Source organism: Rhinolophus sinicus, linkage group LG01 (assembly GCF_036562045.2).
Source record: "Rhinolophus sinicus isolate RSC01 linkage group LG01, ASM3656204v1, whole genome shotgun sequence".
NCBI lineage: Eukaryota > Metazoa > Chordata > Mammalia > Chiroptera > Rhinolophidae > Rhinolophus > Rhinolophus sinicus.
In genome coordinates, this window is record NC_133751.1 from 72,337,692 (window position 1) to 72,542,916 (window position 205,225).

At 35.6% G+C, this 205,225-nt stretch overlaps 3 protein-coding genes, 1 long non-coding RNA gene and 1 pseudogene across 9 annotated transcripts; 2 read left to right on the forward strand and 3 right to left on the reverse strand.

Annotated features, from left to right (window-relative positions):
• The first annotated feature begins 34,871 nt into the window (after positions 1 to 34,871).
• On the forward strand, positions 34,872 to 40,482 carry RETNLB (resistin like beta). The gene is given in 6 exon segments (XM_074318430.1): positions 34,872 to 34,997; positions 35,470 to 35,545; positions 36,098 to 36,157; positions 36,160 to 36,266; positions 39,809 to 39,889; positions 40,363 to 40,482. Coding segments are annotated over 6 exon segments (570 nt in total).
• Positions 40,483 to 45,483: 5,001 nt separating this feature from the next.
• On the reverse strand, positions 45,484 to 46,738 carry LOC109453302 (large ribosomal subunit protein uL4; annotated as a pseudogene).
• A 26,345-nt stretch (positions 46,739 to 73,083) lies between these two features.
• Positions 73,084 to 170,347, reverse strand: DZIP3 (DAZ interacting zinc finger protein 3). Of its 6 annotated transcripts, XM_074332226.1 has the most exons (34): positions 170,011 to 170,160; positions 159,975 to 160,097; positions 157,361 to 157,464; positions 153,735 to 153,804; positions 151,249 to 151,404; positions 140,137 to 140,253; positions 138,228 to 138,308; positions 136,820 to 136,944; positions 133,865 to 133,979; positions 128,715 to 128,834; positions 127,354 to 127,455; positions 125,729 to 125,821; positions 124,823 to 124,875; positions 116,481 to 116,557; positions 114,205 to 114,822; positions 112,053 to 112,085; positions 110,810 to 110,979; positions 109,968 to 110,012; positions 107,447 to 107,497; positions 106,950 to 106,975; positions 104,468 to 104,633; positions 102,874 to 102,969; positions 102,592 to 102,719; positions 96,723 to 96,791; positions 94,167 to 94,263; positions 92,594 to 92,697; positions 90,986 to 91,073; positions 89,393 to 89,494; positions 85,187 to 85,312; positions 82,724 to 82,863; positions 81,144 to 81,264; positions 76,538 to 76,681; positions 76,352 to 76,453; positions 73,084 to 74,808 (listed from the first exon to the last, which is right to left on the reverse strand). In XM_074332226.1, exons 3-34 carry the CDS (start codon positions 157,390 to 157,392, stop codon positions 74,698 to 74,700), a joined length of 3,678 nt encoding a protein of 1,225 aa, XP_074188327.1. In that variant the 5' UTR covers positions 157,393 to 157,464; positions 159,975 to 160,097; positions 170,011 to 170,160; the 3' UTR covers positions 73,084 to 74,697. The 6 variants fall into 6 exon arrangements, with proteins under 6 accessions (XP_074188327.1, XP_074188326.1, XP_074188339.1 ...); XM_074332225.1 differs by lacking the exon at positions 159,975 to 160,097 and having other exon boundaries at positions 170,011 to 170,347; XM_074332238.1 differs by lacking the exon at positions 159,975 to 160,097 and having other exon boundaries at positions 114,205 to 114,366; positions 170,011 to 170,184.
• Positions 170,265 to 203,897, forward strand: CIP2A (cellular inhibitor of PP2A). The gene is made up of 21 exons (XM_019742926.2): positions 170,265 to 170,624; positions 174,191 to 174,338; positions 176,242 to 176,354; positions 177,252 to 177,346; positions 177,856 to 177,952; positions 178,858 to 178,980; positions 179,126 to 179,271; positions 181,873 to 181,948; positions 185,863 to 186,081; positions 187,175 to 187,334; positions 188,764 to 188,905; positions 189,968 to 190,067; positions 191,418 to 191,536; positions 193,989 to 194,184; positions 194,677 to 194,751; positions 194,848 to 194,958; positions 198,422 to 198,618; positions 201,281 to 201,394; positions 201,641 to 201,723; positions 202,426 to 202,565; positions 203,617 to 203,897. The coding sequence occupies exons 1-21, from the start codon at positions 170,523 to 170,525 to the stop codon at positions 203,785 to 203,787; spliced, it is 2,727 nt and encodes a 908-aa protein (XP_019598485.2). The 5' UTR covers positions 170,265 to 170,522; the 3' UTR covers positions 203,788 to 203,897.
• Positions 182,741 to 184,161, reverse strand: LOC109453318 (uncharacterized). The gene is made up of 2 exons (XR_002138259.2): positions 183,907 to 184,161; positions 182,741 to 182,977 (listed from the first exon to the last, which is right to left on the reverse strand). It is a non-coding gene; the product is annotated as an uncharacterized LOC109453318 (long non-coding RNA).
• Positions 203,898 to 205,225: the final 1,328 nt, after the last annotated feature.

The window sequence follows — 205,225 nt, forward strand, 5'->3', positions numbered from 1 at the left end:
GTTGTTCTGTAGGTGGCAGGCTTGAAAATGACAGCAAAAAGCAACTGCCTTAAAACCAGAGCAGCAGAATCCCTCAGGTGGTCACTGCACTGTACACCTGAAGATGAATCTGAATAAAAATAAATGTCAACTACAATTATATGTATGTACACACAGTCACAAGAAGTGGAGTACAGCATTAGGAATAGAGACAATGGAAATGTAATGGCTGTGTGCGATGTCAGTGGGTAGTGGATGGGGGGAGGGGTGTTGTCACTGTGTGAGGGGTGTTGACACTGTGTGTCACTATTACATTGTTTTGTGCACCTGAAACTAATTTTAAAAAGTTAAAAAAAAAGAACCTATAGCTCTATTAAAAAATAAATAAATAAATAAATAATAAATAAAACCAGAGCTGGCTGACTTGATATGGGGCAGAGGGAGGCAAGAAGTGCGGGAAGATGGGTGTGAAAATTCCATACATTGCTGGCTAAACGTGGTGGCCTCATTTCAAAATGAATGGGAAAAGACCACAACTTCGTAGTCCCCGTTTGTCTTCACTTAGAACCAATGATGTGCAAGACACAGATTTAATGGTGAAAGCCATAATGGCATTGAGATAAGCTGATCCCTGCCTGACTGCTAAACTATGCACGGTGTCTAGGAGAAATCAAAGTCAGGATAGACTTCAGAATTGGCTGCAACTTTGAAGATACTTTTCAACATATACATACCTCAATCAACAACATCTGGGGAAGCCTTAGAGAATTAAGGTGTCTGCTCAAATTATTGGCTGACCACTTAACTATGTAGCAGAGGGGGAGCCCAAAACAGGAATGCTAAGGGGGAAAAAACAACAACTCTGAGCAGAGTTGGCTTCAGAAAAGAGAATCTGTATTTTAAGTCCAGACAAGTTACTAAGACAAACAAACAAACAATAACAAAATCCCACAATACAAATGAGCCTTAGAAAAATAAAACAGAATGCACAGGTGCTATATAGTATGTTATCTAAAATTTTTATTTTCACACCACCTTACAAGACATGCTAAGAAACAGAAGACTGCAACTCATATTCAGGGGGGAAACAAAAGCAGTCAATAGAAATTGACTCCTGAGAACCCAGATGAAAGAACCAAAGAAAAATTCTAGATTTGAAAAGTATAATAGCTGAAATAAAAAAAAATTCACCAGGTGGACTCAACAGCAAATTTGAAATAATAGAAGCCTTAGTGAACTGAAAGGCAGATCAATAGAAATTGTCTAAATCAAAGAACAAAAATAAAGAAATTTTAAAGAAAGAATAAAGTTTCAGAGATCTGCAGGACAAGTTCAATAATTCCAACATATATTTATTGGGAGTCATGAAAAGAGGGCAGAGAAAGGGGCAGAAAATTATTTAAAATATAATGGCTGAAAACTTCCCATTTTAATGAAAAGCATTTATTTCCAGACCCAAGAAGGTCAATGAACACCAAGTAAATACAACACACAAAAGAAAACGCTACTAGACACGTCATATTCAAATTCATGAAAGCCAAAGGAAAGAAAAAATCTTGAAAACAGCAAGAGAAAACAGCTCATTTTATAGAAGGAATAACAATGTGATTAATAGTTAACTTCTCATAAGAAATAATGGAGGCCACAAGAAAGAGGAATGGCATATTCAAAGTACTGAACAACAACAAAAAAGGAATTCTATAGTCTAGTGAAATTATCCTAAAAAAAAAAGTAAAATAAAGACATTCCTGGATAAACAAAAATTGATAGAATTCACTGAAGACCTGACTTACGAAAAACAAAAACAAAAACAAAAAAAGAAACAAACAAAAAAAACAACAAGGTAAATCCTTCAGGATGAAGGAAATTAAACCAAACAGTAACTCATATCCACAGGAAGGAATGAAAGTCACCATAAATATGTAAGTAAATGTGTGTGTATGTATAATTTTTTCTTAATTTATTTAACATCAAAAGATTGTTTAAAGTTATAATTTTAACACATTATTGTGTTTTATAATATATACAAAAGTTTTTTATATGTGACAATAACACAAAGGAATGGGAAGAGATGAAATGGAGCTTTCCTGGTGTGATATAGTTTACTAAAATTAAGTGAGTGCTAACTTTAAGAGAATTGTGAAAAATAAAAATTAATATTTTAATCCCTAGGGAAGCTAACAACAACAACAACAAAATCTCAAAGAATACAGCTGAAATAATCAATAGTCAATATGGCAAAGAGGATTTAACATGAGTCAACCCCTCAGATATTCCTGAGACTAAAAAGAAAAAAAAAATAGTCAAAGAAACAGCTGTTGACTCCTTTTAAAAGTCTGGACAGATATCACTCAAAAATAATAAGTTATGTGTTAAGATTATAGGTAATATTTTTTCTTTCTTATTTAAACTTTCATCTGTTTTGTAATTTTGCAATGAGCACTAATAATTTTATATTCAGAAAAATAAAGCAATTTCCAAATATAATAATTTTTTTATAAACAAAATAAAATATTTGCTTAATTGGGGAAATGAACAGTTGGTGTAGATGACAAATATTTTCATATTTGTCAGTGTTGAAAAGACAAAGAACTTATTGACATGTGGCAGTTTTAAAAGTTACATTTTAACCTTAATAACTAATTTTTAAAAATGTTACTTCAAAATTCCAAATAAGCTTTGAAACTAAAATAGAGGAAGGAACATGTTTGAATACATTTAATTTCCTATTCTATTTCGGTAGCAGGTTGGGTTCCCCAGGAAGAAGACTCTGCTATGGACATGAGCATGCAGGGGGTCTGTCAGGAGTGCAGTTGGGTTCACATGCACCTGTGGAAGACACGGGATGAAACCAAGATTGGGCAAAGGGAAAAGTCAAGTTGTAATGCAGTCTCGACAGAAGCTTCAGCCAACCCCCATCTCTAAGGATGGGATGACCTTTGAGAGCTCTTTGGGGGTGCGGGAAAGAAAGGGGAAAGTTGGCCATGGGAAGGGGACATGTCCTTAGTAACGTGACTCTCTTCAGTTGAGGCAATACCTGAAGGAAGCTGATAGCTTGAGGCCTGTCAGCCTTGGAGCTACCTTCCCAGCAGCTGAGTAACCAGGCTTTTATCCCTGAAGGGAGATGTAGGCACTACATTACAGTGTTCATCACAATTTGAAAATGACAAATGCATTATACTAAGTTTGTCTTGTAACACAGTCTGTGTAGCAAACACTGTTAGCTGCCTACCCAAGATCCAACTACTCCTGGGGGTCTAATTTGTCTGAAGCAGTGATGTGCCCAGGCCAGATGAAGTAACATGAGTATCTAAACCAATTATGAGAATCCTGTGCTCTGTTTCCTAGAGCCTCTACCTACCCTCACACCCTCTGCAGCAGTTAGATGTGGTCAAATAGCTTGATGATAAGATGACGAGACCCAAGGAAATGTCTGCTACAGGAATTCTGAAAAGTATTTTGTTTTCCTTGTTAAAAGGAACAGATGAAGCTGATATCCTCTGACCTCCTCCTAATTCCCTCTTCCTTTTCTTATATACAGCTGTGATACTTGTAGCTGCAGAAGTTATTTTGCAACTAAGAGGAAAAGGTCAAGAGAATTACATTTGTTCCAACATTCTTGAGCCACTGACTAAAGTCACAAACCTACTTCTGGGTTTCTCGCTCTTTAAGAAAAATACTTCCTAATTGTTTAAGTAGCTAAAATTGGAAATGTTGTCATGGGCAGCAAAGCATAATCCAAACTGAGCCAAGAGTTATGATATAGGATGATGACTCTATTGAAAATATATAATTGATACATGTAATGTATTTATATGTATTAGTATGTTTACCAAATTGTGATGTGTTTTCAACAAATTTGGAAACAAATACAATATCTTCCTTCTGGGATTTCATACTGCATATTAGCATGAATGATATTGGTTATTAGCATTAAGATGCTCTGTCATAAATAAATCTATTTGAACAAAGTTTATGCTTGTTAAACATATTTGACCAAAAATACCTGTTAACATTTCACTCACTAATATGGAACGAATTGGGGAACTTTATTTAGCATGTGTTCTGATCCATGATTCATTAACTTGTTCCCCATTTCTTTGATTATTTTCTGCAGCAGTATTCGTAAGAGCATCCAGTTTAAGTTGAATTAAAAACAGTGAGACCCAGTTAGGTGAGATTACTAAACTGTGAAATGTTGACATGTTGAATTGTGTTTTAGGATGTGGTCAAAAGCCCAACAGAGAAACATGTGTAGCAGCATATTTGCAGATTACAAGTAACCTGCAAACTGTTCGCTGGTCACAATTAACATCCTGTGTCTTTCCACACTAGTTATTTTTATCTGCCTGCAATCAGCCCCTTTACACTATTGCATGGGCTTGCTTATTGACAGTGCAGAAAGAGAGACCTGAGGTGGAGGCATGCAGCTTTCTATGCTGAAGAAGTTCTCCCTCTATTTTGACTCAGGAAATAATTGTCATGGCACTTTAACAAAGTCCTAAGTTGCATTCGCTGATGGAGCTTCACAGCCCGTCATCTATCTATATCAGGAGGGACTCTGGTACACTCCCTCCAAGGTCATTCTAATGTGAATGACTGGATACTAGCCCTGCTTCTCTCTTTGACCTGCTTCAAAAATGGTCCATCTTTCCTTGCAGTTATTTATTCAATTTGTCTTCTTCTGAAGGATGACTCAGAATGTCTTGCAGACATGTCAAACTAAAACTTTCTGATATTGAACTTCTGGTTCCTTCTCTGTCTCCTACATTTTGATAACAGTGCTGTCATTACCCAGAAACCTAATCCAAGTCAGAAACCTAGAATTCATTTTTTGCTGCATTGGCATGTCTCTCACCCTCACATCCAATCCATTTTCATGCCCTGACTTCAGAAGATGTATTAATTCATTCAAACTATCTCTGTGCTGCCCCCTGTAGGCCAAGCATCATGACCTCTTGCCTAGACTAGATCACTTCCCTACTATTCTGATGGCTTTTATGATCTCTTCCCCATACAGCATCCAGAATAATGTTTTAAAAACTAAATTAGACCAAATTACTCCTTTGCTTAATGGGCACTCTGAATGGCTTAACATTGCCCTAAGAATAAAATCCCAACTACTTACTATGCCCTCAGGCCCCACATGGTCTGGTCACCACACTATTTTCCAACTTCAATGGTGTAATACTTTTCCTTTTGCTCTATAGTCTAGAGCAGGGCAAACTACAGCCCAGGGACCAAATCCACACCATCACATGCTTTTGCAAATAAAGCTTTATTGGAACACAGCCATAATCATTTGTTTCTGTACATCTATGGCTGTTTTTGTGCCAATTGTTTCGCCAAAGATCATGTGGCCCCAAAAGCCTAAAATATTCACTCTCAGATCCTGTAAAGAAAAAAGTTGCTGACCACTCCTTTAGTGTCTCACTAGACTCCTTTCTCCCTCGATCACCATAAACTCCTTATTACCCAGCCTTTGCATTTGCCCTTCTCCCTTCTTGAAAAGGGTAAAATGGTTCTTTACAAAGCTTCTTCCATCTTGTCCTCAATGACTCAGCTCAGAGTTAAGTATCCAGAACAGCCTTCCTTTATAACTCTAACTAAAGTGGGGCACCCATCTCCCCATGTACATTCCACTCTATCATATCCTGTTTCCTGTATAACACATTAAAGTAGAAATTATTTTGCTTACGTTTTTGTTTATGGTCTACTTTCCTCCACAAGACTCTAAGTAGGAAGTGAGACCCTGTGTTAATCTCTTTCAGTACTGCTTGCCCAATACCTAGAAAGTGACTGCACATAGTACGTGCTCAGCAAATATTTGTTGGTTTAATGAAATAACTACTGTGACTAATTTTCCTAAACGACATTCAATCAATATAAATTTCCCACAGGAAAGAAAACCAGTACTCTTTCTCTCCTTTCAAAACATCCTAGAGTGCATGAGGGGATAACAATAAACATTGTAATTGCACAGGGAGTCAAGTTGTTCTTTTTATTAATTCATTTGTGCATTTATTCATTCAACAAATATTTAATGACAGCCATCTGTGAGAAGCATGGGGCAAGACAAGATATGATAAGCTTGTTCATTGGGCAGAACTGTGACTATCATTATTTTAATATGACTAAGAGATTTCAAAAGTCAAAGATTTTGATGAGATTTTCCCAACCCACTAGCCTACTTGTGGGGACAGAGCCAGGAGTGCAGTTTCCAGGCTCTCGGCCTCACGTGGAAAGGTTCTGGCTCAGATAGTAAATGGCCATCAGCTGTGATTGGATTACCATCAGCTGTGGCTAGTTGGCCGTCACCTGTAACCAGTGAGCCATTGGCCACTAATATAACTGCTGTGGCTACGCTAGCAGGAAAATGGGGGGCTAGCAAAGAGATGGTGGCTGAGCTAGCAAGGGCGGATTGCAGTGAGCATGGCGGATTGCAGCTAGCAAGTGAGGTTGGATGCCAGAGAAGTAGACGGTAGGTTGTGGATAGTGTGGCTCCTGCTTCCTGTGTCTCCAACCCAGCCACCGGCGAGAATATAGTGGTATGACTCCCCTATCTATGGCTCCGTGGGTGTTCCTTTTTGGCCTCACCATGTCCTGCGTTCTTGTGTGGGGAGCGAGAGCTGAGACCCTGTATGACACCCGGCATGACACTACTCATCCTACTCATCCAGAACCACTGCCTCAAAGATTTAGCAAGAATTTTACTGTTAACCCCAGGACCAGAATAGTCAGCATTGGTCTTACAAGCCCCAGTGGAAACTGTCCCGTAGCACTAAGCATGTTTAGATAGATGTGGCTGACGCACTGTGTAAACTGTATAAGCAGGGATAAGGGAACTGGGTTTTCTTTTAGTGATTGTGAGTCAGGTCAGCTATGGAGAGGGAGGAGAAGCTAGGGATGGAGGACTTTTTTGGGAGCTCAGTGATATTGGGATTGGATGTGGCTCTCTAGTAGAGGGCTTTGGACAATGTGATCACTGGGTATTTGTGGAGTTAGACAAAATATCATCTGACAGCTGTGGATAGGGGAGAAAAAAGCAAAAGCACAATTTTCCTACCTTGCTTACACACATATGACAATTTCTCCATTACTACTACAAATCATCTAACTTCTCCTCTTTGGCCATGGCCATAGCTTACAGTATCTTACCTTATTTATCTTTGTAGCTCTTAAACTGCCCAACTCAGAGAATTTCACATACCATTCTTTTAAATACTTGCTGAATTGAATAGTAAATATACTTTCAGAGAAGGGGTTTTCCCTGTGATTTCATCTGCAATAAATGCACCAAAAACACGTACATATTTTTTTGTTTTGTTTTACTAGAATAAAGTTGTAGTTCCATGTTACTAAACCCACTACTGGATAATATGAGTTTTTGAAACTTTTTGTTCACTGTATGTGTAGCTAAATTGTCAATGGCAGTATTGAAAGATTGACCTAAAAGCTTTTGGTGTTATAAGGTAAAGGTACTTGATAATTGACATCTTGTTTAAAAACAGAAAATGATGGGTTTCAGGATGAATAGCAAGCCATCATCCCATAAACTCCTTGGAGACAGTTTTACTGCAGGCTGCAAGATGGGTTTCCTATGGAAAACCACCACTTTGTCCCAACCCTCTGGCTCCCACCATGAAGTCTTAACTGGCATTATTTCCAAAGGAGCTCTGCAGAGTTAGCGAATAATGATTAGCAAATACTGAAAGTGATTATTTTTAAGCATATATATATTTCTAGACAAGAAGGGGAGAAAAGAGGTGGAACATATAAGTGTTATGGATACAGTTGGCATTTATTTAGTTTTATTGAAGTGCTTTGCATACACTGGAATAAACCCTTTAACTTTGACCTATTCTCACTATGGAGAAAAGAAAAAAGGCTCTTTTGCTTATTTACATTTTCATATTTGAGAGCCTCCCCTTGCTATTATAAATTATCCTAGTTAGTACTCATACATATTGTTTCTGTTTGCCTGCATTCTTCTTATGTGAGTGAAACATATTTTGCATTTAAAATATCAAAACAAATTAATAAAAATGAATGATTTATACAAAAAGCTCAATATTGCCCTGTTATTCGTAAAAGCAAAACTGTTTGCATAGAAGAGGTCACAGCATAGGAACATCACTTGGCTTAGAAATCCAGGTCTTCATTTGGTACCAAAAAGCTGCCAGATTGAAGTACTTAAAAACATCCAGGCAAAATAAAAGGCTAATAAATCATTTTGAGAATCATGGCTAATGATAAATATTGAAATTTCACAGCTGTTTCAGGAACTGTCATGTATTTGAACAACACTGAATTAATTATGTCCAAAAGAAAAATGGGAAAATAGTTTTAGTCAGGTAACGCAATGCAGATAAATTTTTAAAAATTATAAAATAGTGCAATTAGCTCAATGTCAACTGAGCCATGTGGTTGAGAAAAAATTGACAGTTTCTCCCTTACAGGTATAATGCAAACTCACTGTCCAGGAAAACTCTGCAAGGCAAAGGTCCGACTGATTTACTGAATCTATTAGAATAAAAAGAAAATCGGGATTTGTAGAAAAGGGTAAATGCTCTAGAAGTTGTGTACAAAGGCCTTTAGACTGTGCTATATAATCTTGTTAGGGCAGAGATTATTTCGTACGAATTTTTGTGATTCTCCATACCACATAAAATGGTTCCACAAACATGGGAGGTGCTCTATGATAATTTAATAACAATGGAATTAATGCAAAATCAAACTGGTAAACCCAGATAGTTCTAAATTATTCAGCGACTTATCCACTATTTACACTTAAATATTGTGAAGAATTTTATTCTGTCACATACTCTTAAATTTCTTTCTCTCCTGAAATTGAATTGTATAAAAATGGATAAGTTCGTTTCAGTTCTTGATAAACAATAAGCAGATTTTATAGGAGACTGGCTTTTGAATTATTTATTCTATCAGCCTAATATATGGTTACCATTTATCATTTAGAGCATTATGGCAAACAAAAGATGCTGTGATCTTTAATATGCACATTTCAGAGCAGCTCCTTGTTTTTAAACTCAAAGGTAATTTATTTTTAACTTTAATTTTACATTTAACTGTTTGGCCTTATTTCTTACTCAAATAACTTATTACCCAATCATTTTTATAAACTTTTGATTTAGAACACTTTCAGATTTTCAGAATTATGAAAAGACAGTAAAGATATGATAAAGATATGAGAATTCCCATATGCCACACACCCATTTTCCCCTATTAACATCCTACATTACACTGGTCACAATTAATGAGTCCCAGCATCGTGTATATTTCTTCATCCCTTTACTTTTTTAGCCTATCAGTGTCTTTATCGTTAAAATTATTATTATTATTATTTTTTGTAGATCACACACATATTTGGGTATTATTCTGCAGTCTCTGTCTTTTAACTACTACGTTTAAATTATTCACATTTAAACTGATCATTGATATATTTGAATTAATATCAACCAGTTTTGAAACTGTTTTCTGTTCATGGCCAGAGGCTTCTATTTCTGCCGTCTCTGCTTCAAATTGAGCATTTTATAAGATTTCATTTTCTGTCTTCTCTTACCATGTCTATTATACTTTTTAAAAACAAAATTTACTGTTTGTTCAAGAGTTTACAACATACATATTTAACTCAGTCTGCCTTCAATAAAACTATTCTACTTGATGTGTAGTACTGGAACCTTAATTCAGCCTTCGAAGATTGTATGCTTGTAGGAATTTGTCCTTTTCTTCCAGATTGTTCAGTTTGTTGGCATACAGTTACTCCTAGTGTTTTCTTAATTTTAATTTTAATTTTTTTTATTTCTGTGGTGTCTATTGTCACGTCTCATTTCTGATTTTATTTATTTGGGTTCTCTCTTTTTCTCTTGATGAGTCTGCTTTAAGGTTTGTCAATTTTGTTTATCTTTTAATAAGATCAGCTCTTGGTTTCATAGACCTTTTGTATTTTTAGCCTCTTTTTCATGTATTTCCACTCTGATCTTCATTATTTCCTTCCTTGTGCTCACTTTGGGCTATCTTTCCTTTTCTTTTTTTTCCAGTTCCCTTAGGCGTAAAGTTAGACTGTTTATTTGAGATTTTCTTCTTTCTTTTGGTAGGCTTGCATTGCTATGAATTTCCCTCGTAGAGCTGTTTCTGCTTTGTCCCATAGACTTGGGGTCATTGTGTTTTCATTTTCATTTCTCTCAAAGTATGTTTTGATTTCTTCCTTGATCTCATTGTTGACCCATTCATTATTTAGTTGCATGTTATTCAGTCTCCATATGTTCATGTGTTTTCCAGTTTTTTGCATGTGATTGATTTCTAGTTTCACATCTGGGAAGGTGCTTCAGATGATTTCAATCTTCTTAAATTTATTGAGACTTGTTTTGTGGACTAACATACGGTCTATCTTAGAAAATGTTCTCTGTGTACTTGAAAAGAATGTATATTCTGCTGCATGCTCTAAAAATATCAATTAAATCCATCTGCTCTAGTGTGTCATTCAAGGTTGCTGTTTCCATGTTAATTTACCATCTGGAAGATATATCCATTGGTTTCAGTGGGGTGTTTAAGTCCCCTATTATAATTGCTTTGCTGTTGATCTTTCCCTTTATGTCAATCAATATTTGTTTTATATAGTTATGTGCACCTATGTTGGGTGCATAGATGTTTACTAAGGTTATGTCCTCTTTTTGGATTGATCCCTTTATTACATGTAATGTCTTTCTTTGCCTCTTATTATGATCTTCATTTTAAAATCTATTTTGTCCAATATAAGTATTTTTACTTTAGCTTTTTTCTCCTTTACATTTACATAAAATATCTTTTTCTATCTCTTTACTTCTAGTCTATTGTGTGTCTTTCAATCTGAAATGAGTCTCTTATAGGCAGCATACATAAGGGTTTTATTTTCTTATCCATTCAACCCTCCTATGTGTTTTGATTGGAGAATTTAATCCATTTACATATAAAGTGATTGTTGATAGATACACAGTTATTGCCATTTTGTTATTCATATTTTTGATTTTTGCTTGTTTGTTTTCCCCTATCTTCTGCTTAAAGAAGTCCTTTTTAACATTTTTTTTATAACACTGCCTTGGTGATAATGAATTATTTTAGCTTTATCTTGTTTGGGAAACTCTCCTTTAATTTCTTGTCTGGGAAACTCTCCTTCAATTTTTTAATGATAGCCTTTCTGGGTAGGGTCATCTTGGTTGTAAGGCCCTTGTTTTTCATAACCATGAATATTTCCTCCTACTTCCTTCTGGCCTGCAAATTTTCTGCTGATAAATCAACTGATAGTCTTATGAAAGCTCCCTCATAAGTAACTAACTGTCTTTCTCTTGCTGGTTTTAGGATTCTTTCCTTGTCTTGAAACTTTGCCATTTTAATTACAGTGTGTCTTGGCGTGGGCCTCTTTGGGTTCATCTTGTTTGTGACTCTCTGTACTTCTTGGGCTTGTATATCTATTTCCTCAGTCAGGTTAGGGAAATTTTCAGTCGTTATTTCTTCAAATAGGTTCTCGATCCCTTCATCCCTTTCTGTTAACAGGCAATTGTTAACAGAAATTTGGATGTGTACATTTTTACTGAGAATTCTGTTTGCCTGAGTCATGGTGGGCTAAGCATTGGTCACTGTTGATCCATTGATCATTCTCTTTTAATTCTTCAAAGAAGTATTTCTCAACAGATTTTATTCAGCCAAGAAAGGTGACTAATGGTAGTATCTATTTTCTTATCCATCCCTGTAAATGAAATGAGTCCCAAATTATCCATTTTTTTCTATTATCAAAATTCTTACCCACCTCTTAAATGTTTTCTTGCTGGCATGTGTTTTGTCTTGAGCCATTGAGCTGTTACATATACAAGTTATGTATTGAAGATTCTGCCTTGAAATTTACCTGCTAAATAAGGTAAATTCATAAGTGACTATTCATCCTTAAAATGAGAAATAAATCCATACACTTTTCCTAGTTTTACCCTATGCCATGGTGGCTCTTTCTTTTTATCAATGAAGGAAAAATAGCAGTTCCAGCCTGAGTTTGAAAACTCTGACCAGCAACTTTCCCTGGCTAAGAAAAGATATATCTTTGTGCAGTACACATTTTTTGAAAAAGTCATATGTAAGTCTTTTAAATTGATAATTTTTACCCCTCTGTGGAACATAGAAAAGCTGACTTTGAGGCAAAGTGTCTTACTGCTACATTCAGGAGGCTTAGTAGCCATGCAAGTCTCCATTTTGGAGTTTTGTTCCTTGTAGATTTTGCTTCAACTTTCCCCATATGTGTACATACCTTCCATTCAATAACAGGTTCATAAAACTCCTGCTGAAAATTTTATCAGTTATTTTATTATTAAATACATTATAAATTAACCTGATTTCCAATGTTACTGGAATAAATGTAGTAAATAAAAACAATAAAGCAAACAAATCACTAATGTCTACATTGTCATCCAGCTGCATGGTAAAGAATCAAATTCAACTTTATCTCTCTGGTACTTTTCAAATCCAGCCTTATCTATAGCACAATGCCTCATCAGATTTTCTTCTATGAGGTTTACTTCCCAAAGTAACCCCAAAATCGGGCTTAAGGGAAAATATCAGACAATTTTCTTTTCTTGATTGATTGTGCATTTTATGGTATGAATCCTCATCAAGATTTTTTGTTTGTTTGTTTCAAAAAATGTTTTACTAATGAACAAATAATTAATTTATGAACATTCTCAATTTTCACTTTTTCTCAGGGATTCCAACGATTTTTTGCATTTTGAGTCACCTCTTGGGTACTTCGTGGTTCTAAAGAAATGGCTGATGGGAGGGAGTACTAAGGAAGTTAGAGAATGCACCACTGGTGTATCTACCAGGGAACTGAAGTAGAACTAAGGTTGTGTGTGTTTGGGGGAAGCTCCAAGAGTTGAGGAGGGGGAGGAGTTTGAAAGAGCTGAACATGGGAAAGAGAAGACTGAAAGGACTAAACATTTTTTGGATGGAGGATATAAAGGGGAGAGTGATGATGAAAGGTTTTTAAAGATGCTTGCTTTGTTTAAAATAGACTTTCCTCTTACATGTTCCATTGAGAGACTGATTAATTATTAAATCTTTTAAATTAATTTTAGCTGTCAGAATCAGACAATGTGGGCTCTAAGATTGGATTGATTTATACCAGATTGATTTTTAAATGTCACCTCGGAAGGGATTGCTTCATGCAATTATTACTCAGGGCTTTTTCACGTAAGAATCACAACAAAGAAGAATGGAAAATGACAAAGAATAAGCTCTTCCCAAGGATACAATTTGGCAATGGCCTGATTCTTCACCAGCTGGTTTCCTTTCGACCATACCAAACCACCAAACTCCTTACCATTCCCTTTGGTGGTTCCACCAGGCTTTTTGTGAGAAGCCTTACCAGAGAACCTTAGGAAGAGTTCATCACAAGTAGGCCCTCCATAAATACTTCTTAAATGAATCATTTAATTTAAATTTATATTCATCTGCTTTCTGCTATCGTGCTCCCCATTTGTTTTTCTTTTGTTTTATACCAGTTTCTTGGTAAAATATTCCCTTGTGTCACCACCATGATAGAATAGGGAGATCAGAAGGTACATGGGATGCCCATACCTGCGGGCTGAATTAGCCATGGGCATCTTAAACAGAGCAATGTCTCCCCTCCTGCTCATAGTGACAAGTTGCTTCTCAGAAGCCCATAAATGAATTGTGATGAACAAGGCTTCAGGAGCTGCTTCCCAACCCCATTCCAGCTTCATGGTGCTCTGGGGGAAGGGCAGGATCTCAGCCTAGCATATGTGGAGACAGGCCACTCTCCTCCATTTCCTCAGGGGCAGCAGTGCTATTGGGACAGCTGGTTATCAGCTGCGTGGGATAGCTCCCGGGAAGTGGGCATGGGAGGATGCACTGCAAACCACACTGGCATGTGAAGCAGAGTCTGTCTCTGCCTACGTGCCTGAGTGGCTTGTCTGGATGCTGCATTTTAGTCAAGAGTAGGATAACACTTTGCTTTGTGGTTGAGTCTATATTTACCTTCCTCTTGTCAACCCAATCTTGAAATATCTCGAACCCACCACATTCTCCACTCGGGTGCTTTTATCTTTATTCTCTGATGCCATTTCCTTGACAGATGGGAAAGAGCACTTCAGGTAAATGTACTATTTTGAGAAGGAATTAAATCATCTCAGTATAATGGCCCTGCTGTGGATTCAAAGGGCTTACCAGTGAGTACACAGACTGTGGCTTTTCCCCAGGCGTGCCTCACCTCTGTTAATGAGCTTTAACATATGAGAGTAAATGGTCTTACTCTTGTCTCTGCTTTATACTGATAGAGTGGGCTATAACTTCATTGCCATATCATCCCTTCTTTCAACAATGATTTTCTGAGTGCCCATAGCCAGCATCTACAGTGGTAAATACTAGGGCTGCAAAGATGAGACGATTACTGCTGCCCTCATAATCTACCAAAACCAGACATTGAAATAACCAGAAAGCACAATGAAAAAACTCTAGGGAAAGGCATATGTAAGATGCCAGGTTTAATCCTGGCGACAAGAAGATATTGCTGAGAAATTGACATTTGAGAAAAGACTTAAAAATGAATAGATGGAGAAGACAGGAAAGGACTTTCTAAACTAATAAAACTGTATAACTTAAAGCAAAGAGGCATCAAAGAGCATGGCATCTATATTCTATACACATGCCTGTCAAATCAATTAGATTAACTACTTTTCAAATTCTTAACATTCTTATCATTATCATTATTATTTTATCATTTGAAATATCAACCGCTAATAGAGGAGTGTCTCCTACTCAAAGTATCTCTTTTCCCCCATTTGTCTCTTAATTTTTTTACAATTTTAGGTATTTTTAGGCTATGTTAATTAGTATCTAAACTTTCATAACTAGTGTATCTTCTTGATGGATTGCATTTTTTATGAATACGCATGAATTTATTCGTCTTTGTCTGGTCTAGTGTTTTTGGCTTAACTTTCCACTTTGTCTAATTTGTTAAATTACTTACACTAAATAAAGTAGTTGAGTCTATAATAAGGGAAACCCAGTCTTCTGCCTGGGTCTTGAGAAGGAATAAGGCAATAAAAGATAAGTCCAATCTCTGATATTTCAGCCTTTCAACCCACAGAGGGGAGTGATCAATGAAGACATGGTGTTGGTGTATAGAAACTAGGGAAATAGTATAAGAGGGAAAATCTATAAAAGTTATGAGTCCTGGACACATAACCAGAGACAATACTGTTAAGTGTGACAATCATTTCTTTTTTGATACTTCTTTGAAACCCAAACTTACTTAATTACTTCTTCAAAAGTATGGGATGTAATGCCCTATAGAGTCGACCTATTGTCCAAGATAAATGTTAACATTTCCTCAGTAAGTTACATGTCCTCCCAAGAAAAAGAATGTTCCTTCAGTGAAGTTATTCTACCTTGGGACCAGAGGTGGGAAAATGGAAGGGAATGCAGTTCCTTATACTTTCTTTTTGTTCATAAATAAATAAGCCTCTTTAACATTTTGGTTGCATTGGGTGGGCTGAGAATAATTGTTATTTAATTCAATTAGACTAGAAGCCCGTACTCATTACTCCTGCCCAAGAGGACTGGCTAGGAGGGCAATAAGATACCAACAGAGTGAATTTGTGAGAAGTGGACAGTCCAGACACAAGAGCTGCAGTCCAAAGGGCCAGTATGGGGGACTGAGGACTCCACCAATTGCATGCAAAGCATTAGACATCTGCCATGCCCAGAGAGAACAAAACATTCTTAAGACAGTAGTAGACGTAAATATTCTGCCATAACTGTACTCCCTGCTTAGGTAACCAGAAACTGGAGGGCAGAAGTGGGTTGGAGGAGAAGATAAAGAAGCTAGAAAAGAAGAACTGTTCCCAAAGAGCTATGCTTGAAGAACTACACCGTGAGCTGAGGAGCCTTACCCTCCCTTGGATTTGATATCAATGACCGGATTCGGGGCTGATGAGACTTTGGAAGTAATTGTATTTTGCATGTGAAAAAGATGTGAATTGTGTCCAGGTAGAAGGCTGTGACAAATTGTATTTTTCAAAGATGGATGTAATAAGATTTGCCTTCCTATTAACCACCTTTTGCTGGCCACATCCAATCAGCATGCTATTCTGTAATACAACCTTGTCACTTCCCATTAGTCTCCCTCTGCTTGAATCTGATTTCACTTTAGCGACTTATCTGACATATAGAAGTTGGTGGAAGTGGTATGCATTTTCAAGTCTAGGTCATAAGAAGTCTTGCAGCTTCCGCCCTGGGTCTCTTAGAATACATGGACTTGTGAAACGCTTTTTGTCAATCCACCAACATGCTGAAGGAAGCCCAGCTGAGCCTTCAGATGCCAACGCCTGGCTGCAACTGCATGAGCAACCCCAAATAAGAACCACCTAGCTCAACATGAGAGATAATAGTAAACATGGCTAGTATCCTGAGCCAAAATACTGAGTTGGTAGCTCCACAGCTGATGAAAAAACCTGCCTTTTCTTTTCCCTTTCTGAATATGACAAGTGCAAAGAATAAAAGATTTATTTTTCTTCCATCCCTTTCCTCACACCTTCCTTTCTTAGAAACTTGATTTCTGCCACTCAAAGATTGTTTTTGCTATCTGCAGTTTCTATTTATCTTGATATTCTTGCTTAATTTTTCTCTATCTAAGAAATCATTGAAGAAAGATAGCTGTTTTAATAAATTATTTCCTGATATAGCTTTACAAAGTTCAAGAACTGAGCCCCACGTGAACTCATTATTGCTCAGGGGTACAAGTATGAAGGGAGAGCAGTTAGCGGAATCCAAGTGAATTTGTCCTTACATGTTATGTAGAACTTACACAACCAGTACAATGAAGGAAAAAAATTCAAATTCTTTTATACATATAAGCAACTGTTGGATATCAGCATGGCTTTTACTTTAAAAAAAATAATGAGAAAAGTGGGATGGAGATTAAAGTTTTTCATTTGGCAAATATTTATAAAGGATATTTTCCATTCTGCACTAGATTTCTGTTAACCCACAATCAATTATGGGTGTTTGGTAAGGATTCAGTTCATTCACATAATTTTCTAGAACATGTTATGATGAATAGCACACATGCCTAGTTTGATGAGAAAGGATGCTCTCCTGGCAAAACTGAAATGTATTGATAAATTGATAAATTGAACATTTCTTCACTTCTTAAAAAAAAAATCTTCACAAAGTGTTCAGTTTAACTTAGTGAGTTAAATGATGGGGAAGTTGGGTATAGTTTCCTTTAATGTAGGATGAGATTTAGATAATAGAAAAAAACCCAAAAAAACTGATTTACAGAATGTCACCAGAGAGTAAAATGTAAGGTCAGAGTAAGTATTCTTAAGAGGAAATATAGAAAAACTTGTTACTGAAGTAAGTGTTCTAATTTTGTGAGTAGAATTTACTTAGGCTGAAGTACTGCTTTTTAATCAAGTTTATGCTATCCACTATTTTTTGATAAATAGCCACAAACATAAAATTTAATCAACCATAAATAATATGCCTATGCATATACCATTAATTAACTAATTGTGTATTTAATTTAACATAGAGTACTGTAGTAGTTTCCTCACTATTCTTATCTTACTTGAAAATCCCTTCTTTATTTTTATAACAACAAGAAGAAGCTGGATAGTTTTGAAAAGCTTCTTTAAAAAATGTTGATTGGTATTTTGGGACAGCCGTAGAAAGCAGATGAATTTTGCAACTAAAGGTATCTGGTTGGTTAGATTTCATGTGGGCTTGGGTAAATCACAGAGCCTTTTGAGACTAAACTTCCTCATTTAAAAAATGGGGACGAGGCCTTGTCTACTGTGGAAAATTAATTGAAGTATACAGCATGCTCCAAATTGTAAATCCCCAATCGCTCTTACCCAGGTGGGTTAGAAGTCTCTCTATGCCCTTTTTTAGTCACTTGTAACCAACTAATTGTCTCATATTCTAATTATCTGGTGAGTTGTCAGCTCACATGTTCCTTAAAGGCAGGGATTGTGTCTTGTTTGCCATTGTATGCCCAGTGCCTCTCTATATTACCTGGGCCAAATTAGGCTCTCAACAAATGTTTGATGAATGAATGAATGAATGAATGAATGAATGAATGAATAAGATATTCAAGTCTGGCTCACTTCTTTGCATTTGTGTTTTATATATTAGGTAGTACAGATATTATAGAAAATGTCCATCACCACAAAAAGTTCTATTGGACAGTGTTGCACTAGATGTAATAGGAAACAATAACCAGATATAGTTTGGGATGAAGAAAGAATTTTTGCAGAACAGTGCAAGAATTACATGTTCTATTTCTTTAAATATGTGACAATTATCTTCTGAGAATGCTGCATACCCATCTTAACGTGACTTTAATATATTTAAATACTATTGTAAAAGACTTTAATAGTATTTAAATATTATTGTACAATATGTAAATCCCACCTGTTTGCCATAAGTAACAATAAACCATCATTACAGTGAGTGTTAGAGAGGTTTTTTTAGATTTATAAAGGATATTGTGACCAGACCAAGATCTTCTAGAACAAATTGAAGTGCAGTACAAACACAATGCAAATGTGAGTGCTAAGGGAGCTCCAGCTAATCTTCTAAAAACTCTACTTGTGAATAATTTTAAATCAAGGTGAAAGTTGGACTAAAGCTTTGACCTCCTTCCTTTTTTAAGATTCTGTGATTTTATGAATTAAATATTTTAATAACAATCCTCAGGAAGACTGTGTGATATTCAGCTAAGTGAGAGATGCGAAAATGATGATATTCCAGTCAGGAAGAGATACCAAAATAACTTTCTAGGAGAGGAGACAGACATTGAACTTGATATTCAGATGTCTGGCTAATGTTGATTCCATTTAAGCAACCAGAAGAGCCTCTCCTATAGATGAAAGGATGTGGGGTCATTTAACACTAATGTGGAATCTTTTTCAGTCTCTGAAGATAATGCTTGCAGCAGAGAACTTCCCCACCCCTTTTTGTCAGTACCTGTATCTCAGCACAAGTCCTACACTGATTGAAATTTAGAGGACAATATTTACTCAGCATAAACAGTTCATTATTTTATCTTCTAGGATGTGAACTATCCGTGAAAAAAAATGTTTATATCACCAAATAAAACATTCTTCTAATTTATTTTCCCATCCCAAGCAGTGTAATTCCCCTTTTGACATCCAACTTGTCTGCTATTTTTGTTGTTCTATTTCTGTATTCAAAACAAACCTTTACATATTTTTATTAAAGTAGCTCATTAAACTTTTATCACAATGCATTATGAAAAAAGATGCTTCTTTTAAAAGTTCCACACTGAGTTGCTTGCCTGGATGCCCCATCTGATCAATAGCAACAATTGATTTTTAATAAAAGCTATTTCTTCCTACTTTCCCCCAATAATGGTGTCATGGGCTGAATTGCATCCTGCTCAAATTCATATGTTGAAGCCATAATCTCAGGACCTCAGAATGTGGCTGTATTTGAAGACAGGCCCTTTAAAGAGGTAATTAAGGTAAAATTGTTCATAGAAGTGGGCCCTAATCCAATGACTCATGTTCTTATAAGAACAAGCAATTAGGGCACAGACACATACAGAGACAGCACCATGTAAAGACAGAGGGAAGAGTCAGCCATCTAGGTTGGTGCAAAAGTAATTGCGGTTTAAAAGGTTAAAAATAATTGCAAAAGCGCAATTACTTTTGCACCACCAACCTAGTACAAGCCAAGGAGAAAAGCCTCAGGAGAAACAGCCCATCTGACTCCTTCATCATAGATTTCCAGCCTCCAAAACTGTGAGAAAATAATTTCTATTGTGTAAGCAACCCAGTCTGTGGTACTTTGTTATGGCAGTCCGAGAAACTAATAAAGGTGTCAATAAACAGAAACATATTATTTCTAACTGTAGAAATTAAACACGTGTGACCAAATTTAAAACTCAAATTCAAAGCCAGGAAGTAGACTGAGGATAGTAAATGACATTATCAGTATTTTCCTTTTCCCTGTATGTGTTTGCTGTCCTTTCCTTATGACAATGAGAAATCTCTAAATATAAGAAAAACTTGTCAGAGAAAAGCCAAATGAATAAGACCAAATGAGGAAAGTATAATTTTAATTAGGGGATCTTATACATAAGACAAAAAGCTAATTTTTACAGTGACTAGAATAGCAGTAGAACAACTGAAGTCAGAATCAGCTCAACGGTTATCATTTCCAACAATGAATAATGAAGTTTGTTTTTGTAAACCCAAAGTAAACAATATGCCAGCATAGAGGAAAGAGCTGAAAGCTAAATATGTGACTAAATTATCCTGCTATTCACACCACAAAAATGTAAAGACCAGGAACATTTCATTTTAGCAATAATTTCTGGAAAAAAGTGTGTGTTGGGTTATGAGGTTATTATCTGGGTATGAATTTGGGTGTGATTTATTAATTATCTGAGCCTTGGATATGTAATAAAATGAGATATTTTGAGGCTTCATTTTTCAAATCAAACTCACTACCTTGAATGCAAAGAGTTTGTTTCTTTATCTTCAAAATAAGCCCTTTCAGCCCCAACAACCTGTTAACCAAATGCTTGGCTTATTGAAATGTGATTTGGAAGAGGATAATAATGAAATAATATAATTCACTAATAGACGTATGTCATGCAGGATGTCACATGGGGTCTCAGATCCCGCTCCCCACATAAGAACGCAGGATATGGTGAGGCCAAAAAGGAACACCCACGGAGCCGTAGATAGGGAAGTCATCACACTATATTCGCGCTGGCAGCTGGGTTGGAGACACAGGAAGTAGGAGCCACACTATCCGCAACCTGCTGTCCACTTCTTTCTGCCAACCAACCTCACTTACTAGTTGCAATCCACCGTGCTAACTGCAATCGGCTCTTGCCAGCTGAGCCACCATCTTCTTGCTAGCCCCCATTTTCTGCTAGCGTAGCCACGGCAGTTATATTAGTGGCCAATGGCTCACTGGTTACAGCTGACGGCCAACTAGCCACAGCTGATGGCCATCCAATCACAGCTGATGGCCATTTACCACCTGAGCCAGCACCATTCCACGTGACACCGAGAGCCTGGAAACTGCACTCCTGGCTCTGTCCCCACAACGTAATATTAACTAATAAACTTCCATGACAATTTTGCACACATACCTCATTAAATCTTATCACAGCCCCTGAACCATTATTTCCCCATGTTAGCGATAAGGAAACTAAGATCTTGAGACGATAAGTAACTTCGTGTCTCACAGTCAGTAGAGAAGGAAGTGGTGTCATCTTCTGAGACAGAATCAAAACTTTTGATTTAAAGATATTGTGCGGAATTTAGGGCAGTTTTGAGACGCATGTCGTAAGGAATGACAAAAAGAAGGTCAACAGAAGTTATTCAGATTCAATGTTTTGTAGAACAGGGCAGTATTTAAAAAAAAAAAAAATGTTACCTAAAAATTTCAGGAGAGAGATAGAATGAGAGAGAGAGAGAGAGAGAGAGAGAGAGAGAGAGAGAGAGAGAGAGAGAGATTGAGAAATGCAAGCCTGGAAACTGGCAAGGCAAAAAGGGTGGGAGGAGAATGGTGAGAAAGCATGTCAGAGAATGGTAAATCGGAGGGAAAATTTTTCACACAAAAAATAAGTTTTTGTGAATTTGATATTCTGGAAGTGAGAGGGATTTATAGGAGGACAGGAGAATAAGTAGAGATATTAGATGAATAGAAAGCTGGAGACATTCATAATGAGATATATCTACTCTGCTTCAGTGTCACCCAACTCTGAGTCTCTGAGTTAAGTGCAATTAGGAAACCTCAGCATTACCGAAGAGACCCACCATTCCCCGCGAATCTCAAGGTCCATCCTGAATAAATAAAACGTACATATTAAGTATGTGGCAGCCATGAGAATGCCCTCACAGCCCTCCTCCTCCAAGCACTCTTTTGCTAGACTTGGAAATTCATCCACTGTTAGCGGGAATGTAAATTGGTACATCTGCTATGGAAAACCGTGTGGAGGTTCCTCAAAAAATTAAGACTAGAATTACTATATGACCCAGCAATCTTTCTACCCAAAAAATCTGAAAACATTTTTCTGTAAAGATATATGTACTTCGATGTTCATTGCTGCATTATTTACTGTGGCCAAGACATGAAAACAATCGAAATGTCCTTCATTGGTTGATTGGAAAAAGAAGCTGTGGTATATATATGCACAGTGGAATACTATCCTGGCATAAGAAAAGATGAAATACTGCCGTTTGTGACAGTATGGATGGATTTTGAGATTATTGTGCTAAGCAAAATAAGTCAGACAGAAAAAGTTGAGAACCATATATGACTTCACTCACATGTGGGATATAAAACTGAAAGCAACAAAGGAACAAGAGAAACAAACAAACAAAAAAAAGTCATAGACAAAGAAAACAGTTTAGTGGTTACCAGAGTGTAAGGGGGTAGTGGGGTGGTAAAAGAGGGTAAAGGGGGTCAAATATATGATCATGGAAGGAGAACTGACTCTGGGTGTTGAACACACAAATATAGATGATGTATTACAGAAATGTACACTTGAAACCTATGTAGTTTTTGTTGATCATTGTCACCTCAATAAATTTTAATTGAAAAAAAAAAAAGAAATTCATTGGTGTGTGGGGCTAAGGCTGAGCTTCCCGCGGGCCCCTCCCACAAGGCTGTGTGCAGTGGGGCTACTAAGGCAGAGCCATTCTTGGGAGACTCAGCCTCCTCCATGGGCGAACTTCAGTTCAAGGACTTCTCAATACCTCCACTGCATTGGAGGACTCTGCCACTCAGACTTCTCTCCCTCTCTACTTCACTCCTGGTCAGACTTGCGTTTGAGTCACAGCTCCCCCAGGCTTCCCAACCCCTCCTTATTTCCTTTCTTTAGGTCTTTCCCTGAATAAAAATCCTGGCCTGTTTAATCCCATCTTGGCAGCTGCAGCTCAGAGAACTTCAAACTACTATTTTTTTCAAAATACTGTGCAAGCCAAACTCTTTAGCCAAAAATTTGCATCCTTTGTATTATTAGACCTTCCTTTGCTCCCATCTTACTTTTGCCACTTACTCTGTCCCAGGATCTGCTCAACACCTGACTTCCTAGGTTCTGACTCCTGCTGTAAATGCCGCGCTTGCCCTTGACCTTCATGAAAAATCTCTCCAAAATCAAGGGTTATATTAGGTTAGGCTAACGAGGTTTCCAGCTCTTGCCCAGACCTCCAACTCTAACACTAGACATCCAGGCCAGACCCCACAAAGAGCAAGGGGACAGGACTCCATGCCAACAAAGAGTGATAGACCCCAAAATATCCTGGGCCCTTGCCACATTTGTGCAAGCATAACCCATCATCTTGCTGGCAGAAGAATAAGATGAATGAGAACTCAGAGGACCAACAAAAATAGGAGGCTGTCAGGACTAAAGAAAGCTCAGACATCATGGAGACTTGTGCCAAACTTGATGTCAATAGGGAATGCTGAGGTCCCACCCCAGATGTCTTGGTTGGCATCAGAAAGCTTCAGAAAGAGCCAGTGACTTAAATTCTTACCTTAACTCGGGGTCGGAAATTCTAAATTCTAGGGAGGAAGTGTAGCAGGGAGAAGGCGTTCTCAGAGCAGGACTAACTCCTAGATTCTGATCTATGGGTACAACTGCCAAGTTTGGGCATGTTGACAATAAATCATTATTCATATATTTGCTAACACAGCTTTGAAGCCTCACACTCAGCTTAGGTTTCTTGGCCAGGGCTCAGCATGGAAGAGACAAAATAATAATAATGGAGACTGATTGCAGAGGAATATGTCAGCGAGTGTGACATCCGTGAGGATTGTGCTTGGGGGAGATGAACTGTGAAAAATAGCATATTAAAACTAACAGTTGTCAGAATTCTTCTCCCCAAACCCCACATGCTCCTGTTTAGTTTTATAATAAATATCAATTACCCAGTAGGAGAGGAGAGAGTCAACATCCATCACCAGACATCTGGCTTTGGAAAGAGCTTTGCTGAGTTGAATACAATGTGTGAAACTGAATCTGTGCAGCCTCCATTCTCTGGTGGTCTCAGGCAGGTGGTTTCATCCAGAGAAAGGAATAAGTTTGCTATTTTATTTTATGGTTACATTTACAGTACTGCATACAATTTTTGGCTGCAGAACTTTTTGGACTTCCCTCTTTTACAACCGATGATCCCACTGAAATGTGAAATGTACGTAAAATTAGTAAAGGCCAAGTCTCATGCCACCTCTCAGATTTCATGTGGGCTTGGAGAAGTGGGACAACATTGTTCAAAGTACGATGCAAAGGAGCAAAGGGACCTGGGTTTACTGCCGGCTCTTTGCCTACAAGTTCACTCGTTTGTGACCTGAGGTAAGCCATGACAATGGTCTCAGTCTTGGACTGAGATGTACTTTGAATGATATGGTAGAATTAGATCATAGCCAAGGGCTCTAAGATTCTAGTACTGAAACTGAGCTGATCTCTGAGACAGATTCATGGGCCTCACCTTCAAGTTTTTTTATTCCTATAACGATATATAGGTCACTAAATAATGGAGTGTTGGGAAGATACTGCCCTCAGAGAAAAAAGTTAACAGAGATCTTTGTGCCATTTCTGCCTAACATTCCTGAGGAATTTCTCATTTCTCTGGACAAGAAATGAAAGTTTTGAGAATATCTTCAAAAACGGTGTGGAGCCCTACCTCTCTTCTACTCCTGGAGGTCCCACTGGGGAACTCTGAAAGAGTCGTGGGAGTGCAGCCAAACTCTCCTTTCCACAGCACCATGAGGAAGGAAAATCCAAGATCTCTGCTGACAGCTGGCGAGGGGTGCATTTTGAGCCATCTGCAGCTACTTTGCTTAAATCATGCTCTTTCAATGAGGAAAAGACATGCACATACAAAAACATACTCACTACCTATTTATTGACCCATTGCGAACCACCCCAGTCTCTTCTCAGCAGTCATTCTTCCAAAATATGAAGCTTCCATTTAAATTTCTGAGGTGATATTTTCAAGCTCTTTGGAAACTAGATTAGCAGCCTTAGTTAACGTATGACTTCCATTTTTTAAAATGATGTTTATGTTGCTGTTTCAATTATCTATTTCTGAGTAACAATTCACCCCCAAACTTAGTGCTTAAAACAACAACAGTTTATTATTTCTCATGATTCTGTGGGTGGATGGAAAGGTTTCTCTGCTGAGCTCACCCAGGCTCACCCATATTGCTATATTCATCTGGAGAGTTGATTGGCCCGGAAGGTCCCTGATACCTTCATTGATGTCTGGCATTGGTCCCAGCTGTTGGCTGGGGGACCTTGGTTCTTCTCTGTGAGGCCTCTTATCCTCCAGTAGTCCAGACTGCCTTTCTTAAACGGTGGTCAGGGCAGCACTTTGAGGGAAAAGTGGAAGCCGCAAGACTTGTTATGGATGGCCTAACCTCAAAAGTTATACATCATTTCTGCTACAGTCACTGGTCAAAGAAAGTCAGAGGCCAGATCAGACTTAGCGGGCAGGGAAACAGATTTCATCACTTGATGGGAGTCGCAGCAGAGTCGCAGAGGCATGTGTGCAGGAAGAGGAGGGCTGGTTGGAGGGCTTTTCACCTCTGTCTACCATAAATACCCTTTTAAAACAATAAGAAAGTAAAACACTTTAACCACAGAAAAAGTACAGTGTATCAATAATTATAAATAAGGAAATAAAAATCACCCTTCATCCCATGCCCCAGAATGACTGATAATATGATCACTATTTGTACTCCCAGCATTTTTCTATACATCTTTAGATCAGGTCAAAAAATGCATACTGTTTTGTGCCCTGATTTTTATAACCTGACAGTATGTCCTAAACATTTTCTCATGATATATCTTATATCTCATGTATTTAATGTGCCATAATTTATTTAAATATTTTGAATATTTTTACTATAATAAATAATATAACTAGCTTCTTCATATAAATCTTTGTGCATATCTCTGATTATTTCTGTAAAATTGATTCCATAAAGTTGAATTGCCAGGTCCAAAGAAAGATACATTTTAAAACTTTGAGATATTTTGCCAAATGACCTCCTATAAAAAAATTTAAAATAATTTTATGTTTCCTGCTGGAGAATATAACAACCCTGGTAAATCTGAGAGGTGAAAACTGACATTCATAGCTATTTCTTCAACCCTGGTAAATCTGAGAGGTGAAAACTGACATACATAGCTATTTCAATTTGCATATCATTGTCAATTAATAATATTGAACATTTTCTCCATTTTCATCAGTTATTTGTATTCTCTCACCAATCTACTGCTCATCCCTCCATCTGGAAATATAAAGGAGAGAAAACGGAAAGGAAGGAGCCTTAATGAAAGCCCTTTTCTTAATTGTCACTACATTAGTCTCTTTTCCTATAGACAAGTAGTTAACAAATGTAAGTGTTTAAAAGTGGTAATAAGAATTATGACTATGTCTCACTAGTCAACAAGACCAGGTCTGGTAGGGTAGAGGAAAAGAAGAAAGGAAGGGAGGCAGAGAAGAGAGAGAAAAAGGAAGGAAGGAAGGAAAGAAAGAAAGAAGGAAGGAGAGGGAGGAAAAAAGAAAGAAAGGAAAAAAGTTATGTGGTTAAAAGGAAAGGCAGAGAGAGGTTGGGAAAGAAAGCTAGAATTAATTTTATTAGCAGAGATGGATAAAGGAGGTTTAGGAAACTAATGCTGGCTGGATGTCTTTGTAGAGCTAGATGAGGGAACATGGAGTATGAGAACCAGGGAGACTGGAATGCATTACTGCCTCTGGAGTACACCAGAGTTGATTCTGTTCAACCTAAACTCAGTGATTGTCTTTTTAAAAGTGACAAAATGTCCAGAATCTGCATGGTATATTTCTACAGCATGAGAAACTCTAGCTTGGCCCTCAAATTGAGGCAAGATAGAAACAGATAGAAAGGTAAAATAAATTATTTGGCCAGCATTCATCCATTCATTTATTCAACCAACCAACCAAACAACAACTATCAATACCTGCCATATGCCAAACACTGTGTGGGTGCTGTAGGTATAGAGAAGAATTAAGAAACGATTCTCACTCCCAAGCAACTTAAATTCTAGTGACACATCAGACATGGGGGAAAAGAAACAAATAGGCAGGGAAGAGACATCTGCTTGTGTCTAATTATTCAGGTAATGGGTCTATGATGTGTCCATAGTGAGACCCTTGCACTTTAAGTTGTTTGAGGTATTAAGCTTGTCTTACTACTAAGAATAAACAAGTCAGAAACATGACTTTTTTCCATGCATAACTTAAGCTGGCACCCCAATCCAGAATCTTCCAAGTTATGTTTGTTTTCAAATCATGAGCAATACCAAAGAGGATTCCAGGCTCAGCCACAGACTTTTCCAGAACCCACCTTCAACCGTGAGTCTCTAATTCCTGGTGTGAAGTAGGTCACCCAGTCCAGACTTCCTCCTCCTTCATATTGGGTTCTCGTTTGGGATCTTGGTCCTTTTGTGTTAGAACTCAATGAGGACCATCTGAATCCTCTAATTTTGAGTCTAAAGGGTCATCTCAGTCCTAAAATCTGATTCTAAACATAAGATTCCAAAGTGTTTGAACTTCAAAGTGAATGTGTTGGATTCTCTACCCCTTTCCTCCCAAAAACCTCTTTGACCACTTTATAAATTTGCCTCCCTGCTCCCAGTGACCAGTTCTGCATTTCGGGAATCTCAAGGGTGAATTGAAAAGTAGCCAGATGTTCCCCAATTATGTTCTATTTCTGGGTCCATGAAGATGATTTACCAGTTACATTTAATTCGGTGATTATGATGTGAATTAGATAAAACGTGGTATCAGGAAATGTTATCAGCACAGATGCTTATTATAGGTGGCCAAATACATAGAAAGCAAAAAAACAAAAATCTGATTAGATTCTGGAAAGCCATATTTATTAATCATGTATATCAGCTGCTTACGGTATATGACCAATTACCATGTAGCACAATAATAATTATGCCATTAAAATGTATCTACATAAATTTCATTGTAGATTTTATCTGCCTATATATGCATATAGAGATAGAGAGAAAGAGATATACAGATATGCTCAGGACTCCGAGTTTGTCTCTGATTAGCTCATCTCCCTTTTTACAACTTTGAAGCACTAAAGGGTACATGGATCCCAAGCTGCCTGAGTTTTTGTGTATCTCCCCTCGCCTTACCCACCATTTAACCACAAACAATTGGAGGCTCTTTCAAAAACAGCATTGATTGGAGAGTCAAATGGCTGGGCATCCACTCCTAAGAATACGGCAGGTGTAATATTTCCAAAAGACCTTTTAGTTGCCCACTACCTTTTACCACCTCCTATTGGGCATGGGGCAATTTCCATAGGTCTGTCTTCTTTACAGGGGTTTCTATCACTCTCCCCCTAGATTTACCCTGTTCCTGAATCAGAACCCTGCAATCCCCCATTGCTTCTCTTTAATCAGTACACAGACAAAGAGACAGAATAACAGGTGGAGAAGAGAGCACTGAGCTAGGAGCGCTATCATGGCAGGTGATCCCAGGGTGAATCTTATAATACAGACTTGACCTATGTCACCTTTAAACCATTCCACTGAAACACTGTATACTTCCAGGAAAATCCACGTGCCTGTGCCTCTTCTAGCATCTACCATGCTCATCCTTGTTCTTTTCACTTCCTCTTCTCTATTTCCTTTTTCTCACACTTTGCTTTCATTACCTCCTCCCCAGTGTCCCACCCTGTAATTATTCTTCACCCAGTATCTCTGTCTCTTGCCTCTGCTTTGGTCCACATTCAAGAGTTGAATCTATTAGCCAAGCATTACCATAAGTAACTTTACAATAAGTAATGCCAAGAACATACTGTTGTCTTTATTAGACATTTCCAGCATCCAAAGGGACACCAGCTTTGGACAAATCAGTTCACTTAGCCATTTGGGGATACTCCTTCGGCCCCTGGAATGCAAATTTTCTTCTTATAGCTGACTTGTACCTGATTGAAACCTTGATGAGTAAGGAGCCTTTATGGTTTCACAGCTAAATGAAAGCATTAACTCATCAAGTTTTACAGAACCAATTTTTTCCCTGCTCAGTGATGTAGAACTCTGCAGTCTTAACCAGGTACCTATGTAACCCTTGAGTAGATTCCAAGATTATTTTTGAGGGATATTTTGCCCTATCTCTAAGCAAACCCGTTACTAATCTCTATTCAGACTAGGTGAGCCTCTCAATTTTTATCTGCATTTCACTTTTTACATCTAATATCAACTTGACTGCTTTCTCATGTACTATCTAAAGTATATGAATCCACAAGATGAAATTACTGCACTTTAATGAGAGAGCTTGCTAAGTCTAGCCAAAAACAGCTAAAATCTTCTGTTTGAGAGACCTACAAGCTTTCTGTGGCACTTGCTTTTCTTGGTCTCCTATTATTTTTTCAGATGCACCATGAGCTGTGAAAAATGTAGCATACATTCAAAAGTAATGTATAAACTATAAACATGTGCTAATTAATATATTATGTTTACTGTAAAGCATATACAAAACAGAAAATATTCAAAAATGAGAAAAAATAAATAAAAACAGAAGCTCTACTATTTCCTTCTTATTTCCCAATGGATTATTTTGTGTACCAGTAGTAGGGTTCCACATCGAAGATCCCTGCTTCCACGTACGAGGGAGGTCAGAGGGAAAGTCAGTGCTGTGCCTTCCTTTAACCATGAACAGATGACCATGTCAGCCCCAGATCCATGTTTCCTACCTTTACTTTTTCAATTGCTCAGTTAATTTTACCCAGATTTATGGTCTCCCTGTTTGCAGCCTCTGCCTTCTGTAACTTTTCATTTTTTTCATTATTTATTTAAAATAAAATAAAATACAAAGTAATCAGTGGAAACTTGGATGGGGAGAGGAGATAAGAAAGATTAAAAATGTACCTCGACATTTGGGTCATTAGGAAAGGAGTGCACTCTTAGGAAGAAGGTAGCTCTAGAGAGAAAAAAGGAATGTTAAAAGACTCCACTACGTTTACAAATTTTGGAGGAACAAAAACCTTTCTACCATCTTCTCTGTGTAGGACTTCCTGAACATTTCCAGGAATCCTGCGACGGATGCTCTGCCATGAGGTAGCTGATCCCAGGCAATGTCTTTATACCATAAGTGGAGACTACCAAGGGGAGGGGTGCAGGCACAAGGCATGGTGCATTTTATATAGAAAATTTAAAAGCAATAATATACCCTAGTAGAAGTCAATTTGATTTTTTTAAATTAAAGTTTATTGGGGTGACAATGGTTAGTAAAGTTGCATAGTTTTCAGGTGTACAATTCTGTAATACATCATCTATATATCACATTGTGTGTTCAACACCCAGTCAGTTCTCCATTTACCCTCATTTACCACCCTCTCCCCCCTTACCCTCTGGTAACCACTAATCTATTGTCTATGTCTATGAGTTTTTGTTTCTTCATTTGTTTGTCTTGTTCCTTTGTTGTTTTCAGTTTTATAGACACGTACCACATATCAGTGAAGTCATACGATTCTCGATTTTTTCTGTCTGACTTATTTCGCTCAGCATAATAATCTCAAGATCCATCCATGTTGTTGCAAATGGTACTATTTCATCTTTCTTATGACAGAATAGTATTCCATTGTGTATATATACACCACATCTTCTTTATTCATTCGTCTATGGAAGGACACTTTGGTTGTTTCCATGTCTTAGCCACCATAAATAAAGCTGCAATGAACATAGGAGCATATATATCCTTAGGGATAAATGTTTTCATGTTTTTTTTGGTATATACCCAGGAGAGGGATTGCTGGGTCATATAGTAATTCTATTCTTAATTTTTTCAGGAACCTCCACACTGCATTCCACTGAAATCCACACTGATTTTTATTATCACCACACACTATCAATTCTAAATAATGTCAATGGTAAAATACTCTTCTCCAAAAACATTGATAGTCTAAACCATTGCTGTGATTATTGTTGAGTTTCAACAATAATATGTGAACTTCTACTTAGCAATTTTTATTACTTATCTTTTAATAAGTATTATATTCTACATGGAAGTTAATTCAGAGAACTTTTAGTTATATAGTGAGGGCCCACATACTCGGTCTCAGCTATATGCCTTCATTTTTAAAGTAAGTTAGTTCTTAACAGTTCAGTAACATTCAAGTTTGGATTTGTGTCACCAATCCCTATGCTGCTACATATTCCTGCAGTTAAACAGTAGACTCTAAATAAGCGATGGTAGCCCAATGTTTGTAAAGACAAATTAACAGAACTTGAATTACATCCATTTGGTCATTCTATATGATTATGTGGAATTTAATTGTGTTTAAACTTTAAATTCAAAGAGTGTGCAAACTGAAAGATATAATATTTTTGTTTTGTAAGTGCAAATTTTAGTACACAAAAAAATATACTGAATTTAACAATATCTTTAAAATTGACATTTATTCTTTTAATAGTTGTGTTTTGTTTTAAAACCAGAGAAATGAAACAAAAGAAATAATGCTTTTTACTGATCACTATATAATAATTATTGGAAATAATTTTGTTATGTAAAGGACAGGGCTATGAAAAGTTGTCCCCTCTAGGTGTTAAATACAATAGGCATGCTACTGACCACCGGTGTTGCTCAGGGAGGACTGATGGTCACTGTACCTGCTGTCCAGGTTTATTGTAACCCAAGAATACTCTCATGCGGTCCTGTTCTCTTTCCCTGCCGTTCCCAACAAACTCACTAGTCAATACAATTCACTTCGTATCTTTAAACCAATGTCCTTCTGGTCATTCACTTTCCAGTCTATCACTTGCTTTGCCTGATCCCTAAAAAAATTTTTTTTGATTTCTCTTCTTTTATTAGATTATCTATGTTATTATATCCATCTGTATACTGATTACTCTCAAATTTGTAACTCTAGCTTCCACTTTTCACCTGAACCCCAGACTTCTACACCCAACTCCTTATGCTACAGCTCCACCTGGATGTCTAACAAGCATATTAAATTGGTCATGATCAAATACTCATGGAGATGTAGAGTATAGCATGGGAATACAGTCAGTGACATTGTAATAATTATATATGGTGCCAAATGGGTACTGGATTTATCAGGGTGATCACTTTGTAGGTTATATAAATTCTAATCACTGTGCTGTACACCTGAAACTAATGTAATATTGTATGTCAACTGTAATTGAAAAATTAAAAAGTTTTAAAAATAAAGCATGCAATTAAAATAAAAAAGTTGATCATGATCAAATATGATTTAATGTTCTTGCACTATCTACCCTTTTCCCAGGAGTTCCCATTTCAGTAAAGGGCATCACTCTTCATCAAGTCATTCAGAACATAACCTTGATCTTTCACTACTCTACTTCTCCTATCCCAGTCCATCAATAAACCCCAAAGAGGCTCAACCTTCTATATCTATCCCAAATCCATCCAGTTCTCACTCCTTCCCTGACTACTATCTGAGACCTGGAACTCTGCAAAACCTACAGCCTGGTTTCCTTGCCTACCCGTTTTCCTTCCAGTCTCTTTTCCAAGACAGTGGCCTTAGTAAGTTTTATAGAACATGAATCATCTTATGTTACTCTCTTGAGCAAAACACTCCAACAATTTTCTGTCAGCTTTACACTAAAACCCAAAGCCCTTATGTTGGCTTACAAGCATTATATAATCTGGTCCCAGTTGTATTTTTGGACATTTTTTTAAACTGTCTCTTATTCACTTCACTTACTCTGGTAACACTGCCTTTGTAGCTATTCCTTCAACACACCAACCATCTCCCCACCTTGGGCTCCTGCTTATCGCATAGCCTGGAACATTTGGCCCAGCTTTTCCTCTGGCTCAGCCTCACATCTCTCCAGGTTATTGCTCACAAGTTACCTTTTCTAAGATGCCTTCTTTGAACGCACTGCACTAGGATAACAGCATAGAGGCATACTCAATTGTCTTGCCTTGATTTCTTTTTCTTCGGGGAATTTTTCAATATCTGACATATTACATGTTTATCTCCCACATTACAACGTAGTCTCAAGAAAGCAAAGACTTGCCTGTGTTGCCCATTGCTGAGTCACCAGAGCTAGAAGTGGTACAGAGAAGCTATATAGTCATTGAATTAACAAATAAAGTAATCTACTGAACTTCTATACCAAATCCAAGTCTGTGCCCTTTTTTGATCTCCTTTATCATTTCTTTCCTCAAAAAACATCTTTGCCTTTTCGCTCCCATCACTGAGCCCCATTCTCAAACTTGCCCAAGAAGAAATAACTGTGCATCAGAGGGCATCTCTAGGGAGGGGGAGGTGAGGCTGACCATAGAAGAAGCAGAGCCAGTCCTCCCACCTCTGACTGCCTCCAGTAAGTGGTCTCTGCTTCCTCATCTTGCTCTTGAATCATGGGATTCAATCATGGTGATCCTGTGCCCTATTCTGGAGGATGAATCATAGCACTCCTGCTCCTCTTGACCATATACCAGTCCTTAATCCTTTATTCATGATTCCAAAATTTAAAAGGCTCTGAAAGCCTAGAACATTTTCCCTAAGTTTGAAGCTAACTCACTTGGCAGCAAAACCTGACATGCCCTGGTATCCAACTATTTATGGTCTTTATCACATGCTTCATGAATATTCATACATTTTTGCAGGAGACTTATTAATGTGTTTGATTACAGAATGTTGCCCTAAACCTTGTTGGTAGTATACCATAATACACATAATTTGCACTCACTTACCTTCTGAAACCTGAACAATTCTGAGTTCTGAAGCACATCTGGGACCAGTGGTCTTAAATAAGGGATTGTGGAGCCCTACTTGACTTCTCAGCCACACATAATAGAAAAGGAGGTCCCATGACACACTCTGAACAATCAAATGTAAGGGAAAAACCTGCTTGAGTTTCTAGAGAAAAATCATGGTTCCGAAATGAAAAGGCAAAACCTCCAAAGAGAATGGCCTTACCCAAATCCTTCCTGTCTGCTCAGGGTCTCCACTGAGGATGTGATGTCTATCACCTTGTGACCATGAAGACACAAGGTCAAAGACGAAAAGCCAGTGAACCTAGAATGGTGGAGAAAAAAGAACAAAGATCAGGTTGGTAATGACCCCGCTGAGTCTACAAAATAATTCTGGAATCAAGCACTAAACTTCCTTGTTTGCAAATCAGTGGTCAGCAGATTTTCTGCTACTTTCCCACAGATGAGATTAGCCAGGGACAATAAAACCCTGTCTTAACAGGGCACAAGTAGGGCCTTCACCCAGCAGACCACAAAGTAACCTCTTCCTGATGAAGAATCAGACAAGAGGCCTATAATATGGGACAGTCAACAGAAGGCTCGGGTGCTGGCCTTGTCAGGTTTCTAAGAAGAAAAGAGAGAAAGAAAGAGAAAGGCAAGAGGATTCCCCTTGGCAGAGAACCAGAACAAAGGCAGCTGTTGTTTATGATGGATACAGTAATGTTTATCACTGTTGTGTGTCACACTCCAGCTGGCACAGTTCTTTGAAAATGTACTAGGGAGTGTGTTTTTATATGTGAGCATACTTGTGTGTTAAAGGGTGCCCAGTTTAATACCACAGGGTATAAAACATCCTTGCCTGAACAGTCTCTGCAGACTTCTGAACTTTTTGGTGAGTGAGTCCTCTTTGCAGCCAGCCTCCCTGCTTCTCCAAACTGCTTAGAGAGCCCCAGATTCCATGCAGACACTGCCATTTCTCCATCTGTACTCTCTCAAGACTCTCCATGTTCTCTTCTCCCTTCCTTCCCAAACACACTGGAGCTCAGAGATCTCAGCTCCTTTCCAATCTTTCCTCCCAGTCCCAGGACACTACCTTTCCACAGGATGAAGTCTACCTTTTGCTACCTTCTCATCTTCATCCTCCTCCAGCTTATGATCCCAGGGAGCACTCATTGTTCCTTAGACTCCTTTGTGGATAAAACGATAAAGGAAGCTCTCGTTGGTCTAGATAACTGACAGGAATTGGGGGAAGCAGGAGGGTGACTCCTGATCGTGTCTCCTGTTCCTAAACCCTATCTTATGTCCTCTATCCCATTCCTACAACCAAACCTCTAATCAGTCCACTCAAGCCCAATCTTCCTGCCCAGGGCTTCCCTACTCCCCTCTTTTTGGACTCTTGGCTAAACGTTCAGGTTTCCTTGATGATGATAAGGAGAAGAGAGAGGAGGATAGCAATGATTTATAAACACTCACTATGAAAGAGGTATAACAAAGAACTTTACATAGATTTCTTTATTTAATTTTTGCTTTATGAGGTAAGTACAACTATTAGTTTCATTTTGCAAATGAGGAAACTAAACCTTAAAACTAGTGAGTAGCCTGATTATGGACACAGGGACACCGCTGAGGTAGAAGGCTATTTGGAAGGGGAGTATGGAGACAGAGATCATGGGCAATAAGCCTTCTTCTCTCCTACTCAGAGGTCAATCCTTTTGCCCCAACAAAGATCTCATGTACCAGTATCAGCAGCTCAGGCAAACTGTCCTCCTGCCCTGCAGGCGAGTACTTCCATGAGGAGGGATAGCAGGTAAGATGCCCTGTCCATCCCTGGCATCTACAACTTCTCAGCATCTCATATTTGTATCAGCCTGGGGCTGAGTCCTAACTCCTGGCTCCCAGAGATTGCTTACACATTCTCATTTCCCTTAAGGATGGTACTGAGGCATCTTGGGTTTCTGCCTCTTCCCTTCCCACCCTCCTTTCATGCCCTTTCTCTCCTCAACTTTCCTGTCATGGTCTTACCATTCCTCCTTTCATTCATCTCCCTTTCTCAACCTATTTCCCTGTTTTGGTGTGTAGGGGCCAGCACAGAGGTGAGTTTAGCATACATCGGAAGAAACAGAAACACCCAGTCCCCTCACTCTCATGGATTTTCTTTACTCCCATATACCTAAGTTTGTTTTAGTATTTTTTTTTTTCTTAAGGAGGACCTTCATAACTGATCCTACAAAACCTAGATCTACCCCTGGGCTGTGCAGTCATGAAAGGTGGTTTTGGGTGGACCTCCCTCCTCTGAAAATCTCAGGGCTCTGACGTTTATGTCTCATGAGCCCATATGGGGACCGTTGTCACAAGCTGTGCTAGTGGCTAAGCCTGTGGTTCCTGCGATATCTGTGGGAAACCACATGTCACTGCCAGTGGGGCTTGGTAGACTGGACCACTGCCTGCCACTGCCACCTGAGAAGGAGGAAGAAGGAATCCAATTGTGTGACCATGACTGTAATGAAATCATGACCCCAAACAGGAAACCTGACTCAGAGCTCCCTTTCATTTGTTACAATCCTGCTTCTTAGGTAATAAAGTTGATTTTTGCAAGGTGGAGGCAGACAAAAGCAGTTTTAAAAGAATTCAATTTCTAGATTTTCGGTTTGTATATGTACTGTTTCCTAAACTTTTCTGCCAGATAAGTGCTTTAATCATGGTGATAAACTGGCCATTGTCTTTCTCCCCCCATAACAAAAGAAAAATACAGCCCTGTCATTGAAACTTTCCATGGTTCATTGCCATGGGGTATAAAAATCTGCATAATGCTAAAAAAAATTTATTCAAAATATTGGTGCCAACGTTGAATGATCCAGTCACTGAGTAACAAGTCCTTTACAAGTTGGGAAACTCCCAGTTTTTAACTCAGTATTGAAGGGGGACTTAATGCAGTTATCAATCAATAGACCATCAGAATAATTTTTAATACCAATTTGCAGTGTTATTTTTAACAAACAGCTCAAAAGGAATTCAAACAAATTGAATGACATTGCTATAATAAAATTTTCATACTTAATTATGAAGTGGTCTCAAAGCTTATAACTGTGAAAAGAAAATGTGGGAATAAAATTGGTTCTAAACTTTATTTCTCTGTAGGGTTATTCATTCATGGGTATATAAGTCACTTGGGGAAAAAAAGCAGCTCCATCTCTCTCATTTAAGAAATGTGTTTCCAAAAGATATAATTTGTGGTTATTGACTAATCAAAATTTGTTATAAATGTTTTGTTCAATTGTATACTATTAATCTTTGTAATAATAACTCAGTATGTACTTCTATTTATGGCAGCTAGAGTGAGTCTTTTAAAATATAAATCAAATGATGTCACTTTCCTATCCAAAGTATACTTCTAGTGACCTCCTTACACACAAAATAAAATCTCAAGCATTTATCATGGCCAAAAAAACCCTGCATCTAGCCCCTGATTATATCCGACCTCATTTCTGATCCTTGCTCACTTCATTCTGGCCACACCTGCATTCTCAGTGTTCCTATAAGTCATACCCACCCTCCTACCTCGGGGCCTTTCCATTGTGTGTCCCCAGATAGTTACACGGTTCTCCACACACAAGGTCAATTCTTAATATTTTTTGGAGAAGCCTTCCCATCATGCTCTATCTCTTGTCCCCCACCCTCTGTTTAAAATGCTTCTCAGTCCTGACATCATACTATGTATTTATCTGTCAGTGTATTAATTATCTCCCCATTTTGGAACATGTGATCCATGAAAGATGAAACCTTATTTAATTTGCTTGCACTGAATCCCCAGTGCTTAGAATAGTGCCTGGACCATGCAGCAGTTAAAATGAGCAAGCAATTAGTCTACTATCAAGTCCAACTCTGAGTCAAGTCAGCTTTCTCTCTTGCTTTCTAACCCTCTTCTTTGCCTCAGACTGGGTCACTGAGGGACAGTCATTATTTTAACTGTCTCTGGGTTCTATGCACAAGGTGCTTGTAGAAGAAATAGCTGTATATCAGAGTGCACCTCTTTGAAAGAAAAAGCCAAAAAATGTAGATGGACGCTAGAAAGGTGAGCAACACCAGAAGCAGAAGTTGGATTTTGTAGCTCTGGCTGACAGAATTCATTGCCCACTTACTGGCCAATTTCCCCTTTCTCTGTGTTAAGAGCATCCTGATTTCATGCAGGGTGGTCATGTGCCCTGTCCTGAAGGATAAATTATTTTTTAAGCCAATAATGAAGCTCCTGCTCTTCTTGGCCAGATATTCTCTTTCCTGGACACCTTTACATGGGGTGGAGTTGTGGCATGTGACCCAAATCAGGCGAAGCAGACAGAGGAGAACTCTGCTCAGGACTCCTGAGAAAGAGTTTGTTTTCTGAATAAAAACCAGAGACTCAAAATTATCTGTAACCCTTGTTGCTTTGGATGTTGGTGTGAGGATGTTAGGTCTGGAGTTGTCAACATGGAGTAAGTCAACCATCTTGTGAGCCTGAATAAAAACTATAAGGATTGTGAAGTAGAAAGAGAGAAAGAATCTGAGGCCGTAATAACATTATTCAGCCATTGAACAAAGTCTAGAGTTATTGAACCTCATTTCTTCGTAAGTAAATAATAAACATTTGTGTTCATTCATTTTACAAGTATTTATTGAGTTCTGCTGCGTGAGGCATTGGGATATAATAGAGGTTAAAATGGACAAGGATTACTACCTTTATAAAGCCTCTGTTCTAATTTTAAGCCTCTACCAGCTGGGATTTTTGTTACTTTTCCATGGACAGAATTGCTCAAAGGCAATGTAATAGTATCTGATCAGATGACAACCAAGGCTCTTATACTACACCTTTTCTACCTCTTCCTGTTGAAGGAGTAAACAAAAGATCTATAGTGAGTGATGTCAGAAAACTAGGCAGTTCCTGGAACTGCCAGAAACTAGGCAGTTCCGGGGACTGCCAAGAAGAGAGGAGAGGGATAAAGGAGACAGGCAGAAAGACCTCCCTAGGCAGAGAACAAGAGCAAAGGAAGCTGATACCTCTCCAGGCATATGCTGGAGATTGTTTCAGGCTCTCTCTGGAGGCTTGACCCTCCCCAGCTACCTTAGGTCCTAAGTATTGCCCGTGTTTGTTAGTGGAGAAGAGGGAATGCCCCCACGACATGCTACCAGAGTATAAAATGTCCCTGCCCTCCCAACCTCGGCGGGCAGCCCTTTCCTAAACCTGGCTGGGTGAGTCTGATGCACACACCTCTTTTCCGTGATTACCCTGCTTCTTAGGAATGCTGCAAAGGAATCCAGGCCACCCTTGCCCTGCTGCTCCTCTTCCCCTTCTCCCAAGGGCACCTATTTCTGCTTTCTCTTCTCCTTTCACTCCCCTCTCCTCTGGACCCAGGAGTTGTTTTTCATCTTCTGTCCATTTTTCCCTTCATCTCAGGATGCTGCCTTCCTATAGGATGAACACTTCTTCTCACCTCCTTTCCTCCTCTCCAACTGTTGAGCTCAGGGGATGCTCAAGGCTCCTTAGATTTCACTGCGGATGAAAAGGTAAGAGCATTTCTCAGGGAACTGGGTGGCTGATATTGGAGGGGGCGACAGAAGGAGGGGAGGCTATCTCCCTAACACTCAGTCTTGCTACTAGACCTCACCCCTTTCCCAGTCCCTCTCCAGATGGCAACTTCTAACTGAAAGATTCATCTCAAAACCTCTGCCCTCTCCATGCCTTATGGGCTCTTAGAGTTGCTAGTGATGCAGGAATGAAGGCTATACCTAACATCCCTGAGCACTTCCTATGTGCTAAGTACTCTTAGGTAGTCTATTATTATTTTATTAACTCTTCAGTACAACTCTATGAGGTAAGCACGGTTATTTCCATTTTACAAAGAAGAAACTGAGGCTTAGAAAAGTTATGTAATTTTGCCAACAGCACACAGCTATTAAGTGACTGGATCCTGAACACAATGAGTCCTGTGAGCAGAAAGGTGACATGGGATTTAGGGCCAGGGGCTGGCCAGTTTGGGCCCTTTCTTAGCTCTTTGTCTCTCCCACAGGGTATAAGTCCTCAGGCTGTACAAAACAGCTCTGCTGTAGCAGCATCACTAAAGAAAGTAATCAGTCCTCCTGCCCATCAGGTTAGAGGATGAAGGCACTTGCTCACCCCACACACCCTCTTATGCTCCTGGACTCAGGCTGCCACTCCGTCACTGTAGAGCAGGTTGTCCCCAGCTTCAGGATTATAATGCCATTGGGTTGAGTCACAACTCCCGTACCCATAATTTCCTTTTCATCCTTTCCTCCCAAGGTGTTGCTTAGGGGTCAGGTTTCGTTCCACTCTTTCCCCTCTTCATTAATCTTTCCTACCCCCCAATTCTTTTCCTCCAAAGCCCTGCTATGTCACCTACCTCCTCCTCCATGTCTTTTATCTGCCCCTCCCAATCTAATCCCACACCGTTTCTGCCCCACCAGAAGGGGGAAGAAAGGGTAATCACAGAAGGCTTCTCTCACTATCTAAGAACTGTGGATTTCTCTCCCCACCCCATGCTGTGCAGGGTACATCATCACTGGATACTCATGTGCCTATACCTGTGACTCCTGGGACATGCAGGGGAAACCATGTGCTACGGCCAGTACAATCGTGCAGGGTACACCACTGCCTGCTGCTGCCACCTCACCTAAAGGAGACCAACATCTCCGCCTGGGGACCATAGAGGCAATAAAACCATGACCACAACCAGGAAATTCATGACTTCTGAGCTCAAGTCCTTCTGCCTGTAACACCCTGTCTTCCCACATAATAAAGATAGTCTTTGCTTATGTCTTTGGCGTGACTAGCCTCTGATTGGGTCTTCTCTCTCCACAGATTGTCTCCCTACCTCAAGTGCTCCAATGTGTGCTAAGATGGGGGAGGCTATGAAGAGGATCAGAAGAATTCAAATCAAAATCCCATCTTCACCACCATCATCTCATTCTTCAACAAACATTGAGTCACACAGTTCCAGACTGTCCTTGGCACCAGAGGTATAGAGAAATAAAATGATAATGTTGGGGAAAGTCATCAAGAAGACATGACCACTGGTTTGACCTCGTAGCTGGACGCGGGCAACTGGAGGCTCCCTACTCCCTCCCCTGTCCTTGGAATGTGCAATCCGCTTGTCTTCCCAATGCTAGAAGCTGCCTGAGGGCACAGCCTTGAAATTGTCATATGGTGAGACTGGGTACAAGTCTCCTGTGTACATGACTATCCCAGTTAAAGCCTTTATATAAACTTTTAAGATTTGGTGGGTGGACATGGAAATCTACTAGTCTTGTGGCTGCCTAAGACAAGCCTTGTATGTAAGTTTGCTTGTTTATGAAGCCTGTGGCCTCCCAACCTGGAGTGGTCTGCCTCTTCTTTGGTCTCTCCCTGCCCTCCGCATCAGGGCTAATTTCAGATTACACCCAGAGGCTCCTGAGGAGGCTGCAACCCAGCACACACCCATCCCCAGGAGGGCTCACCACCTGGAACATTCCTTACACATCAAGGCACATATGCTTTGTCTCTGCTCTGAGTAACCTGAGTGGTCTAATGATCACTCCCCTGATCACTCCACAGTGTTTTAAAATATACCTTTTATTATTATTTAGGTATGGCAAGGCAAACAGATCAGGAGATGGCTGCCATTGAAAAGATAGATCCAAGAAGAAAGGACATGCCATGCTACACCATGACGGGTCACACAGGGAGGCCCTGGTGTCAGCCAGGAGTTGGGGGTAGGAGCTCGAGGAGGTGGGAAACAGGCAAGAGCCTTTTATTGTGGTTTCCGTGAGAAGAAATGGGTGAGGCAGGGTAAGCAGGTTTAGGATCAACTAATTTGAATAACTTCAGCAGTATCTGAGGCATAGGGGCTGTCCTAGATGTCTCGTACCTGGCCTTGTGGTGATGAGGGCAGGTGGATAGTGGCCCAGAGTGTGAAACCACAGTAAAGGACGTAGGCAAGGTTATGGACTCTGCGTTGGCTGCTTTGCATATGAAATGCATCCTCACAGGGTAGTTGTTGGCTAACTTTAGAAATTAGCTAACCTGGGGAAGGGCAGACCCTCCAGGGTCAGCAAAGCCCCAAGTTGTCAAAGCATCAGAAAATCAAAGGCATGGTTAATACACATACTTTTTATAGGTAGTCAGTTTTCCTGACCCTTCCTCTAGGAGTCTGACACATAATTCTTCTTCAGAATACTATAATGCTCCAGCCTGGTAATTCCTATATGATGCCTTCGATCCTTCCTAGTGTGCTAGAATCACTATGCCACAAGCTCAGGGAGACAATTGTCATATAGTGAGGAATTTTTGTGGTAGAAGTAGTAGGAAGCTGGGCAAAACGTAGGCAGCAGGCAAATCCCAGATCATTTTAGCAAAGCTCAGTGCTGAAGTCTGACTCCCTGTCAGGGTCAGACTGTCTGACTTCACTCAGTGCAGTGCCCCTTTCGTGGGATTTGAGTGATGTTCCTACGAGTTAGTTATGCACCTGGTACTGGACCCTCTGCTGATATCAAAAGAGAAACTCTGAATTGTATTAGCCTGTGATTGGTGCCATGAAGCATGCAGAAAACAACAGAAGAGTCATTTGGCTTTGGAAATGCCAAATCAAAGAGAAAGTAGCAGGTGCCAAAGGCAGGTGGTAAGTCTTCCGGTAGCTTTCTGGTGTTTCTAGGGCTGGTCCCCGAGTGCAGGGCGTCTCTAGAGAACCATGAGCCAGGAGGGGAATATCAATTGACAATGTTTACAGCTTCCCAAACCATAGGGAAATATCTTTATCCCACTGCCTCTGGGATGCAGCATAAATGAACCTGGTTCTGACTCCACATGAGTGATCACCCCTACTTGAAATCTGCAATCATTTGTCCCTGGCCAACCAGTTCTCAATGCCTCTGGCAAGGAAGATAAATCACCCATTGTTATAGAATTATATAGCCCAGCACTCATGACCTTTAAACAGTTCCCTTCAGTTCTGCATCAGGCACTTAGTAAAATAAAGCACTCCTAGTTCCTGGATGATTGGACCAAAAGAAAAAGATAAAAATGGGACCGATGTCCAATATTCCCATTCTCTTCCACATAGGTCCAGTATGGAATACTATTACAGTGCTGGGTATGCTTTCCCTCCAGATGGTAATGGCTCACACCATGTACTGTGCAATGTTCCAGATCCTGGTTCCACCGACCAGGCCGCCATCTTTTCTGACCTTGGAAGAAGCAGAGAAGTAAGATTGGTGTTCAGATCTTCATTCTAATGGGAAGGTATTGACCTCAATGTGGCAGAATTGCTGTGGGACCAGAAGTGGGATTCTGTAGGTGCTGCTCCCTCCTCTCCTCTTTCCCTCTCCTTCCTCTCTAACCATCACAGCAAAGCTTTTGCTCCCAGCGACATTTTCCTCTGAAGTGTGTTACTCCTTCAGACAATAGTTAGCTTATTTATGTCGAGAACTCCATTGAAAAATGTACAGTTAATGACAAATATCTTAAATGGTTTATACTACTGGCTTTATCATGTAGCCCAACACAAAATTCTTTTTATTCATAATACTTAGCCAAAACATATTATTTCTTTTCTGAACTTTTGCCTTTGGGAGAAAAAAAAATGGTAGCAATATTCCACAGGGAAAAACTGCTCCAAATGAGTCTGACAACTGCTTTATTTTTACTGCTCAAATACCTAAAATACTATAATCACAAAGAGAACAGGAAATTTTTCAGAAACCTAGACATTATTCAGTGATCCTTGATCATTTATTATTCATGAGATGAGATTGGGGAGATGGAACTCTCAAGACAGGAACCAGAAAAAGAAAATTAAAGCCAAAAATGTGTGTGCATGTGTGTGTGCATTTAGTTCTCCACAATTTTTATTCAGATGTTCAATACACCCACATAAGCTTCACATGTTGCCTTTGGATGCCTAGACTAGCATAGCTCACATTCTTTTTTATTTAATCAATGAAATTTATTTTTTAGAGCAGTTTTAGGTTCATAGCAAAATTAAGCAGAAATTCCAGAGTTCCCATGTACCTCTTGTCCTCATACAACCACAATCCCCCTCTATCGACATCCTTGCATCACATTGGGTACATTTGTTATAATCAGTGAACCTATACTGATGTATCATTATCATTCAAAGTTTATAGTTTACATTAGGGTTTACTCTTAGTGTTGTGCATTCTGAGTTATAACAGATGTATAATGACATGTTTCCAACATAATAGTATAGAGAATAGTTTCATGCTAGAAAATCCTCTGTGCTCTGCCTATTCATCCCTCCCTCCCTGAACCCTTGGCAACCACTGATCTTTTCACTGTCTCCACAGTTTTGCCTTTTCCAGAATGCTATATATTTGAGTCATACAATATGTAGAATTTTCAGATTGACTTCTTTCATTTAGTAATATATATTTAAGGTTCCTCTATGTCTTTTCATGGCTTCATAGATCCTTTCTTTTTAGCATTGATGAGTATTCCGTTGTCTGGATGCACCATAGCTTATTTATCCGTTCACCTACTGAAGGACCTCTTTTTTGCTTCTAAGTATTGGTAATTATAAATAAAGCTGCTATAAACATCTGCATGCTGGATTTTATGTGGATATACTTTTCAACGCCTCTGTATAAGTACCAAGGAGCATAATTTCTGGATCATATGGTAAAAGTATGTTTAGTTTTGTAAGCAGCCACCAAACTGTCTTCCAAAACAGCTATACCATTTTGCATTTCCACCAGAGATGTTCCACATCCTTGCCAGCATTTGGTGTTGTCAGTGTTCTGGATTTTGGGCTTTCTAATACATATATAGTCATATCTCATTGTTCTTTTAATCGGAAATTCCCTAATGACATATGCTTACTTGCCGTCTGTGTATCTTCTATGGTGAAATATCTCTTTCATGTCTTTGCTTATTTTTTAACCAGGTTGTTCATTTTTTTTATTGTTGACTTTTTTTAATTTTTAAAAATTTCCAATTCAGTTGACATTCAATATTATTTTATATTAGTTTCAGGTGCATGGCATAGTGATTAGACATTTATATAATTTACACAGTAATTCCCTTGATAAATCTAGTACCTTGAGTTTTAAGACGTTTTTATGAATTTTGGATAACAGTCCTTTATCAAATACATCTTTTGCAAATATTTTCTCCCAGTTTGTGATTTGTCTTTTCATTCTCTTGACATTGTCTTTTGCAGAACAGAGGTTTTTGATTTTAATGAAATACAACTTAACAATTATTTCTTTCATGGATTGTATCTTTTTGTGTTGTATCTAAAAAGTCATCACCATACCCAAGGTCAACTAGGTTTTCTCCTATGTTATCTACAAGGAATTTTAAGCCTGTGATCCCTTCTGAGTTAACCTTTGGGAATAGTGTAAGGACAGTGCTGACATTCATTATTTTGCATGTGGATGTCCAGTTGTTCCAGCACCATTTGTTGAAAAAACTATCTTTTCTCCATTGTATTATTGCCTTTGCTCCTTGGTCAAAGATCATTTGACTAAATTTATGTGGGTCTATTTCTGGGCTCTCTATCTTGTTCTATTGATCTTCTTAAAAATTATTTCATGAATATCACACTACCCTGCTTACTGTTTTTTGTTTTTTTATTTTCGTTTTGTTTTTCATGTTTCTCACTGCCTCTTTGATCAGGTTTCTATTTAAAATTAGCTGTCTAAAGTTATTTGACCTTTACAGAATAAACAAATGTCAGTTTATGCCGTTATGCCACAGGCTTTTTTCTTCTGTGGTGGGTTTCTTTCCTGCAGGCTTCTTCTCGGGTGCTTGTTTCTTGGTAGCTGCAGCCTTTTTCCCCCCAAGGCTTCTTCTGCTTTGTAGCACCAACAGCTTTCTTTCCTTTCTTCCCTGCGACTGACTTCTTGCCTAGAACCCCCTTCTCATCAGATTTGGCTTCTAGCACTGCTGCTGCTTTATCCCTCTGGAGCTGGTGGTTCTTGGCCTGGCAAACAATGCTATTCTGGTGCATGATCTTTGCACGTGAGTCTAGCTTCAATATGATTCTCAGGTTTTTCAGTGGATTCTTCTTCAGGACTCTGTGCTGAATCTTCTTGGGGGTACTCGGAGGGCTCTTTGGATCTCTGGGCTTTTCAAGATTCTCCTAAGGTCTGTATTGAGCATCTTGTGCATGGAAAGGTTGTAGTTACTCTTGAGGGAGGCAGCTTTATGCCAAATGCCATACAGACCAATTAACCAAATGCAGAAATAACCCACATGCCGACCAAGAGCAAGTTTCAAAATGTTCAGTTTACTTACATTAAGCAGAGTAATTCAGGGATGTTTCTGAAGGATGTTGATGATGCCGTTGTTCTTATTATAGATGATTCAAGGTCTCCTGTGCTAGATACGACAATGGTTTCTCATTTTGCCCTTGCCAACTCTCATTCACTGAGAAGTATCGACCTTTTTGATACCATTCGAGGCTTTAAGTTTCTTAAGGAGCAAAACAGTCTCCTTGGTCTTCTTATAGACTTCAGCTTTATCTCCAGCTACAAAAGAAAGTTCAGAAACTTCCTCAGTACGATGACCTTTAGACATGACCAGCCCTGGTAAGGCCAAGGCGCCAGGGCAGAGCAAGATGGCATATCGCTTCTGTGTTGTGTTCACTCTGTGGTGCTAACGGCACCAGGTTTGGGTTGGTGCAAACATGCGGCCCCCACCACACGTAGTGCCAAAAGCACCCTGGCCGGAGCAATGAGTCCTACCACCTGAAGCCTGGGAATTGAGCCACAGCTCTGACAGAACCCCACGACTCAGCACTGGTTTGATGACCTGCTAATTCACTGACAGCACAGGGCTGTCTATTGTTTTTGCCCAAATTGGTTTGAATGAAGTTCACAATATCTGGTCGAATGGGAGCCTTGAACACAGAGGGCAAAGTGAGATTTTTGCCACATGATTCCCCATTTCTGGAGTGCCCCAATATCAGTGGACGAGCACACGCCATGGCGGGGAGAAGAGACGGCCATGCTCGTTTCAACTCAGTGGCTCCCATAGGAAAAGGCTACTGTAGCTTTATAGGAAGTCTTGATGTCTAGTAGTGGCAGTCCTCCAACTTTGTTCTTCTTCACTATTGAGTTAGCTATTCTGGGTCTTTGGCCTCTCTATATAAAACTTTAAAATAAATTTGTTGATATCCACAAAATAACTTGCTGAGATTTTTGTTGGAATTTTGTTGAATCTATAGATCAAGTTGGGAAGAACTCTCATCTTGACAATATTGAGTCTTCCTATTAATAAACATGGAATATTTCTTCATTTATTCAGTTCTACTTTGATATTTATTCATCAGAGCTTTGTAGTTCTCCTTTTATAGATTTTTGTGATGGACCGAATGTTTGTGTCTCCCCAAAATTCATGTTGAGACCTAACCTCTCAGTGTAATGGTATTAGGTGGAACATTTGAGAGGTAAATAAAATTAGATGAGGTCATGAGGATGAAACCCTCATGAATGGGATTTAGGGCTCTTTTAAGCATCATAAGAGAAGATGCTTCTTGTCTCTGCTTTTTATCATGTGAAGATACAAGAAGAAGTTGACACTCTGTAACCTAGAAGACTGTCCTCATCAGAACCCAGCCAGGCTGGCACCCTGATCTCAGACTTTCAACCTCCAGAACTGGGAGTACTAAATATCTTTTGTTTATAAGCTACCCAGTCTTATAGTAGCCTGAACAGACTAAGACAATCCTGTGTGTATTTTGTTGGATTTATACCTAAGTATTTAATTTTCTGGATGCTAATGTAAATAGTATTGTCTTCCTAAATTTTGTTGCTGTTATATGGAAATGTGACTTTTGTATATAACCTTGAACCCTGAAATCTTTCTATAATCATTTCTAAGTTCCAGAAATATTTTTGTCAATTCTGTCAGATATCCTGTATAGAAGATCATGTCATCGACAAACAAAAATTTTTATTTCTTCTTTCCCAATCTATATACCTTTCATTTCCTTTTTCTGTCTTGTTGCATTACCTGAGATTTCCAATGTAATGTTGAAAAGCAGAGGACATCCTTGCCTTCTTCCTGATCTTTGAAGGAATGCTTTGAGTTTTCCAACATTAAGTGTGATGTTACCTGTACATTTTTTGTAGATGTTATTTATTAAGTTAAGGAAGTTCCCCTCTGTTCTAAGAGTCTTTATCATGGAAGGATGCTGGATGTTGTCAAATGCTTTTTCTACATCTAATGAGATGATCATGTGATTTTTCTTTCATCTTGATGTGATGGATTATATCAGTGGATTTTTGATTGTTGAACTACCTTGCATACCTGAGATAAATCCCAGTTGATATGGTTATTTTCTTGGTGTAATTCTTTTTTATGCATTATTGGATTCAATTTACCAATATTTTGTTGAAGATTTTTGCCCCACTTTTTACACTGGAATAGTGATTCTTAACCAGAGAATTTAAAAATGTCTGGAAACACTTTTGGTTGTCACAAGTAGTGGGGAGATGATGTTATTGACATCTAGTGGGTATAGGTCACAGATGCTGGGAAACATCCTGCAGTGCACAGGAGAGGTCTCCACAACAATCATTCCACAAAGAATCTCATGCTGAGAATAAGAATGTGCTAGAATGTGTGCTTCTATTGTTAGTAGATGGCCTTATTTCTCATTCAAAGGGAACACTGGAGATGGGTCTGAGCAAAAGTGAAAATACTGTTCTTCTAGATATCTCTATTTTCAAGCAAAATATATGTCTCTCCACTCCCTAATTCCCAAGAGGGATGCCTGTAACCTAAGTCAAGTCACAATGGCAAGAGAGAATCTCAGCTTTCCCAATAGCTGATGTTAACACTTCCTCCTCACATACTAGCAATTAGAAGCACATTTCTTACACATGTACAAACTGACCAATGAATAAGTATCTGGAAGATATTTTGAATGACAGGTTTCTAGTTCTACAGAAACCACAAAACTGACCTTAAGAGAGAAAGAGATTGGAGCAACCAGTGTATCATGTGTTATAGATGTATATGCCAACTGCTTTTATTTATTTGTGTGCTCTCTAAATTTCAGAAGTCAGAGCTTCTGCACATTTGTGCAGCAGAAACATAGTGTGGAACATTTGAGGAAATATTGGTTATCTAGTAAGTCATCACTGGGCTCTTATCTTAGCATCACATACACTATTTTTGAGGTATTAAGTGTTATTGTATTAAATAAATCATCTCTTAAGTGAGAGGAATTGTTATTTTTGTTTTTGGCAATCCCATATAGAAGAAATGTCACTACATGATCTATAAGAAAAAGAATATGTCAGTACTAAGACTTGGACCTAAGCCCTTAGTGTATGGAGTGAAGACAGAATAGAGGAGTCCTGATTATAAATAGAAACTCCATTCAGACCCTAAATAGATTCAAAAGACAACAAGAAAACAATTCTCTGACTCTACAGTGACAGTATTGGTCTGAGCAATGATCACTATTTGATTGACATGACATAATTTGAGAGGTTCTAAGAAAGTTCCCTTTCTTAAAATGTCCTTGTCCTTCCTGCTTCAAATACTCTTCCTAGATTAATTGAGAGAGTAAAAGTAACCAGAAACATCCGAGCCTTCTGTTTAAAAACACACAACCACAAGAGTAGTCCCACTTTGAGCCTTACCCAACATTGTTTTGTGTATAATGGGAGGGACAATAGATACTAAGGTAGAAAAATTACCAAGGCAAGGTTGACACTATTTACTCTGGAGTTAGTCCTGGAGCTCAGCCTTAGAGAGGAATGAAGAAAGAAAGTTTCATCCACTAGTCAGATTTATCTGGCAGACGATACCATAGCTGAGGAGTAAGAGGTAGAAATGGTGGGGCTATCATAAGGTGTTTGTGTGGGTGTCAGGAGAGAAAGGCTGAAACGGGATGAGAGGCTGAAGACTGCCTGAGACTGAATATACTTATATGAAAAAGGTAGGTTTCCTCCCATGATGGACTGAGAGTCGATTTTCAAAAGAAAACACTATGAGTGAAGCTTAAGGGTTTCACTAATTAATGGAAAACTCTGAGAGAAGAGATTTGTATAGCCCTCTTTGGCATATGATTAGCAAGATGAGGACAGACAAGCAGCAAGTTTCACAAAGGAGAGACACAGTGTACCACTTAATTATATGCTTGTCTTATGTAAGCAACTAGTACTGGAGGTTTATGGTATATAAGATAAGCACAATGTGTGTGAATAAATTGCCACATCTAGTGGCGAGCTACCCATTATTTGTTATGGATTGTGTAAAATTTCACACTTCCAGAGAAAAATACATATGGATGAACTACATTAGGTGTGGTCTCCTCTAAATAGAATCTTTACCTTTAAGAGTAAGGTTGAGCCACAGCCTATCCAACACTTGTTACTATTTGTCTTGTTCATGATAGCCATTCTAACTGGTGTGAGGTGATATCTCATTGTGGTTTTATTTTCATTTCTCTGATAATTAGTGATGTTGAGCATTTTTTCACGTCTACTGGCCATTTGCATGTCCTCTTTGGAGAAATGTCTATGCAGGTCCTCTGCCCATTTTTTTAATTGCATTGCTTGGATTTTTGTTGTTGTTGTTATTGAGTTGTATGAGTTCCTCATATATTTTGGATATTAGCCCCTCATCGGAGGAGTTGTTTGCAAAAATCTTCTCCTATTCAGTTGGTTGCCTTTTTATTTTGTCGATGGTTTCTTTTGCTGTGTAGAAGCTTTTTAGTTTGATATAGATAGCAGTTTAATGGTTACCAGAGGGCAAGGAGGGACGGGGGTGGTTTATGAGGGTAAAAGGGATCAAATATATGGCAATGGAAGGAGAACTGACTCTGGGTGGTGAACACACAATGTGATATATAGATGATGTAATACAGAATTGTACATCTGAAACCTTATGTAACTTTACTAACAATTGGCACCCCAATAAACTTTAATTTTAAAAAAGAGTAAGGTAGAGCCCATCAGTCCTAATATTCATAATAATAGCTGTTTTAATTATATAAAACAGATTCATATAATTTATGAAGAAAAGGATTTACTGCTGTAACAAATTTTTTGAGTTATTTAATCAATACATTCTTGCTCTCAGTAATAGCTAGTTCCTAGTTTTCCCATAGTTTCCCCATCCATTGAATCAATGGAGTCATTTCTTAGATTTGAGTCTGAAAGCTGACTTCTTTGAATCCCTGGGGAGAAAATAATGTTAAAACTTTTCTGAAAGAGAAAATTTGAACTAAATTAAAATTTTTTCCTTTATTAAGAAAGCCAAGGTCTGGTCTTAGAGTTTTACCAAAAGTTGACGTTCCATGTCTCTATTCAACCATGGAAAAAACCACAAATATTATTCTTACAGTGTAGGACATCGTTCTTCAAATGGTATGCTTGAGGCATCAGTGTTTTCACCTCCTAGACAATGTTTTCACGCTCCAGTACCTGTCTCTCTGGGAAGAACTAGATAGGTTTGGGTCTGAGGATATTATCCTGAGGGTTGTCAATAAGGGAAGGAATTTGTGTGTCAATCCTTGTCTTAGATCTGTTCTCAGATCTCATATAGTGCTTGTCCCTCCTCCTCTCTCTCATCATGTGCATTCTTGGCATCACCCAATGTCAACTCCCCTATAGATTCCTCTCTTCTAAGCTGTTATATTAGAAATAGAGTTTAACCATCATTGGCTCATTTCCTCTAAAGACTCAAATGGAAGAGTAGGGGTCTAATTGCTGTTGCTTAAATATTCCCTGCCAGGTAATAAATCAAAATGTTCTTCTGGCTGGGACATGCTGACAAATGCAAAGTCACCTTGGATTCATGATATATTTTTTGGGGAAAAACATACACATCTTTGGAAACTTAAACATTTGCTTCTTTTTTATAGGAAAAAATTATTAGGAATTTCTCCACAAAAAATTCTCAGTAAATTAGGTGACATCTGACTTACTTTTTCTTCAAAGTTTACCTATACATATTAATAATTATAAACACAAGTTAAAGAAGTACAGTCTGAATCCATACATAATATACTGATCTTGGTTAAGGAATCATGGAGTGAAGATAAAAGAAGAAGATTAAACAAGAGAAAGTGAAAGTGAGAACAAAAGGAAACCCAGGAAAGGAATAAAAACATAGGAGGCACTTCTGGTCCAGGTAATATACACAGACTAATTTTTTCCCAGCTAAGTACACTATCAACCCTGGAAATACTGCTACAAGCAATCAAAGGAAAAGTCTGAATAGTGGAAAGAAGAAGCCAAACCCCAGAGTTAGAGGAACAACACAGTGACAGTGAGTCTCACAACGCACTTCCCAACAGAAGGTCATCGAAATTCAGCACTTCCTGACCTCAACCTAATAATAGAAGGTGGCCCGGGTAGGCTTATTCTCCCGTCAGAATAAATGGGGGCTCCTATGAAATCCTACGCAAGCCCAGCAGCGCCAACAAGGAATATCATTAGAGACCCCCACTGACAATAAGTGACAAAGGATGAACTCTTTTTCTTCACTGGTTCTGAGATGTCCCATTCCAGTGAGAGACACCAGGAGGACAAACAACTTTAGCAACAGGGATCCTACCACAAGGATCCCAGTCCAGGAAGCACTCTCTCATACTTAAAGGAATCAAATGGCTCAGCCTGGGGATACTTCTGAACCCTCTTGTTAAATGCACGTATCTACTTTGAGCTTTATCAAACAGTGTTCTGTGTATAATGGGAAGGGCAATGGAACCTAAAGTGAAAAAAATCACAAAGGTAAATTTTATTTATGCCATCATTTACTCTGTCAAATGTGGAGCCCAGCCCTGGAGGGGAGAAAGGAAGAGGAATATGTCTACTAGCATGAGCTTCCTGAGCGAAGGTACTCTGAGGGGTAGATAATAAAAAATGTGAGAAAGTAAGATGCCTTTGGGATAAAAATACTGGGGTAGTAAAGGTGCGTTTAGTGCTCTGAGGACAGTTTGAGATTGAGTGTGCTTAAATGAAAGTGCCTAGATGAAAAGGATAGGTTTCCTCTGTGTACAGGCTGAGGGAAATTATCTGTGGGAAATGCTTGAATGACTGACGCTTAATGGAGAAATACAAAGCATGGAAAGTGATCAAAGAAGACTATGCCATCCCTAATTAGCAGTGGGATGGGCTAGAAATAGGATTCACAGAAAGAAGAGGGACTCACCTCTCTACTCACCTCAAACAGACATCTAAAGACATCTATATCAGTTTATATCAAACTGGGAGTTGTGAGAAATTCAACACTGCAGTAGTAAATATATATATATTTTAAACTCATCATAAATATATATATTTTAAACCCATTTAAACTCATAAACAGTGTTTATGCCCGATAAACTCCTTACTGGTGTAGGGATAATGGAGTCTTAGAACAAAGTGATCATCTCTCAGCGTTGGGTTTCACAACTGGTATCTTTGAGTCTGACTGGTAGTACAAAACACTTATTCACACAGACACCCAAGATGGAGAAAGAAATAAACAGAATTTTAAACTATGGTCAGCTTAATAGGGAATTCATGGGATCCAGCTATAGAATAACACAGTTTTTTACCTATTATTCAGCTAATATGAGGGGCATAAAAATCTGACCAAAACTTTTCTCTTTTGGTAACTCAAAAGACCAAGGACATTAGATCACATCTAAGGTGAAATGGGATTTTTTTTTTTTTGAATTAAAGTTTATTGGGGTGACAATGGTTAGTAAAGTTACATAAGTTTCAGGGGTACAATTCTTTATACATCATCTACATATCAACTACATTGTGTGTTCACCTCCCAGAGTCAGCTCTCCTTCCATCACCATATATGGATGAGATCTTTTTGGAAGGCCCTTACCCTTAACTGCCTGGGCACTTTGAGGGACGTCCTTTATCCTGGTCTCAAAGAAGTTGGCTGGTTATTTGGTAAGGTAGATCTTTGAGATCATTTAAAACCTATTCCATTTATATTTATCAGACACAATTGAAAGATGACCATGTGACAAGAGAGTCATCTAGAATCAGCAGATTTGGAAACCCTTACCTTGCTGTGTTATTCTTCACCAACAACCAAAGTGGGCTGATGTACACCGAGGACTGCTACCATCGTTACAAGTGGCCTGTAAATAAATGTTTGATATGGGTCCCAATAAGCATCAACTAATCTTGACTGAAATAAGTACAGACTGGTAGGGTGTATTGTGGACTGGGCCCTATTAAAATGAGCCATTACCCAGACCTAAAAATGATAGGACTCACCAGGACCTAATGTATATTACACCTAGCATATTCACTGAAGGATTTCTTTATGATCTGCACCACCGCTAATCATATCCATTAGCCCTTCCATCTCAGAGGAGTGGTCACTGACATCTGAGCAGAGCTGGGATGGCACCATCTTCTGGACACAGCAAAGGAAAACATTTCTGAACAAGTGAACTTGAAAGGTCACCTAGCCTCAAATATATTTAAACTATATTCTTGAGCTTAAAAATGTTTATACTTCTTAGATACTGACCTAGTGTCTTAAATGCCCTGACCAATCAGGAATTGGACTGAATAGGTTGCCATGACACTTGGAAAATTGGGGCAAAACTTAAATAAGTACCTGGTATCTTTAAGGGTATAATAGCATTAATATAATGATCCTTTTATGCATGGGAGTAATAAGTGCCACAGAACATAAAACAATTCCAACTCTATCAATAAGAGTGTTTAGGTAGAATAACAGTGTTTAGCTCTCTTTCTCAACTATGAACTTATTTGTGACAGGCGAATTATTGACTGGATTCCAGCCTAATTGCCTAAGAAGAATGGTTGGATGTGAGGTAACTAAGTGGCATCAACTTCTATAATATAATACTCCCAGGTACTTGGGCAGCTGAAATCACCACCTGGTTGTAAATCACAACCATGTCTAGCCCTTCAAATGAAAATGAGCTCTGATGCAAAAATTTGTCATTTGGGGATACATCGCACACCTAGAAAGGTCTGTGACAAATAGGCACATTACCCCTGTCAAACTGGATATTAAAACTCTCCCCCAGGTAACTCTCAGTTAAGTGGCCAGGCCGTGGTTTAGAGCAGAATAACCAGAATGACCGTCAGACATAATTGGAAATATCTGATAATAACAAAGAATGTCAATGAACAAAAAGCAATGGACAAGGGTGAAGCTTTGGTAAATGCCCTATAGCACCCTGGCTTTTATTCGTTTTTGTTATGAATGCTTTATCATACGATTTAATTTTTTGTGATGCTACAAGTTTTTGGCCTCAGGCCTTGTTGAAATAATTTTACTGCTGTGGTATCGTAACTAAGGTTTTCCTGTAGAATGACTAAGGAATCATTTCCCATTGAGTACTCTGAAATAAAACAAATAAAATTGTAAACTAGTTGGGGTATTGCAAACAAGATTGACAAAAAAATATGAAAAAGCATAAACTTGAGCTATTTGTATGATGATTCTATGCCTTATTCTCCTCAACTACAAAATGGGGTAGTTCATACCTCATAAGGATGTTGAAAGTATTGAATAGATAATATATGTAAAATATTACATAAATATTAGCTTTAATTGTTTATGTCATTAAAATACATTTAAAATATTATTTTCCAAAATAATACTACTAGTGTATAGTAAGTGCTATAGAGTATTATTTATCTCACTAAAGGTACCACTTCAAAACTATTACTCTGCCCTGTCATTGACATTAATCTTCTGTTTCTTGTCCACACCAAATCATCGCTTTTTCTACTGCAGATAGTAGTGGATCTGGCAGAATAAGGCCTTCATCAGAAGCAAGGAGATCAGGCAAGGAGACAGGGAGTTATGCCCGGGATCTGCCCATTTATCACTGCAGAAAAGATAAAGAAGACATTTCTGAAGCATTAACTTATGGGCCTAGAATCCTAAATTACATCACCTATAAATTCAAGCTCCCCCGGAGTGAGACTTATACCTGAGCTTTGAGAGCTGAAGAATAATGGTGTTATTTATCTGCTAGGACCCAGTGGATGGCAGATATCCCAGAATTAACACTAATAATCAACACTGCTGAAGAAGCACTGATCACGCTAAATCAGTTCCAGGTATTTTATCTGGTGACACACTCTGGCGTATAATTCAGACAGGAAACGAGAGTGCCACCAACAGGAAATTCTCTGGTCATGGTTTGTTTGGTTGGCTTTGGGTGGCTTTAAGGGGTGGTATTTCCTTTTCTCCCCTCAGGAAAAACAACTGTGGTTAGCAGGATTTTTTTAACCCCTCATTGGTGATGTTTTGCTTTCTCTTTACTCCTTTGGGAATTTAACATCCCATGATGGTTTAAATGTAGGTCCACAGTGTTAGAAGGAAACTGGAATTACTTTTTGGTGTTGGTTATGATAGAAGAAAATTATTTTTTCATTTTAAATTAATCTGTCTAGTTAGTGACTGGAAAGGAATGAGAGTTTTTAAAAAAATCAATTGCTCTCTAAGGAGAAATACTATAGATTTTAATAATGTTAATTTTTTTTAAATCACCAAATGAAGCACAGACTAAATTGAGTGCATTCCAAATCACCCAGTGACTAATTTTTAAAGAAATGCCTCAGCAGAAAGAAGGTGAAAACCCATTTCCCTTAAAATTCAAGATAAATTAACAGCATAGAACAAATAATCTCCTAACATTCTGATTAAAAACAAGGTCCCAAAATTCTGAAACAAAAAAACTGGAAATGTGCCTGATTTTTCATATTTTAGAAAGGAACCGGCTAGGAGATTTGTGATGGGTTGCAGTCTGGAAAAGGTAAGAATGGCAGCAGAGCAGTTGGCTTGACATGGCCACCTCCACACATGCACTTACTGAAGGTTGCTAGCCCTCACAATGCCATATCAGGAGCAACAGAGGGAAGGATCAACAGCGTATAGCATGAGTCCTTTACTGGGAGTGCTGCAGATCTGCTTGGAGAGCTACAATCTACCCAACTGCAGTAACTGAAGTGGAGAATCAAGAGTAAGTTCAGAAATAAAAGCCACTATTTGGGTTCAGATCTGAGGGAACATTGATTACAAGAGATAATGATAGCGTGTCAAGAAGAGAGAAGACCTGAGTTCCAGTCTTGGCTCTGCCACTGGCTTTGAACAAGTTACTTAAACTTCCTGGGCTTCTGGTCCTGTAGGAGATGGGTAAAATGTGAGGATAAGGCATGAGCATGCATTAGGAAAGAGAATGCAGTTGTCCTGCCAGGTGCCAGGCAGTTCTCCCTTCTTTTGTGATACATTGTAAGACATCCACCAGTGACTCCATATGTGTTAGAGTTCCAAAGAAAATGGGACATTCTTGAGTTGATCAACAAAGTAAAACCGCTCCTGTCTAGAAGTTCACTATCTTATGGAAAAACAAACAAACAAACAAATAAACAAAAACTTGTAGCACTTAAACATATATCAGGTGCATAATAAATGTTGAACTGAACATTATGCTGTGATTCATGCCAGTTCACCATTGAGGTACGTGGAAAGATGCTACAGGAGTGACTATAAAATGGAAAAATACCTTCCTTGACAATAGGCTTTTAGCCCTACAGGTAATTACATGCAAATTAAAATAAGACAATGTTTTCATTTATCAGATAGGCGAAAATTAAAAGAATAGTATGATCCAGTATTAATGTGGATGTGTAAGGAAATGGGCACTTTCACATCAGTGAAACTGATTGTTTTTTCTAGACTGACATTTTAACAATTTTCAAAAGTTCTTTATAAAGGGTATGTCCTTTAAACCAACAACCTCATTTCTAGAGATTTCTCCTGAGGAAACAATCGGACAAGAGAATATATATATATGTATATACATATATGAGATTTTTACTGTAACACAATTTAAAAGAGTGAAAAAATATAAACTTAAATATCCATTAATAGATTAGTTAAATAAATTAAAAACATACAAAATGGAATACCACACAGCCATTAAAAATAAAGATCAACATTAAATTGTTTATACACCAACCTGGGCAGCTCTGGGTGATGACATTTTGAGTGATTATAGATTTATGTATTTTCTTTACCTGTTTTTGAAATGTTTACAGTGACTCCCTATGATAAATCATTGACTTAACCACATGAAAGAACTGTTGTGAGGATGAGAAACAATTTAAGTAAAGTGACGAGTATAAAGCCCTTCTCATAGTAGGCCCTCAATTAGCAAGAGCTCTTATTATTTGCTCATCAAGTAGGTGGATTGTGGGCACCCGAGCCCAGGAGTCATGTGATGACTGAAGATGGGATTTATGCTTCTAGTTTCAGTGCCTTTATTTCTCTTTTAGAGCATTTTTCAAAATATTTGTAGAAGAGTTTCCATTTACTGATGAAAACTTAAATGGTCCCTGTGACTCTTATTTCAAAGGAAATGAGCGCTTATGACTATTCTTGGACTTTTTTGTTTGTTTGTTTGTTTTACCATGCGGTGATAGGCAAGCGAATGAGAAGAAACCATCAATCATTTTTGCCTTAGTGACATAGAAACATTTCCCTGCTTGTTTGTTTGTTTTTTATGTTTCTTTGCTCCAAATCAGTACCAAAAAGTCCTCTATAGCCAATGTGAGGATTAAAAAGCAAATACCTAAATGTTAGGAAAAAGAGTGGTTTTGAAAGTTATTTCCCCTAGTATTAGAATTTTAATTAAGAAAACTAAGAAACCACAAGTTTCTCCGTGATATATGAACCACATTCTAGAAATGCATAATCTTTTGATAAAAAGTTGACACCAGTGATATTTAACAAGGCCAGTGGGTCACAGGACACCATCACCTTGTCTTGAGCTGAACTTATTCAATGATCTAAAGACAAATTCAACAGGAATATCATCTCTGTGGTCATTAAGAATTAAGAAGGGTTGACTCTGTCCCTTGATTATTTAAGTTTTCAAAGAATTGGATTCCTCCCTACTTTCCCGATGCTCTTTCCCTTCTTTTGTTCTATCACCTCCCTTTCTTTCTCTTAGCCCTTTTCTAGCTACGCCTAACTTGCCCTACATTTGAGCCCACTTCTTTCTCTGATGTTCACAAGAACAGGGGATGGATAAGCTGTGTGGGTCACTTATCTGTCATTCTTCATATTTGAAGCAGTCTCAGTCCTACTCTATAGAGTTTAAAAATAGTTTATTATTTATATTTTCCTTCTGCAAAAGTAAAACATGTTAATCATTTTTTTAAAAAGACCTGCAGTCAAGCAAACAAAAAAAAAAAAGAAAAAAAAAAGAAAAGCATCTATAATCTACTATCCAGAAAAGCACTGTTATATTTCAGAACATATCTTTCTAATGTTTTGCCTTGCATATAAAACACATTTCTTTTACAAAAATTAGATCATAATATCAGACAGTTTTCTAACCTATTGTTTTTTCACTTAAATTATTACACAAATTTTTCTATGTCATCCAAAATCTATAACATTTTTTTCCACTTCATTTAACAAACATTTCTTTAGAGCTATTAGACACACAACCCTATGTTACCTGATAGGGAACAGAGGTAAACCAGACAAAGATAGTTCTGCTTGCAAACACAAAATAAGCACAAGTCAGAAAGTGTTAGGATGTGGGTGGAAAGAGTGTTACAGAATTAAATATCCAGGAGATTAAACCTTGATAGGAGTTTGGGAAAGGGCTCTGAGGAAGTGACTTTGCCTCATAATGAGAATGCAGGTATTCCGGTGTATAGCTGCACCTGTAGACATTATCAGCTCATTACTGAGGCCTCCGCACCTAGCTAGCTCTACCAGGTATTCACATTTACTTAAATATTATGCTCTGTAATTCCTATTAGCCATCTGCATATAAAGAGGCTTGCTTCTTTGCTTTTGCCAATTAAGAGAATATTTGCTTATTGAACAGCCTATGATAAGAAAGGTTACACAGGAAAAACAGTAACTGCATATTTCTCCAATCTGGCCTCAACTTCAGAACTGCAGGCTCACTGGCGGGGGCTCTACAAGAGACATTGGGGAAAGCACCTTTATCTCTCTTAGCTTCTTTCCTCATCTGTAAAATGGGGTAATTATTCTACTGCATACCTCTGGAATGTGGGTACCACTCCCAACCCAACCTAGAGAAGTCACATGGTCACTTCCGCCAAGTTCCAGGTCATTCAATTACCTGAAGTGGGCTCTGGATAACTGCTGCTTCAGATTTTTGCCCCTCCTCTCTACACAGCGTGATCTCCAGTTAAGAAATACTGTGAGTAGAAACACTTTCATTCCACTGCACTCAGTGACCTTAGGATAAAAGCACCAAATAAATGTCCATATCAAGGAAGCCCCAGAATCCTTTTCCAAAACCAGACCGTTCAGCTGTACATCCTGTTTATTCCCTCCCACTTCCGGCAGCATGAAGAGAACTGCTATGATCTCTCTTCTCCATTTCTGATTTGTTTTGTGGGGCATCCTGTTTATAGATTTTCTGTGACTAAATCTGGAGGTCAGAAGCCCATGGTTTTTCTGTCTACTGAATATCCCCCTTTGATTTTATATTTAGAGATAGGATGAAATGAGGGAAAAAGAGATCTGAAATATCCAGTTCAGCATAACATTCTGGACACCAAATGATATAGGAAGTTCCCAATCAAACCTTTCTTTTATAAATTTTATTGGGGAATATTGGGGAACAGTGTGTTTCTCCAGGGCCCATCATCTCCAAGTCGTTGTCCTTCAATCTAGTTGTGGAGGGCGCAGCTCAGCTCCAAGTCCAGTCACCATTTTCAAACCCTGTTGTTCAGAGCTTGCGCTCTAACCAACTGAGCCATTTGGCCAACCTCTCCCCCCCAGCCTCCGCCATGAAATATTTGAGTCAACAAATCTCTTTCTATCGAAGAGGAAACAACTATATTTTGTAACTGTAATTATTGGAGTAAATGTTGTCCTGCTTCAATATGGATATTTGGAAAAGCAGAAGAACAATTTTTAAAGAAGATATTTTCTTGAGCAGTGGGAAGCATATGGAATTTACACTTGATCTTAGCCAAAACGCCGAGAAGCGGTGCATATGGAATTTAGAGTGTGCAGATCTATCCCCTGATTACTGACGGTGTGACCATTTCTGTGGGTGGGATCCCAATTTATGGGTCTCAGAACCTTGAGGTCCTCTCCTAAAAATGGATCAAACAATAACCTGCCAACATCCAGAAATATCATGAGGCTCACACAATATTTGTGAAAGTGACTTACAAACTTTGAAAGTTTTACAAACGTTAACTATTTACTTTTTACAATGAGCTGGCTCTTACTTAGGTATGATATTTTGGAGAAATGTCCGTGGAGAAATCTTGTAAGTCTCCCTCCAACATTTTCACAAATGTTTAGGAGATAAAATATATTTCTTTTAAATTCCTTTTATTTGTATTTCGTTTACTAGTGATTTCGAGGAAGTTTTCAATTTAGCTATAATTTTTCACACGAGCACTTAAGAATATTTAACAGATTTGATTTCATCCATCAATAAAGAGAGTTTTTGTGTGTTTCATTTTCTTTCAACCTTTCATGCTATAGCATTAGCAGTTTTGATGCAGCGCTTTACAGATTCAAAGCTGCGCACAGGAAGCAGACGGCAGGTACGGCTGCTGAGAATTGAAGTCTGGTTTCAGCAAAGCTGGTATCAGTGACATTATTCACTTCCCCTGATCTGCAGGCGTTGCTCCTGCGCTGTGACAACATTGTAGAGCAGAACAACCATGGGCTTTCAAGTCAGATTGACCTGACTTCAAGTTTTAGATGAGTCTTTTCACTTTAGTTTTCTTATTTTTAAGGTGTAGATAATAATTCCTATCTTGCAGTATGTTTGGAGACTAAATAAGGTGAAGAAAACATTATGTAACAATCCTGGAACTTAGAGATTAAATTCCTCCTCTACATCCAGGCTGATGCTCTGGTACCTCCAGCTGAGTTCCCAGCCACCTTGCTCCAGCAGTGAGGGTCGACTTGGCACCGAGCTCAGTTGCTGCATGTCCTCCATTTAGAAGGATTTTGCTGTGCAAGACTGTTTCTTCTACATGGTGCTAATTGCTTGGTCATATGGCACATAGAAAAGTGAATTCAAATCTGTGTCTTGATGAATGCCTTCTCATTGAATATGCACCTATTTGTCACATCATGGCAATGACAATTTGTCCCAGAGAGAAATGTTTCTGATTTACGTATGTGTGGCCGATACATGAAGTAGGTTTTATAAATCATTATGTCATCACTACCAAAAAATGCCCTCTCGCCAGATTAAAAAGAGCCCTTGACTAGGGGTCTATCAAAGGAAATGGAAAGGCCATAAAACCATCAGTTCATTTGACATAAAACTGATGTATTATGTGATAGTGCTTCAAGTAGAACCCAGGACCCCATTTATCACACACACTGCTCCGTGCCCGGGTTCTGAGCTGTATGTTAATGGAACCGTCAGGCTCTACTCACACTGCAGATTGCAGTCTCCAATCAGCACCTGGGGACCTGCATACCAGAAAATGTGCCTGTTGAAAATGTTTCATTCACTAATGAGCTGTCCTGAGAGAAAATTACATCAGGACAGAGGTCACACAGCTTCTTGGGGATACAGCGTCCTCAGTGTAAAAGGTCAGACTAGATCCATGGTTCTCAATAAGAAGTGGATCAGGCTTACCTGACTCACCTATAAAAGCGCAGGGGCTGACGCCCCATCCCAGGACAGACTTGGGAATCCTCACCTTGGGAATATCCCTAGGTGATTCTGAAGCTCACTGGGGTTGAGTCTTTTTATTCAAATCATCATTCCAGGACCAACAGAATCAGCATCTGCTTGGAGCTTATTAGAAATGCAGAATCTCAGATCTACAGAATCCAAACCTGAATTTTAACAAGATCCCCAGTGATTCAGCGCCCATTAAACCTTGAGCAGCATTAGAACAGTGTTTCACAGCTTTGGCTCCATATTAACATCTCTTAGGAAGCTTTTAAAAATCCCACGGCCCAGTCACAGGCTCAAATCAGAACCTCTAGGAGTACAATATTATTGACTTTATTACCTATGTGTATTTTACATCCCGGTAACTGTTTTTATAAATGGCAATTTGTACCTCTTAATTCCTTCACCATTTTCTTCCATCCCCACCAAAACCCTCCCATCTGGGAAAGCTCAATTTGTTCTCTGGATCTACGAGTTGGTTTCTGGTTTATTGGTTTCTGTTTTATTTCCGAATAAAGAGAAATCATATAGAATTCGTCTTTCTCTGTCTGACTTATTTCACTTGGCATAATATCTTCTAGGTCCATCCATGTTGTTGCAAAAGGTAAGATTTCATTCATTTTTTGTGGCCGAGTAGTATTTCATTGTGTGTGTGTGTGTGTGTGTGTGTGTGTGTGTGTGTGTCACATCTTCTTTATCCAGTCATCTATGGATGGGCACTTAGGTTGCTTCCATATTTTGGGTATTGTAAATAGAGCTGCAGTGAACATAGGGGTACATACATCTTTTTTAAACTAGTGTTTTTGATTTCTTTGGATAAATACCCAGAAGAGGAGCTGCTGGATCATATGGTCGTTCTATTTTTAATTTTTTGAGGAACCTCCATACTGTTTTCCATAGTGGCTGCGCCAATTTGCAATCCAACCAACAGTGCACAAAGGGTTTCCTTTTCTCCACATTCTGGCCATCACTTGTTGTTTGTTGATGTATTGAGGAAAGCCATTCTGACAGGTGTGAGGTAGTATTTCATTGTGATTTTTATTTGTATTTCTGTGATGATTAGTGGCGTTGAACATCTTTTCTTATGTCTATTGGTCATGTGTACATCCTCTTTGGAGAAATGACTATTCAGGTCCCCTGACTATTTCTTTTTTTTATCAGATTGTTTGTCTTTTTGGTGTTAAGTTGTATGAATTCCTGAATACTTTGGATATGAACTCCTTATCAGATGTATTATTGGTATCTTCTCCCATTCAGTGGGATATCTTTTCATTTTGTCAATGGTTTCTTTTGTTGTACAAAAGCTTTTCAGTTTGATGACCTCCCATTTATTTATTTTTTTTGTTTTCCTCGCCGAAGGAAACATATTCATAAAACCATTGCTCAGAGTGATGTCATAGAGTTTGCTGCCTATTTTTTTTCTAGGAGTTTTATGGTTTCAGGCCCTACATTGAAGTTCATTTTGAGTTTATTCTTGTATATGGTACAAGAAAGGTTCAGGTTGTCTAGCTTATTCATGCAGCCTTCTCAGCACTTCCAAATAGTAAACTTGTTTAACTGTTTGTCCAATTGGTCCAAATTCATAATGAGTAATCCCTCTGATATCAACAAAGGTTAGCAACAAGTTTGCGAACGTAATTGTCAGACCTCGTATACCTCTTTGGGTGTGAGAAGACAATTGAAGGAGCAAGTTAAACATACACTAGGAATTGAAAGTTCAGGATTAAATAACCTCAGAAATCCAAAATAATAGGAGTTCCAAAGAGCTCAATGGAAGAAGTTATTGGTGTGCTGAATGAGAGGGGATCTCTCTCATTTGGTTATGAATGGGAACAGGTAGAAGGCAAGTGACAAAGTATCATAAACCCATAAACCCATAAAATGGGTTTATTGACCAACTGAAGAACCAGGACGGTTAAGAGACTTGAAATCATGTCATACATAGATGAGTAATAGAACGGGGGATCTTTATAATGTAAAAGAGAGGATGTAGGCAGAGGGGTCATAATAGTTTTCTTCCCATAGTTGATAACAACAGAAGAAAGCTGTCTTTTGGAAGGGTTAAAGATCTCTTTTATATAGTCTCATAAATCAGAAATAAGATAGTACCACCAATACGTGAAAGTTACATGGCAGTCTTGGGGTGAAAATAACAGAAAACTTCTTTAACAGTTAGGGTTATACAACAATAGAGTGTGTAGTCCTGTGAGGTAGAAAGTTCCCTATTACTAGAAGTGCTTGAGTAGAGGCTAGATGACCTCGTGTCAGCATTATCAGAGTCTTTAACACAAGAATCCTAATTGTGAGACATAGGTGCATGAGATGGGATCGATAACACCTTGGAAGTGGCAGATACCATTCAGAGACTACACCAGATATATCATACTCCTCATTTTAAAAGAATTTTTAAGCATGAATGCCTATAAATAAAAATGTTAACAATGAGTGTTGGGTGGATTTTGGATGGTTTACTTTCTCTTTGTGCTTTTCTGTGTTGTATCTTTTTTCCATTCTCATTGTATACTTTTGCCTTAGTTTTTATTAAAATATGACATAAACACTGCAATACATGTACTGCAATACATATACATGTACTTGAAGTATACAGTTCAAGATATATAGAACATTACATAAATCCCCGACTCTTTCATCAGGCCCATCTCCAGACATGCCCTTTCCGTCAGATACTAGTTTATCATTTTTGAACTTTATATAAATGGAAACATATAGTATAGACTCACTTTTATTGGTTATTAATTCATTCAAAATTACCTGATTTATCCATAGTGTTGTGGGGAGAAGTAGTCCTCTCTTTTTCATTGCTTTATACTATTCCATTTTAAGAATTTACAACAATTTATCCATTTTATTGTTGATAAGGCTATTTCTAGTTAAGAGCTATTATGAATAATATTTTTATAAACATTCCTGTACATGTATTTTGATGTACATATGTGCACATTTATACTGTATCTATTCTAAAACAGAACTGGACTGTAGAGTAAGTCTATTCTTAGCTTTGGTAGACCTTTGTTAGTCAGTTTTCCAAAGTGGTTATGCCAATTTACATTCTTACAAGCAAACTCAGTAAGAGTTTCAGTTGCTCCACATTCTTGTCAAAATCTGGTAGTCTAGGTTTTTGATTGTTTGTTTGTTTTCATTTTAGCCATTCTTCTGTGTGTGTAGTGGTATCTCATTGTGGGTCTGATTTGCAGCTTTCTTACAGTTAATGATGTTGAGCATTTCGCACGTGCTTTTGGCTATTTGTATATCCTTATTTGTGAGGTACCTGTTCCTATTTTTTGCTTATGCAGTTGATCCTTGAACAACATGGGGGTTAAGGGTGACACCCCCCACCCTGGATAGTCGAAAATCTGTGATTAACTTTTGGTCTCCCTGAATTTAAATACTAGTAGCCTACTATTGACCAGAAACCTCACCAACAACCTAAACAGTCAATTAATATTTATTTTGTATGTTATGTATATTATATACTGTACTCTTACAATAAAGTAAGCTAGAGAAAAGAAAGTTATTGAGAAAATCATAAGAGAAAATACATTTACAGTATTTATTGAAAAAATGTCTGTATTTAAGCGGATCCACACAGTTTAAACCCACATTTTTCAAGGGTCAACTGTACTAAGTTCATTTTTTAAAATTTAGTCAGTGAAGTTATTTATATTTTGAATATGAATCTTTGTCTTATATGTGTATTTCGAATATCTTCTCCCAGACCGTGTCTTCCTTTTTTGCTCTCTTATGTCTTAAAAAAAAAAAAAGTTTTCTTGAGGTATGATTTACACGGCATTAAATTCATCCATTGTAAGTGTATGGTTTGAAGATCTTTAGTAAATTTATTCAATTAGACAACCAGTACAATATAGTTTTAGATTTGTTTGATTTCAAGAGCCCAGTATTTTGGGGGTACAGTTTAGTATATTCCATATTCTGCTTTTGTAGAGAGGATTCATTTCACACAGAAGATTCATGTCACTGTAGACAGAAGTCCCTCAGGTCAATGGTCTTACAATAAACATAAAATCTTAATTGTAATGAAATCCATGTATTAATCTATTTCTTTATGGTTAGACTTTTTTGTGTATTATTTGAGAAGCACAAAAGGATTTTTTTCCTTATCTTTGCTCTGAGAACACGGTGGCATAGCACATGGTCTGCTTTGGTCAGCCTTCCAAGTGTAGCTGAAGAGAACTAACTTTATATCTAAAGGAACTGGAAAAAGAACAACAAACAAAGCCCAAAGTGAGTAGAGGGAAGGAAACAATAAAGATGAGAGCAGAAATAAATGAAATAAAATCTAAAAGAATAATACAAAAGATCAATGAAATCAAGAGCTGGTTTTTGGTTTCTGCAGCTGTTGATAGCAGTATTCTACATACATAAACAGGTATATAAAATACCCCACTGTGATTATGGAGTCATCCATTTCGCCTTTTACTTATGTCAATTTTACAAGGCTTTGTTATTAGGCGTGCCCAAATTGAGTATTGTTCTATCTCCCTTGAAATTAGGTTTTCATCATTATATCTCTAACCTTAGTTATAATTTTTGCCTTCAAGTCTGTATTATCTGATATTAATGTAGCTATGTTGAGTTTATTTAGGTGTTTGCGTATAATTTCTTACATATTTTAATTTCAATATTTCTATGTTCTTATATTTAAGGTGTTTCCTTTCAAAATAAAAAAATGGTAGTGGTCTTTGTTTGTTTCTTTTATTTATATAATCTGAGCTGGCAATCCTTAAATTTGAATTTACCATCTTTTCTTCTGTCTTCTTGAATATATTAGATATAGGTATTTTAGAGTTTTTGTCTCATATCTAGAGTATCTAGAATATGTTTCTGTTGTCTGTTGTTTTTCTTGGTTCTGTCATTTAGTCCTGTTTCATAGCATCCTTGGTATTTATTTATTTATTTATTTATTTATTTATTTATTTATTTATTTAGAGAGTGTGTGTGTGTGTGTGTGGTGGTGTGGTGTGTGTGTGTGTGTGTGTCTGTAATGTCAGTTATCATGTACTGCTTCAGCCTTGGACGATTGTATGCTTCTAGGAATTTATCCATTTCTCCCAGATTGTCCAATTTGTTGGTATATTGTTGCACGTAGTATTTTCTTAAAATTTTTTGTGTTTTTGTGGAGTCCATTGTCAAATTCCTTTCACTTCTGATTTCATTTGGGTCTTCTCTTTCTTTCTTGATGAGTCTGGTTAAAGGTTTATCAATTTTCTTTATCTTTTAAAAAAACCAGCTCTTGGTTTCATTGATCTTCTGTATTATTTTTTCAGATTCTATTTCATTTATTTCTGCTCTCATCTTTATTATTTCCTTCCCTCTACTCACTTTGTGCTTTGTTTGATGTTCTTTTTCCAGTTCCTTTAGATGTAAAGTTAGATTGTTTATTTGCAATTTTTCTTCTTTCTTTACGTAGGCCTGCATTGCCATGAATTTTCCTTTCAGGACTGCTTTTGCTGTATCCCATAGATTTTAGGTTGTTGTGTTTTCATTTCTGTTTGTCTCAAGGTATCTTTGATTTCTTCCTTGGTCTCATTGCTGACCCATTCAGTATTTAGTAGCATGTTATTTAGCCTCCATGTGTTTGTGTGTTTTCCAGTTTTTTGCTTGTAATTGATTTCTAGTTTCACATCAGAGAAGATACTTGATATGATTATAGACTTCTTTTATTGAACAGTTTTGTGGACTAACATGTGGTCTATCTTGGAAATACTGGTGGCAGCTGGCTCAGCACTGGCACAAGAACTGAATCTGAATTAATTTTGTGCAAATCACTGGCCACAGCCCATGACTCCCTGGAATCCTGCTCTGCCCAACTAGGGTGGTATCACTGGGGCACTGTCAACACCAGGTCAACCAGCCTGGCCCTCCCACCTAAGGAGGCTCTTTCAGTGGTTGAGCCTTACGGGTAGCTGGTAGGTAGCAACAGGTCTAGGGGGCCCCTGGGCCTTTTGCTAAGTTTTGTTATGTTTCTGTAGTTTGAAATTTTCTGGGCATTACTTTGATAATGAAAAAAACATATATTATTAAAATAAATGAACTATTTTTCAAAATAGATTTTAGTGAATTTCTGTCAAAGCTGTAATATATTGGTGTGTAGTCTCACTCTGTGGTGACTGCCCCTTACTTACCATCATAGAGCCTTTGATGAGCTTAACTATTTAGAACACTAAGTGAAAAGATTCTGCGTCCTATCTCAAAGGAAGAAATGGAGACTTATGCTAACCCAAATAGACTAGGCCACAGATGCTCTCATGGTATAGACTGGGCAGTATTGGTGCTGACGGTGAATAAAAAGCACTCATGTGTGTACTTTCTTCAGTGGCTTTTTGGCAATTTTGTGGGATCTTGTCTACTAAGGCCTGGTAAATAAGAGAAGATTGGAAGATAGCTACCTGTCAAGCAGTAGTTGCAAAGAAATCTGAGTAAACTGTCAAAACAGCTTTGAAAGAAAGTTTTCATAAACCTTAATAAATTATACCTTGGCTTCATTTTTATCCTTCGGCATAATTTTTAGTCTTTCTCTTTTTTTTCATGAAAATCCTAAAAAACAGTCGATTGTTTTGAAAGTCTCCACACTTTTGTTATATGATTTGTAACATTATGTTTCTAGGGACCTAACGAAGTCCTTTTTGACAACTTTTATTCTATGTGTTCAGGGAAAATTGGCAGGCCCAGGAAAAGGCTCACTGGCTACAAGCTGACTTGGGATTATGATAATAGTGGCAAGCTCAACCATTTGCACTGTCCATCAGTGATATTATAATTATCCTAGGTATTACTGAAATCTCCACATAGAGAGGGGAAAGCCATATATAGACAGACCATGATTAGAAAGATCTCTCTAAGGAGCACTTGTTTTTTGAGCCATTGTCCTTACCTAGAATGGCTACTGTGTCCTCTTATGTAAATTCTACTTGGTTCACAAGGCCCATTTACTCAACATGTATTTTTTGACTATCTACTTTGTGCCAGATAATGTTTTAGGCAGTGGATAGACAATGGTAAATAAGACAGACAAGATTCCCGCTCTTATGAATCTCACATTGTAAGAAAGATAATAAACAGGGAAACAACTGAATTTCAGGTAACAAGAGGAAAATGGTATATGTGGTAGGGAAGATGTCTATTTCATCAGTGAAGGAAAGCTACGCTGAGGTGACATTTGAACAGAGAACTGAAAGAAAAAAAATGACACATGTAATCCCCAAAGAATGTTCCAGGTAGAGAATGCCTAAGGTAATATCTTGGTGTGACTATCTGCAAGATCCAGTTTCATTCTTCCATTTTCAGTCAGAAGCTCTGCTTCCCCCAGCTTGCAATGACCAAACTACAATAGTCCTTGTCTGTGTGATTCATTTGGCACTGAATGTATGCTGTATTTTAACACTAGCTGTCTTGAGAGGTTGAGTTGCTTGCTCTCTCTCCACTTAAGACAGAGTTCTTTCAGGCCAGGGATCTTGTTCTTTCCCACTTGATATACCCAAAACCCAAAATGGTACTCTTCTCTAACAAGCATTCAATAGACATTCACAGTGATCATTCTCTGATATAATGATCTGCACTGTTGTCATGTCTTCGAGGAGCATATCAAGTCTTGACTAAAGATGAATTGGGCAGAGGGTAGTGAGAGGTCCTGGCTATTTAAAAAATATATCCAATAAATATATGCTGGTTTTGAATTTCTTATTAGGTTTATTTTGTAATAGACTGATAATGTTGTAAATGTGTTCATAATTTATTAAAACAAGCCACTGTTCTTAACTGAAATTATAAATAAGGTGCTTTTCCTTTAATTGCTGAGGAACAGCTTTTGTCTTAGGCTGTTAGAATTAAGTCTTTCTTGGACTAAAATAATGTGGACTTCATATCTACAGTTTGTAATTAGCCTTTCCTTTTGTCATGTAATATTTCAAGAGAAAAGTCAACGGCCCATGATACTAGTTTTCTACACTAGTATTTTTTCCTGAGCTATCACACTGACTGAGATTATTGACACGCAGGACTGTGTTATGTGATATTGGCATCCTAATAATGGTTGTAAAATTTCAAAGTTTAAGAAAATGATACAACCCTGGAGACATGTTCTAAATGAACACCAATATGATGTTTGAAATTGAAAAGATAAAACATCTGTACTATGCCTTTTTAAAATAGTGATCAAATACCATCAACCTTGAAGTAAGAACACTGTAATTTTGACTTTATTGTGAGTTAGAATAATGTCTCCTTATGAGAAGACTATTCTAAACTTGTTTTTACCTGAAGAAATAAACTGGTAATTTTCAAGTAGTTTCGTTTTTGGTGTGTGTTTGTTTGTTTCTTTAAAGCAGTAGGGTGTTATGGAGAGAGAACGTTAATTTGATGTCAGGAATCTAGAATCATTGCCCTACTCAACAGTAGTGTGACCTTGGGCAAATAATTTCCTCAGTATTCCTGTCTCCCAAAAAGAGATGACACTTTTTGTACATACCTTCAAAACTTTCAGTCTCTTAGATCAGTTATTCAACCTTGCTAGGTAGTATTAAGGATTATTCAAGTTCATGCCGTTCAAATGCATCAATCAAATGTTATGGCAGTGTGATATTTTACGCAATACATTTATTGCTCAAGATGCTGGGGTCTTGTAAAAAGAAGTAGGACTAATGATTATACTCTCTCCTTCCTTCATTGTTATATAATAAGAATACTTAAAAAATAATAAGAATAGTTAAAGATTAAAAACTTTTTAGGAATTTTCTCATCCAAGAGTAAATTCAAACAGGTTGAGTGACTAATGGAAGGTTTGTTACTTTGGGAAAGAATAATCACTCTGTCAGGCAAGTAGCCTTTTCCTCGTTTTACAGAAAAGGATTTGGTTGAGAAAAGATAAGCAATTTATAATCACGCAACATGCCAGCGATGGAATTCAAACATTCAAACCTAGATCTGCCTGAGAAAAGCCACTTTCTACTAGGCCAATGGTTTTCAAACTTTAGCGTGCAAACGCAGTTTCCAGGGTAGCCTTTTGGAACAAATGTTTTAATAAATACACCATGTAAATGTGATGTGGCTCAGGATACACACATAAGAAAAGAAGCCTGTAATCTCTGAGAATTGCCTACTTGAGAAAATCAGAAATCATGTTATCTTTACAACAAATTATATTCACTTATTTTTATCTCGCTACAAGTTAGAGTAAGCCTCGGCTACTGTAGTCCTAGGATTCTTACCTGAGAAGCTATGTAATCAGATATTCCAGGAGCATTTTATAATGCAGAGGATTCTTGCTAAATTTGAATCTGGTAAAAAAAATAATAATAATAATACAAAAAATAAATAAGCCTGCCTTCCCTGAATTAACGATAAGATAAAATTCATCTTCCAGACAAGGACACTGTTAAGAATGAAAGCGGCACTATTAATAATTAATGTTAAGACAACAGCATGAACTGGAACCATCCCAAGCAAATCAAGACATATGAGAAAAGTCAGTCAAACTTCTCTTTCCATGTCCTACCACTATTACATATCTTTATGCACTTAATGCCATGTCTGTAGTCCAAAATAATTGGTAGGTTTACCAGCTGTTTCATTTTCTTATTTTGAAGAATATCATTTAACAGGGGAAAAAAACCCTACTTTTTTGTGTGTGCACAAAGTCAATCTAAAATGTGGATGCAGCTGTGAAGTACTGGAAAAGAACACCCGCTAAGGGACTGAAGATCTGCATTCACTTCCCAGAATTCTACTCTGTAGCTGTGACCTCAGACAAAGTATTTCCCGCTTACCTGAGCCTCAGTTGTATCATCTGTAAAATAAAGATAATACCCACTTCCAAGTTATTAATGGATGAAATGAAGTAACAAACACATTTGAAGGTGTCCCATAAAAGCTGAAAAATGTTACACACATGGACATTATGATGGAAAACATCACAAGGTGGACCTTCTAACAGCAGCTACAGTGACATTGCTAGGTGCTTACAGGTGTTTTTGATGTAAATATTGCCACTTCTGGGCAGGATGGTATTCTGGATCCCCATACTCAGAGGAATGAACAGTGATGATTGTTTACAGTAGAAACAATCTACAGTTGTCTTTATTATTAAATTATACCTCAAAAAGAAAAAAACCCCATTATCTTCAGCTTCAACAGAATTGAACATGAGTTTCAAGCGCACGGTACTACTCCATTCTCACTACATATATACTACACATATCAGCTATCGTGGTAAGTCTTCTGGCGCCATCCTTGAAGTCAAGAATAGCAGGTCAGCACCAATACAATCCTGCAGCACGAGTGTGTGGAGAAAGCATGTGCCTGAGTGTCAGGACGCTCAGGGGTTAGGATTGCCTCCAGCACTACTTAGCCACATGACCGTGGGTAAAATGTACCTGTAAAACGAGAGCACAGCCTAGGGGAGCATTAAGAACTCTACAGGCTCTGACATTCTGTGATCCCAAGACATCCTTGGCATTTCCCCAGTCTAGGTGTCCTGTGAACTGCCTTCTTCTTAGATATGTTCTTATCCTTTCTCATAACAGAAGAAAAAGTTTAAGCACAATTAAACAGAAATAGACTTTGAAATAGAGATTTAAAGTAGTTTCAGGATACATTTAAACTGATATACACAGATAAAATAGGTGTTCAATTAAGAAACATTTATTCTTTCCCACATGAAAGTGAAATTTCGGTTTAAACATAAACTGAGAAACATTTGTTTTATGAGGTAATTTGCTATATGACAATGACCTTGAGGTGTTAGACAAGAAAACTATATTAAAGGCCCTGTAAGTTCTGAATTTTGCAATTCCGATACATTCTTGGCATTTTATGTGTCTAGATGACTGCCTTCAATTTTGGTTATTTTCTTCACATTTTCCAGTCTATTCTCATTACAGAAGAAAACATTTAGCATACAATTACAGAAATAGCAGTTTTAAATAGAGTTTTAAAGTAACTTCAAGATACATTTACACTGAAATATACACATCAATAGTTGTTAAGTCAGGAAACACTTATTCATAGTCTCAATTCCATGAATTATGGAAAACAATACGAACCAAGTGACATTTGTCTTACAAGGTAACTGAATTCTTTTACTTTTGTGACTAGAGACATGGACAACACAGCATTTACACAACACTATTTTCAAAATAGGTTTTTGACTTGTAAGGAGGACAGCTCTCAGTGACAAACTTTAGATATGCAACTTAGCCTAGTGGATATCAACTTTGTCACAAAAAGCAACTACACACAGTCCCCCACAACCCCCAGCATCAAAAAATGAAATTAGAAACTTAAGGCAGAAAAAAAAAAATCCCTCCAAAGTATAAATGTTAAGGTCCAAAGAGCATGTTTACAAATTAACATAAGATCTCAATTATTCAACAGAGCAAGTGATTTCCTTTGCACATTAACTTCTTTTCTGGCACTTCCTTATTTCTGATTCTGGGAATATTTATGCTGCACCTACTGGGCACGACACTGGGAGTACACAGAAGGATCAGATGTGGTCTCAGTGGTGTGCTGGCAAATGTTTAACAACCGGCTCTTCAAGGGAAGTGAAGCACTTAATTAGAGCATTTACCAATTTCTATGGGGTAAAACACTCCCGCTACGGCAGATTTCAAGCTACCAACAATTTGATAACAGGCTCACAAAATTCCTGAAATGTTAACAATCATCTCTCACAACCCAACATACCACTGTGTGCTCCCCACCCTCAAGCAGCTCAGAATGTCTTCATGGGCACATATTTTAGAGAATAGAAAAGAATGGGGAAGATAGATAAAATTTAAATAACTATATTTTTTGTAAGCAGTTTCAAAAGCTAAAAGAAACATTATAATCAGTGAAATTTTCCTACTTGTTTATTATTCCACTTTTTTCTCTTGCTTAAATTTATTTGGTGGCAGTATAATGGTGGCAAGGCAAGCAAAGAATGATGGGAATAAGAAGGAAAAAACACAAGAAAAGACATCCTAAGATACATACTAACAACTATCATGTGTATGCTGGAAGAAAATACCGACGAAGATGAGGGCAAATATGATGTAACCTTCAACATCCTCTCTTCTTTAAACCCTCTGGATCCTGTCCTCTTTGGCTACAGCTTTGATGAGATTAGCTCGCTTCTTCCACACAATACTGAAGAATGTACTGCTTCACACCACTCACACAATAAGCTCATAACAAAACGCAGAACTAACTTATAGAGTCCAAACACTTCCTTTGCGTAGTCACACCCTGTATCAGATCTTGGGTAAGTGCCGGCTGGGGTGACCAGGAAATTCTTCTGGTAGCAAAACATGGAGCCTGCAGGTTGGGCATGTCCCCTGCTGCATTAACCAAGGTCTAATGCACTAAGGAGCAAAAAGAGTCATGTCAGCCTCTCAGAGTCAGCCTCGCAGAGGCAGCGTTGAGCTGCATATCAGAGTTGCCAACCAACATGTCTGCCGACCTGGTGGATCGCCAAGCCAGCTGCTGTGGTCACGGCACCTTCTCTATGGCTTACTGAGAGACACAGCTGGTAACAGCACAGCACCTTTCTGCCAGTTTGCTCTACTAGGAGCCTTCCCCTAGCCCCAATTTTCAGGATGACTAGCAGTTCTTCCTACCAAAGAGGCTGAAGAAACCTGCTAGATTTTTCCTCTAGTTCATTTTATCATATACTGTTCTCATGTATAATCCAGAAAGTCATAACTAAACATACAAAAGTCACCAAGACTTTGTATCAAGCGCTATGGTGCTTTGAAGTTAAAACCTCTAGATGATGCATATTTTTTTCATATTGCTTCTTCTTTGGTGACAATGGTAGAACTCTTTGGATATGAACTATTTGTTAAGTCATTTTCTTGGATACTGACTCTCCAAATCATTTTTACTTGTATGAATAATGGAGAGCTAGGTTAGGTGAGACAGGATTAAGAAAAGGCACTATGTATAATCCTATTAATTCTCACCCTAAAAAGTAAACTGAATTAGTTACCTGCTTTTTATTCAATGTGTAATGGCAAAGAATAAAATAGATTTTGTGAAATACTTATTTTCTAAATGGATTGGACTTTTAAAATTTCAAATGGGAACGTAAGGTGGCTAAGTACCTATCCTGCAGATCTTTTGGGATTGGCCATTCTGTGTATACGTCTCCATATCAGAGCAGATACAAAATATAATTCTGTAGCGCGTATCACATATATTTGAAACAATGTTTTACAGATATGGCTTGAATGAGCTGGCTGTTGTTCACTGCCCTGAGAAGCTTTTCTTGTGTAAGATTATCTTTCCCTGTGTCAGATTACATCTCTGCAACAGAAAACTTAGATCATAAATTATATATCAAAAGCACTTGCACAGCAGCAATACCAGGAGTTAATCTATACAAATGCCAAGAATCAACAAAACATATGCCAGTCTCACATTTTCCTAACATCAAAACTCAAGCCTGAGCATCTTCAAAAGCAAATACATGAGCCGGGACAGACTATTAGGATTAGTCCTGTTAATTAATGGGAGGGGGCCATTATGAGGCGTGGAGAGAGGACACTGTGTTATTTATAGCACTTCGCGGTGCAGTGGCACTGGTGCTAAATTGACAATGAACTGCCGTGGCCATCACCGTTTCTCCCAGGTCTACTCAAGGGAACTGCCTACTCTCTACCATTTCAGTGCCACTGTTGTCCTCTTCTCCTGTAACGTGTACGGAGACCTGAGAAAGCACAACGCCATCCATGGCTAGGTGTGGGGAAACAGGTATAAACATTTCTGTGTGCTACCCAAAAGCCCAGCATTATAAGGAACTCATGACACAGCAGTGGAAAATGATACACACATACGATTTCAAGTAAGGCAGTATGAATCTCGCTTAGTGGATTCATGATAAAATGTTTAAAAGAATACATTTACCTGAGAATGGAATTTGTGAGCACAAGGCAACACTGAGAGGTTTTCTGGAGCGAGATTCTCATGACAGATCACACAAGGCTCCTCCTCTTCCTCCTCCTCATCCTAGGAAAATACACACAAGGTGTATTCAGTTCATTTCGTTCTCCCAAATGTAAATGTATTTATAATCAACAGTCTCACTCTCACCAAATTAGTGGCTCCTTCCCATGTGGCAGAACCCTGTGAACTGAGGGGCCTCCAGGCTGGCTTTGGGGGCAGGGCCGCGCTGGACGGTGGTGGACTGTGGCTGGGGGAGACACGACCACCATTTGGCGCTGATTTTCCTTGACTCTGAAAATAAGAATATCATACTGATTTTTTTTAGAATTGTCCTAAAACAGGAAGAACGGATGGAATAGCACAGAATGTGATACAATGAAAATTAGCAAAAGGGTGAAGGTCAATCAGATTCATGCTAATGCTTCAAACAAAATGTTGGCAATACTACTGATATAGTTAGAGCCAGGTAAAGACAACAATAACTATATACTCTTAATTAAAACACGTGTTTGCAGAAATTTTCTAAAAATGTTTTTTAGAACCATTCAAAGTAACCTAGAGTAAATTTCCAGAGGGCCAGTTCTATTCCAGAATGATCGGAAGGTAAATATTTTAAAGGCTTCCCAGGCCATTTGCCCAGTTGAGGTTGAATTGCTTATTGTTAACAGATGATTTAATACAATTACAGGCTGTTGATTTTTTGGAACATGTTATAGAGATAATTGAGACAGCTAACTACTAGAGTTGAAGTCCTGAGAGGGTTCAAGATAGAAATTGGATGAACACAACCTCCACAAGAAGACACAACACTGAGAAAGGTAGGAGAGATATGGTCCCCCTAAGGGAAAAAAAAGAAAATCACACCCCAACCACTATGTTCCACAGTGGGAGGGATCTCAAAGATACAGAACCTTTCCTTGAGGAGTGAGGAATTCCAGTTCCACATTAGGCATCCTAACCTTTATATCCAGCACAGGAAGAGATGAGCCCCCAAAACACCTGACTTTGAAAACCAACGGGGACTACATCCAGGAAAACTATACAACTACAGTGAAAGGAAATTCTGTTCCTAAAGGACTCATGCATGGACTCATTCAAATTGAAAACCAGCAAGAAAACACCAGATGGAAAGCACATTGACCATAGGTGAAAGGGACCCACTTACTAATCTTGCAATGGCCTCCAAAGAGGCAAGAGGTAGCAGGGACTCTCCCCAGCGTCTGAAACACCGGTGGCAGCCATTTCTGTGATCTAGTTCTGTTGTTTTGATGCCAGTATTAGTAGATACCATTTTAGAATTCCCCCTCTAGCCTCCTAAAGCAAGTGTACACACTCTGCTGAAAGCCCCACACATCCTGACACCACAACTGGGCTACACAGCCAGTCATGCGGTGGGGGGGAAACACAGCATTGCCCACCCAGCACACAAGCAGCAATCACTACCTGCCACAACAGAGGGATGCATGCAGCCCACACAAGGGACACCCTGGAGCACCTGGCTCTGGTGGCCAGAGGGGATTGTGCCGCTGGGTCCCACAGGACATAACCTACATAAGGCCATCTCTTCAAAACTGAAAGACATATCTACTTAATACATAGAAACAAACACAGAGAATTAGGCAAAATAGGGAGAAAAAGGAATAGGTTCCAAACCAGAGAACGTGATAAAACCTCAGAAAAGAACTAAATGAAATGGAGATAAGTAATCTACCTGATAAAGAGTTCAAAGTAATGGTCATAAATATGCTCACTGAGCTTGAGAGGAAAATGAACACACACAGTGAGAACTTCAACAAAGAGAGAAAATATAAGAAAGTTACCAACCAGAAGAATATAATAAACAGAAATGAAAAAAATACACAAGGGAATCAACAGTAGATTTGATGATATAGAACAGATCAACTATGCCTAAAGGAACTAGACAAAGAAGAACATGAAACCCAAGGTTAGAAGAAGGAAGGAAATAATAAAAATCGGAATAGAAATAGAGACTAATAAAAAACAATAAAAAAGTTTAATGAAACCAAGAAACAGTTCTTTGAATAGCTTAACAAAATTGATAAACCTTATTCAGAGTCATCAAGGAAAACGACAGGGTTCAAATAAATAAAATCAGAAATTAAAGAGAAGCTACAATTGACACCACAGAAATATAAAGGATCATAAGAGATAACTACAAACATTATATGCCAACAAATTGAACAACCTAGAAGAAGTGCATACATTTCTAAAAACACTATCTTCCAAGACTGAATCAGGAGGAGATAGAAAATCTGAACAGACAAGTTGCTAGTAATGAAATTGAATCAGCAATCAAAAAAACTCCCAACAAACAAAAGTCCAGGACCAGATGGCATCACAGGTGAATTCTACCAAACATTTAAAGAAGAGTTAATACCTATCCTTGTCAAACCATTCCAAAAAACTGAAGAGAAAGGAACATTTCTAAGAACATTTTATAAGGCCAACATTAACCTGACACCAAAATGAGACAAAGATACTTAAAAGAACAATTATAGGCCAATATACCTTTATGAATATAGATGCAAAAATCCTCAACAAAATGTTAGCAAACCTAATTTAAAAATACATTAAGAGGATCATAAACTACAATCAAGTGGGATATTCCAGGGTTGCAAGGATGGTTTAATATCCACAAATCAATTAATGTGATACACCACATTACCAAAACAAAGGATAAAAATCCTATGATCATCTCAATAGATGCAGAAAAAGCATTTGACAAAATTCAACATCCATTTATGATCAACATTTTCAACAAAGTGTGTGTAGAGGGAATATGCCTCATCATAATAAAGGCCATATATGATAAACACACAGCTAACATCATACTTCATCATGAAAATCTGAAAGCTTTTCCTCTAAAATCAGGAACAAGGCAAGCATGCCCACTCTTGCCACTTTTATTCAACATAGAATTGGAAGTCCTAGCTACAGCTATCAGACAAGAAAAATAAATAAAAGACATCCAATTTGCAAAGGAAGAAGTAAAACTGTTACTACTTGTAGCTGACATGATACTATATATAAAAAAACACTAAACATGTAACCAAAAACCATTGTAACTAATAAATGAATTCAGTAAATTTGCAGAATACAAAAGTAACATAGAGAAATCTGTTGCATTCCTATACATTTATAATAAACTATCAGAAAGAGAAATTATGAAATCCCATTTACAATTGCATCAAAAAGAATGAAACACCTAGGAATAAATTTAACCGAGGAGTGAAAGAACTGAACTCTAAAAACTATACTGATGAAAGAAACTGAAGACAACACAAATAAATGGAAAGATATATCATGCTCATGGACTTGAATAATTAGTATTATTCAAGTTTTCATACTGCTCAAAGCAATCTACAGATTAAATGTAATCCCTATCAAAATACCAATGGGACTTATCACAGAATTAGAACAAATAATCCAAAAATTTATATGAAACCGCAGATGACCCGAAATATTCAAAGCAATCTTAAGAATGAAGAACAAAGCTGGAAGTATCACACTTGTTGATTTTAAACTATACTACAAAGCTATAGTAATCAAAACAGTATGGTACTGGCACAACACAGAAACATAGATGAATGGAACAGAAGAGAGCCTAGAAATAGAAATAAATCCATGCTTATATGATCAACTAATCTATGACAAAGAAAGCAAGACTATACAATGGGAAAAACATAGTTTCTTCAATAAATGATGTTGGGAAAACTGGACAGATACATGCAAAAAACGATATTGGACCATTTTCTTACACCATATACAAGAATAAACTCAAAAGGGATTAAAGACTTAAATGTGCAACCTGAAACCATAAAAATCCTAGAAGAAAGCACAGGCAATAAACTCTTTGACATTGCTCTCAGCAATATTTTTTTTGGATCTGTCTCCTCAGGGAAGGTCAACAACAACAAAAATAATAAAATGGGACTACATCAAACTAAAAAGCTTTTTACACAGTGAAGGAAACCATCAACAAAACAAAAAGACAACAACTGAATGGGAAAAGATAATTTGCAAATGATATATCCAATAAGGGGTTAGTATTCAAAATTTATAATGAACCCATATAAATCAATATAACAAAAAAATCAATCTGATTAAAAAAATAGGCAGAGTACCTGAATAGACATTTTTCCAAAGAAGACATACAGAAGACCAATAGACATTTTAATAACTTCGTGTGGTGACTAATGGTTACTAGATTTAACGTGATTATTTCATAAGGTATTTAAACGTTGTACAACTGAACAATATAATATTATACGTCAACTATACTTCATAAAAAATAAAAATAAAAGTCTTTTTGTTTAAGATGTAGAGCAGAGAAAAAACAACTTTGAATTCAAGACTCTCACCTTTATGTTTTCAACTATATACTAAAGTCACCTTAAACTACATGACAGTCAAGTATCTCCCAAAAAACGACCTCAGTGATACTCAAAGAGACTTAAAATGTGCTTCTACTGAGCACCGGAAAGGGCTAGATATTATTGTGGGGGATAGATAGATATGTTCATTATTTTGGCTGAAGTGATGATTTTATGGGTGTATACATGTCAAAATTTATCACACTCTACACTTTAAATATGTGCAGTTTGTCAGTTTGTCATGTTTCAATTATACCTTGATAAAGACATACATATATATATAGTAAAAAAACAGCTAACTATAATACTATAGACAGGGGCAGAGAGATAATAGTTTTTTGTTTTGTTTTGTTTTTTACCTGAGATCTCTTGGGGTCAATAAATTGAGAAATCTTGTAAACAATTTCATCAAATGACAGTCCAGATAAGGACTTCCCATGAGCGTCCTTCAATTTCCGTAAGAAATCTGTAAGCTCCTTTCTGGAAGAGATCAAGGAAAGCAGTGGTGATTTTCCCTTCTGCCTTGAGGATGTGCTCTCCAAACGAGATTTGAAATAATATTGTATAATTTATATGTATCATATAGATGTGACCCTTTAGATCTTTGATCTATAAAAGTGATCACAGGTCCATCTGCATTTATCTTAAACCAAAATGAAAAGTCCTAACGTTTTATTAATGATGTGTTCATGAGTGATAAAATTTAGTATTTATTTTCTTTCAAAAGAGACATTTTAACTGTTTTTGAATTCTCATTGTGTGAAATTTAAGTTTATCTACTTATTTATGCACTGAGCTCTTTATATCACATGTCTCAATGCTCTCTTACTAGGACTAAAGATTCCTTTCTAACTACGTTACTATCACTCTCTCCTCTATCTTTAACTTTTATTTTTGTAAAACTTAGAAACAGAAAACAATGATTAAACAGAACAAGAAAGCAAAGATTAAAAGACACATTAATTATGTGATAAACAAACCTAGGAATATTTTAATTGATATGTTCCTTTTCAATTCTCATAGTCCCTTGACCCAAAGTCTACACATACATTCTTGGTACAATAGGGTAAGGTAATAAAATATTTTTGTTTCCCAAATGAAATATCATGTCATCATCAGCCTCATGGAACAATTTTTGATTTAGTATTTATTCATTTTACACATATATATTTATAACAACTGTATTAAAGCTCTATTTTCATTTTCTATTGATGATAATATTTATAAAACCATGATCTATTCTGAAGCATAGCAGTATGTACATTAAATAACAGAATTCATCTTTAAATGAAAATACTGATGAAAATTAGAATCATTTCTTTGGGTAACTAGAATTATTCCTTGGATACAAGAGTAAAGACTAAAAGAAACTTCATTTCTGGAGGAGCAGAATTAAATATCTTTCTACTAAAGTCAGAACCGTGAAAAACACAGTAAAATATGATTTCTTGCATTTAACTGTGTTCCCAATAAAAAACTGTAAGGACCCTCAACAAAATTCAGAAGATAGGCAAGTAAAACCTGATCATTTATTTGAGCTTATATGGCATACAATCAACTTAAAATTCACTTTGGAAATAGGTTATTAAGATAATTATTGCAGCTGGTGGCATTAAAATTGGATACGTTACAACTACGTGCACTTTGAGTAAATGAGCAAACCTAAATTTAAAAAGGTATTCTCTCATGACTTAAGACTAATAACGTCAGTGAAGAGGTTTAGCATTTATATTGAACACTATCCCTTCTTGATAATTTCATTTTCTTACCAAGGCCATGATAAAAAAAATATCTACTTTGTGTGTGTGTGTGTGTGTGTGTGTGTGTGTGTGTGTGTGTGTGTGTGTGTGTTCTGTTTCTCTGAAATGTTGCATTGCTGTAATTATGGCTACGGACTAGAGTCTGATCTGTACTCACCACCAAATATAAACTAAGGTACCTGGTCTGTTGTGGAAAGGCAGTTTTCAGCCTGTCAGTAATCTTCTCCCAATTCATCATGGGGGGATCGCTTCCCAGGGCTGCACTGGGAGGCACAGGCTCTCCCATAGGCGCCGGCACAGTCCAGGCTATGCCCGTCATCTGTAAGGAGCACATCAGCTTCAATTATTAGGCAGTAAAGTTCCAACCAACAAGCCATTTCCATACCTCAGAAAGTGGGTAGAATGAAAAAGAGAGAGATTGACATACACGTTCTCTTTTCAGAGTTTTTCTTAACTATCACAACAATATTTCTAATTGTTTATATTATCTTTATTTTAAAAATGGGACATTCTAGTGTTACTAATTGCAAACATGTACAGAAATACATGTAGAGTGCTTATTTCTGTATTTTATAACAGTGAAAACCTGAAAACAACCTCAAGTTTGTTAATTAGGTTATGAGTAAATATGGTATACTACTCAAGTCCTTAAAAATAGATCATATGTCTGAGCATGAGAGATATACATGAAACGTTTCATTTTAAAAAGTCTGTGGCATATTATGGTATAACTCATTTTTATTTTTTTTTTAAGGAGGGCACAGCTCAAAATGGCCCATGCAGGGATCGAACCGGCAACCTTGGTGTTAGTAGCAACACACTCTAACCAACTGAGCTAACCGATCACCCAAAAGAGTAGACACTAATACTTTTTATTTTATTTTTTTAAGGAGGGCACAGATCAGAGTGGCCCATGTGGGGACTGAACCAGCAACCTTGGTGTTATCAGCACCACACTCTACCAACTGAGCTAACTGGCCACCCTGACATGACTCGTTTTATATTAAAAAATTTTTTTTGAGTTGTATGTACAGAAAAAGGACTGAAAGTTATAAAAACAATCTGTAACTGGTGATTATTTCCTAGGATTCAATTGCAGGGTAATTTTGGTTTCTGCTCTGTATATTTCTTTTTTATATACTTTATATATATTTTGTATATTTCTATATTATTTGCTTTTTTATAATTAGCACATGCTACTTTTATAATTAGAATAATCAAGGTGAATTTTCAAACAACTAAATAAATATGAGAATACTACTAAAACGTCTGTCTAGCATCTTGTGAATGTTACAAAGGTGGTGTGGAAGTTGTAGTGACACCTCTGAGCGAAACCAGCAAAGTTTTCCCCATGTTTTATGGTAGTTCCGTATTAGAACCATTAAGATTCTAGTTAATTAATATCAATAAATGAATATTTTTGAGTGCTAATCTGATTACTAGGATAATTATAAACATGGCATCTTGGACCTACGGCTCTATAAGTTATCTTCAACTATAAGGTTATTACTCATGAAAACTAGTAACTAATAACTATTAATGACCATTGGAATAACTCATACAAAGCCTAGTAAGCCAGAAGCACAGAATGCTGCCCTGAAACCTGGGATTGCATCAGTACCAACCTTTTCCCCAGGCATCAGAAGGTTGAGGTATTTTAATGTCTCAATAAAATTTTACCATAGTTCCTTATAGAATGGTGCAGGAGCAAATCACGTGAACAATACTGTGAAATCATGGAAATAAAAAGATGTGGTACTTAGTTAACATGTTAAGGCCTGTATACATATTTATTTGCAGAGAGGCAGCCTCTACAAAAATAAGCAGAATCCATCTGACTATATATTTCAAAGGGAGACTATTAGCAATGTTTACGTACCAAAAAAAACCAAAAAAACAAAAACCTGACTGAAATGTACTTATGGGAATGTCAAGATTAGAGAACTTTGCATTAATTATATTTAACATAATCTTCTGGAAAAATATTTTCCTTTAAATAAAGTTTACCTTAATCAAGTTTATAACTGACAGTCCTATTCATTTTAAGTTTCTCTATTGCTTCTTCAGGTTTGGATAAGGCTTATCTAGCTATTTGTATCCAGGAAGATTTATAATTTTATAGTATAGTATGTTCCAACATGATGTTATTTATATTGTCTGTTTATAGATAAGTACTGTCCTACTATACATACGTGTGTGTATGTATGTGCACGCAAATAATTTTTTTCTTTAGCTTTGTTGCATAATTTAGTTTGTTGAGTTGTCTGCTCTGCTTTCAACCTACCCAACAATCAAGCCTAACCATAAATTACCCATTTAAATATCAATCTACAGGTCATTGTTGCCTGTTATAGAAGCAAACTGTAATTGTATGGATCCTCTACTATAAAAATACATTTATCTTTGCATGCAAAAACTAAGCTACTATCAGTTAATGAATAATTAAATAATATGTGTAATGGCCTTAACACAGTGCCTCACATGGAACTATTTATTCAGTTATTATGCAGCTATCATCATCACCACCACCATCATCATCATTTATCAAATAAATGAACAAAGAGAAGACAGACATTCATTCTGTAGTCCATTGTAGTGATAAAGAACTAGGTAACATCACTGCACCAAGAGTGGCTCTGTACCAGGGGGGCTCTAGGTTGGCCGGGTGCAGAAATGACCCCAGGGCAAACAGCAGGCATCTGAGGAACAGTAAGTACAGGTCTAAAGAAAGAGTCTTTCACAAGGGGTCTTCCCAAGAACTGCTGCATCTAAAATAGAAAAGGTAAAAATTAAAAACAAAAAATCCATACACATACCATATATGTATATGGGCAATGATCTAAACTCATACAGCAATGTTTGGGGAAAGGAGTGATGTGAAACCTAGTTCCAAAGCACAATAGAAAGAATATTGTCATAAAATTAGTTAAATATGTGAATATTTGAAAAGCAAAGGGCAGTGAAATATCCTAAAGACCATTGAAAGAGAGAGAGAGAGAGACAGAGACAGAGAGAGAGAGAGAGAGAGAGAGGAGAACAAGGTTCTAGTCCCACTTTCTCTGCACCTGGCTGGGTAACCTTGGATGCCAAGTTACTAATCTATAAAATAAGAGGTTGGGTTAGGTGACCTTTAAAGTTCATTCCCAACTAAAATACGTAATAACGAACTATGCAAAGGGGCTCCTCAGTGAGCGCTATCCATGTTGATGAACAATACTGACACTCAGAAATTCTGCTAAAGAACCACAGTTGTTTATAGATAATATTACTTTTGCTATTGTACATTGGAGGAACCTTGTACTATCTGATGGAATTCTGACTTTATGTTTAGCTCCAAGGGCAATAGGAAACTAAAATGAGGTGTGCCTGGAGGATGAATTCTTCTATAGTGACTGTAGACATGCTGGTGTGTGTTACTGACTTTCCAGGGGGCTGTGGAAAGCCACCCCTTCTTAGCATCTACCAATAGTAGGGATACCTTATTGGCTGGACTACAGAGGACGCCAGATTCGTAGAGTATTGCCCGTGTGCCAGGACTAACACAGGCATAAAGCAGTTAAACAATTTGTTGAATTAAAAAAAAAGGACATCAATATGGCTCTTAAGTAATGATCCTAAAACCAACAGGTGAAAGGTTAATGAGGAACTTCATAATGGATAGATGAGGTTGACATTCCATTCTTACCATTGTTAAAGGAGATATATTGTGTGCCTTCTGATGTGTATATATATCATCACCTATAAAAAAGAAACTCTTGCCAAAAATACTGAACCTGACTCTAATCAACCCTTTAGATCTAATGATCAGTTTACAGAAAATAGTAGAACATGTACAATGACATCAGAAGGATGCAATCAGTTAAATCAATAATATGGAAAATTGAACAGGATAAGTGACTTAGTTTTTTAACAAATAAATTACATGAATAAAGGGGAAAGGGTTGGGTAGCTATTACAGACTTAAAGGAAAATAATCAGTCAAATGAAAAGTATAAACCTTGCTTGGATTGTTTTTAAAAATAAGGGTTTTTAAAGTTAAGGTAATTATAACCAAATTGGGAATATTGTTTAGCTAGGTAACAAACGACATTTTTGAGACAACTGTGGAAATATAAATTTTAACGGGATATTAGATATTAAAAATTATTTTTAATTCTCTTAGAAAAATGGGGTTGTGATTATATCAACTAATAAGAGTCCTCATCTTTTAGAAATACATACTGAAGTATACATTGATGGTATTATATGGTATGGCGGATTTATTTTAAAATATTCCAGTGGGGAGAAAGAAAGGGATGATAGGAAACAAGATTGACAAAAGGTTGAAAATGCTGAAGTTGGCTGTGGGGTTCACAGAAGTTCATTATATTATTTTATTTTTTTGTATGTTTCAAAATTTTCATAGTGTAAACTTTTTAAAGAATGAATGAATGGTGGGTACTGAGTTAACAGTCCTGCTCTCTTTGAGGATAACTATTACGGAACATTACTTTGAGGATTAGATAGGCAGGGTACAACACTCAAAATATAATGAAACATAAAAATACTGATCAAACTGGAAATAGTACTCATTTTTCCAGACTTCTTAGGTTAGACTAGTATATATTTAAAACGTGGTTATCATTCTTAACAGACAGAGACTTTAGAATTAGATCATCTAGTACAATTTCCTGATTTATAAATGAGAAAAGCAAAGTCCAGAACACCTCATTTTCCAAAGACCAACATAGTTCTCCAGAGTTGGGACTTGAACCCAGATCTCTCGTGAGCTTCCATTGTATAATATCACCTCAGTTTACAGTACACAGCATATTCACATTTCTAGCATTTATCCTCTCAGACTGTTCCACTAATGCTCAGTGGTCACTGATGCCTGCACTCTAACACAACTGTCAGCTTTGATCAAGCACAGCTTGACTCTGTTAGGAAGCACAAAAGACACAGATGTTAGCAGAAGGATGCGTATAAATTCCACAGGGCCCAACTGCCAGTGGGTTTTTGCCTTGAACAAACCTGGATAGCTACATGAGAACTAAAACGGTCTCTGAAGAAATGAGGAATAGGAGTCAAGCTTTGCCTACATTTGTCAGCTACAGTCTCACTGGTATCAGTCAGCTTATGCCAGTCTGGTTCCAGGAAACTCCAAAGAATAACTCTGTATCTAGCTCCTGAGTCTCGGGAGCCATTTTGCATTTAGTCATGGGCGAGTTTAACTACAACGTATAGACAGTAATTTGAATATAGGAAGAAGGCCCGGGGTTTCTAGAAATCCTACCAAGAACATGTGTTACTTACTGCAGAACCACAGAGAATCTTTGGGATTTCTCTGTCACGTATGTAACGCCATCCTTATCAGGGTAGTGGGTTATGATGGTGTTCCAAGCCAAGAATGATAATGTACACAGTACAGTACTCCTGTAAAACGCGTACTGACCAAAAATGTAAAAGGCAATGCTGACATTCTGAACTAAAGCCCAGAGTGTATGGCATATAATGCTTTTAGCTCTGGATTCTGCTTTGGGAACACAGTGAAACTCCATATAATTTACTGAAATTTTAAGTTCTTTGATATATTCATCTATTTGTAGAACAACATTTTCAATGTTATCCTACAAGCAGAAGTGCTGATGTCAAAAGTAATCTGCCCCTGAATATCTCACACCTTTCTTTTTTTCCTACCCCCAGCTCTGTTATAATAAAAATGATCACCTAATGGTTCTGTCCTAAAAGGCATTTTGAAAAGCTTTATGAGTTTATTGGTTTAAGGTTTCCCAAAAGGATAACTTAAACAAGAAAGCATAGATATTAGTTTGTCTGATTACACTCATTGATCCCTAACGAGCAGGAAAGGGGCATAAATGGAAGCTGTCTTGCTGTTAAAGATAGAATAGAAGATACAATTTAAGGAAAAGAATATCTAAAGTAGAACGTTAGTGAAGTTAGTGAAGAGGGGTGAAGTTCAGCCTGTTGGGTATTATGCTGAAGGGTTTCAGTCATCTAGGGGTAACTTGGAGTTGGAATTCTGAGTATTCATTAGTTTTCTCCCACGATGTAGCTAAGAGTGACAGGATGAATAAGAATATACTACCTGTTTAGATATCGAATGCACCACTAAAATCCAGTGATACAGCTACCACATTTTGCTGTGTATAATGTGCACATTTTTGCCCAAATTTATGAGTCAAAAATAAGGATGCACATTATACATGAGTAGTACTAATTCCACATCTATATAAATGTTTTTTAATTTGTTTATTTGTGCGTATGAGTTACAAGTGTAACTCTAGAAATCAATAACGATATCCATATGCAAAATAATACCCTGGAATATGATCATCAGTTTTTGTTGAACTTCTGATGAACTTACAACAAGGAAGAGTTCTTGGCCTTCTATGATGCATAAATATCGTAAATTTCTTACTGGTACATAAATTTCTTGTACCTTGTATCTGTTCTTGTGTTTTGTAATTATTTGTTACATAAAATTTCTTGTACCATAACATGTTAAAAAATAAATGCTAAAATTCCTTTATAATACAAAATCAAGTACCTAAATGTAAACAAATAAAAATTTGAATTGAAAAATTAAAATGAAAGATTTTTTCCCCTGAATGTTTGAGCCAAAAATGTGGGTGCGCATTATACACAGCAAACTATGGTGTGTAAGTGGCCTCATTTGACAGAATCATCTGGAGATGATATAGCAGGAATGGACATGATTACAAATGATACACATATTACGTGCCTATTCCATTTTGAATACACATTAAACAAACCACATAGTCACTGTTTTACATCCCTTATTTTATCAAGATGAAGATTGCAATTTTTCAAAATGTATTTCTCACCAGTATCTCAGGACTAGGTGGTGGTGGAGGAAGCTGGATTGGAGGCAAGGTACTCAAAGCAAATCCTTGCTTCACCTTGTTAATTTGTTCATTGTACTGTGTCTAGTAGCAAAAGACAAACAATATTTTAAAGCAAAATCAACTTCAAAGAAATAGCATATAAAAATATTTGCTGTCATTTTGAATAATACAGCATAGAATAGTGATTCCCAAGCTATATCAGAAATAATATAAAAACAATTTTTGACGTAAAACAATTCTATAGAACAATATTCCTGAATGTAAATAGTTGTATTTTTAGAAGTATCTATTGATTGACAAGATACAGAGACACATAATTCACAGATCCTTGTAATAATTCCTCAGTATTTCCATAATTTTCAGTCCCAAAACAGGAACTACTAATATAAAATGAATAGATTCTAAAGATTCAAGAAGCTATAAATAATGTACTGGCTGATAAATACAGGGGGGAAAGTATTTGTAACAGAGTCAGACTACTTGCAAATGTTCATTTTAAAAAGTAGAGGGGAAGTTTTAGGAAATATTTATTAAATGTTTACATTTTGTTTATCTCAAAAGTTATACCTCTAGCTTTCTCCAGTTCCATATATACCTCTGTTTTATTCTCTTAGATTCTGCCAAAAGTTAAGACTCCAGTCCTGGAACCTTAATAACATGCTTTTAACATTTTTTTGGCATTTGTCCCCATTTTGCTTTACCATCCTATTTTGTAAATGACCCACAAGAGCTGGAAAAGAAAGTCTTAAAAAGCAAAACACTTAGAAACTTCCACACAGAGGACATGTGCTTGAAAGACAAGGATACAGAGCAAGGAGCAGCTCCTTCAAGGCCAGAACTTTGAATAAACTCAACAGAAATGCTAAGCATCACCAAAGACTGAGTAAGAAAGAGTCCAGAAAACAGTCAAGACCACCAATGAAAAAGCCAGACAAGTAGAAAATGTTTTGAGGCAGCTTTTCAAACTGCATGTGACTGTGTTGTGAAATCATAAAATAAACATTATATGTCATCTTTAACATATACATATAAAAATATCCTAAAACCAAATGGAAAATAAATGTTCCATGGCTTAGCTCTTTAGTTTACCTTTAGTATAGTCATAAGTCTATTAAACCAACAATTAAGAATTTATTATTTTGCATTATGGGATAATTACATAAAAAGTTAAGACTGAAAATTAACACAAGTCTGCTTGATCACCCTATTAATTCTGTAAACACAGAGTAAAACCAAGGTAGACACTTATTTCTGATTGGAGCAGGTAGCTTCGAAATTCTAGGGAAATTAGGTGTGATGCACAACTTTTGAGTTTACCATTCACTGCAATGGGGACGTAAAAGACCACATGTATGAGTACAGGATGCTGCTTACAACCAAGTACACGAAAGTAATCAATATCAAACCTAAAAACCGCATAAACTTTAATAACTCAAATGAAAAAAACATGTTCTTCCTTAAATTTCTCTAACAATTGTTTTTAATGCTAAATGTTTTCTTTAAGTATATGACACCTATATAACAAGTATATAACATTCAATTAATTGATTCTAAATATACTTCACAACTTACCCTGAGGAATGCAATCTTGTTTCTGACATCTGTCACAATGGCATTCCAACTGTCTACTGCGGCCTTTAATTGAAGTGATTCTAGGTTGCTGGTGCAGACAAGGAGACACGAGAAAGTTCTTTCTTTTTATATACCACTTAGGTTTCCAAAAATTCCCATTATGTTATCTAGCATACATGCAAATAATGTCAAACAACAAAATTATCCCTATCACCAACAATTACCTCAAATGGGCACAAAGTTGTATTGGGGGGTTTGTTATTAAAAATAGAAACAAGGACTAGGAACATATAAGATTTCTTTTTTCAAAAGCAAATATAACTTTTGCTTCAGAAGAACAAGTTTTTTTCTCTCCTGGTGATATTTTTTAGGACATATAAAACCTTTGTCTTTCTCTGCCTTCCCACTGAAGTAGGAAGGCAGAGAAAGACAAACAGGGAAATTGCCCTAGCCATCCCTTCGCAAAGATGCCGCCCACTCATCTCAGAAGCGGGTTCTGGACTACCTTCACATCCATCCTGACATCACAACGTCACGGCTGGCCTATCAGGCTCTTTTGCAAATTACAAAAAGATAGTCCCAATGGGAGGGCAAATCAGAAACAAGAATTAGATTGCTGCCTCTATGAAGTGCATAAACTGCACAAACACAGCAGCTCTGCCAAACATACCCAGCAAATGACTTAGGTAGGAAGAGCTTTGAGGTGTTTAGGGTCTGTCCTCTCTACAAGAGAGATTTCAAAGGCTTTTAAAAGGCTCTATCTATTATAACATCCCATCCCAGTACCACCCAGTACAATAGCTTTAAAAGAGCAGAACAAGTTATCACTGAGATAATCTCATACAAAGGGGCTTGATAATATTCTAATTTGCAGAGCTTTCTCCCTCTGGCAAGCAAAGATAGACTGATCACTTACAATTGTGCTTCATCAACCTGAACGCACATCAGTGTATCCTGGGAATCTTGCTAAACCTGAGAGATTCTGATTCTTTAGAATTGAAGAATCACGATCATTACAAAGATAATTATTAAAAAAAAAATGATGCCTTGGCCCAGAGATTCTAATTTAATTAATTCTTTAAGTTTGAAGGAATACACCATAAAATTATAAATTTAAGGAGAATCTCATGCAACCTGCCCAATATTTGAAAATCACTCATTTATAGCACAGCAGGAAATTACCTGTAACGTGATTTTAGGTGTTAATACTAACCCCCCCCCCCAAAGTACTCCAAAGGCATTTAAAATCAAGTATTAGAAAACAATTAGAAACGAATTTTCCACTTAGAATCCACCTTGGTTTGTAAATATCTGGTCTTCATACATGTCTCTGAGATTTTTTTTTAAATCTATTTCACTGTGGAGGAAGGGGAAAAAAAATCTGTCAGCAGCTATTACTGCATTTAGTAGACGTCTCAATGCTTCAGCAGAAGCAACATAATAAAAATATCAAAGTGACTAGATGACTTTTGAGATTTAAAATACAAGGGCTTCTTCACTTGAAAGACTCTGATGTCATATATGGAAATCACATCACAGATTATGTTCAACCTTGGAGCCACTTGCGAGTATCTCTGAGATCAAGATGCATTAAAAGGGAAAGGTTACCTTGCTGCCATCTGAGTCACCCTGGCAAGCTGACTGAGGCATTCCTTTTCAGTCTGCTCTAGATGAAGCAAACCAAAATCTCGACGGCACTGTAAGAAATACACCTACAGATTTTTGAAAGAGAAAGAGAAAGAAGTTTAAGATATCCTTATAAATGAACACATTCTTTTCTCAATCATCAAGTACATTTTTAAAAGCGATTTTTCAATCTCTTCCAACAACTGGCTTCTTGACCATCCACAAGGCATTATAAAAGCTTTCTGACACAGTCATCTACCTGGCCTAAGCCATCCTTGTCTGGCCTAGAGAAGTTCATGAATACCTTCCATGAAAGAACATTTGAGTGAGAACAAGCTAAATGTTATTTTGTTTAATGGTTACTGGGTTGGTAAACATTCTAGATTAGTTTTCAAACTGCCACATATACTGGAACCATCTCAGAAACTTAAAAAAAAAATGATGCTTGGTCCCAGACATTCTAATTTAATTGATACTACAGAGCCCCTGGGTATTGAGTTAAGGACACTCAAAAGAAGCCCTGCTATTTGTTTTCTAACTGATAAAGGGAATAACAGACCATACAGCACCATACAGTCCAAATGGGCCTTGGAGGGCATCTAGTTCCATGTAAATCCCACAGCAGGGATCCCTTCTGCACCATTATTGAAGATAGTTTATTATACTCTTGGTCAGCATTAAGTGTTTCTAAAACTAATAATGAAAGTAGAAAAGAAACTCCCTGACTAAAAGCAGTGAAAACAAAAATACAAACTTGAGGTCTTCAGATAATCTGAGTTTTTTGGGTTTTTTTGTTTTTGTTTTTGTTTTTTTTAATTAAATCTAGCACTCCAAAACGTTACTCTCCAGGGATTTTTGGTTCAGATATCACTTATTGATGGTTGACCTCCAGATTTCTGAATACTCTTCTAAAGAATAGCACTTACTATGATAGAGGTGGGAATGGTTTTAATGTCAGTGAGGTCTCCAAACACTTGAATCTTATTGTATATCAAGTTTGGTTATCTATAAACAAAAATGACATACACATATACAATCCTATTTTGTTTGAGAGACCCGAGCTGTGGGTTTCTAAGCTAACTTAGAAATAACTAGGTGAGTTTCTGGGTCCAGAGGATACGTTGGTTTTTGCCAATGGAGTGTATTATGTATACGTGCTTTTGGAAAACCTACGTAGGGAGTAGCAAAGAAGGGAGATATGGCAGCAGTGAAATGTTAACTCGTCAAAGTTTGGCTTAGAGACCTGGCTTCATGAAAATTTCCCCAAGATGTCTGCGTTTGCTATACATACTGAAACAGACCAATTTCTTGGCGTCATTCAGGGAAAAACAACGTAAGATCATCAACACTGAAGTAATCCTGTACAAAATTCCAATGACTGAAATAAGTACAAGGGTTGGAGCTGAATTTTCCTGGCTGGTCCTAAGATGTCTTATTTCTCTTTATTCAAGAAACAGTCTTTCATCAATAGCTTAGTATACAATTGCACAGTTAAAACCTTCCCCAACCGCCTCTCTCTCTCTCTCTCTCTCTCTCTCTCTCTCTCTCTCTTTACCTCAGCTGTTAAAGCTCTGCTAGTTTCTGCATTCATTTTGGTTAAGTATGTTTTAATTGTGCTTTCCAGATTATGCTTCTCCATTTCCCACTGAGATCTGAAATATATGATCATTAAAGAGTCAGTAACATTGTAGCAAGGACAGATTTTTCTACCTTATTCAGGAAGAAGAAAAATACAAACTACTCAATGAAGTTAATGATTTCTTGAAAAGTATACGGCACATAAAAGCAAGAGAAGACATTACTTAAGACTTACTGTTATGTAGAAGTTTTAAAGTTGTCATATAGGGGTAATGATTAAAACTTGGCTCTGAAATCAAGTTGTCTGAGGATGAATCTGAGTTCCACAACTTAGTAAATGTGAAACTTTGGGCAAGTTACTGAACTTCTCTGACCTCTGTTTCCTCACATGTAAAAATGGAGAAAATTGTATTACCTCAAAGAGCGTTGTAAAAATTAATTCAGATAATATACATAAAGCACTTTGTGTTTGGCACATATTAAGTACTAAATAAATATTAGTTATTATTGTTATTAATAAATTTTACATAAAGTTTCTATAAGCCTTTTTGTATTCTAACAAAGGCAACTACAAAGGTTTTTATTATCCCTGTCATAAAGCTAAGTCACTGCATTAAAATATTTTATTGATTATCTCAGTGCTTACATTCAAAACCTTAGAATGAAAAAAAAATTCTATAGCTTGAGAGGGAGGGAGACGATAATAGGACATTATTTATGAAGGATTACAGTATGGCTACCTGTGAGGTTTCTTTTATTCTTATCTCACATTGGCTTGAGCCCTAGAACTCTAGCGCATACAAACCAAATTAATGTCTTTAATGGAAACAATTAATTGGAAATATAACATTGTGATAGGGAACTTTCACAGAAGCTGTCCTCAGTGTTTTATTTTTAGAAACATCTGGATACTTGAGTACCTGACAAACATTGATAAGAAGCTTGACAAAACAATATTTTGTGAACACTATTAAGTTGAGAGTGTTTTGATGGAAAAATCATAAAATATTCAAGGAGATATATTAACTCAACCAAGAATTATTATGCCATTGAATATGGTACAAAATTTGCCTACAAGAACAAGAGAAGAAAATAAATAACTGGATTTCATTAAATTAAAAACTTTTTATGCTGCAAAGGATATCATCAAGAAGGGGAAAAGACAACCCACAGAATGGGATAAAGTATTTGCAAATATCTGATAAGGGACCTGTAACCAGAACATACTAAGAATAATTAAAACTCGACAATAAAAAGACAATCTAATTTAAAAAATGGCCAAAGTGGTGAATAGACATTTTTCCAAGTAGATACAAAACCGGCCAATAAGCAGATGAAAAGATGTTCTACATAATTAGAGAAAAAGCAAATGAAAATCACAAGGATATACCACTTCACATTCACTACAACGAGTAAAACAAAGACAGATAACCTAATAAGTATTGTGAGGATGTGGAGAAATCGGAACTTTCATCCATTGTTGGCAGGATTGTAAAATGGTGCAGTGACTTGGAAAACAGTTTGGCAGTTCCTCACAAGTTAAACATAGAATTTACTCCATGTCTCAGCAATTGCATTCTTAGGTATGTACCCAAGAGAATTGAAACCATATGTCCACACACAAATATATATACAAATGTTCTAACAGCATTATTCATAATAGTAAAAAATGGAAACAAACCAAACGTCCATAAACTGATAAAAAGATAAACAAAATATGGTATATCCACACAATGGAATGCTATTTCTCCACAAAACAGAATGAATACAGACATGTGCTACAACATGGATGAAACCTGAAAACATTATGTCAAAGAAGTTAATCACAAGAGGCCACACATTATATGATTCTACTTATATGAAATGTCCACAATAGGCAAATCCAGAGAGACAAGAAATAGATTACTGGTTGCCAGAAGCTTAGGGAAGGGAGAATGAGGAGTACTTTTTGACGGTTCCAGGCTTTCTTTCTCAGGTAAGAAAAATGTTCTGGAATTAGATTGTGGAATTAGATTAGTGGAAAAATGTTCTGGAATTAGATATGGTTGTACACCTCTGTGAATATACTAAAAACCAATGAATTGTACACTTTAACCAAGTAAATGTTATGCAATATGAATTAGATCTCAAAAAAGCTGTTATAAAAAATTTCCTACAGGCAAATCTAAAATGATAACAAAACAGGCAGTTTCATAAAGCAGTCATACCTAGTAGTGTTGGTTAGGGTAAGGAGATGAGATCTCATGAAACCCTAGTCTTTGACAGCAGTCTGGTGTGGAACCATAACTTGGCTCATTGAATCTCTCTCAGCAGACTTCTAGGGCCAGAGCTACGGTGAACAAACCTCCCATTTCCCTAGGACAGTTCTAGTTTACACCTGTTGTCCCTGTGTAATTATTAATACTGCTCATTTTCAGGCTCAACATGCCCCAGTTTGGATAATATATGATATTGCTACCCTAGCCAGAATATGCTGAGTGGAATGCATAGTTTCAGAGATAGTGCCCTCAACCAAAGCAACAGCTATTTGTACCTTTTCATGGAAAGCTGCTCTTTCAGGTTCTTGATTTCATTATCTTTAGCTTGGCTCTGACGCTGTAATCTAAGCAAAGAAGAAAGAAAGTCATAAAAATGTCAGAAACAACTTGTCAGTAATACAGTCAGAACAGCTCTACTTATAGATGAGGAAGGATTAAGTGTGTCCATTTTGGGCCACTGAGCTTGAGCATGAAAATACCTGGACTCCAATACCTAGTCATTCTGAAATGTATCTTATTTCTGATGTCTGATGTACTGATTTCCCAAAGAAAGAACTCAATTCTAACCCCTTAGTTTTAACTAAGTTGTAAATTAGAAAACCAAAGAGAAGAGTTATCTTGTATTCCCAGTTTGATGACTTGGAAAGACGTCTTCAGTTCTGTACTTCAGTTTACCCACTTGAAAACAGATGGTAGCTTCTAATGCTCTAGGCCTATGGTGGGACGAAGAACTTTAAGTTCCTTAAATAGATACTATATAAAGTCATGCAAACTATTAAAGACTTGGGGCCTGAAAAAAAATCAGACTTTAAATATAGAGGTAATGAGACTGTGTGCAAATAAAAATTACAATGAAAACTATAAATTAAAACTGGGGTGTCACTCATATTACCTAATCATGGGAAGATGGGGTTAAAAATTTTGTATAAATCAGAAAACATAACCTGTGATTAGCTTAAAAATTAATATGCAAAAAACTATTATGAAAAAGTTTCTAATATGTTCAGACACTTGAGATACATAGGAGTTTTGGTTAATATAAATGATTGGAATGGTACGGCTTACTTAAAACAATGACTTGTTGGCTGGATTGCTCACTAGATTACAGAGACTACCCACTCACCTTTACCCTGAGCTTTCCCAAGCTGTAGAGACTTACTATCAATGTTCCGTTGGACAGAAAATGCAATGAAAGAAACCAGGTCTCTTTTTATACAAAAGAAGTCATGTTCTCAAGTAAATAGTAAGAAATACAAGTTTTGTTATAGTAGTACACAGGAGTATGTAAAGAGAGTTGAAAAGTGGTAAGATTTCTATCACTGATATTGTCCTTTCCTTTGTATACTTACATTACTTCAATATTTCACCCAGCTCCAGTTTAGAGTGGGTGATCAGAGTTGACAAAGCTGGTGAGGAATTCAGAAGACCTGGATTCTTAAAGGAAAGAGGATAAAGTAGGTACAGTTCCTGCCATCCAGCCTGGATATGAACCAGCTGTATATGTTCAGGTAGTCATAATTTCTCAGTCCTATTTTTCTCACAAATAACATGATAGGGTAGGATTTGATTTTCTTTTCTAAAAAGATCTAAAGTTCCCAAGCTTACTCTGGCTGGCTATTAAGGTTATTAGACGGATTTTATTGACTGCAGATTCTTAATATTTATGAAGTGCTTACTGTAATTTGTACAAAATGTGTCACTTTTATATAAATCTTCTTTGTTAAAACTGCAATCATCATTGACAAATATTCACCAAACATTTACTGAAGGATTGGTATTGAATTAGGAGAAAAAAGCTGAGTTTTTTTTTCTTTTGCTTCCTACTAAACACTGTATTCTAAGATGAAAGAAATCAACATTTTACAATTAAAGAATATATTCTTCATGATCAAGTGAGTTAAACAAAGAAAGGCTAAAAGGGTATATGAGAATACACACAGTGCTCGTGCTGTTTTCTCTGCCTAGATGCCCTCTGTCTGTTCTCCCATCTCATCCTACCTAGCCTGGGTTCAATACAGGGTACTATGTCTTCAGTGAAGTCTTCCTTATCACAACCATCAATAGTACTCTGTTTACCCTACAAAATCCCTATTAAGTATAGCTCCATTTGGCAGGTACGTCCTTTTTAAAAAGTTAAACATTTTGAGATAATTAGAATCATATGCAGGTACAAAAATGATACAGACAGATCCCATGTACCCTTTACCCACCTTCCCCCTATGGTAACATCCTACAAAACGACAGTATAACAACCAGGATGTTGACAGTGATACAGTTCAAGATACTATACAGTTTTATCACCACAAGAGCCATCATTTTGCCTTTTTATAACCACACCCACTTCCCTCCTACTTCCATTTCCTCCTTATAACCTTGAAACCACTAACCTATTTCCCATTTTTACCATTTTGTCATTTTTGAAATTTTGTCATTTCAAGAATGTTATAGAAATGGAATCATACAGTATATAAGCTTTGGGGACTAGGTTTTTTTTCCACTCAGCATAATTCTCTAATGTCTGCAGGGTATATAGAGGTATCACTGTTTCTATTCCTGAGGGTGGTGTTTGTGTCTTCTCTCTCTCTCTCTCTCTTTTTTTTTTTTGTGTGTGTGCCAGTTTTGCTAGAAGTTTGTCAATTTTATTGATCTTTTCAAAAACAGCCTTGTTTCATGGATTTTTCTCTATTGTTTCTCTGTTACCAATTTCATTACTTCTCATCTTTGTTATTTCTTTCTGCTTGTTTTGGGTTATTTTGCTTTTCTTTTTCTGTGTTCTTGAGGTTGGAGCTTATTCATTTGAAACTTTTCTCCTTTTCCAATGTGTATGTTAGTTCTTCTCAGAACTGCTTTAGCTGTGCCCCACAAATTTTGATATATTGTATTTCCATGTTAATTCAGTTCAATGTATTTTTATTTCCCTTGACACCTCCTCTTTGAACTTACAGATTAATTGGAAGTGTGGTGTGTAGTTTCCAAGGGTTTGGGAATTTTCCTCTTGTCTTACTTAGCATTATTGTTTTCTAGTTTGATTCCACTGTGATGAGAGCATATAATTAGCATCATTTCAATTCTTTTAAATTTGTTGAGGTTTGTTTTATGGCCCAGGATATGGTCTATTTTGGTATATTTCTTGTGGTACTTGAAAGTATATGGATTCTGCTGTTATCTGGTGCAGTGTTCCATAAATATTGATCAGATCCTGTTGACTGATGGTATTATGCAAGTCTTCTATACCCTTGCTGATTTTGTTTAGTAGTTCTATAAATTCCTGAGAGTGGGGTGTTGACGTCACCAACTGAAATTGTATATTTTTCTATTTCTTTCAGTTCTATCAAGTTTTATTTTACGTATTTTGAATTTCTGTCGTTTAGTACATACACCTTTGTTTTAATACGTACACAGATTCTTACATCTTCCTGGTGGATTGATCCTTTGATCATTAGTAATGTCCCTCTTTGTCTCCAGTAGTTTTCTTTGCTCTGAAGTCTATTTTATCTGATATTAGTAAACAAACTCCTGCTTTTTTTGATTAATGTTTGCCATCCTTTTACTTTCCATCCTTTTACTTTCCATCCTCTTACCATCCTTTTACTTTCAACCTACCTATGTTATTAAAACTGAAGTGAGTTTCTTGCAAACAACATATTCTTGGATCACATTTTTTTGTTTTGTTTTGTTTTAAAAATCCACTCTGCTAGTCTCTTTTAATTTGTGTATTTAGACCATTTACATTTGAGGTAATTATTGACATGTTAGTGATTTTATTGTTTTCTGTTTTTATTGTTTTCCATTTTATTGTTTTCTGCTTTTCTTTTCTTACCTTTTTGTGGGCTATCTGTACATATTTTAGGATTCATTCTTGACTGACAGTGTTTTTGAGTATCTCTCTTTGTGCAGTTCTTTTAATTGTTGCAGTAGGTATTATCATATGCACACATAGAGTACTGTTATTGATCTTGTCCTATTTCCAGTGAAGTGTAGAAGGGCTGATTCACACTGCTTTGTTGCTGTAGGGTAGAAAGAGGCAGGAACTCCCTGTTGAGCCCCTCTAGCACCAGAGGGGGAGAGGGAAGAAAACAGAGTGCCAACTAACCTCCATGGGGACACTTAGTTCCCCATGAGGACAGCAGGAATGAAACCTAGCACTGACTAGTCCTCCCTCAGATCAGTTTGTTAAGTCTCATTGATGCTGGGTAGAAGCAGAGGCTTAGCTTGCAGCTGGACAACACTGATGCTATCCTGGCAGAGGAATTGGAGCATTATCTGCTTTCTCCTGGTGGAGAATGGAAGATCAGCTGCTTGCTCAGTACTGCTACCCCAGCAGAAGAATCTGATTTCTGCTATCTGTTTTTGTCAGAGCATATTGCCTGCTTCCAAAAGGTGGTGTGGGGCTATTGGTGTTTGACTGGAGTAGGTGGGTAGTGCTAAAATGGTTTTCTGTTGTTATATCTTCCTTTGGCTAGAGAGAAAAGGCTTTTCTTGGAGTTTTTACCCCCTCTACCGATTGACAGTTCTAGGTTGAAAGTTTCTGCAGTGCTCTGTCTAGGATATATGGGAGGCAATAGGAAAATCACTGCCATATCATTCCTCAAGTCCCAAGGTCTTTAGATAGTCTGCCTTCTTCTACCTTTCAGAGTCTTCCAATGTTTGTTGTAATAAAGGGGACTGGAGGTCCAGGGTGTTTTTGTTATAATAAGGGGGACTTGCAAGTAATGGAGCCACTATATCTTGCTGGAACTGGAAGTCCCTCTTTTACATGTAATTTTAGTCCCCCCGTGTTAACCTATACTCTCCATTAGCTTACAGTTAATGTCTATCACATCTCAGTAACTGCTACATGTGCCTTACAGAACTCTTCTCACACGATGAGTACTTTATAAATGTTTGGTAAATGTTCAACACTGAGTGCTCATAGTCTGAAGGCATCCCCTGAAGTGCTCTGTTTGTAGTCTCAAGCACACAAGGGTGCCTGGATCAGCTATCAGAGTGGAGGAGGGATATTCTCAGACAGTGAAGGAGAGAGGAAGCTCAACTGCATGGCTTCCTCTGCAAGTGGCATTACTGTTCTGCTCTCTGATATTATGTAACATATTTCTGGGTTGGTCATTACCCTCCAGGCTAAAAGGCAAAGTTTTGAATGCTTCTTAAGTGACTACAGCAAGCTTAGTTTACCCAAGCTACCTTAGGTCCTCACCTCCTTCTGAACTTGAAGGCTCTAAGTCCAGCAGGGACAAGCCTGAAAGTATTTGCAACTGACATTGTGTTGCCAGAGCTATGGCAGTCAGTTCTTTTTAAAAACCCCTCAGGTTGGATGATACGATATGTGGGAGAAAATTTAAGTCCTAAATCTCTACCAAATATTTCTCCAATTTTATAATTAGTATATTCGACTCCTTACTCTGAGGTATTTCCTATAACTCGTCTATTCTCCCTATTAGCAGTGTAGGAACTGCAAAAGATTTCAAATTAGACTTCATGGACAACTGGTATCTTGCGGTATTACTGTTCATTAAAATAAGGTTTTACAAATTATATCTTACTATTTCAACTGATACTCACTGGAGACAGTGATTAGTAGAAAATAATAAAGCAGGACACTTGTTTTTCCCTATTAAGTCAGAAATTTTAGTCTTAGGCATTTCATTCTTAAGGTTGTAAGAGAAATGAAATTGGTAGGGGTGAGAAGAGTCTCCAGGAATTTGGTTTAATTTTAATCTCTTGGACTTAGACTTAGAACACAAATACTCTGAGAGATAAACATAAACAAGCATGCAAATGGTTCCATGGTGTCTTTGAAGAACATATTCATCATATGTTTTAAAGAAACAGCCAATCATTTGTCACATTTTTACAAATTAGTCATGATCTGAAAGTTAATTATCTTTCTCATGTAATTCTATTATCTTCACACTTGTTCAGCTAATACATGAAGAGCTTTATATATAGAGTGAGCAGTTGAGTATTTCTCATTTCAGCTGGCAAGGCAAGTGTAGAGTTGTCTTTTAAACAAATACAGTCCTGTGCACGGCAGTTCCTTATGTGCAGCCACAGTGCCACCTAGTGGCTAACTAGGGCTTATCTTTTAAAGATAGTGTTCATTCCGGCACAAACCCCGAGTTTCCTGTTATCGAGATTTGTACTTACTTGGAAACCTTATTGATTCCAAAAGCCACTTGTTGGTTAAGAGATGCAATGATTTTGTCTCTCTTTTTAATCTGCATTTGGTTTTCTTGCCACCGAAAAGTCACTGTTTTCAACTGTCGTTTGAAATCCTGCTCAATGAAAAATACTATTTCAGTTAATTCTGTTCAGGTCACCAGAAATTGAAAGAAAAAAAATTGGGTTCTTTAAAAAAAGAAAATACCATTAAGTTTAACATTTGAACTACCTCTGAATTGCCTCAGATCTAGTTGCAGAAGTACTTACTTCACACTGATAGTGCAATTTATAAAGCTGCTGTTGTCGAGCAAGCTTTTCCTTCTCAGTTTCTCCATATTCTGCAGTTACCTTGTTGGTTGAGCCCTATTGAGCAAATGGAATATGCATGCTTTATTTTCCTCTTTAGAAAAAACACTAATATTTTAGTTATTTATAGGGGATTTAAAGTTACCATCTATGTCCTATTTATTCTTTAAAGGTCTCAATACAAACATCACTTCTGATTAGTTTAGATAAACCCAACCTTCCCTAGTTACAGCATTCACTAAATAATGCCACAGTTACTTATCTATTGATGCTACTATTGGATAACATTACCTGCAAGCTTACAATTTTTCAGTATTTTTTTTTTGTAATGCTTTTACTGTTAAAAGGACCATATGAGGTAGATACTCTTATTCCCATTTCAGAGATGATTAAAATGAGTAACTTGCCCAAGGTCACACAGACAGTGAGTGGAGGAGCCTGAATTCTAACTCAGGTAGCCTTAATTGCCCAAGACTATATTATTACATGGCATCACCTTAGTTTAATGTTCAACTTCTCCACCTTATTATAAACACTATGATCATAGGGACTAAATAGCATACATAGCTCTTGAGACAAAGCCAGTGTTTGCCAAATGTTTTTTGAATAAATGAATAAGCATTTTTTGAAAGGTGTATGACATTTTGATTCTGTTTTCAAGTTCTCATAGTTCTCATGGCTATTGAATGAAAACCAAAGGCCCCGCATTTAGACTTCAGTGTTACATACAAAGTTTGGAATATGTCATTTCAGTTAAAATATACATATTCTAGCATTATAATTGGAAAGGAGAAAAAGAAGGTATGGCAATTATGTGAATGTTGTACTGTCAGCCAGGGAATCACTTGTGCTGACTGTACCCTGAGACAATCAGTATTCCTACATACTATATATCGTTATATTTATACTATGGAACAGGTTATCGTAAGACTCCCTCAGTATAGAATTCTCATGGGTAGGAAAATCAAGTGGTTTTTCAAAAAAAAAAAGTCTTTCACATGCTTTGTCTGATTAAGTGCTCTGTAGGGCACTTAAATCATGTTCATATGAACCTTCACATACAGGTACATCCTTCCCAGCAGTGACTACTACCAGGAAAGGAACCAAAGGAAAAATTGTTGTACATTGACATTACTTACAGCTGCTTCATCGTAACAACCAGGTTTCATTAAAAAAACAAAACAATGAAAGTAGCTTTGTCTTACAAAACTATTTTTCTCATGAAATTTAATCCAATGGGCTTATGCCAGTCCTCCCACCCCCACCCTCGCCCAAGGTACTGGAAAACTCTTTGCAAAGAATACATTTATAATCAACTCTGCCCAATAATTAAAGTCAGGAAATGGTTTGTAGGCTGAAGCGAAACGTTTCTAACTCCTAAAGTTCTTTTTCCCTCATCCAGCCCTCTGTCCCTCCCTTCCTGTTTTTTCTTTCTCCTCCTGACAAGCATAAACCACTAGGCAAACGTAGTGTTCAAAGAGTCATGAGGAAAACAAAGGTTAACAATTCCTCCTGGAAGTAGGAAGTAGGGCTGTATCCTCTCCAGCAGTCTTACCTGCTCTATCATGTCCAGGATGTGCAACTCATCCAGGCTATAGAACTTGTCTTCAGTTGCAGAATCTTCTTGCACATCACTTGCATCACCTTTCACAAATTTACTGACTGGGTGTAGACTTGCTTGCTTTTTCTTCAACTGCTCTTCCTTTTCTACCATATTTGGGCTACAGTGGTGACATAATCAATGTGATCTTTTATAATTACATAAAGCTTTTCATCCAAGCCATTGTTTCCCAAATTAATATTATACTGGTCTCGTGAGATGCTCAGCATCAGAAGCTTTCCCGGTTAAAGAACGTTTAGATAGTGCTCACACTGTGTACATCTCTTGAAGATTCACAATGAATTTTAGCATTTTTGAGATAGCATTCAGTCCAAGCACTCATTGGGTTCATCCCAGTGTTTTCAAGAATTAGGAGACCATGAAGTCCACTTTTCAAATTGTAACTATTAATATCAATTACTTTGGGAAATATTGACAAGCATTTCCATATTTGCTATATTACTTTATCACAGCATCCTTGACAGGTAGGCTGACTTAATCAACTTTAGCACTTAGGTTTAATGCACATTTAAATACAGGGTTGCAAATAGCAACATAGTAGATTCAGAAATGGAGGTTTCTTTGGTAACAGAACCTTTGAAAAACTGTAGTGATAACATGAATTTCAGAAACTAGGAACCACTGCAAAAAGAATGAAAATGCTGCATGTGCAATGGCAATTAACCCATTTTTATACCTATATATAAAATGTAAATGCATGTCACTATTCTTTCAGTTGGTCTACTATTTAGTATCTAAAAATTTCCTTCCTAATCTCATTGAATGGTAACAAAAAATAATACTTTTACTTATAGTATGCTATAAATGATTTTATTAGTGAATAGAAAGAAAACAAGGTAACTCGAGGGTGCATTAGTACTTCTTTAGGCCAGTAAGACCTAGAAAAATTAATATCCAATGCTTGTAGAATAACTTGTGAAACACTATAAAACAGTTATTAGGTATCACTGAGGTATTCTAGAATGACTCAAACATTTTGGAAAGTTCAATAAAATCAACTGCTTGTATATACCACTGGTTCACAAACAAAATTAATTTCCCAAATTACCTTAAGAGCTTTTTAAAAATCACATTTTTCCAGGCACTCTAGTAATTGTAAAAATATAGATGAATTTGTGTTTTTGAAAAGCTGCAGATTATTCCTAAATGTTAAAACTATGATAATAGCATTGTGATAATATAGGAAAATGTTCATATTACTAAGAAATACAAACTGAAACATGTAGAAGTAAAATTACATAATATTTGATATTGAAAACATGTCAATAAAGAACAAAATGTTAAGGTAAGAATGAAACAAATGTGGAAAAGTAGTGGTAATTGTAGAATCAGGATGACAGGTATATATACTAATGTAGATATATTATTCTTTTTACTTCTGTGTAGATTTGAAAATTCCTATTTAAAAACAAAGCTCCCCAGGTGATTTTATGATCATATAAGTTTGCGTCTACACTGTAGGCAAAAGGAGCAAAATGACTGATGATACTGTTTCATTCTTTAGTAAGTTATTTTTATGGCATTTAGACACAGCCTGAAAATAAAACAAAATAACAAGACAAACAAAAACAATTACTCTAGTGACTCAATTTGTTGACAGAGAAAATGGAAACCCATCTTGGATGATGAACTCATTATTTACCAAGTGTATCAATCATACCCACTATCAGTAAGAAAATATCAACTAAAAGCAATGGCTTTAAGGTTAACAAAATATGTTGTTGTTACCATTTTAAAGATATCTTAATTTATGTCTTCCAATGAGTTCTGTAAATTTACCGATTTCAGTCAATAAACTTTTTGGTGGTTATAATCTCTTCATTAAACTCTCTCCCCTACTTCCTTGCTCTATTATGCTGTCATCAGTCTAATGTTTCTACGAAATAGCTCTCAGTGATTGTTAGATATTAAAAATTTCCAGTAAAGACTCAAAATTCACTATTAAAATCAGGGATTAAAAAACGAACAAATATACAAACAAAACCCTCAAGTTAATTAAAGAAACTAAACCTAAACAAATCAAAACAAAAACTCTTTTGCAAAAGGCATAATTGGGACAAACAATGATCTGTCCTTTAAGGTTAAGTTTTATTTAGTTTAGATTTGGCTACCCACAATCTAGACCATGTCTTAGAAGATTTTATGCTGGACCCAAATTAGTCCTCAAATAAAGCAGTTAGCATTGGATGATTCTTGAGCAGCCATACAGAAAAATGGTGAGAGATTTAGTCTACCAAAGTAAATAATAATTTAACTTTACATTATTTTCTGTAAAAAGGTGACAACTTATTAAGATAAGCCACTGTCCTTTCTTCTCTTAATGAAAACACACCCCAAAGTAAGGCTGTGTTATACTGGCAAAGCACACTTTGAAAGTACTAAAGAAAATTTAAAAATTAAATAAACTAATACTTACACTTGCTCTTCTTTTGATTCCTTATTCTGAAAAACAGCATCAAGAATTAGTAATCTATATCAACTATGTCAATACAGTGTAGTGATCTGACTGCATCTAGGTCAGTGTTTCTCAAACTGTTTTGACCACAAGCATAATAAGAAATACACTTTATATCACGCTACAAATGCACTTACATATATCTTTATACATAAGTATAAAACTGAAATATAAGTTCCATGAAATATACCTTAATCATATTACATGTGTTATGGACTGCATGTTCGTGACCCCACCCCCCACCCCTGCCTCCAAATTTGTACATTAAAACCAGAACACTCAATGTGATGTTAATTGGAGATAGGGTCACTGGGAGGTAATTAGGTTTAGATGATGTTGTGGAGTCCTCATGATGGAATTAGCACCCTTATGCAAAGAGACCAGAACATTATCTCTCTCCGCCATGTGATGACAGCGCAAGAAGGTAGCTGTCTGCAAACTAAGAAGAGGGCCCTCACCAGACACCGAATCTGCTGGCACCTTGATCTTGGACTTCCCAGCCTCCAGAGCTGTGAAAAATAAATGTTCGTTGTTTAAGTCACCCAGTCTATTGTAATTTGTTATAGCAATCTGAACTGATTATGACAGTAGGTGATGAACTCTGGAAATTTTTTTTATTCCTACTAATTCTATTACCTTTTTCAAAATGGTAGTTGAGACCCATTACACTGATTTTGTAATCTACTACTGAGTAATGAAGCATGACTTGAAAATCACTAATTCAGATATTGGAAGTCAGTATTGGGGTTGAGTTTGTACCTATTAGTATATCCTGGGACAGGGTACATGGAATTCTCATTTATGGAATCCTATACTAAGTACAAGAATTCTTGAAAATCTACATGTAAGGAGAAAGCAGATTTATATATCAAGACTCTTACAAAAAAGAAATGTTAGGGAAATCATAATTGGAAGAAAATGTTAAAAGCATTAAATTTTATATTCATTAAAAGACAAGTATAAAGGCAACATACTAAATAGAGGGAATATCAAGGACACAACACATATTAAATTAAGAATATTAATTACCTTTCCATTAAGAGTACTACTCTTACATAAGTTATAGTATTCCTACTACTGCCTCTTGTTTATAAAAATCTTCAGGGTCTCCTTCCCCACATTAGGTAGTTACAAATCTGTTCTGCTTTATTGTCTGTATATTCAGAGGATTTTTGCGTTTCAGTGTCTGATAACATCCAGGGCCAGTTTGAGTCTACAATTTAGAATATTGAACTCCTGTCTTGGTTCCAGTGTATTTGAATAACTGAGCCAAAACCTTTGGTTGTTCATAATGAACATATCTAGTATAGCTGATTAAATTTCTGAAACTCCTTTTTAGCTGTTCCCATGACAACTTTAAGCCAATGCATGCATCAGTCTGTCTACTTATATGCACCTCAGCAACTTCCCTTTAGAGAGGACATCCAATTTGAAGGGCTCAATTTATTTCCTGACATGTTTCATCACAAAGCCTTCTATTCTTCTGCCATCTTCTTAACCTCCCTTTTCTATTCCTAAGCCTCAATTGCTCTGGGTGGGGGGTGGGAACAGGAGCAAGAATAAGAGTAATTATGTAATTAATACTCTTAATGGGAGGGTAATATATGAGTAATCAATATTCTAATTTGTAAGAGTTACTTACAAATTGAATAATTAGAAGTACTAAATTCCTAACAGAAGAATGGGAGCAGAGTCTACAGAGTCTTTTACATACTAGTTAGAAGTTGTCTGTATTGTTCCCTCCATTTGCTACCCAAATTTTATTTTTCTGTCACATTGCTTTGAGTCCCTGATAGGCGTTTTTAGGACTTCAACTATCTTTAGGTAGAGATATTGCAAAACAAAAGATTAACAGAGGACACAATTTCATGCATAGGGGCTTTGTCATCACACAAGCAAATTTCTATATGCTATAATTTTTCATGAGAACTCCTGATTAGAGAATTGGATAGACTTAGATTTCTATGATTCATTGTTTACACTCCAGGGTAGACAATTCTTTGCACTTAAAATAACAGTAATTGAGTACATGAATAGGATTATTCTATATGAAATAGTCGGATGCAAAAATTTCAGCATTTTTTAGGTCCTACACTTTAAAATCTAGATAAAAGAAGTAAGATATAATATCTCACTTCTAATGTCCAAATTTTATCTTGATAAAATTATCTTATATCAAAGTATCTCAACTTATTCTAATACAATAAATTGGAAAAAATTTAGGATGTTAAAAATTCCTAGACAGTTGCCGACATTTAATAAGAAATTCTTAATATTACTAGAGTATGAATTTTTTATGGTGTTTACATTTATTTCCAGTTGTGTTTATTCCATTTAATTTCAACTTGAAAATAAAGTCTGAATTAAAAAAAAAAAAATTAAGCCAAAAATAAAAAATTCTACTTTCCCTTGTGGTGTTTCCAAGCAATTAAAAAACTTCTTGCTAAAACTGTGCTACAGATAGTAACTTGCTCATTTTTTAACTGGCAAAAAACAAGGAAGAGTCATGAAAGAAACTTTTTTTGCATTTGCACAATTTTGTACATTACTGCATTGCTGGCAGAGTCATAGACACAAAGAAAATCAAGATGTTTTAAGGTTTTAAAAAATGTTTCTGAACATATCAGTAGAAATATGATGAAAAGCTGTTTATAGAACACTGAGTAGGCATTTTTAAAATGAGAGTGGTATGTAGAAATTAATGGAATTTCCAAGTGACCAATTCTGTTTATCTGTATATTTAAATGTATAAATTATCATTTAGGGAAGTAAAGCAGGCACAGTGTAAGTTTAAATCATTCAGGATATAACACACATAGACTTCTGTATAATCATATATTCAATAAGTTATTGACATTTTTTTAAGTTATTTGTACTGTCTATTTGGACCAATTTTAAGTTCTAACAGTGAATCCACATATTATACCTAAGTGTTCATGATCAGACACCCTTTATTATAATGCTAATATAGTCTCTTACCTTTTTATTCTTAGTCTTTTTCTTTTTCTTTGGTTTACTCTTAACCTGATAGGTAAGAAATAAGTCATTTATTTAATATGCAATTCAAACTGCACAATGGGTTATTATGCAAAATACATTTCCTCTAACCACTGAAACCTTTTATCTTCTAATATTATAGATCATATTTTCTTTCTAGATTCTATGGAAATTTTCCATTTTATTTTTATTTTAATCCCAGTCTTCTGCTCTTAAAAAAATCACTGATGTATAAAGGTACAACATATAATGTTAATGAGTTGGCCACTGGAAAAAAGCTCACAAATCCTCACTTGCACACATGTATGCATGAGTAACAAAGGAGGAAGGCACTTTTAAAAAATCGATATGTTCAAGTCCATAAGATGAAAAATTAAGCCTAAGAAGAATGTAGTGACTATATAATAATTGTTAACATTTATCTGTAAATATATACAGAGATTCCATTCTGGATGATTTTAATTCTACCTTTGCATAAATGGTATTAAAATATCCCTGTTTTTACCTCCCTTCTGTCTCCTTCTATTCCGCGCTATGCTTTCTTCTACTTTCTATTAACCTCCCACATCCACTTCCATCAATCAGAATAAACAAACATGTTAAAAAGTCTAGCATAGTGCCTGACACATAATAAATGTTGGCAAAAGATATCGCTAAGGCTGGAAAAATTATGGAAGGAAGTCCTGGGGAAAAACCACTCCAATTCAAGCTTTATGTGAACACTATGATAAATAGTGTTCTGGGATCCTTTAAGTATAGCACATACAACAGACTAAGGGCCCTGATTATGTTCTTCTAATTCAAATATTAATGAGAGCTTATACTTCCTGGAGATCTTTAGTAGATTCTGTTGAAGATTCACTGGGTATTGATGTCCCATCTTTATTCACGTCTGCTAACTGTATTTCAGTGTTTGATTTCACATTTATATTGTACTCCATGAGAGGTGGACTTAGTTCTTCTTCCTCATTCTGCAATTCTTCTATTTCAATACCTAAATATTGAAAACAAAACACTCAAAATCTGGTGCATGTAATTTTAGCTTCTTATCACTATTATAAATATATTTACCTCCCAAAACACCATTCCAGAAGTAGAAATAGAAGACATCTTACTATGTTCAATTACTAGATGAAAATGAAATGTGCATTTATCAATGACCAAATAATAGGTATATATATTCTAGCCTGGAACCAATCAGTATGAACCCAAATGCTAAGATAGTTTTCTGTTATCTTAAGTAAACTCTACATATTAATATTCTAGATCTTGAGTTGACTCAAATACTAAGTTTTTGAGTATCCTGGCATTGACCCTATTAATATACTGCATCTAGAATTATTTTAGGGCATAAATCTAAACATACCTAAGAGAAAGCTAGAAGGTCTATTTTTTCCCTTTTTCCTTCTTTTTCATAATCAAAGGTTTTGAAAGGGTGTCAATCCCTTATTATAGGACACCACACTTCTTGGACACCACACTCCTTGATATAGCCCTAGAAATTCAATCTCAAAACTTATACATTTCATCTGACTGGTCACAGATGGTCCAAATAAAATGCACAGTGTCATTAAGTATCATTTTACTCCAAACAAAACCCATGGTGTTGTTTTCTTCAACAAATTTTAATTGCACAATATGAATTACATTTAAAACAAAAGCACCAAAATGGAAATTTAAATTAGCAACTCGCCACCCGGCAAATAAGTATATAGCTTTCACAATTGATAGCTAACCAGATAAAAGCTACATAAGCTAAATAGTAGCATATATGAGCAGGTGGAGCAAGCAGGTAGGACTTTTTGCCTGTTGAAGTATCCTGTGTGCTAAAAAGTTAAAACACCACACTTGGGTAAACCCTGGGGCACATGCACTGAGACTAAGGCAGAGTAAAAAGGCTCATACTAGGTTCAGCTGACCAACAGTAATTTGACCATATGATTTTCCAAGCTCATAACAATTGCAATTTATCATATAGTTTATCTGACCAAGTAAGACTCTTATAGGAATCCCTTAGCTATCCCAAACTGAAAGGTCACTTAGGCATTTTGTTTCTAACATACTTACGTTGACTGCCGGTTATTGACTGTAGAGCAATTCCTATGATACATAAAGAAAACATTTAGATGTGTAATTGAAAATGCAACCAACAAATATCTGACTGGGACTAGCCAAGAAAAACCAGATTTTTATACTGCACCATGTAATTTTATAACTAACTGTAAAAATAATCAGCTTCACTCATGAATCCAGTATAAATAGGCATGATCTTTAGATTTTAACATAAAGGTTATAAACCCATGATTAGACAAAGAAAAGTAAACCTATTTTTGATTATTCTTAACAGATAATGCCTGGAATATAAGCACTTTAAACCAAGCAGTGAATTCCTATGATTTATAAAGTCTAAGGACCTGAAGTATTTAACAGCCAATTATGAACTTCCATTGAAAGTTTGAGCCTTTTTTAGAAATATGAATTATCCTGATCAGCACTCCCTTCTCCTTGCCCAGGAATATCATATCAGGCTTTAGAGATTCAATGGTGAAAAAAAAAAGATAACCTTTATAGAGATTTAGTGGGGGCTTGGGTATTAGTCAAATAATCAGATACACAAATGAAAACTGCAACTGTAATAACTACTGGAAAGAGATACAAAATGCTAGAAAAGCCTCTATTGACGGGACTTGACCAGTGAGCTCTTCAGACTACCTGAGTGAGAACTGCTTGAAATGCCTTGAATTTATTTAGTGCTCAAAGCACTTTCCCAAATACTACATTTATTCTCACAAGTTTTTGTTATTTAAAATCTTAATAGAGTGAATGTGAAAAAAAGCCTGTAATTTATAAGTCAAGGGTTCATGCCTGACTTTATTTTATCAAACTCGGCATTCTCTTCTTTTATGCTCAAAGAAAACTCTTAAATGTTAAGCAGGAAAACACAGTGGTATCACAGAGCCTTAGTAAAATGAATGGGATATGGGCCTAGCAATCATCGCTGAAGAAAATATGGACCAGTTCAACTATTACTAGAAACTTGGGACATTGTACGTTTAAAGAGCATCAGTGTGGTCATCAGTTGCTCACTAAGTAGGACGACTACTAGTAGTAACTTGGGATCAGGAAAAGTCAACCAGAACAGCACAACAAGGGTTTCAGTGATGCTGACATGCCTTCAGCTCCACTTTCCACAATGACAGCTGAGAAACTATCCTGGAATGTGGGAGAGAAGGTCTGAAGTCTTTTCCATATCATCAATCCAGTGCCTGGGAATGGCCACTGCTCACTTTAGATACTTGCAAAAATGCTTTCTAATTTTTAAAATCACCCATGGCCGCTGGATAGCTGCCGAACATTTAAACATCAAGATTCTGCGACAAGGAAGAGAAACATACACTCATGGTATCTAAAGGGGTATCCTTGAAACACAGTACCAGCATTTCATGGTTTTAGGTATCCTTAATTTTACAGAAGTGATAAACTCCTCTACTTAAAAATCTTCAACAATTCTTTTCTGAAAATACAAACTCAACATGGTAAGAGAAATCTTCTTGAATGTATTCTCTCTATCAATGCTCCCTTATTTTAATCTCTTTAAGGTCTACTACTTAATCTACTTTAAGGCCAAACATTTTAGTTCCCTGCATTGTATTTTTGTTTCTATACCTTTGTTCTTGTTTCCTTCTGAATCATTCTTCTCCATCTTCTTCACTTGGCTAACTTCTACACGTGATTTAGGAATTCCTTAAATATTATATACTCCAGAAAGTTTGTTTTGGATTCTCCTAGGCTAGGATTGGCCACGGTATTCTGGAACATCTCTAGCACTACTGTGTTATAAGACCTAGCCAGACAATCAGCTCTAATGCGTCTTTTGGAGCAAACATCAATATAAGACCAGTATTATATTATATTATATTATATTATATTATATTATATTATATTATATTATATTATATTATATTAAAGACCCGGTCTTATATTAGAGGTAAAATAAGACCGGGTCTTATATTAATGTTTGCTCCAAAAGACGCATTAGAGTTGATGGTCCGACTAGTTCTTATTTTCGGGGAAACGCAGTATAATTTCTATTAGCTTATTGACGAGCCTATTCTTCTAAGAATGTGAGCTCTTCGAGTCTCCTGCCTTAGCACTGTGTCTGGCACATAGCAGACACTCAGTGAAGGTTTACTGGCTTAAGTAAATAATTATTTTGTACCTTGTTGATAGCAGGATAACATCCTCTGGATGATTTCTGGTACTGGTATGCCTAGGTAGATAGACAGCTGATGGTAATCAAGGGAGATATTCTCAATGGGATTCTCCTTCACTTTGTCAATATCCTCTTGCTTCATACCAAGGCGCAGAAGAGTATCTGAAACTTTTTTCCAAATTGAATTGAATTGTGATTCAGTGAGACCATTCATCAAAATCTCACTAAGGAGGATATCCCTGTATTTGCACAGCCTCAGGATGTCAGCAGATTTAGAGAGATCAGAAGATGGTGGTTCCATATTCCAGCCTTTTTTGGGTGCAGGGAATACATTCAAATGTTTTATGAGAGCTAATAGGAGGTATAAGTCAAACTGTTTGGACTGTGGTAGCTCCTTGTTTGGGGGATAAAGCAGATGCCATGCTCCACCCAAAGGGTGATTAGTCCAAAGATGGTTGTAGTAGGGTTCCAGAACATTCTTGTGAATAAGAAGCTCTTTTTTCAAAAGAGGGGGTGGCAGAGCCTCATCAAATATTTGCCGGACAATGTCAGTACCAGAAATAATAATTATATGAAGCAGATGATAGAAATAATTATAATCAAGTTTGAAGACAGGCATTTCATCTGAAAATGAATTTTGAGAAGTCAAAACATTCCACATTAATGCCCTTCTTCTATATGGTCTCCCATATTACATCCTAAGCTCCTGTAGGGACTGCCCCAAAAGAATAAAGTACAGTAAAGTGCTTTGTCACAACCAGTGCTAAATAAGAATGCTGCTATCTGTCTAGCTGTCAAAAAATCCAAACAAAAACAATATGTTCACAAGCAAAAGTAATCACAAAGACTAATCACCACAGAAGCCTTTCAACCCAGGGTTTTGTTCAAGCAAATGAGCTTTGGCAACCAAATGGCACAAATGTTTTAGGCCTTCAATTCTGAAGATTGTTAAGAATGGTAACTACCAGTGTTTAATTATACTTTACTTAGGCAATTATATTTTATCTTAATCAGCACTACTCAACAGAACTTTCTGTGATGAAAATGTTTTAGATTTGCACTGTTCGCTAGCCATTGAACATTGGAAATGCTGTGTGTCTGACAAAGGAACTGAGTTTGAAATTTTATCTAATTTTGATTTAAATTTAAATAGCCACATATTACTAGTGGCTACCATAATAGACAACACAGAGCTATATCGAGGAACATAAAGTGATCTAACGCCTTGCTACACAGTGTAGGCCATGGACCAGCAGCATGAGACCCCACACGGGAGCCTGTAAGAAAAGAAGAATCACAGACCCTACCCCGGAGCTACTGAATTAGTGTCTACATTTTAACAAAATCACCAGATGATTTAAATACATATAAAAGTTTGAGACACTCTTATCTAATGAACCTCATGTCTTACCCTCTTGAAAAATAAATTAATGATTTAAGTGGCTATTTCATCATGAAATGGAATAGGCATGGGACTGAACTGTTGGTATTTTTCTGGTTTAGTAGCACTGCCAAAGGAGGGAAGTAGACTGAGATATATTAGAAACTAGTAAGAGCGTGGTATATGATGGCATATTTATTGTATGAATATAAAAATATGTGTTAATCATAAAGTGCAGCTTTATTATTTTATCCTTCATGAGTCTGTGTTTCAAGATAATTTTAAATTAATAGTCTTGCTTAATATACTTGACATACACTGTGGAGGCAAGCAAGATTACAAAGCAAATGACAGGGAGTTTTCCCTGGGTTGCCAAATAAGGAGCTGGCTGGGATCAGGGACATCCATTCACTCCAGCAATAAGGACTGCCACCAAACTATTCTTCCATAGGACCAGAAGCCCTTACGGTTTCCAAATGCTGAGCAGCTGGCATTTACTAGCACACTCCTAAACAGCTGGCACCTATGTTTAGACTACTTTGTCTTGAGCCCTAAATGTTCATTCCTCCCATTTTGCTCTATTAACAGGGAATGCAAGAAAGCGACGAGTGACTGGCAGGGAATATCCGCTCTAGCCCGACCTCATTGTGAAGTCACAGCTATGCAATAGACCTAGCAAATCTCTCTCTACATGATGCCAAGGTAATGTGAGATCCATTCTCTGCTGATCTTTCTGTCCATGAGTTCCAGCCTATACCAAGTGATGCTTGCTAGTATAACCCTAAGCCCAGTGAATGAAAAACACAAATAAACACATGGTTGTTAATGGCATGACCCTTTATAGTGTAAGTCAAACATTTTAACACACTTTTCAATAGCAGATATAAATATAAAATAATACCTTTTGTACTAAATTTTAAACTGATCTTCGGTCTTATATCAGTATCAGTTATTTTCAGAGACATCAATTTTTTATAACTGCAAGTGGAAAAAAATTGTTACAGTCAATACCAAAGTCAGTCAAAATTTCTGGTATCAGCATGGCTAAATAAGTGTGCATTTTCTTTTCCTCCTCCCTCTGGAAATAATTTAAAAGCAAAAGAGAAAAATGAATGAACAAACAAAACACAGCAATGATGACAATTCCACACTGTCATTTTCATTGGAATTAAGAGGCAAGTAGAATTGCTAGAATTCGTACAAAAAAACACAAAACAAAACAAAAAACCCCACACACAACTAGCTTATTTGCAAGCAGCAAAAAAGAAATCTCTGTATGGTAAAATAAATAAATAAACAAACAAACAAACAAACAAACAAACAAACAGCAAAATCAGAACTTCTCCCAGGGCGTTCCCCCACCACAGAACCTTCTTTCTATAGCTATTCCAAAAAAAAAAATGCAACTAATATAATGACAAGTGATTTTAAAAAAGAGAGAAAGAAAGAAACTGGCATAACATCAATACAAGTAATTAGAAAGCTATTCAGGGACTAAGTAGCAAAATTTGCTAAATACACTAAACAATAGGTGAATGTTACCATAAACTTGCTGCTAGAAAAAACTTGCTGCTTGGATTTGAAATGAACTCTCCCACACAAAACAAAACAAAATAAAACAAAAAATTGGACAAAAACACTGGAATGTAAGTTTAATGAGGACAGATTTTTTGCTGATTGTTATTTAACGGATTTTATCTCCAGTGCCACCATAACACTGTCAACCCCATTGGAAACATTTTAAACGCTAACAATATGAAGTATTAGCAAGGATACTGAATAAAAGGAATTCTTCTATACTGTTGGTGGGAGTGTAAACTGGTAAAATCACTGTGGAAAACAGTTCAACAAAATCTAATAAAGCTGAAGATATGCATAGGTGGCCTAGTCATTCTACTCCTAGGTATATATTCTGGAAAATTTTCTGTACATAAACCCCTGCAGATATGTACAAGGATGTTCATCATAGTACTGTTGTTACAGCCTAAATTTGGAATTAACCCACATATCTACCAAAAGTAGAATAATTAAAGTAGTACAGTCATACAATAAAATTATAGCAATGAAATGAAAAACAATAGTAAACATAACTTTTTAAATGTATATAAAGTTCAAAACAAAAAAATGAAACTATAATTACAAGTAACAATATATTATGGGATTTATAAAACATGCAGAAGTAAAACATTACAATAATAGCACAAAAGATGGGAAGAAATGGAAATATATTACTGTACACCATATGTGATATAGTATATTATTTGAAAATAGATTTCTGCAAGTTAAAATTAGATATATCATAAGTCCTAGGGCAAACACACACACACACACACACACACACACACACACACACAAAAAAACAACCCAGAACTGATTGGGAAAATAGCAACCAGGAAGATGGTAAATTTAAATCCAACCATATCAAGAATTACTACACATTTAAATGGAATAAATACCCCAATTTAAAGACATACATTGTTAAGTTGAATATAAAAAAAGCAAGACTTATGCTGTCTATAATAAACTCTCTATTTACAAAGACATAAATTGATTGAAGTAAATGGATGCAGAAATATATACACCACAAATCTAATCAAAAGAAAACTATAATAGCTATATGAATATCAGACAAAAAAGGATTAAAATAGGGATACTATCAAGGATAATAAGGGATGTTACATAAGGATAAATGAGTCAAATCATCAAGAAAAAAAGATAATCCTACATATCTATGTAGAATCTAGTAAACAAGCTTCAAAATATACAAATAGACAAAAAAGATAAAATATTGATATCAGACTTCAACATCTCCCTCTTAGCGACTGACAGAGTAAACAGATAATCAGTATTGATATAGAATACTGAAAAAACTAATAAACCAACTTGTTGAATGTACAGAATACTCCACTAAACAAAAGTAGAACACAGATTCTTTTCAAATGCACATGAGATGTACATCAAAATAAACATTATTATGGGTCATAAAACAAATCTCCACAAATTTTAAGACTGTAATGCTAGAAAATATGTTATGTGATCACAAGGCAATTAAACTAGGATTTATATCTAGAAAGATAGTTGAAATATCCCTAATATTTCACAATTAAACAACACACACACACACACACACACACACACACACAAAGACACACACACACATCAGAAAACAATTTGAATTGAAAAATTTTAAAACAACATACATATCAAAATGTATGAAGAAACACAGCAAAAGTAGTCCTTAAAGGGAAATCAGCTGGTAAAGAAGGAAGGTCTCAGATCAATCATGAAACTTTAATCTTAAAAAATAGAAATAAGAAGAGCAAACTGAACCCAAAGCAAGCAGAAACAAACACATAACAAAGGTTAAGAACAGAAATCAATAAAGTAAAAACAGAAAAATAATAGAGAAAATCAATGAAATAAAAAACTAATTCTTTAAAAAAGGCAACAAAATTATTAAACCTCTAAATGATCAAGAAAAAAAGACAAAAGACATAAATTGCCAACATCAGGAATGAAAAAAGTGACATCACTACAGAATCTACAGACATTAAAGGTATCATATGGAATATTATGAATAACTTTATGCCAATAAATATAACTTGGATGAAACTGACAAATTCCTTGAAAAATACAAACCACTAAAGCTCAAGACAAAAATCATATTAATAGCCATATATACAGAGGGTGCCAAAAAAATGTAACACATTTTAAGAATGGAAAAAACTGTATTAAAATGAAGCTGATGTTAACAACTTTGAGCACCTCTTGTAATTGCAGAACTCAAATGTGACTTGTATTCATCTTTTGTTATCAGTATATATTGAATATTACAATTTTAATACAGTGTTTTCATTTCTTAAAATGTGTATATAGTCTTTGGAGCCTTCTGCATTTTAAAGAAATTCAATTAGTACTTTTTAATTAGTACTTAAACCCACAACAAAAATTCTAGTTCCAAATGGCTTCTCTGATGAATGTTTAAAACATTTATAAAAGAGACAGGACCAATTCTCAGCAACTCTTTGACCAAACAGAAGTAGAAACATTTTCAAACTCATTTTAGGAGGCCAGCATTACCCTGATACGAAACCCAGAGAAAGACAGTACAAAAAGAAAACCGCGAATCAATTTCCCTTAGGAACATAGGGCAGAAATCTTTTAAACATGTTAGAAAATTGAATCCAGTGATAAAGATTCTCTCCTTGACCAAACTCTAGTCAGGCTCCTCTGAGCTCTTTTTCAGCTAGGCCCCACCCTTGTTCATGCCATCAAGCGCTCAAATTTAGCAAGAATCACCCAAGCCAGCAACCTCATCTAATAGCAGAGGACAGCCAACAGCCTATCCGATTGCGAAGTGCAGCCTGTAGCCCTACCTGATCTCAGAGCACAGCCTGAGATCCCATTTGACCAGGAAGCCTGGCTTGTGCCCCACCTGAATATGAAAGCTAGCAGTGGTATCATCGGTCAGGGAGTACAGCCTGAGGCCCCATTTGACCAGAAGCAATTGCGGACTATGGCCTGTAGCCCTGCCCAATCACAGAATCCAATCAGTGCCAATGCTCTGTTAAGGATCAAAGTCTGTGGACCTGCCTCACCAGAGGTGATTGCAGAGCATAACTGGTGGCCCTACCTGTGGAACATAGCCACCAGCCCCACCTGACCATGGTGCCCACCCAGCAACCCCTTGAACATGGAGCCCAGCCAAAGCCTCATCCAACCATAAAGCCCAGCCAGTAGGACCCCACCCTCATCCAACCATAAAGCCTAGCCAGTAGGACCCCACAGAGCACAGCCTGTGGCTTCACATAACTAAAGAATGCAATAGGAAGTTCCACCTGTCTATAGACAGTACCAGCTAACTCATCCAGTACCTCAAGCTGAGCTGACTGGTGAAGGTCTTTCCCTGTCAAAACAAACCTGTAAAGTTTGCAAGAAGAGACCATACACTCAAATGTGCAGATACCAATGAATGGATACAAAAGTCATGAAGAACCAAGTAGCACGACACCACCAAAAGAAACTAAAAGACCTCCAATAAGTTACCCTAAAGAAATGGAGACATGAACTATCTAACAAAGAATTTAGAACAACCCTCTTAAAAAAGTTTAGTGAACTATAAGAACACACAGACAACTAAATGAAATTGGGAAAACAATGCATGAACAAAATAAGAAGTTCAACAAAGAAATAGAAATCATTAAAAACAAAATCAAAAAACCCCAGAAATCCTAGTGCTGAAGAATCATGACTAAAATGAAGAATTCAACAGAAAGCTTTAATAATAAACTCAACCAGAACTCAAAGGCAGATCATTTGAAATTACTTAGTCAGAGGAGCAAAAAGAACAAAGAATGAAAAAGAGTGAAGAAAACTCACAGACTTATGGGACAACAACAAAAGAAACAATATATGCATACAGGAATCCCAGAAAGAGAAGAAAAAGAGAAAGGGACAGAACGGCTATTTAAAAAGAAAATCCCTTTACAAAACTAGGGGAGAGAAATGAACATCCAGATTCATGAAACTCAAAGGACTGCAAAAAAGACTACATCGAGACACATTATAATTAAACTGACAAAAGACAAAGACAGAACTTTGAAAACAGCATGAGAAAAACAGCATTACCTTTACATTGGACTTGGCAACAGTTTTTTGGATTTGACACCAAAAGCACAAGCAACAAAAGCAAAAATAAACAAGTAGGACTACATCAAACTAATGGTACACCATATGCAAAATAACCCAAAGTGGATTATAAATCTAAATGTAAAACCTGAAACTATAAAAATTGCTAGAGAAAATACAGGAGAAAATCTTTGTGATTTTTGACTTAGATAAATTTTCTTAAATAGAATACAAAAAGCATAAAACATAAAACAAATAACTGATAAATTAGACTATTAAAATTAATAATTTCTGCTTTTTGAAAGATATGTTTTACAAAATAAAAAGACAAGTCACAGACTGGCATAAAATATTTTAAAAATATATATTAGATAAAGAATTTGTATCCAAAATATATACAGATACTTTTCAACTCAAATATAAGACAAACAATCCAATGAAAACAATGAAAAATATTTAAACAGATAATCCACCAAATATATACAGGTAGCACATAAAAACATGAAAAGATATTCAACTACGTTAGTCATATAGCAAGTGCAAATTAAAACCATAATAAGATACCATTACAAATCCATTAACACGGATGAAATTTTAAAAATTGACAATACCAAGTGCTGGAGATGATGCAGAGAAACTAGAATTCTCCTATACTGCTGGAGAGAATGATAAAATGTACAGCTATTTTGCAAACAGTTTGGTAGTCTCTTATTAAATGCATACCATATAATTCAGCAATCCTGCTTCTAGGAATTTACCCAAAAGAAATAAAAGCATATGCTTCACAAAGAGTAATACATGACTACTTATAGCAGCTTTATTTATAATGGCCAAAAAACCAGAAACAACTCAAGTGTCATCAGCTGTTGAATGAATAAATAAGTTATGGTACATCTATATAATGGAAGACTACTCAGCAACAAACAAAAATGAACTACTATAACATGGATGGATCTCAAAAGCATTATACTAAGTGAAAAAAATCCAGATACAAAAGGCTTTCCTATTATTATATACAGCACAATCAAGGGAAAGCATCAGGGTGTTTTTAGGATTATCAGGACAAAAATCCTATCAGTGGTTACCAGGGTTTGGAGGTTGGGGGAGGGGAATGACTACAAAAATTGTTTTGGAGGAACCTTTTGGGATAATGGAAATATTCTGCATCTTGATCATAGTAGTAGTTACCCAACTGTTACACAAAGAAATTCATTTAAATGTGTATTTTTAAAGAGTGAATTTTAGTGTATATAAACTACAGCTTGAAAAACCTGACCTCTAAAAAACTTCAGCATCTAAAAATGCATTTATAATTAGTACATTTATAAAGAATAGTAAGGAAATGGTTTCTGCGAAGGTCAGGATAACAGCTACCTCGGGAGAAGAGAAGCTGGGGGAGAGTGGCGGCAAAATTCTATTTGTTTACTTGGGTGGGGCCACAAGAGTTTTCTCTATAATTATTTATTAAATTCTGCATTTATATATTGTGAGCTTTTGTTTATGTATGCTTTAAAAATAATAAAGCATTTTAAAGTATAAAAAAATAACCAAACATTTTGTCATTCATTCATAAAACCCCATGAAGTAGCTCTTCCACTTTTGGTAATACGATCCAGTTACCAGAGGAATCTCCCACAGAAAACAATTATAAAACTTAGGAAACTTAGAAAAAGCAACTCCCTGAAGGGACTGGAGTGTGGAAGGAACAAACCCACTCCGACGGGCGTGGTTACGCGCTCAGAGGAAAGGACTATATAAAATAAGGTTGCAAATTCATCAATATTAGAGCTTTTAGCCTGGGGCTAAGTATAGCCTGGTGGAAAACAAAGGTCTCCGTGGCTGAAGGAACTAGAAAATTGATGCCAGGTAACCATGGTTGCTGAAGAGAGGTGGGAAATTCCAGAAGGGAAAGAGTCAGAAGAGATGCCCAAATTCTTTCTAGCCCAATCTCTGGCTGACTGCTGAACCACACATATGTAGAACAGACTCAAAGCAGCACAGCTAAGGCAAAAGATCTGAATTGAGACAGGAACCACCACCCAAAAAAAGAGCTCACAGTTCATATCTAACTAAGTTAACTGCCTGTCAAAACAAAAGTAACATACCCACTGCAGAACAATGGAATGCATAACCTCTACATCTATCCTGTATTTATTCAGTACCTACTATATACCAGGTATTATGCTATGTACTGGGATTATAGTAGGAAGCAAAATAAAGTTCTTGCTCTCAGAGAGGTTATAGTTAAATGAAGATAGCCAAAAAATATAATAAAACTTAGTAAATGTTTTTGTTTTTGTTTTTTTAATTAAAGTTTATTGGGGTGACAATTGTTAGTAATTGTTAGTAATTTTAGAGAAGTAGAGGGACTACATGATAGAAACACCTAATCTAATGTAAGGAAGGCTTTCCAGAAGCTTTAACCAGGCAAAGCCAAAGGAATAGAATAATCTAGGCCAAGACCTGGGAGTAAAATGGACAGCATAATTAAGAACTAAAAGAAGCCTAGTGTAGTTGGTGCATATATAGCAAGAAAAGAGTGAGAAGAGATGATACTAGTGAGGTTAGCAGGGACAGAAATGACTTCAGAGCCAAGTTAAGAGTCTGAACTTAAGAGTAATAAGAAGCCTCTGAAAGATTTTCAAGCAGAAAGTGATATATTTCAATTTTCATTTTAGAAAAGTGCTCTTGATGGCTATGTAAACAACAGACTGGAGAAAGGTACGGCGAGGGACAGAAAGACCAGTTTAGGAGCTGTTTCAGAATTCCAAGTGAGAAATAACAACATCATTTACTTTAGTGGATGTGCAGAGGCAAAAGTAAAGAGGCATTTACAGTGTATTTAAAAAGTCAAATTGAGTGAGCTTAAAAAATGTTACAGAGCAGTGCTGGGAAGAAAGATTGTAAGTCCAGTTGCAGACATGCTGAACTATAGATCTTTTTGAAAAATAAAAGTGGAGATATTCAGCACGCAGGTAGATACATGTAGATTTTAGTAGTGAGATCGATGCTAGAATTAAAGATTTGGCTTTCATTAGTTCCTAAGGGAAACCTAATGCCTTAGATATCGGTGCAATGTCCCTGGTAGATTGAAAAATGGTAGACATTCATAGTTTAAACAGAAGAAAAGAGAACTGATGGGTTAGGAGAAATTTTTATAATGAAATTTCTAATTTCAATAGCAACACTCTACACCTCTATGAATTCCCAGCTTCTTCTGTATATTCCTCTGCAATAAAGTTTTGTCATCTAAGCAACAGGATGATTCAGATAAGCTTAGCGGCCTGAATGAGCTTTAAAAGTTAGGAAAAAGTTTTTATATCGTAACTTAATTTGAATAACTTTAACAAAAATATGTTTGGTTTTCAGGAAAAGATCATTTTCACACTTAGAGGAAAACTATTAACATAATTTCTCCTTTCCCGCTTTAGAATTTAAATGTTACAAAATGGAGCGAGAGAAAGGAAGATAAATGTCAATTAAATACAATTTTTTTTTCACAAAATACTACCTTTAAATTTAATGGTGCTCCAACAAATGACAAAAATACAGAAGAAGCAACTGAAAAATACATACATGCTCAGTAAAAAGGAGAATATTTTATTTCAAGCTTACCTTGCTCCTAAATTTTCAATAGTTATATATTCATCCTTTCTCACAACTTCAAACTGCAAGTGATAGAAAAAAATAGCCCTAAAGCAGTTCAATTTTCAAAATTCTTTAATGTTACTTCTTAGCCTTAATGTTTGTAAAAACACAATGAGAATGAAGCTATATTGAATATAAAATGAATAAAACAGAACAAGGAGAGCCATAAACAATCCTAATCAAGCAACAAACTAGAATTGATCTTAAAAAGCAGTTCTACTTTACATCACTGTAGGATTTAAATGCCAAATCTGAAATACAAAGAGTGTAACTAAAGATAAAGAAAGAAATAATATCTATTTCTATTTATAATTTTGGTCTATTTCCTTATAAAATGGAAATTCAACAAGCTATTCATTAATTGAAAAAATGGATACCATTTGAGTGCATTTTATGTAACAGGCACTATATGTGATTTCTACAGATACTTTCATAGGAAAATGCTTATAGACTAAAAAAGGTTCAGAAATTCCAAAAGTATTTTTAACCTTCACTGGCATAGAATTAGATTATCATCCTTGGTTCATGACAGCTTTTTCTCCTTGGTAGAGCTATGGACTGCTTTGTCTGTTTCTCTCTCTCTCTCTCTCTTTCTCTCTCTCTCTCTCTCTCTCTCTCTGCATGTGCGAGTGTGTATGCACACACACACCTGCAAGCGCTCGCTAACGTGTCTTTATTTTTTTTTAAATTTTCCTATTCTTAAGGACTACTTAAATACTATTTTGGAGAAATCAAAGCAATAGAAAGGTCAGAGAGTTTAGTCACCATCAAGGAGAATTAGGCTAGAATACTATTATGATTCCTAAATGTGTTTGAAGTTGAAAATACCATTCCAGTGAAAGAAAGCAAGAAAAATAAGAAAAAGATACTCACCAAGATTTTAACAATCCCAGGTACATCACACTGTAGCATCCTTACCATGTCACCTGTACATCCTTCCTTCAAACATTTTTTCCCACTGAAACTCTAAAGTTATCAATAAAAAAAAAAAAAAAAAAAAAAAAATCATAAGAAAAAATAATACAAACCAAAAATAGAAAAAAAATACTGATGGGCAAATCTGATTACATTTAAATAAAGTTAGAAGCAGACATTACTAAATGGCAAAATAAAAGATGTAAATAAACACTTGAGAGTTAGCTGTTCAAAGACAGTCCATCTCATGCATCAATGAATTTCCTATTTAAAATGCACGATCGCACTTTTCTCTCTCATCATTTCTATTTCAAAATCTCCACGTAGTTATATTACAACCTAACATGTGGTCGTTGTCCACAGGGAAAGACACTTCAAGTAAAATGTTCTACTTAAGTAAGCATAAAAAAGAATACTGAATTTCTGTCCGATACATGAGGATTCCAGGGAAAAGGAAAGAATAAAAATGTTAAGTCCTTTCTCTGGTTCTGATCTTATTTCCTCTTGTTAAATTCCTTAGTTTTCTTTTACTGCTCTTTCTAAAGTTGAGCAATATTGATTACAATCAAAGAAAGTAAAAAGTACACACTGCTTAAACAAGTGAATAATAATCTATACACAATGATTTTCACAGTGTAAAGCAATGCAATTTCATCTGTTTTATCTGTTAATCCTCATAACAACCTTATGAAGTAGGTATTACTATCCTCACTTAAAAAAGTAAGTCTCAGAGCAGTTAAATTACCAGCCTAATGTAAAAAAAAAAACTAGTAAGTGGCTTAATGTGGACCTGAACCCAGATTTCCCAATTCCATATACAATGCTCGACTATACCACAATTGCTTTATTAAGGTTTTCCGTTTGTACAATGTAAACACTCAAGAACCAAACACTCTAGGCCCAACTTATGGTCATTAGCTCACTAAAGAGTAATTAATATAGAATTGGGTTTTGGATTTTTAATTTAATTTTAGTGGCAAAGAATTCAATTTAGCAGTATGACATTAGGAAAATATAAATAATTACAGATAGATTTTTGAAGACTATAAAATTTGTCATTGTTCTCTACCCTAAAAATAGAAACTGATAATTGTCATTTCCATTAGTTTATTTAGCAATTCTAATCTTGGTGTGAATATATGCAACAATAATTCTATTCTTTTTTTTAAAATTTTTATAAGAGTTTTTTAGAGACAAACTGACAACATATACCAGGAAGCAAGTTCTCAAATGCTCCCAGAGAATAATAGTTTTGCAGCTTCTTTTATGCATTTGAAATGAAGGCCACTGTTTCTGTTCTTAAGAGTATAAACTTCTGTAAGGAAAGGAACAAGTTGACAGAAATCACTAAGCAAGATAACTAGTAGAATATCCCCTACACAGATCTGTTTAATAATTGGTGATGATGAACAAGACATACTGAGGGGGAAAGCATCAAAGAGAATAGGGAAAGAAAAATGGAAGGAGAAAAACAGAAGAGGAAGGATGTAGGCCGAAGAAATGACGGGGAAAGAGGAAAAGACAGAAAAGGATAGAGGAAGAAATGCTATAGTAAAGTTTTGAAGGAAAAACAAATAAAATACCTGATCATTTTCACCTGGGTATTTTAAATTCTTGAACTTTTTCCAACAAATTTTATGGAAATAAACACAGCAGCTTTTACTGCACATTAACTGAAAAAATCCCTGGAAAAGAGTGAAAGTAAGCTGTTGACATGGAAATAGGAATTCCTGTCAATAGAGAAAACACCACCTTAAGTCACTTATAACTTTCCACGTTTCTTGGCCTTCCCAGTGTGCCCTCCCTGGAAACTACAGCTCTGCCTCCTTTAAATAGGTAGACTGCTTAGATGACAAAAATCGAAATTTTGTGGCCAGGACTTTGTGCTGCTACATACTGTCTGTGTGATTCGAACCCTGATGCCTCCCTGGGAAACCATAACCATTATCACCATGTCACCTAAACCAAGACTGAACTTGCCCACCCTAAGCACTGTACTTCACCAGGACCACTTCCCAAATCCTGATTTACCCTAATGAATATATATATATATATATATATATATATATATATATATTGGCTTTCTTCTCCTCCCTACCTACCCCATTTTCTGTACACATCATGCCTTTCTTTTTTTATTTTCCCATTATAACAGCCATTTTTATTTGTAATCCAGATATACAATGTATTCTTTCAGTCTTTCCAAGTTTTCCTTTTTACAAAATCAAAACGTCACATAAAAACCTTCCTCACTGTCATTCCCACAGATGGATGGTTTTCAGGCAGCCTTCTCCCCTACCCCATATAGCTACATGCTTTGTTCCAGGATGTCCATTCCTTTCAATTGAGATTTCCATTATCTTCAAGAGGTGGTGTCAGATTTGCACTGATAGTCACATCTCATCCCATCGTGTGATTTCCCACAGTCTTACTCTGATAGACCCAGTGAAAACCAGATTTGAAGAACTCTGTTGAATTTCTTCAAATCAAGGCTGGTTATATTTTTCTTCCACAAGGCCCATAGAAGAGACAATGATCACTTATTTAGTAACATAATTCTTGAGGAGTGACAACTTTTCCCCTTAGTAAAGTGCATTTTAAATAAATAAATATAAAATAACATTTCTAACTATAAAGAATATTTTAGATAATTTCCACTGTACGATGGTAGGGATATGAAGTATAACTTCAGAGACATGCGAATATTACAAAAACCTTAGCAAAACAAATTCAATCTTTTATTGACTCACAGGATATAAATAATTTCAGCTCACTATAATTCTAAGTTCTCAGAGATACTCAATTTCTCAACAGCATTACCACTATAATTAAACTAAGAACTCTTTTTAAACACTATGTTGATGCAAGACAACATGATTTTTATCTAAGTTTAATTTTGTAATTAAGTTTTAAAAAATACTCAGTTAATTGATAATTCTAGTACCTTATAATTGGTGTTCTTTAAAATGTCAGCTTCACAAGATCGCTCGCAATCCAGATAACTGCAAATACTCTGCTTCATTATATTACTTTCAGTTGTCTTGATAAAATTATTAAGAAGATCCTAGATTTTAAAAATAAAAATAAATCTCATAAATTAGTAATAAGACTACAACACTTCCAATATTTTATCTCATATAATTTTAAGTAATACTCATACATCAATACTCGTACATCAATACTCATACATCATACTACTTTTTGAAGGCATTGTATGTGTGTGTGTTTTAAATAGTAATAGAATGTATTTCTGTCGTTCAAAGTAAACAATATACAGGAAGGCCCTAAAACAGAAATACTGGATTTCTTATTGAATATAAACATGGAGAAAGGGAAAAAGTCTTATGTTTGAAGCTATACCTCACTTCATAATCCTAACTTAATGCAGAGCACTTGGCATGTTCCTATCAAGAATTACTTGCATTGATACCTATATACAGAGATAAGAAACCACTAGGAGCTAAGGAGAGTCTTTGCTGGAACTGGCTCCCAACACCCCACGTTGGCAGTGGAACTATTGCACTGGGGCAATGTGCCACTCACTGTCACAATGAGAAGCAGTAGGGTACAGAAATAGGTTTCCAATGCTTAGAGTTATAATTTGGAATGCAATTTCCTGAATTTTAAAATGCTGATTAAACACAGGTGAAACACATTAGCGGGTTTAAGTCAAATAGGTCCTCAGGCCAGGTTCTTAATACTTATCCCTCAGAGAGGTAGTTTTATAAGATTTCAAATATTAATAGTATCACTTCTAATATACTTATGGTATACGACATGATAGATAAACTTCTATAGAATATTTCATGAATCTAGTCACCATAACATTCTTTCAGTGGCACTCAGAATTTTAAATTGATCCAATATCAAGATAATAAAGAAAGGAGAAGCATTCAAGGACCTATCAGTATGAAGGCAGTATATCCTGTCAGGATAGCCAACAGCCAAGTGGAGATGCCAAAACAAACAGTAGGACTCATAGTGTGTATTTAGCTACCGCAGTTTCACAGATCTCAGACTTAGTAGTTCACTACTGATCTATTGAGTCTCCTAACAAACTTATTCCTTGTTCCTTATTCCTTATCTCCTGTCCCCAATCTTTAGCATTCATTCATTCATTCAACAAATATTTACTGAGTCACTGTGGGCCAGGGTTTTATAAATGTTAAGGGATACTAAGGACATGGCAGTGAACTTAACAGGCTAATACTTAGCCCTCATGGGAGTTACATCAGTCTCATCTACCACTATCTATTCAGCTTTATGCCAAAAATCTTGAAGTCATCCATTGCATAATGGATTCTGTAACTCTTCACATATAATAAATCAGCAACTACTGAGTGTTCTTCCAACGTACATTGCAAAATTTTCCATTTCTATCTCCATTGCTACCCTAGGCCTTCCCTAGTTTACCGATTTTCACAGCGACCTAATTGGTCCGCCCTGTTCCTTGACTATTCTGCTCCAAAGCACTACACAGAAGCAAAAGATCATTATCATTTCCTTGCTTAAAACCCTTCAAAGGCTTCCCACTGTACCTAATACAAAATCCAGAACCCTTACTAAGGACTGACTGCAAGGTCTGCAGACCCTGCAGAATCTGAATCCACTAGTCTATCTAGCTATTTCTGATCCATCTCTTCAAATTTATCTCTAGCCTCACTCACTATAAAATTCACATAGTTTTATTTTTCCAGTTCTTCAGACTTGCTCTTCAAGACATAAAAGGGCCTTTTCACACTCTATTCCTCCTATTCTTTATAGGAAGAATGGTCTTCCTCCTATTCTTTACAGAGCTACTTCTATTCTCAACTTTCTGATTCCAACTTAAATATCATATCCCAGAGAGGATTTTCCTAACCACTACACACACAGACACATACACATTTAGGCATATATACAAATAGATAAATATGGACATATGTAGGTTTATGAGTGTATCTGTGTGTGTTCTCTATTTTCTCTATCCTAGCCCCTTGTTTTTCTTTAGAACACTAACTCAAATTGGTAACTATTTTATTAGTTTTCTAACTTTCTTAACTCCTTCCTTACCCTAAATACAGAAACTATTCAAAGTCCTAAATTCTATAATGCATATTTTATTATAGTTTGATTATATCATCCCATTGTTTAAAAATCTTCAGGGATTACACATTAACCTCAAGAATGAATCTGAGTCCTTTATAGGGCCTTCCATGATCTGGCTAACATTTACCTCTAAATAATATCCATTCTTGAAAAAAGAACAGGATTTTTTTTTTTTTTTTAATAAAGAAACATTCATAACAACAACAACAAAAAACTATTGGTAGATAATAGCTAAAAAATCATTAAAATTAAAAATTCAAAAGAAAGATAGGAACAAGGATAATGTTAAAAATAATAACTATATGGAAGGACATTGCTCTACCAGTGTGCCAGCATCTCTAGGGGTACTATTTTCCCCAATCAGGATGAGTTCATTTAACGAGACACATGAGGATAGAAGCATTTTGGGCAGAGCAAGCCGCTGGTGATATTCACCTGGAATTCTTCAGTGTCAGATAAAGGGGTACAGGATAGCCCTTTAGGTTCCCTAAAAAACACTAATCACAATGTCTGAGAAGTAAGACTTTTGGAAGGCTGACAGGCACAGGCACCCATCGTAACAGACTGAGAACATACTGGCCTAGAGCCAAAGTAGGATCATAGAAGAAGTTTGCTCTATCAGACATCAGGTATTTATTGGATTTTAGGGACATATGGGGTAAAGAGGGCTGGCAGACAGTCCAGGGCAGCTGAAATGCTGGCTGCGTACTCAAGAAACTGCTCATGGAAGCAACTATGTTAGAGACGAAATAGAAATATTTTAACATTATAATAGCACTAGTGTATACTGGCTGAGCATCAGCCCTATGCAGAAAGATAAAGCTGAGAAGATCTCCTACAAAGTAGAACACAAAGACAAAAAGTAAAAAAATAGGGGAAAAAAAAGAAAATCAGAGATCCCGTCCATGATGTCAAGCATCCTAATAATAAACATTTGAGAAAGAAAACAGAAAATGAAATCATCAAATAAATGAATTGAGAAAATGTTCCAGAACTATAAATAAATAAATAAATAAATAAATAAATAAATAAATAAATAAATAAGTCCAGAATACCAGGGATACACAGAATATCCTAAAAACTCCCAGAAAGAAAAAAGATAAAACTGGTTACCAGCAAATGACTGAGAATCAGAATGACATCAGATTTCTCAGAAGTATAACTGATAGCTAGAAGATGTCGGAAACAGTTTTTAAAATGAAGGGAAATGATTTTCAACTTACAATTCTACACCCAGGCAAGATATAAATACACAAAGGATAAACTATTTTGAGATTTGCAAATCTCAAAAAATTTACCTCCCAAGCAAGCATCCTTTTCTAGGAAGCTGCTGGAGGGGTTTCACCATCAAAACAAGGAAGTAAGGCAGAAAAGAGGAAAGCCTGAGAATTCTACAGAGGAAAGATATTTCCAGGCATAACGGGAAACCCTAAGACCCATAAAAGCTTACAGCTATTAATTAGTAAGACAGGGGAAGGGAAATGTGTGTGTGAAGGGGATATATAAGACAGCTACTAAACCCTCATTTCCACAACGGGAAGTCAAAAGATAATATCCAAAATGGTGAGATTTTTAAAATAGCAGTCCATTTTTTCAAAAACTATAGGTAAATATCAAAGAAAAATGCTTACAGAATAGGGAGAAGTTGCCTCTACTTAGGAACTACAATTAGAGATGATGGAATACAGATTGTTAATTTTTAAGCCTTTTAATATTATTTGACAAACTGCATACATGTATTATTTTGCATGAAATATAAATTCACTGAAAAAGTTTGGATAATGAAGAAAAAGAGAACAACCAAGACCGAGCAAGGACTGCTTTAAATAAGCACAGAAATTCAGTATTTTAAAAAAAACGTATAAAATTATTACTTTATTAAGTCAAAGTTAAAGTCATATGGTTATCCTGACAAATGCCAAAAATTGTCTGCTTATTTTATTGATTACCGAGACAGGCATATTAAAATAATCCACTGTGATTGGGAGTTTTCTATTTCTCCTTTTAGTTCTATCATGTTTGTCCCATCTATTTTGAGCCTACATTATTAGGTATATACAAATTTTGAGTTGCTATAGCTTCCTAGAAAATTGAATTTTGTATTTTTATGAAACATCTCTCTTTATTTTGAGGAATGTGTTTGGCCTTAAAGTAAGCTAAAATATAAGGATCTAGAAAGGTTTAAAGTAAAAGCTAACCAATAAAACCAATCACTAACCAATAAAAACCTAGTGTAGTTAATTTTCATATTAAAAAAAATTTAAAGTGACCAAAATGACTTATCAAATGGGTAAAAATTATCCGAAATGTAAAAAGTATCCAGAGGGTGTGAAAAAATGGAAACGCTCATACTCTTTCTTAAGAATCTAAACTGGTACAAACTTTCTGAGAGGAAATATGGAGATATATATCAACAACTTTACAAGTGTGTGAATACTTGCTTTACAATTCCACCTTTAGAAATTTATCCTAAGGGAATGAGGTAAGAAATACACAAAGATCATTTTACATAAAAGTGAAAAATTGGAATGTTTAAGGTAAATTAAATGTCAATAGCAGGGTATGTGTCTGGACAGGCATAAATGAAAATACTAACAATGGTATGGACAAATTTTAATTTTATCTTTGGGAATTTTTATATTTTTCAAGTTTTATTAAGTAAGCATTTAGTACTTTTAAAATTTATATCAACAACAAAATAATGGTAAATATAATTGGAAAAAAGAAGTTAACTATTACATTTAGCTTTATCCATGTGAAGTACTGGAATAGTAATCTTGTTATTTGGAAATGCCAACATAGCCACCTCACGCCTCTCTACTTATTGAGTCATACTGCTATTCTGCACTAGGTAATGGAATCAAGGTTGTTTCTTACCTAAAAGACTAATTTCCAATTAAAGAATGTGCTTGCTATAAAACACGACATCGTTAACATAAACTGCACTTTATCAAAGATGATTCTGATTAGTCACAGATGAAATGTTATTCTTAAATAATTCCTTACTTTAAAAGTTGTAGGTAAATCTTCATCTTCTGTAGGATCTATGTCAAACCAATGATCATTTGTGTCTCCTATTTCTTGTATGCTTTTATGAAATTCTAGTAGTCCTCCATTATATCTGTAAGGCATTTTAATTAAATAAGGTTAGTTTGAACGTGACTCTGTAACTAGATAGTTTACAAATAAGGCAACAAGTAACCCATTTTTTTGTGACATGTAGAGTGGTGATAACCTCTGGCATGCTATAGAAATACAAATACTAGGACTCTCACCTGTGGTAGGTTGGGATGGAATACAGGTGGAAGGGGAGACACTAGATTATGTAGTAGCTCAAGCTTGAACAATATGGGGGCCATGGTAATTAAAGGGACTGTAGAGTTGGTTGGCTTTTTTTTTTTACTGTCCCGGAAGCCTTGAAGAGAATGACAGGCACAGGTTAGCCAACTATTGACTCAGGACACACTGTGAAAGACAGAGTCCTGTATGGCAGCATTTAAAGAGACCATCATCTTCTGTAGCCATAAAGATAATCTGTGTTAAAAAATCAGGCCCAGATTTAATCACAAGGTGCAACAAACCATAAAAGAGATCGAATGCACAGCCCGGACAGAATCACTACTGTCAGCTCAGGATCCTCCATGAAAGCTAAAAGGCCTCTATGGTAACGTATAAAGAATCCTCACCAACTCTAAACATAAGGACAAACTGCTGAAAATGAGGCCCAGTACTTAATCATAAGAGTAGAACAGCAGCAAAGACCAAAAGCACAGCCTCAACAGGACCATTATGCAAAAATCAGGGCTCTGTAAGAAACAAGTAGACTCTGAGATCTGGAATGGGGACATTTAGGTGAATATGTTTAGAAACAATAAATCCCCAAATTTCCCTGAACCCTTTGGCTGGCAAAAACCTCTTCCTTGCTAGAGGAGGGGAGACCCCCTTTACTTAAGGATCATGCAAAAGTATCATCTGAGATGTCTGTGTCAAAAGATGATGCCCTTCTTTCTCAAGATCCTCCCCTCTCCACTCATTGCCTACAGACCAATAAATCTAGGATTAGCTAAAAGCAAAACCCAAATGGGAACACAGAGCCCCTGCCCAGGATGAAAAGCTTATTCACCATAAGAATTACAGAACTTGACTAGTATATACTGGCAGGAACGCGACTCTGTAACTAGATAGTTTACAAATAAGGCAACAAGTAACCCTAGTATGTATGGGAGTGGATCTTAAGACTGCTGAACCAGTGGACAAATATACAGCTGGGTAGAGAAATGTATACTGACAGGGGACAACTCTTCCATAATTCAAGATTTAATTTCCTAGCAAGGACACTTGAAGCCAGTGCTAACATGTTACTAAGAAGGCTACTCGGATACAGCAATGGCCTATAGTAAGTGAGGTGGAAATTTCTTGGCAGAGTATTAAAAGAAAGCTCAGGGAGGTAAGAATGTTAGAAGGGACTCAGTACGTAAGACCACAGAACCCACCGCTAGACAACGTTCCCTGGAAAGACCCACCCATTAATACAGTAAGAAGTACAGAGTGAAAAAGGCATCAGTGTCTTCGATCAGCTCAGTGGTGGTTTTTCTCTTTAGGTCAGGGATGAAAGTAAAAGACGCCTTAAGACTGAGCTTTCTAGTGACAACAATCTGGAAAATGGATTTTCTACAATGCCCATAAGTAAAGACAAAAAAGAGTAGTTCACATATCTGAGGGAAGATATGTGAGCAGTGCACACTCTTTATTTTGTCTCAGAGCTATGTAAATTCTCTCCACAATATAGACTAAAGGGAGGTTGATTATCCTGAGATTCTGCAAGACATCACACTGACCCATTATATTGATGACATCACGCTACTGAAGAAGGACTAAGAAGTCTTCTGGATCCCCTAGTAAAGAACAAGCATGACAAAGGATAGAAGATAAACCAAAGAATCAGGGAATTATCACACAATGATGCTTTTAGGGATCCAACAATAGGGCCTCACAAAAATTTCCTCATAAAAATGCAGTAAGCCTCATAAAAATTTCCACAAGTAATCTTTGCCTAATTTATCCCTCAGACCTCAGTCAAACATTATTCCTTAGGAAGACTTCTGATTCCCAAACCAGGCTGGGGCTCCAGTAAAGACTTTTATTATTCATTGTATTTTCCTTCATAACTCTTTATCACATTTCATAATTGATTATTTTGTATAACTAATTATTTGATTAAGGTCTATAATACTGTCCATTACATGAGAACAGGAGCTGTCTATTTTGTAAACAATTGTGTCCCTTAATCTAGCACAGTTTCTAGAATATGATAAATGCTTAGCAAATAAAATGAATGAATGTTACAAATGACTAAGCATCTCCATTTAGGGAGTGAACAGATAGCTAGTCCATATAGGTTCCCCGTACAATTTCACTAACTATATAATACCTAACACTTCCAAAACTCAGCATTTGGACTCTTTTGATGCTTTATAAGTTCATTTATACTTTAAACACCTATTCCAAGTGGTGGTTATAATATTAATAACTACAACCATCATTTATTTACTAAGAATAGCATTTTTGTGCCCTGGGCACTGCGTTAATCACCAGCAACATCCTTACGAGGTGGGCACCATCAGTTCCATTTTATAAATAACAAAAAAAAAGAGATTAAGCTTAGCAACATTAAGTTTCCTTGGCTCGTAGATTAGTTCCGGGGTGGAAAATGTATTTCAACCAAGGTCTATCAGATGCCAAAGCCTCTGTTCCTATGTCTATGCTCTACTGCCTCTGACTGTCATGGCCTGTCAAGTCTGATACTTAATGTTCTCAAGTACAGTAAAGAAATTATTATCTCTAAAAATAGGTGAAGAAGAAAAAATTCAGTCCACCACAAGTGTCATTATCCCTGGTATACTTTACAAACTTTATTTCCATTTCACAAAGTAGAAAGTGGACATTAATTAAAATCCTTACCTCTTCTGAGCACATCGAAGCAAACCACGTCCAAAATAAACTAAAGACATAAAGTTTTCACAAATTTCATTTTCTTGGATTACCATTTTCATCACCAGAAATTTATTCTCAGCTTCTGTATAATCCTGTAGTAACATAAAACTAGGTTTGGTTGATGTAAAAGACATTTTTTTTTCTTTTACAATTATTTTCCAAACTACAGAACTAGGGGCAACTTTGATACTGATCCAGTCATTTATTCACATCTCTAATCCTAGCAGCTCTGTATGTAATTATATAAATAATGTACTCAGTGCTTAAAATATTTATTTACAAAGGAACTTAAGATATTCTTTGACCCATGTTTCAAAGTAAACATTAAAACAACAACAATTTTATTTTTCTAAAACTGACAAATAGTATTAGCCAAAATAAGGGCTTTTCTGATGACTACGGGAGCATGTCTTTATAATTCTTCCTAATTTTTCTTTCTAATTAGAGCACAAATCTTCCTAATTTTTCAAATAGGTAATAAGTGACTTCCTGATCACACTAATAATCTCTTTTAGGGAAGCATCATCTGACTATAAGCAACATGGATCTGGAAGTAAAGATCACTTCTAATAAATTCTTTAGTTATCATTAGTAAAACAGGCATAATAGCTTGGTCACCCTGCGGGGCGGGGGGGCGGGGCGGGAAAGTTGCATTGCCTTGTTTAAAAATATTCTCTACTACATCACACTAAAAAATAATTAGCATTACATGAAATTATTTAAAATGAAAATGTTTTCAGTTTGGTGCTTACAAATTCTACTTCACCTAATAAACAAGTCATATTTATATATTTAATTTATAAAACCAAGTAGACAGTATAGATTTGGTAAGATAAACAAATAAAAGAAATATCAAGGTTGCAAAAAAAACAAAATGAAAAAATCATTAAAAAAGAGAATGTTAACTTCAAAAGGACCCTTAGAAACCACCTAGTTAACTCACAGATTTTCACTTTTTGCACTTTACTTTAATCAAAAAGAATTTAAGGTAAAATGCATATTTTACAAAAGGGTTAAGATTAACCCAGAGAGATTAAGCTACACTAGAAAATAGGTTAAAATGTACTGTATACATTAAACAATTTTCTGTTTTACAAAAATGGCAAGCAGTTAAAAGATAAATAAAATAAATAAAGTTATAAGCTAAAATTATATTTCCCCATCAGTAATTTTAGTTTCACAATCTAGTCACTGGCAAAATACTCTACATTATATACTCTGTATTACAAATTACTCTATATTATAATATGGGACAGAAAAGTCACTAAATGGTTTCAATTTTTAGAGAATTTCAAAAATCAACATTTTAATTTGTTAAAATGAGGTCAGTATATGTGAAAAGATTTATAATGGGCAAATAACATATGCTACATACCTCTTTCTTTCCTCTTTCAGTGAGTGCTACACCATACAAAAACAGTAATGTCAAATAATAATCAATATTAATCTGATGTGCCTAAAAAAATAAAATATATTTTAATTGGTTATTTAGACTAAGCTATTATACTTTTCAGCTTAGCAAGCTTAAATATCTTAGGCTTATTTAATAATTATTAAAAATAGTAAAAATTATCATATTATCAATCATCGAATAATAACTATAGAGAATGCATTTAGATGTATTTCATAAGATGACCCCAAAGAAGAGGATAGTCAATAATCCTGAAATAAAACATTAGAGTTTGAGTAAAGAAAATAAAAGCAAATGTCATCAAGATTTATTATGTTAAACCTTTCAAAAAATTCTCTCTCTCTGTCTCTCATTTTGTAATATTTCAGGTATTAAACACTTCAGGTAATAATATAATGAACAACCAAGTATCTACCATCCAGCTTAAAAAAATACAATGATCTCTTAAGTCAACGTGTTTTATTGTCCATGTGTGGGTTTTGTTACAACAGTATCAACATAAAGCTTATCACTTCCTCAATGAAAAATTAAAACACATGGATATTTCCTTAATTTAAAAGTGTTCTATGCCAAATTACAGAGATGGAGAAATGACTAGGGATTAGGGACAGTGAGGAGCACAAGGGGTGCTTGTCTACAAAGCGGTATCATAAGAGAGATTTTTATGGTAATGGGAGAGTTCTTTTATCTTGATTGCAGTAGTGGTTATACAAACACTTGTGATAAAATCCCACAGAACTATATAGACCTGTGCATAAAAAGTTAGCATAGCTGGCCTGAGACGGTTACCATTAGCAAGACCTACTTGCAAGACTGACCATCTACTGGTGTCTGTGAACCTGGATTTTGGGAGTGTCCCCACTGTTCTTTGACTGACAAGAGTGGTTCACTATTCCTAAATTGTTTGTGTAAACCACATGATTTATGCTGAACACTTGGGATTTTCTTCTGGACATCTGGAATTTTGACACATGCTAGGCAGAGGGTGCCCACATGACCAATCCACAATAAAAACCTTGGGCACTGAATCTCTTATAGGCTTCTCTAGGCAGAACCATGATACACATACAGATGTTGCTGCATTTTTGTTGCCCCTCTAACTCCATCTAGAACTCCTTCAGGGTGGTGTATACCACGTCTTAGAACACTAGCCCTAAGAGTCCAAAATAAGGATGATTTTTCCACATGTTTGTACATCATTATAATGTGGGATTTACTGTCTTATGCTACCTTGTTTGGTGACTAGGTAATCCTTTCTTAATCAATCATCCACGTGGGTGCAAAACTTAGTTTACTTTACTGATCCAAATTATTCGAAAAGCTGACTTTTCCTTTTACTCTCTTGTACTTTTGGTTCTAATTTTTGATGCAAGCTTTATTTTTTTTCTCAGATTTTCCTATTTATTTCTAAAGTATCATTTGACCTTGAACATGTAATTATATCTTGTCAATTTTATCTTGCATGATTACTCAATAACAGATAATGCAGTAGCAATTTTTACAAATATAGAAATATCAAGAGAAAGAGGAGCTGATTAATAATTAGGGGGAAAGGAAGTAGTTTTTGAAGTTCATGACTCTCCATTTCTAATTGGGAAAGCCCATTTTTATTAATTCAAGTTTCTTTTTATTTAAGATGAATAATTTTATGGTAGGAAAGGGGGACTAGAATAGGCTCATTAAAGAGATGCAGAGTCATAAAATAGTCCAAGACAAATGAAGGAAATCAATTTATGTGTACCTTTCTCTAGAAGTAAAAGGAAAATACAAATTGGCCTACACATTAAAGTAAGCATGCATCATTAGATGTTCTCTCACTGAAAAATTGTCGTTCAAATCCATTATTTCAAACTTTCAAAAAGAAAATACTTACAGTATAATTAGTAGCTTGAATGTTTCTAAGTGCTGCTTCTAGTTGTGTTATCAAGAAACGTAAAGTCAAAACAGGAACAATTTCCTCCCCATTCTGGCTGTTTGCTGCAACTTCTCTCTGTAGAAAATTATTCAGTTGAAAATGTCCTTAAATTAGAACAAATATCTACATATTTTTATTATACATGTTCAGTGTTGAAAATTTGGAGAATAGAGATAAAGATGTTTTTTAAAAAAATCCACACGACCCAGATACAACCATTCTCATATTTGTTTTTAAATAGTCTGACAAATCTTTGTAACTAATTCTTCAAAACACTAAAAAGCATTCCTATGCCTGACATGGGTTTGGCAGTGTCCACTCAGAAGATGTCCTCTTCAGAGGAAAGTGGTAATCCCACTGCATTCTCATACCTTCTATTCTCTAACAAAACTAAAATCTTCCTTCCAGCTATCAATCTGTGGTTAGCAGGAATGCTGGCTTTGACACCAACACCAGGGGAAGCCATCCATGCTACAATCTGATTGGAACCAAGCTAATACATGATTTATTATGTACCACAGTGTGTTATTTACATAGATGAAAGGAAAGGAAGGACTATGTCTTATATTTCTGTCCATTCCTCAATGCCTTATGTTCACAAGTGCTTGGCTTAAATTACATTATCTGTTTAATGATGCATTATCTGTGTGGAAAGTTTAATCTACACCTTCTTGGCTTAGTTTCTAGTATACAATACTTCACGATTTTTCTCCCAGCTAACTAGAAGCTTTATTTCAGCACTCCCTACCACTTCAATTTAATGAACCTCTTCTCCATCAACACCATCAACACACATTCCTTAGATAACTGTCATGTTTTTAAGCAGTGCCTACACACTGACTATTTCCAAGTTCACATTTTCAGCTCATAACTATCACCTGAATCCCAGACTCATATTGAGTGTTTTCTGGGATGAGGACTGAGTATTAATTCCTTGGGACTTCTGAACTTCCATACCAAGTACAGCCTTTTGTAGTGCCAGAAAATAAAAAGGCCTGAGCCATAGAGATATAGATATTGAAAAGTGGAAATTGATACTGAAACAATAGAGGCCAAAGGGTTATGAGCAGGGCACTGACAGTATACGAAGTGTAATCAAAATATGTGGTGAATGTTTAAATTTAAAAAAAAATTATTACAGTAAAAGACACATTACTATTACTCCCCCAGAAAATATTCCCTCTCACTTTGAACACACTTATCTCATCTTTCTTGCCACTTTCTGAAGCAGTTCTGGAAGTCCTATTTTGTGAGTGTCTTTAGTTGTGCTATCGTGGCTGCCTGGATGTCCTGAATCGATTCAAAACGTTTACCTTTCATGGTCATTTTGACTTTGACGAAGAATCCAGAAGTCACACGGTGACAGATCTGGTGAATAAGGTGGATGAGGACACACCGTAATGTTTTTATTTGACAGAAATTGCCGTATACCAAAAGCGAAGTGTGACACAGAGCCTTTCCATTGTGATAAAAAAATACAGTGAATGATGCTGCCGAGTGCCATCTAACAGAAAGGCAGGGATCTTCAAAATGGGAAGCAGCACCTCAAATCTTAACAACAGTGTCTGACAAGTTTTAACTTGTTTGGTGCAGTCAGTCGGATGTGAGCTACAGTTGAGAGAAGGTGTGTTTTAAAGTGTGCCATAAATCATCCCCCATCAAGCCAACTCTGTGTCACACATCGCTTCTGGTATACAGCAATTTCTATCAAATAAAAGCATTACGGTGTGTCCTTATCCACATTCTTCACCAAATCTGGCACCATGCGACTTCTGGCTCTTCCCCAAAATCAAAATGACCATGAAAGGTAAACGTTTTGAATCTATTCAGGAAATGGAGGCCGCCATGACAGCAAAACTAAAGATGCTCATAAAAGAGGACTTCTAGAACTGCTTCAGAAAGTGCCAAGAATGATGGGATAAATGTGTTCGAAGTGAAGGAGAGTATTTTGAGGGAAATTAATGGTAATATGTCTTTTACTACATTATTTTTTTTATTTAAACATTCACCATATTGTTTGATCACACTTAAATGCTACAAAGGGTAAACCTAAATAGAGCCTTCTTCACAGAATAGAAGTAAAGCTTGAAATCAGCACAATCCATAGTTGAATTAAATTATCTCTCAGAAACGCACAAATAAGCATTACTAAGAAAGATTTTGACCAGTTTTTCTAGTTCTTCTCAAAGAAGGATGTTCTAAACCAATCCAGGCAGCGACTGCAAGTCACAGAATTCTCTATTATGCTTTAGATTACTCTTAAATTTGTATTAATATTTTCATGTTCATGATTTGGTTATTTTTGCCTTCTTTCTTTTTCTTTAAACATTCTTACCAGACATTTATCATTTTATTGTTTTTTGTTTGTCTGTTTTTCAAAACATCAAGTGTGGGCTTTACTGACTTCTATTTTATATTTTACTCTATTTCATTCATTTTAGCTATGTTTATTACTTCTTTCTTTAGACTTTGTTTTCAATTTTCTGCTCTTCCATTAACCTCTTGAACTTTATGTTTAGATGATTGGTATTCAGCCTTGCTGAATATACACATTTTAAGCTATAAATTCCTTGAAGCACAGCTTCTACCTGATAACAGAAGTTTTGATATACTGTATTTTGCCAGGTATAATGTGCACATTTTTGCCCAAATTTGTGAGGGAAAAATAAGGATGTGTATTATACATGGGCAGTACTAATTCCACATCTATATAAATGTTTTAAATTCTTTTATTTATGCTTATGAGTTAAAAGTGTGATAAACAAATAAATGCTAAAATTCCTTTATAATATACAAAACAAGTACTGAAATATAAACAAATAAAAAAATTTGAATTAAAAAATTAAAACGAAAGATTTTTTACCCTGAAAGTTTGGGTCAAAAACGTGGGTACACATTATACACAGGAGCACATTATACATGCAAAATACAGTACATTTTTTCTTCAGTTCACAAATTCATCTAATTTTCATTGTGATTTCACCTTTCACCCATTGATTACCAAGATTCACCCATTGATTACCAAGTGGTATATATTTTAACTTAGGAACAATGACTTTCTAGTTTATCTGTCTGTTACTGATTTCTAAATTAATTGTACAATAGTTAGAGAACATACGCTATATGTTTTCATTCTTTGAAATTTGATGAGACTTGCTCTGTGACGTAGCATATGGTCAATTTTGTAAATGTTCTGTGTGTACTTAAAAAGAATGTATATTCTGCCACCATTAGGTGCAGTGTTTTTCTTATATATGTCAATTAGATCGAGTTTGCTACTGAGCTACTAATTTTGTGTCCATATTCTCTCAGTCATTCAGAGAGTTATATTAAATTCATCCACTGGCATTGCTGATTTATCCATTTCCCCTTTAGTATTATCAATTTTTGTCATATATAAAAGTCCTGTATGTATTTAGGTCTACTTTTGGAATTTCTCTTCTATTTTCTAAACTTACCTGTAGATTCAAGAGCAAGTGACACAATCTTTTAGTTATTAGAGCTCCATAGAAAGTTTTAATATCTAAGAGAAAATTCAAAGACTTTCTCCCGTACACTTCTCTTTCATAATTTTCTTGGCTATTGTTCTTTTTATTTCTCACTTGAACTTTAGAATTAGCTGTTAGTAACAACAAAAAATCCTTTTGTAATTTTTATTGAATTATGTGATATTCATACATTTTAATTTTGGGAAAATTGACACCTTTATCACATTTTTATCTTCCTACATGTATTGCTTTTAATTCAGGTCTTCTTTTCTTACCTTTAACAGAGTTTTTGAGATTTTTATTTATTGTTTTAATATAGAATATTGATTACCAAACTTAATGTGAAGAAAATCATTGTGTGGGGGCACTTGCTATAAAAGGCACATTCCCTGAGAGATTTTTATTCCTTAGGACTAGTATGAGATTCGATAGCCTAATGTGGGTGGCTTAGAAAAAACTTTGAGAAATACTAGTTTATGTCTTACATATTTCTTAGGTGCTTTCCTGAGTATTTTATCTTTTTGTTTCTATTATAAGTACTTTTCTTTCGTTTTTACCTTCTAATTGGCTACTGATTACATATATAAAGCCTAGTGGTTTCGATTTCTTATTGTTTCTGGGTGATTGTCAAAAGACTAGGAAAGATTGTGAAGTAGAAAACACTGTGCAGGTCTCCTCCCATGACATTAAAATTATAACTAAATTACAGAATAATAAACATGGAGAACCATCTGAAGATTAGCTAAACATAAGTGCTATAACTAAAAATATAAATAAGCCATGTCAAAACTGGTAGGAGGGGTAGAAGATGCCAAATGGGCTGGCCCCAAACTCAGGTGTGATGGCTGAAAACTAAGGAGGCATCAGTTGGCTGAGGAGATCACGTCTGAGAAGTAAGGGGTTCCAGTCCCACACCAGGCTCATGATCACAAGTGCCAGGAAGAGGAGCCTGGCTGTGAAAATCAGCAGGGATTCCATTCACTGGGATGAGACAAAGGGCTACTAGAAGCCCAGACATCCTCTTAAAGGGCCTGTACACAGACACACTCACTTGCAGGTACTCAAACTGGGCTACGGCAAGAGCCTCGATGAGGGCTGGAGGAACAGCCACCATTGTCCCAGTGTTGTGCCCTCCTCCCCACACAGCCAAATATGTAAAGGGATTAAATACTTCAATCAAAAGACATAGGGTAGCAGAATGAATAAGAAAACAAGACCTAAACATATGCTGTAAATAAGAGACCCACTTTAGACTGAAAGGCACGCACAGACTGAAAGTAAAGAGATAGAAAAAGATATTACATGCAAATGAAAAATTTAAAAAGTTGGGGTATCAATACTTATATCAGACAAAACAGACATTAAAGAATGGCTATAACAAAAAAGAAGGACGTTGAATATTAATAAAGGGATCCATCCAAGAAGAGAATATAACCCTTGTAAACATTTATGCATCCAACACAGAAGCACATAAAAATATTAAGCAAATATTGACCTATATAAAGAGAAAGATTGACAATAACACAATCATAGTAGAGAAATTTAACACTTCCTTGATGTTAATAGATACATCTTCTGGACAGAAAATTAACAAGGAAGCAGCAGCATTAAATGAGACACTAGATCAGATAGATTTAATTGATACTTTTAGAGCATTTCACTCCAAAGCAATTCCTTTCAGAAAGTGCATTTAGGACATTTTCCAAGACAGAACACATGTTAAGTCACAGATCAAGTCTCAATAGATATAAGAAGATTGAAATCATATCAAGTGTCTTCTCTGACCACAATGGAATTAGAATTCCATTAAAAAAAACAAAAAACCCTGAAAAACACACAAACACATAGAGGCTAAATAATATGCTACTAAACAATGAATATGTTAACAATGAGCTAAAGAAAGAAATCAAAAGATGCCATAAGACAACTGAAAATACAATGACGCCAAATCTATGAGACACAGTGAAAGCAGTTCTAAGAGGGAAATTCATAGCAATATAGGCCTGCCTCAAAAAGCAAGAAAAATCTAAAACAAACAACCTAATATTACATACAAATGAACTAGAAAAAAGAATAGCAAAGTGAGTAGAAGCCCAAAGTGAGTAGACGGAAAGAAATAATAAATATAAAAGTGGTAATAAACAAAATAAAGTCAAAAAAATAAAAAAATAAATGAAACAAGAGTTGATTCTTTGAAAAAATAAATACAATCAATAAACTTTTAACTAGAGTCATCAAGAAAAAGAGAACCCAAATAAATACAATCAGAGATGAATGAGAAGTAGCAACTGACACCATAGAAATACAAAGGGTTATAATACAATTATGAAGGTCAGGCAATTAAGTTCACGAACTTGTTGCAACAATGTTCCTAACCTTTTCTGATATCAGAGGGATTATTCATTATGAATTTATACCAATTGGACAAATAGTTAACCTAGTTTATTATATGGAAGTGAAATAGTACTGAAAAGCTGTGTGAAAAGTCAGATGACCTGAACTTTTCGCCAACACTTCATGGCTCGAACATCACGACAATGCACCAGCTCACACAGCACTGTCTGTGAGGGAGTTTTTAGCCAGTAAACAAATAACTGTATTGGAAAACCCTCCCTATTCACCCGATCTGGCCCCCAGTGACTTCTTTCTTTACCAAAGATAAAGGAAATATTAAAAGGAAGACATTTTGATGACATTCAGGACATCAAGGGTAATACGATGACAGCTCTGATTACCATTCCTGAAAGAGTTCCAAACTTGCTTTGAAGGGTGTACTAGGCACTGGCATCAGTGCATAGTTTCCTAAGGGGAGTACTTTGAAGGTGACCATAGTGATATTCAGCAATGAAATATGTAGCACTTTTTCTAGGATGAGTTCGTGAACTTAATTGTCAGACTTCATATAGATCAACAAATTGGACAATCTGGAAGAAATGGATATTCCTAGAAACATACAATCATCCAAGACTGAATCAAGGAAACAGAAAATCTAAACAGACCGATTATTAAAAACGAAATAGAATCAGTAATCAAAAAACACACAACAAACAAAAATCCTGGATCCGAGGGCTTCACAGATGAATTTTACCATTCAAAGAAAAATTAACACCTATTTTTCTCAAGCTATTCTAAAAACCCAAGAGGAGGGAAGGCTCCTAAGCTCATTCTACGAGGCCACCATTACCCAGATTCTAAAACCAGACACAGATGTTATAAAAAAAGAAAACCATAGGCCAATATCCTTGATGAACATAGATATAAAAATCCTCAACAAAATATTAGCAAACTGAATTCAGCAATATATTAAAAAGATCATACATCATGATCAAGTGGGATTTATTCCTGGATACAAGGTTGATTCAATATCTGCAAATCATTATTAATATGATACACCACGTAAACAAAATGAAAAATAAAAATCATATGATATTAATAGGTGTAGAAAAAGTGTTTGATAAAATGCATCATCCATTTATGATAAAAACTCTCAGCAAAGTAGGAATAGAGGGATCATATCTCAACATAATAAAGTCTGTATATTACAAACCCACAGCTAATATCATATTCATCAATGAAAAGCTAAAAAAGCGTTTTCCTTAATATCAGGAACAAGACAAGGATGTCTACTTTCACCATTTTTATTCAACATAATATTGGTAGTCTTAGCTACAGCACTGAGACAAGAAAAAATAAATAATAGGCATCCCGATTAGAAAGGAAAAACTAAAACTGTCATTATTTGCAGTTGACGTGATATTATATAGAGAGAACACTAAAGATTCTACCAAAAATCTATTAGAACTGATAAATGAATTTAGTAAAGCAGTAGGATAAAAAATCAATATTCAGAAATAGGTTGCATTTTTATACACCAATAATGAACTATCAGAAAGAGAAATTAAGAAAACAATCCCATTTACAACTGCACTAAAAAACAAAAAATAGCTAGGAATATTTTAAGCAAGGAAGTTAAATACCTGTTTAGGAAAATTTTAAGACATTGAAGAAAGAAATTCAAGAAGATACAAATAAATGAAAGAGTATATGATGCTCCAGGATAGGAACAATTAACATCATTAAAATGTCCATGCTACCCAAAGCAATCTATAGATTCAATGCAATCCCTATCAAAATATCAATGGCATTTGTCACAGAACTAAAACAAATAATCCTAAAATGTGTATGAAACTACCAAAGTCCCCGAATAGTCACACTAATCTTGAGAAGAAAGAGAAAAGTTGTAGGTAAAAACACTACCCGATATCAAACTATACTACAAGGGCATATTAATCAAAACAGCATAGTACTCACATAAAAACAGACACATAAATCAATGGAACAGAATAGAGAGCCCAGAAATAAACCTACTCCTGTATGATATGATCATTTAATCTAGACAAAGGAGGCAAGATTATACAGTAGGGTAAAAAAAAGTCTAGTCAATAATTGTGTTGGAAAAACGAGACAGCTATTTGCAAAAAAAAAAAGAAAAGAAATGAAACTGGACCACCTTCTTACACCATATATAAGAATAAACTCAAAATTGATTAAAGATTTAAATGTAAGACCCAAGGCCATAAAACTCCTAGAAGAAAACATAGGCAGTAAACTTTCTAACATTGCTCTTAGTAGTGTTTTTTCTGATATATCTCCTCAGGCACGGGAAACAAAATAAATAAATAAATAAATAAATAAATAAATAAATAAATAAATAAATGGGACTATGTGAAACTGCAGTTTTTACACAGGAAAGGAAACCAACAAAATGAAAAGACAATCTACGAAATAGGAGGAGATATTCACCAATGACACATCTGATAACGAGTTAATATCCAAAATTTATAAAGAACTCATACAACTCAACCTCAGAAAAATCAAACACTCCAATTTAAAAATGGGTAGAGGACTTGAATAGACATTTCTCCAAAGAAGACATATAGATGGCCAATAGACATGAAAAGATGCTCAATGTCACTAATTATCAGAGAAATGCAAATTAAAACCATAATGAGATATCACCTTACACCTGATCGAATGGCTATCATCAGTAAATCAACAAACAAGTTCTGATGAGGATGTGGATGGAGAAAGGGGAACCCCCTTGTACTGTTGGTGGGATTGCAAACTGGTACAGTCACTGTGGAAAATGATTTGGAGGTCCCTCAAAAATTAAAAATAGAATTCCATATGACCCAGGAATTACACTTCTGGGTATTCATCCAAAGAAATCCAAAACACTAATTCAAAAAGATATATGCTCTGTATGTTCACTGCAGCGCTATTTACAATAGCCAAGCTATGGAAGCAACCTAAGTACCCATCAATAGACAACTGGATAAAGAAGAGGTGGACATATATACAATACAATGTTACTCAGCCATAAAAAAGAAACAATCTTACCACTTGAGACAACATGGATGGATCTAGAGGGTATTATGCTAAGTGAAGTAAATCAGACAGAGAGAGATAAATACCATATGATCTCACTTACATGTGGAATCTCAAGAACAAAATAAATGAACTATAAAACAGAAACAGACTCATAGATACAGAGAACAAACTGATAGTTGCCAGATGGAAGGGGGCTTAGAAAGGGTGTGTGAAAAAGGGGAAGGAATTAAGAAGTACAAATTGGTAGTTAAAAAAAAGTTACGGGAATGTAAAGTACAGTATAGAAATTATAGTCAATAATATTGTAATAACTATGTGTAGTGCCAGGTGGGTACTTGACTAATCAGGGGAATCACTTCATAAATTATATAAATGTCTTAATCACTATGCTGTACACCTGAAACTAATATAAAATAATATTGAATGTCAACTGTAATTGAAAAAGATAAGAGGGAAACAGTGGCATTATATCATCAATTTCAAACCAGAAGTCATACTGTGATAAATCTCAGTTAAGGTTATAATTACGTATAAAGTCTTTGGATATTTTCAGAGTTCTTCTGAATTTTTAGTCTAACAGTATTAATCTGTTTCACAGAGATAATTAATCATATATTCTTTCACAGAAAAGGCAAATGTAGCCATTATCAAGACAGCTGCGGTGTTTTGCCCCCCTGCCCCCCAATTGCCACAAAGAAAAGAGTAGATCATTTTTTTTTAATTTGGAAAATTCTATTTATTTGGAAACTGATATCCATCTTGTGCTGAACATTTCACAAATTATCTAGAAAAACTATTTCCAAGATGAAAAGCTATAATATATTCTCTAGAATATTTATTTCACGTGTAAATCCAAAAGTTTTGGACATAATTTTTCTTTATCTTACATTTTTGAATAATCTGTAAACATTTTACAAATTAGGAAAACTGAAAGCAGTCCCCTGTCTCAGAGTGGCATATTATGGGTTATCAGTATAATTAGAATTAATACTGGACCTTGTAGTCAACAGCTTACAAACTAACCCACATTCCTACCATTATTTTTGAAAGTTTAGCATGAACTAACTCTATTTATTTAATTAATAAAAATCGATAGTCAAGGCTGACAGCAACCCCTTCACAAGAAGTAAGATGGAAATTTTAAGACCTCAGTTGCACTGTTGTGGTGGAAAAAGAAGAAAAATAAAGAGTTATTGTGAAACAATGAGACATATGTATTGATCTCTGCCCCTAGTTCCTGCTAATATTTGGTCTTTGACTCTGGTACCTGACACAGAGCTCCTAAAACCCTTGGAATTTCCTGTGATAGGAATGTCCTTTGTTCTAATCAGGTGACTCTTCGTGGCTCTTGGATGGGGGCTAGTCAAGACCAAGCCGTGATTAGAAGCTTAGAACGTTCAGCCATCCCCCATTCCCGGAGAGGAGAGAGGGCTAGAAATTGAATACATAATTGATCATGCCTACACAATGAAGCCTCCATAAAATTCCTAAAAGTAAAGAGTTCAGAAAACTTCCAGTTTAGTGAACACATCCATGTTCCAGGAAGGTGGTATACCCCAAATCCACTGGCACAGAAGCTCCTGCACTTAGGACCCTTTCAAACCTTGACATGGCTCAGTGAAAAAGGTGAAGGGATCAAACTGGTAGTTACAAATCAGTTACAGGGATGTAAAGTACAGTATAGGGAATATAGTCAATAATATTGCAATAATTATGTTTAGTATCAAGATATTAGACTAATTTACATTCTTTATATATATATATAAAACTTTATTATGTAACAAAATGGTAAACATAGGTGTTTCTGTGAGTTCCTTGAGCTGTTCTTGCAAATCACTGCACCCAAGAGGAGGTCGTGGGAACCCCAATTTATAGCCAGTTGGTCAGAATACTAGGGACAGCCTAAGACTGGTGATTGACATCTCAAGTGGTGGCAGTCTTGTGGCACTGTGCCCTTAACTTGTAGGCCATGATGCTAACTCAAGGTAGATGGTGTCAGAATTGAATTGACTTGTTGGACACCCAGTTAGTCTCAGAGTGTTGATCAGTGTAGGAATAAGCCCACCCATCTAGTGTCAGCAGTGTTGCGAGAATGTAGTGGTATGAGAATAAAGGAATATAATGTGTTTTCCCAGATAGTTACATACAGAGAGCCTCACATATGCTCCCAAAAAACAAATTATAATCTTACCTGCATAGTTTGGAAGGAAAAATCTTCTTGTAAGAACTTCTTAACATGAGGGACCACACCTTTTGGCAGAGTATTAATTGCATTCAATAACTTCTTCACCTCTAATAGTAGATTAACAGGAACAAGATCAGTAGGTGCGTCCTTTTCCTCTTCGTCCTAGAAGACATTATTGAAAACTTAAACACGGTTATATTTGGCTAATATTAAAACCAGCCATTTAAACTTTAATAAAATATTATTTACTTAAAAAAAGAAAATCCAAAGTGCCTTTACATACTACATAGATCACTGTGAGAGACTACAGAAAACCCAAATAAAAATAAGACATTCTCTCTGCTGTCAAGGAACTTACAACATAGCAGGAAGTCTAAGACCAAAACTCAAGAAGCTGTAATATGGGGAATGCCATTAAAAATTCATTTGAAAATTACAAAGTAGAGATTCAAAGATGGGAATAATACCTTTTTTTTTTTTTTTTTTTTTTTTGTAGGATGGTGGTATGGGAAACATGAACAATTTTAGGCTTTAATGTGAGTTAGGCCTTAAAAAAACGATTGCTCTTAGAAAATACACAGCATGTATTAAATTGGTGGTCCATTTAAGGCATAAAATATGTTAAGTTTAAAATAGTGCATAGATTATTCTACATAGTAATATGAAAACTATTTCGAAGAGTGTTTTTACATTAGTTGTGAGGAATGAGTGGCAGTAAAAATGGATAAAAGTTCTGGAACAGATGGATGATGGCCTTCCTTCAAAGTTTAGTAAGATACTATAGTTTCTATACCCTGTTGAAACTTTGGGAATATGAGTATGTTGCTGCAGACCTCTGAATATCAGAACAGCTTCTTACAGCAGAGGCCACGTAGAACTTGAGTCACTGAAAAATACCCTGGTGTGGGGTGATACGGACTGTAACTAGGAACCAATAAAGTCCATTGCAGAACTATTTGCCTACTATCCCCTTCTGGGTTTGAGTCTTAAATTAAAATTCCTCCAGCCCCAACAATACCCAACAAATAAACTTTAAACTGTGTAGTACTTCATTATGTGAAAATTATATCCAAAAATACAGGAAAATGTTAAAAATTTGCTAAATCTCAGGGAAGAGTGTAAGTTTTCGTTGTACTATTCTTGAAACTTTTCTGTAGGTTTGAAATTTCTCAAAAAGTTAAAAAAAAATTCCATAAAGTAACTAGACAAGCCCTTATAAAGAATGACCACTGTCAGTGGTGTATATATTTCAAACTAAAGGTCAATTCTGCAGTCAAAATTTACCGCAGAATCATCTAACACTAATTACCAAATTGAACACAGGCAAGATTATGGCATGAATGAATTTTTTTCCAACAAGAAATACTATAACTCTCATGCTTGTTAAATATATCTTATTATAAATAGAATTTTAATTTTGTAAAGTGAGGTTATCAAAATATTTTGCAAAATTTATTTAGCATCTAAATCAAATTCAGGTCAAAGTTTCCATCTCCCTAGCATTTTGTATTCCCAAATCTGTATATAGAAACATCTTTTCTGAATCTAATCCCCCTGGTTGACCTGTACACCCCTATGTACATTTACACATATTATGTTACCTCTGCAACATTTTTTATGGTAATAATCACATGCAACTGAATATTATGGCTAATTTATGTTTACATATTTTCTCTTCCTAAGTTACTGGATAACCTTTATAAGCTTTATTAACAAGTGGACATCAATCATTACATAAAACTACGTAGAAGGTAAAAAAAATTGCATGAATAAGGACCAAACAAATACCTGTTCAACCATCCTTCATTAAATAGAAACACCTTAAATCTACCATAAAGTATATTATCATTGGTAATAAAACTCATATTCATGTATAATTTAGTTATTTTCATACATTGAAAACTGGAAGTTCTAACAGTAAATATGATAAACAAAGGGAAGAGAATTGACATCAGAAGCAACTCAGTGGAATTTCTTACTAAATAAAATTCTGTGTGTGTATTTTCTTTGTATGTATATTGTTTTCATTTTGCTTTTAAAAGACAAATAAGAAATTTCTTAAAACCAACTGTTGGGTGTTTCTGGGCAAGTCAATTCAAGTATCTGTTAAGTTTAACTTATAGTGAGGATTGGTACATAGAATGATAACTTTGAGACACAGGTGCCAATTGTCAAAGAAAGATTTAATTATATTCTGGTCAAGATGGTTCAGTAGGTAACTCCTGTGTTTACTTCTTTGGTATATAAATGTTGAATAACTATGATATACACCTGAAACAAGTATAATATGGTATGTTAGCTATATTTTAATAAAAATCTTTTTAAAAAGATTTAATTATGACCATTATGACCACAATTTTACTTATTAAGGTTGAAAGTGAACTTACCACAAATTTTTAACAAATAATTAAACTGATTAGGTTTAGCATTATATTCTCTACATAGTTCATCATTATTAATTGACAGTTAATGAAAATTAAATCTTCTCTTACCAGTTGATCAGTTGATTTTTCTACCTTATTCTTGACTTCCTCCTTAGTCTGCTCCCCCACAGGAGGATCACTATTTTAAATGAAAAAGAAAGGTGTATTCAGAGCATCTCCTTACAAAGAACATACTTCTATTGTAGTACTAAAGAATCTAACAAGTGAATTTTTGTCTGAAAGTTTCAGAACTACAAACACTGCATGAAAGACAGGTGACATATCTCTTTACAGGCACAAATAAATTATTTCATGCCCTTATTGTATGGTGGTAGAGAGAACAGAAAGCTGATGTAAAAAACTTCATCTTTAAAGAGACACAAATAGGCCAAAACAATGGGGAAAAATTGTCTTTCTAGCACTATTTCAATGTAAAGAAAAAAGGTTCTTGAAAAGGTTAATGCTTTGTTTTGTATGTGTAGGGTGTGTGTTTATGAAGAAAAAGGTTTGGAAAGGATCTACTTTATGTATTTTATTTTTCGTTTCAGGTTCCTGACCTCACTATTGACCAGTTTTCCAAAATAATTTTTTTTTTTAAATTGAGGCAGAATATCATAGTAGGAATTATCAACTACTTTTATAAAAAGGAATAATTTAACGTTTTGTTTTTGACATTGGCTTGAATGTGAACATATGCAGTGTTATATACTAAACTGAAATTTTAATTTATAAAAGTGCTTTTGCCTACATACAGAACCATGACACAGGACTCAAAATATAAGAACCATAACATAGGAACATATATGATTTTATGATCTTAATTTTATATACTTGCAGAGATAAAACTGAGATGAGAAACTTATACTGATTGATTTACTCAGAATTATATTTTATAAATATGATCCCATTTTACCTCACATTTACGTACTCATTTGCCAGACAATCACTCATCATCTACTATGTGCCAGTTGAGGGGAAACTGGGACAGTTAAACAGTATAGTATTATCCACACAGTGAAAGTGTCAACAAAAGATGATTTATACACATAAACAATATCTCATAATACAATTCTCAGTGCTCTTTAAAATATCATGGAAAAGAAAAACCTGTTTAGTACCTTTCCCTCTACTTCTAAGCCCCACTCCAAAGGGGTGTTCTCAATCAAACAAAAACATTGTAGCAGTATTCTGAAGAAACAGAGCACAAAATGGTCTCAAATGTATATTCTACTTGCTTACTCTATTTCATGATCATTCATTTCTTAATCCAATAGTTCTCAGTCTCGGATGTGTATTAAAATCACCTGTGAAGCTTTTGAAACCTGCAGATGTACAAACGCCACTTCAGAGTTTCTTAATCAAACGTGTGGGATGTGAGCTGCTATATTTTCCATAGGTTCCATAACAAATTTTGATGCATAATCCTCACTCTCCCCCCAACATTAAAATTGCTCTATTAAAGGTTACTAATGAAATCCTATTTGCTATTCCAACAGCTTTGTCTTACATCTTATTCTACCTGGCCTTTCTGTAGCATTTAACATTGTCCATCATACCCTCCAACCCTCCTTGGGAACCTCTCCAGTTTGCGGCTGCTGGTTCTTCTCCTAGCCTTCCCAGCTGTCTACTTCTCATTTTGTACCACTGGCTAGCCCTCTCCCTCTCATTCATTTTATTCATTTATTATTTCAATCACATTTCATGTAGAACTGTATACATTAACACTATCAAACCATGTTCCTGGTACATAAGAACAGGAAGATATATCAGCAGTCACATATGGCAGACATTTCATTCTATAGATAGGTACATCCATGTCCAGAGACTACATAACTTGTTTTAAGTTAATACCTAAAAAGTAGTAAAGTTAAAATTAAATACCAGACTAGTAGTTTTCTTTTGCTAGTCTACTACTTTTACCACCTGTATACTTTGTCCTGCTGCTTGAAGAAGCTGAAGTTCTGCTATAACAATATATCCTGAAACATACATAGTATCCTAGTAATGTTCTACTTTTAGCCCTCTTATTTTTCTTACTACATTTTCTACTTAAAGCAATCTCATTTATGCTCATTTATGCTCAGGTCCTACTTATTCATTACCTCACCTTCAAGTATCTAGCCCAACATCTGACATAAAATAGGCACTCAAATATTTATTGAGTAATCAATAAATATAAAAACAAATAAATACGTGAGCAAACTTCCATTAACTCAAATAGCACCCCATTCTAATGATCCCCAAATCTAGATCTCCAGCCTTAATAGCTCCTTGATGCTACAGATATACATTTCCAACCACCTGCTCGACAACCACCACAATGATATCTCGGCAGCACCTCAATCTCCTCGTGTGCAAAACTGAACTCATTATCTACCCTCTCTTTCTTTCTCCCACACACATTAAACCTGTCTCCTTTTGAGATCCCCATATGAGCTAATGGTACATATTTCCTTCTGGTCATTAGAAACCTTTGAGCCATTTCTACTTCTTTTTTGCCCCTTTCCTCATATTTCAGCAGTCATAGAATTCTGTTGATTCTTGTTTTATAAATCCCCCCTTTCTTACTATTTTCTATTCCTACCGGTAGAAGCCTTCATCATCATCTTTTTAAGCTATTACAAGTATCGTATCTTGTCATCCCATTTATTCCCACTATCAATAGAGGTAGTTTTTCCAAAATACAGTGAAAATTTTCATTTTCTTAAAATGTCAATGGCTCTGAACAAAATAAAGCTACATTCTTTAGTAGGATAGTCAAAATCATCCCCAAGAATTTGTTTTAAGTACTTTTTTGTGCCGTTTCCTCAGCCAAATGACTTCCCATCCGCTCTGCTTCTACACCCACCAAAATGCTTTTTATCAGTTAAAGTTCAGTTTAAACATCACCTTGTTGAAACCCACTCAACCCGTCAATAATTATTGCTTTTTTTATATAGTCACAGCATCTCTAATATAACACGTATGTATGCATTTTGCCTAAATGCAACTTTTTATATATCTTCCTACTACATGACAATTCTAAGTATACAAATTTTGTCTTAATCTTTATTCCCTAAGTACCAAAGAGGTCAGTACCTGCTTGTAAAATAAGTTAATAGACCACATTGCTTATTATGTGAGATAGCTGAAGGTGGGAGGGAGATCTCCAGTACTAACCTATTGTTTAGTTTTATATGAGAGGGGTACAGACAGGCTGAACTTGCCCTGATTAGAGGGGAGAGATGAACATTTGGCCTGGGCCCAGTTGAACCACTTAGTAGAGTCTTCTGTGTTATGCTTAAGTTACCTTTGATAAAATGAGACTAATAATAGCACCTACCTCATAGATTTGTTATGAGGTTTATATAAGTAAAAATTTGTAAAAGCATTTAAAACAATGCCTCACAAACAGTAAGTCTATGTAAGTGCTTGTTAAATGGTAAATAAAACATCATTTTGTTGAGAATGTCCCAAGTGTGGCAAGCTGTGGTACATTTTCCAATTCTTCGCTCTTTAGTCAGGGTGCAGTCCTTAAAGAAATTTTCTAAAATTAGAGTTCACACAGGCTACATCCCCCACTAACCAAAGTTGGTAAATTGTCTTGAAATATAAGGGTATCTCATTCATACTAGCTTTCCAAGTTTATATAAGAGAGACGAATGTGTTTTCAGAATACAATAAATGCAATTGGTTTTTGTCAATCCATCCCTTACCTCACAAAAAATTCTTCTGATAGAGAATCCATGACGCACAGTGCCCTTTTGCAAAAGTCGTATTCCAATACTCGCAGACTGACTTTTACTACTGCTGTTTAAAGCTGTAAGGAAAGGGATATTTTTAGTGAGAATATAGGAGGATTACATTCTTTCTCCCTGCCATATAAATAGTACATGATAATTAAAGAAAATTTTGAAACTGCTGCAAAAGAAAATGAAAATCAGATAGTTTCATCATCCAAACACAAATCACTAATTACCTTTGAATATACTTAATTTTAACGAGCATACATGTATTTTACCAATTTGTAATCACACTGAATAGACAATACTCTATCTTTTTTGCAACTGGACACTATATCAAAAGCATCTTTCATGTTATTTTATACTTCTAGGAATCACTCTCAATGGCTGCACAACAATTGGTTGATTGGGGTTTCCTTGACCATTTCCTTATAGTTAGACATTTAGATTCTCATTGTTTTATTATTTAAAAATTGGTATTTTAATAAACTCCATTGTCTATAAGCCTTTCTCTATATTTATGATTATTTCTTTATAAATTCTCAGAAGAATTCCTAGATCAAAAGACACAAATATTTTAAGCCCTTTGGTGTATATTGCCAAACAGCTTCCCAAAAGGTTTGTACTAATTTATTTCCCATAGAAGTATAAGAGTCCTGTTTAACACAATCTTGATAGCATTAGTTGTTTTATTTTCTTTTAGTCTAAAAATAACATTTAGCCACTTTTTTCCAAAGTCATATGATCGTATAGCTCCATATAATAGGAGAGGTGGAGGGGTGTAAAGAACTATCACATGTTCTCTGGTTCAAATATTAATACATGGTATGGATGTTTAGAGAAAGGAAAAAAAAATACTAAGGCAACACAAATGAAAACAAAAAGGGAACTAGATTATCATTAGTGTATCTATTTATTTATAGTATAGCTCTCTAACTATCCCAAGACCAACTCTTCTCAATTCAGTCCTATATGCTTTCTCTTTTACTGCGAGTTCAAGCCTCCAGACTCCAATGCCCTCTGCTAGGCTTACTTCCCTTTCTGATCCCACTGTGCATAAGCCCAGAAATTGTTAGAGCAAACATATATAAAACTGCTGCTCAGTGCTTTGGGGCAAAGAAAAAAATAAGGAAAAAGAAAAGAATGCATTAGCAATAACATAAATAAAACAGACCTAGAGTGCCTTGGGCTTGCTGCCAAGCCTAAGACTGGTAGCGTCTCATTTGTTGCCTCTGGACTGCTTATTTAATTCAGTAACTGGGTAGCCGGTTTCTCTAATAGCATATTTAATATACACCCATAGATTAGATCGGTAGAGCTTTTGGAGGCCCATTACAAAAAAGGCAATTCAGCATGGGTTATTCCCACATCAAGAAAACATGTTACACATGATCATTTGTAAATCACCTATTAAGAATTCAGATTGTATTTATTCAAAGAAACATCGTTTTACATGATGCCAAGTTTCCCCAAAAGCAAAAAAAAAAAAAAAAAAAAGAAAGAAAGAAAGAAAGAAAAAAGACAACAAATACAGAGAAAGAAGGAACTGTAGGACCTGAACCCTCCTAAGCCTTGAGGTCTGAGTATACTGTCATTGATTAGCTTACCCAGGAGGAGACAAGTCAGTTCCTGGTCTAAAGGCTAAAAGAAGTCCTGAAAGATCATCTATCTGCAAAACAATTATTCCTAATTATAATATCACCTATATTCTGTATTTGACTCAGACCAGCTCTGTTACACAGAAAATCTTGAGAGACAAAGGTAATTCTCCAACAATTCAACGCTAGCTAATACTTAATTAAAACACAAATGCAAAGGTTTACACACAGGTTGACATCCATCTAAATTATAAGACATAGCTTTCTAACACTTCTTAGTTTCTTGCCCATCCCTAACAAAACACTTCTTGCTGTCAGTATAACTTACCTATGCAGAATCTAGTTTTCCTAGGTAAATTACTTTATTTTAGCTTTATTCTTATTTTTAAAACTCAGTAAGCAAAGTCATGTGCTTGCTTAAAATGGCATTGTTAAATTACCAATGAAAGATATCACCTAAAGCTAATAATGAAGCAGAGAGAGGTTGGATAAACCTTGTTATTCTTTCACAATAAATCAGATCTGCTTCATCTCTTTAATAAAGCTGTATAGAAAAGGAGATGGTTTTTGAGAATTTTAGGATTGTGATCAAACTGTTTGTCTTTTATGGTTTCTATAACCTCCCTGGTTATTTCAATAAAAAGCAACAGGCGTTACTTCATAGCCAGAACATACGAATTTAAGGCTTTTCTAGACAAAACAATCCCCTAGTCTCCGGAATTTAGAAGCTCAGACATGGATACCTCCCCCACTCTGATAAGCTTCCCTTCAGTCAGTAGCTGTTTGTACAAATAACAGCGAGGCTGAAAAAAAGGAAGACAAATCCTCTGGAAACAAGGTAGAGCGGAGGGAAGGCCTCTGGTAAGCTATTTAGTCTTCAGCTTAAAAAAGAAAAGGATATAAAATCAATCAATCAGAAGATATTTGGATAGTGAATTCAGAGTTTTTTTAAAAGCTAATAGCTTTTTCAGCCTCCTTAAAAATACAACCTGAGATGAATCTCTGTGATGAAAGGTTTTCCAGGAGAGAGGATCATCAATCTCATCATTTCCCTGGAACTGAGCAGATGTGTGGCAAACCCAACCAGCGGCAGCAGTAGCACTTTACAGCCTCTGTTGGGAAGGAAGGCGTAAGTGCCTAGCAACAGGAAGTAGTACCTCTGTGCTTCTAAACTAATGCAAAGGTTCTTACCATTCTAGATGCTGAAGGAAACCTTTAAAATCAGGCTTATCATGGGAGAAAGGGTAAATCTGGTTTCCCCTGGTGTATTCATTTCAATAGACTTCCCCTATCAGCAGGAAACTGAAAACTGACTTCCTTCCTGGAACTGAGGAAATGCTCTTCCCCTGGAACCTATTTGGGGTCTGGCTGGTGGACCAGAGGGCAAGCTGAAGTTCAGTGTCATTTACAGCATACCTTTATCCACCAACCAAAATGATTTTATTTGCAAACTGTTTGAAAAATAAGGCATTACCATCCGTATTTTGATAACTGTAAAACGCTTTTCTTACTGCTTCCTCTGAGTTCTCAGCTCCCACTTTCCCTCTTATCTAGTGAAATTATGACAAACCTGTTTTAAATTGTACAGGTTCCCCCCCCATTTTAAAAAGCTGTGTTTATTCACATCAAAGTAGGCACAGTTCTTGTTTAATTTTTTAATCATTCATTTAAACATTTACCTTGTAGCACTCCCATCACCTCCCTATATTATATATAGGCACACTGTTTTTAAATCCACTTAGATACTCATCTTAATTTTTTCGCTGTGTTAATTGAGTTCAAGTTTGTTTTTCAAAATGTGTCAGAAATCCACAAATAACAAAAAGTTGATATTTTGAGTATTTTATGCATTTAATAACAATGCGAGTTTATTTTTGGGGAAACATCGTATTATGTAGCATGTACAAATACAAATCGCCTATCTACAAGAAAGAGAAATGACATTTAGATTTCCATCAATGTCAAAAGTAAGTTGAGAGGTAGCATAGCATTGGTAATTAAGAGCACAGAAACATTGGAATCAGTCTGGAAGGGTTTTTAGGCCTGCTTTGACATACACTAGCTGTGCAACTTGGTGTAAATTAATTAACATCTCTGTGCCTGTTTCCGCATCTGAAAAATGGGGATAAGGATGGTACTTGCTTCATAGGGTTGTCATGAAGATAAGTATTTAAAACATGCAATAGAATAGTAACTGGCACATAGTAAGCACTATATAAATATTCCTATCATCACCATCATATTTTGTTTAAATTTGCAGCAAAATTAGTTCACTTTTCTTCTAATTCTCTACTTTGATGGAGAAATGCTATTGTACAGAAAGGAATGGTAACAATGACACTTAAGAACAGGTACACAAAATCATTATTCTTCAAATATACATACCATATGGCACAAATGGCAGCTTAGCTACCACATTTGGTACCTTGCATTTTCACATCAACACATATACATCAGCCATATTCTTTAAACTGCACAATATGCCACTGTATAAATGTATCATTTTTCCTGACTACTGTTGATAAATACTTCGACTATCTCCAGTTTTATCCTTTTTTGTTTGGATATTACAAACAATGCTGCAATTAACAGCCTCGGAACCTGCAAGTTGATACAATTTCATAGCTATTTTAAAGAGCTGGATTTACTACCTCAGCATTAAATGTACTCAAGAAGTTCATGGATCTGCTAATAACACAACTCTACTAGTGACAGTTATCACTTCTGCTAGATTTTACCCAAAGAATTCCAAAATCCTCCTTAAAGTTGGTGTGAGATGTTTTGGCCACATTATGAGAAGTACGGTAACTACTTTAAGACTTTAAAAAACATGAAGAGGACACTTTCTAGGAATAAGTCAAGACATTCATGATGGGAGTTCCTTAGAACCAAAATTGTAACTATTATTGATCAGATTGTGTCTGGTGGACAAGCAGCAAGAGCCATTCTCGGTGGTTTTTAAAGAAGTAAAGCAGGTGTCCTGTGGCTCTAGTACTCTGAAAGTCTTCCTTTCTCATATGTGAGATAGCTCCAGGTAAACAAGAATGGCTAAGGCCATCAGGTTAGACTCAAAGAATAACAGGTTGTACCATTAGTTTGATATTAGCTGTGTTAAGAATGAATAAAATATAGTGATTATTTGGTTTTCTAATTTTCCATTTGTTTCTTCCATTTTTGTATTTGTTTAACTTCTTGACATGGCCACAAAATGAATATACCTGACAGGTGGCAAAACATTCTTTTCCCCAAAATAAAAAATATATAGTTTGCTTAAGCAAACTCCAGGATGGGTGAATAATGATTGGAAAATTTTTGCAAAAGTTGTCAGAAACTGAAGATATTTTCTACCTCAAAAGATCAGGGTATTCACTGTCCATCTCAGCTCTTGCCATTTAGCAAAGGTCATTGTCAGCACTATTTGGCAGCTTATACCAGGAAGCAAGAACCTTGCAATGTATACCCACTTCCTTATAAATTTGCCAAAATACGAAACATCCTTGTCAAAATTAGTATCTGGTCAGAAGCAGGTTTTTAATTCTCTTCAAATCCATCCAGTCAGTTATTTCTGGACTCACACAGGCAAACCTACAGAATATATGTTAATGTGTTTTGAATATTTGGAATGTACTGCAATGAATATGGACAGGTTAGGATTTACCCGAAAAATTAAAAAATCATTCAGATATTAAACTACCCATCAGTTTCCAGTTATTTATAGGTAGCACTGCCAAAACCACTCTGGTCAGAAATGTAGCTAGGGACTGTTGGATGGAGCGTATGTTATCACTAAGCAAATTCTCCAAAAGTGAAATCTTTTCAGCAAGGTAAAAATATTATGTTGTCATTACACAGTTGTTAGACAACAATGAAAAAGGGAAATAAGACAGGATGCTGAGACATGATGCATGCAGAGATGATAATCAAGCAGGGAATGGAGGGCATATGTACTTGACTCTGTCACCACCAATAACAAAGCCTACCCCACCCGAATCCAAGTTGATCCACCTATGTGAGAAAAGTGGCTGCCCGTCATCTCAGAAAGGCATATGTTTGTAAGAAGGATTTAGGTGAAAAGGTAGATCAAGCTTTCAGTTATGAAGAGTTTCCATTCATATAAAATTAACTGGGTATATTAACTTTGGTTTCATTGAAAATAAGATTTTCATGAATTCCTATGTGCCAGGCTCCTACGTACACTGAATGTATCTGATCGTCACACAACTCTGAAACATTACTGTGTCCCATTTTAAAAATTAAGAAACTGAGGCTTAGAAAGTACACATAGCTAATAAATCGAGAAGTGCAGGAATTCATGCCCAAGTTTCACCAACTACAAATTCAATACTTGTTCCACTATGTCCCATTAAGTGTGATACTTAACTTTATGTAAGTTTAGTGTACATAAGAACTGAAATAGATAATTTGCACACAAACACTCAGAAATAACACTATTTACATGATTGCACTGCTCAGTAAATGATACTGTAAAGATAATTAATCATGCCGTCTTAATATTTTATACAAGTATACGATTCACATTAGTTTTTCCTAAGAAAATTCATTTGTTCAACCACACAATTCAAAACAATGCCAAACATTGTATGTGGTATTGAAATAAAAATAATTATTCTCTCAAGGTTAAAGAGTTTGGGGAATTCTCCAATTTTTTTTGATCACGTATCTCTAAAGACGTAAACCTGAGAATATACTGAAAATATATGAATAGCAGTTCATTTATGAATTATATGCAGCTACTACTATAATATTTAAAAGAATGAGATTAAAATAAAAAGTTCTAACATTTGTTTCCATACCCCGATAGACAGTTTCACATATGTCAAGATGTGCACACTTCACTGTCTTAGAAAAGAGCTTCACATCTTAACTCAGGAAACCTATATCTACCCATTTCATGAACTTGATAATATCTATTTTCTGAAAGACCAGAAATTTAAAAATGAGACATTGCCCTGCACAAAGTAGACCTTCAATAAATTAGTTATAATTAAAAATGATTACTGTATCTTCACTTAAAATAAAGGTATATCACTTTCATATTTACTATATACAAAAATGGATTCAGAAACAGTGGATAGTACTTGTGTTTAAAAAAAAGGCAACCTTTTGATTCTGGGATATGAAATTATATGTGAAAATGTGGGGGAAAACATTTAATCGAAAATAGCCAAAACTTGTACTCTTAATCTAGAGTTGAATTCTATGAAATGTATAGAAAAGAAAATCAGGAATTGTTTGAAAAGTGTGAAAGTTAATTTTATGGTTTGGCAAATCATTTAGAGATTAGCTGAACTTTAATACCTGATAGTTGGGAAAAGAAACAGGAGAAGAATAATTGTAAAGGGAGAATAATTTTGGTTTATATAGGTTTTTTGGCTTTGTGATGAAGGTAACATTTCTGAAAAGTGAGAGGTTACATTAATTGTACAGATTTTGTTTTCTGGTCCTGCATAAGAAGTAAAATCTATTTATTAGTAGCATTTGAATTGTTTTAGCCATAGTCAGGATATGATAACCAAATAGAACTCTGCCAGTTCTACCACTGGATTTCTTTGCCCTGAATCTTTGGAACCTGGACCAAAGGAACTTTTGTTCTTCCTGATGTTTATGCCTACTGAATGATCTAGTTTTGGATTTGGCCTATGTCCCCACTCAAATGCAAGCCCCACAAAGTTCAGAAAAAAAATATTTTTTAATCCTTCTGTTACATCCCCAGTGCCTAAAACAGCACCTGACACATTTTAACTAGCCAATATTGATTTAAAGAATGAAGCTATCCATCCTTCTGCACACCTTAAGGCCTCTGAAGGCAGAAGTGAAGAGTGAGCCTGTATGTATTAATAGATTAAGACTGCCTTCTCTGCCAACCTGAAGTCCTTCTGTAGAAGAGTAGCCAAGATGCTACAAGTAAGACTGATCCCTGTAGACAACCATGGGATAATAGGGCCCTTTCCTCTGGCAACTACTTCTCAACAAAGTGTGCTTTGTTGGTCCTCCCCATTTCTCCAACCTCTAAATATTTAAGTACTTTGGGGTTTAGTCTTTTCTATCCATACTTACCCTAAATCATTTAGTCTCAAGGCTTTAAATTTTTATCTCCAGCCTTGATCTCTCCTTTAACTACAAATAATATATTCAACAGCCCATTCATCATCTCCTGGATATCTAGTAGACATCTCAACATAACTGAAACCAAGCTCTAGATATCTCCCCCCAAAAAAAACAGCTGAGCAAAGCCACACAGCCAAGTCAGGCCTAGATCAGACTAACTGCAATTACCCCTCAAACCTGTGAGCAAGGAATAAATGCTCACGGTTTTAACCACCGAGTTTTGAGGTGACTTGTTATACAGCAAATACTAATCAATACTCCACCCTAAATGTGTTTCCCCAACTATCTAAAATTGCAACAGCCCACACTGACTCTGATACTTCCCATCCTCCATCTCCCTTCTTTTCCTCCATAACACTTATTATTAACATTCATACATTTTATTTATATGTCTTGTTTACTGCCTATATCCCAGATTAAAATAAAAGCTCTACTTGGGTAGAAATTTTTTGTCTGAGTCACTGCTATATCCCCAGAACCTAACAATGTCCCTACCACTCAAGCATTCATTAAACAAATAGTGGATGAACAAATGAACAAGTAGCCCTCTGTTCACAACTCTGGTATAATTCCTATATTACAACATTCAGTATTTTACAAACTTTGCAATTCTCTCAAAAATATAATTCATATCTTCACTCAGTCTGATTCATCTAATATGTCTTAAACCTGGTCATGAGACATTAAAAATCTCCAATTTACTATTCAGTATTTAAGATATGGTGTTTTGTTTTGTTTTTTAACATTTTCCCAGAAGAACTAAAGGAGGTAGATAGCCCTAAACTTAGGTTGTAAGATATTGAACATCTTTTGTTTAACTCCCTTAAATGTGTTTCTCCAACTATAAATAAAATACCTATGCCACATACAAAGAACGGACAGCAATAAAAATGTACAGAGAACAGGAATTTTATGCCAATCCTTGAAGAATGAAGGAATTGGATACTTAACATTTTGCTCTAAAAAATATCATGTGTTCCTATATAGCATATACTATTTCTTTTAATAGCACTTATTCTGGTTTGTCTATTTCACCCCACAGACTTTAAGCTCTTTGAAAAAGGACTAGTACTCAGCATATATTTGATGAATGGATATTAGTATTTAAAAACTATATACTACCTAACTGGTAAAATGCAGACGCTCATTTTAGCTACTGTCTTTTCAATTTGGGGGGGGGGGAGGGGTGGGAGCATAAAATAAAAGTTCTTCATTAAAAAAAAATAGTATGTAAATATACTAAGCCTTCAACTTTTAAAAAACTATAAAAAGAACAAATAAAGGAAAAATGTTTGTATATGGATGGAATTGATAAAGATAAAAGTAAAATTAGTGATTTTGAAAAAAAAGAAAACCAATGTTGGTTATTGAAAAGCTGAATAAAATAGACTAACAGCTGGAAAGGCCAACTAAGAAAAAAGATAGATAACGTTAGAATGAAAAAGGAAATCTAAAATTACAAACAAGTAAGAGATTAAGAGAATTATTAGAATACTAATGCAATTCTCTATCAATTTCTTAAATCTAGAGAAATAGTTGGTTCTTAAATCTAGAGAAACGACAAAGTATTTCTAGTATTTCCAAAATCAACTCAAGAAAAGATGGAAAAAAATTATCAGACCTATAACACTATTACAAATACAAATATTTTCTAACACTCTAACCACTAAATAAACTATCAAGCTTAATTTTATAGGCATTGTATACAATCCATGAGATCAGATGATTCCTAGATGATCTAATTATTCTATAGCACAGAAGAAAGATGAAAAACTTCCCATTTATTTTTCAAAAGTAATATATAACCAAAATTCCAAAAGAGAGAATAAAGAAAAAATTATTTTAAATCCTCATGAACATAGATATAAAATCCTGAATAAAATATTTGCAGCATAGAATATAGGTTTGTTACTACTACCGGTGTGATGACAAATTATTACACTTCTGTCTTAATTTTTTCATCTGTAAAAGGAGAACATAATAGTACTTAAAGCATGATGTGTCAGGAAGATTAAGCAGTAAGTATAAAGTTCTTAGAAAAGTGCTTGGCACATGGCAAATGCTCAGTAAATGTTAGCTATCATTATCCCAAGAACAAAAACAACATAATCCATTGCATTACCATTTTAAAGAGAAAATAATATATATAAATGTAAACATTTGACAATTTTTTTGCAGACATTTTGGCCAATCTTTAAGTAAAACAGGTATAAAGGGCAATCTCCTAAGCACTTTAAAAAATATTTATCACACACCAATAGTACAAGTTATACTAAGTGTTAAAATACTGGTCATTTTCATTCAATTAAGTATTAAGATAAAGATGTTCAGTATCACAATGATTATTCCATGTTTTGGAGACTACACTAATGAAATAAAGCAAAACAACAAATATTGAGAGAGATGAAATTATTATTTGCAGATGATATATAGCTAGAAAGTCTAGGGAGGTAAGCAAAATTCTATTAGAGTAAGAGATTTTAGTATGTTATATAAAAGAAATACCAAAAATCAGTATCTTTTTTCCAGAAGCAGCAACAAATAAAAAATGTATAGGAGAAAAAGAGAGCCCACTCACAGTAACAAAAATTATGTAACACTCAGAATAAACTTAATGAGAATGGTATAAGACTGTAGGAAAAACTGTCTAAAATTTCATTGAATATAAAATACAACTGGAATACTTTTTATTAACTATTTAGCAGTATCTGTTATCTTCTCAACCACTCAAACTAAAAATTTGGAAACCCTTCGTTTCATCCCTCTCACTCTTTATATCTGAAATTAGTCACTAAATCTTGCCTATTTCACCTCATATACATTTCTGAAATTTGTCACCTCTTTGCTACCTCCACTTCAGTTATCCTAGTTATCCTTTGGAAAGACTCCAGCAAATATTCTCCATACTTCTAGTTTTATGTTTCTCAAAATCACAGCCCATCCAGCTGCCACAGGAATCAATCTAAAACACAAACCTAACTAGATCAGGCCCCCATTTAAACTAAAAGGTCACCACTGAATTCTGAATGGAGTCCAAGCTCAAAACTAACAGGCTTTTAGTCATCTGGACCCAGCTTCATCTCCTTCTCTTCCTCCTTTTTGAGGCTTAAAATATGGCTCTGTGTTTCCCATATTAAGATATGCAAGCATCTCTGACTAAAAAGATGCTTCTCACAGCTATCGTCATGGTAGGGTATACCCTACGAAAGTTACAACATCAATTTTTGGTGATTTTTCAGAAAGACATTTTGTATTAAAATGGATATTTTATGGAAGATATACAAAAAAATGTGTGACTGCTTAAGTTAAAATGCAAACTCAAAGAAAGATGGCACTTACAACAAGTAGCTTTGACCCTTTCCCTGGGCTCAAAATGGGGATGATGATGACACATTTGTCATTTCTAATGAAAGTCTCACACTACCAAACTGTTATCACTTCATTTGCCAAGATGTAACTAACACATGCTGAGAACATAATTATGCCAGGTCTGCTGTCTGCACGACCTGACATGACCTCACCTCTCCTATTCTCTCAACTCCAGTGGCAGTGGTATCCTTACTGTTCCTGACACATTGTCAGGCTTGGGTTTCAGGGCCTCTGCCCTTGCTATTCTATCTAGAAATCTTTTCCCCGAGAGAGTATTCCTTGCAGTATTTCCTCAAATGTTGCTTTCTCTACCCTGACCTCCCATTTCTCTTCTTCTCAGCCACCATTACATTAGAGAAATAATTCTGCTGTTATTTTTTTTCTCCATCTCACTTTCCTTAACTGTGTTTATTATTTAGCGTTTTTTTCCTAAGAGAAGGTAATGGTAACGTTTTGTTTTGTTGACAGTATGATTTTTATTTTATTCACTGAATCTATTTTCTAGACCAGTGCCTAGCACATTGTAGGCTCTAATTATTTACTGACTGAACAATCTTATGCAACAGATTTTACCTTACGAAGAGATTGAAACAGTGAGAATCTGCCTTTGATCACACAGGAAAAGGTAGAGGTAGGAATTGTAAGCAGACAGCCTTTACCATAACTTTACCATAACTGCATGGTGCCCCTAATTTATGTGAATTCCGTAGGTACTGTTTAGCACATTTCCCTTATTAGACAGTTCCTTCCCTGCAGGAGATACTTCATTATCTTTGTTCCCTTGCTGGTGACGTCAAGACGTCTAGCCCACTTTACACACTCAATAATTGTTTACAGAATGAATGAATGCATAAATACATTACCCAATGATTGTTACATGTATGTCTAATTGGTTAGATTATTTTAAGCTTTCAGATTTAATTTTAAATTGATTTTTAATATAAAAATAAACGCTGCCTTTAAAAATAGTGATGTAAAGAATACGTCCTTTGAATTGACAAAACATGACTTCTGACAAATGGTTTAATTAAAAGGATATGTACCGTATTCTTACAATTTTCTCCAAACTGCTTTTTAAAGCTTTATTCAACAGTAGCATACATTAAGCAAAAAGCTCCAGAACCAGCCATTCGACTCATTTAATGACATACACATGCATATTAATGATCTCTGATCAAAAGCCGTAAATGACAGCGCCATTTCCATGGACACCGAGATTTATAAAACAATCAATCACGCCAAATAAAAACAGACACCTTCACTTACAAAAACTGACGCTAATGAAATCACCCTCGGAGCAATACCCGGCCCAGGAGTCACCCGCAGGTAGCTTTCTCAAATAAGTTTGACAATGACTATCGTTACGGGCACGACTAACTTGCCACAGAATCCCAATGGCCACAGGTTTACTCTGAGAAACAAGCATTTCTGCGTAGAAGGGGTGGACATATGAGCTGTTAAAAAGGGACCCCTCCCAGGCCGCCTCAAAACCTAGAGCCCAAGATTCTCCTCCTCAGAGCTCCTCACCGTGTCTAGACTAGGGGGAAGCGACCATTTCTCAGGTAGAGGATGATGCGCAAAGGAAAAACTGGCTATCCAGCGCGAAGGCCGAGGAATCAAACGAAAACAGATCGCACTGATGAACAAGGACCCCTTGCGTGTAACTGCCCCTTCACAGCTGGAGCAGCAATCGCATTTCTCGCGAGATTCTCGTGTTCCCGGGATCTCAAAGCTGGAACCTCGCGGCTTTTCAGATCTGAAAGGACAGCTCCCAACCCACTTCACGGAATCATCAAGCGCCTCGACCTCTCTGCCCGTACTCCCCTTCCCTCCATCTCCTAGTCTCCCCCACTCCCCTTCCGTCATTGACAGCAGTCACTACCCCAGGGTGCCCTGGGATTTCCGGAGCGCGACCGGAACCGGAAGCTTCTGGGAGCGAGGGGGTGGGGTCTCAAATCAAAAAAAGCGCGGCGAAAGCTGGAAACTCGACCTGGCTGGTTCCAGGTGGTGGGCCCTTGGTGTGGCTGTGGCGGGTCTCAATGGACTCCACCCATTGCTTGAAGTCCTTGCTCCTGACCATCAGCCAGTATAAAGCCGTTAAGTCGGAGGCGAACGCTAGCCAGCTTTTGCGGCACTTGGAGGTGAGGGGCTTCGCTGTAGTAATACTTAGTTTACCGCACGGCCGGAGTGTAGCGGCCCCAGCCTAGAATAGAAAGGACAGCTCTCTTCCTCAGCTGTCTTTTTGTCTTGGTAAAGAAGGCGAGGGAGTATCACCCCTGCGTTCGCACCCTCTTCTCCTCGCCCCTAGTCCCTCCGCGTTCCGCTGGCTGCTGCGGGAGGGACGAGTGACTGCTGAAAGTCCTAGGAAGAGGAAGGTTGGGACAGAAGATTGGGGAATTGAGGCTGTGTTTGGGGGTGGTAGAGGAGAAAGCTCAAAGCCATATCTTTTCCTTTGCTTCTTTTTTTCTTTTTTCTTTTACGTCCTAACAGAGCCCTGACAGAATACATAGCGATTCTCAGGGGTGAAGGTGATGGGGAGTGATGATTAAAACTTGTTTTATTCCTTGTCCCTTTTAGTTTACAGTCTGAACCTGTTCCTTCCTGCTTTTATTTTAAATTCTATTCTATTTCATACTTTTCTGGAGTAAGAAAAATACTATTTCAACTTTCTCTGGAGTAAGAGGCAATCTCACTAGTAATCATAATTTTTTCTTTACCAAAATATACTGCTCACAGTTTTTCAGTCCTAAAATACTGAATTGCTTTCATTTTTTTATTAGTTCCCACTGATTTGTGTCTAGAGTAGTTATTCAGTGTTATAACTTTTTTTTTCTCTCAATATGCTGTCATTTGTTAAGCGTTGATGGAATTCCACCTAACATTGATCTCAGCTGAATAATAAATAATTAAGCTCAATCAAGTCTTATTTTAATTCTCTGTGGCTGCTTCTATTTACATAAAGTATATTCTACTTGTTACATGAACCCTAAATAAAAGATTAAATTACGAAAGATTAGCAAAATTCTACAAAGAGAAGACCATTGTGAATCAGTCTTCGGTGAAACTGGAGTGCTTTAAATGTGTCTTTGTTCTCTCAAGCTTCACTGGTGTTCTTTCTACTTTAGGTGCCCATCTCCTAAGTACATTTTCTTTTTCATTCATTACCTCAACAAATTTCTGCAAACCTAATAAAGATGAAGGTGTTAGCTGTTAAATGCTAATGCTTTGCTTCTTAAGATAAAACAGTGTACTAGTGGATCCAGAAGCCACAGAGTAAGCTGGGCTGTCAGTTTTATTTAAGATACAGGACTTAAGTATTTCCGATATTAATTTGAAACATTACCTCTCTTTGAGAATAAACAGGTATGTTGTGAATCTAACTACTATATTATTGTGAATTGAAGGAGACTTCGGAGAAATTTGAGGCTTAGAGAGTGGCTTCTTGATAGTGTTCCAAACTTTCAGGGGTTTCCAAACTGAAAAATAATCTACCATTTAGAGAGATAACATACATACAATGCGTAACGTGCATTAATCTTCAATAAAGATCTTGATAGGTTGTTTTTGTTTTGTTTTTTAACATATCTATATACCCAAGTAGCTACCACCCATATCATAATATAGAACATTTCCAGCCCCCTATAAGGTTTTCTTCAATTTCCCTTCTCATAAAGTTCAGATAAATGGACTTATACAATATGTACCTTTGTGCCTGGCTTCTTTCAGACAATATAATCTGAAATTCATTCGTGTTGCACATGGGCCGTACTTCGTTCTTTTTTTATTGCTGTGTAGAATTCCATTGTATAAATGCACCACAGTTTATATTCTCTGGTTGATGGGAATTTGGGTTTCCAGTTCTGGGTAGAATTTGAATAAATCTCTTATAAATATTTTCATACTCTTTTTGTGGCTATATGTGCACTAATTTCTTTTATATAGGAGTGAAATTACAAGTCTTACAGTTTATGTTCAGTTTTAGTTGAAACTGCCAGTGAATTTTTCACAAGTGAATACCATTTTACCTTCCCACAAACAATATATGAAATTTGCTGTCATTCATCCACACCAATCCTTGGTGTTTTCAGATTTTTAAATTTCCACCACTTTGGTGGTGATATTAATGGTGAATATCTTTGTGCAGACCTCATGAGAGCAACATGAGGATACAAAGAGAGACAGTTATCCTGTGAAAGGAGATTATTCATTCTGCTATTTTGCTACACTTCTTCGCTATATTTTTTTCTTTATAGTCCCATGCAGAATCCGAGCTTTGAATTGTTTTATGAAGGCAGAGCTGAACTGGTCTCAATCTTGATGATTTTTCATAGCACTAATCTTACATAATGTTTATGAGCATGGATTCAGGAACAATGAATCCCAATTTTGCTACTATCTCAGTGTGTTTACTCATCTGCACTATAATTAGCCCCTATCTTGCAGGTTATGAAGATGAAAAGAATTAACATAATGTACCTAAAACAATGCCTAGGCCAAAGTAAGTGTTAAAGTATTAGTTATTACTGAAATAAATTCTATTTACCTAAAGCATACAATGGGTATGAATGAGTAAAGAAGAAAATTTGTAAAGCAGTTTTAAAATTTCACCTTGTAATAATCATTCCATGTTAGAGTACTTATGTTATTGAATTACAAATCCAGTTCTGAGGGAAATTGTATTTAAAGCAGAAAATGTCTTAATCTTCTAGAGGACTAGCTTTATAAGTAGGCAAAAGAGCAATGTTCAGAAGATTCCTCACCACAAAATATCTACTATCAGTATCTAATTTCACCTTTGGACCTATTTTTCAGTCTAACAGATTTTTTCTTTAATGTTAAAACACATAATCCTTGGGATTTGATTGTTTTTAAATGAAAACATTTAGAACAGATTTAATCTAATTCTAAAGTAACTAATTGATCTTCCATTTTTATAGAAAAGGCGTGCTTAATAATAAATAACATTAAAAAAACATTTTGAAAATACGTGTCTGACAACTGTTCTTGTCCTTCAATCCCAGCTTTACCTTTTCCCGGGGTAAGGGGGAGAGTGGCTTGTACAGTTATGAGAGAGGAGTAAGAAGTGGAACAACCAAAGATAAAATTTGTGCCTGACTTGGTCACTTAAAAAAATTTTTTTTTTTACTCCTTTTTTTGTAATTTCTAACTTCTGCACTCAGCTACTATCTTTGGGAAGAAGCAGAAGTAATCTGGAATTTAATCCCATAGCTAAGCCTTTGGATTTAGCTACTTTTTACTTCCTATTGCCCCCTTCAAAGTAGGTGGAATGAATGCACTGGAATTCATTTATTCAATAAATATATTAGTAGTAGAGTGTTGATTTGTAGTCTATGCCCTTATGGAGTGTTCAGTATAGTAGGGAGGATAAATACTACTAGGTCGCCAAAAGTTTGCCAGTTTATGAAATGAACTTTGGATAATGTAACAGGCAAACCTAACCTAGCTGGTAGAAGAGAGCTAGAGGAAGCTTCTTGGAGGAAACAAATTAAAACTGAAACCTGAGTGATTACATTAATTAGTGAGAAAGGGATTGGTAATTTTCACGCAGAGGAAACAGAATGTATGAATTTTCTAAATTAGGAAAGAATGGCAGTGGCACTTTGGAAGAACTAAGTTTTTATTAGAAATGGTAAAGGGAAGAAAACTGCCAATTTTTAACTAACACATTTTAATTACTATTTTGTAGGTAATTTCTGGACAGAAGCTCACACGATTATTTACATCAAATCAGATATTACCAAGTGAATGCCTGAGTTGCCTTGTAGAGCTACTTGAAGACCCAAACATAAGTGCACCACTGATCTTAAGTATTATCAGTTTGTTGTCTCAACTAGGTAATGTATTTAGTTTCTCTTTTTCATTTTTTAGAAAGTGTATAAATTTAATATTTTTAAGAGGCAAAATTTAGGTATAGAATCTTTCAGCAAATGATTCACATTCAGAAGATTTCTTCTTTGCAGGTCCTTTCAGAACTATTTTTCTTTGTGGATCTCTTTAAAAGGGAATCTTGTATGCATCCTTTCTTAAAATTATTGGAACAAAGAATCTGAAACATGTCAAAGCTTCATTGTGGTCTACACAAAAGAATGCGTGCTCCTTGGGAAATGCTGACCTACTTTTGAATTTTAAAAAAGAGAACATGTACATAATGCCAATATTAAAAAACACTACTCAGAAAACTGATAACTAGTGATCAAAAAAAAATCGTCCTTTTTTGATAGACTACACTGAACTTAGAGCTAAGGGTTAAAATGCAGGTGTTGCTTTTTTATTTCTTTCATACTTTGTCTTTAGTTTTTAACATTTCATTTAATTACTTTACAGTGACACTTTACTCATCGTCACAAACCCTCATCATTTTCACTTTTGGGGATGATATTGGGAATTTTTCTTTTTTTTAAAGATTTTATTGGGGAAGGGGAACAGGACTTTATTGGGGAACAGTGTGTACTTCCAGGCCTTTTTTCCAAGTCAAGTTGTTGTCTTTTCAATCTTAGTTGTGGCCGGCACAGCTCAGCTCCAGGTCCAGTTGCTGTTTTTTTTCTAGTTGTTGGGAGCATAGCCCACCCTCCCTTATGGGAGTGGAACCGGCAACCTTGTGGTTGAGAGGATGTGCTCCAACCAACTGAGCCATCTGGGAGCTCAGCGGCAGCTCAGCTCAAGGTGCTGTGTTCAATCTTAGTTGCAGGGGGCGCTGCCCACCATCCCTTGCGGGACTCGAGGAATTGAACGGGAACCTTGTGCTTGAGAGCCCACTGGCCCATGTGGGAATCGAGCCAGCAACCTTTGGAGTTAGGAGCATGGAGCTCTAACCACCTGAGCCACCGGGCAGGCCCCGGGAATATTTCTTAATGGTTTGATACGTGTGTTTCCAGATCTTTTTCTATGTTATAACAAATAATTTTAGATCAAATAAATTAGCAATTTTGGTTATTTTTAACAAAATGGTATTGCAGCGCACCATTTTTCTTTTTTCACTTGGTGTTTCTCAGGTATCTTTACATATTGGTATCTTTTTCATCATCGCCTTATACCACATTGTAGAGTATTATAATTTATTCAGTCACTTTACTAATGATGGGTACTCATGTATGTTCTTTATTGAGTTTTTGCTATTAGAATCAATAGTGCAGTGAACATTTTTATGTATTTTTGCTCAAATATTTGTGTATTTCTGTTGAATAAATTTCCAGTAGAATTTTCAGATCATTGTTCAATTTGATAATCATTGCTGAATTGCTTTCCCAAATGGCTATGCTAATTCTAACATCCACCAACTATTTGTATGAAAACTTTCAACATTTAAATATGTTAGAAGTTTTTTAAGTGATGGTCTTTACATTTGCTTTTTAAATTTTTATTTTTTAATTAATAGATTTTATTTTTGGAGCAGTTTTTAGACTACAAAAAAATTGAAATGATAATCTTTTGACAGCAAAATTTCTACAAGTACATAAAGCAAGGTTTTTTCCTTGAGATTAATTTAGTCCACATAGAGAAATCATTTGTTTATTGGCCAAAAAGGAAAAGCTCATACTCCCTTCCCTTTAGCAGCTCATATAATTGCTGTGCTTAAACTTCTGAGTGAAAGGTATTTATAAATAAAATAGCCATGTTATGTTTGATATTTTTATACAATGGCAAATTTAATATGGAAATAGATTTAAAATTGTCATTCATCCATGGAGACCATATATAAAAATGATATATTTTGTGCCATTTTATTTTAATTTACAGCTTTAGACAATGAAACCAAAGACTGTCTTCAGAGTACATATAATCTGAATAATGTGCTGGCAGGCGTGATTTGTCGGAGCAACAGTTACCATAATGATTCAGTGTTTTTGCAGGTATGTACACCCACACAGTACTTTTCACTTAATACTTGTTCTCTCTTCCTTATTTTCAGATCAAAATTGATAATATCTATCATAAACTGCTAACTTACAGTGTATATGCTGGCATAATACTGCATGATTAGGTACAGTTCTTGCCATTGATAAATTTAAGAACTGGTTGATCACACGCGTACTACTGTTTCAAAGTTCTAGAGAAGGGAAGCTTATCCATGTTGAGTACTATTACTGTAAGAAAAACAAATCTCCATTATAACTGCTTTGACAGACTTACAAACACAGATGTCAGCATTTTGAGATATAAGCTTTCACATTAAATTACAATTGGAGTTGACACCTTGTCTCAATCTGTTGAGGAAACATTCGACAAAAAATGAAGCTATTGATTTGGTCTTATTTAGCATAGATTCAAAGCTCTTATACTCATAATATTTTATTGAGCCTAATATGCAATTGTAAGATAGAAAAGTATTGCCAATTAAACTGACATGCAATCTTAAAAGCGGTAAAATGTGAAAAAATATATGTTTTAGAATTGATGGAATATATATGTATGTGTGTGTGTGTGTGTGTGTATACACACACACACACACACACACACACACATATAAATTTCAACTTGCATATAAGTTTAAAATGATTGAGTGAACCAGGTTGATAACAAGATGCTCTGTTTAAGACAGAATGTATAGGAATGTGTGTTTTTAGTAGTCTCATTACTTTGTGTTAAAAAAAAGAGAGAGAGAGAACCATTTTAAGAAATGGAAAAGTTCTTGCTCTAAACTCTGCCTCATAAAATGGTAGCATGCTCAGAATATGCACAGGAGTCCATTTTTGTGAGCATGCAATGTTTTTATGTGTTTGTGTTCATTACTGTTTTCTTATTCTCAGTGCATTCAACTTCTGCAGAGGTTAACATATAATGTGAAAATTTTTCATTCTGGTGCCAATATAGATGAACTAATCACATTCCTGATAGATCGTATGTGAGTATACAACCAAACATGTAACCAAATAATCTGTTGGTTTATTTTTAAAATAAATCCATGTAATAGTTCAATTTTTTTAGTTTTTTCCAACTTTTTAAACTGAGTGAGAGTCTGATTCTTATTTACATTTAGATAATTTTAAGGATCAAATGGTGTAAAACAGCTTTAATTTTCATAGCAAAACTTTATCAAATTCACTTGAACAGAAGAAATTGACACTGAAAGTTGTATGTTTATATTTAATCCTGATAGGAGAATATACTGATGAGATAGCACATGGTCACTGACAATTATTTCCATGTTTCTATGCTGCAGTTGAATTGGATCATTTAGTTTCAAAACATGAACTAAATGGGCAATACTATTCAAAGCTTTATCTTCACATGTTAATCAGATTTTTCATTTTGCATTCAAAAAGGAATTTAAATGTGTAAATTACTATGTAATTTTGAGTAATTAAGAATGAATTTAATGCTTTTGTCTTACTGTTTTTCTTAAAACAACAGTCAATCTTCTGAAGATGAGTTAACAATGCCTTGTCTAGGATTATTGGCAAATCTTTGTCGACACAATCTTTCTGTTCAAACATACATAAAGACTTTGGTAAGAAGTTTGTTTATAAAATGTTTGTTTCTTGTTTTGTGATGGGTTCTGTGCTTAAAGAAAATATTATCTTTTTCTTTTAAATAATTTTAACAAGAATTCTTATGTCTCCTCCAGCTGAACCATCAAAGTTAACAAAAAATCAGATTGACATATAAATAAGTTGAAGTATTCCGGCCTTCAAATACTGTATTATATTTTAGATGATAAGGGTTAATACAAATGTTGAATAGTAAAAGTTTTCTTTCTCCATAGCATCCATTATTTGCTGTATTGAATAATATAAGAAAAGGTCATTTATTTTGTGCTGATAGAAGGGGGGCAGATCATTAGCAATCCTATTTACCTCAGTCTTGTATTTCTGCAAAATCCATGGCAACTCCATTAGAAAGATCTGTGAGTAAATGCCTAGCATCAACTACCAGTACTTATGATAAGTGAAGGCACACTAACTAAGTTAACTGACCCACCATCGGAAATACAGTAAATCAAGAGTTTATTGTCTAAGGTACTTTGAAAACAGTCCCCCTGCTATGCAATTTTCAATATTACCTGTTTAATTTTAAATTAAACAATATCTCATTTGTTTATGTGCTGGATTTTTCTGACCTGGTCTTACTTTGGAGGTAGAGGTTATTTTGAGCCATGGAAGTGTTTGAGAAAGGTAAACATTCACTCATAACCCCATATCTAAATACTGCTCTTCACTAAAATTGTATATATCTACTCATATACTACTGTAAGCAATATGTGAAAGTACCATCTTACTCCTTGAATGATCTGTTGAGTTGATTATGATATTTAATAAAAGTTTACCTACTCTGTGCAAGATATACTTTCTGAACCAAAATATAAAACTTATAATTTTTCATTCTAATTTATTTTAAAAATTTTTTCTTCCTCAGAATAATGTGAAATCTTTTTATCGAACTCTTATAAGCTTCTTGGCCCATAGTAGTTTAACTGTGGTTGTGTTTGCACTTTCAATATTATCCAGTTTGACATTAAACGAAGAGGTTGGGGAAAAGGTAAATATGATTTTTTGTTATTAATAAAATTCTAGAATTTATACTCTCTGATATTTTAAATGTCATTGAGGATCTTTATTAAGTTTTAGGATGGTGTCAACTTGAACTTTTTTTGTATAATATACTTCCCTGATTTGTTTTAAAGTTATTCCATGCTCGAAATATTCATCAGACTTTTCAGCTAATATTTAATATTCTCATAAACGGTGATGGCACACTAACCAGAAAATATTCAGTTGATCTACTGATGGATCTCCTTAAGAATCCTAAAATTGCTGATTATCTTACCAGGTATGGCTCTCTTTGACAAATTTTAAGATCTCCCCCTTTTTTTTTTAACCAAGATGTGTTTGTGATAAATAAAACTGCCTTTTTATTTTTAGTAAACTTGAATTCTGATTTATGACAGACTAAATCAAAAATTTTGATGTGCTTTATTCCTATTCTTTTTTCTTTCCTGGCCTGAAATGTACAAGTATGACAAGGGTATGTGTGTGTGTCAGTCTCTTTTTAGATGAATAAGGCTGTGTCATTCTCCAAAATGTACACATCTTGATTAATCTGTTTCAAAACCAGTTAAATCTTGAACATTATGATTTTTTGAAACAATATTTTTATTATAAGAACATTCATGTCAGTATGTCTGTCTCTGTGTTTTTTTCTTTTGTGTATGAAAAATAGATGTTTTCTTCTTTGGGTGACTTGTGTTATAAGGTAAAAATGAGAATGTGTTTATGTGTCTATTCTATCTCAGTGACATTTCATGTGATCATTTATGTTTTGAGATTGGTTAGTAACTGTTTTCCAAAGACCTCATAGCCTTTTTGCATCTCAAGTTAAATTTTCCCAGTGCCTAAGCTGCTTTGTGGTCCTAAGCTGGAAAATTGTTGTAATTGCTTCAAAGAGTTAATGAATCATTCAGAAACAGGAAAACATTTATTGGGGGATGAGAGGTGGTATTAGTAGAGGCAGGGATATGAAAGACATAGTCCCTCATCTTTAAGGAACATAGAATCTGGAAATTAAAAACACGAAAGCTAAGCACTAAGGCCAGGCTATCCACTACTCACGGTTAACTGATACTTTGCAAAACCAGGAAGCACTCACATTGGCATATCATTTTTTCTTCTAAGCATCAATCGATAAGAGAACTGTCTTCCAGAATGCCCTCCCTTTACCTGCCCTCTCTTTATCTGTTCCAAGAATCCTCCAAATGTATTCTCATCTAATACTCATTCTGGCCACCAAATAGTGCTTATTTAACAGCTTCGGAGTAAACAGAAAAATTTTGGATATATCTCTCCAAGAGGACAGAAAGATAATCTGATGTAATATTATTAGTAGGTGGCCGCTTAATCACTTATATCTCTGTTCCATCATCTGTTTTCTCTCTAGCCTAGATCCCCAGTCACCTCTGGAAAGAAAATTATGTTTGTGTTTTCCTCTTATTTATCTGCTCTATCATTTAGCAAAACATTACTGAATCTGTTCCAAAGTCTACCTTAATGCCTGGGTACCTAATCAAAGCTTGAGAAAAATCGCACCTTATGAATTTGTATGCTATATATTCATGATTTCTAACTTTATCTAGGCAACACCTCTTATATTTATTCCCAGTCAGCTTTCTTTCACATTTTCAACAGTGGCTCTTTCAAATATTTACTACTTTCCTCTTGCCACTTTTCAATCAGGAGCGATCTTATCTTTGTTTCACATAAAAAAAAAACCAAAACGGAATCCCATCTAATTTGAGTTCCCTCAAATCTGGTCTCCTGAACAGTTACCTGTGTTTATACCAATTCTTACTAGTGCCCTCCTATTTCACTCATAAACATATCCTAATATTCTATGCATTGTCTCATTCTGTCCTACATCTGTTTCTTCTATCTCCTACCATTCAGTTGACTCCTTTGGCTTATACATAAGCTCAACTTGCAACTTTTCCAACAAGATGTCCCTTTTAAAATTTGTGATCTGCTGTTGCTTTCAAGGTGAATATCCATATTCTCAGTATAGCAATCCAAACTCTGGTCCCTGGCAACCTCAGCCTTACTACTTCACATTTTCTTAAGTACTTTTGTATAATCATTTCAGACAATATATAGAACCACCAACTTGCTACAAGTGCCATTTCATGTATCCATGTGCTGTTTCTTCTGAAGAGCTTCCTCTGGTAGGCTGAAATACTTTCTTCTTCATATGTCTGACTCCTGTTTATTCTTTAAGACTCAAGTCTGGGAAGCCTCAGCTGATCAGGCCTGTCCCACTGAGTCTGGTTTTGATACCCATCCTATTTATAGCATTCTGTATATTTCTTCATTATAGCATTGTATTTTACATTATATTAGTTTATTATTTTATGTCTTTCTGCATCCATCCTTAAACTGTGAGATCTCCTTCAGGGCTTATTCTTCCAAATCCAGGATGTACCAATCACATAGAATATAATGTGAGTGGTACCTCTAGTACCTCTTAGAGTTGTGTAGCACAGGGCCCTACTCCTTATTTCTATATCTGCAGAGCCAAATTTAATGTCTGCCAATTATAGATGCTTTATAAATAAGTACCTTTTTAATTTATTAGAATATTCACGTTCTTTCAATTTTTGCAACCTTTAAAAGAAGGGAATTGAGGTACAGAAAGTTTCAGTGATTTTATTTATTGCCATAAGTCATTGTTCTTTCACTGTTTAGTAAATGTCAGAGCCAATATCATAATAGAATACCATAATAATAGAATATGTTTCAAATTTTAAGTGTAAAGACTTTTGTATTAGAAGCTCAAAATAGATAAAAGAAAACACACTTAAATTTTATGTTAATTTTGTACATAAATCTGTTTTGATGTTTCAATTCCTTCTCATTTGATAATATATTTTTATTTCAAACCTAGGTATGAGCACTTTTCTTCATGTCTTAATCAAGTATTAGGTCTTTTTAATGGAAAGGATGCTGATTCTTCTTCAAAGGTATATAAAACATGACTTTTTGTTTTACACTTTTTAAAAACTATCATGTGAAGAAAAATCTTAAGTGCACAGAAATCTCTGAATTTTTACAAACTGAACACAGCCATATAACCAGTGTCTAGATCAGGGAACAGAACATTACCAATATTCTAAAACCCTCTTCGAATCTTGAATCTTTGTACACTGGTACAGTCCCTTTGGAAAACTGTTTTACGGTGTCTGCTAAATATATGTATGCTATATGACACAGTATTTCCACTTCCAGGTACATAGCCAAGACAGACATGTCCATGAGTTCACCAAAAGACATGTAGAAAATGTTAAACATAGAACATGAAATTTTTTAAATGATACCATTTACTGAGTTTTAAAAATGTCAAATGCTTGGGGGATAAATCCAACAAAACATGTATAAGGCCTCTACTCTGAAATTACAAAATATTGAGGAAAATAAAAGACCTAAATCAATACAGATATACCAAGTTCATAGATTGCAAGAATTTATAGTATTAGGTCACTCAAAATCACAGCAGGTTTTATTGGTTTTTATTTCTGTATTTGTTTTATTTTGGTGTATGTGGAAATTGGTTACGCAAAGGTACAAAAATAACCATGGCTGTCCTGAAAAAAATGAACAGAATTGGAGGACTTATGATACTACCAGATATCAAGACTTAATATAAAGCTGCTGCAGTAAAACAGGGCAGTATTTTCATAAGAATAGACAGCTAGCCCCATGGAACAGAGTGCAGTCCAAAATCAAACCCATAGTTTATGGTCTTCTGATTGATAACAGTGCAGTTTTAAAAGTGTGATCATTTCAATAAATGACACTGGGTCAGTTTAATATCCATATTGGAAAAAGCTGAATTTTGACACCTACCTCACACCAAATGCGAAAATCAGTTCCAGGAAGATTGTAGATCTAGATGTGAAAGGTAAAACTGAACTTTTAGAAGAAACATGTAGCAGAATATCTTTTCAGCTTTGGGATAGACGAAGATTTTCTTAAACAGGAAACAGCACCAACTATACAGGAAAAAGGTTGATAAGTAAGATTACATTAAATTTAAGAGCTTCTGTTCATGAAAAGACCACCAATAAGAGAGTAAAAAGGCAATTCACAGAATGGGTAAAGTTATCTAGAATACATATATCCAGCAAAGCACTCTTATCTAAAATATATCATTTAAAAACTTGTACGTAGAAGTCTGAAAAAAACACTGAACTCAGTAGCTAACCTAAACAGAGAAAACTGAATTGTTCAATAAATATGAAATGGTTGCTTAACTTTATTAACATTCAGGGAAATGAAAATTTAAATGGTAATACAATACCCACTACACAACCACCAGATGATTCAAATTAAAAAATAGGAATAATTTTAAGCATAGATGAGAATGTAAAAAATGTATGTGTCCCCATACGCATGGGATGGAAAATTGGTACAATGACTTAATGAAAACTGGTATTATCTACTAATATTGGACGTATGCATAAACCAGAACCCAACAATTCAACTTTTAAGTATTTTCCCCAAAGAACTGAAATACGTATGTTCACCAGAAGACATGCAAAACATAGCAGTACTGCTCCTAATAGCCAAGCATTAGAAACAACCCAAATGCAATGGAATGGACAAATAAACTGTGGTATATTTATCCATCGGAATGCAGTCATGCACCACTTGATGATGAGAGCATTTTCTGAGAAATGCATCATTGTACGAACATCATAAGTACTTACACAAACCTAAATGGTATACCCTACACATGTAGGCTCTAGGGTATAGCCTGTTGGTTCTAGGCTGCAAACCCATACAGCATGTTACTGTACTGAATACTGTAGGTAATTGTAATATAGTGGTATTTCTGCATCTCAATATCTAAACAGAGAAAAGGTACAGTAAATATGTGGTATAAAAGATAAAAAATGGTACACCTGTAGAAGGCACTTACCATGAAAGGAATTTGCGAACTGGAATTGCTTTTGGCGAGTCATCGAGTGAGTGGTGAGTGAACATGCAGGTCGAGGACTTGCTGTGCACCATTGTAGGCTATAAATACTGCACTTAGGCTGCACTAAAATATAAAACAACACGAGTCTATATCAACCATGAGAGAAAATGATGCAATCAAGAGATGCTCTCAGCATGAAGCGTGAATCTGCTGCCGGCGTAACAGCATACTCTTTTACAGCAAACTTTTATTCGTAAATAGAAAGTACACTCCAAAATAATGATTTAAAAGTATAGTATAGTAAATACATAAAGCAGTAACAGTCCTTTATTATCGTTATCAACTTTGTGCACTGTACATAATTGTGTGCTATACTTTTATTCAACTGGCAGCACAGTAGGTTTGTTTACACCAGCATCACCACAAACACATGAGGAGTACATTGCACTCTGACATTAAGACGACACTTAGTGATAGGAATTTTTTAGCTCCATTATAATCTTACAGAATCCCCATTGTATCGGCGGTCTGTTAACTGAAATGTCATTGGAGCATGATTGTACAGCACTGAAAATGAGTGAAATGCAGCTGTATGCAACAATATGGATGAGTCTCACTAATACAAGGCTAAGCTAAAGAAGCCAGACAGAAAAGTATACACTACAAGATTCTGTTTATAAGAGTATATAAAGTTCTATGTGATTGTTTAATATAAACTGGTAAGCTGATTGAAGAATTTATGTGGAAATGCAAAGATCCAAGAATAGCTCAGATAAAATTAATCTGTGGTGTCAGATATCTGGCCGGTACATGAAGGAGTGGTTGGGGCATTATCTAGCAAGGGATGCAAGTGGGTTCTGGAGTTTGGTAGAATTCTCTTAATCTGGTTCCTGGTTGCACAGGTGTGTTCACTTTGGGAAAACCATCTAGCTTTGCACTAGTGCTTGATTTGTTTACTTCTCTGTATGTTATACTTACAAAGTGTACTTGAGAAAGTATTTTCTTGTATGTGCATAAGGTATCACTGGTAAGATAAAGAAGAAACTAGTTGCATTGCTTGCCACCAGGGAGTGTAGCTAGAGGTCAGACCGGTACCTTTGAATTTGGAATCAAGTGAATGTACTACCTATTTAAAAACAAGTACTACAATATATTTAAAAGAGAATAAAGCAAATATTGTTTATCAGTTTTTACATAATAAATGTTAACAGACTGAATTTATTAAAATCAGATGCTATCAAGTCGATTAAAACACAAATCCCAATTATGTATGTCACTTACAAGAAACAGATAAAGGTTGAAAATAAATGAATAGGCTAAGAGATGACAAAATAATATTTTATGATAGGTTGGCAGTATATGAAATAAGGTAGAATTTAAATTAACAGCTAATAAACAGGTTGATATGTGATGTTATGTTACGTATTGGTATAAGGCCCAGTTTTCAAAGTAAAGAAGAAATGAAATAGGCTAGTGGAGCTAAGGGGCATAATGCTGACAGTGCAAACATCATGTAGAAGCAGCCATTCGTAAGGTTTTAACGCTTTAGGATGTCACTCTTAAATATTACCCTAAAATGTGCTTTATAGCAATTCTTGCATCTTAGCATGACAGCAAGTGTTAATTACTGATTTTATTAATTTTAAAAACAAACACGTTAGTGCTTTAAAAAAATTAAGTACTGTAGAAGGCATATAATATTAGTTGAAATTGCCCTTCCTTTTTTGGTTCTCACAGTTCTGTTTATCAGGGGTAACCATCATTAACAAATTTCTTTGAAACTTTCTGGAACCTATTCACACATTTTGAAAAATAATCCCAAAAGAAAAATTGGAAGCTGCATTTAATTTTTGTTTTAGAGTATTTTCTTTAAAAAATGTTATGTCATTTTCAGCTTCATCATTCAATTGCTTTGTGCATTAAATTGACATTTAACTAAGACTTTGTATTGCACAGGTTTTAGAATTGCTTCTTGCCCTCTGTTCAGTGACTCAGCTGCGCCACGTGCTCACTAAGATGCTATTTGAACAGTCTCCATCTGGCAACACCACTCTGGGAAGCCGTTCTAAATGTTTAGAACCTACTGTGGCTCTACTTCGTTGGGCAAGCCAACCTTTGGATGCATCAGACAACTGTTCCATTTTAGCATTGGAGTTGTTCAAGGAAATATTTGAGGTAACATTTGACAATTTGACTTTTTTATTTTTATGATTCTCAATGAAGAGTTTGTTTTCAAAAATGTTCATAGTAAATTTCCAATCATTCATACATTTTAGGAAAACTCCATTACTAGACTCCCTACCATTCAGCTACTGAATTTCTTTTTTCTGGCAAAGTCATAAATGTTAGTTTTTTCCTTTTTTTTTCACTGACTAGCTTATATATACTCCTTTCAGTGTAATAAGTAAAGGTTTATGATTTGTACGTTTTGTTGTTATATGACTGTATTTCTTGAAATAGTCACATGTTTCTCCACCTCGGTAGATACTGCTAGCTTTGCCAGCCTGTTAAGTGGATTAATACAGGAACCTTGGGTTCCATCAGTAAAAGGGAGTGGAGCATACCTCAGACTTCTAGGCACTTAGGATACAGACAAAAATTCTTTCCATTGAGGTCATTACATTCTAGTTGGTTTTATTATCAGGGTCATTTAGGGTTCTCTACTATTCTCCCTGTTTTTATACCCTTTCTGCCTACTCCTGTATCTTCCTAGAATGTTACCCCTCTCCTGAATGGATCCTATGCACAACCAAAAATGTGTATGGCTGATTAAATATACTATTTGTTAAGTATTATGCAGAAGGTATTTTTTCTGTTTTATGTTGGTCTTGGCTGTTAATAATCAGTTTTAGCATTTAAAAAGCCCTTAGAGATTCTTGATGGGAGTTATTTGTGGTTGTAAAATAAGTATTAAGACATGTCTATTATTTAATTATTGTAATTACATTTAGCATATTCAGGATATTTGTTTTCAGTAAATACTTTTAATTTGGAATAATCTTTAAATCACAAATGTAGTCCATTTTAAAAAGCATTGTTTGTAGTTGATTAACCGAAAACCTTATTGTTCCATTTGAGAAAAAAAAAGTCATCATAGCCCTCAAAATTGCATAAAAGGGTAGATTTTAAATAGGACACACAGATCAATAAATGATTAAAGTAATTATAAAAAACTGAAAGAACATTGCAGCTTAGTGATGACTATTTCTGCATTCTGTATTTCATCTTTATTTTTGTTTTTGATCATTGGTGGTGGTTAATACTCCAGGATGTCATAGATACGACTAGCAGTTCCTCCGCTGACCATTTTGTGACCCTTCTGCTGCCTACCATCCTTGATCAGCTTCAGTTCACAGAGCAAAATTTAGATGAGGCCTTAATAAGAAAAAAATGTGAAAGGATGGTCAAGGCCATTGAAGTTTTGTTAAATATCCTTTACTGTATAAACATGGAAACTAAATGACCACTTTTTTTTCTAACGTATTTACTGCATTTTTGTCTTTATTTGTAATTTTGTCGTTTCTCATGCTGGTATCTATTCAGAATTATTGAACTGAAGATCTAATTATTAAACTATAGAGCTAATTCTCAATGAAGAGTTTCTATAAAAGTTATTCAGACTTTTTTTCCTTGTTTTTCTGTGCAGAACTTTTAACCTAAGGAACATTTTCAGAAATGCTTTTTAAACTTGACTTGGATATTTTTATCACAATTTGAGATTAGGAGATGTGTTCTGCAATAACTGCCCTGTTACTCTCTTCTGCTGCTAATTCCTACCCCTGCATGATTTGTGGTGCCGTCTTTGGTTGAGTGTATCAGAGAATAAAGAAATACTAGTAGAGGTATCATTATTTTAGCTCAGTCTTTTCGCTTGTGTTTTAAAAATTAAAGTCTCCATAAATGTTTTAATAAAGACGAATTTATACTTCGTTATAAAAAGGACAAATATTATCAAGGCAAATTAATTCATTTCAAAAAAGAATACATTGAGTACAAAGAGTGTCACTGCTTAACTTCCGTATAATGATTTTCTTAGGTCTTTCCTTGTGTTACCTTTTTTTTTTTTAGATTAACTGATTATAAGTTGCTAGGAAGTCCAAATCCCAATTTTATAATACTTCATTAATGCTTTTTTTATTATCAGTAAGGAGCCGCTATATTTCAGCCAGATCTCTTACATTTACCTAGCAAGGTTTCTTTGTGTTTCAGAGCAACAAGAATTTGCTCAACTTTGTCCTGCCTTAGAGCAAACTCCATATCTGGTTAATCTCCTGAGTTGCTGCTTCTTAATTTTCCTCTTTTTGAGAGCGGTGATTCTTAATTAAAATCACCTGGAGAACATTTTAAAAATACTGACACCTAAACAATTGAAGTTATATGAAACCCTAGCAGGAAGGAGTTCCCAGTGATTCTAACATCCAGCCAAAGTTGAAAACCATTGCTATGGAGACCATGATTACTTTGCTTGACCTTAGAAATATCTGTAAGATATCTGGGCTTCTCTCATTGAATGGTACCAGATTTGACTTTTTTTAGTGATAGATATTCAAAATAACTTACAATATACAAAGTATGAAAAAAATAACTTCCTTTAGTTCAACAAATATTTATTGAACCATTGTGATACCTGCTAACAGATTCTCTCTGTTGTACTTTTGGTGTCAGTCCATTTCTTGCCACTTACCAGACACATAAATGCTCCGAGCTCTAATTTCTTAATTGAGCTAATGTAACAAAAGTTACACTGAATTGCAGTGATGAGATAATTTGTATGAATTCATCCTAAATGCTGTAAAGTGCTATACAAATATAAGGATTTTTAAGAATCTTTTGTTTGTGTCCCTTAACAAAACTTACCTCTGTGTGGAGATGATACTCTGAAAATACACATTGCAAAAATTCTGACTACTATCAAATGTGCCACTCTAATAGAACAACAGTTTAAATATGGCAAGATTGATCTGGGGTTTGGAACAAAGGTAGCAGATTCAGAACTGTGGTAAGTATATGAAATCCAAATTGCAAAATGGTAAGACCAAACTTAACAAAAATCAAAAGATGTAGTGATTCTCATCCTTTTTGGAGGCTCATCTTTGGGTATGTTCTATTAACTCAAAGTGTAGCAGAGAATTAAAAATATTTTCATAATGATTTTTAGAAAAATTATTCAATTCATAGATCACATGTTTCTGAACAAATATATTATTAACATGTGATTTGTTTTTCATTGTTTGGGTTGTTTTGTTTTAATTTATTGTGATTGTGTAAGGATCTTTTATACTCCTAAACATTTCATTGACTCAGTAATTACTTTTATGTTCATTTAATTTTATATTTTTAAGCAAAAAAGCATGAAAAAACAGGGATAATTTTTATTACAAAGAAATCAGTAACTGCAGAAGGTTTCCTGATAACAGACAACTCTTCTACCTTAGTATGTCAAGACTTATGGTTAAAGGTGGATTTTCACTGATAGTAGCATTATTTTATCCTCGTCCTCCTACATGAATTAAGTCCATCTAAGAATCCTTTATTGAGAACTTGCTAAATGCTAGACACTACCATTTGTTCCATTTTCCATAAATATCATAATTACCAGTAATTGTGCTCCTTAATAACAAGAATTAGCTCTGTTTACTCTTTTGTACTCCCTTTCAGGTATATGGCTGACAACATGGCTTCATATAATTAATTCAGTAAATACTAGGTATTTTTTATTGCCTGAGGTTGCCCTCTATTGTTCATATATCAGTGACAAAGCTAAGAATTAAATAGGTCATGTTGTCAATGCTGCTAGTAATTTGAAGCAGAAACTAGAAGCATGGTGGTGTTTGAGAGCAGAAAAGGAAACACTGTCTAAACTTTGTTTTGCCAGTTCTCATTGGGTGTTGGGTTAAAATGTTGGTCTCTACTATGATATTTTTACTTATCTAAAGAAACATTACTTTATCTTCTTGGTTTAAAAACAATAGTGTTGTTTTTTCATTTTCTTTAGCATTATGGATATTCAAAAGCTCTAAGCAATTTTTAACATTAATTTAAATGTGACTTCTTTTTAAAGCAAACTTGCTGCTGATGTAATTTTGAAAACTCTTGATTTGATGAATAAAGTTAAACAATTTGTTCCTGGTATGGAAGTAAGCTTCTACAAAATCCTTCAGGTGAGTTTAAACTCTTCAAATGTTGAAGTTTATTCATATGTAAATAATCCCCAGTATGTTTCTGTTTTAATAGTCCTAATTTTTAGAAGATGATTTTCTTAGACTTGGCATTCAGAAGAACGTTTAAAGTTGTTAACTGTCTTATGTGGCTACAGTATTCTCACTACACAGTTATTTTACATAGTTATTTTACTGAACCTAAGTGCTCCTGGTGCTAATGGACAGAATGTTCATGATAGCGGCGCCTCCTCAGCATTTTTGTGTGTGTGTCCTACTTCAGATTAAAGAGTGTGTGCAGAAAATAACTCAAAAATTTTGATGATAGTAGCTGAATAATAGCTCTAGATGTTTATCTCAATATCCACAAAACCTGATTTATAATAGATATTTAACAAACATGTGAATTAAGTTACCATAATAACAAAGATGACTGATTCCTCTATAAATTGGGTAGAAGCCAAAACTGAAACCTTAGGCGGGGGCCACTTGTACGCTTTGAGAGCATAATGCTTAAGAGACAGGGTTCAGATATTGACTCCACCACTTACTAGTCAGTGCAGACTTGAGCAAGTTGTTTTTACATCTCTGAGCTCCAGGTTCCTGACTACGAAGTGGAAATAATGATCTCCCTCCATGGGAGGAGTGATGGAGGGTTACCATGGAGGTGATGAAGAAGGCCAGCTCTTATCACGGTTCTGTGGCATTAGATTATATTTGAGTACCAAAGACACTCACCATTGTAGAATGTTGATAGTTATAAAGGATTCATGTTTTAATATTTTTCTCTGTTAACTTAAAAATTGAGTCAAACTGATTTTATGTCATTTCTTAGGAGGTGTTTTTCAAAATAGGTGATTTGGACGTATAACACTAATGTAAAATATTTACTGACATAAAGGGCTTATGATACTTTAAGTATAATTGTTTCAGTCACTAAATTAAAATTTTTATTGCATTAATTTGAATTTTACTTTAATTTGGAAATGATTAGCCAGTTTTTCTTTTAGCCAGTTTTTCTTTTAAATGGTAGCTAGCAAAGTAAAACAATAATTAAAAACATCAGTTGTGGATGATATTTTAAATTCATCAAAATATTTAAGACATGATTTTCATAAGTACAGTCAAAAGTATTCAAAAACTTAGCCAGATTTTTAAAGCTGGTGCCCACATTGATTGCTAAGAGTTATAACAAGGTAAAGACTAATAAATACGTTCAAACATCAGATAGAAACACTTTAGAATTTGACTAGAATTATTTTATGATTTAGCTGTCTTTATTCACCTTATTCTAAAAGAGCTGACATTATTTATTCTTTCTGCCTCTTATTTTCTGATTTCTGATTTACTTAGGATCCACGCCTAATTACTCCCTTGGCTTTTGCTTTAACATCAGATAACAGAGAGCAAGTACAGTCTGGATTGGGAATATTACTGGAAGCTGCTCCACTGCCAGATTTTCCTGCTTTAGTGTGAGTTATAATCATTTGCAGTGTATCTCTTCTAGTGCTGGAATATCCTGCTGTGTTTCTTTCGTAGGCCTCAGTTATGGATAAATTAGAAAATTAGTGAATTGAAGACTTCATCGTAATACCATTTCCCCGAAAATAAGACTTAGCCGGACAATCACCTGTAATGTGTTTTTTGGAGCAAAAGTTAAAATAAAACTGGGTATTATATTATGTAATACCCAGTCTTATATTACAATAAAATAAGACTGGGTTTTATATTAATTTTTGCTCCAAAAGACACATTAGAGCTGATTGTCTGGCTAGGTCTTATTTTCAGGGAAACACGGTGGTAATTTTTCAAGTGATTAAAAATAAAATTTATTCCAACTGAAAATACATGCTAGATCCAGATGGTTAGATATGTTATCCAGGTACTACGTCCCTCTGTCTCTCACCGCCTCTTTTCCATGTAGTAACTTCTGGGCTCAGTGTATGTCCTACCAATTTAGTTTCTCCCTAGAAAGAGCTTTTCCTTCCCAGTTGTCTAAGTGGTAAGTCTAAGCATCACTGGCATTGACCAGATCTAAGTCATTTGTCAAGGAGTGGGCCTTAGCAAATGGCAGCAGTTTAGCTGTGAGTACTACATGGGCTGGAGGTTGGGATTTGGGGAGGTGGGGGCAGGTGGGTGGGGAGTGGGAGGGTTCCTAAAGAAAAACTCTGTGTTTTTATTAGGAAGTGAAATAGGTAATGGCCAAGCAGAACTATCCACTATACTCATTAATTTTAAACATTAAGAGGATATTTATAGTTATGTTTGAAAAAACAGATTTTTCATAGTTGTCTGTAAACTAAATGGTTGACAAAATGTCTAGTAAGGTTCTACTTTAATTTTTTACTTTAAGTGGTTTACATAAATGTGTTTGCAAAAGTAGTTTGAGTAAACTGAAGCAGTGGTAAATAGGTAAGACTTTTCTACATTCCAGGGGTCAGCAAACTAGCCAGCAGAAAGGAGCCTGTTTTGATAAATCAAGTTTTATTAGGCTAAGGCCACATCCATTCATCTCATATTGTCTGTGTTGTCTGTGTCTGCATTCAGGCTATGACATCAGGATTAAGAAGTTGTAACAGTGTAACAGACTATATAGCCCTCAAGCCTAAAATACTTACTGCTTTGTCCTTTAAGAAAGTTTGGTAACCTCTGCCATTTCTATTTAACTGACTTAGAAAACACATTTTTCAGAATTAATATTTTAAGTAGTCATAAATAAAGAGATGAAGAACTATTGAAAACAAGACCTAGATACCACATAATCAAAATTCCCTTCAGTTTATAATACATATTTTTAAAGAAATAAATGGACACATAGGGAGTGTCTCAACTCACAAGATAGAAATGGTCTGTAAAGCTGCTTCATTTTGTGGTGGCCTGTTTGCTTCTGCTGTGGTAATCTGACATGAAGCAAAACCTCCACACTTCAGAGTGGAAAGCTTCAGATTCACTGAAAGTGGAAATCTCGTCTTCTGCCATTGTATGTGAGGCCTTCCCATCATTTCACTGTGTTTTGGTGGTCCCTCTCTTACTTGTGTTGTATAATTTTCTCTTTGGACACTGTCTCAGGTGTCCATTTGTATCTATGTATGCCTTCATTTACATTATCTTAAGACAGTTTAATAAGGTGAAATATGCTGGATGGATGGATGGTGGATGGATGCTTAGGGAGATTTTGTGTTGGTTTGTTTCATTTAAACATTTAACAAACATCTGGTGAGGGCCACCTACCTATGTGCTAGGCTGTCATCTAGGCATTTTGGATATTGCAGTTAATTAGACAGCGTGCCTTCTGTCATGAGGTTTACATTCTAGTTGGGAGACAAGTTCAAAGAAATATGTGTTATATAATAAGTACGTTATTATGGGTGGAGGGACCTCTCTGAGGAAATGAGTTTGAACTGAGACCTGATGATGAAAAGGAGCCAACACTATGCAGATTGGTGGGAAAAGCCTTCAGGGTAAAGGAACAGCTTGTACACAAGCTCTGAGACAAGAATAAGACAGGATAAATGTAAGGAGCAGAATGGAAGTCTGTTTGCTGAAAACATACTGAGTGAGAGAAGGAAAGGGTGAGGGACATAGGTAAAGGCCAGGTGATGTTATGCATGGTAAGAAGGATGTTCTTATTGCTACCAGTAACATTTTCCTTAATTTTTGCAAATAATCCACACTCACAAATTAGTTCTAGTACCTCCAAACCAGAAGTGGAGTTGTCTTTGTAAAGGGTTGTAAGTGGGAAAGAGTTTCCTCTAGCAAATTGAGGATATTTCCCAAAATCCTACTTCATAGAGTCCAAGATTACTTCAAAAATATTTGAAGACTTATTCCCAAAACACGCATTCTAAAAGATTCCCTAATTCTGTACTAGCTGTGCCTTTTGTTCTATTTTTATGTAATTATTTCTTTTTGATTCTCATCTAGACTTGGAGAAAGTATAGCAGCAAACAATGCCTATAGACAGCAGGAAACAGAACATATGCCCAGAAGAATGCCTTTGCAATCATTAAGTCACAGTTTTCCAACATCAGTAAAATGTTTAACACCTCCACTTTTGAAAGATAGAGTTCCTGGATTGAATATTGAGGAATTAATAGAGAAACTTCAGTCTGGAGTGGTGGTGAGTGATAAAGAGCCATTATAAATGGGATTCTGCATGGTACATACTAATAAATATAATATCAGCCCTGATTATAACATTTATTTCAACAACTTTAGATGCAAATTTGATCGTTGAAACCTTCTTTCAATATAAAAAGTAACATTATTCTGGAAAGCTTGGAAATAAAGTAAGAAAACATCAGCCATAAAATTCCTATGTTTTAACACAGCTGTCATTCTTTCCCTAGTTTTCCAGCCAGGCCACCCTCCCCCACACCCTCAGCTTAAGAAATATATTTTAAATTCCCACAAGTATTCCAAATTTTACCCAGATATTCTTCTGCAGTAGCCAGGTTAGTGAAATGTTTGTGAACTGCCTGCTATGGCGTTCATTTATTTTTACTTGGCTACTCATCAAATTTTGACCATTTAGTTTTATAGTAGGCATTTTTTTAAATTTTGTCATGTGTTAAAATTTCCTGATTTTTGACTTTGTTGTATTAAAACCTAGGTAAAGGATCAGATTACTGATGTGAGAATATCTGACATAATGGATGTATATGAGCTGAAACTGTCTACATTAGCTGTGAGTACAGGCTTTTTTAACTGTATGTAACAATTAAGCTTTCATAGATGTTTTCCGGTAAATGAAGAAGCTTAATGGTATTTTTTTTTTCAATAGTCCAAAGAAAGCAGGCTACAAGATCTCTTGGAAGCTAAAGCTCTAGCCCTTGCGCAGGCCGATAGACTGATTGCTCAATATCGCTGTCAAAGAACTCAAGCTGAGACTGAGGTGTGTACAAAATAGACTACATCTGATTAGTAGAAAAATAAATGAAGTAAAACATGTACAAAATATTAGTTATATCTTTCTTGCTCTGATTGAAGTAAATTATCCTCAGCACTTAATACGACTCCCTCTGTCTTGAAAGCCTCTTGCCTTTAATTTTGGTTACACCATAATCTTCTGGTTTTCTTTCTACCCTGATAGATTTTTATAAATTTATTTTTCAATTACAATTGACATACTGTATTATATAGTTTCAAGTGTACAGCATAATGATTAGATATTTATATGCCTACGAAGTGATCGCCCTGCTAAGTCTAATTCCCATCTGATACCATAAATAGTTATTACAATATTATTGACTTTATTCCCTGTGTTGTACTTTACATCCCTGTGACCTTTTTCTGTCCCTGGCAATTTGTACTTATTAATCGCTTTCATCTTTTCACCCATCCCTCTAACCCTGCTCCCATCTAGCAACCATTACTTTGTTTCTGTATCTATGAGTTTGTTGTGTTTTTTTTGTTTTGTTTGTTTGTTTTGTTTTGTTTTTTTCCTATATCCTTTATGGGCTTCTTTTTTCTCCATTCAACTTTTAAATGTTGGGTTTTCCCAGTATTATGTTCGAAATTCCCCCACCCCTTTTTTTTTTTTACTTAAGTATAGTTGGCATACAATATTAGTTTCAGGTATACAATATAGTGAATCAACATTTATATACCTTACGATATAATCGATAATCGCACTAAGTCTGGTAACCATCTGTCCCTTTGCAAAGTTATGCAAATCAAAACCACAATGAGATACCAACTCACCTGTCAGAATGGCTATTATCAGAAAGTTAACAAATAATAAGTGTTGGCAAGGATGTGGAGAAAAGGGAACTGTTATTCACTGTTGATGGGAATGTAAATTGGTGCAGCCACTATGGAAAACAGTATGGAGGTTCCTCAAAAAACTGAAAATAGAACTACCTTATGATCCAGCAATTCCACTTCTGTGTATTTATCCTTTTCCGCTTTTTAGGTGGTCCATGGTTGCAATCATTACCAGAATGTTAATGCCCTCAGTTTTATATGTTGAGCCCATGTCCTTTTTTCTAAGCATTAAATGCTTCCTGTATAGTTTCATTTAAATATATGGCAAATACTTCAAACTCATCCGATGCTGAACTCATCACCCTCCCTTTTTAAAAATTTATTCTTTCTTGTATATTCCCTCTACTGTTCTTAGAGTTTTCCAAACATGGAAATCACACAGTTACAATTAGTCATTCACCAAGTCCAGTTGATTTTATCTAAACATTACTTTTTTTCTGCCTTGTCTCTGTTCTTGCTACTATTTGCTACAGGTCAGATCCTTTCCATTTTCTGCATGAATCACAGCAGAGCCTCTTATTAGTCTTCCTACCTTCAGTCTGGTGTCCTCTTCTCAGCCATCGACTACATACTGCCAAAGTCATCTTTCTTTTGTATTTAGTGATACTTTCCCATCCACTCCCACGGTGATCCCTGAGGCTGAAATCTGATCCTATCACTCCTGTGCAGAGCATTCTTCAGTGTCTCAGAAGATAATTTAAATTCCTTGGCACACGAGGATTCTAACAACTTTTCATGCCACATCTCTGCATTTCTGTACATTCTCTGAAGTCAACCACATTAGATTACTTTGCAGTTTGTGAAACTTGACGTACTCCTTATGTTTCCCTGTCCTTGCACTTGTTCTTCCATGTCCGGAACACCTTTTCCTCTCTAACTCGTAATAATCCTTCAGATTTTAATTTAAATACCTTCATTTCCCAGTAAGCGTTCTCTGGCCTTCTCCTTGCCACACATGTTTGTTGATTCTTCCTCTGTATATCTTCCCTGTGCTTACCTCTTTATAACTATCGACATAAGAAACACCTAATCTGGAGATAATTTTTAGAAGAGTTTATCTGACCCAAGCTGGCAACAATGCCAAGGAAGCAAGATCTCAAATGCTCTGGAGAATGACAGATTTGCAGTTTCTTTTATAACTTTAACATAAGGGAGATAATATGAAGATGGTAGAAAACAAAGTACAGGATAGTCAATAACATTATGTGCTCCCTTCGGGGTGGTTATGCCTAGACAGGTCTGAAAAAGAACATTAATCTGGCATTTCAAAGATGTGTTAACCTCCATGCACAGGAACAATGGACAGAGCTTGCTTAAGGCAAAGATAAACCTTTTACTAAAGAAGTTATATCCTTGGGGTGTAACCAACCACCCACCAGGACCTGCCCAGTTAAGAATTTATAATCAGGTCACCCTGTGAGGTAACTTTCTGTCACTGAACTTGTCAGATTTATTGCAGAACCCCTTTTTCACCCACATAGCACTTCTCACAGCCCCACCCTTGAAGTCAGAGTCTGTTTCTGAATCTCCACACCCCAGCACAGTATTTGACTTTTCACATGGTAGATGCTCGGAAAGTGTGGTGCTGTGCTATGTATGTATATGTACATAATGTACACATGAGTGAGAACTTTGTAATGAATTATAATGAAGTTGTTTGACTTTTGAAAGAGGCTTTAAAATCAGTGACAAGTAAAATACCTTTTCAATTTTCAGAGTAAAGGTATTCTAAAAAGATATAAATATAACCATATTTTTCCCCTTTTTTTCTTATTTTAACATGAATTCATTTGTCTTAACTGATGGTATATTGAATTTATCATAAATTCCAATAAACAAAATTAGTGATATTGAAATCATTTTTTTCTCTCCCTTCTCATAGCACATTCTTATAGTCTATGTCAATTGGATATGTCTTACATTTTATTGGAGAATTTAGTGTTTTATCCATATTATGGAAAAGACTTTTTATAAATAATTGGATATTACTGCTTTATAGACTCTGTCATAAAAACAGACAAGGGCTTAGATTTCATCTGGCATTTCAAAATAAGTAGTATTTTGGGGGACAAAAGAAGTCGGGAAGTCCACTTTTTATCCTAGTACTTTCTTGCTTCTGTAATATTTCATGTCAGAAATACTTTCATATTGAATCTAGGTTTACTGATTGTGCTAACTTAATTTTAAGTGTTACTTAAGCATCTGTGACATAGTTAAGATCTTACTCTTAATTCTTACCTGAAATGGGAAAACTGATGTGTGCAAACATTGTGGTTTAGTATTGATGGCTAGCCCCAAGGATCATACCTTTTTAATTGAGTATTATATGTAGAGCCATCTTCATGTTATTATAATTGTGTTCATTTCCATGAATCTGGTCTAACCAAGATTGTTTCTTCAGAACAATCAGTAAAAATATATTGTCAGATTTATTAGGAGTAGTTACGTAATAAGTATATTATGACTAATAAATCTTTATATAACCCAATAGATACTAGCCTATTAGATACTTGGTAAATCTTTTAAATTCTAGAAACTGAGCTTATTATATAAATCATAGTGGAAAAGTTCTCTACTCCATTTTCTTTCAGGCACGGACACTTGCTGGTATGTTGAGAGAAGTTGAGAGAAAAAACGAAGAGCTTAGTGTGTTACTAAAGTCACAGCAGACTGAATCAGAAAGAGCCCAGAGTGATATTGAGCATCTCTTTCAACATAATAGGAAGTTAGAGTCTGTGGCTGAAGAACATGAAATACTAACAAAATCCTACATGGAACTTCTTCAAAGGTAAATTAATAAAGTAAAAGTTTCTCTGTAAGGTTAGAATCTAGAGTGAACATAAAGCACTGCTTTTCTGTTATCCTAAAATCCTTTTGTATGTATACATACTGAGGGCACCAAAAAAATGTATACACGTGGACACTTTGGTCAACGTTGCTCAAGCAGTAGTTCACCGTAATCAGAAGTGTCTGGACCCTGATGGTAACCACTTTGAGCACCTCTTGTAATTGCAGAAGTCAAACGTGACTTGTATTCATCTTTTGTTATCGGTATATATTGAGTATTACAATTTTGATACAGTTTTCCTTTCTTAAAATGTGTTACGTTTTTGGCACCTCGGTAAATTCTGATAATGCCATAAGATAAGTAGTTAGCAAGAAACTTACATCATAGTGAAATGAAGTGTTACTTACTAAAACTCAGTATCAACGTTGGAAGCAGAATGCAAGTCTCTATCTCCTTCCAGTTGACTCTGCTGCTTTCATTTATCATGTAGTCAACATTCCTCTGGGATGGTAGCGCCACAGGGGCAAGTTTCGTCTGTTTTGTTCACTGACCGATTCTTAGGGCCTAGAGCAGTGCTTAGTACATATAGGCACTCTGTAAATAATTGTTGAATGACCTTAGTTGTCACAATTTGTTTGAAGTTTAACCATATGAATTGGCAATTTCTGCAGCTCAAACATGGTTGAATAGTCACAGATTCGTATCAGTCAGCCTAATAACATGGAAATTTGGGTATTAGTATTTAACTTATCTCTAAATTTGTAATCAGTAGTTCTCCTTAGTGTCACTGAATATAGTTTACTTATATATGTGACTATATCTGTAGAATAAATTCTTATAGGTGAATTGCTGGGTTAAAGGGCATGTGCTTTTAAATTTGATAGATTGCCCAGTTTCCCTTCAAAAAGGCAATTTATGCCTAATATGAGATTGATTGTTTTTCCTCCCTTGTCAAACTTATCTTTTAGGCCAGTCTTAAAACGTGTGAATTATAAAGATCAGGAATAATTATGTGTATTCTGCCAAACAACAAAAGCACTCTGGTGAAATAGTTCCTTGTTTTAATTTGTATTTTAAGATTGGTTAAGATTTGAAAAAATTTCTGCTGTTCTATGCTGTTAATATAGAAATATAGAAAATCTTAACTTTGTGAGGTCCATGTGCTTATTTGCCCACCAACAAAAATGAATGGTGGAAAATGTATAATAACATCTAGAAAATGTGTTAATCAAGGTGATTTCTAAACTGGATATTTTCCCCCGTCCAACAACAACCTTTCCAAAGTCTGATTGTTTGAGGCAGCCCTGGTAAAATGAACTATTAGTGTTAAGTGAAGGTGTAAGAGAATAATTAACTGGAAGAGAAATCTGTAGTTTCTAAGACCTACTGATGTTCCAGGTAGTGATTGAGGAGCCAAGAAGTAAAACTCCTGCCTTGAGGGACCAGGTGGATAACAAGTAAATGAAGCTGACTGGGAAAGCTCATCAGTAATATTGGGGGCTATCTGAAGGAATTCAAGTTTCGATTTCAAAATCTCTGTATGGGACAGAGAAAACGCTTCTGGCACATTTGACTAGAGCTGCTAGTTTTTTTATCTTAGAAGTTAGTGAAGTGAAAAGGACACATTATGCTTACGTTGACCTGAAAATATAATGCCAAAGTGAAAGGCAAGCCCAACAACAGAAAGAATTCGAAGGCAACAAGCTTTGCGATCACGAAGAATAGCTCTTTGGGAAGCGCTGATGCAGCCAGAAACCCAAATGGTGTTCCAATTAGGGAATAAGGCAAAGGGTATTTATGAGAAGGGGAAGGGAAATAATTACATGAATAGAAGGAAGGAATTTCTATAAATGCAAATAGGCTAAATTATTGTTTAGCTATATACATGGTGGTGCACATTCTAAGGAATGTCTTTAATTTTCAGTTCAGTAGTCAGGCTGCCTACTTTCTTGTTAGCTTTGCAAACAGTTGTTTGAAACACAGTGTTGCTGTGTCCAGCCCAAATGTTATTTTGCCCAATTCACGCATTCTGGAGGTTTGAAGGAGTAAGAAATGCAAGGCAGTTCCTCTGGAATGGCTGTCCTAGCTCTATTTAAAAAAAACTTTTCACACTTAAGATAGTTGGATGTCAAAGGATCACTTTAGAAAGGATTCTTTCTTTGTTCTCTTTGCAAGTAAAATAAGCATGCCTATTAGATGCAGCACTTTAAAGAAGCAAGAGAAATTTAGAATCCTCAACTAATTTATTCATTAATTTGATATTTTTAATTAGGCATATATTATGCCCAAGAGGCTAATGATGACAGACTTTTACAGAAGTTGTTTCAGTTTCTAGACCTAACTATAAAGATAGCTGTATGTATTTTATAGCAAATTATATAATGCAGTGTAATCTGTAAAATAAAGCTCTTTATCTGTAAATAGGAGGTTAGTGCCCCACAGATTTCCATTTCATAGCAATTGTTATCAGTACAGTCAGCCAAAACATGTCCTTACTGTCTTTTAGAGTTAATCTATTTATGTTCTGCTTGTTCATAATATTCCTTCTGTTACCTGCAGGGGATGCAATTTGATTAGAAGAAAGAGTAAATAAAACACTGCTTCTTTCCTCCCTCATTTGTTTTCCTCCATAAATATATCAACTCATCTCCTTGTCTTTCAGGAATGAAACTACTGAAAAGAAGAATAAAGATTTACAGATCACATGTGATTCTTTGAATAAACAAATTGAGACAGTGAAAAAGTTGAATGAGTCACTCAAGCAACAAAATGAAAAGTAAAATCTCTAGTTCTTTATTCTAATTACTTTGGAATTTTCTAAAACAAAGCAATTCCCTTTATAAGAACATTGTTTTTTTACAGATAAAATTAATAGAATTTTTACGTATTTTAGACATAAAACATTTTGGCAGAATTTAAGAGTAATTACTGTTCTTAGGAATTTTCTCTTAAAAAACTTGCTGAAGAGAAAAAGAAATGATATGATTCACTGATGTTTCCTTCTATTTTTTTTTAACTGCAGAACTGTTGCCCAATTAATAGAGAGAGAAGAACAGAGAAAAGAAATACACAACCAACTAGTAGACAGAGAATGTAAACTAGCAAGTAAGTAGCTTCTTATTTATTAAATTATTTATATTTTAACTTACCTTGTGTTGTAAGAAAATCAAAGCATGAGTGGTTTTTATTTTGTTTTTTCATTGGTTACAAACCTTAAATCACATTGTAAACAGCTCTCCTTTTCTTGCCATAGCATTTCACATTGCAATTTAGTCAGACTGATTTTAAAAACTGGGAGTTACAGGAAATGATTGCCTTTTTATTTATCTATTTATTGCCCTTTTTCAAATAAAACATTTTAAAGGAACATAACAGCAGGTGGCAGTACTAGGTAACTTTTAGTTACTAACTTCTTTATGATAGTAGCTCCGAAATGATCCACAAAAACATTTTTGTTCTAACTCAACTTGCCTTAGAGCACAGACATCATCTACCTGTATAATTGTTAATAGTTTTCTATCCCCTTAAGCTCTGAGGCTTGTCCTTCACCTCATTACTATATATTATATTTGGAACAGTGGAAGACGGAAAGACATGGAGATTTGGCTGTTTCTATAGAATACTGGTATAGGGGAAGAGTTTCATGGTGTTTTTTACTTATCAAATGCTGTAAAACTTTTATTTTCAGCAAGATGTTTGTTTGTATTCCTTGTTGTCTGTCTTTCTTTTGCTCTTCTGACATAAGAGCTACTAATGCTTTTCAGGATCTCTAAGCATACGGCTGACTACTGGTTTGTTTGTTTTAAGACTTGCAGCAGAAAACAAAAGTACAAGAAGAAAAGATAAAAGTCTTACAGAAAGAAAGGGAAGATAAGGAAGAAACCATTGATACCCTTAGAAAAGAATTAACCAGAACAGAACAGATAAGAAAAGAATTGAGTATTAAGGTAAGATTCTGTTGAGTTCTCATTTGCAGTTAAATGAATAAGTCTTATTTTGTGAAAAAGGTGAATTTGGATAAATTAATGTTCTGTTTCTTTAGTAATTTTGTTTAGAAGATACTGGGATCTCAAAGTGGTTTGACGATTGTTATGAGGACTCTTTCACAATGTGAAAATCTGTGTTTACTAAAATCAAGAAACATTTAATTAATATATATACTGTGTGCCCGCACTTACTGCTTTTAAGTGAGGGAAAGATACAGAAAAGGTTTCCAGTTCTTGATGTCACATACAAGTAGCTGTATGTACTAGGTATATAGCTGCCTCTCTCTACTTACAGGGATGGTAGTAGTAGTAATTCACATTTATTTAGAACTTTATAATTTGCAAAAGGCTCTTCAAAAAAAATTTCTTAATTCTTCTCACTTTAACAAATATATTAATATATAAGTATTATTTTCAACCTACAAATGAAACTGGGTTGTGTTGCTTGATCAAGGACAGTCACATAGCTAAGTGGAACAGTAGATTTAGCATATACTGAATCTAAGTCCATTGCTCTTTTTACATTATCGTGGTTGCTTGAGTGTGGTAGCTGTGAATAGTGCTTTCTGGCCCATATACTATCAGGAAGATGAGAACAGACCAAGATTAAAAGACTGTGAACAACTACAGAGCATAAGAGATGGTAGAGGCATCAAATTCCATGCCACATTTACAGGTTTCCTGGTTCTGCTTTAATGTGATTGTCTTAATAGTAATTCTAAATGGCAATATGTAGTACTTGTATTTTCTGCAAAACTTCAGCTTGCTAGCATTGACTTAAAAAGACAAATCGAACCTGTCTTCCCAATTTATATTGTATTGTTTAATGATTACTTATCTTAAACTTACCATATAATTTAGCTAACTAAAATATAACACATACTTGTAATGTCTTTTGAAATGGTTGTTTTACAAATAAAATCTAAGGACATCTTAAAATATCTGTGAAGAAAAAACATGCTAAGTTGTTTGTTTTCTTCTTCTCCTCCCCCCCCACCCCCAAATTTCTTAGGCTTCCTCCCTAGAGGTTCAGAAGGCTCAATTAGAAAGTCGATTGGAAGAGAAAGAGTCCCTGGTGAAACTTCAGCAAGAAGAGTTGAACAAACACTCTCATATGATAGCAATGATCCACAGTTTAAGTGGTGGAAAAATAAATCCAGAAACTGTGAATCTCAGTATATAGACATTATGTGTTTATCTTTTGGGGGAGGTGGTATAGGCAAGGTAATTTGTTACTCCAAAAGAATAGCGAATTATTATCTATTAATTTAGTAAAGAACCTGATTTGATACATGTTTTTATTTGGTCGTAAAGTTTTACTTCCTGTTTCTGGCTTTTATTGCTTAAAGTTTTTTGGTTCTTACATTAGAATATTTTTAACCTCCATTATTGTTTTTTCTAAAGTTTTTGCTTTTCCTTAGTTGCTTTCCACTCTCTTCTGATTGTTTATTGTCATTTAGATTTTAAAAATCAAACTCTTTTTGGTAACAATCAATCCTAAAGATTAATAAATTGAAAACACAGTTAGTAAAGAGAGGCAAGTCATGATATTGCCAGATAAGTTTTTCTCTGAAGTACCACAAAAGAAAATATCAGTGAATTTAAAATAATTTTATTACTGAATTTATAATGCAGTAAGATATATGGTGTAAGTTCTAAATTTGATAAAAATTCAATGAATATAAAAGAAATAATGTATAAAAATAAGAATATAGCTGATGTGTTAAATGACTGTTATTTGTCACATAAAAAAACTAGCTTCAGTTTTACTGTTTTTAAAATGGTACACGTTGGCCTGCCCATATCATTTCCGTCAATTATGAATTTCTTATTTCCATAAGGATAACTTGGGTTCTACCCTTGCTACATATTCAGACATTTATGTGTTGTTAATTCTGATGTGAATTTCATTTAATATATTGTCTTTCATTTAAATAATTTTTAATTGGGCCATTTAATTTTAAAGTATAGGTTAAATAGTCTTCATGTATCTCTTTATTGCAAGGGAATTTTTCAGTACTCTTCATTTGAATCAAATGTTCTAAGTAGTGTTTAAGAAGAGTTTTTAATATCAATACTTTGGTTGATTTATTGCTATACTATTACACATTAATTTTGGTGTTTTCTTTGTTATTTATATTTCCATTTGACTTAGTTGAACTTAGGATTTTTTTCTCTTTCAACTATAGTATATTTGAGTTTATGTTTAGAAATTAAACATAAATGTATTTTTGTAATTCACTGATTACATTAAGTAATACCAACTATAATAGTTATATAGATATCCATTTTGTTCAGTTATGTAGATTTTTTAAAAAGAGCATTGTGCAAAGTAGCACATTTTAAATTGCTATTTGTTCTATAAGGAGTACATTCTATTTATTTTGTAAAACTGCAGGCATTTTTCAATTTAATATGAAAATCTTTAAATGGATATATAAGACTGAAGAACAAAAGGCTCTAAATTTTAAAAAAAAGTTCTGTAAAACAAATAAATTCACCAAAAGCTCTACGGAAAATCAAAATACCTTTATAAATTTAGACACTCTCAAGATATACTGAGCCTAGGCCAAGGCTGCCTAACAGAGCTTTTTGTGATGATGGAAATATTCTTTATACTG

Excerpts from the sequence above, each read along its gene's own strand:
- DZIP3 (XM_074332225.1), bottom strand. The coding sequence starts at position 157,392 with ATGGATTCTCTATCAGAAGAATTTTTTGTGAG. Across the intron at positions 124,876-125,728 it reads CTGGGATTGTTAAAATCTTG|TTTGAAGTTGTGAGAAAGGA; the intron begins GTGAGTATCTTT and ends TATCACTTGCAG. Across the intron at positions 74,809-76,351 it reads CTCACAAATTCCATTCTCAG|TGCATTAGACCTTGGTTAAT; the intron begins GTAAATGTATTC and ends TTTGCTCCTTAG.
- CIP2A (XM_019742926.2), top strand. The coding sequence starts at position 170,523 with ATGGACTCCACCCATTGCTTGAAGTCCTTGCTCCTGACCATCAGCCAG. Across the intron at positions 201,395-201,640 it reads CTCAAGCAACAAAATGAAAA|AACTGTTGCCCAATTAATAG; the intron begins GTAAAATCTCTA and ends TTTTAACTGCAG. Across the intron at positions 202,566-203,616 it reads GAAAAGAATTGAGTATTAAG|GCTTCCTCCCTAGAGGTTCA; the intron begins GTAAGATTCTGT and ends CAAATTTCTTAG.